This window comes from Bombina bombina, chromosome 2 (genome assembly GCF_027579735.1).
Source record: "Bombina bombina isolate aBomBom1 chromosome 2, aBomBom1.pri, whole genome shotgun sequence".
NCBI lineage: Eukaryota > Metazoa > Chordata > Amphibia > Anura > Bombinatoridae > Bombina > Bombina bombina.
Window position 1 is genome coordinate 1,303,501,107 of NC_069500.1, and position 282,505 is coordinate 1,303,783,611.

General features: G+C 38.7%; 1 protein-coding gene across 1 annotated transcript; it reads right to left on the minus strand.

The window, feature by feature from the left end:
* Positions 1-26,339: 26,339 nt before the first annotated feature.
* Positions 26,340-243,423, minus strand: LOC128647510 (proton channel OTOP1-like). The gene is made up of 6 exons (XM_053700295.1): positions 243,084-243,423; positions 193,224-193,360; positions 130,667-130,725; positions 85,680-85,810; positions 82,921-83,888; positions 26,340-26,510 (listed from the first exon to the last, which is right to left on the minus strand). Exons 1-6 carry the CDS (start codon positions 243,421-243,423, stop codon positions 26,340-26,342), a joined length of 1,806 nt encoding a protein of 601 aa, XP_053556270.1.
* Positions 243,424-282,505: the final 39,082 nt, after the last annotated feature.

Below are 282,505 nucleotides of genomic sequence, written 5' to 3' on the forward strand. Positions count from 1 at the left end.
AGGGGTATGTGGGTGGTGGGTTGTAATGTTGGGGGGGGGGTATTGTATGTTTTTTTTTACAGGCAAAAGAGCTGATTTTCTTGGGGCATGCCCCGCAAAGGGCCCTGTTCAGGGCTGGTAAGGTAAAAGAGCTTTTAAATTTATTAATTTAGAATAGGGTAGTGCATTTTTTTATTTTGGGGGTCTTTGTTATTTTATTAGGGGGCTTAGAGTAGGTGTAATTAGTTTAAAATTGTTGTAATATTTTTCTTATGTTTGTAAATATTTTATTATTTTTTGTAACTTAGTTTTTTTTTATTTTTTGTACTTTAGTTAGTTTATGTAATTGTAGTTATTTGTAGAAATTGTATTTAATTTATTTATTGATAGTGTAGTGTTAGGTTTTATTGTAGGTAATTGTAGGTATTTTATTTAATTAATTTATTGATAGGGTAGTGTTAGGTTTAATTATAACTTAGGTTAGGACTTATTTTACAGGTAATTTTGTTATTATTTTAACTAGGTAACTATTAAATAGTTCTTAACTATTTAATAGCTATTGTACCTAGTTAAAATAATTACAAAGTTGCCTGTAAAATAAATATTAATCCTAAAATAGCTATAATATAATTATAATTTATATTGTAGCTATATTAGGGTTTATTTTACAGGTAAGTATTTAGCTTTAAATAGGAATAATTTATTTAATAAGAGTTAATTAATTTCGTTAGATTAAAATTATATTTAACTTAGGGGGGTGTTATTGTTAGGGTTAGACTTAGCTTTAGGGGTTAATACATTTATTAGAATAGCGGTGAGCTCCGGTCGGAAGATTAGGGGTTAATAATTGAAGTTAGGTGTCGGCGATGTTAGGGAGGGCAGATTAGGGGTTAATACTATTTATGATAGGGTTAGTGAGGCGGATTAGGGGTTAATAACTTTAATATAGTAGAGCTCAGGTCCGCTCGGCAGATTAGGGGTTAATAAGTGTAGGCAGGTGTCGGCGACGTTGAGGGGGGCAGATTAGGGGTTAATAAATATAATATAGGGGTCGGCGGTGTTAGGGGCAGCAGATTAGGGGTACATAGGGATAATGTAAGTTGCGGCGGTTTACGGAGCGGAAGATTAGGGGTTAATAATATAATGCAGGGGTCAGCGATAGCGGGGGCGGCAGATTAGGGGTTAATAAGTGTAAGGTTAGGGGTGTTTAGACTCGGGGTACATGTTAGAGTGTTAGGTGCAGACGTAGGAAGTGTTTCCCCATAGGAAACAATGGGGCTGCGTTAGGAGCTGAACGCAGCTTTTTTGCAGGTGTTAGGTTTTTTTTCAGCTCAAACAGCCCCATTGTTTCCTATGGGAGAATCGTGCACGAGCACGTTTTTGAGGCTGGCCGCGTCCGTAAGCAACTCTGGTATCGAGAGTTGCATTTGCGGAAAAAATGCTCTACGCTCCTTTTTTGGAGCCTAACGCAGCATTTTTTTGAACTCTCGATACCAGAGTTAATTTTATGGTGCGGCCAGAAAAAAGCCCGCGTAGCGTTAACAGCCCATCTACCGCCAAACTCCAAATCTAGGCCTAAAAGAGGCTTACATTATATGACCTCAATACATTATGAGGTATCAGTGAGACATAGTAAATTCCACAAACGATAACAGCAAAACACCATCCAAACGGCAAATACTGAAATAGTATTCTTATACTGAGTTTGTAAAAAGTCCTTTAACCATCCGATTAACAGGTAGCATAGGGGCCTAGTTATCAAGCCGTCAACCTCAAAAACGCTGGAATTCCGCAGCGTATTTGTGGCGAGGCTGATTCGCCTTAGTTATCAAAGGCTAGAGACCGGCAAAAGTAGAATTTTGTGACGTAAACTTCGATCCGCCGGACTCAGTCCGACACAGATCGATTCTTACGTCACTCCAGATGTTCCGCACACAAGTTCGGCACAATCTGACTACTTTTGCTAGTTATCAAAAAACTAGCAGGTACGCTCGGCACTTTTCCGGCCCAGCGTACCTAGTTTTCAAACCGCCACCCTGGAGGCGGCGGATCCCATAGGAATCAATAGGAGTCTGACCATAGCGAAAGTTCATGTTCCCTGCTGCCAGACATCCCATTGATTCCTATGGGAGATGTCTGCACCTAACACCCTAACATGTACACCCCTAATCTGTCCCCCCTACACCGCCGCAACTAAATAAAGTTATTACCCTCTAAACCGCCGCTCCCGGAGCCCACCGCAAGCTACTCTATACATATTAACCCCTAAACCGCCGCTCCCGGAACCCACCGCAACTATAATATATGTATTAACCCCGAACCGCCGCTCCCGGAGCCCGCCGCAACTATAATATATGTATTAACCCCTAAACCGCCGCTCCCGGAGCCCACCGCAACTATAATATATGTATTAATCACCAAAACCGCCGCTCCCGGACCCTGCCGCAACCTATATTAAATTTATTAACTCCTAATCTGCCCCCCCTACACCGTCGCCACCTATAATAAATTTATTAACCCCTATCCTGCCCCCCACTACACTGCCGCCACTGTAATAAAATTATTAACCCCTAAACCTAAGTCTAACACTAACCCTAACACCCCCCTAACTTAAATATTAATTAAATTAATCTAAATAATATTTCTATTATGAACTAAATTAATCCTATTTAAAACTAAATACTTACCTTTAAAATAAACCCTAATATAGCTACAATATAAATAATAATTATATTGTAGCTATTTTAGGATTTATTTTTATTTTACAGACATCTTTCAATTTATTTTAACTAGGTACAATAGCTATTAAATAGTTATTAACTATTTAATAGCTTACCTAGCTAAAATAAAGAGAAATTTACCTGTAAAATAAAAACTAACCTAAGTTACAATTACACCTAACACTACACTATACTTTAATAAATTATTCCTATTTAAAACTAAATACTTACCTGTAAAATAAACGCTAACAGCTAGATTTAGAGTTCTGCGGCCAAAGGGGTGCGTTAGCTACGCTGGCTTTTTTTCTCCCGCACCTTTTAAATACCGCTGGTATTTAGAGTTCACAGAAGGGCTGCGTTAGGCTCCAAAAAAGGAGCGTAGAGCATATTTACCGCCACTGCAACTCTAAATTCCAGCGGTGCTTACGGACGCGGCCAGCTTCAAAAACGTGCTCGTGCACGATTCCCCCATAGAAAACAATGGGGCCATTTGAGCTGAAAAAAAACCTAACACCTGCAAAAAAGCAGCGTTCAGCTCCTAACGCAGCCCCATTGTTATCTATGGGGAAACACTTCCTACGTCTGCACCTAACACTCTAACATGTACCCCGAGTCTAAACACCCCTAACCTTACACTTATTAACCCCTAATCTGCCGCCCCCGTTATCGCTGACACCTGCATATTTTTTTTAACCCCTAATCTGCCGCTCCGTACACCGCCGCTACCTACATTATCCCTATGTACCCCTAATCTGCTGCCCCTAATACCGCCGACACCTACATAATATTTATTAACCCCTAATCTGCCGCCTCCGTCGCCGCCACCTACCTACACTTATTAACCCCTAATCTGCCGACCGAACCGCACCGCTACTATAATAAATGTATTAACCCCTAATCCGCCTCACTCCCACCTCAATAACCCTATAATAAATAGTATTAACCCCTAATCTGCCCTCCCTAACATCGCCGACACCTAACTTCAAACATTAACCCCTAATCTGCCGACAGGAGCTCACCGCTATTCTAATAATTTTTTTAACCCCTAAAGCTAAGTCTAACCCTAACACTAACACCCCCCTAAGTTAAATATAATTTTTATCTAACGAAATAAATTAACTCTTATTAAATAAATTATTCCTATTTAAAGCTAAATACTTACCTGTAAAATAAACCCTAATATAGCTACAATATAAATTATAATTATATTGTAGCTATTTTAGGATTAATATTTATTTTACAGGCAACTTTGTATTTATTTTAACCAGGTACAATAGCTATTAAATAGTTAATAACTATTTAATAGTTACCTAGTTAAAATAATTACAAAATTACCTGTAAAATAAATCCTAACCTAAGTTACAATTAAACCTAACACTACACTATCAATAAATTAATTAAATACAATACCTACAATTACCTACAATTAAACCTAACGCTACACTATCAATAAATTAATTAAATACAATACCTACAAATAAATACAATTAAACTAACTAAAGTACAAAAAATAAAAAAGAACTAACTTACAAAAAATAAAAAAATATTTACAAACATTAGAAAAATATTACAACAATTTTAAACTAATTACACCTACTCTAAGCCCCCTAATAAAATAACAAAGACCCCCAAAATAAAAAAATGCCCTACCCTATTCTAAATTTAAAAAGTTCAAAGCTCTTTTACCTTACCAGCCCTGAAAAGGGCCCTTTGCGGGGCATGCCCCAAATAATTCAGCTCTTTTGCCTGTAAAAACAAACATACAATACCCCCCCCCCAACATTACAACCCACCACCCACATACCCCTAATCTAACCCAAACCCCCCTTAAATAAACCTAACACTAAGCCCATGAAGATCTTCCTACCTTATCTTCACCATGCCAGGTTCACCGATCGCTCCAGGCTCCAAAATCTTCATCCAAGCCCAAGCGGCATCTTCTATCTTCATCCGATGATGAACGGCTCCATCTTGAAGACCTCCAGCGCGGATCAATTTTCTTCTTCTGACGTCCAACTGAAGAATGAAAGTTCCTTTAAGGGACGTCATCCAACATGGCGTCCCTCGAATTCCGATTGGCTGATAGGATTCTATCAGCCAATCGGAATTAAGGTAGGAAAATTCTGATTGGCTGATGGAATCAGCCAATCAGAATCAAGTTCAATCCGATTGGCTGATCCAATCAGCCAATCAGATTGAGCTCGCATTCTATTGGCTGATCGGAACAGCCAATAGAATGCGAGCTCAATCTGATTGGCTGATCCAATCAGCCAATCGGATTGAACTTGAATCTAATTGGCTGATTCCATCAGCCAATCAAAATTTTCCTACCTTAATTCCGATTGGCTGATAGAATCCTATCAGCCAATCGGAATTCGATGGACGCCATCTTGGATGACGTCCCTTAAAGGAACCGTCATTCTTCAGTTGGACGTCGAACGAAGAGGATGGATCCGCGCCGGAGGTCTTCAAGATCAACATAGAAGATGCGGCTTGGATGAAGATGTTTGCCGGTCCGGATGTCCTCTTGTGCCCGGATAGGATGAAGATTTCTTCCCGAAGATGGACTTCTTCATTTGCCACTTGGATCCAGACTTCAGCCGGAGGATGGACGTCACTCTTCAGCCCCTGCTTGGGCTTGGATGAAGATTTCGGAGGCTCTTCTGGACAGATCGGGACCCGGTGTGGTGAAGACAAGGTAGGGAGATCTTCAGGGGCTTAGTGTTAGGTTTATTTAAGGGGGGTTTGGGTTAGATTAGGGGTATGTGGGTGGTGGGTTGTAATGTTGGGGGTGGTATTGTATGTTTTTTTTTACAGGCAAAAGAGCTGAATTCTTTGCGGCATACCCCGCAAATGGCCCTTTTCAGGGCTGGTAAGATAAAAGAGCTTTTCTATTTTAATTTTAGAATAGGATAGGGCATTTTTTTATTTTGGGGGGCTTTGTTATTTTATTAGGGGGCTTAGAGTAGGTGTAATTAGTTTAAAATTGTTGTAATATTTTTCTAATGTTTGTAAATATTTTTTTATTTTTTTTAACTTAGTTCTTTTTTATTTTTTGTACTTTAGTTAGTTTATTTCATTGTATTTATTTGTAGGTATTGTATTTAATTAATTTATTGATAGTGTAGTGTTAGGTTTAATTGTATTTATTTGTAGGTATTGTATTTAATTAATTTATTGCTAGTGTAGTGTTAGGTTTAATTGTAGATAATTGTAGGTAGTTTATTTAATTTATTTATTGATAGTGTAGTGTTAGGTTTAATTGTAACTTAGGTTAGGATTTATTTTCCAGGTAATTTTGTAATTATTTTAACTAGGTAACTATTAAATAGTTATTAACTATTTAATAGCTATTTTACCTGGTTAAAATAATTACAAAGTTGCCTGTAAAATAAATATAAATCCTAAAATAGCTACAATATAATTATAATTTATATTGTAGCTATATTAGGGTTTATTTTACAGGTAAGTATTTAGCTTTAAATAGGAATAATTTATTTAATAAGAGTTAATTTATTTCGTTAGATTTCAATTATATTTAACTTAGGGGGGTGTTAGGGTTAGCTTTAGGGGTTAATAAATGTATTATAGTAGCAGTGAGCTCCGGTCGGCATATTAGGGGTTAATACTTGAAGTTAGGTGTTGGCGATGTTAGGGAGGGCAGATTAGGGGTTAATACTATTTATTATAGGGTTATTGAGGCGGGAGTGAGGCGGATTAGGGGTTAATTAATTTATTATAGTAGCGGTGAGCTCCGGTCGGCAGATTAGGGGTTAATAATTGTAGGCGGCGACGTTGGGGGCGGCAGATTAGGGGTTAATAAATATAATATAGGGGTCGGCGGTGTTAGGGGCAGCAGATTAGGGGTTCATAGGGATAACGTAGGTGGCAGCGGTGTGCGGTCGGCAGATTAGGGGTTAAAACATTTTAATAGAGTGGCGGCGATGTGGGGGGACCTCGGTTTAGGGGTACATAGGTAGTTTATGGGTGTTAGTGTACTTTAGAGCACAGTAGTTAAGAGCTTTATAAACCGGTGTTAGCCCAGAAAGCTCTTAACTCCTGACTTTTTTCTGCGGCTGGAGTTTTGTCGTTAGATTTCTAACGCTCACTTCAGCCAAGACTCTAAATACCGGCGTTAGAAAGATCCCATTGAAAAGATAGGATACGCAAATGGGGTAGGGGGATCTGCGGTATGGAAAAGTTGCGGCTGCAAAGTGAGCGTTAGACCCTTTCCTGACTGACTCCAAATACCAGAGGGCGGTAAAAACCAGCATTAGGAGCTTCTAACGCTGGTTTTGACGGCTACCGCCCAACTCTAAATCTAGGCCTATGATAGCTACAATGTAATTAATAATTACATTGTAGCTATTTTAGGAATTATATTTATTTTACAGGTAACTTTGTATTTATTTTAGCTAGTTAGAATAGTTATTAAATAGTTATTAACTATTTAATAACTACCTAGCTAAAAGAAATACAAAATTACCTATAAAATAAATCCTAACCTAAGTTACAATTAAACCTAACACTACACTATCATTAAATGAATTAAGTAAATTAACTACAAATAACTACAATTAAATACAATTACATAATCTAACTAAAGTACAAAAAAAAAGAAGCTAAGTTACAAAAAATAAAAAAAATAGGTTACAAACATTTTAAAAATATTACAACAATTTTAAGCTACTTACACCTAATCTAAGCCCCCTAATAAAATAACAAACCCCCCCCAAAATAAAAAAATGCCCTACCCTATTCTAAATTAAAAAAGTTCAAAGCTCTTTTACCTTACCAGCCCTTAAAAGGGCATTTTGTGGGGGCATGCCCCAAATAATTCAGCTCTTTTTGGCTGATCGGAACAGCCAATAGAATGCGAGCTCAATCTGATTGGCTGATTGGATCAGCCAATCGGATTGAACTTGAATCTGATTGGCTGATTCAATCAGCCAATCAGATTTTTCCTACCTTAATTCCGATTGGCTGATAGAATCCTATCAGCCAATCGGAATTGAAGGGACGCCATCTTGGATGATGTCCCTTAAAGGAGCCTTCATTCGTCGGTAGTCCGTCGGTAATGAAGGATGTTCCGCGTCGGCGGGATGAAGATTGAAGACCCCGCTTGGAAGAGGACATCGCCCGGATAGAAGACTTCTTCAGCGCCTCTTGGAAGATGACATCGCCCGGATGGAAGACTTCTTCAGCGCCGCTTGGAGGATCACTTCATCGGATGGAAGATTTCTTCAGCGCCGCTTGGAGGATAACTTCTGCCGCTCCGGGTCTCCTCTTCGGTTCCATCGCTGCTCGGCTGAGTGAAGACGACTCAAGGTAGGATGATCTTCAGGGGATTAGTGTTAGGTTATTTTAAGGGGGGTTTGGGTTAGATTAGGGGTATGTGGGTGGTGGGTTTTAATGTTGGGGGGGTTGTATTTTTCTTTTACAGGCAAAAGAGCTGAATTCTTTGGGGCATGCCCCACGAAAGGCCCTTTTAAGGGCTGGTAAGGTAAAAGAGCTTTCAACTTTTTTAATTTAGAATAGGATAGGGCATTTTTTTATTTTGGGGGGGTTTGTTATTTTATTAGGGGGCTTAGATTAGGTGTAAGTAGCTTAAAATTGTTGTAATATTTTTAAAATGTTTGTAACCTATTTTTTTTATTTTTTGTAACTTAGCTTTTTTTTTGTACTTTAGTTAGTTTATGTAATTGTATTTAATTGTAGTTATTTGTAGTTAATTTATTTAATTCATTTAATGATAGTGTAGTGTTAGGTTTAATTGTAACTTAGGTTAGGATTTATTTTACAGGTCATTTTGTATTTCTTTTAGCTAGGTAGTTATTAAATAGTTAATAACTATTTAATAACTATTCTAACTAGCTAAAATAAATACAAAGTTACCTGTAAAATAAATCTAAATCCTAAGATAGCTACAATGTAATTATTAATTATATTGTAGCTATCTTAGGGTTTATTTTACAGGTAAGTATTTAGTTTTAAATAGGAATAATTTATTTAAGTATAGTGTAGTGTTAGGTGTAATTGTAACTTAGGTTAGATTTTATTTTACAGGTTAATTTCTCTTTATTTTAGCTAGGTAAGCTATTAAATAGTTAATAACTATTTAATAGCTATTGTACCTAGTTAAAATAAATTGAAATTTGCCTGTAAAATAAAAATAAATCCTAAAATAGTTACAATTTAATTATTATTTATATTGTAGCTATATTAGGGTTTATTTTAAAGGTAAGTATTTAGTTTTAAATAGGATTAATTTAGTTCATAATAGAAATATTATTTAGATTTATTTAATTAATATTTAAGTTAGGGGGGTGTTAGGGTTAGTGTTAGACTTAGGTTTAGGGGTTAATAATTTTATTACAGTGGCGGCGGTGTAGTGGGGGGCAGGATAGGGGTTAATAAATTTATTATAGGTGGCGACGGTGTAGGGGGGGCAGGATAGGGGTTAATAAATTTAATATAGGTTGCGGCGGGGTCAGGGAGCGGCGGTTTAGGGGTTAAACTATTTATTTAGTTGCGGCGAGGTGCGGGATCAGCAGGATAGGGGTTAATAACTTTATTATAGAGGGCGACGGTATAGGGGGACAGGATAGGGGTTACTAGCTATAATGTAGGTGGCAGCGGTGTCCGGGAGCGGCAGTTTAGGGGTTAATACATTTCTAAGAGTTGCGGCTGGGTCTAGGAGCGGCGGTTTAGGGGTTAATACATTTATAAGAGTTGCGGCGGGGTCTAGGAGTGGCGGTTTAGGGGTTAGTAACTTTATTTAGTTGCGGGGGGCTCCGGGGGCGCCGGTATAGGGGGTAGAACAGTGTAGTTTAGTGTGGGTGCTTACTGACAGGCTAGCAAGAAAGCTGTAAAAAAGCCGAAGAGCAGCGAGATCGGATGAGTGATAACTCTCACAGTCCGCTGCTCATCGCCCCGTACTTGGTGCGCGGCTTTTTGACAGCTTTTTTGATAACTTAGGCGAATTTTTGCAGGTCCGCGGCGGCGATGTGAGGCGAGCTTAGGCGGGCGTATTGGGCCGGCGAAGACAGGTAAAATAGACACGTTGATAACTACCCCCCAAAGTCTCTTAAAATTCTTTTCCTAATGCATTTCAAAGGTTTCAAATAAAATGTATTACCTTCTTCATCGGAGGATATTTTAAAATATCCTCTGATGAAGAAGGTAATACATTTTATCCATTTTTCCATCTAAATAGTGCGCCATTATACAACACTTTGTACACATTTTTGATTTATTAATTCAGACATTGGATATTCTTGGGTGGGGACCCATTTATTGTCTGATGTCCAGGTATTAGGCAGCCTATTTATAGCTACTTTGCATTGTTTCATTTATCTCAGGGCGTCACACCTAGCGCTGATTGCATGTTCTCTTGAGATATATATATATATATATATATATATATATATATATATATAGATATATATATATATATATATTTGGAGGTTTTCACTAGTACTACCACTTCTGCCATCTCATAACAGGTCATATTTGTAATCATCATGTAAATACTTTAGTTTCACAAGAGGGGTCTGCAAAACATGTCAGGCATTGTAAATAAATGTGTCCATTTGCTTTTACTGAGAACAATATGTTAATAAATAATCAGCAAGTACAAGCACTTTTTTTGGGTACCGGAACCTTTTTTCTTACAAAAAAGCACTGTATATATATATATATATATATATATATATATATATATATTCTAGATTGCAAGTTCCCACAGGAATAGGGCCCTCAATTCCTCCTGTATGTGTTTGTAAATTTTGTCCTGTCTCTTACAAGTTTTATATCATTGTTTTATTTAAATGAATTTAACCCATGGACAGAGCTGCAGAATATGTTGGCGCTTCATAAATAAATAATTATATGTGTGTGTATGTGTATATTTGTATGTATGTATATATATGTGTATGTATATGTGAATGTATTCTTGTATATGTATTTGTGCACATACATACACACACATAAATTGCTTTTAATCTAGCTATGTGCTTCCAAGACAGTGCCAGACTTTCTATGTGTTTTGTTATTAATTTTGTTTTATAGTTTCCTCTATGGACTTTGCACTCAAGTTTGGCTGGGGTTAACTGCCTGAGTCCCTTAAAGCTGTGCAGCTGTCTGTAAATGCTGATGATCCAGCCACCAAGTCAGAGACTGACTTGTACTGTGATCCGGAAAAAATATTTTGAGATAGCTGAGTATGATCCCTGCACCACTGAGGGAGCAAACAAAGCTAAAGAGGTCTCATGTGAAATTAAGAAAATCGAACTGCATCTAAAGCTGCAATCCAGAGACCCTTCCATACAAAGAGCAACAGAGGGAAAGGAGAGAGACTGCAGGTTCAGACAAGCTGACAACAATTGTAGCCTTCTCTGATCTGTTAGAGAAAGACTCATGGAGACTGAATCTATCTGAAGCCTTAGAAAAGTAACCCTTGTCTGAGGCACAAAATAACTATTTGGAAAATTGATTTTCCAGCCATGTTGTTGAAGAAAAAACAACAGTCTGTTGGTGTGATATTCTGCTAAAGGAAAAAATATCGTCCAGGTAAGGAAACACTGCAATACCTTGAGATCTGATCACAGACAAAAGGGCACCTAGAACATTTGTGAAAATTCTTGGAGCTGTAGTCAGACCAAATGGTAGAACAACAAACTGAAAATGCTTGTCTAGAAAGGCAAACCCCAGAAACTGGTAACGTCCCCTGTGAATTGGAACCATGCAGATAAACATCCTTTAAATCTATTGTAGAGATAAACTGAACTTGCTGAACAAAATGAAGAATAGTCCAAATAGTTTCAATTTTGAAAGTAGGAATTTTGACAAACTTGGTCAGAGCTTTCAGATCCAAAACTGGTCTGAAATTACCTTCCTTCTTTGGAACAATGAAGATATTTGAATAAAATTCCATACACTTTATTTCTGCAAAGGAACTGGAGCAATCACTCCCATAGTTTGCAGATCTGAAACTGACTGAAAAAAGGATTGGGTCTTTAAGGGACTGCTTGGAACATTGGAAAGAAAACCTTCCTCTGGGAGAACTTGTTCTTAAACATATCTGATAACCATGGGAAACTATATTCAGAACCCAGGGATTTGGAACAGACTGATACCAAGCTTTCTGAAAAAGACCTTATCTGCCAGCTACCAGAGCCTCTGGATCAGAGGCCAAACCTTCATTCAGACTTGGAAGTAGGGGGGGACATTTGGCCTGCTTAGATTTGTTTCAATTTTTACTAGGCCTCCAGACTGGGCTAGATGCGCTTTGCTTCTGAGAGGAGGAATCAACGTTCTGTTCCTTGTTCTGACGAAACAAAGGGAAATGATTAGTAGCTTTAGATTTCCCCTTGGATTTTGTTGTCCTGAGGAAGAAAAGCCTCTTTACCTCCAATAGAAATGATAGCATCCAAATCAGAACCAATCATGTCTGCCCACACACAAATCGTCCCCTAGGACTTAAGCCATAAACCTCTTCTAGAAAAAACTGCCACGGATATGTTATAAAGTCAAATATAGCATGACAAATAAATAAATTAGCACTTTTAAGCGCAAAAGGTTAAAAAAATCTGCATTAGCAGAATTATTAGAAAACCGCTCTGAAAGACTAGTTAACCAGTAAGAAGAAGCAGCAGCTACATCAGCAATAGAGATAGCTGGCCTAAACAAATAACCTGCTTGCAGAAAGGCTTTTCTTTGAATGGAATCTTGGTTGCTCTGTGTTTGCAGCATTGCTTGCTCTGTGTTTGCTGCATTGATTTTCTCTGTTAAAATAAGATTTTCTGTTTAAGTAGAGAGTTAGTGAAACAGGGGAGTAACCAAGGGGAATATTATTATTTTATATTTTTAAGTTACTTCTTTTAGCAAGAATGTGTGAAAATATCATCCAGTGTACAGCTTGCCATATGTTTGCATCACTGGAGCAGCCACTTCAGGAATTATATGATTGTGGCAAGTGTTAGCATATTGTCTCTTTAGAAACTTGTATTGGTGTTCTGGAGGAATGAATTGCAACACTGCATGAAATTCAGACACTTGAAAGGGAGATGGGTATGACTGAGCTGGTTGTTAATGGTTCAAGCAGTAGCAATGGGTAGGAATCAGATGGGGAGACTCCAGAATGTAGCCGGGTCACAGTTAGAGGGCAAAGTAAAGGTAAGCGGAAGAGACAGGCAGTTCTGAGCTGGTACACCCCAACAGATTTGCCAGATTGAGTGAAGATGTTGGGGGATATCAGTTCAGGGGGGGGGCAGTGTCAGAGATGGCTGTTTTGCCTAGTATAGTGAGCAGTGTTTAGTAAGGGAAGAGGATCATGCTATAGTGGGCGGTCCTTCAGAAATGGTAGAGGGGCATACTATAGTTAGTCCTTCAGTCATGGAAGAGGGGTATACAAGTCAGGGTCCAGGGACTGAGGCAGGTGTTGGTGGTAGGGGACTCTATTATTAGGAATGTTGATAGGGTAATTTGTCATCCAGACCCCTTAAATAGAACAGTTTTCTGTCTTCCAGGGGTTCGTGTTAGGCATATTGTGGCGTGTATTGATAGATTTTTAGAGGGATGTGGATCTGATCCAGCAGTTATGATGCATATTGGTAATAATGAAGGAATCAGCAGGAGATGGAGTGTCCTAAAAAATGACTTCAGGGAGTTAGGTAGCTTAAAGCAAGGACCTCCAAGGTAATATTTTCAGAGATATTACCAGTGCCATATGCTAACATAGGCCTAGATTTGGAGTTTGGCGGTAGCCGTGAAAACCAGCGTTAGAGGCTCCTAAAGCTGGTTTTAGGCTACCGCCGGTATTTGGAGTCAGTCAAAAAAAGGTCTAACGCTCACTTTTCAGCCGCGACTTTTCCATACCGCAGATCCCCTTACGTAAATTGCTTATCCTATCTTTTCAATGGGATCTTTCTAACTCCGGTATTTAGAGTCGTGTCTGAAGTGAGCGTTAGAAATCTAACGACAAAACTCCAGCCGCAGAAAAAAGTCAGTAGTTAAGAGCTTTCTGGGCTAACGCCGGTTCATAAAGCTCTTAACTACTGTGCTCTAAAGTACACTAACACCCATAAACTACCTATGCACCCCTAAACTGAGGCCCCCCCACATCGCCGACACTCGATTAATTTTTTTTAACCCCTAATCTGACGACCGCCACCTACGTTATACTTATGTACCCCTAATCTGCTGCCCCTAACACCGCCGACCCCTATATTATATTTATTAACCCCTAACCTGCCCCCCACAACGTCGCAGCCAGCTACCTACACTTATTAGCCCCTAATCTGCCGTCCGCACGCCGCCGCCAGCTACATTATTGCTATGTACCCCTAATCTGCTGCCCCTAACACCGCCGACCCCTATATTATATTTATTAACCCCTAACCTGCCCCCCACAACGTCGCAGCCAGCTACCTACACTTATTAACCCCTAATCTGCCGTCCGCACGCCGCCGCCAGCTACATTATAGCTATGTACCCCTAATCTGCTGCCCCTAACACCGCCGACCCCTATATTATATTTATTAACCCCTAACCTGCCCCCCACAATGTCGCCTCCACCTGCCTACACTTATTAACCCCTAATCTGCCGACCGCACCGCACCGCTATTATAATAAAGTTATTAACCCCTAATCTGCCTCACTAACCCTATAATAAATAGTATTAACCCCTAATCTGCCCTCCCTAACATCGCCGACACCTAACTTCAAACATTAACCCCTAATCTGCCGACTGGAGCTCACCGCTATTCTAATAAATGTATTAACCCCTAAAGCTAAGTCTAACCCTAACACTAACACCCCCCTAATTTAAATATAATTTTAATCTAACTAAATAAATTAACTCTTATTAAATAAATTATTCCAATTTAAAGCTAAATACTTACCTGTAAAATAAATCCTAATATAGCTACAATATAAATTATAATTATATTATAGCTATTTTAGGATTAATATTTATTTTACAGGTAACTTTGTATTTATTTTAACCAGGTAAAAATAGCTATTAAATAGTTAAGAACTATTTAATAGCTAAAATAGTTAAAATAATTACAAAATTACCTGTAAAATAAATCCTAACCTAAGTTAACACTACACTATCAATAAATAAATTAAATAAAATACCTACAATTATCTACAATTAAACCTAACACTACACTATCAATAAATTAATTAAATACAATACCTACAAATAACTACAATGAAATAAACTAACTAAAGTACAAAAAATAAAAAAGAACTAAGTTACAAAAATAAAAAAATATTTACAAACATAAGAAAAATATTACAACAATTTTAAACTAATTACACCTACTCTAAGCCCCCTAATAAAATAACAAAGCCCCCAAAATTAAAAAATGCCCTACCCTATTCTAAATTACTAAAGTTCAAAGCTCTTTTACCTTACCAGCCCTGAACAGGGCCCTCTGCGGGGCATGCCCCAAGAAATTCAGCTCTTTTGCCTGTAAAAAAACACATACAATACCCCCCCCAACATTACAACCCACCACCCACATACCCCTAATCTAACCCAAACCCCCCTTAAATAAACCTAACACTAAGCCCCTGAAGATCTTCCTACCTTATCTTCACCATACCAGGTATCACCGATCCGTCCTGGCTCCGATATCTTCATCTAAGCCCAAGCGGGGGCTAGACATCCATCATCCGACGGCTGAAGAAGTCCAGAAGAGGCTCCAAAGTCTTCATCCTATCCGGGAAGAAGAGTAGATCCGGACCAGCAACCATCTTCTTCCAAGCGGCATCTTCTATCTTCATCCGATGAGGACCGGCTCCATCTTGAAGACCTCCACCGCGGACCCATCTTCTTTCGACGACGGCTTCCTGACGAATGATGGTTCCTTTAAATGACGTCATCCAAGATGGCGTCCCTCGAATTCCGATTGGCTGATAGGATTCTATCAGCCAATCGGAATTAAGGTAGGAATATTCTGATTGGCTGATGGAATCATCCAATCAGAATCAAGTTCAATCCTATTGGCTGATCCAATCAGCCAATCAGATTGACCTCGCATTCTATTGGCTGTTCCGATCAGCCAATAGAATGCGAGCTCAATCTGATTGGCTGATTGGATCAGCCAATCGGATTGAACTTGATTCTGATTGGCTGATTCCATCAGCCAATCAGAATATTCCTACCTTAATTCCGATTGGCTGATAGAATCCTATCAGCCAATTGGAATTCGAGGGACGCCATCTTGGATGACGTCCCTTAAAGGAACCGTCATTCGTCGGGAGACAACGGAAGAAGAGGATGGATCTGCGTCGGCTGCTTCAAGATGGACCCGCTCCGCACCGGATGGAAGAAGATCGAAGATGCCGCTTGGAGAAGATGTTTGCCGGTCCGGATGTCCTCTTCTTGCCGGATAGGAGGAAGACTTTGGAGCCTCTTCTGGACCTCTTCAGCACCGGATGCCAGGACGGATCGGTGATACCTGGATGGTGAAGACAAGGTAGGAAGATCTTCAGGGGCTTAGTGTTAGGTTTATTTAAGGGGGGTTTGGGTTAGATTAGGGGTATGTGGGTGGTGGGTTGTAATGTTGGAGGGGGGTATTGTATGTTTTTTTTTACAGGCAAAAGAGCTGATTTTCTTGGGGCATGCCCCGCAAAGGGCCCTGTTCAGTGCTGGTAAGGTAAAAGAGCTTTTACATTTATTAATTTAGAATAGGGTAGGGAATTTTTTATTTTGGGGGTCTTTGTTATTTTATTAGGGGGCTTAGAGTAGGTGTAATTAGTTTAAAATTGTTGTAATATTTTTCTTATGTTGGTAAATATTTTTTTATTTTTTGTAACTTAGTTCTTTTTTATTTTTTGTACTTTAGTTAGTTTATGTAATTGTAGTTATTTGTAGCAATTGTATTTAATTTATTTATTGATAGTGTAGTGTTAGGTTAATTGTAGGTATTTTATTTAATTAATTTATTGATAGGGTAGTGTTAGGTTTAATTATAACTTAGGTTAGGACTTATTTTACAGGTAATTTTGTTATTATTTTAACTAGGTAACTATTAAATAGTTCTTAACTATTTAATAGCTATTGTACCTGGTTAAAATAATTACCAAGTTGCCTGTAAAATAAATATTAATCCTAAAATAGCTACAATGTAATTATAATTTATATTGTAGCTATATTATGATTTATTTTACAGGTATTTAGCTTTAAATAGGAATAATTTATTTAATAAGAGTTAATTAATTTCGTTAGATGTAAATTATATTTAAGTTAGGGGGGTGTTAGTGTTAGGGTTAGACTTAGCTTTAGGGGTTAATCCATTTATTATAGTAGCGGTGAGCTCCGGTCGTCAGATTAGGGGTTAATAATTGAAGTTAGGTGTCGGCGATGTTAGGGAGGGCAGATTAGGGGTTAATACTATTTATGATAGGGTTAGTGAGGCGGATTAGGGGTTAATAACTTTATTATAGTAGCGCTCAGGTCCGCTCGGCAGATTAGGGGTTAATTATTGTAAGTAGCTGGCGGCGACGTTGTGGGGGGCAGATTAGGGGTTAATAAATATAATATAGGGGTCGGCGGTGTTAGGGGCAGCAGATTAGGGGTACATAGGGATAACGTAGGTTGCGGCGGTGTACGGAGCGGAAGATTAGGGGTTAATAATAATATGCAGGGGTCAGCGATAGCGGGGGCGGCAGATTAGGGGTTAATAAGTGTAAGGTTAGGGGTGTTTAGACTCGGGGTACATGTTAGGGTGTTAGGTGCAGACTTAGGAAGTGTTTCCCCATAGGAAACAATGGGGCTGCGTTAGGAGCTGAACGCTGCTTTTTTGCAGGTGTTAGGTTTTTTTTCAGCTCAAACAGCCCCATTGTTTCCTATGGGGGAATCGTGCACGAGCACGTTTTTGAGGCTGGCCGCGTCCGTAAGCAACTCTGGTATCGAGAGTTGCATTTGCGGTAAAAATGCTCTACGCTCCTTTTTTGGAGCCTAACGCAGCATTTGTTTGAACTCTCGATACCAGAGTTAATTTTATGCTGCGGCCAGAAAAAAGCCTGCGGAGCGTTAACAGCCCATCTACCGCCAAACTCCAAATCTAGGCCTTAGATTTTGCAAAGGCGTTTGATACAGTGCCACATGAGAGATTAATGTATAAAATTAAGGGACTGGGAATAGCTGAAAATGTTATTTTATGGATAAATAACTGGATAAAAGACAGGGAGCAACGAGTAGTGCTAAATGGATCATACTCAGATTGGACAAAGGTTATCAGTGGAGTCCCCCAGGAATCAGTACTAGGCCCTGTTCTTTTTAATATTTTAATTAATGACTTAGAGCAAGGATTAAAAAGTGCTACAAGTACAGATTGAATAAAATAAAGGGAAGTGAACTGCTGAATTCAATCCATATATTTAATAATCAAATGATATACAAAAGGTTAAACACAAAAATGAAAAAATGTGATAAAGCTGTGGTAAGGATATATGATCTTAAGGAATCCAAAAGTTAAAGCAATTGGAAGAAAAGGAAAATAACAACAAATAGTGAAGTCCTGTATACACAGATTATATAAAAAAGAGGTGGATGTATCTACTCACATTCTTGGGAGCTATAATTTAGCTCTCAGTAAAACGGCTCATGTGTTAAGCTATAGATGGATCAAGGGACATCAAACTTCGTAAAAACAATTTATTTACTCAAGTAAAATCACTCAGCATAAGGGAACAATTGCAAAACACAAAGCTGACTGTAGAATCGCCAAAGACGCCGTTCACAGACAGTTGCAGAGTGTAAATTTCCAAGTCCCAAACCTCCATGTGACATCAGAGACCCAATGGTCCAATCAGATCCTGAATAGGCGACAGTTAAAACTCAGACTGTAAAATGGAGTACTCAGTCTCTCAAGAAAAAATTATGACCATCAGGTCTAAGGTATTATTCGAGATTCCTTTCAGCAAGCCAATACGTCTGCCTTTGCTTTTATTTGACTTTCATTTTTCCTTTTTTTCTTGAGAGACTGAATACTCCGTTTTACAGTCTGAGTTTTAACTGTCGCCTTTTAAGGTTTTTTTATAATTGATTTGTGCAATCCACCGTTTTACTTGTGTGTTAATTAAGGGAGATGTCCCTTATTAGTTTACCGTTTTATTCTGTGTTTAACCTTTTGTATATCATTTGATTATTAAAAATATGGATTGAATTCAGCAGTTCACTTCCCTTTCTTTTTATTTTTTATTTTGCCCTACATTATTACTTAAGCTTAGTTTCTATTTTATACTTTAATAGAGTTATATTATACTGTCGCATACTATATTAATGTTATATATTATATTTGATCCGTGCTTGTAGCACTAACTCTTTCTTTTTGCATATGTAATTTCTTGTTTTTCTTTGAGGCGAATAACCGAGTTTAGCAGGACCTTAGCAACCTTTAGCGTTTCTCCTTTCCTTTCTTCCCAAGGATTAAATAGCAACATCTCTATTTTTGCAGATGATACAAAGTTGTGTAAGGACTTTAGGTCAAAGCAGGATGGACTAGCGTTACAAGGGGATCTGCAAAAATTAGAAGTATGGGCAAGTAAATGGAAAATTAGATTTAATACAGGAAAATGCAAGGTTCTACATTTTGGAAGTAAAAATAAGCAGGCAATGTATTATTTAAATGGGAATAGAACAGAGGAGGAAAGGAACTTGGGAGTAATAATAGATAACAAGCTAAAGATGGGTGCACAGTGCAGGGCAGCTGCTTCTAAGGCTAATAAGATAAACTGTCACTATATAAATCCCTGGTAAGACTGTGCCTTGAGTATGGAGTGCAGTTCTGGGGACCTATCTCAAAAAAAAGATATTGCATACCTTGAAAAGGTTCAGAGAAGGGCCACACAGCTTATAAAGGGAATGGATAATTTAAGCTATTAGGAGAGGTTTGCCAAACTGGGTTTGTTTTCTCTAGAAAAATGGCACTTGAGAGGTGACATGATTACTTTATATAAATATATTCAAGGCCCATAAACAGAGATGGCAGAAGCTCAGTTTATTTTAAGAAAATTATTTGTGACAAGAAGTCAGAAATTAAAGGCTGAAGGAAAGGAGATTTAATCTCCTTCAACAGGAACATTTTTTTTTTCACTGTAAGAGCAATAAAATTGGGGAACTCCTTACCAAAAGAAGTAGTGAATGCCAATATCTTAGATACATTTAAAAATAGTTTGGATACATTTCTGGCTAGAAACAAAATGTATGGATATGATTGCTTGTGTTAAATGGGTCACCTTTTCATGGGATTAATTTAAGATCAACTGGAGCTTTTTTGTAAGGTTATTAGATTTGTATAGTCTGAACTTGATGGACTTTTTCTCATCCTTATCTACTATGTTACTATTAATGAGTCTAGCTTCCTATCTAAAGGGTCCTTAAAATAAGTACTGTCTTTCAAAGGGATAGTAGTACGCTTAGCCAAAGTAGAAATGGCCCCAATATTAGAGGTAGTTAAGGAGTATAACATCTTAAACCTTGCAGAAGGATTAAAGGAACTACAAGGCTTTGACCATTTCTAGACACTATTTCAGAAATAGCATCTGGAATAGGAAAAACCTCAGGTATTTTAGCAATAGTCTTAGAGATGGAATCTAAACTGTTAAAAGGCTTATCCTCAGACCCCTAAAGTAAGCAAACCCTCTTTTAAAAGGGAATGACTATGTTCAACTTTAAATAAAAAAAAGAGGACGAATCAGACTCAACATAAGAAGAAGATTCCTCATCACCAGAAGAAACCTCTCATTCTGAAACCACAATAGGATTATCAGTAGCCTCAGAAGCCATAGTACTAGTAGAAGGTAAATTCTGAACTGACTTTTTACTCTTACTTGAAGGCGTGGGAGCTGCCAACATTTCAGAAACAGTAGATTTGATAAGATCTTTCACACCTGGAGAAAGATCCATAGAGCTCCCCTGTAAGGTACAAACAGAAGGAGCAGTAATACCCAAAGTTTCAGCATTAGGTTGGTCAGAATGAACATGAGTCACATAAATAAGCTGGGGGAGACATTAGCTTTTTTACAATATATACACTTAACATTCACCTAGATTCCGAGTTTTGCGTTGTGGCTTTTAACGCTGAAAAAATGGCAATTTCAGGGTAAAAGCATGAACGCACTATTGGGAGTCGTGTCGGTATAGCAATACCGCAAGCATTTTAGCCTGTAACGCAACGTCAATCCCGCACTCAAGAAAATGACGTTTGTGCATGGGATTTTCATAGTGCCGGTATTACAGGTTGTGCGTTCAGGCTAAAATACTTGCTTTACAGCCTATATCGACACAATCTATACTGCCATCTGAAAGCAGTAGTTATGAGTTTTGTGCCACAAAAATATTTCACAAAACTCATAACTAAACTGTTACAAGGTACACTAACACCCATAAACTACCTATTAACCCCTAAACTGCCACCCTCCCACATCGAAAAACACTAAATTAAACCTATTAACCCCTAATCTGCCGCCCATCCACATCGTGACTATTCAATAAAGTTATTAACCCCTAATCTGCCACCCACCCACATCGCCAACACTATTTAAATATATTAAACCCTATTCCCCCCGACATCGCCACCACTATAAAAAAGTTATTAACCCCTATTCCACCGCTCCCCGACATTGTCGCCACTAAATAAAGTTATTAACCCCTAAACCTCCGGCCTCCCACATCTCCGCCACTAAATAAACCTATTAACCCCTAAACCGCCAGCCCCCCGCATCGCAAAACACTAAATTAAACTATTAACCCCTAAACCTAAAACCCCCTAACTTTAAATTAAAATTACAATATAACTCTAAATAAATACAAACTTACCTGTGAAATTAAAATAACCCTAACATTAATCTATAAATTAACCTAACATAACTATTGTAATGAAAAAAAATACTAACAATTAAAATATCTAAATTACAAATTTAAAAAAATTTGAACAACTAATAGGATTTCAGTAGCTCTCATCCTATTGGCTGTTTTGAACAGCCAATAGGATTTCAGAAGCTCTCATCCTATTGGCTGATTTGAATTTGAAGAATCAAATCAGCCAATAGGAATGCAAGGTATGCCATTTTGAAACGGCTACCTTGCGTTCAACTTCAGTGTACGGAGGCAACCGTATGAAGAGGATGCTCCGCGCAGGATGGCATCGGCTTCCAGGATGGCTCTGCTCCGCGCCGCGGGGATGAAGATAGAAGACACCCACGGGATGGATGAAGACCTCGCCGCCTGGACAGAGATGGATGTCCAGACTTCAGAAACCGTGAGTAGATCTTCTGGGGTTAGTGTTAGTTTTTTTTATTTTTGGGGGGTGTTTTTTTTTTGATTATGGTTTGGGCTTTGAAAAAGAGCTGAGAGCCCTTTTAAGGGCAATGCAGAAGAGCTAATGCCCTATTAAGGGCAATGCCCATACAAATGCCCCTTTAGGGGCAATGTGTAGCTTAGGTTTTATTAGAGTTAGGTTTCTTATTTTGGGGGGTTGGTTGGGTGGTGGGTTTTACTGTTGGGGGGACTTTTTTACAAGTAAAAGAGCTGATTTCTTTAGGGCAATGCCCTACAAAAGGCCCTTTTAAGGGCTATTGGTGGTTTATTGAAGGCTAGGGGTGTTTTTATTTTGGGGGGGCTTTTTTATTTTTATAGGGCTATTAGATTAGGTGTAATTGTTTTTATTTTTGATAATTTCGGTTATTTTTTGTAATCTTAGTGTTTTTTATTTTTCGTGATTTTAGTGTTAATTATTTTTGGTAAACTTAGATTATTTAAATTTTTCGTAGGATTTGTTTTTTTTTTATTAGAATAGTTATGTTAAGTTAATTTATAGTTTAATGTTAGGTTTATTTTTATTTCACAGGTAAGTATTTATTTATTTAAATAGAGTTATATTGTAATTTTAATTTAAAGTTAGGGGGGTGTTAGGTTTAGGGGTTAATAGTTTAATTTAGTGTTTTGCGATGTGGGCAGCCGGCGGTTCAAGGGTTAATAGGTTTATTAAGTGGTGGAGATGTGGGAGGCCTGAGGTTTAGGGGTTAATAAATTTATTTAGTGGTGGCAAAGTCGGGGAGCATCGGAATAGGGGTTAATAGCTTTTATTAGTGGCGGTGATGTCGGGGGGTGGCAGGTTAGGGGTTAATAACTTTATTATAGTGGCGCCGATGTCAGGGAGTGGCTGAATAGGGGTTAATAACTTTATTACAGTGTCGGCGATGTCGGGAGTGGCGAAATAGGCGTTAATAACTTTTATTAGTGTCGGCAATGTTGGGGCATCAGATTAGGGGTTAATAACTTTATTATAGTGGCAGCGATGTCGGGGGCAGCAGATTAGGGGTGTTTAGATTTGGGGTTTATGTTAGGGTGTTAGGTTTAAATGTAACTTTTTTTTCCCCATTGATGTCTATGGGGGAAAGCGTGTACGAGCACGTCAAAGCAGCCCTTGGCTTTTGTGTGGTATGGAGCTTAACGCAACCATATCACACGCACAAGGAGGATTTAGGAAACTCGCTATAGAGAGTGAAATAACACAACTTTTGTTGCGTTCATCTCGCACCCTGTTTAGCGCAAAACTCGTAATCAAGGTGATTTTTAGAAAAGTGTTTGGAGGACCCAGCTTCTAAGGTAGATTTAGGGACCAAATCAGAAGGCTCCATTGTAGCATAAATTATTATATCCCTTAACAAAGCTCTTGAGGAATGGAAAACTTACCACCTCCAAAAAAAACTAATAACACTTACAGGACTAAAAGTTTTAAAGTAAATTCTGCAAGGCAAAAATCTGACGTACTCAAACAATTTTTTAAAGGTGAACAAAAGGTCCCAAGGCTATATATATATAAAATAAATATATAACTATAAATGCCCAACTCAGCACAAGAGTGTCATATAATTACAAATATGATACCTATCAACAGACACTTATCTACTAGTAAAGCAGTAGTAGTGCATCTCGGCAGAGGTTATGGAATAGAAGAATATTGTAGATTCATAAGAGGAGGCAAAAGTCAAGTCCTTGCAACCACTATAGAAGGTCTGTGACAAAACCATACCCCAAATACATCCCTCTGACAAACACTGTACTCCGAGGGGAAAACAGGCATCAACATAGACTGAAAGCCCGTCTCTCTTTCTCTGAAGAATCAAATGCACATCATTCTTCGACAAGACTGGGGTACCTGTGAGGTAAAAGGGGAATGAAACAAAGATCTACAGCCACAGCTTGAAGAGGATACCACACTTAAAAACATTTTCCCCCAACCCCCAATATTGGCATTTAAAGAACCACCTAACCTGAAACAAATATGAATCCATTGTAGATTGAGCTCAGAACAGGATAACATGCAGAATGGCACCAAACTGTGCAATAAAACAAATGGTGCAAGCACATATGTAACAACCGCACAGCCAGTCACATTCACAAAACTTGCAACATTAAAGGGACAGTCTAGGCCAAAATAAACTTTCATGATTCAGATAGAGTAGGTCATTTTAAACAATTTTCCAATTTACTTTTATCAGCAATTTTGCTTTGTTCTCTTGGCGTTCTTAGTTGAAAGCTTAACCTAGGAGGTTCATATGCTAATTTCTTAGACCTTGAAGGCCACATCTTTTCAGATTGCATTTTAACAGTTTTTCACCACTAGAGGGTGTTAGTTCATGTATTTCATATAGATAACACTGTGCTCGTGCACGTGAAGTTATCTGGGAGCAGGCACTGATTGACTAAACTGCAAGTCTGTCAAAAGAACTGAAATAAAGGGGCAGTTTGCAGAGACTTAGATACAAGATAATCACAGAGGTTAAAAGTATATTATTATAACTGTGTTGGTTATGCAAAACTGGGGAATGGGTAATAAAGGGATTATCTATGTTTTAAAACAATACAAATTCTGGTGTAGACTGTCCCTTTAAGGGAGAGTACTCATGTATGTGTGCAAATGTAGTATATATGATACAGTGCACAACATGTGATTAGGGAAGCTACATAGGGGAAACTGCACAAAAACTGCACCATAGGATGAATTTACATAGACATTCTATTAAAAAACACAGAGAAAATAAATTATGTACCCCAGTTGGACACCATTTCACACAGACTGGTCATTCCATTGCAAACCTCACAATTAAAATACTGAAAGGGAACTTTAAAAGTACCCCTGAACAGAAAACAATCAACACAGGATTAAATGCAGATTCCACATCACACTGATCTTCTGTTATTTACGATACCCTGTAACTTCTCTCACTGATCTCCCACACCTCCTGTCTGCATAGCCCCCCTTCTTCCAAATATATCTATAAAAACAATTCTATCATATTGATCAGCTCCTCAGGGAGAGGATACTCTCACAAAAGCTTATTTTTTACTATGTATTGTTAGGCCAATTAAAAAGTATCACTGTATAATGCAATACTCTTGTTTTTTTTATATTTTACTACTGAACTAATACGGCTAATAAAAATAATAATTTTATATATATATATATATATATATATATATATATATATATATATATATATATATATATATATATATATATATATATATATATATATAATTTGCAGTGTTTTTATCATACAGAGAAATAAGCACACCAAAACTTTAAATCACTATTATGTAATCAAGATTATTCATAGTTGAAGTACATTGTAAGGAAAAAAATTACATGCTTTAATTCTAACTCTAGTTTAGTATGTGTTTAACACATGAAAATGTATTTAATAAATAGTTAAAGCCACACTGGGGGCAACAAGCATTGTATCTCCCAAGCAGAAAACTAGTTTTTTGTGACCATGTCTGTCTACCATTCTTTGGTGTATGATAGGCAGTGTCCTGCTCGGGAGACTTTACCAAAATGTTTAACCTCTTTCAAGGGTTTAAAGAGATAGGCCAAGTTAACATAGACTTCATCCAGTTCACTAAACCGTCATGATTTATTTTTGCGCTAGCCAAACTGGAGCCAAAAATGATAATGAGATCATTAAAGGGACACTGAACCCAAATTTATTCTTTCATGATTTAGATAGAGCATGTAATTTTAAGCAACTTTCTAATTTACTCCTATTATCAATTTTCTTCATTCTCTTGCTATCTTTATTTGAAAAGCAAGAAGGTAAATTTAGAATCCAGCCCATTTTTGGTTCACAACCTGGGTTGTCCTTGCTGATTGGACAGCACCAATAAAAAAGTGCTGTCCGGGGTCTGAACCAAAAATTGTCTGACTAGTTAGCTTAGATGTCTTCTTTTTCAAATAAAGATAGCAAGAGAATGAAGAAAAAATGATAATAGGAGTAAATTAGAAAGTTGCTTATAATTGCATGATCTATCGGAATCATGAAAGAAAAAAATTGGGTTTAGTATCCCTTTAAGAACTTATATTAAAGAAACATCATAATTCATAGTTATATAAGTGTATTTTTGAAAACCATACAGATCAGAATGTCCTGGTCTAGTCAGTAATGCAAAAATTATATTTGCTAACAAATTATGTGTAATAATTATAAGGTGATTTTTGCTTTATAATTTCCTTTTAAAGGCCCTGTTTGGGTCACAATGGTTGTTCTTATAGTGAGTGTGTTTTATACTATGTAAAATCTATAACTATATTCAAAGCCTCATTTTTTTGTATTTTTTTATATTGTGCTGTACACATCAAACAGTGAATATGCTGAATGCATCCTGTAGAAAACTGAAAATGGAAGTGCAATATCAATGACAATAATCCATGGTTCAAATCCAAAAACAAGTGCTTCCAATCCATTATCATACTGTGGTCTGCATCCGAAAGCAGGAGAAAGCCAGAGCTGAAAAATACAAATAAAAATATATTATTATTATTATTATTGTTATTATTTTGTTTTTTGTAAATGTACTCATTACCAGGGGGATATGCATTTCAGCATCGTTGTATCTCTTGCTGCTGTTCTTTCTCCTCTATCCCTATCTACATATACCTTGCTTTTATTTCTTTATTTATTTAAGTCATATATATATATATATATATATATACAGTGGGGCAAAAAAGTATTTAGTCAGTCACCAATTGTGCAAGTTTTCCCACTTAAGAAGATGAGAGAGGCCTGTAATTTTCATCATAGGTATACCTCAACTATGAGAGACAAAATGTGGAGACAAATCCAGACAATCACATTGTCTGATTTGGAAATAATTTATTTGCAAATTATGGTGGAAAATAAGTATTTGGTCAATATCAAAAGTTCATCTCAATAATTTGTTATATATCCTTTGTTGGCAATGACAGAGGTCAAACATTTTCTGTAAGTCTTCACAAGGTTGTCACACACTGTTGCTGGTATGTTGGCTCATTCCTGCATGCAGATCTCCTCTAGAGCAGTGATGTTTAGGGGCTGTTGCTGGGCAACACAGACTTTCAACTCCCTCCAAAGGTTTTCTATGGGGTTGAGATCTGGAGACTGGCTAGGCCACTCCAGGACCTTGAAATGCTTCTTACGAAGCCACTCCTTCGTTGCCCGGGCGGTGTGTTTGGGATCATTGTCATGCTGAAAGACCCAGCCACATTACATCTTCAATGCCCTTGCTGATGGAAGAAGGTTTGCACTCAAAATCTCATGATACATGGCCCCATTCATTCTTTCATGTACACAGATCAGTCGTCCTGTTCCCTTTGCAGAGAAACAGCCCCAAAGCATGATGTTGCCACCCACATGCTTCACAGTAGGTATGGTGTTCTTTGGTTGCAACTCAGCATTCTCTCTCCTCCAAACACGACGAGTTGTGTTTCTACCAAACAGTTCTACTTTCATCTGACCATTTGACATTCTCCCAATCCACTTCTGGATCATCCATATGCTCTCTAGCATACTTCAGATGGGCCCGGACATGTACTGGCTTAAGCAGGGGCACACGTCTGGCACTGCAGGATCTGAGTCCCTGGCGGCGTAGTGTGTTACTGATGGTAGCCTTTGTTACGTTGGTCCCAGCTCTCTGCAGGTCATTCACTAGGTCCCCCCGTGTGGTTCTGGGATGTTTGCTCACCGTTCTTGTGATCATTTTGACCCCACAGGGGGAGATCTTGAGTGGAGCCCCAGATCGAGGGAGATTATCAGTGGTCTTGTATGTCTTCCATTTTCTAATTATTGCTCCCACAGTTGATTTCTTCACACCAATCTGCTTGCCTATTGCAGATTCAGTCTTCCCAGCCTGGTGCAGGTCTACAATTTTGTTTCTGGTGTCCTTCGACAGCTCTTTGGTCTTCACCATAGTGGAGTTTGGAGTGTGACTGTTTGAGGTTGTGGACAGGTGTCTTTTATACTGATAAATAGTTCAAACAGGTGCCATTAATACAGGTAATGAGTGAAGGACAGAGGAGCCTCTTAAAGAAGAAGATACAGGTCTGTGAGAGCCAGAAATCTTGCTTGTTTGTAGGTGACCAAATACTTATTTTCCACCATAATATGCAAATAAATTATTTCCAAATCAGACAATGTGATTGTCTGGATTTGTTTCCACATTTTGTCTCTCATAGTTGAGGTATACCTATGATGACAATTACAGGCCTCTCTCCTCTTCTTAAGTGGCGGCTGACTAAATACTTTTTTGCCCCACTGTATATATATATCTTAAAGTTGTGACATTGTATTGCAAATTAATTGGTTAACAATGTGATAAGTCATAAATTAAAAGGTGTTCAAGGTACTAGAACTCAACTAGAACTCAACTTGTCAACAAGTTACTTATGTTTTGCCTTGTTCCACATGATCTATTATTTAAATAGTCACATGCTACATTTTAAGGGACAGTAAACACTTTGAAATGGTAATATAAATTATAAATCATTATAAATCATATATATATATATATATACAGTATCTCACAAAAGTGAGTACACCCCTCACATTTTTGTAAATATTTTATTATATCTTTTCATGTGACAATACTAAAGAAATGACACTTTGCTACAATGTAAAGTAGTGAGTGTACAGCCTGTATAACAGTGTAAATTTGCTATCCCCTCAAAATAACTCAACACACAGCTATTAATGTCTAAACCGTTGGCAACAAAAGTGAATACAATAAAAAAAGATACACAGACACGATGAAGAGGACTCAACCGTCTTATGGGTTTCACGCCGTGAGGCGCTTACTCATAGACTCTATAAGTCTAGGACCCCAATTTATCAAAGGTCTTGCGGACCTAATCCGACACTGTGGATCAGGTCCGCAAGACCTCGCTAAATCCGGAGAGCAATACGCTCTCCGCCAGCAGGGAGGTGTCAATCAACCCAGATCGTATTCGATCGGGTTGATTTCCGTCGATTCCTGTCCGCCTGCTCAGAGCTCAGAGCAGGCGGACAGGGTTATGGAGCAGCGGTCTTTAGACCGCTGCTTCATAAGTTGTGTTTCTGGCGAGTCTGAAGACTCGCCAGAAACACGGCCCTTCAAGCTCCGTACGGAGCTTGATAAATGGGCCTGTATGAGTAAGGGACTCACGGCGTGAAATGCGTAAGACAGTTGAGCCCTCTTCATCGTGTCTGTGTATCTTTTTTTATTGTTGGAATAAAGATGTCTGTTTTTTGGTGTTGCTCAGTAGCGGTTTTCTTTGCTTTCTCTACATAAAGATGGCCTAGGCTATACGAAGATTGCCAAGACCCTGAAACAGCGGTTTCACAGGACAAGTTCCACTCAGAACAGGTCTTGCCATGGTCGACCAAAGAATTTGAGTGCATGTGCTCAACGTCATATCCAGAGGTGGTCTTTGGAAAATAGACGTATGACTGCTGCAAGCATTGCTGCAGAGGTTGAAGGGGTGGGGGCCAGCCTGTCAGTGCTCAGACCATATGCCACACACTGCATCAAATTGGTCTGCATGACTGTCATCCGAGAAGGAAGCCTCTTCGAAAGATGATGCACAAGAAAGCCCGCAAACAGTTTGCTGAAGACAAGCAGATTAAGTAATGGATTACTGGAACCATATCCTGTGGTCCGATGAGACCAAGATAAACTTATTTGGTTCAGATGTTGTCAAGCGTGTGTGGCAGCAACCAGGTGAGGAGTACAAAGACAAGTGTGTCTTGCCTACAGTCAAGCATGGTGATGGGAGCGTCATGGTCTGGGCCTGCATGAGTGCTGCCGGCACTGGGGAGCTACAGTTCATTGAGGGAACCATGAATTCCAACATGCACTGGGACATACTGAAGCAGAGCATAATCCCCTCCCTTCAGAGACTGGGCCACAGGGCAGTATTCCAACATGATAACGGTCCCAAACACACCTCCAAGAAGACTAATGTCTTGCTAATGAAGCTGAGGGTAAAGGTAATGGACTGGCCAAGCATGTCTCCAGACCTAAACCTTATTGAGCATCTGTGGGGCATCCTCAAATGGAATGTGGGGGAGCACAAGGTCTCTAACATCCACCAGCTCTGTGATGTCGTCATGGGGGAGAGGAAGAGGACTCTAGTAGCAACCTGTGAAGCTCTGGTGAACTCCATGCCAAAGAGGGTTAAGACAGTGCTGGAAAATAACGGTGGCCAAACAAAATATTGACACTTTGGGCCCAATTTGGACATTTGCACTTAGGGGTGCACTCATTTTTCTTGCCAACAGTTTAGACATTAATGGCTATGTGTTGAGTTATTTTGAGGTGACAGCAAATTTACACTGTTATACAGACTGTACACTCACTACTTTACATTGTAGCAAAGTGTCAGTTCTGCAGTGTTGTCACATGAAAATATATAATAAAATATTTTAAAAAATGTGAGGGGTGTACTCACTTTTGTGAAATACTGTATATATAAAACTCTGCAATATACTTGAATTATTTAGTGTGTCCTTCTTTCCTTTAATTCCATTCTGAAATTGTGAGCTGTTCAGTTCCTGTTAGAAATGGAAGTGCACAACACTGTTATATTTCAAACAACCATTGGCTGCACACTCTAGTGACCTATTTATAACTGTCCCTAATTGGCCACAGAAGAGAAGGTAACCTCAGTAAAACAAGGCAGCTCCCACTGTTTTATATACACATTAAATACATACATACATATACATGTTTAGACAGGTATATGTATGTAGTATTCAGTGAGAAAGATATAATTACCAAGCACAAACTTTACAGGTGGAGGACAGAATATAAAACATAACTTTTAATGAATATAAGTAAGAAGTGTAAACATAACACAGGATAAAAACACTTAAAAAACACACAATACCGCCATCTGGGCAATAGGGATATCAAGTATCCTTAAATACTAATATATGCAGAGGTACTGAAGGGGTATATATCATATCACAGGTCAGTGGACAGAGAGGCCCATCGTATAGCACCCAACGACTTGGCAAAAAGTTCCCTTTGCACAAATTAGACTATGATTAGATGAATCCCACACGCAGTGAGCTATCCTTGCGCTTAACACTATAGTGACATTGGGTGTTCTTATACAATTATTGAAAAAAGTTAGGGCATCATCCATAAAACCAGCTTGAGTAAATAAAACTATCAACATCAACAAATACCTCCTACAGTCTCTAAATATGTCGTAACGGCAACAACAATTAATCCCTATAGAATTGCTCAGATTGGCGAACGCCTGACGCACATTTTGCCTGAGCTTTTGTAAAGTTACAGCATATTTAGAGACTGTAGGAGGTATTTTTTCATGTTAATAGTTTTATTTACTCAAGCTGGTTTTAGGGATGATGCCCTAACATTTTTCAATAATTGTATAAGAACACCCAATGTCAGTATAGTGTTAAGCCACATCGCAACAAGCTAAATTAAAATATATTAACCCCTAAACCTAACCCTAACCCCTCCTAACTTTAACATAATTAAATTATATCTAAATTAAATTTACAGTTATTAACTAAATAATACCTATTTAAAACTAAATACAAATTTACCTGTGAAATAAAACTTAAGCTAGATTAATCCTATTCTAATACCCTTAAAAAAAAAACACCCCAAAATAAAAAAACTACTCTAGAATAAACTACCAAGGGCCCTTAAAAGGACCTTTGGGGGGGGCCCTTAAAAGTGCCTTTTGTAGGGCATTGCCCTGAGATAAACAGCTCTTTTACTCCAAAAAAATACAAACACCCCCTAAAAATATACATTACACAAAATAACAAACAAAAGACTAGAATAAAATACCAATGGCCCTTAAAAGGGCCTTTTGTGGGCATTGCCCCAAAGATATCAGCTCTTTTACCTGCAAAAAATATACAAACACCCCCCCAACAGTAAAACCCACCACCCAACCAACCCCCCAAATAAAAAAACTATCTAAAATAACCTAAGCTATCCATTCAATATAGTGTATATAGTGTATTGTAATGTATTTTTGATGTGTTTTGTGACACTTTTTATTTTCGGAAAAAAACTAAATTTATGCTTACCTGATAAATGTATTTCTTTCTTGTCACGATGAGTCCATGGATCATCTAATTACTATTGGGAATTTCACTCCTGCCCAGCAGGAGGCAGCAAAGAGCAGCACAGCAAAGCTCTTAAATATCACCTCCCTTCTATCCAACCCCCAGTCATTCGACTGAAGTAAAGGAGAGAAAGGAAGCAACAAGGTGCAGAGGTGCCTGAGGTTTATAACATAACAAAAAAATCCTGTCATCAAAAACAGGGCGGGCCATGGACTCATCGTGTCAAGAAAGAAATACATTTATCAGGTAAGCATAAATTTTGTTTTCTTTTTAATGACACGATGAGTCCACGGATCATCTAATTACTATTGGGAATTAATACCCAAGCTAGAGGTCACAAATGATAAAGGAGGGGAAAACAGGGAGCCTAAACAGAAGGCACCACTGCTTGAAGAACCTTTCTCCCAAATCAAGCCTCAGTCGAGGCAAAAGTATCAAACTTATAGAATTTTGAAAAAGTATGTAGAGAGAACCAAGTTGCAGCCTTGCAAATCTGTTCTACAGAAGCTTCATTTTTGAATTCCCAGGAAGAGGAAACAGCCCTCGTAGAATGAACCGTAACCTTCTCAGGAGGCTGCTGTCATGCAGTCTCATAGGTGAAGCGAATTATACTCTTCAGCCACAAAGAAAGAGAAGTAGCCGTAGCTTTCTGCCCCTTACGTTTCCCAGAGAAAACTACAAATAGAGCAGAAGACTGACAAAAATCCTTAGTCGCCTGTAAATGGAATTTAGAGCATGAACCACATCTAGATTGTGCAGAAGACGTTCCTTATGAGAAGAAGGATTAGGACATAAAGAAGAAACAACAATCTCATGATTAATGTTTCGATCTGAAACTACTTTAGGAAGAAAACACAATTTAGTACGTAAAACAACTTTATCCGAGTGAAAGATAAGATAGGGAAACTCACTAGAGAGACTATATGAGCAGAAGAAATAGCAACAAGAAGCAAAACCTTCCAAGATAATAACTTAACATCTAAGGAATGCATAGGTTCAAAAGGAGCCTGCTGAAGACCCTTAAGAACAAGATTAAGACTCCAAGGAGGAGTAACAGGTTTGAACACAGGCCTGATTCTGACCAAGGCCTGACAGAATGATTGAACATCTGATACCTCTGCCAGACGTTTATGTAACAAAATAGATAAGGCAGAAATTTGACCTTTCAAGGAGCTGAAAAACCACGCTTAGATAAAATTAAGTGTTCAATCTCCAAGCAGTCAGCTTCAGAGAAACTAGATTTGGATGAAGGAAGAGCCCTTGAAGTAGAAGGTCCTTTCTTAGAGGAAGTTTCCAAGGAGAAAGAGTGTGATGATATGTGATGTAATGTGGTGTATTTTGATAGAACAGGAGGAAAATAAGTTCTGGTACCTAGTATCCGCTATAGCAGGACCACTCATCCTCACACCAAACCTTGGATTCACACAGATTTAACTTACAGGAATCCAGTTATGCTCATTGAACTGAGGGTAACTACTGCAGGGTACAGAGTGAAAACGGAGCCGTCACGCAACCAAGATACAAGAGTATATGTATTTCAACACATAGGAGATGTATCTACAAATAAGATAGACAGAATAATCTAGCAGATAGCAAGTGAGGATAAATGTGAAATAGCAGACACAAAATACTGAGAGACTTATGTAATGAAATGTTATAGTGTTAGAAGGGCAGATGATATTATCCCAAAATGAATTTGAAGAGATATGGTAGATTAGTAATGGTTATAGATGCATGAGAAATATGGCAATACAGGAGTGCAAACTAATCCAGGGTTAAATGATATAAGAATTACAATTGAATCCAAATCCAGAGTTGTTGCTGGAGATACTTTTCAGATATACAGCACTTAAGCAGTAAAGTTATGCAGACACAATGATATGTTAGGGTTTGCTGATAGACATAGCATTTGCAAGCTTAGATTAGTAGTAATGAAAAACAGTCACTGAATTAAGTTCACAGCAAGTGTTAATAATGCAAGCAACAGTTCAGGGAGAGTATGCAGTAGTAAAGCAGTTAAAGCTTATCCAGCAGTATGGTGTTAATAACAGTCAATGAAATAGCAGTAATTAGTTTGCAGAATAGAGAGACACTGATATCCCAGGTAATAAGTAAATATACAGACCAAATCCTGTTCGTTGGTTAGAAGGCAAAGTGAGAGCCTGATGGAAGCGATACTGCTTACTGATTTACTGTTTGCTGGAGGGACACAGCGCGGTACACGCGCTGCAGAGACGCTGAGATGCCGGGTGTGACGTCACAGGCACCCGGTGTAACAGGCAGGGAAACTGAAAGCTGATCCTTTGGTTCCTATGGTACGGTAAGAGGCAGGGAAGGCAGACCGGCTCAAAGTATCAGATGAGTAAGGAAGACTGACAAGCTTTCACAGCAGCAATATGGTAACCCCTCAGATAGAGGAATGGGCTAGGTTTCTTCAGAGACAAGTCACATAGAGTAACAATTCAAAATTACCAAGCAAAGAGCATAGAGAGGAGGGGCCTTAAATAGGGGAAGAGGAGTCAGAATTAAAGGGACAGGTTTGCAATAGTGAATACCCTGACAGGACACCCCCATCAAGGAGCCGCTCAGCGGATCAAGGACCAGGACGGTGAGGATTCCTCCTATGGAACAAAGACACTAGGCGAGGAGCCATGATGTTAGTAGCAGGCTCCCAAGAATCTTCTTCAGGTCCATAACCCTTCCAACTGACCAAATACTGAAGGCGGTTCCGAAAGTATTGAGAATCTTGGATGGAATCAATTTCGTACTCCATCTCATCTGTCACTTGAGTTGGAGATGCATCCGTCGTAGATGTAGCCCTAATAGAAGCATAGGGTTTAAGGAGCGAAACATGAAATGTTGGATGTATTCTCATAGAAGAGGGTAATAAGAGCGTGACTGCATTAACATTAACAACTTTCTTAATTTCAAAAGGACCCAAGTAAAGTGAAGCAAGTTTCTTCGAAGGAACTTGTAATCTTAAATTCTTCGTGCTTAACCAAACTTTATCACCTATCTTATATTCAGGAGGTTTAGAACGTCGTAGATCGTAGTAACGTTTTTGGGCATTTTGAGCATCATGTAGTAATCGTTTTACACTGGCGAAACCTTTAACTAAGGTGTTGATTTTGTCATTAACAACAGGTATAGGAGAGTTTTTTGGAGACTGAAGGTCATAAGAAGGATGAAACCCATAATTCAGAAAAAATTGAGACATTTTAGTAGAGGAATTAAGCATGTTATTATGAGCAAATTCGGCAGTGGAAAGAAGAGAATGCCAGTTGTCTTGCTCTAGAGAACAATAGCAATGGAGATACTGTTCCAGGGCTTGATTTGTTCTCTCAGTCTGCCCATTGGTTTGCGGATGAAAGGCCGTACTTAACTTCCTAGAGATGTTGAGGGATTTACAAAGATGAGCCCAAAACCTAGAGGTAAACTGCGAGCCTCTGTCAGTAGTAATGGAATTCAGCAGACCATGTAATTTAACCACATGATCTATGAAAAGGTTAGCTGTTTCAGAAGCTGTGGGTAGACCTCTATGCGGTAGAAAATGGGCCATTTTAGAGAAAAGATCAACAACGACCATGATAGTGTTGAAGTTAGCAGAAGCTGGTAGATCAACAATAAAATCCATGGCAATGTCTGCCCAAGGTCTTTCAGGTATTGGAAGAGATAAGAGATATCCATAGGGACGTTTATGTTGATGTTTTTTGGTAATGCAAAGAAAACAAGTGTTGATGTATTGCCTGATGGTATCCGACATTTTAGGCCACCAATAATTCCTAGAAAGGATATGTAGGGTCCTATGTACGCCAGGATGACCTGCTAAAGTGGAGTCATGTGCAGCTGCCAGAACCTGATTCCTGAGAACCTTGGGTACATATAAACGGTCATGATGATAAAACAGCTCATCAGAATGTTTATCCAAATTGAGGTGCGTTATTAATGAATCCTCCTTCTGTTGCTGCTTTAGGGTCTCCAAGAAATCATTTGTTAAACAAATAATCCTATCCGCAGGTATCACTGAGGCAGGTGCCAGATGGTCTTGTGGCTTAGAAGGTATACGAGAGAGGGTATCAGCCTTTAGATTCTTAGAACCTGGATGATAGGTGATCACGTAGTCAAAACGTGACAAGAAAAGGCTCCAACGAACTTGACGAGAAGTCAAGGTCTTATTAGTCTGTAAATACTCTAAGTTACGATGGTCTGTATAAATAGTGATAGGGTGTTTTGTGCCTTCCAGGATATGCCTCCAAAATTCCAATGCGGATTTAATGGCAAGCAATTCCTTATCACCAATGCCATAGTTTATCTCAGCTGAGCTCATGACACGCGAATAGAAAGCAACAGGATGTAATGGCTGTTCTTGGGAGGCCCGCTGAGACAGGACAGCTCCTATAGCAAATTCAGAAGCATCAACCTCAAGCGTAAAATGGCAACTGGGATCTGGGAATTGTAAAATAGGGGCTGTAGTAAATTTATTCTTAAGGGTGGTGAATGAGTCTTCAGCTTTACTATCCCATGAAAACCTGATGTGTTTTTTAGTTAAAGTAGTTAGAGGTTTGACAATATGTGAAAAGTCTTTAATGAATTTTCTATAAAAATTCGCAAATCCAAGAAACCTCTGGACATCTTTTTTGCAAGAAGGTACTGGCCATTTGAGTATAGCTTCTACTTTACTGGTCTCCATGGTAATCCCATTAGGAGAGATAGAGTAACCCAAAAAAGAAATAGAGTTAGTATTGAATATACACTTTTCTAGTTTGGCGTAGAGATGATGTTGCCTTAAACGAGATAAAACTAATTTTACATGATTTAGATGGTTTTCAAAAGTGTCTGAATAGACGAGAATGTCATCTAAATAGATAACGATACATACATCCAAAAGGTCATGGAAAACATCATTTATAAAGCACTGGAAAGTGGCTTGGGCGTTGCAGAGCCCAAACGGCATTACTGTGTATTCATAAAGTCCGTATCTTGTACGGAAAGCCGTTAGCCACTCATCCCCTGCTCTCATCCTGATCAAATTATATGCGCCCCTAAGATCAAGCTTGGTGTAGATGGTGGCACCTTGAAGACATTCAATTAGTTCAGGAATGAGAGGCAGGGGATATCTGTTTTTCTTAGTGCATTTATTCAGTTGTCTGTAGTCTATAATGGGGCGTAAACTGCCATCTTTGTTTTTCACAAAAAACATTGCAGCACCCACAGATGAAGTGGATGGACGAATAAACCCTTTTTTCAGATTTTCGTCTAGATATTCCTTAAGGTGTTCTAACTCTGGTTGGGATAAAGGATATATATGACCATAAGGAATGGTACAGTTAGGAATGAGATCAATAGGGCAATCATACCTTCTAAGTGGTGGAAGTGTAGCAGCCTCAACTTTATCAAAAACATCTGCATATTCTTTATAACAATCAGGTAATGTGTCTACGGTAATGTGACAAAGTGTATGTGAATCAATGCAGAATTGCTTGCAATACTGAGAATCAAAAACTACAGTAGAGTCTGTCCAGGATATAATGGGGTTATGCTTAGACAACCACTGAATACCAAGTATCATAGGATAGACAGAACTTGGTAAAACATCAAAAGACATCAATTCTGTATGCCCTGAGGCTGAGGTGACAGTAAGTGGAACTGTATGGTGTGAGATGGTACCAGAACTAAAAAAGGAACCATCAACCAAACGGATGGCTAGTGCAACACTCTTTTTTATTAGTGGTATTTTGTGTTTAACAACAAAAACTAAATCTATGAAATTCCCAGATGCCCCAGAGTCAATTACGGCCTGTACGTCTGTCTTCTGCTGATCCCACTGTAACGAGAGAGGGATTGATAAATGAAGTGAACTATTACTAACCATATTTAGTGTGCTTAAATCTTACTCTCTTACCCTTCTTTTGACGAAGGAGAGATGGGCAATCTCTTACGCCATGATCCTTTTCAGCACAATATAGGCAGAGATTGAGCAATTTGCGTCTGGCTTTCTCTTCAGGCTTTAGTGGCCCTCTAATCACAGCAACATCCATGGGTTCATCAACATACTTGACAGCATGGGTAGAGGGAGTTGCGTGATACGGGGTGTATTTCCTAGGAGTATTATCTGTTGTGGATTTTTCATACTTTCTTTCCCTGAGTCTTCAGTCAATACCAATACACAAAGTCATGAGATCCTCGAGGTTATCTGGAATGATACCTCTAGCAAGTTCGTCTTTTAATGAATCACTGAGACCCAACCGAAATTGATTCTTTAAAGCCGGATTGTTCCACAAGGTGTCAGGAGCCCACCTTTTGAAGTCCGTTATGTATTCCTCCACCATCCTTTTCCCTTGGCGTAAGGATATTAGAGCAGATTCAGCAGTATTCTGCTTATTATGATCCTCATATAGAAGGGACATTGCAGAAAAGAAGGAATCAAGAGAATTTAATATGGGATCATCTGTTTCGTAGAAGGCGTTGGCCCAAGATCTAGCTTCTCCACGCAGAAATGAAATCACAGTCAAGACACGAATTCTGTCAGTAGGATAAGACTTAGGTTTCAATGTAAACATGAGAGTGCAAGAGTTTCTAAAGTCTCTGAACATAGACCTGTCCCCAGAGAATTTCTCTGGTGGACTTACAACAGGCTCAGGTGTGGTGTCAGAAGTAGTTGATTTATTTGCCATATGCTGATTGATAAATTTTCTAATATTCTGGTTCTCAATTTGTATCTCTCTTAACCCCTGTAACATGTTATCCATACTTTGGGCTAGTGAACCCACTCTGTTGGAAAGCTCACTCAACTCCATGATAGAAGATAGAGGTACTTTTTCTTTGGCTTGGTAATATGTGATGATATGTGATGTAATGTGGTGTATTTTGATAGAACAGGAGGAAAATAAGTTCTGGTACCTAGTATCCGCTATAGCAGGACCACTCAGCCTCACACCAAACCTTGGATTCACACAGATTTAATTTACAGGAATCCAGTTATGCTCATTGAACTGAGGGTCACTACTGCAGGGTACAGAGTGAAAACGGAGCCATCACGCAACCAAGATACAAGAGTATATGTATTTCAACACATAGGAGATGTATCTACAAATAAGATAGACAGAATAATCTAGCAGATAGCAAGTGAGGATAAATGTGAAATAGCAGACACAAAATACTGAGAGACTTATGTAATGAAATGTTATAGTGTTAGAAGGGCAGATGATATTATCCCAAAATGAATTTGAAGAGATATGGTAGATTAGTAATGGTTATAGATGCATGAGAAATATGGCAATACAGGAGTGCAAACTAATCCAGGGTTAAATGATATAAGAATTACAATTGAATCCAAATCCAGAGTTGTTGCTGGAGATACTTTTCAGATATACAGCACTTAAGCAGTTAAGTTATGCAGACACAATGATATGTTAGGGTTTGCTGATAGACATAGCATTTGCAAGCTTAGATTAGTAATAATGAAAAACAGTCACTGAATTAAGTTCACAGCAAGTGTTAATAATGCAAGCAACAGTTCAGGGAGAGTATGCAGTAGTAAAGCAGTTAAAGCTTATCCAGCAGTATGGTGTTAATAACAGTCAATGAAATAGCAGTAATTAGTTTGCAGAATAGAGAGACACTGATATCCCAGGTAATAAGTAAATATACAGACCAAATCCTGTTCGTTGGTTAGAAGGCAAAGTGAGAGCCTGATGGAAGCGATACTGCTTACTGATTTACTGTTTGCTGGAGGGACACAGCGCTGTACACGCGCTGCAGAGACGCTGAGATGCCGGGTGTGACGTCACAGGCACCCGGTGTAACAGGCAGGGAAACTGAAAGCTGATCCTTTGGTTCCTATGGTACTGTAAGAGGCAGGGAAGGCAGACCGGCTCAAAGTATCAGATGAGTAAGGAAGACTGACAAGCTTTCACAGCAGCAATATGGTAACCCCTCAGATAGAGGAATGGGCTAGGTTTCTTCAGAGACAAGTCACATAGAGTAACAATTCAAAATTACCAAGCAAAGAGCATAGAGAGGAGGGGCCTTAAATAGGGGAAGAGGAGTCAGAATTAAAGGGACAGGTTTGCAATAGTGAATACCCTGACAAAGAGATAGCATCTCCACTAGGTCTGCATACCAAATCCTGCGAGGCCACGCCAGAGCAATGAGAATCACTGATGCCCTCTCTTGCTTAATCCGAGCAATGACCCAAGGAAGGAGAGCGAACGGAGGAAATAGGTATGCAAGATTGAAATTCCAAGGAACTGCCAGAGCATCTATCAGAACCGCCTGAGGGTCCCTGGACCTCGACCAGTACCTCGGGAGCTTGGCATTCTGACGAGATGCCATGAGATCTAGATCCGGCTGTCCCCATTTGAGAATCAAATTGGAAAATACTTCTGGATGCAATTTCTATTCCCCTGGGTGAAAGGTCTATCTGCTCAGAAAATCCACTTCCCCATTGTCCACTCCTGGAATGTGGATCGCAGATAGACAACAGTTGTGGGTCTCCATGCACTGAATAATCTTGGACACCTCTTTCATGGCCAAAGAACTCCGAGTTCCACCCTGATGGTTGATGTAAGCCACTGAGGTTATGTTGTCCGACTGAAATCTGATAAATCGGGCAGAAGCTAACTGAGGCCAGGCCAGAAGAGATTGCTCTTAGCTCTAGAATGTTTATGGGGAGAACAGATTCTTTCCGAGTCCATGTCCCCTGAGCCCTTAGAAGGCCCCAGACTGCTCCTCAACCTGTCAGGCTGGCATCCGTAGTCACTATTACCCAGGTAGGTCTGCGAAAACAGGTTCCCTGAGACAACCACCAAGGAAGAGAATCTCCTTTCATCTGATCCAAATGAATTCGTGGAGACAGATCCACGTAATCCCTGTTCCACTGTCTGAGCATGCATAACTGCAGAGGTCTGAGATGGAAACAAGCAAAAAGAATAATATCCATGGCGGCTACCATGAGACCGATTACCTCCATACATACTGATGGCTGAGGAGAGGACTGAAGAGACAGACAAGATTAGAAAATCTTGAATTTTCTGACCTCCGTCAAAAATATTTTCATCAAAACGGAATCTATTATGGTTCCCAAAAAGACTACCCTTCTAGATGGAATTAAGGAACTCTTTTCCAGATTCACTTTCCAACCGTGAGAGCGCAGGAAGGATACAAGCATCTCCGGGTGGGAGCTTGCTAGATGAAAAGACTGGGCCTGAACCAGAATGTCATCCAGATAAGGTGCCACTGCAATACCCTGTAACCGGAGCACTGCCAACAGAGATCCCAGAACCTTTGAAATAAATTTTGGGAGCTGTAGCTAGTCCAAAAGGAAGAGCCACAAACTGGAAGCGTTGGTGGAGAAAAGCAAATCTCAGAAACTTGTGATGATCCCTGTGGATGGGAACATGAAAGTATGCATCCTTTAAATCTACTGTTGCAATAAATTGACCCTCTTGAACTAAGGGAAGTATGGAACAAATAGTTTCTATTTTGAAGCACAGTACTCAGAGGAATTTTTTTAGACTCTTGAGATCCAAGCTTGGTCTGAAGGTTCCCTCTTTCTTGGGAACCACAAACAGATTGGAGTAAAATCCCAGACTCTGCTCCTGTACTGGAGCAAGAACTATCACTCCAATTTCGGATAGATCCCCAACACAACGAAAGAACGCCTCTCTTTTTATCTGGTCTACAGATAATTTTGAGAGAATAAATCTGCCCCTGGGGGGAAAGGTCTTGAATTCTAGATTGTTCCCTTGGGACATGATGTCTATCGCCCAAGGATCCTGAACATCCCAAACCCAAGCCTGAGCAAAAAAGGAAAGTCTGCCCCCCCCCACAAGATCCTGTCCCGGATCGGGGGCAGACCCTTCATGCTGACTTTGAATCAATAGCAGGCTTCTTGGATTGTTTTCCCTTATTCCAAGATTGGTTGGGTCTCTAGGAAGGTTTGGACTTATCCTGTTTTGTAGAGGGAGAGGAATGTTTATCCTTGAAGTTTCGAAAGGAACGAAAATTACTCTGACGTCCCTTCTGCTTAGATTTCTTATCCTGAGGAAGGAAATTACCCTTTCTGTCTGTAATCTCAGAAATAATCTCAGCCAAAGCTGGGCCAAACAAGGTCTTACCCTTGAAAGGAATAGACAAAAGCTTAGACTTAGACGACACATCTGCAGACCAAGATTTCAGCCATAAAGCTCTTTGAGCCAGAATGGCAAAACTAGAAATCTTTGCTCCCAACTTGATAACTTGAAGGGAAGCATAAGAAATGAAAAAAATGGCCAATTTAAGAGCCCTGATCCTGTCCTGGATCTCTTCAAGGGGAATGTCTGTTTGAAAGCAATCAGACAACGCATCAAACCAGTATGCTGCCGCGCTAGAAATGGTAGCAATACACACCGCAGGTTGCCATTGTAAACCCTGGTGAACATACATTTACTTAAGAAAACCCTCCAGTTTCTTATCCATAGGGTCCTTAAAAGAACAGCTATCCTCTATGGGAATAGTAGTTCTCTTAGCTAAAGTGGAAATTGCCCCTTCCACCTTGGGGACCGTTTGCCAAGACTCCATGATAGAGTCATCAATGGTAAACATCTTCTTAAAAATAGGAGAAGGAGAAAAAGGAATACCCGGCTTCTCCTATTCCTTAACAATAATTTCTGAAGCCCGATCTGGTACGGGAAAACATTCCAGCATGGAAGGTACATCATAATACTTGTTAAGTTTACTAGACGTTTTAGGGTTGACAATGACAGTTGAGTCAGAGTCGTCCAGAGTAGCCAAAACCTCCTTGAGTAGTAAACAGAGATGTTCCAGCTTAAACCTGAAGGATACAACTGTCATAATCTGAGATTTCATCCTCAGATGCTACCGAAAAATCCTCCTCATCAGATTTATGAGAGGAAACATTCGGAATAGCCACGACCGAGTCAGATACCTTACGCACTGATTCTTTAGACTTCCTCTTGCACTTTTCCTGTAGCATGGGAAAAGCAGACAACACATCAGAAACTGCAGAAGACATGAGGGAAGCAATGTCTTGCAAGGAGACCCCAGCCGGAGCTTGAGAGGAAGCGCAGGGCACTGGAATTAATGGGTACTAAAATTTGGGACAACAGAGGAGAAAAATGCGACATATCTTGCACATTGTCAGAAGACTCCTGAACAGCATCCGTCTTAGACAATATAGGCTCAAAAAATCTATCCTTAAGATTTAATGTTCTCTCAACACATGAGGAACAAAAAGGAATTGGTGGTTGAATATTAGCATTCAAACATAAAGGACATCTGTAATCTGTAACAGAGTCTTGGCCCATCTTAACAGAATAAATATAAATAATTAAATTATTAAATTATGAACAATTTAAATAAAGAACAAACGTTTCTTTAAATTTTAAAATGAAACTGCTTTATTTTTGATGCAATGCAAAAATGAAACTGCTTTATTTTTTGAACAAATACAAAAACGAAAATGCTTTATTTTACAAGATATTGAGTAAAAAAAACGTCTTAACACCTCAAACAGCCTCTATACCTCAGCAATACCTTTGCTGAGGTGCCTATTTAAAAAGAAACTGCTTTATTTTTAAAACCGGAATCCAAACTGCAGCTGTTTCAGTAATGACAGGCTAACAAATGAGTTAAACTTGAAAAACAATAAGATGCAGATATCTCTCCTCTATACACAAGAAGTGAGAGAATAACAAATGCGCAATAGATACATTTTTACCTCACACAAGCCCCGCCCATCGTGGGCGTATCAAAAATAACGTCTCATCAGACATCTTAATGCAAAAAAAAACCATTAACAAAACCACCAAAATGAGCCAAGTTCTCCTCAAGTTCCCAGTGCCTGCAATACTGCCATACATAATCCCCTTACAACACTAGGAGTAATGTATTAAAAATCCCTGTCAGGGAAATAGTAAAGTGCCATGTCTTTTCCTTAAAGCAGCTTAAGAAAATAAATTAGCACTTACCTCAATAAATCTGCCTGGCAGCAAGGCTGCTCACTAGGTTTGAGAGGTCCTTTCCCTCACATGGACCTATGGGAAATAATAATAAGGGCAGCAACTTTTATTTAAATATGAGGGAGGCGCAGTGAGAATTATGTCCCACAAGTTCCCTTTGCTTAAAACCACCAATGCTCTACTGAAGAGACTAAAATGGACTACAGCTACACCCTGGAGTAAAAACAGCACATACTAATACTGCAAATAAAATTAAAAAAATCTTGATTGAAGAATCTATTCAGACACCTAACTTTACCACTTCCTTACACTAACGTAGGCAAAGAGAATGACTGGGGGTTGGATAGAAGGGAGGTGATATTTAACAGCTTTGCTGTGGTGCTCTTTGCCGCCTCCTTAATAGTAATTAGATGATCCATGAACTCATCGTGTTATTAGAAAGAAAGTTAACCACAGCTCTGAGATCGATGTAAGCATTCTAGCGATTTTGCTCAACTTGTAATATGAGCACAATTAAAAACAGAGCACAAATGATTGTGAAACCCCTTGCGAAATTGTTTGTGCTCCACTTGTAATCTAGCCCTATATATTTAATAAAGTGTTATACTGTGTTTTTACTGTAAATATTTCACATTCCAATGTTCTTTACATAGAGGAATATGTTCTGAGTATTTATATATATATATATATATATATATATATATATATATATATATATATATATATATATATATATATATATACAGTATATATATATATATATATATATATATATATATATATATATATATATATTTGTATAGATATATATTTTACTAAAATAACCTCATATATATATATATATAAATGTGTATTAATGAATACATAGAACATATTCTTCTATGTGAAGAACATTGTAATATTAATATTTCATGTCAGGTTAGAGCACTTGAGGAAATGCGATTGGGTTTGCACAATTTGGGTGTACGTTTCCCCCCCCCCCACTACTTACGCTCCATTGAAGTCTATGGGAGAATATGTTAACATGGTTGCGATATTGTAACTTCGGCTTCTTGAGATCATAGGGTTAGCGAGAGACAACTTTTTACATTCAACTTGTAATACGTGCAGTACCTGATGCGCTTAAAAGACCAACGTCGAACACAACTATGGGTGTGAAGGGTCTACAAAATTTTTTAAGGTGCAATATCAACATAATTTTTTAGTCTGCACCCCCATTGTGCTATTTTTCTTATTGTGGTCGATTCCAGCCTAGCAAATTCTAGACAATTCTTCAATAGTATTTTAAACCAAATTAATGCAAACCTGTGTTTTGCACATATGTCTCTGTTTTTGTATATTTGTCCTCCACACTAGTTAAATATTAAAAATGTGGGGGGCGGAGCCAACTGTGAAACCGGACGGTCGCACTTTCAGAAGCTCTCACTATATGCCATATAAGAACTAAAATTAGCGATCGTCTGTGTCCATTTATTAACCCATCAGACTACTCATGAAGACCTGAAACTGCAGCTGCTCTCACTTACTAATTTTTGTGAACGAAACACCTCATAACCAGATTTTCACAACCTTGGCGCGTTTGCCACTGATTCAGCGAGCTGTAGAAGCCATCTTGCGGCCTACTCAGCGCCATCAATTGCGAACACATTTGATCAAAGACTGATATCTTTCTAAACCCCAAGTTAGGGCTCGCTACCTTACTTGAGCATGGAGGATGTGGAGCCTGTTATGAAGGCGATATATCGCTTCCTAGAGGGATGCAGAGCTACACTAGAATGCCAAGCCACAGTGGGTCCTCAGTGGGAAGCAATGGCACCTGCAACTCACGCTGCTTATTCACTCCTTCCTGACCCGGTGAATAAGGGAATTATGCGACAACAAAGCATTGCTATGGCAAGCTCTGGGGACAAAACTCTTACTCCTGACCACCTAAGGTACCTGAGCAATGTTGGCCGAGCTCCTATACCACCCACTGCTGCAGGCCGGGGAATAGCAGAAAATACCTGTGCATCTAATGATGAGCCTGGCAGTGATCCTTGTGATCAGTTGTGGATGACTTGGACCAGGGGAACAGCAGCCCAGCAGAATTCTTACCACAAGCGCTTGGACCAGTTCCTTCTGCAAGATGGCCTGACCCAGAGCTGCCTCTACTTTGCAGACCGAGGGTTCAGCTTGGTACAAGGGCCCATTTGTATGACTGGTGCGCCTGATTATGGCCGTAGACATGGAGCGGTATTGAAGGTTACCTCGCAGAGCGCCCTTAAGTTTAGCGATACCGGGAGGTGTCTGTTAAAGCTAGCTCATGGACTGCCACGCCATAGAGCGCACTTTTTGTATCTCCCTGAAGCGGATATTGCACACTGTGGGAGCGCAGGTGAAGATTCAGTGTGCCTGTTAGTGCGATCCTCTCTATCCCAGATGCGCCATAAAGATGGAGTTGGTTAGACTTATGGAGACTCGAATGTACCCAATACTTGAGACAAGTCTTAGGTGTACCTCTGGACACTTAGTATGGACGATATGTTCATTTACTATCCCATAGTAACACTTGCTCAAGTAGGTCTTTAAATCGTCTGTAGTCAGCTAACCTCTCTGTTTGGCACGCGTTATTTAAAGGTTCAAAACTGTTCTGTGTTCAGATCTCCATTTATACCGATTCACTTAAAAGTTGTACCTTATACTCTATATGACATTTTATCATTTTATTGCATATGCTAAATATCCTGTAGTAGCTGATCTATTTCTCCACTTAAATATTTTGATGTTTACCACATTTTCAGGCTGTATTTGAGTGTTATTGTTTGTACGCCTCCTCCTAATATTATAGCTAGGCTGTCTGATGTATTATGCAATGGGGACAGAAGAGACAGAGAGACTTGAAGTAAACCATTTTATCCATTATGTTTTCTAACCCATATGTTACCTGATGTATTATTTCTGCACATTTATATGATTGTAGGACGAGGACACCAACTAAAGTTGAAACTTGTTATTAAATTGTAACCCTCAGATATCTTACAGGGTTTTATATTTTAAAAATGATGGCAGGCACTAAATATAAAGGGTAAAAGAATAATATTCTGATATAGGTTGGAATATAATGTTAGCTGTAAGGCGCTGATTATAGCATTTTATCAGTGGCATGGCTATTATCTATATAACTATATCTTGCCGTGGGGTATAGGGCCCGTGCCCACACGGAAAGACTTTCTCACATATATCTCAAAAGCTTCTATTTGCTGTTTGGGTTAATTATTACATTTAATTACATAGCCATGTATAGGAACAGTTTGACATTGTTTAATTACATAATTGACTATAAAGGAAAATACCCATAATACATTGTATCATATGTATTTCGCCATCATTTTCTCTTGCTTTCATGTTTACTATATGCTCGTAGGATATGAAGAGATTTTGTTTAAATATGCAGTAATCTCATATTCCCTAGTCGTATAATCTACTTTAATGGATTTTTGCTACTTAAAATTACGGTCATGTGGGTCTAGGTGGAGGCTGGAATAGTCCTCATTTCAGACTAACCCCTTTTTCTTACACATTTGCTCCTCCTAGGATTTAGCATTAGTTAAGTATATATATCCCTCCAAGCCCGGCCCTTCTTAGACCCAATAATGAGATGATAAGCTGTGCAGCCTTATTCCAAAGACACTTAATACAGCCATTCCATTACCCTTTCTCTCATTCATAATAATCTGATTCCCAGCATATTTAAGCTATTACCCCCCTCATGTATTATGCTTTTTCTGTCGGAGGTCCACAGGTGTAATTTTATTGGTATCTTGGGTTGTTAGCGGGCTGGCTCCATTGAGCAAGACTCATACCCCATTATTTGTCTTAACTTTGACCCTTAGTATATATCATACCCTTATACTCCTACAAATTTTTCAGAGGCCTTGCATGTAAATTACCACCTCCCCCCCCCCCTACATAATATATCTCCCGCATTGGGAGAGTTAAATATGCGGCTTATCTAGCCTATGCCGCACTTCCACTACCTGTAAACTCAATGCAACTCACCTACACACTTTACTATAACACTCATTCACAGGTAAGAATACCTCCTATACTGTTCTTTAAACTTTTTCTTTAGGATCCGTGAGTGGTCCTTCGTGTTTTTGGAGGACATTACACCGAATAAGAAAAGAGGTTCTAAACTCGATGCATATGTTATCATTTATGCTGTTAATATGTTTTCTCTTTTGTTAAGATATTCTTACAATGTAACAGTTAAACAATATGTCACATTTAACATCTGATGTATATGATTATACTATTGTGTTGCCGAAAACCTCAATAAAAATATATTTAAAAAAAAAAAAAATATATATTAAAAATGTAAAATATCATATATCACATGTGTAGCCATGCGCCTTAATTGCCCAACTCCTCACACAGCACAGGAATCTTGATTCCACCCACAAATAGGTGTGCCAACTTTGGGCTCGTTTCCATTGAGCTGTATCTAGGTTTGCGTGCGCTCACAAAACAACAAATATGCTGTTAGAAGCAATATTGTTCACCAACTGCTTCCAATGGCCTGTTATACCTCAATTTAGGCAACCGGACTCCAGCTGTCAAAAACATTTTCGTGTCCCATGCAAAGTATCAGAAGCCGCTAATCTTTAAATAATACAAGTTTTCCAATGACCATGCAAACCGTTAATACACTGTCGGAGGCTGCCGATACATTAACAAAAATTACACCCAGCTGAACTAGGTGTAAAATAGGAAAAAGGTGCTTTTTGAGACCTATTTCCCATTGAAATCTAACCCGCCTCCCAAAAATAAACCTGACACATGAAAACCCCTCTATTCGCCATCCCTCCACATCGCAACTAATAATAAATGTATTAACCTCTAAACTTCCAACCCCCCACATCGCAACTAGTAATAAATGTATAAACCTCTAAACCACCAACCCCCCACGTCGCAACTAATAATAAATGTATTAACCTCTAAACCGCCATCCCCCCACAAAGCAAAATACCTATTTAAACTATTAACCCCTAATCCGCCATCCCCCCACAACGCAATCTACCTATTTAAACTATTAACCCCTAAACCGCCATCCCACCACAACGCAAAGTTCCTATTTAATCTAATCACTAATCCCCCAAACCTAACACCCCCTAAGTTAACCCTCAATACATAAAATAAAAAAATACTAAATTACAATCGGCTAGATTATGAGTTGTGCGTTAAGGTAAAAAAAACAGCTTTAATAGGTCCTAACGCTGCTTTTTTACACCCGCTGCTATTACGAGTCTTGCAGTTTTAGGGGCACCGCACACTTCTTTGGCCTTACAGCAAACCGACTTACGTAAACCCTTTTTCTATGGGACTTCCATAGCGCCGGTATTACGAGTCTGTCCTGGGAGGCCAAAAAGTGAGCGGTACACCCTCTACCTCCAAGATCCATAACGCATTCTACAGTCCGTAGCATAAAACTCATAACTAAAGTGCTAAAAAGTACAATAACACTAACAATTTATGTTTACACCTAACATCCTAACATGAACCCCGAGTCTAAACACCCATAATTTTACACTTATTAACCCCTAATCTGCCGCCCCAGACATCGCTGACACCTACATTATATTTATTAACCCCTAATCTTCCGCTCCAGACATCGCTGCAACCTACATTATATTTATTAACCCCTAATCTACTTTTTCTCAGCCAGCTCTCCCCATTGATGTCTATAGGGAAATCGTGCACGAGCACGTACGACCAGCTCACCGCTCACTTAAGCAGCGCTGGTATTGGAGTGCGGTATGAAGCAAAATTTTCCTCTACGCTCACTTCTTGCCTTTTAATGCTGGGTTTGTAAACCTGTAATACCAGCGCTGTAGGTAAGTGAGGGGTGAGAAAAAACTGCTTGTTAGCTCCTAACTCCTAATCTGGCTGAATTAAGATAAAAAATCCTAACATTATTTTGAAAAAAAAACTAAGGTTAAATTAAAATAAATAAATCTAAAATTACAAAAAATTAAAAAAGTTTAAAATTACAGAGAAAAAAAACAAATTATCAAAAATATTTTTTTAAAACCTAATCTAATACCCCTATAAAAATAAAAAGCCCCCCAAAATAAAAACTACCCCAATCTAAGACTAAACTACCAATAGCCCTTAAAAGGGCCTTTTGTAGGGCATTGCCCCAAAGCGATCAGCTCTTTAACTTCAAAAATACAAATTAACCCCTAACAGTAAACCCACTTAACCCACCAAACCCCCAAAAATAAAAAAAACTAACCCTAAAAAAACCTAAGCTACCCATTGCAGCTAAAGGGGCATTTTTATGGGCATTGCCCTTAAAAGGGCAAGCAGCTCTTTTGCAGCCAATTAAAATTAAAAAAAATCCCTAATCTAAAAAAAAAAAACTCCCCAAAAAAAAAAAAAAAAAATCCTAAATCTAACCCCGAATAGGTACTCACCATTCCTGAAGTCCTGCGATGAAGGTCTTCTTCCAGGCGGCAACACCTTCAACCAGCACGGGGACCTCTTCTATCTTCATCCAGAGCTAATGCGGCGTGGAGCGGAGGCAGCCACTGAGCCATCCAGCGTGCAGGATCCTCTTCATGCGATCACTGACGCACATTGAAGCTTGAATGCAAGGTACCCGTTTTATATTTGGGGTACCTTGCATTACCTTTATTTTGGAGGGCTTTTTTTATTTTTATTGGGGTATTAGATTAGGTTTCATTTTTTTTATATAGATACTTTGCGATAAGGGGGTTGGTGGATAAGGGGTTAATAGATTTATTAGTTATTGTGGAGAGGGATGGCAGTTGAGAGGTAGATATTGGGCATGCATTAGGTGTTTGCTTTTATTATAACAGCGAGCGACGGGTAAAATATACGTGCCGCACTTGTATGCTGCGCCATATATGTGATCGAGTGTGTGTAGTGTAAGATCGGGTTACCATAGTAACCAATTAATTTGCAAGAAATCCGGCATCGGGTGGAAGCATTAACACAACGCTAACTTACACCTACACGAAAAGAGTGACTGCACGCAATGCAGTAAATATTTCATTGGAAACCTGGTACTAAAATGGAGCAGTAAATTACTTTTAGCTGCAGGCAACTTCGGTAGCTTACGGCTCTATTTTTAACAGCTCAATGGAAACTAGCCCTTTTTTTGAAGAAATTAAAGAGGACTAAGGAATCACTTAGAAAATCAACAAGTTATACAGTAGTTACTAAAAAAAACACCTTGTTTGACAATTTTATACGTTTTGGTATGACAAAATTCTTCATACAAATTATGGTCATTTGCAAAGTTTAGTTTACTGCATTCAACAACTTAAAATATGTGAATTTTATTTCTCATTTATGGCACAGTAGGAGTCAAGACATTAAACTGTGAGATTAATAAACATTATTAACTCAATAAGAAAACAAGAGTAATATGTTATGGGCTAGATTACAAGTGGAGAGCTAATTTAATGTGTGCCCGTAAATTGGAAAATTTGCTCATTTACGGGCGCACGTTAAATAACCAGCCATTAAGAGTGGCTGGTTAATGCTATTGCGAGCTCGCAGTAGCTCTTTGCCCTAGTGATCAGATCTCTAGTAAATGAAAAATATGTCCCCAAATTTGCCCCAAAATAAAGTGTAACATTTATTTAATTAAAATAAAAAAATGTAGCATCTTTATTTTTAAAAAATATAACTGCACAAAGCAGTTTTAAGGGTTAAAGTGTGCAGATGTGGGGTGTTAGAAATACACATATAAACACATAAATATATATTATATATTCATATACATATGCAGTATATTTAAACTTTGCTACCTATCGCTGTGCTACTTACCCCCTTCGCTGCATTAGATTTTCTGCTATGACTATTGTCATGAGAACGAGGCTCCTATTAAAGCCTATGGACGCGCGCTCTCTTGAGTGCAAAACTTCCATGCAATGCGAACGTGAGGTTGTAAAAAAAAAAGAGCAGATAAATAAGGGAACCTGGGAGACAAATTTGGGCAAATAAGGGAAATCCATGGAAATAAGTGAGGGTTGGCAACACTACACAGAGAACACCTCACACCTACCACCTCTGTGTATCCAGCCTCCTATCACCAGAGCTTTTAAGCGTAAATATTTGCCCCCCCATATTATCTTTTTTAGAACTGACCATGGTGTTCAGTAACAAAGCATTGGTTAAAAATGAATTGAGAAAAGGACCCCTAAGGAAAATAATCTGCAAGATCTTCCTTTCCGAAAATGTTTGTGAAAGTAGTTTGAAGTAATATTCAAGAATTTCAACAGTATCCGCTATGTGTAGATGAACCTCTCTTTATTCTGGAGATTTAGGGGTCAATTTATCAAGCTCAGTACAGAGCTTGATGCCCGTGTTTCCAGCAAGCCTTTAGGACCGCTGCTCCATAACCTGTCTGCCTGCTCTGAGGCGGCGGACCGAAATCAACCCGATCGGATATGATCAGGTTGATTGACACCCCCTGCTAGCTGCCGCGAATCTACAGGAGGGGGTATTGCACCAGCAGTTCACAAGAAAGAAAGCGTATGCTGTCGGCATTTATCGATGTGCAGCGGAAATGATACACTATTCCAAAATTTGATCAATAGGGTAATAGAAGAAAACACTTAGGGGCCGAATTATCAAGCTCCGAATGGCTCGCCGGAAACAGCAGTTATGAAGCAGCGGTCTAAAGACCGATCGATGCTCCATATCTGGTCCGCTTGCTCTGAGGCTGCGGACATCAATCCGCCCGATCCTATATGATCGGCTGATTGACCCCATGCTAGCAGCCAATTGGCCGCAAATCTTCAGGGGGCGGCATTGCACAAGCAGTTCACAAGAACAGCTTGTGTAATGTTAAATGCCAACAGCGTATGCTGTTAACATTTATCGATGTGCGGCAGACATAATGCGCTACACTGTATCATGTCCGCTCGCACATTAATAAATAGGCCCCTTAGAAACTTTTCGGACTGAGCAATAAACAGATTATCAAAAGTTAAAGGGACATGAAGCCCAAAAATTTTCGTTCATGATTCAGATAGAGGATTCAATTTTAAACTTTCTAATTTACTTCTATTTTCTAATTTGTTTCATTCTCTTGGTATCATTTATTGAAGGAGCAGCAATGCACTAATGGTTTCTAACTGAACACATGGGTGAGCCAATCACAATCAATATATATATATATATATGCAGCCACCAATCAACAGCTAGAACCTATGTTCTCTGCTGCTCCTGAGATTGCCTAGATAAACCTTTCAGCAAAGCATAACATGAGAAGGAAGCAAATTAAAGGGACAGTCAACCTTCACAACAATCTATTATATATCATTAGTTTGAGCTTGTTTGAGTTCTCCTACCTGTTTCCCAGCACGCTGCCCACTACGGTCTCACTGATATTTTCAAAAGAACAACGATGTTCTCAGTTTTAAAATGGCCCCTGAACTCCGCCTCCTATGACATCATTCAGGTCTCACTTTGAAAAGACTAACCTGTATAGTCACTGAGCTCGCAAATAATCATTCCCGGAGCTTTGCGCATGCTCACTAAGGAGCTAGTGACGTCACTGCACACAGTAAACCCGGAACTTTTGCAGAGCGCATTTGTTCCTAGGGAACATTGTTTCAGTTGCGCTTGGAGCTATCAGCGTTATATTGCGTGATGTCTGTATTACATTGGTAATTTGAATAGAAGTGCTTCAGTATTTACCGATTTCCCTGGGACCTCCTTATGAGGCAAGAGTGCACATATACAAAAGTGCATAGTTAGCATCAGTCTTTATTATTAGACTCTACAGGAAACAGGACGCTTCTGACAATTCAGTTTATATTTTGCTTCAGTGTAAATCGGGAATAAAAAATAAATACAGACAGCAATATGGGCTGCTGCAGCACTAATCTGTAAACCACCAGGGAGGACCATCTGTAGCCTGTGCTAGATATAAATAGCAGGAGGATTCATATAAACAAAGAATATCTTTATAAGAGGAGATTGTAGAACTCATGAACAGTTATTAATGCATTACTATCTTTATCTAATATTATTTATGTTTGTGATATCCAGGAAACCTGTTTGCGAGTTGTAAAATCCACTCCAAAAAAGCTGCCTAAAATATTTTTCAAGACTGAAATCAATATAGATTATTATTATTTTATTTCTAGAATTGAATATCTCTATAAAATGCTTCCATGCAGGCAGTTTTTTCCTTCATTTACAGAAATATGTAAAAACATACCTTACTTGGAGGAGCCAATCCATGCTTTAGTCTACAGACAACAAGGCTAGCCACAGTCATTATGTCAGTATAATGTGTATTCTTTTGCAGTTGTTATCTTCTGAAACCCAGTGTGCATATCTACCTCTGAGAATTAAAACTTCTACTATTTCTGCTTCACTAATGTAAAATTTACATTTTTATTTCTGCGCATCTCATGTATTATGTGATGAAATAAATGGCCTAACAAAATCATAAAACATCTGGAAACCGACTACATAAGGGGAAACATAAAAATGTAATTTCCCTAATTTAAAAGAAAAAAACCCCACAGGTCTCTAAATTACACCATTAGCATTAAACTGTAAACATAAAACTGTATTATTACAAAAAGACATTTATGAAAATGTATTGACCACTCAGGAAGCACAGTTTTGTGTTGCAGCAGGTCCGGGTAAAACTGCACTGGAAAGGAAGCACAGAACTTTGTTTTAAGGCACAGAAGGTCTTGGTGAATGGGAAAGTTTCCTTATATAATAAAGGGAGCTCCAAATTTTCACTAAACTTCAGGAAGCCAAGGAAAATCTGTAAATACTGAAGCACTTCTATTCAAATTACCAATGTAATACAGACATCACGCAATTTAATTTGTTTTTCTGCAGTAGTCATTTTGCCTCATCCTAGTGGATGGTTTCTTACTCTTAGCCGTTTCCACAGGGGTAGCTTGCACACCACCATCTTGAGCCTCCAGAAACATGTACAGTATCAAACACCATATTACAAATATGCTGGGAAAGTGAAGGCAGAACATTTACTGCCGCATAAACCCAAAAGCAAAAAACTCAAAGAGGGGAATGGAAGCAGCAAATAAACCATAGCTCCAGAAATGCACATAAGATCAAACAGCTACAACAGTGATGGCAATGATTATATGGAGCCAAAATACACCATTTAGACACGACAGGAGGCAACAGCATAGTATAAGCGCAGCTAAAGGTCCATCAAGCTGGAAACAAGTCTTGACTGTCCCTTTAAAACTGGTTGTAGTATCTAAAAAATAAGTGATTACACTAGTAAATGCAATAGCTATTTTGTAGCATCATATAATTTATATATATATATATATATATATATAGTAAGCATAATGGCCATGAACAATACATTTTTTATTAGATATCTGACAATGGAGGAGGTGTCCCCTTGAGGAAAATACAGAGGCTGTTCAGCTATATGTATTCTACTGCCCCCAGACCCATGATAGACAATCCACGCAACGCTCCTTTGGTAAGATGCACACATTTTCTTTTCAGTAGTGTTAGCTGTAATCTAGTCTGCAAAGTGTTGTCACAGCAGTTCTGATCTAGTTGTCCCTTTTTCTATACACTATATAGATTATATATATATATATATATATATATATATATATATATATATATATATATATATATATATATATATATATGAGAGAGAGATTACATGAGACACTTGCTAACACATAGTTAATTTTCATTCATAGTGCCACCCTAAAGTCACAGTGATTTACTGAGCTGCTCCTCCCTGCTAGATGACACTTTTGCAGGGGGACACACATTTACCAGCACTGTTCACTATAAAAGAGTTAGGCCTGGGATGACACTGCATCGTCTTTCACTTGAGCAGAGTAGTGAGCGGTAAGGTAAGGTTCATCTCCTGATAAATCAGTTGTTTCCCATATGCTTCTTCATTATCTGGGCTGTAGCTTGGCTGGATCTGGCAACACCAGCAAAATGAATATCTGATGGTGAAGGCAAATACAGAGGAAATAGATACTGATGAGAGGGCACATGTAGAGGACATAAGTAAACTAGTTATCGGCTTTTCATGATAACCAGGCTGCCATGATGTATGGATAAATTAGAAACATTTCCATGTAATGTGTGAAATTGTACTTTAAAACCTTAGGAAATTACAGCTACAGGGCAAACTTAGGGGTGGCTGCTGATGATGAGCATTCTGAAAATTGATGCAACCGTGCATGTCATGGGGTGAAATAGTAAAAAATTGATGTAAGGGGTGAGTTCAGCAGAGATCAGTGCAGGCTAAGGAGTGAGTTCTGCAGAGATCATGGCAGGCTAAGGGTTGATTGCTGTACATATCAGTCTGGCAGGCTAAGTAAGGAGTAAGCTCTGCAGAGACCAGGGCAGGCTAAAGGGTGAGCTCTGTGTAGGTAAGGGCAGATTAAGGGGTGAGCTCTGCATCAGTAAGGGAGGATAAAGGGGGAGCTCTGTATAGATTGCAACATGATAAGGACTGGGCTCTGTATAGGACAGGATTGTCTAAGGCTGGCCTCTGAGTATATTGTACAGTGTAAGGGTCACCTTTTTATAGCTTTTTTTGTTGTTGCAAATCCATGTATATTGCAATAATGCTGTTATGCCCCCTCCAGCCAACCTCTATTTATACATATTGTTATTATAGAATATGTGCACTATAGTCAATAAGATGCTACTGTGCCTCATCTGTAAGGTAGCGAACATAAATAGCTAGGTAATAGATAGAAACATATTTTTTTTATGGAAACATGGTCTTATATCTACTCGAAATTTTCGTGTGCAGCATAACACTAATAATAATAATATTTGTAAATTGGAAATTTGTTTAAAATTGTATTCTCTATCTGAATCATGGAAGAAAAAATTTGGGTTTCATGTCCCTTTAACAACTTATGTAGTTAAAGCTAATTTATTAAGGCTAGATTACAAATAGAGAGCAATTTAGCACTCCCTCTTGAGAGTAAACTACACTGGACTGAGTATTAATGCGCACATCAGGTTGTGCTCGCATTACAAGCTAAAAAATTATTGTGATCACGTTAATTTCTTCTTCTGTAGACTTCAAAGTAGGGCAGAAAGTGCAAAAAAAATTGGAATGTTAAATATGTACAGTAAATACACAGTAAAGCACAAATATTTAAATACATCAGTACAAACATACATACATAGATACAGTGTGTGTATATATAACTTAGAGATACATACTGTATATATATATTTAGACATATATATACATGTATCTCTAAATTAAAGCCCTTTTCAGAACTTTTTTTTTTTTTCAACACCTAAGACTTCATATCTTTGATCCCTTATAACTGTTTAATGCATTGTTTTTAAAATAACTGTTATCAGACAGTGTAAATATGAGTGTAACTGCACTTTTTGTTTTGTTTCGTGAAACGGTTAACAAGAGATCTGAAGCAGCACTAACCCGATGCACATGAAATTAGATTTTGCTCAAGCAAACGCATTTACTTTCAACTTACATGAGCTATTTCTGTTGCACGCAAAGTGCCACAAAATACTGTCACGCAAAGTGCTACGAAATTTCTGTTTCAGCTCCCAATAAGAACAAGGAGTTTTATGAAAGCAGAATTTTTTTTTTTACAGGGCCTGAAATATATCAGGACAAAATGGAAAAGAGTAATTTTTCACTGAAACATACTAAGTGGTACAGGAAACCTTCACAGAACTAAAAAACAAGGGCGCGATCCGATATACGGCGTACTTTTCGGCGCAAGCGAGGGAACCCGCGCCGCCCGTAGTTTCACCTTGCACATCGGGGTATCCAATATACCCCGCCGGCAGTTGCTAAAGTGCCGTAAGTCAGATAAACTAGTGATGTCCAGAAATAAGCGTAACTACAAATTTCTGCAGTCGCCCGTAACTGTCTAACACGCCTCCCAAAAATCAGCCCGACACGTATACCCCTATATCCGCAATCCCCCCTCTCACTCCTAACAAAAAATGTATTAACCCCTAGACCGACAACCCCCCACAACGCAATAAGCCTAATTATTAACCCCTAAGCCGCCATAGCCCACAGCGCAATAAACCTATCCTAGTATTAACCCCTAAACCGCTGCTTCTGGAGCCCACCGCCACCTACATTATATGTATTAACCCCTAAACCGCTGCTCCCGGACCCCGCCGCCACCTATACTATATGTATTACCCCCTAAACCGCCGCTCCGGGACCCCGCCGCCACCTATATTATATGTATTACCCCCTAATCTGACCCTCCTACACCGCCGCCAACTACATTAAATATATTACCCCCTAATCTGACCCCCCTACACTGCAACCACCTATATTAAATATATTAACCCCTAATCTGACCCCCCTACACCGCCTCCACCTATATTAAATATATTAACCCCTAATCTGACCCCCTACACCGCCGCCACCTATATTAAATATATTAACAGTCCAATATGTAATTGACATGTGTTTTGAAACAGTGATATTGATAATCAGAGACAGAATAGATTGTAATTCTACATATGTGATTTATTTGATTACCTGTCTTTGTTGTAATTTTCAATATGTAGGGCTCACCTCGAGATTATTAAAAGATAGGATAAGAGAACATCTCTTATCGTTAGAGGCAGAGATACCTAAGACACCGGTAGCCAAACATTTTGCGCTACATGAAAGTAATCCTGATCTTTTCTCTTTTCAGGGTATAGAATATGTAACTCTAGGATTAAGAGGTGGAGATAGATACCAAGCTTTAAGCAGGAAAGAAATATTCTGGATCTACACATTAAAAACAGGTTATCCCTTTGGTATAAATAAAATCAGTGACGTAAAGCTTTTTATTGATAAAAACTGATGAAATATAGGGGTGTCCTTCTCTATAAGATTTGATGTATTCAATTCTCTATGTGTAACAAATGTTAATAATATTGTTGGAATTTTATTCACTTCTTGTTTCCTATAGAAATCTGGGACATAAATATGAGATAGAATTGCCCTAATGCCAGCTTTGTAACAGGTTATGTGTATAAAATTTATTGAAAAAGCATTTGACTTATATACTAATAGATTATAAATGTACACGGAACCGTGTCTCAGGCTGGCATTACTGCTCCCCCACTAACTTGAACTCTATGTAATATGATACTTATAATGTTTTATAATTATTAATTTATAGGTTTGCCAAATTATTAACTTTATACTAATAACACTTTTAATTTTAGGATAAGTTTTCACTTTAGTTGTTGTATAGTAATGTTATTGTGTTTATATATGATTGTCAATTTATGCACTAAGACAGAAGCAATGAATGAATTAAATTTTACCTGCTTACTAATTGGTTGAACACGTTGCTTTCTGTGTGTATTTATCAGCTGGTAGTGACGCTTGTCTCTCAGCTCTGATGAACTGCCATTGAGCACCTATATTAAATATATTAACCCCTAATCTGACCCCCTACACCGCCGCCACCTATATTAAATATATTAACCCCTAATCTGACCCCCCTACACCGCCACCACCTACATAAAATATATTACCCCCTAAACCTAAGTCTAACCCTAACACCCCCTAACTTAATGATTATTTAAATGAATCTAAATAATATTAATATTATTAACTAAATTATTCCTATTTAAAACTAAATACTTACCTATAAAATAAACCCTAAAATAGCTACAATATAATTAATAATTACATTGTAGCTATTTTAGGGTTTATATTAATTTTACAGGTAACTTTGAATTTTTTTAACTAGGTACAATAGCTATTAAATAGTTAATAACTATTTAATAGCTACCTAGTTAAAATAATTACAAAATGACCTGTAAAATAAATCCTAACCTAAGTTACAAATACACCTAACACTACACTATCAATAAATTAATTAAATAAACTAAAATACAATTAAATAAACTAAACTATATTACAAAAAAAACCCACTAAATTACAAAAAATATTACAACAAGTTTAATCTAATTACACCTAATCTAAGCCCCCTAATAAAAAAAAGCCCCCCAAAATAATAACATTTCCCTACCCTAAACTAAATTACAAATAGCCCTTAAAAGGGCCTTTTGCGGGGCATTGCCCCAAAGTAATTAGCTCTATTACCAGCCCTTAAAAGGGCCTTTTGCGGGGCATTGCCCCAAAGTAATCAGCTCTTTTACCTGTAAAAAAAAGAAACCCCCCCCACATTACATCCCACCACCCACATACCCCTACTCTAAAACCCACCCGATCCCCCCTTAAAAAACCTAAGTCTAACCCCCAAGTGGTCCTTACCCGTCCTGAAGAATGGCGGAGAAGGTCCTGTTCCAGGCGGTGAAGTCTTTTTCCAAGCGGCGACCTCTTCTTCTTCCTCCAGGAACCAGCCGGCGTGGAGCGGAGGAGTTGAAGACCGATGACCGCAGAGCTGAAGACCGTCGACTCTGGAACTGAAGACCGGCAACGCTGGAACTGAAGATCTGCGAAGCTGGAACTGAAGACCGCGGAGCCATGGAGCGTGGAGGATCCTCTTCATACTATCTCCGCCGTACACTGAATAGGAATTTAAGGTACGCGATTAAAAATGGCGTCCCTTGTATTCCTATTGGCTGATTTGAGCCTTCAAATTCAAATCAGCCAATCGGATGAGAGCTACTGTAATTCTATTGGCTGATTTGAATAGCCAATAGAATAAGAGCTACTGTAATTCTATTGGCTGATTTGAATAGCCAATAGAATATCAGTAGCTCTTATTCTATTGGCTATTCAAACCAGCCAATAGAATTACAGTAGCTCTCATCCGATTGGCTGATTTGAATTTGAAGCCTCAAATCAGCCAATGGGAATTCAAGGGACGCCATTTTTAATCGCGTACCTTGAATTCCTATTCAGTGTACAGCGGAGATCATATGAAGAGGATCCTCCACACTCCATGGCTCGGCGGTCTTCAGTTCCAGCATTGCCGGTCTTCAGTTCCAAAGTCAACGGTGTTCAGCTCCGCGGTCATCGGTCTTCAACTCCTCCGCTCCGCGCCTGCTGGTTCCTGGAAGAAGAAGAGGTCGCCGCTTGGAAGAAGACTTCACCACCTGGAACAGGACCTTCTCCGCCGGTCATCAGGACAGGTAAGGACCACTTGGGGGTTAGACTTAGGTTTTTTTAAGGGGGGATTGGGTGGGTTTTAAAGTAGGGGTGTGTGGGTGGTGGGTTGTAATGTGGGTGGGGGATTGTTCTTTTTTTTACAGGTAAAAGAGCTGATTACTTTGGGGTAATGCCCCGCAAAAGGCCCTTTTAAGGGCTATTTGTAATTTAGTTTAGGGTAGGGAAATTATATTATTTTGGGGGGATTTTTTATTTTATTAGGGGGCTTAGATTAGGTGTAATTAGATTAAACTTCTTGTAATATTTTTTTATTTTTCGTAATTCAGTGTTTGTTTTTTTTGTAATATAGTTTAGTTTATTTAATTGTATTTTAGTTTAGATAATTGTAGTTAATTTAATTAATGTATTGATAGTGTAGTGTTAGGTGTATTTGTAACTTAGATTAGGATTTATTTTACAGGTAATTTTGTAATTATTTTAACTAGGTAGCTATTAAATAGTTATTAACTATTTAATAGCTATTGTACCTAGTTAAAATAAATTCAAAGTTACCTGTAAAATAAATATAAACCCTAAAATAGCTACAATGTAATTATTAATTATATTGTAGCTATCTTAGGGTTTATTTTATAGGTAAGTATTTAGTTTTAAATAGGAATAATTTAGTTAATAATATTAATATTATTTAGATTTATTTAAATAATAATTAACGCCTAGATTTAGAGTTCTGCGTTAGCCGTCAAAAGCAGCGTTAAGGGCTCCTAACGCTGCTTTTTACCGCCTGCTGGTATTTAGAGTCAGTCAGGAAAGGGTCTAACGCTCACTTCAAAGCCACGACTTTTCCATACCGCAGATCTCCTTACGCCAATTGCGTATCCTATCTTTTCAATGGGATCTTCCTAACGCCGGTATTTAGAGTCTTGGCTGAAGTGAGCGATAGACCCTCTACCGACAAGACTCCAGCCGCAGAAAAAAAGTCAGTAGTTAAGAGCTTTCTGGGCTAACACTGGTTTATAAAGCTCTTAAATACTGTGCTCTAAAGTACACTAACACCCATAAACTACCTATGTACCCCTAAACCGAGGTCCCCCCACATCGCCGCCACTATAATAAAAATTTTAACTCCTAATCTGCCGAACGCACACCGCCGCCACCTACATTATCCCTATGTACCCCTAATCTGCTGCCCCTAACATCGCCAACACCTACCTACACTTATTAACCCCTAATCTGCCAACCGGACCTCACCGCTACTCTAATAAATGTATTAACCCCTAAACCGCCTCACTCCCACCTCAAAAACCCTATAATAAATAGTATTAACCCCTAATCTGCCCTCCCTAACATCGCCGACACCTAACTTCAAGTATTAACCCCTAATCTGCCGACCGGACCTCGCCAATACTCTAATAAATGTATTAACCCCTAAAGCTAAGTCTAACCCTAACTAGGTACAATAGCTATTAAATAGTTATTTACTATTTAATAGCTACCTAGTTAAAATAATTACAAAATTACATGTAAAATAAATCCTAACCTAAGTTTCAATTAAACCTAACACTACACTATCAATAAATAAATTAAATCAATTAACTACAATTACCTACAATTAAATAGACTAAACTAAATTACAAACCCCCCCCCACTAAATTACAAAAAAAAAAAAAAGATTACAAGAATTTTAAGCTAATTATACATACTCTAAGCCCCCTAATAAAATAACAAAGCCCCCCAAATAAAAAAAATTCCCTACGCTATTCTAAATTAAAATAGTTAACAGCTTTATTACCTTACCAGCCCTTAAAAGGGCTTTTTGCAGGGCATGCCGCAAAGAAATCAGCTCTTTTGCCTGTAAAAAAAAACACAATACCACCCCCCAACATTACAACCCACCACTCACATACCCCTACTCTAACCCAAAAACCCCTTAAATAAACCTAACACTACCCCCCTGAAGATCTCCCTACCTTGAGTCGTCTTCACTCAGCCGAGCACCGATGGACCAAAAGAAGACATCCGGAGCGGCAGAAGTCTTCATCCAATCCGGGCAGAAGAGGACATCTGGACCGGCAGACATCTTCATCCAAGCGGCATCTTCTATCTTCATCCATCCGACGAGGACCTCACGCGCAGAACATCCTCTTCCTACCGACGACTACCGACGAATGAAGGTTCCTTTAAGTGACGTCATCCAAGATGGCATCCCTCGAATTCCGATTGGCTGATAGGATTCTATCAGCCAATTGGAATTAAGGTAGGAAAAATCTGATTGGCTGGTTGAATCAGCCAATCAGATTCAAGTTCAATCCGATTGGCTGATGCAATCAGCCAATCAGGTTGAGCTTGCATTCTATTGGCTGATCGAAACAGCCAATAGAATGCGAGCTCAATCTGATTGGCTGATTGGATCAACCAATCGGATTGAACTTGAATCTGATTGGCTGATTCAATCAGCCAATCAGATTTTTCCTACCTTATTTCCGATTGGCTGATAGAATCCTATCAGCCAATCGGAATTCGAGGGACGCCATCTTGGATGACGTCACTTAAAGGAACCTTCATTCGTCAGTAGTCAGTAGAACAATTGAATATATTCGGGAGGGATTTCCGTTTTTGCGAATATATTCAATTGTTCCGTTTTTGCGAATATATTCATTCAATTGTATTCTATTTCCAGTTCCTAATAATACATGGTACAGAGGTTTGGTTAGCCTGGCATTGGCTACTCTCGGAACAGCTCTGACGTCCGATGCTGACTCTCTGTGGCCGCTGATTGGCTGAACGTACCCTGTGACCTGACGTCTCCACGCACTGCTGTGTTTGTCTGTCGGGCGACCTAAAGTCCCGTCCCGCTCTACTAGGCATCCTCATATGCCGCTATCCTTGTGAGTATATCCCATCACGGGCTGTCTCATTGTTTACCTTATCTGGTTGTCACGATACTGTCCCATGAGGCGCCTCTCTCTTTCTCTTTGATTTATTGATAGTGTAGTGTTAGGTTTAATTGTAACTTAGGTTAGGATTTATTTTACAGGTAATTTTGTAATTATTTTAACTAGGTAGCTATTAAATAGTAAATAACTATTTAATTGCTATTGTGCCTAGTTAAAATAAATACAAAGTTGCCTGTAAAATAAATATAAATCCTAAAATAGCTACAATATAATTATTCGTTATATTGTAGCTATATTAGGGTTTATTTTACAGGTAAGTATTTAGTTTTAAATAGGAAGACTTTAGTTAATAATATTTTTTTTTCTTCGTTAGATTAAAATTATATTTAATTTAGGGGGGGTGTTAGGGTTAGGGTTAGACTTTGTTTTAGGGGTTAATACATTTATTAGAGTAGCGGCGAGGTCCGGTCGGCAGATTAGGGGTTAATAAGTGTAGGTAAGGTAGCGGCGACGTTGGGGGGGGCAGATTAGGGGTTAATAATTATAATATAGGGGTCGGCGATGTTAGGGGCAGCAGATTAGGGGTACATAGGTATAATGTAGGTTGCGGCGGTGTACGTAGCGGCAGATTAGGGTTTAATAATATAATGCAGGGGTCAGCGATAATGGGGGCGGCAGATTAGGGGTTAATAAGTGTAAGGTTAGGGGTGTTTAGTCTCGGGGTTCATGTTAGGGTGTTAGGTGCAGACTTAGAAACTGTTTCCCCATCGGAAGCAATGGGGCTGCGTTAGGAGCTTAACACTGCTTTTTTGCAGGTGTTAGGTTTTTTTTTCAGCCCAAACTGCCCCATTGTTTCCTATGGGGGAATCGTTTTTCCAGCTAGCCGCTACCATAAGCAACGCTGGTATTGAGGGTTGAAGTGACGGTAAATATGCCTTTACGCTCCCTTTTTGGAGCCTAACGCAGCCCTTCAGAGAACTCTAAATACCAGCGTTGTTTAGAAGCAGCGATAGAAAAAAAACATGCGTAGCTAACGCACCCCTTTGGCCGTGAAACTCTAAATCTAGGTGTAAATTAGGGGGTGTTAGGGTTAGACTTAGGTTTAGGGGGTAATATATTTTATGTAGGTGGCGGCAGTGTAGGGGGGTCAGATTAGGGGGCAATATATTTAATATAGGTGGCGGCGGCGTAGGGGGGTCAGATTAGGGGTTAATATATTTAATATAGGTGGCAGCGGTGTAGGGGGTCAGATTAGGGGGTAATACATTTAATGTAGGTGGTGGCGGGGTCCGCGAGCGGCGGTTTAGGGGTTAAACACTTTATTAGATATTGCGGTGGGGGATTACGGTTGAAAGGTAGATAGACATTGCGCATGCGTTAGGTGTTAGGTTTTATTTTGCAGGCATTTTAGGGAGTTACGGTGCTCCAATACTCCTGCATTTTGTGGCGAGTTGAAAATGGAGTAAGATTTCTCCATTTTCGCCACGTAAGTCCTTACGCTGTATATTGGATACCAAACTGCGTGTGTTTTGTATGTCAGTCTATGGGCCAATAAACTACAGGCGAAGGCAGAAATATACAAGTGTAACTTCTATGTTACACCGTATATGTGATACCAAACCCGCGCAAAATCTGGCGTCGCCGGCTTCTGGGGTCGACGCTGCATATCGGATGGGGCCCCAAGTTTCTTTCTAATGACACGATGAGTCCACAGATCATCATTAATTACTGTTGGGAATATCACTCCTGCACAGCAGGAGGTGGCAAAGAGCACAACAGCAAAGCTGTTAAATATTACCTCCCTTCTATCCCACCCCAGTCATTCTCTTTGCCTACGTTAGAGCAAGGAAGTGCTAAAGTTAGGTGTTAGTAAAAGATTCTTCAATCAAGAGTTTATTATTTTTTAAGTAGTACAAGATTGTGCTGCTTTGTTCTGGGGTGTAGCCGTAGTCCATATCAGTTTTTTTTCAGTAGAGTAGTGGTGGCTTTAGAGCAATGGGAACTTGTGGGACATAATTCTCACTGAGCTTCCCATGTAATTTATGCTGCCCTAATCCTGATAGCCTAAGTAAGATTACTCAGGCTTTATCTTTTCTCCACAGGGCTATGTGAGGGAGAGGACCTCTCAAACCTGGTGAGCTGCCTTGCTTTCTGGCAGATTTACAAGGTAAGTGCTGACTTTTTATTCTGGGTCTGGGAAGTAAAAGATCTCAGAGGAAGTGGAGCACTTTATTTACCTGGGACATAGAGCATCCTATAAATAAAAGGAGGGGATTATATGACAGTACTTTTTAGGCAGGCACTGGGGCTGAGGAGATAGACTCAAGATGAGGTGTTTTTCACTGCTCACGGTGGCTTAAATCACTGGGGCTGGGGAGATTGGCTCAGTATGAGGTGGTTCACTGTTCACATATAGCACTGGCTAAGCAGCTGCCTAGCAAGTTACGGAAGGGTTATAAAGAGGCTTGACAGAATGTTTATTTTACTTCCGGTGGCTTAACTTTACAATAAACATGGTGACCGGGAGATTGCCTTTTGAAATGCCCAGGATGGGCGGAGCTATGTGTGGCGCCAATTTGCATTGCACACCACTTTCTCTGCACTTCCTGTTATCGGAATGAACGGAGCAAAGTCCCCAGAGTGTTTACACATGTGTTAGGACTGGACAGCGCTACAGCTGAGTTCCGAATCTTTTACCGACAGGATGTAACTGGTGTCAGAAGGGCTAATAGGCACCTCAGCAAAGTTAAGCTGAGGTGTAGAGGGGTTCTGCAGTATTTGTGTACCTAATTAACCTTTTCTGCACACAAAAAATGAAAAAGTTACGTTTAAAATTTAAAGAGACAGTAACGTTTTTCTGTTTTAATATTTATTAGAAAATTTAAAAAAAAAATGTAAGGCCCTGCAAAGTGTCACTTGTTCCTTATGTTTTTTTATGCCAATGTGGAACCACAAATCCCTTTCTGTTCCTCATGTGTTGAGAGAATTTTTCTGAGCCGACTCCTTCTAAGGCGGATGCTGTTCAGGAGTCTAATGACAATGTTTAAATAATGCCGCAACTGTCTCCTCAAGTGTCCCAAATTTTATCGGCCACACATGCAGTGCCCTGCGCCTCCTCTCAAACTCCATCTGGAGTTACCTTGCAAGACATCGCTTCTCTAATGTCACCGGCGGTATCTGATGCATTGTCTGCCTTTCCCATGCTGAAGGAAGGGCGCAAGAGGAAATGTTTTCAATCAGGGAATAAAAGTTGCTAATACAGTAGTGGCTATTCCGAATTTTTCTTCCCAGAAGCCTGAAGAGGAAGATACTTCGGTAGTATCTGAGGGGGAAACCTGAGACTCAGACAGTGTAATGCCTTTATTAAGCTTGTTAAAAATGTGATTAGAGCTTGGAAAAGGAGCGCAGTGGGTTCCTGGTTAACACAATCAGATTCCTGGCAAGTGAGGCATGGGCTCTCCTCGATGACATCCACTATCTCGCACATTTACTTCCAATTAAATTACTGAGGTAGCACAGACAGCAATGAAAACACGTCCTGCATGTTACAGGGGGAGAGCCCATGCCTCACTTGCCAGGAATCTGATTGTGTTAACCAGGAACCCACTGCGCTCCTTTTCCAAGCTCTAATCACATTTTTATGTGGTTCTCTATTACCGGTTAATGGGTCTGCCCCCCCTCAGCCCCCGCTCGCTGATACTGAGGTAGCACAGACAGCAATGAAAACACGTCCTGCATGTTACAGGGGAGGAGAGAGCCCCCCAGAATGAGAAGAGACTTCCTGAAATGAGGAGAGAGGCTCTAACATAAAGAAGTTCGCCCCCAGAATGTGAAATAAAGAGGAGATATTCCTTAAAAATAAGAATACAGCAAAAGAATAATAAAAAAATAAAAAACATAAATCTGAAATAAGGAAATACATAGACAGGATCGGGGATTTAGGTAACTCTGAAAGATTACAAAAGAGTCTGCCGCAAAAGCAAATAATGCTTCCATAAGAATTACAATGTTTTATTGGTATGGGGAGTACCCTATAAAGGGGGGCACCCTGTTTCAAACAGGAGAGAAATCACTAAATAAGGAGGAATGCGGGGGAAGCTCCACAAAAGTAAGAAAAAGTCCTGGTGAAGAGAAGTGAGTAACGTCTTAGAGTAAATAGCCTTGAGTTACTTTAACATTTCACAACCTATGTTTCTACTCTGGATTTAGTGACAAAATCTGTAGTGACTGGAACATGGTGAGAATAATGTGCACCAAATCCAGTAGAAACATAGGTTGTGAAATGTTAAATTAATACACCTGTAATGTGACTGTTTCTTGCACGTACCACACACTGCTTAGTCCTATTGTCACACCGGCAGTATGACTAAATCCTCTTTCTTTCCTGGTATCGGAGGTGAAGACTAACAGTGTACTTGTGTGATGGGGAGCATAATGCAGATGTTACCTTTTATAGCATTTACGGCAGGCACGCCGCACCGGATTCAACCTTCCATACTATCTGGAGAGCCGCTACATTAGAAGCACCATCTTGCGAGTAAGCTTTCTAATTCTGTCTTAGCATACTACTGGTCTCTGCCATCTAAAAGCTTAAACAGTGGTAGTATGTCTTAAAAGCAGACCGGGATACAAAGTGCTGATTACTAAATGTATCTATTATTTGTATATACTTTATACTTATGTTCTCAGAGGCCGGGTAAGTTCTTCCTAAATGTAACAGCTTTACCTCTTTAGTAATACAGCTACACATACTCAAGTGCACTCTAATGTCCAGTGTGAATATTCTAATGCTATTAATATTCAGCTGAAGATATTAGTAAATTAAAAGACTCACTATAACATTGAAATATAAGAATATTCAGACAAGGATTAAGTGTCATAAATAGTATTAAAGTGTCATATATTCAGCAGTTGAGATTCTTCTATTACATTTTGGACATTGAATTTAATATCCTCCCCTAAGAGGAAGATTATAGTTACAAGTGTAAAACAGGGGCACAGACCATCATATTGCTGCCTGCCCGGCACTCACTGCCTCTCATTCTCTGTAACACACAGCGCACAGCATGGATGAGAGGCAGTGAGTGCCGGGTATGAACAGCTGCTAGAGAGCTGAAATTGCAGGAGCGCGCAGGGACGAGAAAAAAGGAAAGGATCCTGTTAGTGCAAGCTTTTGGGAGACGTCAGAGGAGGAGGGGTCAGGCGGCCATTTCAAAAAGGCCAGATGAGATCAGTAAGTTTATTTTCTGCCAAAGTTTATTTAGATGAAAATTTTACTACAGTTTACTGTAAAGATCTTTATTTAACTAATCTAAATAAGTTAAAGTAATTTTTGGGTTGACTGTCCCTTTAAGGATGTTTTAGCTACCCTGGATGACTCTGTCACTACAGGCGTAGTCAATCCTAAAAAGTACAGTAAAACTAAACAAGTATTTTTACGTGCCCTCCATGGTGGAAGTATTTTCTGTACCAGAAAGGGCTACAGAGATTATGGCTAAGGAATGGAGAAACCGGGTATCCCTTTTTCTCATCTCCTAATTTTAAAAGGATGTTTCCTATAGCATACTCTATTAATGAGTCTTGGCTGATGGTTCCATAGGTGGAGGGGGCAATTCCCACGCTAGTCAGAGGACTACTATTCCCACAGAGGATAGTTGTTTCTTTAAAGATCCTATGGATAAGGAGTTAGAGGGGTCGCTCAAAAGAAAGTATGTACACCAGGGTTTACAATGGCTACCTGCAGTGGTAACGTCACAAGTGCGGCAGCATTCTGGTTTGATGGGTTGTCTATTTTTATTGGACAGACACTCCCCTCGAAGAAATCCAGGACTGGATAAGGGCCTTGAAGTTAACCAACTTCTTTATTACAGATGCTTCCCTTCAGGTTATTAAGCTGGGAGCTAAGATTTCAGGCTTCCTATATTGGCCCGCAGAGCGTTATGGTTAAAATCCTGGTCTGCGGATGTCTCATCTAAGTCTAAACTTTTGGTGATTCCTTACAAGGGAAAGACCTTGTTTGGACCTGGTTTGATGGAGATAACTATGATATTTCGGGAGGTAAGGGATATTCCCTATTTTGGATTTGAGAGCAATCTTCAATGCTCTCCTGGCCTGGCCTCAGTTAGCTTCGGCCTGGTTCATCTGGTTACAGTTGTATAATATAACTTCAGTGGCTTACTCCACCCGTCAGGGAGGAACTTGGAGTTCCGTGGCCATGACAGAGGTAGACAAGATCATTCAGTGGGCGGAAACCCACTATTGCTTTCTGTTGGCGATCCACATTCCAGGAGTGGACCTCTGGGAGGTGGACTTCCTAAGCAGACAGACCTTTCACCAGAGGAGTGGGAACTCCATACGGAAGTGTTTTCCAACCTGATTCTCAAATGGGGTCAATCGGAATTGGATCTCATGACTTCTTGGCAGAATGCCAAGCTTCTGTGGTACGGGTCAAGGTCAAGGAACCTCAGGCTGTACTGATAGACGCTCTGACGGTACCTTGGAATTTCAGTCTTGCATACCTATTTCCTCCGTTTGCTCTTCTACCTCGGGTTATTGCTCGAATCAAGCAGGAGAGAGTGTCAGTGATCCTACTTACACCGGTGTGGCCTCGCAGAATTTGGTATGCAGACCTGGTGGACATGTCATCTCTTCCACCTTGGAGACTTTCTTTGAGGAGGGACCTTCTAATCCAAGGACCCTTCTTTCATTCAAATCTAGTTTTTCAGAAGCTGACTGCTTCAAGATTGAACGCTTAATTTTATCCAAGCGTGGATTTTTGGAATCGGTCATTGAAACCATGATTCAGGCTCGTAAACCTGTGACTAGGAAGATTTACCATAAGATATGATGTAAATATCTATACTGGTGTGAATCCAAGGCCTACTCTTTGAGTAGAGTTCGGATTCCTAGAATTCTGTCCTTTCTCCAAGAAGTTTGGAGAAGGGATTATTGGCAAGTTCCCTAAAGGGTCAAATATCTGCCTTGTCTATTTTGTTACATAAATGTCTGATGGACTCCCAGACGTACAATCGTTTTGTCAGGCTCAGGCCTGTATTCAAACCAGTTACTCCTTCTTGGAGTCTTAATTTAGTTCTTAAAGTTCTTCAAGGGGCTCCGTTTGAGCCGATGCATTCCTTAGATATTAAGTTGTTATCTTGGAAAGTTTTGTTCCTTGTCTCTATTTCATCTGTTTGTAGATTTTCAGAGCTCTAGCTATTGCAGTATGAGTCTCCTTTTTGCGTACTAAATTAGGGTTTCTCCCTAAAGTAGTTTCAGACCAGAACATTAATCAGGAGATTGTTGTTCCTTCCTTGTGTCCTAATCCTTCTCAGGAGGAACGGCTTCTACACAATCTGGACGTGGTTCGTGTACTAAAATTCTATTTACAGGCGACTAAGGATTTTCTTCAGTCTTCTGTTTAATGTACGGGATAGAAAGCTATGGCTACTTTTCTTTCTTTGTGGCTGAAGAGTATCATTTGCTTTGCCTATGAAACTGCTGGACAGCAGCCTCCCAAGGGAGTAACTGCTCTTTCTACGAGGGTTGTTTCCTCTTCCTGGGCATTCAAAATGAAGCCTTTATGGAAAAGTTTTGCAAGGCTGTAACTTGGTCCTCTCTTCACTCTTTTTCAAACTTCTATAAATTTGACTTTTTAGCCTTGGCTGAGGTCGCTTTTGGGAGAAAGGTTCTTCAAGCAGTGGTGCCTTCCGTTTAGGTTTCCTGTCTTGTCCCCCCCTTATCATCTGTGTACTCTAGCTTGGGTATTGATTCCCAACAGTAATTAATGATGATCTGTGGACTCATCGTGTCATTAAAAAGAAAACAACATTTATGCTTACCTGATAAATTTATTTATTTCTTGACACAATGAGTCCACGGCCCGCCCTATTATTTAGACAGGTTGTTAGTATTTTATAAACTTCAGACACCTCTGCACCTTGTTGCTTCCTTTCTCTCCTTTACTTCGGTCGAATGACTGGGGTGGGATAGAAGGGAGGTGATATTTAACAGCTTTGCTGTGGTGCTCTTTTGTTGCCTCCTGCTGGGCAGGAGTGATATTCCCAACAGTAATTAATGATGATCCGTGGACTCATTGTGTCAAGAAAGAAATAAATTTATCAGGTAAGCATAAATTTTGTTTTCAACACAGCCCTAGAAGAAAGCCAGGATCTGTCCTAATGACAGGAAATCCCAAAGGAAAGATCATAATTTTACATCACCTGGAAAAGGATGGACCAGATTTGAAAGTCCTTAGCTATGTTCAGCTTCTGTACAATTATATATATTAACCAAAACTATAGGTGTTAAAGAGACACTCAGGTCAAATTAAACTTTAATGATTCAGATAGAGCAGGGAATTATAAACAGCTTTCCAATTTACATCTATTAAAAAAAATGTGCAGTTTATTTAGATTTACACTTTTTGAGTCACCAGCTCCTACTGAGCATGTGCAAGAACTCACAGAATATACGTACTGTATATGCATTTGTGACTGGCTTATTGCTGTCTCATAGTACAGGGGGAGTGTAAATGTACAAAAAAAATCCAATACATATTTGAAGTTTAGACCAAGTGCTATTGCATTGTTTTTTTTATCATGCATTTGTTGATTTAGCAAATCTGCTGTATTGACTGGTCCTTTAACAATTACCTGTCTTTGCCCCCCGCAACTAAATAAAGTTACTAACCCTTAAACCGCCGCTCCTAGACCCCGCCGCAAGTCTTATAAATGTATTAACCCCTAAACCGCCGCTCCCGGACACCGCTGCCACCTACATTATACCTAGTAACCCCTATCCTGCCCCCCCTATACCGTCGCCCTCTATAATAAATTTATTAACCCCTATCCTGCCCCCCTACACCGCCGCCACTGTAATAAAATTATTAACCCCTAAACCTAATTCTAACACTAACCCTAACACCCCCCTAACTTAAATATTAATTAAATAAATCTAAATAATATTTCTATTATTAACTAAGTTAATCCTATTTAAAACTAAATACTTACATATAAAATAAACCCTAATATAGCTACAATATAAATAATAATTATATTGTAGCTATCTTAGGATTTATTTTTATTTTACAGGTACCTTTCAATTTATTTTAACTAGGTACAATAGCTATTAAATAGTTATTAACTATTTAATAGCTTACCTAGCTAAAATAAAGATAAATGTACCTGTAAACTAAAAACTAACCTAAGTTACAATTACACCTAACACTACACTATACTTTAATAAATTATTTCTATTTAAAACTAAATACTTACCTGTAAAATAAACCCTAAGATAGCTACAATGTAATTAATAATTACATTGTAGCTATCTTTGGATTTATATTTATTTTACAGGTAACTTTGTATTTATTTTAGCTAGTTAGAATAGTTATTAAATAGTTATTAACTATTTAATAACTACCTAGCTAAAAGAAATACAAAATTACTTGTAAAATAAATCCTAACCTAAGTTACAATTAAACCTAACACTACACTATCATTACATTAATTAAATAAATTAACTACAAATAACTACAATTAAATACAATTACATAAACTAACTAAAGTACAAAAAATAAAAAAAGCTAAGTTACAAAAAATAAAAAAATAAGTTACAAACATTTAAAAAAATATTACAACAATTTTAAGCTACATACACCTAATCTAAGCCCCCTAATAAAATAACAAACCCCGCCAAAATAAAAAAATGCCCTACCCTATTCTACATTAAAAAAGTTCAAAGCTCTTTTACCTTACCAGCCCTTAAAAGGGCCTTTTGTGGGGGCATGCCCCAAAGAATTCAGCTCTTTTGCCTGTAAAAGAAAAATACAACCCCCCCAACATTAAAACCCACCACCCACATACCCCTAATCTAACCCAAACCCCCCTTAAAATAACCTAACCCTAATCCCCTGAAGATCATCCTACCTTGAGTCGTCTTCACTCAACCGAGCAGCGATGGAAGAGGACATCCGGAGCGGCAGAGGTGATCATCCAAGGGGTGCTGAAGAAATCTTCCATCCGATGAAGTGATCCTCCAAGCGGCGATGAAGAAATCTTCTATCCGGGCGATGTCATCTTCCAAGAGGCGCTGAAGAAGTCTTCTATCCGGGCGAGGTCATCTTCGAAGCTGGGTCTTGAATCTTCATCCCGCCGACGCGGAACATCCTTCTTTCCCGGCGGACTACCGACGAATGAAGGCTTCTTTAAGGGACGTCATCCAAGATGGCGTCCCTTCAATTCCGATTGGCTGATCCAGTCAGCCAATCAGATTGAGCTTGCATTCTATTGGCTGTTCCGATCAGCCAATAGAATGCAAGCTCAATCTGAGTCCGGCGGATCGAAGTTTATGTCACAAAATTCTACTTTTGCCGGTCTCTAGCCTTTGATAACTAAGGCGAATCAGCCTCGCCACAAATACGCTGCGGAATTCCAGCGTATTTGAGGTTGACGGCTTGATAACTACCCCCCAATGTTTTTAAGTAACCCAAAATTTCCAATAAACATCAATGATTTGAATAAACCCTCTTGGGTTTTTAGCAACTGTTTCCTGTTCTTAAAGGGATAGTCTACACCATCATTTTTATTGTTTTAGAAGATAGACATTCCCTTTATTATCCATTCCCTAATTTTGCATAACCAACACAGTTATATTAATACACTTTTTACATCTGTGATTCAATTGTATATAAGCCTCTGCAAACTGCCCCCTTATTTTAGTTCTTTTGACAGACTTGCATTTTAGCCAATCAGTGCTGGCTCCTAGGTAACTCTATGTGCATGAGCACAGTGTTATCTATATGACACACATGAACTAACACCCTCTAGTGGTGAAAAACTGTCAAAATGCTTTCAGAATAGAGGCTGCCTTCAAAGTCTAAGAAATTAACATATGAACCTCATAGGTTTAACTTTCAACTAAGAATATCAAGAGAACAAAGCAAAATTGATGATAAAAGTAAATTGGAAAATTGTTGAAAATGACATGCCCTATCTGAATCATGAAAGTTTATTTTGGACTAGACTGTCCCTTTAAGACCTGTAATTTGAAAAGCTGACATAACTATGAAATTCATTTTTAACCATCTGTAGATGTGAGTAGCTTCTGTCAAATACTCCATTTTGAGGATGAATTAGGCATCTAAAATTGTTTTCTTAGATAACATTAAAACAAAAAATGGAACTTATACCTTAGACATTTAGACCTAAAAAAAAGCAACACTGAGTTCCAAAACATATATCCACTGTCTCTGATCATTAAAGTTATACTGAATTAGACCCTACTGGGTTAACATCTGTAGAAAGTGCTGTGCAATCAGACCACAGAATAATTCCTTTGTATGAGACATATGCCGTAGGCAAACTGTACATTCAGTGATGATATTGAAGTAGCTAATTAATTCATTATTGATAAAAAAATCACCTCAAATATTTAATTGCAGGGTATATAATTTTGAGTATTTCTACAATAAACATTCCTATAACCTCCTCAATACATCTCATTGCCATTATAAATGAACAATAAAATTATCTTAGTTTAGTTGTACTGAGGTTTCATAGAATAACAGTGTGATTTTTACAGAGGTTTTAGCCAATCAGATTGAGCTCGCATTCTATTGGCTGTTCCGATCAGCCAATAGAATGCAAGCTCAATCTGAGTCCGGCGGATCGAAGTTTACGTCACAAAATTCTACTTTTGCCGGTCTCTAGCCTTTGATAACTAAGGCGAATCAGCCTCGCCACAAATACGCTGCGGAATTCCAGCGTATTTGAGGTTGACGGCTTGATAACTACCCCCCAATGTTTTTAAGTAACCCAAAATTTCCAATAAACATCAATGATTTGAATAAACCCTCTTGGGATTTTAGCAACTGTTTCCTGTTCTTAAAGGGATAGTCTACACCATCATTTTTATTGTTTTAGAAGATAGACATTCCCTTTATTATCCATTCCCTAGTTTTGCATAACCAACACAGTTATATTAATACACTTTTTACATCTGTGATTAAATTGTATATAAGCCTCTGCAAACTGCCCCCTTATTTTAGTTCTTTTGACAGACTTGCATTTTAGCCAATCAGTGCTGGCTCCTAGGTAACTCTATGTGCATGAGCACAGTGTTATCTATATGACACACATGAACTAACACCCTCTAGTGGTGAAAAACTGTCAAAATGCTTTCAGAATAGAGGCTGCCTTCAAAGTCTAAGAAATTAACATATGAACCTCATAGGTTTAACTTTCAACTAAGAATATCAAGAGAACAAAGCAAAATTGGTGATAAAAGTAAATTGGAAAATTGTTGAAAATGACATGCCCTATCTGAATCATGAAAGTTTATTTTGGACTAGACTGTCCCTTTAAGACCTGTAATTTGAAAAGCTGACATAACTATGAAATTCATTTTTAACCATCTGTAGATGTGAGTAGCTTCTGTCAAATACTCCATTTTGAGGATGAATTAGGCATCTAAAATTGTTTTCTTAGATAACATTAAAACAAAAAATGGAACTTATACCTTAGACATTTAGACCTAAAAAAAAGCAACACTGAGTTCCAAAACATATATCCACTGTCTCTGATCATTAAAGTTATACTGAATTAGACCCTACTGGGTTAACATCTGTAGAAAGTGCTGTGCAATCAGACCACAGAATAATTCCTTTGTATGAGACATATGCCGTAGGCAAACTGTACATTCAGTGATGATATTGAAGTAGCTAATTAATTCATTATTGATAAAAAATCACCTCAAATATTTAATTGCAGGGTATATAATTTTGAGTATTTCTACAATAAACATTCCTATAACCTCCTCAATACATCTCATTGCCATTATAAATGAACAATAAAATTATCTTAGTTTAGTTGTACTGAGGTTTCATAGAATAACAGTGTGATTTTTACAGAGGTTAAAGCCAATCAGATTGAGCTCGCATTCTATTGGCTGTTCCGATCAGCCAATAGAATGCGAGCTCAATCTGAGTCCGGCGGATCGAAGTTTACGTCACAAAATTCTACTTTTGCCGGTCTCTAGCCTTTGATAACTAAGGTGAATCAGCCTCGCCACAAATACGCTGCGGAATTCCAGCGTATTTGAGGTTGACGGCTTGATAACTACCCCCCAATGTTTTTAAGTAACCCAAAATTTCCAATAAACATCAATGATTTGAATAACCCCTCTTGGGATTTTAGCAACTGTTTCCTGTTCTTAAAGGGATAGTATACACCATCATTTTTATTGTTTTAGAAGATAGACATTCCCTTTATTATCCATTCCCTAGTTTTGCATAACCAACACAGTTATATTAATACACTTTTTACATCTGTGATTAAATTGTATATAAGCCTCTGCAAACTGCCCCCTTATTTTAGTTCTTTTGACAGACTTGCATTTTAGCCAATTAGTGCTGGCTCCTAGGTAACTCTATGTGCATGAGCACAGTGTTATCTATATGACACACATGAACTAACACCCTCTAGTGGTGAAAAACTGTCAAAATGCTTTCAGAATAGAGGCTGCCTTCAAAGTCTAAGAAATTAACATATGAACCTCATAGGTTTAACTTTCAACTAAGAATATCAAGAGAACAAAGCAAAATTGATGATAAAAGTAAATTGGAAAATTGTTGAAAATGACATGCCCTATCTGAATCATGAAAGTTTATTTTGGACTAGACTGTCCCTTTAAGACCTGTAATTTGAAAAGCTGACATAACTATGAAATTCATTTTTAACCATCTGTAGATGTGAGTAACTTCTGTCAAATACTCCATTTTGAGGATGAATTAGGCATCTAAAATTGTTTTCTTAGATAACATTAAAACAAAAAATGGAACTTATACCTTAGACATTTAGACCTAAAAAAAAGCAACACTGAGTTCCAAAACATATATCCACTGTCTCTGATCATTAAAGTTATACTGAATTAGACCCTACTGGGTTAACATCTGTAGAAAGTGCTGTGCAATCAGACCACAGAATAATTCCTTTGTATGAGACATATGCCGTAGGCAAACTGTACATTCAGTGATGATATTGAAGTAGCTAATTAATTCATTATTGATAAAAAATCACCTCAAATATTTAATTGCAGGGTATATAATTTTGAGTATTTCTACAATAAACATTCCTATAACCTCCTCAATACATCTCATTGCCATTATAAATGAACAATACAATTATCTTAGTTTAGTTGTACTGAGGTTTCATAGAATAACAGTGTGATTTTTACAGAGGTTTTAACTTTTTATTAAATTAGATCATCCTGGTGTTTATTTAAATGTGAACTAGACATGGGAAGAATCTAAACATTAAAAAACTATACAGAGAAGAAAATGTGTTATTTAAAAACACAAACCTGTATGCTGTAGATACATTCAAAGGTGTTGTTTTCTGAGGATGAGGAATAAATAAAGGTAACTGATTTTAATGTGAAATATCTATTGAGTAATAAAGTAGTAGAATTCCATGTACTAGCATTGCTTGAGTTTAATTAAACATGAAATTATGTTTATTATTAGACTAGACCTTGTTGATACATTCTTTTTAAAGGGATATGAAACCCCAAAAATGTCTTCTGTGATTCAGATAGAGCATACCATTTTAAAAAAGGTTCCAATTTACTTTTATTATAAAATCTGCTTCGTTCCCATGATATTTGGAGTTGAAGAGATACCTAGGTAGGCATCTGGAGCACTACATGGCAGGAAACAGTGCTGCATTCTAGTGCTCTTGAAAATGGATAATAATCTTGCAAAAATGCTGCCATATAGTGCTTCAGAAATGGGCCGGCTCCTAAGCATACATCCCTGCTGTTCAACAAAAGATACCAAATAAAAACTGATATTAGAAGTTAACTTCTATCGGGCTGATTAACACCCCTGGCTAGCGGCCGCAAATCTGCAGGGGGCGGCATTGCGCAAGCAGTTCACCATGTCTATCGGTCATGATACGCTACAGTGTATCATGTCGGACAGACAAGGATATATCGGCCCCTCTATCTGAATCATGAAAGAAAAATATTGGGTTTCATATCAAGTTCTGCATGTATATCAATAGGATCACTCAATGAAGAAGCATATACATAGAAGGAATAATAGAACTGAATTATCCTGAAATAGCTGCATATGCCGGAAGTACATACTCCCTGTTATGCAATATAGAAATCAGGAAATTTTAACTGTGGAAGAGATCAGAGAGAGCCGAGATGAGAAACATGGAGCTCCTGCTAAAGCTTAGGAATGTTGAGAAATTGTGCTTGAGATGACAATTCCAAGTGAGATGCTCCAACAGTATGATAATTGCCTTAACTCCTAGAACACCTTTTATAGTGTTTGAATCAAAAAATCATTAAGATTTGAAAAAACACATCTGTTATTAAGCTAAATGTTAGGGAACCCACTGGAAACGTAAAAATGTAAAGCCTGCAAATCAAAATAATACATTCAATAATTAATAAAATAAAATGAAATGAAACATTAATACAAGAAATATGTAGGTAGCAAATGGATACAAAATAGAAGAATAATAGATGACCTTAAAGACTGAATCCATGATACAGTAGAGCAAAAAGGAAATTACTGATGTGCAGTGATGTATTAAACCCTAAATAATCTCTCGACGTAATTGTAGATCTATTTCCCCATTGCATAGGCTAGAGAATATTATATGGTTAGAGTCTCTGATGAGAAAGTCCTAAATATGACTATAATAACAAACAAACTGTCTTAAAATGATTCACAAATATTATTTTTCAACTATGTAATAAAAACATTTTTTTTCTTGCTGAATTAAGATATAGAGGCCTATTTATGATAGTTCTTGCGGACCTGATCCGACAGTGAGGATCAGGTCCGCAAGACCTCGCTGAATGCGGAGAGCAATATGCTCTCCGTATTCAGCATTGCACCAGCAACTCACAAGAGCTGCTGGTGCAACGCCGCCCCCTGCAGACTCACGGCCAATCGGCCGCCAGCAGGGAGGTGTCAATCAACCTGATCGTACTCAATCGGGTTGAATTGTGGTGATTCCTGTCTGCCTGCTCAGAGCAGACGGACAGGGTTATGGAGCAGCAGTCTTTAGACCGCTGCTTCATAACTGCTGTTTCTGGCGAGTCTGAAGACTCGCCAGAAACACGGGCCCTCAAGCTCCATTCGGAGCTTGATAAATGGGCCTCATAGCCTATAGCAGCCCGTATTATTCCAGATAAATAAAAAATACTGCCACTAATATGAAGATGGTGAATGTAGATAGGAGGACTGACAACGTCTTCAAGGCTTCTAATGATTACAAAAAGGCACTAGACTTTACCTTTGAGAATATGTCTTTGATGTGTGATTTTTAGGCGGTAGGCTTCTCTGAAGAGGATTTAATTGGAATAATGAAGAAAAGACACTTTACCCTACTCCTACCCTGCCAGTCATAAACCCACAAATAATATAGAAGATACACAAACTCATACTCTTTTAGGGAGAGAGAAGGAAACAGGAGGTCAGCACTGAAAAAAGAGCAGATGCAGAATAGTCTTCAAAAGCTATGTGGATTCCAATTGTCCAGCAGTACCAAGAAGAAGCTGAAGGGTGGGCCAAAACACACAATTATATCCCTCACAAGGGCCAGAAAACAAAAAATCAAGCGGCATAATTTTGTCCATAGATATTGGCCCCAGGGTTGGCTCAAAGGGGGGGCATTGGGGAACTATGCCCACCCAAATGGAATGCTGTGCCCCCTCAAAAAATATTGATTTGATCATACACTTTAAAAATAATAAATAAAATAATGAATTGTTATGTAATGCTGCATGCTGGGGGCAGGGTTAGCTGCTGAACTTTGAGGTCGCATCACGCATCTGCAAGGAGCTCCGTGTCTTAACCTCTTATTTGGAATTGGAAGTTAATTAGAGACTTTTTGGACTTGTCTTTTACCCTATTAATTTTACCTAACTATCGTGAGTTACTCATTTTCTTAAACAATAGATCATGATAAGAATATGATTGTATCATATAAATATAAGTCTATAAATAGCTACAGTCTTCTATCGACGCCTCAAAAGTGCACTGTGATCTTAGGTCGGGCCTAAGATCACAGTGCACTTTTGAGGCGTTGATAGAGGCCGGTAGCCATTTATAGACTTATATTTATATGATAAAATCATATTCTTATAGGTTCAAAGTACATAGGTTGCATAAAGTAGCCTGATAACTGTTAGTTATTGCGAAACAGGTATAGCTAAATATAATCTACAAAATGACCAGCACCTGAAAATCTAGTATCCTCACTGCTATTGCAAACAAAGGGGTTCATTGTATTGGAGGGTTTGGGGTGCATGGATGTTTAGGGGACATGATTTAGATTTGAGAATTAGTTTAAGGGTTTTGGAACATGGTGATTAAGGGGTGAATTGTGTTTAATGAGCTATTGCACTGGGGGGCTCTGTTTTAGTGCACTGCATAGGATTTAGACTTCATTCTTTTAACTAGTGATTAAGCACATATTATCCAAATGTTAATAGTGGGGGATAAGCCAGTCAGAAGCTACACTTCCCTGCAGATATGAAGGTCTGCTCTTATTTTGACTGAAAATATTCGTTCTGGAGTCGACCCTGATTGGCCCAGAGGGTAATTGCCACTCTGTCCCCCAGATCAGGCTGCCCATGTTTCAGAGAATAGGTGTAGCCTAAGGGAAGATGGGAGTGGGAGATGATGATGGGAGGTATTGAGAGGTGTAGGTCATAAGCAGAATGAGATAAGCAAATTAGAGAGTATATTAAGATAAGGTTTAAGATACAAGTGGATGAGGTGTTTACAAGGGCCTTGTAAGCAAGGGTTAGGTTTTTTTTTCCAGGTAGAAAATGAAAGCCAATGTATAGACTGGCAAAGAGAAATATCAGGAAAGTACCATGGAAAATGATGACATAAGCATTTAGTACAGACTGAAATGTGTTGCAGTAGTCAAAACATGATATAGTGACCAGTGGATCAAAATTTTTCCTGTGGTTTGAGGGGGAAGTTCCATAAATCTAATTTTCTAAAGTTAGAATCGGTACTCATTCTATAAAATGTTTAAATGGCAGACCAAATGTTAAGGGGAACATTTTTTCTACAATTCAAATATCAAAATTCCAACATAAGCCCAGCATTCATCACAGGTCTAGTCTTCTGAATGCCATAAAAAAAAGTTATTATGGGTTTTTTTTGTGGCAGATATGGACAGCTAATTAATTATTATTTGTCTGGACTGTATACTAAAATGAATTATTTTGGAAAAAACATCTCTTGCTTTTTTGTAGAAACAGTGCTTTGTTCCAAGCTCCAGAGGTAAAACATCTGGTTTAGTTAATGTACACCATTAAAAAAAAATTTTTTTACAAAAAGCTAGAGGTGCTTAATACATTTAAAAGTACAAAAGGCTTTGAATTCCAATATATAATGTAACCAAATTCTAATCTCATTTAGGCCCTAATATTCAAAACCTCGCCACCATGGAGAGAAATCCCGCAGAATCTTAGGGATTTTTTTAGACCTTGTATTGTAATGCAGGAGTCTCTGTTTTACATAAAGAACATTACATAGCAACATAAACATGACTCAAGTTAAAATTTGTGTTTCTATTTTTTTTAAGGGATTTGCCATACCAATGAGACCTTTTTTAGAATAGCTCGCCTGAGTGACAAGTTTTTGAATATCAGGCCCTTAGCAAGAATATGTTCCTAAATTATAAAGCCATTTTTTACATTTGAGAAATTGTTAAAAAATGACAGAAAATGCTAAATTCTTTGTTCTAATTGTTAGTTTCATTTAGTTTATTTGCAACTTAATACTTTATTATGTATTTAAAATATCTTACCGCAATGTTGCACATGAAGAGGAAAACTGTAATATTTTTCATTATTATCTTCTTAGAATTTAATTTCATGGAGATATCTTCATTGTTTGGTATCTGAGAAACTAAATAGTGGACTTGATTCATCATTGGTTTGTCTTTACTTATAATATCCAGATCTTTTAAGGAAACATTTTCAACTATTGTGGCTTTGTGAAATGTTTCTTTGTCCTCTAGGGCAGGAGATGTTTGAATAATATGTTGCATAGACGATGTATCTTCATTATAAGATTCAGTGCCTGTAAGTTCAACTTGCGAGTTCATCTCATTTGGTATAGAGGATATTTCAGTGTTAGAAATTACATTTGCGGTTGTTTTCCCATTCTTACAATAAATATATTTAATAATAAAAAGGTTTTGTACATATTTTTCAATTATAATTAGGATTGAATAGGGTAAATTGTACCACGTATAAGTTGGATGGCTTTGAGCAAATATGATTGCCAAGATGGATCCCCATGCGATAATCCAGGAACCACAGGCTGCACCTATCAGAAGATCTGCGTCCAGTTTTATTGTAGGACTTTTATCCTCCCCTACAGAGTTATTCTCTACTTTAAATAAAGAAAGACCTATAACTGAGGCTACACACATTATACTCAGCACAATAATGGAATACAAATAATATATTAAGAGTGCTAATTCACTGTTATGTTTTGAATATCCAATCTTCAAAAAATATGTAACAAGAACACCAATCGTCACGGCCAGTACAACAAATCCCAATATTGCTCCAGGCAGTACATAATGAAACTTAAATACCATTTTCTTCTGATGATATTTGATCTTGTTCCCAATATTCTTCCACAAAACAAATAGCATTGTGGATGCTAAAATATGATATTCAATGTTGAATGGATAAGTGTAAAACACCCCTTTGGAAAATGAGCCACATAAGTTATTGGTACAGTTACACTCTGGACGATTTTCAGCTGTGTAAAAAAGTAAAAAAAATAATAATAATTTTATTAAAAAGTATTAGATTTAGATTTATTTTCTAGAAAGATAGATAGAAAAATATCTATACATATAGCAATATCCATCATTATATATGTGTGTGTATGTATAATAACTTTAATTGACTTATATTATCAAATATGCTTTGTTGATTTGCTAGCCTATGTTTAAGTTATGCAAATGAACAACAATTAACTACTGGGAGCTATCACAGGTGAGCCATTACAAGAGGCATGTATGTGCAGCCACCAATCAGCAGCTAGCTGCCAGAAGTGTAATGCTGATCCCAAGTCTACCTTGATCTGCTGATTACTTCACCTTGGTGTCAACAAAGGATACCAAGAAACAAAACTAATTAGATAACAGAAGTAAATTGGAATTCTATTTATAATTACACGCTCTATCTGAATCATGAAAGTTTAATTTTGTCTTAATGTCCCTTTAAGCCTTTTAGCTAGTCCCTTTCAAATAGCTGCTATTAGGATTCTAATTTTAAATTTTGGTCATGTACACCATGGTATTAAATGAGATGGAGTAAGCTTCATTTACATTTAATTTTCTGACTTATTTCTTACACTTCAGCTGTAAATTTACTCACTTGGTACCATTAAATAGTAATACTCAGCGGTTTATCCCGTATAAGGTTAAATTGATAGCTTTCCTTACATCCCAATATTGTGTAATAATAGCATAACACTTAGTAAAGACTATACTATTCTCAATTGTTTTAGGAGGGTTTTTGTACTTGTATGGGTGAATTTGAGCATTCCCAGATTTTATTGAAAGAAACCAATACAGGCTATCAGGACAGAGTCTCAAACCACTTCATAAACTGCAGAGTGTTTGTGAGATTTGTTTTTCTCTGTGGTTCAGCTATAATAAAAACCTGGCCTATTGGGGGTACTTGAGGACCGCGGTAAAGAAACACAGCCCTAGAAGATAGTTTAACATATTTTTTTATATCTTTTTAACTAATGGTTAATTAACAGACATGCATTTGGATTCAGATGAGTCACACAAAAAAATCACTAATTTTGCATTATTTTTTTAATTAATTTCAAAGCAAATTCCATTAATGAATAATTTTAGGAACAAATGATGGTGCAGCAAAAAAAACAAGTTCCTTCATTCATGTAATTGAAACCATCACTGTAAAGACGGAAAACGTTTTTCTGCAGGCGGGATAGGGTTCCAAAGTTCAGATTTATGTTTTTCAATAACTAAATTCAGCAATTGATTGATTTGTTAATTAATTCCTGTGTCAGTCAAAAACTATGCAAGCTTCACTTTTATTCTTCACCAATCCTGGCTTATAGCACTAGCACTAGAGACTGCTTTTATTTTTATGAGTTTAATCTGCTGTTCTGCTCTTCGTCTGCCTTGAAAATGTTCCTCATATGAAAAAGGGGTTAACAAATTTCTGTCAATGAACAAATCATTTTTTATGAGAAATTATTTGTCTGAAACTAATTTCTGGTCTGTGCACATCTGTTAATTAATATATATATAAAAGATAATTTTGATTATAGAACATGTAAGGTCTTTTATACATCATGAAGAGCTAAAATAGTACCATGCCAAGTTCTGCTTCAAAACTGTTTCATGGACTAAATACAATAAAATAAAATATTTTTTAACTTTCTATTTCTATCTATGATGGTGCAGAGCATGGATAGCATACCAGCCCTTATGAACTAAACCCTTGATCATGCTGATTTTCCTTTATACAAATTTGAATTTGACATTCTATTTGCTACTTAACTTACCGCGTGATATGTTTACAAAGCCAAGAGATGACAGTCTTCCCATATGTTCCAAAAGTTGACTCTCTGATTCTATTGCTACAGCACTAGTCCATAAAAGTAAATTGGTAAACACAGAAAGGATTAATCCAAACCTGAAAAATGATATGAAGATTGTTTTGAGTATGTATAAATTAAAATACAAAGATCGTTGTGCTTAGTATGTTTGATTTATTACATTACATAAACAAAATGAATACTGATTTATTTTGTGATTCAGATAGAGCATGCAATTTTAAGCATCTTTCTAATTTATTCCTATTATCAATTTTTCTTCGTTCTCTTGGTAAATGTAACTACCAATCAGCAAGCGCTACCCAGGGTGCTGAACCAGAAATGGGCCCGACTCGTAAGCTTACATTCCTCAACAAGGTTACATTTGCGGTGTCGAGCGCAAAACCTGGCATTCCCAATTTTTAGCAGAATCAAGCGAATACATATACGGTGCCGCATACCAGTTACACACATATATTTTACCCGTCGCCTGCATTTTTTTTCCCCATAAACTAACATAGAACCGGCGTCGCAAAGCGGTATCACATATGCAGCGCAAGGACTTATGCATGCAGAATGGAGACATTTTACTTTAATTCTACCTCGCCACACATAGGCAGCCGCAGCAAGCCTTGCACTGAGTATGAAAGTGTCGTAACTCCCTGGAAGCCTTAACAAACATCTAACACGTTTACTTTCAACTTTAAATATGTGCGTAAATTAGTGTGGTGGCAATATTGCTTATCGCGACTCGCACTAACAATAGCATGCCATTTGTAATCTGAACATGTACGAGGTATTTAATGCTGAGATTAACGACCCTGAAAATAATAATTTTAAGAGGGCGGAGCCAGTGCTCAATGGAGACGGCTGCACGCAAGTGAGCTCCTGGAACCCTAACGGGCAAAACACACATTTTGGAGCGTCTTTGGCCAAGGAAAACCTTGTTTTTCAGCTTCGGCAGCAGCGGGGCATAGCAGAGGTGTATAGCAGGAGACCCCCACCCTGTATATATTGAGACCGGAGCCCATAGAACTTCTAAAGAATGGAGTGAGCCATGTGGGCGGACTGCTCATAGATCGGAGCATGAAAACCTGTTGAGGGATACCATTGAGGGCTAACAACTACTGTAGTCACAGACCGAATGAAAGTACCACGCAACACCAGGTACCAAGGGCATAAGGATGTTTATATTTATGACTCTGGGAACGCTGCGTATAGCAACATATAACATAACAGGGGGCCTGTAGTGACAGAAGTATGGCCGCACAATTTTACACATACCGGCACACCTAAACTTGGTAAAAGTGGTTAGCTACAACAACACATACAATATTCATGATGCATCATAAAAATGGTGATATTAGAAGCTCCCACAAATAATTTCTGCACAACACTGTCCTTCTAAAAGACTCAGCTACGTCATTCATCCCAATCGAAAGTAAAGTGCTTAGGGGACTTAAACTGCTTTCACCCTGCTGAAAATAGAGCATAATCCCTCACAATTATACACTTGGCAGAGGGGATTGAAAACCCTGGTTTCTGTATCTGAAATGTCCTCACTATTTGAGGGTCACTTGATATACTTAATTTAAAGGCAAGATTACTCCAGATCAATACAGAAACAATTATGGAACTACTCTTTTCTCAGTAAAATAAACCCACAGGGGGAACCCACCACACCTTGTCTGGAGACAGACACAAGGACATTTCACTTTTTCTCCTCTTATTACTATATATCTGGATAAAATCTAAAAAAATGTCCCCCAAAAAAGGGTACAAAACAGACAAACAAGCTAAAAAGCAACCCCCCTCCACATCAACGGTGAATTACTTTTTTAAACACATAGAAGCTCCATCAAAGGCAAAAAAACCCTCCCGTTATCAACCCCAAGGACTCATCACCATCCTCAGAATTGGAAGATTATACCCTAGAATCGGCAATATCAGTACCCATAGAACTTCTGAAGTCCCTTCCTTCTAAAAAAGATTTTTCTGAGCTTGTCTGTCAGGTTAAACAGTGGATCAGAGAAGAAATTTCAGAGATAAAAAAGGAACTGACAGAGGTTGGCCAAAGGGTTGAGAAGCTGGAGGGAGACTTAGACCTACTCAATGCTAATTTTACCTCCTTTCAGACACAGATGTCACAACAAGAAGAGACTATCATGCAGCTGGAGAACAAAGTTGACGACTTAGAAAATAGGAGCCGCCGCAATAACATCAGGATATGAGGAGTCCCCGAGACCATTGCGCCTAATGCCCTGGAGGATTACTTACAGGGCCTCTTTTCATACCTGACAGATGAAGATGCAGAAGTAACCATTGCCTTAGACAGATTCCACAGGGCACTCTGAGCAAAACCTCTAGGAGACCAGCCGCCAAGGGACATTATAGTAAGGGTGACCAGTTACCCAATCAAAGAGAACATCATGAAGAAAGCAAGGGAAAAACACCCTCTCACCTTTAGGACAGACTCCCTACAACTTTTTGAAGACCTAACCCCGAGGACCTTACAGAAAAAAAGGGAATTCCGCCCGCTGACAACTAAATTGCGGCAACATTACATCCCATATAGGTGGGGACATCCCTTCAGCATGCAGCTTCTATGGAAGGAAAGAAGATGGGTTTGCAATACACCAGAACATTTTGGAAGAATATGCAAAGATCTGGAGATAACACCTCCCTCCATCCAAGACCTCACACAGCACAACCCTCCCAGAGACAAACATCACCAGCCACCTCTCTCTCAAAGGCCCAAGTGGCAAAGAGCATCCACAAGGAAGCCTGCACAGGGGGACTACAAGAAAGACAAGCCTGTTTCTGAGGGACGGTAATATACCTGTAAGGGGTTTTGCAAAAATGTTTAATTACGGTCCAGACCTTGTTGTTCTCTCTACATTTACAACAAAAAGAGGTAATTTATGCATGTTATTAATGTTTATTATCACACATGTCTCATGCTCATGGTTTATTTTGTGACACCTGGATAGGCCGACTTTGATTCCCAAACAATGTAGCTCGCCTTTTTAGAGCTAATTATACCTAGGCTAATAATATTGCCCCAAGGGGATATTTCCCCTACTTTCAGAATTGCAATATCATGTGTTTATGCGTACACCAGTTGTGTACCACAAGTTTTGAATAATGACACGTTTATTTTCTTTCAATATGTTTTTGTTTTCCAAGGAAGGATAGACTTTAAGGCAGATATTCCTGAAATGTTAATCATTTATATGACAAAGCCTGTATTACATTATGTTCTCACCTGGTTATAATACAAAATTTTGTAGAGTGCGCTTAAAGCGTTTCAGGTATTTATTAAATAAATTCACAAAAACCGTATCCTTATATCCTGGATAAGTAATAATTAATATCAAATAATGTAACACCTATAATCCCTGTCTCAGTGATACTGAGTATATCACGAACCTTGTGTAATTATAATTGTTTTAAACAGTGTACTTAAAAAGTCTAGGGTGTTTCTATAATGGTTATTGGTTGTGAAAAAGGGAAAAAGTGTTACCCCTTAATTTACAAAGTATGAACTTCTATTCAAAACATACAAGTGACATAGTGAGTATTAAATAGATAATAAAAAATAATAAAAAATTGTGGTTAATATATAAAACTATCCTGTGACTTATTCAGTTTATATCCTAATACTGGTTGCCCAATTTCCTTTTATAAAACTTGTACATACATGTTTTTATTGATAACGAATTTATCCTAGATACATACGAATAGCTTTAATTACTAGATCTTCCTAAATTAAAAGCATATATAAAAACTACATACAGTTAATATGTTTCATACATTCCTTAACCTAGTATATTTGATACATTTTGATACATTTTTTAGTATATCCCTTTCATATTGTGGAAAATGAATTGACTCAAGAAGTAAAAAAAATTAAAAACTTAGTGGATTTTAAAAAAGAAAAAAGATTGTGTCCGATGAAAAAAATTGTTATTTTAAAATATTTTCAATTTTAAAAATGTCTTAATTTTTAAAAACATGTGGGTGAAAAAATGGATGAATAAAAGGTTAGTTTCCAAATCTTTTCTTGAGGACCCTTTTCCCAAGACTTTTGTCAAGTCTTTCTAGGCTTTTGATTACAGCGTGGAAATGGTTCCAGTATCTTTAACAGTGTCTTGTATACTTAAAATGATCTTCGCAATTGTGTCTTTCAAACAATATATATTCATTGCAGTATATTGGCTATAGTCGTTAGAGGATTTTAAATCTCACCTTTAGAACTGCAATCCTCCGCAGTTAGTGTCTTAGGTGGATCTTACCTCCGTTATGTTTGGCGGTCTTTCTCAGAGTCTCTGGTGGTTTCCGGAGCTTCACTCCCTCTATTACCGGCTGGTGTGACGTCACTCACTCCCGGTTTTCTTTGGGTACTTGTATTTTGGCTCCTTTCTTTTGAATTTTGCAGCTCTCTCTTACCCGGTGCTTCAAACCTCTGCACTTCAGTACAATGTACGCAGAGATACGACTTCTGTTACCTTTTCAGCTGTATTTGATTTCACAGTGTTTCAAAATTGCTCACTGACACAGCTCAGCCAAGCTTCTTGTTAAGAATCCACGCGTTTCACCCCTTCAGGGCTTTCTCACCCACACACAACTAGGATGACACACAGCTCCCCGCAAAATATAAACATAATCACCCAAAATGTGAAGGGATTTAACTGTCCCAATAAAAGAGCCCTGGAAATCTAGGACCTCCGGAAGAATAGAGCAAAGATACTAATGCTACAAGAAACTCATTTTAAAAGTGCATTAGATCAAAACTTCTCCACCCATTTCCCACACACTACCATAGCACAAATGGAAAAAAAAGACAAATGGAGTTAGTATTTTGATACATAAATCTTTATCTTTCAAACTTATCCATTCGGACAGGGACAAAGAGGGACATTACCTGGGAATCACAGGGTTGCTGTTTGGGAAACCGATAACTTTAATAAATGTTTATGCCCCAAATACAGGCCAATAAGCCCTCATCTCCCATATCACTAATAAAATCATAGATATAGCTAAAGGCCCTCTTATCGTAGCAGGGGACTTGAATATTGCTTTAGTCCCTGAGGTAGATAAATCAAACCCCCTCATTCGTTTAAATCAAAAAGCCCTTTGTAATATTTGGGAACATTTTAAAACCCTTACACTCCATGATGCATGGAGATATACCCACCCCTATACTAGGGACTATACCTTTTTCTCTAATCCACAAAGGAGTTACTCCAGATTAGATTGTGTTCTAGTAGACCACCTGGCCCTATCACTCATTAAGCAAGTAAATATTAAACACACCTCATGGTCTGATCACTCTATGGTAGAATGCATAGTGCACTGGCCCTCAATCCCATGAAAACCTTTCATCTGGAGTTTAGATGACTCCTTACTAATGGACCCGTTGCTGGTAGAAAAGCTCTCTACGCAATTAGACATTTATTTTACCACAAACAACACTCCTGATATGAAAACGACCACGATTTGGGAAACACACAAAGCTTATATCAGAGGGGAACTTATTAAAATGAAAGCCCATAAGCGCAAGCAAATCACTAGCATATATACCACCTTAGCCCAAGCAGAAATAGAAGCAGATTTTCTGCTGAAACTTCACCACTCAGATCCATTCCTACTGGACAAGTTAAATGACAAACGCAGCAAATTAAATGCACATCTCCAACTTGAAACCCAAAAAACATAATTTATTTCTGAAACAGAAATACTACGGAGAAGGAAACAAGGCTGGTAAAATGCTTGCCAGAGCTTTAAAAAAGCAAAGATTAAAAACTTACATACATGCCCTCACACAGGAACAGGGGGGGGGGGCAGATAGAAGACACACTGTTGATAAGTAAATCCTTTCACTCCTTCTACCATAAGTTATACAATCTCTTTCCCAAGAGATCACCCGCCCGATGCAAAATACACTGCGAGACATATCTAAAAGACATTCTGCTACCCAAACTAAAACCAGAAGAGGCTAAGAGCCTGGAATCCCCCATCACTAGTGCTGAAATAACAAATACTATTAAAGAATTAAAACTTGATAAAGCCCCGGGCCCAGATGGTTTCTCGAATCGATATTATAAAACATTTTGCAACTCAATTAACCCCCCATTTATTAACTTTATTCAGTTATACATCAGACACAAATTTATTCCCAGACACAATTCTTCAGGCTCACATTTCTGTCCTCCCAAAGCCAGGCAAACCCGCAAAGAAACGAAGTCCATGTGGCACAGCACTGAGGTAGTGGGTGGTGCAAGCTGTAGGAGTTCCGCACAAATCCCCAATAATATAGCACAGTCCAGAAAAAACAGCAGCACTCACCACTTAGGCAAAAGCTTCCATCTTTATTGAGACATCAAAGAAAAGACAACGTTTCGGACCTCTAGTCCGTAGTCATGTGCAATACATAATGCAGGTGACACACCTTAATAAAGGGGTAAATATTACAAACCACACCTCCTAATTAACCCCTTGGTTGATAAATCACAACTACTATTTCGATGCTACCTAGCAAATATAGAGGATGCGTCATCTAGTGACAGAAATACGATAGTGCATACATATAAAAATAATTACATATCATATACAATGTTATACATTTAACCACAAAAAGTGCAGAATACAGAATGTCAATCTAACATTTATCTAAATTGTTACCCAAAGCAGAGGTGGATCAAAGGAAGACCGAAAGGTCATATTCTTTGTTCATTCCGATCGGATACCGAGTCTCCAACTTGTTAATCCAAAACACCTCCCTCTGCTTTAGGTACAATTCCCTGTCCCCTCCCCTTCTGGGTATGGTAATGTGATCCATGATCTGAAACCTAAGTTGGCAGATATTGTGACCTGCCTGAATGAAATGTTTTGCTACTGGATTCTTTATTTTATTGTTCCTAATGTCAGACCTTTGCTCACATATCCTTTCCCGGACCATCCTTGTGGTCTCCCCAATGTAACTCCGCCCACAAGGGCATTTAATCATATATATGGCATAGGTAGTGTTACGTGTGAATAGACCCCTGATGCTATATTTCTTACCAGTATGGGGATTAAAGAAGTATTTTCCCTTTATCATAGTATTACAACTGGCACAACCCAAACATGGGTAACAAAATAACCGCTAGATTTAGAGTTTTGTCGGTAAAGACCTGCAGTGCTAACAAGCCTTTTTTTCCAGCGCACCCTTAAGACAACGCTGGTATTACGAGTTGTCTGAATGGCTGCGTTAGCCTCAGAAAAGTGTGCGTTGAGCCAAATTTAGCTCAACTTCAACCCTCAATACCAGCGTTGCTTACGGTAGCGGTAAGCTGGAAAAACGTGCTCGTGCACGATTTCCCCATAGGAAACAATGGGGCTGAGCTGGCTGAAAAAAAACCTAACACCTGCAAAAAAGCAGCATTCAGCTCCTAACGCAGCCCCATTGTTTCCTATGGGGAAACCCTTTCTAAGTCTACACCTAACACCCTAACATGAACCCCAAGTCTAAACACCCCTAATATTACACTTATTAACCCCTAATCTGCCACCCCTGCTATCGCTGACACCTGCATTATACTATTAACCCCTAATCTGCCGATCCAGACACCGCCGCAACCTACATTATCCCTATGAACTCCTAATCTGCTGTCTCTAACATTGCCGACACCTATATTATATTTATTAACCACTAATCTGTCCCCCCCAATGTCGCCGCCACCTACCTACACTTATTAACCCCTAATCTTCCGACACTATAATAAATGTATTAACCCCTAAAACGCTGCTCTACCACCTCGCAAACACTATAATACATTTTATTAACCGCTAATCTGCCCTCCCTAACATCGCCGCCACCGACCTACAATTATTAACCCCTAATCTCCCGCCCCCAACGTCGCCGCTACTATAATAAAGTTATTAGCCCCTAAACCTAAGTCTAACCCTAACACCCCCTTAACTTAACTTAAATATCATTTAATAAAACGAACTAAAATTACTATCATTAAATAAATCAATCCTATTTAAAACTAAATACCTACCTATAAAATAAACCCTAATATAGCTACAATATAACTAATAGTTACATTGTAGCTATTTTAGGATTAATATTTATTTTACAGGCAACTTTGTATTTATTTTAACTAGGTACAATAGCTATTGTACCTAGTTAAAATAAACTATTTAATAACTATTTAATAGCTACCTAGTTAAAATAATTACAAAATTACCTGTAAAATAAATCCTAACCTAAGTTACAAATACACCTAACACTACACTATCAATAAATTAATTAAATAAATTACCTACAATTATCTAAACTAAAATACAATTCAATAAACTAAACTATAGTACAAAAAAAAAACACTAAATTACACAAAATAAAAAAATATTACAAGAATTTTAAGCTAATTACACCTAATCTAAGCCCCCTAATAAAATAAAAAAGCCCCCCAAAATAATTTATAGTTATTAACTATTTAATAGCTATTGTACCTAGTTAAAATAAATACAAAGTTGCCTGTAAAATAAATAATAATCCTAAAATAGCTACAATGTAACTATTAGTTATATTGTAGCTATATTAGGGTTTATTTTATAGGTAAGTATTTAGTTTTAAATAGGATTAATTTATTTAATGATAGTAATTTTAGTTAGTTTTATTTAAATTATATTTAACTTAGGGGGGTGTTAGGGTTAGAGTTAGACTTAGGTTTAGGGGTTAATAACTTTATTATAGTAGCGGCGACGTTGGGGGCGGCAGATTAGGGGTTAATAATTGTAGGTAGGTGGCTGTGATGTTAGGGAAGGCAGATTAGGGGTTAATAAAATTATTACAGTGTTTGCAAGGCTGGAGTGCGGCGGTTTAGGGGTTAATACCTTTATTATAGTGGCGGCGATGTCCGGTCGGCAGATTAGGGGTTAATAAGTGTAGGTAGGTGGCAGCGACGCAGGGTTAATAGCTATAATGTAGGTGTCGGCGATGTTAGGGGCAGCAGATTAGGAGTTCATAGGTATAATTTAGGTGGCGGCGGTGTCCGGTCGGCAGATTAGGGGTTAAATAATTTTATTATAGTGTTTGCGATGTGGGGGGGCCTCGGTTTAGGGGTTCATAGGTAGTTTATGGGTGTTAGTGTACTTTATAGCACTGTAGTTAAGAGCTTTATGTTCCGGCGTTAGCCCATAAAACTCTTAACTACTGACTTTTTTTGCGGTTGGAGTCTTGGCGGTAGAGGCTGTACCGCTCACTTCTTCCAAGACTCGTAATACCGGCGTTAGGCAAATCCCAGCGGGCGTTAAAAAGCAGCGTTAGGACCCCTTAATGCTGCTTTTTAAGGCTAACGCAGAACTCTAAATCTAGGCGTAAGTTTTTTTCAGAAATATATGTCTGTACATTTAATTTTTGTGGGCCTATGTCAGCTTTAATAAGTCTATCTCTAAGATTTTCACTTCTCCTATAGGCAGGCATAAAACCTGACTGAATGTGCTCGAGATATGCCAGTCTTTTCTAAGAAAATAATTTATCCGATTACTCAAATCGTTGAATTTGTGTTCTTCAGCTTAACTTTTGGTTTTCGATGACTCTAGCAGACTATTACGAGGTAATGTCGCTATTTCCTTAATCTCTTTGTCTACTAACTCCAAAGGGTAACCGCTAGATTTAAACTTGTCTCCCATTTCATTCAATCTCTGTTTAACAAGTGTGTTATCAGATAACATTCTCCGGACTCTCAGGAGTTGACTGCGGGGCAATGACTTCTTAAGGGACTCAGGGTGAAAGCTTTCAAAATGGAGCAGGCTATTATAATTGGTGGATTTTATATGTAAGTCTGTTCCAAAGCCATAACCAGACTTATAAATTTTGGTGTCCAAAAACTCAATGCTTTTCTCACTGTGTTTTAGAGTAAACTTAAAGGGACAGTAAAGTCAAAACTAAACTTTCATGATTCAGATAGGGCATGCAATTTTAAACAACTTTCCAATTTACTTTTATCATCAAATTTGCTTTGTTCCCTTGGTGGTATTTTTGAAATGCTAAACCTAGCTAGGCTCAAACTGATTTCTAAACAGTTGAAAACCGCCTCCTAGCTCAGAGCATTTTGAAAGTTTTTCACAGTTAGACTGTGCTAGTTCACATGTGTCATATAGATAACATTGTGCTCACTCCCGTGAAGTTATTTAGGAGTCTTCACTGATTGACTACACTGAATGTCTGTCAAAGGCACTTAGATAAGGAGGCTGTCTGCAAAGGCTTAGATACAAGGTAATCACAGAGGTAAAAAGTATATTAATATAACTGTGTTGGTTATGCAAAAACGGGGAATGGGTAATAAAGGGATTATCTATCTTTTTAAATAAGAATTTTTTTGGTGTAGACTGTCCCTTTAATATGTGTGGTTGCACTACTAAGCTGACTGACAAATTCCCATAGGGATCCAATGTCGCCCAACCTTATGCCGAATATACTGTCTCTGTAGCGCCACCAAGTGGCACCACATAGAACCACATAGAACGAAGAGACCATTCTCAAAAACGAATTTCTCTTCAAAGATGTTCATAAATATATTAGCATATGTTGGGGCAACATTGGACCCCATGCCTTGTTGTTGAATATAAAATTCATCCTGAAATAGGAAATAATTGCATCTTAGTACAATCTCAAGTAGGTCTAAGATAAAATCAATTTGACAGTTGTTAAAAGTACTAAATTGTTGTAAAACCTTTTTCCCAGCTCCTAAACCAGATGCATGTATTATAGAGGTATATAAGCTTGATACATCTAATGTATATAAAATAGTTTTTTCAGTAGCTATATTTAGGTCACTCAGTTTGATCAAAAAATCACTTGTGTCTCTAATGTAAGAACTGGACAATTCTACAAACGGTCTTAAAATGTGGTTTAAATAGATTGAAATGTTAGAGCACACAGAATTCATACTAGAAACAATGGGACGTCCCGGGGGGGCCTGTACGTTCTTATGTACCTTGGGTAAGGTGTATAATACAGGTGTTCTGGCATGTTCACGTGAAAGAAAGGTAATCTCTTTCTTACCAATTATACCATTCTTAAAGGCACATAAAACTTTACTTTTAATCTCTTTATCAAAATTAAATATTGGATTATAAGGTAAACGGCGATACACCTCACTATCTGACAGTTGGAGCTTAATTTGTTTCACGTAATATTCCTTATTTAAAAGGACAGTGGCTCCGCCCTTATTGGCAGATTTTAGAATAATGCTTTTGTTTTTCCATAGAGATTTTAATGTTCTCATAGATTTATTATTCAAAAAACACCCATTGTTAACATTACTATCTGTGTTTATGTTTTTCTTTCTGTTAACCTTATCTTGTAAATTTTTAACATCATCAAGTACCAATTTAGAAAAAATATCAACACTGTGGTCATAACTTTGTGGCATAAACCTACTTTTAGATTTCAAACCCAAATGGTTAAGATGTAGTTTACTGGGATTGGCTACAGGTTTGACAAATTTATCCACATAACAATCATTAGAGAACATGGAATTTAATTTGAGAGATCTGAAAAATTTAAAAAGATCTTTCGCAATTTAAAAAAGTCACATTTGGCAAAGAGACAAAAAGAGAGTCCTCGTTGTAATAGTAACGACTCAGTCTCTGTAATCTGTACCTGTGATAAGTTTAAAACTAGTGATTTACCCTTGCTTCCCGTCTGTTCCGATTGCTTCTGCGTGGTGCCATGTTTGTGTCTCCTGCCCCCACGTCTGACCTTGTATCCATTTCCGAGTCCCCCCATTGAGATTCCCAACTCCTGACTTGTGTTAGCTGTACCTCCATAATGGCATCTTGTGTACCTCCATCTGTGAAACCCGGAAGCTCCCCTGATGTAATTTCCAGTACGATCGGATCTCCAGTGATACACTGTGCCAAGTGAGTAATCCTCCTCATCGCATTTGCGTGCCTCTAGCACGGAACGGAGCTCAGTAACAACCTTATTAGTTGTCTCCAACAACTTATTCAATTTGTCTGTTTTCAAACATGTCTTTAGTTCCGTCTCCAATTTCAATAATTCAGACTGCTGTGTGCCAATCTCTTTCTGTACGTAATCGACAGTCAGGACCATAAGGTCAAACGAACACTTGTTTAATATGTGTTCAAATTTTTCGCAATATTCTGGATTATAGAGTATAAGTGTGGGTCGCACATTCATCCGTAAGCTGCAGGGGATATGTCCCACCCTATAGTACTCGGCTAGTGTAGTGGAATGAAGCTCCCAGGCAAGTTTTTTCTTGACATTTTAACAAACTTTTTAGTGGATACCTCTGCTGGTAAAATTTTCAGAAAGTCTCTGGAACCAAGGGCAAGGGTAGTAATCCATGCAGCCTCCATCTCAGTGTAGGCAAATACCTTTGAATTCATGTCTCCTTGGTTGGTAACTATGTCAGTTACTGTATCCATTATACCAAAGTACAAGTAACCAGTGTGGTAAATGTACAAACAAAGTCCATGCGGCACAGCACTGAGGTAGTGGGTGGTGCAAGCTGTAGGGGTTCCACACAAATCCTCAATAATATAGCACAGTCCAGAAAAAACAGCAGCAAAAACTTCCATCTTTATTGAGACATCAAAGAAAAGACAACGTTTCGGACCTCTAGTCTTTAGTCATGTCAATATATAATGCAGGTAACACACCTTAATAAAGGGGTAAAGATTACAAACCACACCTCCTAATTAGACCCTCGGTTGATAAATCACAACTACTATTTTGATGCTACCTAGCAAATATAGAGGATGCGCCATCTAGTGAAAGAAATACAAAAGTGCATACATATAAAAATAATTACATACCATATACAATGTTATACATTTAACCACAAAAAGTACAGAATACATAATGTCAATCTAACATTTATCTTAATTTATAACTCAAAGCAGAGGTGGATCAAAGGAAGACCGAAAGGTCATATTCTTTGTTCATTCCGATTGGATACCGAGTGTCCAACTTGTTAATACAAAACACCTCCCTCTGCTTTAGGTACAATTCCCTGTCCCCTCCCCTTCTGGGTATGGTAATGTGATCTATGATCTGAAACCTAAGTTGGCAGATATTGTGACCTACCTGAATGAAATGTTCTGCTACTTGATTCTTTATTTTATTGTTCGTTATGTCGGACCTGTGCTCACATATCCTTTCCCGGACCATCCTAGTGGTCTCCCCAATGTAACTCCGCCCACAAGGGCATTTAATCATATATATGCATAGGTAGTGTTACATGTGAATAGACCCCTGATGCTATATTTCTTACCAGAACGGGGATGAAAGAAGTATTTTCCCTTTATCATAGTATTACAACTGGCACAACCCAAACATGGGTAACAACCTATCGGGTAGATTACGAGTTTTGCGTTAACAGGGGTGCGTTGCTAATGAGCAGTTTATGCTCACCGCTCACTTACAGACAGCGCTGGTATTACGGATTTTTACAAATCCGGCATTAACCGCAAAAAAGTGAGCATAGAGCAAAATTTTGCTCCACATCTCACCTCAATACCAGCGCTGCTTACGTTAGCGGTGAGCTGGCGGAACGTGCTTGTGCATGATTTTCCCATAGGAATCAATGGGGTAGAGCCGGCTCATAAAAAAAAACTAACACCTGCAAAAAAGCAGCGTTTAGTTCTTAACACAGCCCCATTGATTCCTATGGGGAAATACATGTATGTCTACACCTAACACCCTAACATGAACCCCGAGTCTAAACACCCCTAATCGTACACTTATTAACCACTAATCTGCCGCCCAGACATCGCCGACACCTACATTATATTATTAACCCCTAATCTGCCGCTCCGGACACCGCCGCCACTATAATAAATATATTAACCCCTAAACCGCCGCACTCCTGCATCGCAAACACTAGTTAAATATTATTAACCCCTAATCTTCAGTCCCTAACATCGCCGGCACCTACCTACATTTATTAACCCCTAATCTGCCGCACCAACGTCGCCGCAACTATAATAAACATATTAACTCCTAAATCTAAGTCTAACCCTAACCCCCCACCCAACTTAAATATAATTAAAATAAATCAAAATAAATATAACTATCATTAACTAAATAATTTCTATTTAAAACTAAATACTTACCTATAAAATAAACCCTAAGCTAGCTACAATATAACTAATAGTTACATTGTAGCTAGTTTAGGGTTTATTTTTATTTTACAGGCAAGTTTGTATTTATTTTAACTAGGTAGAATAGTTACTAAATAGTTATTAACTATTTAATAAACTACCTATTTAAAATAAATACAAAAGTACCTGTAAAATAAAACCTAACCTAAATTACAATTAATCCTAACACTACACTATAATTAAATTAATTCCCTAAATTAAATACAATTAAATAAAATTATCTAAAGTACAACCCCCCCCCTAAATTACAGAAAATAATAAACAAATTACAAGATTTTTAAACATAATCTCCCTAACAAAATAAAAAAGCCCCCCCAAAATAAAAAAAGCCCTACCCTACACTAAATTACAAATAGCCCCGATTCTATTGGCTGATTGGAACAGCCAATAGAATGCCAGCTCAATCCTATTGGCTGATTGGATCAGCCAATATGATTGAACTTCAATCCTATTGGCTGATTGCATCAGCCAATAGGATTTTTTCTACCTTATTTCCGTTTGGCTTATAGAATTCTATCAGCCAAACGGAATTAAAGGGACGCCATCTTGGATGATGTCACTTAAAGAAACCGTCATTTAGTAAGAAGACTTCGATGGAAGAGGATGCTCCACGCAGAGATAGGCACAGACAAAGGCTGTGGCGGACATTTTCCAAAGTACAGACCTTAGTGAAGGACACCAAAGTACATTTGAAATTAAAAACATTATTTTATAGTGCTTAGTGTTATTATACTGATGCAGATACCACTGATCCTATAACCAGCCCTCCTCTGGCTATACCCATGTGCCAGTGTCACTACTGTGCCATTATATAGCGCTGGGTGGTATTTTTTTTCTGATGCAGATACCACTGACCCTATAACCAGCCCTCCTCTGGCTATTCCCATGAGCCAGTGTCACTACTGTGTCATTATATAGTGCTGGGTGTTATTATACTGATGCAGATACCACTGACCCTATAACCAGCCTTCCTCTGGCTATACCCATGTGCCAGTGTCACTACTGTGTCATTATATAGTGCTGGGTGGTATTTATTTCTGATGCAGATACCACTGACCCTATAACCAGCCCTTGTCTTGCTATACGCATGTGCCAGTGTCACTACTGGGTCTTTGTATAGAGCTGCGTGTTATTACAGATGCAGATACACATCCAGTATTTCACCTCAAGCTTTATTTATTCCATAACTTATCACCCAATATCGCTAGCAGTCTCTTGACAAGCCACTAACTTTATTTACACTACATTATTTTATCAGAAAGAAAAGATATACTAAGGTTGTGGTGGACACTGCAAGGGCTAGTCACGGACACCAGTGTCCGTGTACGGACACCTTGCCTATCCCTGGCTTCACGCCGGATGTCTTGAAGAGGGATCCGCTCCATGCCAGATGGATGAAGATAGAAGATGCCGTCTGGATGAAGACTTCTGCCCATCTGGAGGACCACTTCGCCCGGCTTGGATGAAGACTTCTCCCGGCTTCGTTTAGGACTTCGGCCCGGTTGGGTGAAGACGTCTCCTTGTAAGGTGATCTTCAAGGGGTTAGAGTTAGGTTTTTTTAAGGGGGTATTGGGTGGGTTTTAGAGTAGGGTTGGTTGTGTGGGTGGTGGGTTTTAATGTTGGGGGGGATTTGTAATTTTTTTACAGGTAGAAGAGCTGATTGCTTTGGGGCAATGTCCCGCAAAAGGCCCTTTTAAGGGCTATTTGTAATTTAGTGTAGGGTAGGGCTTTTTTTATTTTGGGGGGCTTTTTTATTTTGTTAGGGAGATTAGTTGTAATTTGTTTAAAAATCTTGTAATTTGTTTATTATTTTCTGTAATTTAGTGGGGGGGGTTTTGTACTTTAGATAATTTTATTTAATTGTATTTAATTTAGGGAATTAATTTAATTATAGTGTAGTGTTAGGTGTAATTGTAACTTAGGTTAGGTTTTATTTTACAGGTACTTTTGTATTTATTTTAACTAGGTAGTTAATTAAATAGTTAATAACTATTTAGTAACTATTCTACCTAGTTAAAATAAATACAAACTTGCCTGTAAAAAAAAAAATAAACCCTAAACTAGCTACAATGTAACTATTAGTTATATTGTAGCTAGCTTAGGGTTTATTTTATAGGTAAGTATTTAGTTTTAAATAGGAATTATTTAGTTAATGATATAATTATATTTAAGTTAAGGGGGGTTAGGGTTAGACTTAGATTTAGGGGTTAATATGTTTAATATAGTGGCAGCGACGTTGGGGGCGGCAGATTAAGGGTTAATAATTGTAGGTAGGTGTCGGCAATGTTAGGGACAGCAGATTAGGGGTTAATAATATTTAACTAACGTTTGCGATGCGGGAGTGCGGCGGTTTAGGGGTTAATATATTTATTATAGTGGCGGCGATGTCTGGTTCAGCAGATTAGGGGTTAAAAATTTAATTTTAGTGTTTGCGATGTGGGAGGGCCTCGGTTTAGGGGTTAATAGGTAGTTTATGGGTGTTAGTGTACTTTTTATCACTAGTGTACTTTTTATCACTTTAGTTAAGAGTTTTATGCTACGGCGTTGTAGTGTAAAACTCTTAACTACTGGCTTTAAAATGCGGTACCAGGCTTGACAGGAGAGGGTCTACCGCTCACTTTTTGGAAGACTCGTAATACGGGAGCTATGCAAGTCCCATTGAAAAAATAAGATACGCAATTGACGTAAGTGGATTTGCGGTATTTCCGAGTCTGGCCAAAAAAGTGAGCAGTACACCTGTACCTGCAGGACTCGTAATACCCGAGGGCGTTAAAAAGCAGCGTTGGGACCGGCCAACGCTGCTTTTTAAGCCTAACGCAAAACTCGTAATCTAGCCGTAAGTTTTTTCAGAAATATATGTCTGTACATTTTTGAGGGCCTATGTCAGCTTTAATAAGTCTATCTCTAAGATTTTCACTTCTCCTATAGGCAAGCATAAAACCTGATTGAAATTCCTTAACTAGGTGAATGCATGTGCTCAAGATATGCCAGTGTTTTCTAAGAACAGAATTTATCCGATTACTCAAATTGTTGAATTTTGTTCTTCAGCTTAACTTTTGGTTTGGATGACTCTAGCAGACTATTACGGGGTAATGTCGCTATTTCCTTAATCTCTTTGTCTACTAACTCCGAAGGGTAACCCCTAGATTTAAACTTGTCTCCCATTTCATTCAATCTCTGTTTAACAAGTGTGTTATCAGATACAATTCTCCTGACTCTCAGGAGTTGACTGCGGGGCAATGACTTCTTAAGGGACTCAGGGTGAAAGCTTTCAAAATGGAGCAGGCTATTTTTATCTGTGGATTTTATATGTAAGTCTGTTCCAAAGCCATAACCAGACTTATATATTTTGGTGTCCAAAAACTCAATGCTTTTCTCACTGTGTTTTAGAGTAAACTTAATATGTGTGGTTGCACTACTAAGCTGACTGACAAATTCCCATAGGGATCCAATGTCGCCCAACCATATGCCGAATATACTGTCTCTGTAGCGCCACCAAGTGGCACCTCATAGATATGCCAAATATACTGTCTCTGTAGCGCCACCAAGTGATATATTGAATGCATTTGAAATTCCTAGACATGGTCTATTTGCCTATCTACAAATACGACATTATATTAATTCACAAGAGTGGAATAGCTATATGGATGTTCGGTGGTCCGAAATGTATGATTGCATTAAAAAAGCGGCAGCGGGTAAATTTACAATCTCTCTTCTATATAATATTATGCTAGCAAAACAGGGACAAATCTTTTCCCAAAATCTGGTGTCTTTTTGGCTCCAGTATTTTCCCCGTTTCGAACTAGGTAATATTCCTCAGAGTTTTTCCATTTTAGAGAAATTGAATATTTCAATTACCTGGAAAGAATCCCACACGAAATTAATACACAACACATATCTAACCCCGCTTAAAATGTCTAAATTTTCTCTCTCGGGACAACAGTGCTGTCCAAAATGTCATTTATTAAATGCAGACATCTGACATATGGTTTTTTATTGTCCAAAAATCAACCAATTCTGGAGTAAAGTCAATCATTGGTATAACAGGCAGTTTAGTGATAGTTTTAAAATACAATCTTATCATATAATCTTTCTGATACACCCGAATCTAGTTGAGGTTAAACCTAAGAATACCAGGATATTAAATACGATAATTATGATAATTAGAATCTTGATTTTAAAAAATTGGAAAGATATACACCCTCCTAGATTTTCAGCTCCTCCAACAACTTGTGTTTGAATCACACAACACCGTATTTCATTTTAAAGATAGAGCTGAGGAATTTATTAAGAATTGGAAACCCATAATTAATTTATATCCACTTATTATACAAAAGCAAATACTGGCCCCTTTGGGCATGACAGTAGCCTATAGGAATTTTTTTGGTTATCAATCTTAATATGTAATATTGAGCTGCCATGGGTCTCACCGATACGGAGGGGAGGGGAGGAGATGGATGTAGTAGGGGGTTTCCCCCTTTCCTTTTTTATTTTATTTATTTATTTATTTTTTGTTGTTAAGTGTTTGTTACCTAAATAGGAAACTACTTCAATAAGTGTTCATTGTCTCTGGCCTTAAATATCAAAGGTACATATAGTAGATGATGTATGATATATGTATCTATTTCCTGGAATATTTTTTTTTTTTTTGGAGGGTCCAATATGAACTTTCTGAGCGGCTATAAAGATAATGTCCTATGTTATATTTGATGAAGATAATATATGTCACATATAGATATTTATGTTATAATAGATTTAAGGCCTTTGTGTAGATTATTGTATGGGCAAAAAGGCAGGGAAAGAGATGCCGTATACTGTTGTACTGTTATATATATATTTTACCCTGCGAGGTGATTTTGGTGAAATTGTGCCCAAACTATGTACTATACACTATTGTTTAATAAAGAAAGATTAAAAAAAAAAAAAAAAAGCATGCAAAGTGGTTGGCGTTCATCTAGACATGACCCCTGAAAGGATCCTTTTCAATGCAAATATAGATATACCCTGTAAAATTAGAAGATGCCTATATCAGATAATGATCAATGCGGCTAAGCACCTCATTCCTATGAATAGGAAGTACACTCACATCCCATCCTTAACTGAATGGTTAGCAGCAGTAAAGAACATATTGTTACTAGAAAGACTCCACTATTTTAAAAAAGCCTTTCTACTATGACATGCTCTTCTTATGGGAGCAATATTTATAGGCTACTTAGATGTTGGTTGATATGTCGAATGAGTCATACATGTAACTACACCATATAATAAACATACTTGTTGAACAGAACAGCTACAAAAAGATGTTAACAGGTTCATATGGCTTACTACTATACATATCCTTGGAATTTTCTGTTTTTGGTTTTTGGTTTTGACTTTCAGTTCTGAAACTTTTTGTTTGTTTTTCTTCTTGCTGTGTCTATATGTACTGTATATGTCTCAATGGGCAACCTCTCAACATTGCCTTCCAGATGTGTAACGTTGTACTGGTCTTATATGCTACTCGCTGATGGGAATTCCAGTCTCGAGTTTGTAACAAATGGAGATGAACTTTGCAATTAGAGACTTATTCCACTCCATTTTCGGACAATTGATTTAGGCATAGTACATGCATTGTAAAATGTTACCTATACTATTTGAACCTGCAAGTTCTACTCATCTGTAATGTTTATACGCAGAATTTTTTCTTTTTTGAAAACTCAATAAATATTAAAAATATAAAAAAAAAAAAAAAGAATTTTAAAAATGTGATTCAAACATTGAGGTTTCCCAGCAACCTAACTATTTTAGCAAGCCTTCCAGAGGTAGGGAGGGTCCAATAGCACAGTCTTGTTGCTCGTGGAAAGACCCCCACTATTATAGCCACACAATCCCTTAACGATTGTTAAGGGGTTAATCTCCATACCATTAATTCTGCTGTAATTTAATAGATGTAAATTTACATTATAGATTCTGAGAACACAACAACTAAGCACAGGCATTCAGATGCATTGGAGCCTATCTATTAAGCTCTGAAAGGAGCTTGACGGTCCGTGTTTCTGGCGAGTCTTCAGGGGGGGGGGGGCATTGCACCAGCAGCTCTTGTGAGCTGCTGGTGCAATGTTAAATGCGGAGAGCGTATTGCATTCAACGATGTCTTGATCAGGTCGGATCAGGTCCGCAAGACATTTCTTAAATATGCCTCATTGTTTCTTCTTGTGAAAGCAAAACACACTAAGTTCTGCATTTCCACAGATCTTAAAGGGACATGAAACCCAATTTTTTTCTTTCATGATTCAGTTAGAGAATACAATTTTAAACAACTTTCTAATTTACTTCTATTATCTAATTTGTTTCATTCTCTTGGTATCATTTGTTAAAGGCACATCAATGCACTAATGGTTTCAAACTGAACTCATGGGTGAGCCAATTACAATCAATATATATATATGCAGCCACCAATCAACAGCTAGAACCTAGGTTCTCTGCTGCTCATGAGCTTACCTAGATAAACCTTTCAGCAAAGGAGAACAAGAGAAGGAAAAAAATTAAATAATATAAGTAAATTGGAAAGTTGTTTAAAATGTTATTCTTTATCTGACTAACGAAAGACAATTGTTGGGTTTCATGTCCCTTTAATGTGTTGCATTTTCACAAGAGGAAATGCAACTTTGAAAAGAGCCTCTGCCTTCTTCCACATTTCGATGCTAACGAAGCATTCGAATGCCCATGCCTAACAATGGCGGCACTTTTTTATTTTTTACATAAAAAGCACTGTATGTATTATACTAGACGATCAGCCTGCCCAGAGGACAGTCTATATTTACAAAATCAAACCCCCAAGCTAAAGTTATAAAAAATAAAAAAAAGTAAAGTTACAGAAAAAAATAAACAAAGCTATCCAAAATAAAAAATGTAAACCTAAACTAATACTACTATAAAAATAAAAAATACCCCCAAAATAAAAACACGCGCTAATCTAATACTAAACTACGAATAGCCCTTAAAAGGGCCTTTTGTAGGGCATTGGTTAAACAGTTAAACAGCTCTTTTGTAGGGCATTGGTTAAACAGTTAAACAGCTCTTTTACCTCTAAAAAATACTAAGTCCCCCTAATAGTAAAAAACCCCAACCCAACAAACCACCCAAAATAAAAAAAACTAACATTTAAAAAAACTAAAATTCCCATTGTCCCTAAAGGGGCATTATGTATGGGCATTCAGCTCTTTTTCAATTGCCCAAAAAACCCTAATCTAAAAAATGACAAACCCCCCCAAAAAAAGCCTAACACTAAGCCCAAAATAGGTACTCGCGGTTCTTGAAGTTCGGCGGAGAAGGTCTTCTTCCAGGCGGGTTCATCATCTTCTATCTTCATCCACAGCGAAGGCGACGCAAAGCGGAGGTGCAGAGCGGTCTTCCCAGATGTGGCTATCCTTGGCGGCGATCCTCGATGGCATGGAGGCTCCTCTTCATGCGATTGTCCGCCGCACACTGAAGATTGAATGCAAGGTACCCCATATTTATTGGGGTATCTTGCATTCCTTTTGGCTGGCATTTTCGCATCAGCCAATAGGATGAGAGCTACTGAAATCTTATTGGCTGCAAATGACCTTCTCCGCCGGACTTCAGGAACCGTGAGTACCTATTTGGGGCTTAGTGTTAGGCATTTTTTAACTTTTTTTTTTTTTTCTTTATTAGGGTTTTTTCGGCAATTGAAAAAGAGCTGAATGCCCTTTTAATGGCAATGCCTATGTTTAGTACATTTTTTATAGTGTTAGGTTTTTTTATTTTGGGGGGTTTGGTGGGTGGTGGGTTTTACTGTTAGAGGGGGACTTTTTTTTTTTTTAAATGCAAAAAAGCTGTTTAACTTAGGGCAATGCCTAATGTGGTTTATTATTTTCTGTAATGTTAGTCTTTTTTTATTTTGTGTAATTTTAGATTAATTTAATGTAATCTTATTTACTGTTAGGATTTTTTATTTTCATTGTAATTTCGTATTTTATTATTTTATGTAATTAAGGGGTTAATTTAGGGGTGTTAGGTTAGGGGGCTTAGTCATTAAATTAGTTATTTGCATTGTGGGGGTTGGCGGTTTACGAGTTAATAGGTCAATTAGGTTTAATGCGTTGTGGGGGGTTGGCAGATTAGAGGTTAATATGTTAATTAAGTTTATTGCGTAGGTGTTGGATGGCGGTTTAGGGGTTAATAAATTAATTATTTAATTTGGGATGTGGGGGAATGGCGGATTAGAGGTTAATAGATGTATTAGGTAGTTTGCAATGTTGGGGTTGGCGGATTTAGGGGTAAATAATTTTATTATGTAGTTGCTTTTTGTTTTTTCTTAATACTTTGTGCAGGCAGTTATTTATTTTTTCTTAATACTTCGTACGGGTGGCTAGGTTTTTTTTTTAATACTTATTGCAGGCGGTTATTTTTTTTTTTAATACTTATTTCATGCGGTTAGGTTTTTATTTTGTTAATACTTATTGCAGGCGGTTAGTTGTTTTTTTTATACTAATTGCGGGCAGTTAGGTTTTTTTTTTTTGTAATGCTCCGCTGCATCCAGGTGAATTATTTTGGGTGCGCTCGCAGCCAACATTCTTTTGACTGCCTCGCACAGCCAACATTCCTTTGAGGATGCCTGCTCAACTGGTGACGGACGCGTTAAAAACGCGATTATAGTATAGATATTCTTCACACATAGCTAATACAAAGCGACATTAAAGTTGTATTTGAAATGTTCTTGTTTATATACCTTTCTTTATATTACAAATAAGTGAGCTCTGGGTGTGTCATATACTGTACAATGGAAAGAAAATTCTTATTTTTGTAATCTATACCAGGATAAGCCTTGGGTTTTTATCAATACAACTGGTGCATTTCTCAATTTACTATGAATCGTTTATAATATTATTTGTGTTAATATCCCTTTCATCTACAACTAAATATAGAACTTTTTTTCCACAAGTGGTATAATGTTTCTCTCATTCTTTTGCATTTCTAGAAATCTTTTGCAAATATGCTTTTCCGTCTGCTTTTCAATTTCAAACGCTGTTCCCATTCCATTGAGATTGAATTCACAACCAAGAAACCCATTGGCTAAATACATAATATTCCCCCGTTTGCAAGGGGATTTTTGTTTCCAAGTTTGGGAACACACAAAAAACATGTATGTATAAAAGTTGTTTCCAAATTAAGGTGTACCCAGGTATACCCCGCTCATATAGCAGGTTAGGGACCGAAGCCCCGCTGTAAAGTGAAAACCGCCTTAAAGTGAAACAAGGCAGTTTTAGCTTTCTTTTCACTTGCCAGTGTGTTTAAAGACTTGAAAACATGTTTGAACTAACATATATTAGGGGGGCAATAGTACTACTTTTAGCACAGCACAGTATTCAATTAGTATTTAATAAATACTGTACCTGTAAAATAGTGACAATTACTGTAGTACAATTTGCCAGACTATAACATTGAGACAGATTGCACTGTAATGCTGTCAACAGAGTGAACTAAGCATAACAAAATAGTGGCAGTCACTTTTCTCGCAATCTCACGATAATTACAGCACTGTTTTAAAATCCTTGGAGGTTGAACTTCAGCTCCACAAAGCGCTGTATAAGCGAAGCGCTGTAAAGTGAAGCGCTGTAAAGTAAGGTATACCTGTACCTCGTTTTATTGCCCTTCACTTTATTGTGCTTCACAGATATTGCGTTGTTTTACAAATTGAAGGTTTGTGGCAACCCTGAGTTGAGCAATGCTATCAGTGCCGTTTATCCAAAATACATTCACAAATAAACACATAAATACACATGTATATACATATACATACATACACACACACAAACACACACATACACAAACACACACACATATAACATGTTTAAACATACACACACACACATATATATATATATATATATATATATATATATATATATATATATATATATATATATATATATATATATATACTGTATATATACATACACACCACCAGCAAAAAGTCTCATTTGATGTTTAACATTTTTCTAGCAATAAAGTATTTTTTAAATGTTTTTTTAGACATAATACTATTGCACACTTAGTAGACTACAGTATATTGTAAACATAACTTTTACTTGCATATTATTTTGAGTGCACTCCTTTATAAACACACTACATACACACACACACACAGCAGACACAACAATATATAATACATATCACACAGTAACCTTGACAAAGTCAAGAAATGTTTCAATACAAATATACAGCAAGATTACAAGTTGTGCGGTACGTCTATACCGCTGAAAAATTGGCCTTTGTGTGCGGAAGGGCAGGTCACCCGTATTACAAGTTGCGGCGGTACAGCTATACCGATAGCATTTTAGCCTGTACCGCAACTCTCCATTCCGCACTCAAAAAATGGTTTGAACAGCCAATAGGATTTAAGCAGCTCCCATCCTATTGGCTGATATGAATATTTCAGCCAATAGGAATGCAAGGAACCCCAAATATAAAAGCGGTACCTTGCATTCAATCTTCAGTGTGTGGCGGAGATCACATGAAAAGGAGCCTCCAAGTTGGATTATGTCTTTGTCGCCGCTGGTCCTTTTCAGCTCTGCGCGGCCACAGCTCCGTGCCACCGGGATGAAGATATAAGATGCTCCCGCGATGGATGAAGATGTTGCCGAATGGATGAATACTTGCCGCCTGGATGAAGATGGATTTCCGGACTTCAGGAACTGTGAGTAGATTTTTTGGGGTTAGTGTTAGGATTTTTTTTGGGGGGTGTTTTTTTTTAGATTAGGGCTTTTTTCATTTTTTTTATGAGCTTACCTGATAAATTTATTTTTCTTGTGGTGTATCCAGTCCACGGGTTCATCCATTACTTGTGGGATATTCTCCTTCCCAACAGGAAGTTGCAAGAGGACACCCACAGCAGAGCTGTCTATATAGCTCCTCCCCTAACTGCCACCCCCAGTTATTCGACCGAGGACAAGCAAGAAAAAAGGAGAAACTATAGGGTGCAGTGGTGACTGTAGTTTAAAAATAAAAAAAACCTGCCTTAAAATGACAGGGCGGGCCGTGGACTGGATACACCACAAGAGAAATAAATTTATCAGGTAAGCATAAATTTTGTTTTCTCTTGTAAAGGTGTATCCAGTCCATGGGTTCATCCATTACTTGTGGGATACCAATACCAAAGCTTTAGGACACGGATGAAGGGAGGAACAAGGCAGGAACTTAAACGGAAGGCACCACTGCCTATAAGACCTTTCTCCCAAAAATAGCTTCCGAAGAAGCAAAAGTATCGAATTTGTAGAATTTAGAAAAAGTATGAAGCGAAGACCAAGTCGCCGCCTTACAAATCTGTTCAACAGAGGCCTCATTTTTAAAAGCCCATGTGGAAGCCACCGCTCTAGTGGAATGAGCTGTAATTCTTTCAGGAGGCTGCTGGCCAGCAGTCTCATAAGCTAAGCGGATTATGCTTCTCAGCCAAAAAGAAAGAGAAGTTGCCGAAGCCTTTTGGCCTCTCCTCTGTCCAGAGTAGACAACAAACAAAGCAGATGTTTGACGAAAATCCTTCGTAGCTTGTAAATAAAACTTTAAAGCATGAACCACATCAAGATTGTGTAAAAGATGTTCCTTCTTTGAGGAAGGATTAGGACATAATGAAGGAACAACAATCTCCTGATTGATATTCTTATTAGATACTACTTTAGGAAGAAACCTAGGTTTAGTATGCAAAACTACCATATCTGCATGGAAAATCGGATAAGGTGAATCACACTGTAAAGCAGATAACTCTGAAACTCTTCGAGCCGAGGAGATAGCTACTAAAAACAGAACTTTCCAAGATAAAAGTTTAATATCTATGGAATGCAAAGGTTCAAACGGAACCCCTTGAAGAACTTTAAGAACTAAATTTAAACTCCATGGCGGAGCAACAGGTTTAAACACAGGCTTGATTCTAACTAAAGCCTGGCAAAACGCCTGAATGTCTGGAACCTCAGCCAGACGTTTGTGCAAAAGAATAGACAGAGCAGAAATCTGACCTTTTAAGGAACTAGCTGACAATCCCTTCTCCAATCCTTCTTGGAGAAAGGATAAGATTCTAGGAATCCTGACTTTACTCCATGAGTAACCCTTGGATTCACACCAATGAAGATATTTACACCATATCTTATGATAGATTTTCCTGGTGACAGGCTTTCGAGCCTGAATTAAGGTATCAATGACCGATTCAGAAAAACCACGCTTTGATAGAATCAAGCGTTCAATCTCCAAGCAGTCAGACGCAGAGAAATTAGATTTGGATGTTTGAAAGGACCTTGAAGTAGAAGGTCCTGCCTTAGCGGCAGAGTCAATGGTGGAAAGGATGACATGTCCACCAGATCTGCATACCAAGTCCTGCGTGGCCACGCAGGAGCTATCAAAATCACTGAAGCTCTCTCCTGCTTGATCTTGGCAATCAGACGAGGGAGCAGAGGAAACGGTGGAAACACATAAGCCAGGCTGAAGGACCAGGGCGCTGCTAGAGCATCTATCAGCGCTGCCTTGGGATCCCTGGACCTGGACCCGTAACAAGGAAGCTTGCCGTTCTGACGAGACGCCATGAGATCCAGTTCTGGTTTGCCCCATAGTTGAATCAACTGGGCAAATACCTCCAGATGGAGCTCCCACTCCCCCGGATGAAAAGTCTGCCGACTTAGGAAATCCGCCTCCCAGTTCTCTACTCCTGGGATATGGATATCTGAGAGATGGCAAGAGTGAACCTCTGCCCATAGAATTATCTTTGAAACCTCCAACATTGCCAGGGGGCTCCTTGTTCCCCCCTGATGGTAGATGTAGGCTACAGTCGTGATGCTGTCTGACTGAAATCTGATGAACCTGACCGCAGCTAGCTGAGGCCAAGCCTGAAGAGCATTGAATATCGCTCTTAGTTCCAGAATGTTTATCGGAAGGAGGGTTTCCTCCTGAGTCCACGAACCCTGAGCCTTCAGGGAGTTCCAGACTGCGCCCCAGCCCAGAAGGCTGGCATCTGTCGTCACTATAGTCCATTCTGGCCTGCGGAAACTCATTCCCCTGGACAGATGGACCTGAGATAGCCACCAGAGAAGAGAATCCCTGGTCTCCTGATCCAGATTTAGCAGAGGGGACAAATCTGTGTAATCTCCATTCCACTGATTGAGCATGCAAAGTTGCAGTGGTCTGAGATGTAGGCGGGCAAACGGAACTATGTCCATTGCCGCTACCATTAAGCCCATTACTTCCATACACTGAGCCACTGACGGGTGAGAAGTGGAATAAAGAGCACGGCAGGAAGTTAGAAGCCTTGACAACCTGACCTCTGTCAGAAAAATCTTAATTTCTACTGAATCTATCAGAGTTCCTAGGAAGGAAACTCTTGTGAGAGGGGAGAGAGAACTCTTTTCTTCGTTCACCTTCCACTCGTGAGACCTCAGGAATGCCAGAACAATGTCCGTATGGGACTTGGCGATTTGAAAAGTCGACACCTGTATCAGAATGTCGTCTAGGTAAGGAGCCACTGCTATGCCTCGTGGCCTTAGAACCGCCAGTAGGGACCCTAGAACCTTTGTAAAGATTCTTGGTGCCATGGCTAACCCGAAGGGAACAGCCACAAACTGGTAGTGCCTGTCTAGGAAGGCAAACCTGAGAAACCGATAATGATCTCTGTGTATCGGAATGTGGAGATAAGCATCCTTTAAGCCCACAATAGTCATATATTGACCCTCCTGGATCATAGGTAGGATGGTTCGAATAGTCTCCATCTTGAAGGATGGGACCCTGAGAAATTTGTTTAGGATCTTGAGATCCAAGATTGGTCTGAAAGTTCCCTCTTTTTTGGGAACTATAAACAGATTTGAATAGAATCCCTGCCCCTGTTCCTCCCTTGGAACTGGGTGGATCACTCCCGTAACCAGAAGGTCTCGAACGCAACGTAAGAATGCCTCTCTCTTTATCTGGTTTGCAGATAATTGTGAGAGATGAAATCTCCCCTTTGGAGATGAGGCTTTGAAATCCAGAAGATATCCCTGGGAAACAATCTCCAGAGCCCAGGGATCCTGGACGTCTCTTGCCCAAGCCTGGGCGAAGAGAGAAAGTCTGCCCCCAACTAGATCCGGTCCTGGATCGGGGGCTACTCCTTCATGCTGTCTTAGAGGCAGCAGCAGGTTTTTTGGCCTGCTTTCCCTTGTTCCAAGCCTGGTTAGGTCTCCAGACTGGCTTGTACTGGGCAAAAGTTCCCTCTTTTTTTGCAGTAGAGGAAGTTGAAGCTGCGCCACTCTTAAAGTTTCGAAAGGAACGAAAATTAGTCTGTTTGGTCCTTAATTTGTTGGACCTATCCTGGGGAAGGGCGTGGCCTTTTCCTCCAGTAATATCAGAAATGATCTCCTTCAGTCCAGGCCCGAATAGGGTCTGCCCTTTAAAGGGGATGTTGAGAAGCTTAGACTTTGAAGTAACGTCAGCTGACCAGGACTTAAGCCATAGTGCCCTATGCGCCTGAATGGCAAAACCTGAATTCTTAGCCGTTAGCTTTGTTAAATGAAAAACGGCGTCAGAAATAAATGAATTGGCTAACTTAAGAGCTTTAAGCCTGTCTAGGATATCATCCAACGGGGTCTCCACCTTTAGAGCCTCCTCAAGAGACTCAAACCAGAAAGCCGCTGCAGCAGTGACTGGGGCAATGCATGCAAGAGGCTGGAGAATAAAACCTTGTTGTATAAAGATTTTCTTAAGGAAACCCTCTAATTTGTTATCCATTGGATCTAGGAAAGCACAACTGTCCTCGACGGGGATAGTTGTACGCTTAGCTAGGGTAGAGACTGCTCTCTCCACCTTAGGGACCGTCTGCCACGAGTCCCGTGTAGAGGCATCTATGGGAAACATCTTTTTAAAAGCAGGAGGGGGAGAGAGCGGTACACCTGGTCTATCCCATTCCTTCGTAATAATTTCTGAAAACCTCTTAGGGATTGGAAAAACATCAGTGTAAACAGGCACTGCAAAGTATTTGTCCATTTTACACAATTTCTCTGGGACTACAATGGTGTCACAGTCATCCAGAGTCGCTAAAACCTCCCTGAGCAACAAGCAGAGGTGGTCAAGCTTAAATTTAAATGCTGTCATTTCAGAGTCAGACTGAAGTAACGCCTTCCCTGAATCAGAAATGTCACCCACAGATAGAAGCTCTCCTGCTTCGGCTTCTGTACATTGTGAGGGTATATAAGACATAGCTACTAAAGCGTCAGAAAGCTCTGTATTTGTTCTAGCCCCAGAGCTGTCTCGCTTTCCTTGTAACCCTGGCAGTTTGGACAATACCTCTGTGAGGGTATGATCCATAACTGCCGCCATGTCTTGTAAGGTAAACGCATTGGACGCGCCAGATGTACTTGGCGTCACTTGCGCGGGAGATATAGGTTCTGACACATTGGGAGAGCTAGGTGGTTTAACCTCCCTTTTGTCAGTGTGAGAAACCTCTGGTGATAAATTTTTAAAAGCCATAATATGGTCTTTGTAACTTATAGAAAGGTCAGTGCATTTGGTACACATTCTAAGAGGGGGTTCCACAATGGCATCTAAACATAATGAACAAGGAGTTTCCTCTATGTCAGACATGTTTAACAGACTAGTAATGAGACCAGCAAGCTTGGAAAACACTTTAATAAATGTGAAAAAGCAATTAAACAAAAATGGTACTGTGCCTTTAAGAGAAAAAAACTACCACATAAACTGCAAAACAGTGTTAAAAAGTAGTAAACTCTACGAAATTTTTACAGTGTGTATAAGAGACCAAAGCAGCATTGCACCCACTTGCAAATAGATGATTAACCCCTTAGGCCCCAAACCGGATTAGAAAAATGGTTAAACCGTTAAAAAACAGTCAAACATACTGCCACAGCTCTACCTGCCCTTAAACACGATTTTTGCAGGAAAAAAACCCTCTATAGTGGTCCTAGATGCCAGAGGACTCCTTTAGGGAAGCTGGATGTCTCAGTCTGAATATCAACTGCGCATAAAGTGCGCGAAAATAGGCCCCTCCCACCATGCACTCAATGTCAGAGGGCCTTAAAAAAGTACTCCTAGGAGTAATCTAACAAGCCATGTGGAAAACTAGGCCCCAAATAAAGATTTATCACCCTCAGAGAAAAAACGTTTTTTCTGTAAATTATGCAAACGTTTTTACACTAAGAAATATGAGAATTAACATGAATATTACCCTTATCTTGTAAGCATGATCCCAGTCGTTGTTAAATCACTGTATCAGGCTTACCTCAAATATACCAGGCACTGTCAGCATTTTCTAGACCTTATCATCTCTCTAGAAAAAATATACTGAACATAACTCAAAGCAGGTGATCTGCAAACCGTCCCCCCAACTGAAGTTTTCTTTCCATACTCTTCAGTTATGTGTGAGAACAGCAATGGACCTTAGTTACAAACCGCTAATATCATCAACCTCCAGGCAGATTCTTCTTCCAAATTCTGCCTGAGAGTAAAACAGTACAACGCCGGTACCGTTTAAATATAACAAACTCTTGATTGAAGGTAAAAACTACACTAAGTCACCACATATCTCTTGATATTTCCTTTCTTGTCGAGAGTTGCAAGAGAATGACTGGGGGTGGCAGTTAGGGGAGGAGCTATATAGACAGCTCTGCTGTGTGTGTCCTCTTGCAACTTCCTGTTGGGAAGGAGAATATCCCACAAGTAATGGATGAACCCGTGGACTGGATACACCTTTACAAGAGAAATAGCTGTTTTTTTTAGACTTATTTTTTTTTATTTTGGGGGGTTGCTTGGGTGGGTGGTTTTACTGTTAGGGGGGTACTTTGTAATTTTTTTATGTAAAAGAGCCGATTGCTTCAGGGCAAAGCCCTTTAAAGAGCTATTGGTAGTTTATTGTTAGATTAGGGGGTGTTTTTATTTTGGGGTAGTTTTTTTGTTGTTATAGGGGTTTTAGATAAGGTTTAATTTTTATTTTTTTGGATAATTTTGACAATTGTTTTTTGTAGACATGTGCGTTTCGATTCGTTCCGAATCAAAATTCGGACGAATTTGTTAAATTCGGAGATTCGGATCAATTCGAATTTCCGAATTACGGTAGTACCGAATCTACCGAATAAATCCGAACCCGAATAAATCCGAATTAGTTCGGATTTATTCGTTACATTCGGATGGCCATGGATTACACTAGTATTGTACAGTATATTGGGTTATATCACTCTGCTATGGGTTACACCTAATATACAGTACATAATACTAGTCTAATACACAGCACATTCCACCTAACACATACCGAAATTCCGTATTTCCGAATCGAACCGAACCGAATCCAGCCGAACTTATTTGAATCTGAATGAATCCGAAACGAATCCGAAATGAATTCATTCAAATTTTTCCGAATTCGAATCGATCCGAATCGAAATTCGAAAACATCCGAATCGATCCGAACCAAAACAAATTTTTCGGCCGTGCACAAGTCTAGTTTTTTGTAATTTAGATTTTTTTAATTTTCGTAATTTTAGTGTGTGTTTTTTTCTAATGTTAGTTTTAAAAAAAAAAAAAAAAAAAGTGTTAGGATTTTTTAATTTTGTAACTTAGGTTTGTTTTTTTTCCATTTATTTTAAAATAGTTATATTAGATTTATTTATAGTTTAAGCTTAGTTTTTTTTATTTCACAGGTAAGTTTTTTTTAATTTAAAGGTAGTTATATTGTAACTAATTTAAAGTTAGGTAGTGTTTAGGGGTTAATAGTTTAATTTTGTGTGTTGTGATGTGGGGGGGGCGGCGGTTTAGGGGTTAATAGGTTTATTTAGGTGTTAGCGATGCAGGTGTGCAGCAGATTAGGGGTTAATAATTTCAATTAGTGTTGGCGATGTCGGGGGCGGCGGATTAGGGGGAATTTAGACTAGGCTTTTATGTTAGGGTGTTTTTACATAACCTTCTTTTCCCTATAGATATCAATGGGGATTGTGTTATAGCTATCCCCATTTCGCAATCACAGGTGTTAGTTTTTTTCTAGCATTTTCTCTCCATTGATGTCTGTGGGGGAAAACATGCACGGGCACGTCAAGTCAGGCCTTGGCTTTTGTTTGTTATGGAGCTTAACGCACCATAACGCACAACACAAGAAGGTTTTTCTGTAACTTGTAATGGCGGAACTATGGAAAGTGCAATACTGCTAAATATTTAGCGTTATTTACGCACCGGGTTTAGCGCACAACTTGTAATCTTGTTGTAAGTGTACTTTGCAATTTAACACTGACTCTTGTGGAAAATGTTTTTAAAGGGATACTAAACCCAAACTTTTCTGTCATGATTCAGATAGAGCGTGCAATTTTAAGTAAATTTCTAATTTACTCTTATTATCAATTCTTATTCATTCTCTTGCTATCTTTCGGCTAGATTTGGAGTTTTCTCGGTAAGGACCCGCGTAGCTAACGCCGGCTTTTTTCTGGCCGCACCATAAAAATAACTCTGGTATTGAGAGTCCACATAAAGGCTGCGTTAGGCTCCAAAAAAGGAGCGTAGAGCATATTTAAAGCAGCTTCAACTCTCGATACCAGAGTTGCTTACGCAAGCGGCCAGCCTCAAAAACGTGCTCGTGCACAATTCCCCCATAGGAAACAATGGGGCTGTTTGAGGTGAAAAAAAACCTAACACCTGCAAAAAAGCCGCGTTCAGCTCCTAACGCAGCCCCATTGTTTGCTATGCGTAAACACTTCCTACGTCTGCACCTAACACTCTAACATGTACCCCGAGTCTAAACACCGCTAACCTTACACTTATTAACCCCTAATCTGCCGCCCCCGCTATCGCTGACCCCTGCATATTATTTTTAACCCCTAATCTGCCGCTCCGTAAACCGCCGCTACTTACATTATCCTTATGTACCCCTAATCTGCTGCCCCTAACACCGCCGACCCCTATATTATATTTATTAACCCCTAATCTGCCCCCCACAACGTCGCCTCCACCTGCCTACACTTATTAACCCCTAATCTGCCGAGCGGACCGCACCGCTATCATAATAAAGTTATTAACCCCTAATCCACCTCACTAACCCTATAATAAATAGTATTAACCCCTAATCTGCCCTCCCTAACATCGCCGACACCTAACTTCAATTATTAACCCCTAATCTGCCGACCGGAGCTCACCGCTATTCTAATAAATGTATTAACCCCTAAAGCTAAGTCTAACCCTAACACTAACACCCCCCTAAATTAAATATAATTTTAAGCTAACGAAATTAATTAACTCTTATTAAATAAATGATTCCTATTTAAAGCTAAATACTTACCTGTAAAATAAATCCTAATATAGCTACAATATAAATTATAATTACATTGTAGCTATTTTAGGATTAATATTTATTTTACAGGCAACTTTGTAATTATTTTAACCAGGTACAATAGCTATTAAATAGTTAAGAACTATTTAATAGTTACCTAGTTAAAATAATTACAACATTACCTGTAAAATAAATCCTAACCTAAGTTACAATTAAACCTAACACTATACTATCATTAAATTAATTAAATAAAATACCTACAATTACCTACAATTAAACCTAACACTACACTATCAATAAATTAATTAAATACAATATCTACAAATAACTACAATGAAATAAACTAACTAAAGTACAAAAAATAAAAAAGAACTAAGTTACAAAAAATAAAAAAATATCTACAAACATAAGAAAAATATTACAACAATTTTAAACTAATTACACCTACTCTAAGCCCCCTAATAAAATAACAAAGACCCCCAAAATAACAAAATGCCCTACCCTATTCTAAATTACTAAAGTTCAAAGCTCTTTTACCTTACCAGCCCTGAACACGGCCCTTTGCGGGGCATGCCCCAAGAAGTTCAGCTCTTTTGCCTGTAAAAAAAACATACAATACCCCCCCCCCAACATTACAACCCACCACCCACATACCCCTAATCTAACCCAAACCCCCCTTAAATAAACCTAACACTAAGCCCCTGAAGATCTTCCTACCTTATCTTCACCATACCAGGTTCACCGATCCGTCCTGAAGAGCTCCTCCGATGTCCTGATCCAAGCCCAAGCGGGGGGCTGAAGATGTCCATGATCCGGTAGAAGTCTTCATCCAAGCGGGGCAGAAGAGGTCTTCCATCCGATTGAAGTCTTCATCCAAGCGGGGCAGAAGAGGTCTTCCATCCGATTGAAGTCTTCATCCAGGCGGCATCTTCTATCGACATCCATCTGGAGCAGAGCGGCAGCATCCTGAAGACCTCCGACGCGGAACATCCATCCTGGCCGATGACTGAACGACGAATGACGGTTCCTTTAAATGACGTCATCCAAGATGGCGTCCCTCGAATTCCGATTGTCTGATAGGATTCTATCAGCCAATCGGAATTAAGGTAGGAATATTCTGATTGGCTGATGGAATTAGCCAATCAGAATCAAGTTCAATCCGATTGGCTGATCCAATTAGCCAATCAGATTGAGCTCGCATTCTATTGGCTGATCGGAACAGCCAATAGAATGCGAGCTCAATCTGATTGGCTGATTGGATCAGCCAATCGGATTGAACTTGATTCTGATTGGCTGATTCCATCAGCCAATCAGAATATTCCTACCTTAATTCCGATTGGCTGATAGAATCCTATCAGCCAATCGGAATTCGAGGGACGCCATCTTGGATGACGTCATTTAAAGGAACCGTCATTCGTCGTTCAGTCGTCGGCCAGGATGGATGTTCCGCGTCGGAGGTCTTCAGGATGCTGCCGCTCCGCTCCAGATGGATGTCGATAGAAGATGCCGCCTAGATGAAGACTTCAATCGGATGGAAGACCTCTTCTGCCCCGCTTGGATGAAGACTTCTACCGGATCATGGACATCTTCAGCCCCCCACTTGGGCTTGGATCAGGACATCGGAGGAGCTCTTCAGGACGGATCGGTGAACCTGGTATGGTGAAGATAAGGTAGGAAGATCTTCAGGGGCTTAGTGTTAGGTTTATTTAAGGGGGGTTTGGGTTAGATTAGGGGTATGTGGGTGGTGGGTTGTAATGTTGGGGGGGGGGGTATTGTATGTTTTTTTTACAGGCAAAAGAGCTGAACTTCTTGGGGCATGCCCCGCAAAGGGCCCTGTTCAGGGCTGGTAAGGTAAAAGAGCTTTGAACTTTAGTAATTTAGAATAGGGTAGGGCATTTTGTTATTTTGGGGTCTTTGTTATTTTATTAGGGGGCTTAGAGTAGGTGTAATTAGTTTAAAATTGTTGTAATATTTTTCTTATGTTTGTAGATATTTTTTTATTTTTTGTAACTTAGTTCTTTTTTATTTTTGTACTTTAGTTAGTTTATTTAATTGTAGTTATTTGTAGATATTGTATTTAATTAATTTATTGATAGTGTAGTGTTAGGTTTAATTGTAGGTAATTGTAGGTATTTTATTTAATTAATTTAATGATAGTATAGTGTTAGGTTTAATTGTAACTTAGGTTAGGATTTATTTTACAGGTAATTTTGTAATTATTTTAACTAGGTAACTATTAAATAGTTCTTAACTATTTAATAGCTATTGTACCTGGTTAAAATATTTACAAAGTTGCCTGTAAAATAAATATTAATCCTAAAATAGCTACAATGTAATTATAATTTATATTGTAGCTATATTAGGATTTATTTTACAGGTAAGTATTTAGCTTTAAATAGGAATAATTTATTTAATAAGAGTTAATTAATTTCGTTAGATTAAAATTATATTTAATTTAGGGGGGTGTTAGTGTTAGGGTTAGACTTAGCTTTAGGGGTTAATACATTTATTAGAATAGCGGTGAGCTCCGGTCGGCAGATTAGGGGTTAATAATTGAAGTTAGGTGTCGGCGATGTTAGGGAGGGCAGATTAGGGGTTAATACTATTTATTATAGGGTTAGTGAGGCGGATTAGGGGTTAATAACTTTATTATAGTAGCGGTGCGGTCCGCTCGGCAGATTAGGGGTTAATAAGTGTAGGCAGGTGGAGGCGACGTTGAGGGGGGCAGATTAGGGGTTAATAAATATAATATAGGGGTCGGCAGTGTTAGGGGCAGCAGATTAGGGGTACATAAGGATAACTTAAGTAGCGGCGCTTTGCGGTCGGCAGATTAGGGGTTAATTATTGTAAGTAGTTGGCGGCGACGTTGTGGGGGGCAGATTAGGGGTTAATAAATATAATACAGGGTTCGGCGGTGTTAGGGGCAGCAGATTAGGGGTACATAGGGATAACTTAGCTGGCGGCGCTTTGCGGTCGGCAGATTAGGGGTTAAAAAAAATAAATTGAGTGGCGGCGATGTGGGGGTACCTCAGTTTAGGGGTACATAGGTAGTTTATGGGTGTTAGTGTACTTTAGAGTACAGTAGTTAAGAGCTTTATGAACCGTCGTTAGCCCAGAAAGCTCTTAACTACTGACTTTTTTCTGCGGCTGGAGTTTTGTCGTTAGATTTCTAACGCTCACTTCAGACACGACTCTAAATACCGGAGTTAGAAAGATCCCATTGAAAAGATAGGATACGCAAATGACGTAAGGGGATCTGCGGTATGGAAAAGTCGCGGCTGAAAAGTGAGCGTTAGACCCTTTTTTGAGTGACTCAAAATACCGGAGTTAGCCTAAAACCAGCGTTAGGAGCCTCTAACGCTGGTTTTCACGGCTAACGCCAAACTCCAAATCTAGGCCTAAATTTGAAAAAGCAAGACTCTAAGCTTAGGAGCCCTGACCATTTTCAGGTCAGCACCCTGGATAGTGCTTGCTGATTGGTGGCTACATTTAGTTACCAATCAGCAAGCGCTAAACAGGTGCTGAACCAAAAATGGGTCGGCTCCTATTTTTCATTACTGCATTTTCAAATAAAGATAGCAAGAGAAGAAGAAAAATAGATAATAGGAGTAAATTAAATGCAAAAAAATGAAGGGTGAGCCTATGTAAGTCAGCTACACAAATATTTGTGACAGACACCTATAAAATTAATCATTTCAATGCATGTATTCACAAAACTATTTTGGAAACATCAATATAGTAGAACTACAGAAGTTAAAGGCAATTCTAAAATACGCCTAAACAGCTATTAAAATTGTTAAGACACCGGTGGTCTTTTAAAACATACAAATATATCTAAAATGAGATAATGTAGCTGCTTAAAAAATATAACTGCTTAAAAAATAGCTGCTAAAAAACATTACTGCTAAAAAAATGTATCGAAAAAAGTATAAAAAAACTTGGCAATGAGATTAAATAAATCTCCAGTTGATGTCTCTGATAAGACTGAATCCTCATTAGTGTTAAAGCCCTCTGTGAATGTGAACAGGCAGTCAGGTTTTTTTTAGTGATGACAGAGACCCTGTTTCAGTTTTGCACTTAACACCCAATATCCTGCACTGAGGGCCAAGGGGGAGGTATCCTTCTGTGTATAATTACAGATACGCCCCCCCTTGGTCCTCGGGGACATATATATATATATATATATATATATATATACAGTATATATATATTTATATATATATATATATACAGTATATATATATATATATATATATATATATATATATATATATATATATATATATATATATGTAGCTGAATGTGTGTGCACTCCCACTATCTCTCGTCATCTGCCAGGGTGGTGTTGTGAAATAATAGGCAGGATTGAAGATAAGCACTCACTGGACTCTGGACAACGTGGTCATCAAAAATTATTTATTTGTGCTGTGACGTTTCGGGACTAAGCACTGTCCCTTCCTCTGACAATATACAAGTGAAAAATACAGCCTTATATAGGCCCCAGAAACCCTCCCACACTCTATGAGCCAATCACTGCCCCTTTTCGTTACACACCCCCTAAGTGTCAAAATCTAATTGGACATACACTAATAGTGACATCATCAAGTGCTAAAACATACAACGTGATAAATAACTACCTACTTTATTATTAAAAAACCAGCAGAGCCAAAGTAATCGTTCCTATTTAATCAGGTATAATATAAAAAGCGCACAACGGCACAAATATAGACTTCAGGCCACAGAACACCCAATCACCAATAAGTTCTTATTCACCCAATCACAGACCGCCACATAGTAGTCAACACCCAATGCACATCAACACCTCTGCGTATGTACAGAAAATCATAAGTATGTGGGGGAAAAACCGGAAGATCTATCTTTTCCCTCTACCAACATATTGGAAGCATGTCACTATAGTGCCTATATAGTAGGATGCGCGGATCATTGATAATACCTTGTGTGAAAAACGGCTGGCAGACTAACACCTCGTCATATGGGCGGGGTGTCAGATGGGCCAATCAAATGCTTAAGCAGTGACTTATCACACCCACCTCCTTTGTCAAATGACAATAAGGCAAGAGACTAGCCGGGCTCATTCACCAGCCTGTAACCAATCACATAAGCGGAGAGGAGCACACCCCTCACTTGCCATATGTTTTTAGTAAACGACCGGGCCGTCTCCATTACTATTCATCGGCAGTACACTGTCCTGTGAGTGACAGCTGGATTATTAGTAATGGAGACGGCCCGGTCATTTACTAAAAACATATGGCAAGTGAGGGGTGTGCTCCTCTCCGCTTATGTGATTGGTTACAGGCTGGTGTACCATGGAGCACTTTCAAAACCATCATCAATAAGTGGACAAAATGTGGCACCACAGAGACATTGCAAAGATCAGGATGACCCTTGAAAATTTATGAGAGGACGAGGAGAAAACTTACCAGGGAAGCTGCCAAAAGGTCAAAAGAAACACTGAAGGGGCTTTTTCTGGTAGGTACTGGTCACTTCTTGCATGTTACCAGTACCTCTCATTTTCTGGACATGTCTGGGCTATGGGGTAGGGTGGCAAGAAACCCATTCTTACAAAAAAGAAGATCCAAGCCTGTCTCAATTATGCCAAAAGATTTATTCAGACACCCCAAACAATGTTTGAATATTTGCTATGGTCTGAAGAGACAAAGATTGAACTTTTTAGGCTAAATTGTAGGCCAAAAAAACTCATCATCCAAGGAAAAGCATGCCGCCTTTGAAGCTAAGTGGTAGTAGCATCATGCTTTTGGGATGCTTCTCTTTAGCTGCGTCAGTGGCTCTTGTCAAGTAGGGATGGGCACATTTTTTGCAACATTCGAAAAATGAAACAAATGTTACATTCATTTGTTCCTTTCAAATTTTGAAACCTTAACCTTTTGAGTGCTAAGCACTTTCCCACCTGCGTGCAAGCTGATGGGTTTTTTAATGTTTTTACATAAAACATTTTTTAACTTTTTTTTACAGATTACCAAGACTTATATAATTGGAAAGGTTAGACGATTACCTTTCCAACGGTGGGTCTATAGCTGCTTAGATGCCTGAGATACAGGCTTCTAAACAGCATGCCCCCTTTCCCTATATTTTGCATTGTCCATTTTAAATAAAGTTGCAAAAACAGGCCCAATTGCCATGGTAGGAGCGGGTGGAAGCCTCCAGATCTCCCTCAAGGTGGGAGAGTGCTAGCGACAGCTCTGAGCCATCGTTAACACCTGAGTGAGATGATTTGCGATGGTTCAGAGCCGTCGTTAGCACTCAAGAGATTAATGTAATAGTATTTCTAATGCTTTTCTTAAAGCTAATATTCAATTTGAATTTTTTTTAATAATCAGATCTGAATTATGCAATATTCAAATTAAAAAAATTGAATCATATTTGTAGTAGTATTTCTAATGCCCTCTATCAATTTACTAAATTCCTTACCAATTGAACTATTGAACTTTTGAATAGTATTTGTTAAATCAAACAAAAGTAATATTTAAAAAAACGGAAATAACATATGATTACCGAATTTTAATGGATTTTGATTCTTATCAATATTTGATTGTCCAAAACAGTTGTCCATAGGACTATTTGTTCTACCAAAAAAATTACACTTTCAGCACATTCGCCAATCTCTATTGTCAAGATAGAGGGAATAATAAATATCTTCAAATTAAGGATGGGCGAAAGTGGCTAAATAAAAATTTGAATGTTAGGACAAATATTCCCTTGTATATTAGTTTTACACATATTGATAAGAATGAAATTTCTTTCAAATTCGATTTACAAATGTTGCTTTCAATTTTGAATTTTGCTTTCGAATCTAATGTTGCTTTCTATTTCGCATGTTCATAATAGTTCAAATGTGCACATTCAAATTTGGAATGTGTATATTCGATATATTATGAGCATTCGAAATCTAATGTTGAAATTTCGAATCACATACATTAATTTGAAATCGAATGACACAGCTAACAGAAAGCATATATAACATTTGAATATTCAAATGAATTTCACTGACTGTTAATTAAAATTCAAAAACCAATATTGAACACTAGAATGTTAGAATGTTGAATAAACATTCAAAATTCAATTTGAAAAGACAAATGTATAAAAATTTGTTTTCAATTTGAATATTCACCCATCCCTACACTAAATATCAAGATATTTTGGCACAAAATGTGCTGGTCTCAGAAAGCTGAAGATGAAGAAAAATTTCACATTCCAAAATGACAATGACCCAAAGCACACAATCAAGTCTACCAAGGCATGGCTTCAGAAAATTAGTCTTGGAATGACCCAGTCAGAGCGCAGAATTCAATCCTATAGAAAACCTATGGAATGACCTAAAGAGAGCTGTACAAAGGAGATGCCATTATAATTTGAAATTATTTTAACTTTTTGCAAACAAGAGTGGGATAAAAGTCTATATGTGAAAGTTAATAGAGACTTATTCACAAACACTTGCTACTGTACAAAACGCTTCCACAAAGTATTAGTTGGGTGGGTGTGAAGACTTATGCAATCACAGTATTTATTTTTTTATTTAAAATGTTCCTAATAATTAAAAAAAAATTCTCTTGATTTTTTTTCCTTGGAAGATCCAATTTCAAAGTCTGATATTTACATTCGGCTAGATTACGAGTTTTGCGTTATGAGTAAAAAAGCCTCATAACGCTGCTTTTTCACTACCGCTGCTATTACGAGTCTTGCAGGTATAGGTGTACCGCACACTTTTTTGGCCATAACGCAACGTAACTGCCATACCTTTCAAAAAGTCCTTTTCAATGGGACTTCCATAGTGCTGGTATTACGAGTTTTGCCTGGGAGGCCAAAAAGTGAGCGGTACAGCCTATACCGACAAGATTCGTACTGCCATCTAAAGTCAGTAGTTATGAGTTTTACGTTACAAATCTGTAGTATAAAACTCATAACTAAAGTGTTACAAAGTACACTAACTCCCATAAACTACCTATTAACCCCTAAACCGAGGCCCTCCTGCATCGCAAACACTATAATAAAATGATTAACCCCTAATCTGCTCCGCACATCACCGCCACAATATTAAACATATTAACCACTAAACCGCCACACTCCCACATCGCAAACACTAGTAAAAATTATTAACCCCTAATCTGCCGCCCCAACGTCACCGCCGCCACTATACTAAAGTTATTAACCCCTAAACCTAACCCTAAGTCTAACCCTAACACCCCTAACTTTAATATAATTAAAATAAATCTAAATAAAACTAAATAAAACTTCTAAATAACACTATCATTAACTAAATAATTCCTATTTAAAACTAAATACTTACCTGTAAAATAAACCCTAAGCTAGCTACAATATAACTAATAGTTACATTGTAGCTATCTTAGGTTTTATTTTTATTTCACAGCTAAGTTTGTATTTATTTTAACTAGGTAGACTAGTTAGTAAATAGTTATTAACTATTTACTAACTACCTAGTTAAAATAAATATAAATTTACCTGTAAAATAAAACCTAACCTGTCTTACACTAACACCTAACATTACACTACAATTAACTAAATTACATTAATTAAATACAATTAACTAAATTACAAAAAAAAACAAAACACTAAATTACACAAAATAAAAAATAAATTTTCAAATATTTAAACTAATTACACTAACCCCCGAAGATCCACTTACAGTTTTTGAAGACCGGACATCCATCCTCAATGAAGCCGGGAGAAGTCTTCAGCCAAGCGGCAAGAAGTCGTCCTCCAGGCGGGCAGAAGTCTTCATCCAGACGGCATCTTCTATATTCATCCTTCCGACGCGGAGCGGCTCCATCTTCAAGACATCCGGCACGGAGCATCCTCTTCTTTCAATGGCTCTTTAACAATGAAGTTTCATTTAAATGACATCATCTAAGATGGCGTCCCTTGAATTCCGATTGGCTGATAGAATTCTATCAGCCAATCAGAATTAAAGGTGAAAAAATCCTATTGGCTGATGCAATCAGCCAATAGGATTGAGCTTCAATCCTATTGGCTGATCCAATCAGCCAATAGGATTGAGCTTGCATTCTATTGGCTGATTGGAACAGCCAATAGAATGCAAGCTCAATCCTATTGGCTGATTGCTATTGAACCTTTTCAGGGCAATGGGGAGCTTAGTTTTTTTTAGATTTTTATTTGGGGGGTTGGTTGTGTGGGTAGTGGGTTTTACTGTTGAGGGGTTGTTTGTATTTTTTTTTACAGGTAAAAGAGCTGATTTCTTTGGGGCAAAAGGACCTTTTAAGGGCTATTGCAGTTTAGTTTAGGCTAGGGTTTTTTTTTATTTTGGGGGGGCTCTTATTTTTATAGGGCTATTAGATTAGGTGTAATTAGTTTAAATATTTGATAATTTCTGTTTTATTTTGTGTAATTTAGTGTTTTTTTTTTTTTGTAATTTAGTTAATTGTATTTAATTAATGTAATTTATTTAATTGTAGTTTAATGTTGGGTGTTAGTGTAAGAGAGGTTAGGTTTTATTTTACGGGTAATTTTGTATTTATTTTAACTAGGTAGTTAGTAAATAGTTAATAACTATTTACCAACTAGTCTACCTAGTTAAAATAAATACAAACTTAGCTGTGAAATAAAAATAAATCCTAAAATAGATACAATGTAACTATTAGTTATATTGTAGCTAGCTTAGGGTTTATTTTATAGGTAAGTATTTAGTTTTAAATAGGAATTATTTAGTTAATGATAGTAATTTTTATTTAGATTTATTTTAATTATATTAAAGTTAGGGTTAGACTTAGGGTTAGGTTTAGGGGTTATTATATTAATATATTTATTTTGTGTTAGTGATGTGGGAGGCCAGAGGTTTAGTGGTTAATAACTTTAGTATAGTTGTGGCGGCGTTTGGTGCGGCAGATTAGGGGTTAATAAGTGTAGTTAGGTATCGCCAATGACGGGGGCAGCAGATTAGGGGTTAATAAGTGTAGGTAGGTGGCGGTGATGACGGGGGCGGCAGATTAGGGGTTAACAAGTGTAGGTAGGTGGCGGCGATGTTAGGGGTGGCAGATTAGGGGTGTTTAGACTTTTCTTTCCCCATAGGAATCAATGGGGCTGCGTTACGGAGCTTTACACTCCTTTATTGCAGGTGTTAGGCTTTTTTTTAGCCGGCTCTCCCCATCGATGTCTATGGGGAAATCGTACACGAGCACGTAAAACCAGCTCAAAGCAGCGCTGGTATTTGTGTGCGGTATGGAGCTCAACGCTGCCATATTGCCTGCTAACGCTGGGTTATTGCAAACCTGTAATAGCAGCGCTATTAAAGGTGAGCGGTGGAAATAACTTGCAAATTATTACAGAGCAGCTCATAACGCAAAACTTGTAATCTAGCCGATTGTTATTTCTGTTTTTAAATTTTAAAAAACCCTGCAATTACATAAAGATGTGTAGAGTCTTTATATCTACTGAATAGTCATAATCTATATTAACATGATACATTTTTTACACATCTGTAATGTTGTGCTATTTATATATGAAAGATGTAAACTTTTAAAATACCAAAAAACATGTGAAGTTAATAATATTATGTTTCATACATAAAATAAAAAATATTTGTAACTATAAAAAATAATAATAAACATGTTAATTTTAATGATTCCAGTCGTTGCTAACATTATTTTATACGTGTTTTGTAACTTCCTCTAGAACGGGATCTTGCTGGACCATGTTGTTTAAGAAACAACATAGGAAGATGATATCATCTCTGTGTATGATTTGTTGAATTGTAGCTCCTTTCCTTGAGAGCATATAGTATTTAGGTTCAGGAGTGTGCATTGGAACTTTTGCAAACATCACTGCCATATAGTGCACTGCTCAACTCACATGCACATTCCTGAACCTATATAGATACACTCTCATGAAAATGAGCCGCATTTAAATAAATAGCACACAGAGGAAAAGGTAAATCTGGTAAAATAAGTAAAGTAAACATTTTTTTTTAATTATGGGCTAGATTACAAGTGGAGCATTATCGTTAGTGCAAGGAGCATAAACGTGATCACGTCATCGCAATGTTCTTTACGCTCAAATTCATATTACAAGTGGCATGCTGTTCAAATTACATTGTAGAAAAAGATTTAATTTTATTAGCTGATTTGAATTTGAACATACAAATCAGCCAATAGGAATGCAAGGGTACCCCTATATAAAAGGGGTTCTTCGAATTTAAAATTCAGTGTGCGGCTGGTGTTCGTTAGCGTTTGTTTTTTTAATGTTAGGGGGATTTTTTTTGTAATGTTATGGGTCGGTTTAGCACTGGACAATAACTTTTTACTTTCACCAGCGCAACTCTACTTACACAAACTATTTATTCCTAGCGCAGTTAGCACCTAGCGAAAGCGATAATTAGTGCTCCACTCATACTCTAGCCCTTTATGTTTAAGTTTGTACCACAAAGCGACATCTAGCGCACTTACATTTTGTTATAGAAAGATAATTATAGGTCAATTTAATTTTATTTAGTTACCTCTCAAGGGACTTGAATGATAGGATGACATCCTTGGAATGATACCAAAGAAAATAAACCTACAAGAAAAGAAATGATGTAAGATATTTAGATTATATGACCAATAAAATGCTTCAGATGAAAAATGAGGGGAAATGTAACATTTGTTTCATTGGGTTTATAATGGTTTACAAATGCCAGATGCAGAACTATTTGTGCAGTTTAAAGTTCCATAGGAATATAAACTTGCTTCCTAAAGGTAATAATGTTATATATACTTCAATAGCTGTCACTGCATAGATACTCCTTTTTCCCTGATTAATATTGTAAAGGTTCAATACTTTAACATGCCCAATGCACATGCAAATGTCACACAGCTTCAAATATGAATTTTATGTTAACTTCTAGTAGTGGGATCCTTAAAGGGACACTGAACCCATATTTTTTATTTCATGATTCAAAAAGAGCATGACATTTTAAGCAACTTTCTAATTTACTCCTATTATCAATTTGGAATGTAAATCTTAGCAGCCAGCCCATTTTAGGTTCAGCACCATGGATAGTGCTTGCTTATTGGAGGCTTACATCTACCCACCAATAAGCAAGCATAACCCAAGTTCTCAACCAAAAATGGGCCGGCTCCTACGCATCACATTCCTGCTTTTTTAATAAAGATAGCAAGAAAACGAAGAAAAATTTATAATAGGAGTAAATTAGAAAGTTGCTTAAAATTTTATGATCTATCTGAATCATGAAAGAAAACATTTGGGTTCAGTGTTCCTTTAAGGGAAATGTATAACTAAACAAAGTGACCTGTTACATGAATGGATTCTACATAGACAGTACTGATGGCTATGCTTCACGACAATTCTATATAGCAGATTTATAATTCAATCGTGTATATGTGTGCTTGAAAAATAAGATTAAAGATGAAAATAAGGAAAAAAAAAAAGAGTATAATAAGGTTCATTTATACATAAACATAAATGAATGAAATCTGAATCTAAAGAGGACTATTTAATGCCTTATTATAGCACTATTTTAAAAAATGTGCTTAAAATAAAAACCTAATAAATAAACCAACATAAAATACATTAATCAGTTTCTTAAATTATATAAAAAAAAATTGCAGTGGACAAGTTAAACATTTTTTGACTATTTCCTATCATTATCTTGTCTGTGTGTATATATGTATAGTCTAATAGGCATAGAAGGTTTTTTCCTCACTAGGATTATTTACACAGGTATAGAAAGGTTTTTTCTTCTTAAATGTGGAGAGTCCACAGCTGCATTCATTACTTTTTGGAATTCAAAACCTGGCCACCAGGAGGAGGCAAAGACACCCCAGCCAAAGGCTTAAATACCTCGCCAAATTCCCTCATCCCCAAGTCATTATTTGCCTTTTCGTCACAGAAGGTTGGCAGAGAAGTATCGGAAGATTAAAGATAGTCTCTTATGGAGGGTAGTACTCTTCGAAATGGGACTGGAGTTTTAAGTAATCCTGTCAGCCTCTCAGTGAAAGCATGGATGAATGTTAGAGTCTGGAGATGCAGGGAGAGTCTTTCTGCGAAACCATCCCAACTCATATTAACAGCTCCTTAGCAATCAGCGTTGACGAGTTTTGCTGCCTGCTTTCTTCACTCAAGTCCATGTCAGAAGCTACTATCTGTCACACTTGAAGGGCCGTGTTCCTGTTTGTGTCCATTCTTCTTGGGCATGCACCTGCGGGTGCTGCCCTCTTTGTCTTTGATCCAGTTAGGATGTATTTTATTTCTTTTTGAGAAGCTCATGTCTGTTATAATTTTTCAGTTGGGAAACATTTCTTCTCTGGAATTTGATACTAGCGATTTTGTGGTTGCTTGGGCACGTCAACAGAAGTTGCATGTTAAGGTGTTAGTACATTGTTATGTCAATAGTTACTTTTGTCGATTCCTATTGGGGTTTAGATTTTTCTGTGGCCTGGGTCAGTTCTGAGTGCCCTATGTAGCAGGCTGGTCCTGGTCAGGCTCTATTTTCTGTTCCTTAAGTTCTATATCATCCACGTGGTGCCGGAGGGACAGCCATGAATTTAAAACAAAATTTGAGGCTTCTTACCTACTTACAGCAAAATTAAAAGGCCACATCTCTCTACTTATCCTCCTTGATCTGTCTGCAGCTTTTGATACTGTCAACCACCCTCTTTTGCTCCATACCCTCCAATCCTTCGGCATCTGTGACACAGCTCTCTCTTGGTTCTCCTTCTATCTGTCTCACCGAACCTTTAGTGTAGCCTTCTCTGGGGCATCCTCTGCCCTGTTACCTCTTTCTGTTGGGGTACCGCAAGGCTTTGTCCTCGGTCCCCTTCTCTTCTCAATCTACACGTCCTCACTAGGTTCCTTAATAAAGTCCCACGGGCTTCATTATCATTTATATGCCAACGATACCCAAATCTACCTCTCTGCACCAGAACTATCTCCTTCCTTGCTAACCCGTGTCACTAACTGTGTTTCTCATATCTCATCTTGGATGTCCTCTCACTACCTCAAGCTAAATCTCTCCAAAACTGGGCTCCTTATTTCCCCCTTTTTCCAAAATCTCCACCCCCCATGTCTCTATAACTGTTGATAACTCCATCATTACCCCAACCTCACATGCCCAATGTCTTGGGGTCACACTTGACTCAGATCTTTCTTTCACTCCTCACATTCAGTCCTTGGCTAAAGCCTGTCACTTCCACCTTAAAAACATTGCTAAAATTAGACATTTCCTTACACAAGACACAACAAACATTTTAATCCACTCTCTCATCCTTTCCCGCCTCGACTACTGCAACTCTATCCTCTCTGGTCTCCCTAGCTGCCGCCTTGCTCCTTTACAATCCATAATGAATGCCTCTGTCTTGGATCAATAATTCTAATTCAGGCAGGTACAATGCAAGCCTCCACTAAAGGCGGATCAACTGCGGGACTACAGTTTGCTCCTGCTGGGGCCACAGCTGGCACCATAAGAAACATTAGACCGGGATCTGAAATAGGCTGGGAGATAAGGTGTTTTGCTAACCTGTCAGCGGCAACAACATCGCAATGGAGATATGATGGACTTATGAACACAAAAAGCTATGATACTGGCTATTCTGAGGGTCCATACTGTGGTTCCCCTCAAGCAGTGGGAGTTGGTTGAAGCAGCGGGGATCCCTGATGTTGGAGAGAGTTGAAACCACAATGTTCCTGAGACTTTCCTCCACCAAACCTTTTACCTATTGACGCCTACCCATATCCTTATTGCACTGTGGGCTCCTAATGTTAACACTGTTTATTATGCCTGTGACTGGTTGATTTATATGTTAACTGTTTCTTATGTTATCTATCTGATCGGTCACTACTCTGGGAACTAATCTAATTCTAAATAATGTTTGCAATTCCATATATTGAGAACCTCACAGTTACACCACATCTGGGAGCGGTTTAGACCACAATGTTTTACACTGCCTACTCTCCCTATAGATTTATATAACAAGTCTCTAGACACCTCATCGAAATTCATTAGATTAGGGATTGGTTGAACCTATTGAGAGGTTTGGGGTTTTCTTCTATCAGGACTGATGGTGGATAGACATTCACTGGGAGTTAACCCTATGGAACTGCAATAGCAAAGTTTTTTTTTTCTTAACATATAGGCATCTACTTATCAAAGCGTCAACTATGGTGCATTCGCGGCCGCAGATCTCAATACGCTCTCCATAATTATCAAAAAACCCATCAAAAACACACGAGTCAAGTATGGTGCAAAGAGGATCTGACTGGTGTTAACAAACAGTCATCGATGTAGCAGCTATTCAGGCTTTTCCCAACTTTATTTATATCACCTAATAATGCATTAAATGTAGATCAATAATATATTTGCATTCTTTTTTAAGGGTATACATATTTAATAATGCTTTACATTGAGTTTTATTAGGTGATATGCTTCCCTATAGCAACATCGAACATAAGATTTCAGTTTTCCGATTCCTATTGACTACTATAGCATCCGCGACCTCTAAGGCGACGGATTGAAAACTAGATATGCAGCGTCGGATAAGAAAAGCTTCAAATTGTGTCGAATACCATGGCGAATACACAGATCTGCGTCGAATTGAGACCGTCGGATCGTATGTTATGTCACAAATTTCTAATTCTTGCGATCTTAAGGCTTTGATAACTACGGCGATTCAATCACGCGACAAGTACGACGCGGAATTCGGGCATATTCTTAGTTGACACTTTGATAAGTACATACCATAGCTTAACCTCACATCTTAACTACTCTATCGTTTACCTATACATATATGCATAACCAAGCTGCAATTGTATTTGTTTAACTTTTGTTTACTGAGTTCTTTTATTTTACATATTTATCCCACCCTCTACCTACTCTATTGTTCCCCTATACATGTGTACATAACCAAGCTGTGACTATATTGACTCACCTCTATAATAGGCTTTTATATTTTCATAATAATATGCTTAGTACAACCTGAGGTTTATTATATTTAAATAATGATTAAGGCTACAACTGATATTGTTTTACATGTAAAATATATACTCGGATCCAGAGCTATCTAAATGTAGGTCTACAGAAACTTCATTTTCCTATACCAAACCCAGGGGCAGGCAACACTACAACTGATATTGCATACTCTTAAAATATATACTTTGGTTTAAAGCCATCCAACTATTAGTCTAGAGCGATTTGAGTCCTTAGGCCAACCTCAGGGATATTTCTCCATTATGGCAGTGTATATCTGAGCCGGCCCCACTGTCTTGCTTACTAGAATACAGCTCTCTGTGTTAACAGTGAATGTTCCGAACTTGCTCAGCTTTCTGCCATGCTGCCAGCGGCCGAGGTGGGTTGGTGTGCTGAGTATTATAACTTAAAAACTAATACATAGAGGACTGAATGGTATTAGACATATGGTCAGACCTATCCAAGCTCTCAGATTATATCCCTAAAATGATATAGTCCTTTATGCTACACTAAAGACCTGCTATGTGATGGCCGACGTTGAGGTATGTTTAGAGGTGATACATGATCTACCCCTGATGAACATTCTCTGATTGGTTTATCCAAGAATTACTAGTGCCCTGACTCTTTAAGTTTCAAGGACACCTACATACCTAGCTAAACTTATCCTACTCAATAGATGTAGGTAATATCAATCCACTATTTCCACACACCAGGCAAACACTGCTCAGCTCATAAATCTATCCTCCATATTAGTTGTAACCTGGAACAAATAGTAACCCCCACATACTAAGCAAACCTTGTTCAGATTAGCCCTGTTGGTCTTACACGTACATAGAATACCTCTCCCCATTGAGCTGCACTCTTATTATAAAATCAGCACAGTGAATAGAGTTAATAGACTAACCCTGCTACAGCTCTCTATCTAATCTACCGTTATACACGAACGGGTAGCTTTAAGGAATGTAACGGAAGCACCTAGTTGTGCTTCTATTAACACTGCATTTGTTTTTTCAATATATTGTCTGTTCTTCAAGTTAAATCTTGTTGCTTCTCTGTTTTTTTAATGTGTGACACGGTGTGTAAAATTCATAACCAGATGTTGTGGCCATTGCTACACTGTGACGCATAGCTTTACTTCAAAGCCCCTGATATGCTTCTAGTGCGGGTTGGCCCTGCATTACTGCTATTATTTATGGTCTAATTACTCACATCAATCTTAAAGGAGCTACATAAGCTGTGTCGCCTCTGAGAACTTGAGACTCCACTGTGCCGGGTCCAACATTAGTCTAGTGGGTAATCAGCTTATCTCTACTTTTCCCCCTACTAACTCATAGAGGCATGCTTATCAAGCCGTAAACTTGCTTGCATTCGACGGCATTAATACGCTTGCCTGACTTCGCCTAACATCACGGCCTCGGACCTGAATACGCTCTCCATATTTAACAAAAAAAGCTGTCAAAAAGCCGTGCACCAAGTACGGGGCGATGAGCAGCGGACTGTTGTTAACTAAAAGTCATCGATCTCGCTGCTCTTCAGCTTTTTCACAGTTTTATTTGTATACTGTCACTAAACACAGCCACTATACTAAACTGTTTAACCCCTATCCTGCTGCTCCCAGACCCCGCCGCAACTGAATAAAGTTATTAACCCCTAAACTGCCACTCCCGGAGCCCACCGCAACTCTAATAAACTTATTTACCCCTATCCCGCTGCTCCTGGACCCCGTTGCAACTAAATAAAGTTATTAACCCCTAAACCTCTGGCCTCCCACATCACTACCACTTATTAAACCTATTAACCCCTAAACCACCAGCTCCCCACATCGCCATAAACTAAATTAACCTATTAACCCCTAAACCTAACAATCCGCTAACTTTATATTAAATATTATCTCATCCCTATCTTATAATAAATTTAAACTTACCTTTAGATTTAAATTAAACTATATTAAACTAATAATTAACCTACCCTAACTGTTATACTAAAATTACATTAAACTATATTAAACTATTAATTAACCTACCCTATTATACTAAAATTCCATTAAACTATATTAAACTAATAATTAATCTACCCTAACTGTTATACTAAAATTCCATTAAACTATATTAAACTAATAATTAATCTACCCTAACTGTTATACTAAAACTACATTAAACTATATTAAACTAATAATTAATCTACCCTAACTGTTATACTAAAACTACATTAAACTACAAATTAAATTAACTTTATTATATATTTAAACACCTAACCCTACTCAAATAATTTAAATCTACAATTAAAAATTACAAAGTTACAAAAACTAACAACTAAGTTACAAAAAATAGCAAACACTAAGTTACAAAAAAAAATAAACACTGTTACACAAAATAAAAAATAAATGATCAAATAAAAAAAAACCTAACCTACAATAAACTACAAATACAAATACCCCCCAACAGTAAAACCCAACACCCACACAACCACCCCCCCCCCCCCCAAATAAAAACCTAACTAAAAAAACCTAAGCTCCCCATTGCCCTGGGCATTTAGCTCTTTTTCAAAAATCCAAACCCTAATCTAAAAATAAAACCCACTCAATAAACCCTTACAAACCCTTACAAACCCTTAGAAATCCTAACACTAACCCCCGAAGATCCACTTACCGTTTCTGAAGAGCCGACATCCATCCTCGACGAAGCGGCAGAAGTCCTCATCGAAGCCGGCAGAAGTCTTCATCCAAGCGGCCGAAGTCTTCCTCCAAGCCTGCAGAAGTCTTTACCCAGATGGCATCTTCTATCTTCATCCATCCGGCGCGGAGCGGCTTCATTTTCAAGACATCTGATGTGGAGCATCCTCTTCATCCGACGACTAAAACAGAATGAAGGTACCTTTAAGTGATGTCATCCAAGATGGCGTCCCTTAGATTCTGATTGGCTGATAGAATTCTATCAGCCAATCGGAATTAAGGTAGAAAAAATCCTATTGACTGATGCAATCAGCCAATAGGATTGAAGTCCATTCCTATTGGCTGATCCAATCAGTCAATAGGATTGAGCTTGCATTCTATTGGCTGATTGGAACAGCTTGGATGAAGACTTCTGCCCATCTGGAGGACCACTTCGCCCAGCTTGGATGAAGACGTCTCCCGGTAAGTCGATCTTCAGGGGGTTAGTGTTAGGTTTTTTTAAGGGTGTATTGGGTAGGTTTTATTTTTTAGGTTAGGGACTTTATGCCGCAAAAGAGCTAACTGCCCTTTTAAGGGCAATGCCCATCCAAATGCCCTTTTCAGGGCAATGGGGAGCTTAGGTTTTTTTAGCTAGTATTTTATTTTGGGGGTTGGTTGTGTGGTTGGTGGGTTTTACTGTTGGGGGGGTTGTTTGTAATTTTTTTTACAGGTAAAAGAGCTGATTACTTTGGGGCAATGCCCCGCAAAAGGCCATTTTAAGGGCTATTGGTAGTTTAGTTTATGCTAGGGGTTTTTTTATTTTGGGGGGGCTTTTTTATTTTAATAGGGCTATTAGATTAGGTGTAATTAGTTTAAATTTCTGTAATTTTTTTTTATTTTCTGTAATTTAGTGTTTGTTTTTTGTACTTTAGCTAATTTAATTTAATTTAGGTAATTGTATTTAATTTAGCTAATTTATTTAATTATAGTGTAGTGTTAGGTATTAGTGTAACTTAGGTTAGGTTTTATTTTACAGGTAAATTTGTATTTATTTTAGCTAGGTAGTTATTAAATAGTTAATAACTATTTAATAACTATTCTACCTAGTTAAAATAAATACAAACTTGCCTGTAAAATAAAAATAAACCCTAAACTAGCTACAATGTAACGACGTTGGGGGCTGCAGATTAGGGGTTAATAAGTGTAGGTGTAGGCGACATTGGGGGCAGCAGATTAGGTGTTATTAAATATAATGTAGGTGTCGGTGATGTTGGGGGTAGCTGATTAGGGGTTCATAAGTATAATGCAGGTGGCGGCGGTGTCCGGAGTGGCAGATTAGGGGTTAATACGTATAATATAGGTGTCGGCGATGTCGGGGGCGGCAGATTAGGGGTTAATTAGTGTAAGATTAGGGGTGTTTAAACTCGAGGTTCATGTTAGGGTGTTAGGTGTAAACATAAATTTTATTTCCCCATAGGAATCAAGGGGCTGCGTTAGTGAGTTATACGCTGCTTTTTTGCAGGTGTTAGATTTTTTTCAGCCGGCTCTCCCCATTGATTGGTATGGGGAAATCGTGCACGAGCACATTACACCAGCTCACCGCTGAATTAAGCAGCGCTAGTATTGAAGTGAGATTTGGAGCAAAATTTTACTCAACGCTCACTTTTTATCTTTTAACGACGGGTTTCTGAAAACTCGTAATACCAGCGTTGCGTGTAACTGAGCAGTGACAGAATACTGCTTGTTAGCACCACATAGCCTCTAACGCAAAACTCGTAATCTAGGCGTTAGTGTTTATTATTTTTTTTTGTAACTTAGTGTTTGTTATTTTTTGTAACTTAGTTGTTAGTTTTTTGTAACTTTGTAATTTTTAATTGTAGATTTAAATTATTTGAGTAGGGTTAGGTGTTTAAATATATAATATAGTTAATTTAATTTGTAGTTTAATGTAGTTTTAGTATAACAGTTAGGGTAGATTAATTATTAGTTTAATATAGTTTAATGTAATATTAGTATAATAGGGTAGATTAATTATTAGTTTAATATAGTTTAATGGAATTTTAGTAAAACAGTTAGGGTAGATTAATTATTAGTTTAATATAGTTTAATGGAATTTTAGTATAACAGTTAGGGTAGATTAATTATTAGTTTAATATAGTTTAATTTAAATCTAAAGGTAAGTTTAAATTTATTATAAGATAGTGATGAGTTAATATTTAATGTAAAGTTAAGGGGTTGTTAGGTCTAGGGGTTAATAGGTTAATTTAGTTTATGGCGATGTGGGGGGCTGGTGGTTTAGGGTTTAATAGGTTTAGTAAGTGCTAGTGATGTGGGAGGCCAGGGGTTAAGGAGTTAATACAATTATTTAGTTGCAGTGAGCTCCGGGGGCGGCGGGATAGGGGTTAATAACTTTATGTAGGTGGTGGCGGGGTCCGGGAGCGGCAGAATAGGGGTTAATAACTTTATGTAGGTGGCGGATGTGTCGGGACGGCAGATTAGGGGTTAATAAGTATAATGTAGGTGGCGGGGGTGAAGGGGCGGCAGATTAGGGGTGTTTAGACTCGGGGTACATGTTAGGGTGTTAGGTGTAAACATTTCTTTTATTTTCCCATAGGAATCAATGGGATATTGTGCAGCAGCGAACATAAGCTTTTGCTGCTTTCAGACTCCCATTGATTCCTATGGCATCCGCCGCCTCCAGGGATTGAAAAGCAGGTACGCTGGGCCGGAATAGTGGCGAGCGTACCTGGTAGATATTTGTTAAATAGCAAAAGTAGTCAGATAGTGCCGAATTTGCATTTGGAACATCTGTAATAACGTAAGAATCGATCTGTGTCAGACTAAGACCGGCGGATCATATGTTACGTCACAGATTTCTACTTTTGCCGATCTATAGGCTTTGATAAATAAGGGGAATCAGGCTCTCCACAATTACGCTGCGGAATTCAAGCGTATTTGCGGTTGACGGCTTGATAAGTAGGCCTCATAGGCTCATGAGACTTTATACATGGATATGACATGTCGCTACCTACCACACTTAAATAATCACCTCCCCCCCCACCACATAATATGCCTCCGAGATTGGAGGACTACCTATGTGGTTTATCTCGCCTATACCGCAACCCCTACTACTTTCCATGACTGATCAGCATTATTTACATGTTAAGTTTAAAGTTTTAAACCCAATAATTCATACTTGCATATTCCACCATACCACTCATACATACTAGAACTTTTTTCGCTGCTTTATGGCTACTGCTTGCCACGCTTTTTGTCAATGAGTGTATCCTTGTTTTTCTTTTTCTTGTTCACATTGCTCCTGGATGTATTCCTTAAATGCATATGTCAAGTTTCTTCTTGAAACATAATGCTCATGTTTTATTTTTAAAATTGAGGATTGTTCACACGAATAAACAAACCTATTCAGATATACCTTGAATATTTGTTGTTACCCTAAATTTGTCTTGTATATGCATTTATTTTTTCCTCAATATAAAAATAATTAATGGGAAAAAAAAATATATATATATATATACACCATACATAAAAATACTTCATTACAAAAATTTAAAAATCCTAATCCTAAAATAACAGTCTAAAATTACGAAAAATAAAAAAATTTTAAGATTACAAAAATAATAAACGAAATTATCCAAAATAAAAAAATTAAATATACCCCTATAAAAACAAAAAAGCCACTCCAAAATAAAAGCACCCCCTTAAAATGGCTTTTTGTAGGGCATTGCCCTAAATTTAACAGCTCTTTTACATTAAAAAAAAACAAATTAACGCCTAACAGTAAAAACCCGTACCTACCCAAACCCCCAAAATAAAAAAGACCTCATTCTAAAAAAGTGCCCTTAAAAGTGCAATCAGCTCTTTTGCTGCCCATTAAAAAAACAAAAAAAACAAAAAAACTCTAACACTAACCCCAAAAAATCCAGGTGGCGAAGATCTTCTTCCAGGGCGGCACCATCTTCCATCTTCATTCCGGTGGCACGGAGCGAAGGCGGAGCGGAGCAGAGCTGGAACAGCTGCTGCGCAGACATCCGACGTGGAGGTCATCTTCATGCGATCGTCTGTCACACACTGTTCAAATCAGCCAATAGGATTTTAGTACCTCTCAACCTATTGGCTGATTTGAAAATTTCAGCCAATAGGAATGCAAGGTACCCCAATATAAAAAGGGAACCTTGTATTCAATCTTCAGTGTTCGGCAGACGATCGCATGAAGAGGACTCTTCACATTGGATGTCTGCGCGTCCGCCATTCTAGTACTGCTCCATGCCATTTTCACTCCGCGCCACTGGGATAAAAATGGAAGATTGTGCTGCCCTGGAAGAAGATCTTCACCGCCTGGATGAAGACTTTGCTCCACCTGGAAGAAGATGGATGTCCGGACTTCAGGAATGGTGAGTACATTTTTTGGGGTTAGTGATAGGTTGTTTTTATGGGCGGGTGGGTTTTTTCTTTTAGATTAGTGCTTTTTTATTTTTTTATGGGCAGCAAAAAAATGCCCATACTAATTCCCCTTTAGAAGCAATGGGTACCTTATTTTTTTTTTAGAATTAGGTATTATTTATTTTGGGGGGTTGGGTGTGGGGGGGGGGTTTACAGTTAGGGGTTAATTTGTATTTTTATATGTAAAAGAGCTGATTTCTTCAGGGCAATGCCCTACAAAAGGCCATTTTAAGGGTTATTGGTAGTTTATTGTTAGATAAGGGGGTGTTTTGGGGTGGCTTTTTTGTTTTTATAGGGGTATTAGATTAGGTTTAATTTTTTTTATTTTGGATAATTTTGTTTATTATTTTTGTAATCTTAGATTTTTTTTATTTTTCGTAATTTTAGACTTTGTTATTTTTTTAATGGTAGGTTTGTTTGTTTGTTTTTGTAGTGTTAGGATTTTTAAATTTTGTAATTTAGGTTTTTTATTTTTGGTATATATATATATATTTTTTTAAATAGTAATGTTAGGTTTATTGATAGTTTAAGCTTATTTATTTTTATTTCACACGTGTATTCTATACTTGCAAATCTTGGCAGTCAGCTCTTCATGGATAGGACTTTTGTTATTGCCAAAACTTCTGCCTGCACAAAATCTAGAGCAAAACATCTGACATCAGATTGTGAGGCCACCGCCTACGCGCGTTTCACCCCATTGGCTGTGCAACGGGGCTTCATCACATTACACGTTCCTTTGGCATATGGGGACACACATTTACAATGAGAAGTATTGTTTGGGCTATTACGGAACCGCTAGATGTGAAGCCTGCTTGATTGATTTGCAGGCGGTCTAGACTGTCTTGAACTGTCTGTAGCCAGTACCTTTTACTCCTACATGGAAAGTGTTATTTCAACTATTGCAGCTTTAATGACATATTCAAAATGAATAGTTGAACAGTACTGTACTGACAAGTGAGATACTTGCTTCTACGCTGCTATCTCTGCATGTTCAGCTACCTGCTTGCTGCTTTACTACTTGCTTGCAGGGGTGTCTCTTCTGCTGCTTGTGGACCAAGTGATATAAACATTTACATAACTGCCTTTGGAAGTTTGGATACATATACCTATACTACGAACTGATCACTTTATCATCTGCTTTGCTAAAATACTAATGCCATCTTTGCAACTAATTTGAGATATTGCATGCATAGATTTGCAGTTTATGCATGCTATTATTTTAAAATATTACTCTGTTATTTGGGACTGACATCTATGTAGAAAAGGCCTTGCATACCTTACTGCCAATTCAGACCTTTTGCCAAACAGTAAACAACAGCTACCTCTAAGCTATCGGTGGAGATAAAACAAATACAAAGGTTTGTGCCCTCCTCAGAACCCAAAATTGACGTTGCTAACAGTTATGCACTTATTTTTGTATGTAATGTATTACTGTATGTAGCATTATTTAATTTGCTATGCTATAAAATCAAAAAAATATTATAAATGATTAAACAATAAGATGTTTCACAATGGCTGAACATATGCAAAGAGGGGGTGGGGTAATGGGTGTAGTGTGGGTAGGGTTGCCAGGTGTCCGTTATTAGACCGGACTGTCCGGTATTTCAGGCTACTGCCCGGTAATTTTATTTTTAAAAAACCGGACATAGCCTTTGGTAGTTTTCTTTACAATTTGTTTACTATGACCTGCTAGCTGCTTTACCCAACAAGCCCAGCCCCTGTAGGTTAGCCCATGTGTCACTGTCGATCAACTCAGGCTCTGCTCAGCTGATCGGATCATCATCTTTCTGATCCTGACAGTGTGCAGAGCTGGAGTTGCAGTCGGACCCTCTCTGCACTGCCTGCCAGGCTGCCACACACAGTCCATCTGCCTGTAAGTGTAACTGCAGTCTTGCTATGCTGTGGGCCGGACCGACGTTGTCACGTGATCACGCGGGTCACGTGAGCGTGACGTCACGTCAGAGAAGACCCGCTCTCAGTCTGTGTTAGTGTAGAGTGACGAGTCAGAGTGACTGAGTACTGAGGTTTTCTCTGACTGAGACTGGGAGCCAGCAAGAAATTAAATAGTGCGTGCCCACTGCCCAGCCAAGGGAAATTGGGAATAGACTTTCTTTGTGTGTGGTGAGTGACTGAGTGACCGACCTAGTCAAGTACACAATGAGGTATGTGGCATGTTTGTCTCTCAGACCAGTCTGTTAAGATTTAATATCACCCACAAAAAAAAAGTAATTATATATATATATTATATATATAATATATATATTATATATATATATATATATATATATATATATATATATATATATATATATATATATATATATATATATATTATATATATATATATATAATATATATTATATATATATTATATATAATATATACAGTATATATATATATATATATATATATATATATTATATATATAATATATATATATATAATATATACAGTATATATATATATATATATATATATATATATAAATATATATATATTTTATATATATATATATAATATATATATATATATATATATATATATATATATATATATATATATATATATATTATATATATATATATATATATATATATATATATATATATATATATATATATATAATATATAATACAACACACAGAGAAAACCCAGCACTCACTTAAAAGCTCTCAGCTAAGATTTAAAAGCAAAAATGGAAAGGTTAGTTACCGCATCTGGCCAAATGGGACAAGCCCAGGTACCTCGTCAAGGTCCTTTCCAATACCTGGGACCCTAAAACAGCCACACAATGCAAGCTTTCAAATCCAAACAAACTGGGAACAAGGGAAGGGTGCACAAGAATATGTTAATCACCCTAGACATATACAAAACACGGAAGGGAACTGCACTCTCATTCTGGACCGGGTACACATCCCATGACCCTGCAACATGCTCAGCCCTGGGTGCCACTGGCACTCACAGGAAGCTGTGCTGTTCCCAGAGTCACAGGCAGTTAACCCCAGTCAGGTCTGGGTGCAAGAACCATAGGGAAAATTACAAAACAAATTAATACAACACACAGAGAAAACCCAGCACTCACTTACAAGCTCTCAGCTAAGATTTAAAAGCGAAAATGGAAAGGTTAGTTACCGCATCTGGCCAAATGGGACAAGCCCAGGTACCTCGTCAAGGTCCTTTCCAATACCTGGGACCCTAAAACAGCCACACAATGCAAGCTTTCAAATCCAAACAAACTGAGAACAAGGGAAGGGTGCACAGGAATATGTAATCACCCTAGACATATACAAAACACGGAAGGGAACTGCACTCTCATACTGGACCGGGTACACATCCCATGACCCTGCAACATGCTCAGCCCTGGGTGCCACTGGCACTCACAGGAAGCTGTGCTGTTCCCAGAGTCACAGGCAGTTAACCCCAGTCAGGTCTGGGTGCAAGAACCATAGGGAAAATTACAAAACAAATTAATACAACACACAGAGAAAACCCAGCACTCACTTACAAGCTCTCAGCTAAGATTTAAAAGCAAAAATGGAAAGGTTAGTTACCGCATCTGGCCAAATGGGACAAGCTCAGGTACCTCGTCAAGGTCCTTTCCAATACCTGGGACCCTAAAACAGCCACACAATGCAAGCTTTCAAATCCAAACAAACTGGGAACAAGGGAAGGGTGCACAGGAATATGTAATCGCCCTAGACAGATACAAAACACGGAAGGGAACTGCACTCTCATACTGGACCGGGTACACATCCCATGACCCTGCAACATGCTCAGCCCTGGGTGCCACTGGCACTCACAGGAAGCTGTGCTGTTCCCAGAGTCACAGGCAGTTAACCCCAGTCAGGTCTGGGTGCAAGAACCATAGGGAAAATTACAAAACAAATTAATACAACACACAGAGAAAACCCAGCACTCACTTACAAGCTCTCAGCTAAGATTTAAAAGCAAAAATGGAAAGGTTAGTTACCGCATCTGGCCAAATGGGACAAGCCCAGGTACCTCGTCAAGGTCCTTTCCAATACCTGGGACCCTAAAACAGCCACACAATGCAAGCTTTCAAATCCAAACAAACTGGGAACAAGGGAAGGGTGCACAGGAATATGTAATCACCCTAGACATATACAAAACACGGAAGGGAACTGCACTCTCATACTGGACCGGGTACACATCCTATGACCCTGCAACATGCTCAGCCCTGGGTGCCACTGGCACTCACAGGAAGCTGTGCTGTTCCCAGAGTCATAGTTCTTGCACCCAGACCTGACTGGGGTTAACTGCCTGTGACTCTGGGAACAGCACAGCTTCCTGTGAGTGCCAGTGGCACCCAGGGCTGAGCATGTTGCAGGGTCATGGGATGTGTATCCGGTCCAGTATGAGAGTGCAGTTCCCTTTCGTGTTTTGTATATAATATATAATATATATATATATATATATATATATATATATAGTCACCTCAAACTCCCCCCCCCCCGCAGTTTTTTCTTGTGTGTTCGGTATTTTTGTGGCGGACACCTGGCAACCCTAAGTGTGGGCTGGTGATAAGTAGCTAGTAACATTTTGACCTGGCTAGGAGCTTAAAGGAACACTAAGGGGCATATTTATCAAGCTCCGTATGGAGCTTGATGCCCCGTGTTTCTGGCGAGCCCGCAGGCTCGCCAGAAACAGCAGTTATGAAGCAGCGGTCACAAAGACCGCTGCTCCATAACCTGTCCGTCTGCTCTGAGCAGGCGGACACACATCGCCGGAAATCAACCCGATCGAGTACGATTGGGTTGATTGACACCTCCCTGCTGGCGGCCAATTGGCCGCAAGTCAGTAGGGGGCGGCGTTGCACCAGCAGCTCTTGTGAGCTGCTGGTGCAATGCTGAATACGGCGAGCGTATTGCTCGCCGTATTCAGCGAGGTCTGTCGGACCTGATCCGCACTGTCAGATCAGGTCCGACAGACCTTGATAAATATGTCCCTAAACCTATGATTCAGATAGAGCATGCAATTTTAAACAACTTTCCATTTTACTCCTATTATCAAATTTTCTTCGCTCTCTTGCTATCTTTATTTAAAAAGCAGGAATGTGATGCATAGGAGTCAGCCCATTTTGGGTTGAGAACCTGGGTTATGCTTGTTTATTGGTGCGTAAATGAAAGCCTCCAATAAGCAAGGGCTATCCATGGTGCTGAACCTAAAATGGGCTGGCTGCTAAGATTTACATTCCTGCTTTTAAAATAAAGATAGCAAGAGAACAAAGAAAAATTGATAATAGGAGTGAATTAGAAAGTTGCTTAAAATTTCATGCTCTATCTGAATCATGAGGGGAAAAATTTGGGTTCAGTGTCCCTTTAATGGGACAGTGTACACCAATTTTGATTTAACTGCATGTAAAATACACTACTATAAAGAATATGTACAGATACTGATATAAAAATCCAGTATAAAACTTTTTAAAAACTTACTTAGAAGCTTCCAATTTAGCACTGTTGATGAGGTTAGGCTGGGACACCAACTGAAAGGGGCTGAGAGCAGACCCTTCCCCATTCCCTGCATACAAAAAGACTCATTATACAAACAGAAGCAATATGAAGCCTGTATACATAGGAAAACTATACAGTCTTACAAAAAGACTCCCAGATGGGCTATATAAATGGATCATTTATGCAAAGAAAAATCTAGTGAAGACTTGAAATGTAGAGACCTTTGGGGGGTGAGCGTGCGTATTACAAGTTGAAAGTAAATGGTTTGCGTGTGAGTGAAACCCGACGCCGGATAGCTTGAGGACTTCTGATATTGTGACCGCGTTGACTTAACTTCTCCCCATAGACTTCAATGGGAACGCTCAAACTGAAAAAAAGCGATAAGAGGTTTATCACAAATGTTTGCACTTGTCGGGCTTATCGCTCGTATTACGAGTTCAAAGTAAACACGATCGCATGAGCGGAATCATGATTTATGCTAGAATGATTTACATGTGCTCAGAGCACTGTTTAACTGTTTCGGGAAACTAAAAAGTTGCAAAAAACACATCAAAAATACACTACAAAGTATAGTTAAATTCATAATAACACCATCTGATAAAATTATTCCAAAAAAAATATTGCACAAAAATGTTATAAGAGCTTAAAGACATCAGGTCTCATGAGTCAGAAAAAAAAGGCAGATAAAGGGCTTTAACATTGAGATACATACATATACATGTCTAAATATGGATATGTAGGTATATAAATATGTATATATGTGTGTACATATGTATTTATATATTTATATGTGTATCTATGTAATAACAGACATATATACACATTTAAACACATAAATACATAGGTACACACAACATAGGTATCAATATATATTTTACCAAAAAAAAAAAAAAATATTCTTGTATGTGAAGAACATTGGAATTTGAAATATTAATATTTTTATATTGGACTAGCGCACATGAGAATATGCAATAGGGTTTGCGTGCGAGTAGGGTTTAGGTCTATTTTCCACTTTTTTCTCCATTGAATTCTAGCGGGGAATACGTGAACACGCTCACAATATTCTAAGTTCGGCTTTTTATGCATGTCGGGTTAGCACAAGAGAAAAACAGTTTACTTTCAACTCATAATACAACAACGAGCACAAAAAGCTTACTTCTAGCGCAGTTAACGCTCAAGTGGGAGCGTTAATTAATGCCCCACTTGTAATCTGGTGAATAAAGTACATTTGATAATAAAAATTGGAGAGTTGTTTAAAATTACATGTATTACATGTTGAGGTTTTCCATCTCCCTTTAACACCTTAACGACCAAGGACGTACCAGGTACGTCCTACAAAAACCGGTCATTAACGACCAAGGACATGCCTGGTACGTCCTCAGGGGTTTCAATCGGTGGAAGTAATCGTGATAACTTCCAGACACTTTTAGGGTATTGCATCGAGCAATACCCTTTACTAAGCAACTAATGCAGAGAGGGCCACTCTGTGGCCCACTCTGCATCGGCCAGCGATAGTGCCAATCATTGATGGAATGGGAGGGCTTGGAGGGAGGTGAGTGGGTGGGCGGCCTATCGCTGGAGGAGGTGGGAGAAGGACGGGAAGGGGGCGTAAGGGGCATGAAGGGGGGCGGGAGCGGGTGGGACCGTTACAGCCACGCTACATCACTGCAGTGAGTGGGAAGGAGGGGGATCCTATGTGTGATGGGGGGGGGGCAGCTACACTGCAGAAAAATAATTTAAACTTTTATTTTTATACTGGCAGACTTTCTGCCAGTACTTAAGATGGCGGTGACAATTGTAAAGAGGGGATGGAAGATAGCTGTTTGAGAGGGGTCACGGAGGGACCAGGGGGTGAGATGTGTCAGGTGGGAGGCTGATCTCTATACTAAAGCTAAAATTACCCCTACAAGCTACCTAATTAACCCCTTCACTGCTGGGCATAATACAAGTGTGGTGCGCAGCGGCCTTATTAGCAAAAAGCAATGCTAAAGCCACATTTTTCTGCTATTTCTGAACAAAGGGGATCCCAGAGAAGCATTTATAACCATTTGTGCCATAATTGCACAAGCTGTTTGTAAATAAATTCAGATAGAAACCTAAAGTTTGTGAAAAAGTTAACGATTTTTCATTCTTAAGACACGGTGAGTCCACGGATCAGCAATTACTGTTGGGAATATCACTCCTGGCCAGCAGGAGGAGGCAAAGAGCACCACAGCAAAGCTGTTAAGTATCAATTCCCTTCCCACAACCCCCAGTTATCCTCTTTGCCTTCAGTACAAGGAGGAGGTGAAATTTAGGTGTCAGATTCTTCTATCAAGATTTTTTTATTTTGATGCCAGAGTAGGCTTGCTCTGATCTTCCCTATCTACTGGGTTTATCTGTACTCCACGTTAGTCTCTTCAGTAGGGCTGTGGTAGCTTTTAAGCAGTCAAGAACTTGTGGGGTGGGCCTCACTGAGTTTTCCTGACAAGTTGCTGCCCTCTAACAGAATACCAAAGTAGGCTTACTTTGTTTCCTCTTCGATCCATAGGTCTCTTTGAGGAGTGGCTTCCTCTCATGCCGGTGAGATGTCCTCCTGTAGGACAGAGGTGCAGAAAAGTGCAATTTTTGAACAATTTATCAGAATTCCTGGAACTTGAGTTAAGTCTCTGCATCGTTATGGGGTAAGTTATCCTGAGTTCAGCATACTTTAGACATGTTGCAGGGCTCTGCTACGCTACAATGTGTGAGAGAGTTTTAAAAATAAAAAGTTTTATATTGCATTGTAGTCCGTTTAGCAGCCATTCTGTGATGTCACAGGGGTGGAGCTCTTCTCTGACTTCAGAGTGCGCTGTAACTTTGCGCCCTTTCCCTGTTCTTAGTTTCTGGAGGTTGCACACGCAGTGGAATAGCGTGTTTGTTCCAGAGTCCAGTCTGTCTTTTCGTGACAAGGTTCAGGTAGGCATCCCAGCTTAACGCTGAGGTGTAGAGGGGCCAGACGTTCTCTAACTGCATTATATAAAGAACTTTTGTGAAAGATGGGGGGGGGGTGTCTGGATGGCAGCCATAGTTAGATGCAAAGTCAGAGGCTCCTGAATTTTTATAAATAAACAGCCACATATCTAAAAAAATTCCAACACCACAGGAAGCTATTAAGCAAGAACTGAACCATGAAGATTGTGTGCTTCTTATGATACCAATTTGATGGAGCTTGCACCTGCAGGAGACACATTCCGGACAGTTTGCTAGAACGGGCTCTGGCCCTCTACCAGCTACCCTAGCAACCCCCCCCCCCCCGTATGCCGGGTGACGCAGATCTAATTTACTACTGATCTCCGATAGTGGGATCCAGCTAAATATGGAGGAGACGTTACACAAGGAGATTGGAGACCACTTGACAGCCCTCTCGATAAAGATGGATAGGCACTTCTATCATTTAACCTTTCTAGTAAGGGTCTGTTGTGAGGAGGGTGAGAGCAAAGGCCCCAAAATGGCGACGGCTGCTGAGAGAGATGAAAGTCAGCATAAACTGAAGACTACAACCTTTCTGCCTGAACTTACCCAAAGTCAAAGCCTACCAAGGGTGGAACTGCTATTGACGCTCCCTACCACTGATCGTCAGCTGACACTGCCGAGTATAACAGCCACTACTGAATCGACCAAGCCGGTACTTGTTCTGGAGGGGGGTTCTTTGATGTTCCGGGCAGGGTGCGGCTGACCGCCCGGGGCATCGAATAGACTGGCCCTCTGGCCTGGTGCAGCATAGCGAACAGGAACCTCTCCCTCTGGGGCTGGAGATAAGGCTAGATCAAAGCCCAAGTTTGTACACCTATCCCGGTCCCCTGGCCCTGAAATGCTCACCAGAATTGCTTCATCCCCCACTATGCCTCCCCACTACGCAGCCCTTAGATCTCACTGCTTTTAGACAGGGGATTGGGTGACTGTAGCATTAGATATGTTAAAGTCCATACAAGATGGGTCTATATGTCCATAACATCGCTTTTATGCATCTACTAATAAGGACCCCTGAGTCTGAGCTGTTTATTTGACCCTGAATGGACCTACTTGATTTACATTTAGGACAGATGTCTTCCTTGGATATTTTACTAACGCATATCCTGTTGTTATGTCAATGTATTTGCACCCTATGTTACACAGTTTTCTCTACCTCAGCACTGTGCTGTTTCTGGCTTGCATTCACTCAGCTCATCTTATGTGATTACACTTACTGGATGCTCCCAGTGTCCGCTCTCAACCTAAGTATGCCCTCTATAGTTTCCCTTTTATGATTACTCCCTATGAATTCCATAGACTGCATAGCCTCCTTCACATAGTCCATTTTCTCTTTTAAAGAGTTACACCCCACCCAGTAATATAAGGGGAATATGACACTAAAACTCAGATTTTACAGAAGAAGCCATATTTAATCTCATGATTTTCTAGACCCTCTCTGGCAGACACTTTTATCTACATTACCTACAACTCCAAGGTCTCAATTTTTACTTAACCCACAGTGCTCTCTATGGTAACTCCTGAGTGTACATACTTGGATCCCTCTATCCAGCAATAATTGTTCTTACTATATTTATGTATTATTCCACAAACAGTTCCACATCAATATAAATAGATTATCACCAAAAGGCCAGATAGACTATACATATTCTCTCTTTTCGCCTTATATAGCTAATGAGGATGTATCGAGACTGCCCACTAGACAAGCTTCATGTTCATCACTTAATATAGTTGTTTACATGCATTTAATAACTTTCATATAGATACTACCTCTGGTTCTTTGATGACCATTTTATCATAGAGAGAGTGACACTATTATTACGTGGTTGGTTTTATGTACTTTTACATAGGATTGTTATCTGTATGCTTGTCTCTACTATCTTGCGCTAATTCTCAGCTCAGATCACCTATTATACTGAGAATAGGTGTGTATAGATATATACGTAATACCCCATATTACTTGATCTAAATATATATTCTCTATACTAGCCCAATTGCAACTGTTCATTACTATTAAAGTCCCCTATTCTTATTCGAGCGGCTCTTGACCGCTGTATCCTCCCTTCTCATCAAATAATATAGAAAATTAGGTTTTATCTACATGGGCTCAGCATTTGTTCCGGATGTTACTCATGGCACCCTTATTGACACCAGCGTCCATAGCATGCTCCATAAGTGGACCTAATTATCACTAAGTGACAGACTCTCGCTGCTCGCTATATAATATCCTATATAATAAATGGCCAAGTATGTTTGTCAGATGCAGTCATGCGCAGTAGAGACTGCATGTGACAAGCATACCTGGCCGTTTGGATCCTGCCACTCGGCACTCAGCACAGAGCAAGGCTGAAGCGGAGTGTCAGGGAGCGTGGCCGACGGGAGCGTCGCGAGGGGCGTGGCCGGGCGGGTGTCACCGTGACGGGGCGTGGCCGGGCAGGGTGCCGCGATGGGGGTGTGGCCAGAGAGGCAAAGGCTTTCAATTAAGACAGAGCCAGGGAGGGAGCAGGAGTGGGGGAGACAGCCAAAGGGGGGGGGAGAGCCAAAGGGGGGGGAGAGCCAAAGAGGGGAGAGAGCAAAAGAGGGGAGAGAGCCAAAGAGGGGGGAGAGAGAGCCAAAGAAGGGGGAGAGAGAGCCAAAGAGGAGGGGGGGGGGAGAGAGAGCCAAAGAGGGGGGGGGAGCCAAAGAGGGGAGAGAGCCAAAGAGGAGAGAGAGCAAAGAGGAGGGGGGGGAGAGAGCCAAAGAGGGGGGGAGAGCCAAAGAGGGGAGAGAGCCAAAGAGGAGAGAGAGCAAAAGAGGGGAGAGAGCCAAAGCGGGGGGGGGGGGGAGAGAGAGCCAAAGAGGGGGGGGAGGAGAGAGCCAAAGGGGGGGGGGAGAGAGCCAAAGGGGGGGGAGAGCCAAAGAGGGGGGAGAGAGAGAGCCAAAGAGGAGAGAGAGCCAAAGGGGGGAGAGAGAGAGCCAAAGGGGGGAGAGAGAGAGCCAAAGAGGGGGGAGAGAGAGCCAAAGAGGGGGGAGAGAGAGTCAAAGAAGGGGGGGAGAGAGCCAAAGAGGGGGGGGAGAGCCAAAGAGGGGGGAGAGCCAAAGAGGGGGGGGAGCCAAAGAGGTGGGGGGAGAGAGCCAAAGAGGGGGGAGAGAACAAAAGAGGGGGGAGAGAGAGCAAAAGAAAGGGGGGAGAGAGCCAAAGAGGGGAGAGAGAGAGCAAAAGAGGGGAGAGAGAGAGCAAAAGAGAGGAGAGAGAGTGCAAAGGAGAGGGGGGAGAGAAAGCAAAAGAGAGGGGGGAAGAGAGAGCAAAAGAGAGGGGGAGAGAGAAAGGGGTGGGACCGCTGTACTGCAAAAAATTGCCCGTGTACACGGGCTTTAGTACTAGTTAAGCTATAAATGCCATATTATGCTCACTGTTGAATGTGAACTATCTTGTTAAAGGTAACATATCTTTCGACTGTCTTAGCCATAATATTCTTTGTATGTTTCGATAACCTCAATAAAAAAAAAAAGAACTTTTGTGAAAGATTAACTGTTTGTAGAGGGGGAGGCTTTCTGTTTTAGTTGCGGTTTCCGCAACCGATTTCTTACTGGGTTTTTTTTGTATTATTGTTAAATTTAAAAAGACAGTAAATTAATAAAATTAAAAAAGTTTTTTTGTTATTTACTTTGATTTTTGCAAAGATGTCTACGTCTGAAGTAGAGTGCAAAATTTGTTTGAGTGCCCATATCGAACCTCCTTTGCCTTTTTGTGGTTCTTGTATTGAAAGAACCTTTATGTATAAAGACAGACTTTTTGTTACTGAGCCACCATTCTCTCAGGAGAAGTCTGTTCAGGCAATGCCACAGTCAAGTACACCAAGTATCTTTACTGTCTCAAGCAGTGCCCTGCGGTTCCTTGCAGACTCTTTATGGAGTTTTTTTGAAGGCAGAGATTGCTGCCAGGGGTCCTCAGCGACTAAATGGTATATAATATGTGTGGATACATTAAATGAGTAAGAGGAAAATTACAGCTAAACACAAACACAGCAGAAATGTAAGAATCAGTTGTGTCACTAGAGTTGGTATCACCCGGTGCGGTAACTCATGGTGTCACCCCCCCCACCCCACCTCAGGAATAAAATAAAGCTTTATTTTATATATATTAGTCAATTAGAATGTCATTCTGAAATCTTTATTTCAAATCTCAGTGCAATGATATCCATGGTGGTAAAGAATACATAGAATAGAACCAAACAGATTAAGATGTGAAAAGAATGTGTTGCAATACATGATTATATAGCCGCTGCCTTATTAAACGATTTCCAAATCCTACAAATTTTAAATGTTATGTTAGCTTCTACAGACTACAGCCAAATCAAATGACAAATAAAGCCCAAGCAATTAGCAAATACCAGAACAACAACACCATAATGCTTTTTCAGCATTTTGTATATTCCAGCCAAGCATTTTTGCAATACAGATTCCAGCTTTACAGTATTTGTCCCTACTAAGACTCTACATGGCGGCATGCATGCATGATGCATAGTAATATAATATAATAATTACTTTATGCATGCATGGCCATGCCATGTATGTCTTACTAGGGACAAATACTGTAAGGCAATATTTATATGCAGCATATTACAGTGGATATAAGTCTACACACCCCTGTTAAAATGTCAGGTTTCTGTGATGTAAAAAAATGAGACAAAGATAAATCATTTCAGAACTTTTTCCACCTTTAATGTGACCTATAAACTGTACAACTCAAAAAAAAAAAAACTGAAATCTTTTAGGTAAAGGGAAATAAAAATAAAAAACTAAAATAATATGGTTGCATAAGTGTGAACACCCTTTTATAACTGGGGATGTAGCTGTGTTCAGAATTAAGAAATCACATTCAAAATCATGTTAAATAGGAGTCAGTACACACCTGTCATCATTTAAAGTGCCTCTGATTATCCCCAAATAAAGTTCAGCTGTTCTAGTAGGTCTTTCCTGACATTTTGTTAGTTGCATCCTACAGCAAAAGCCATGGTCCGCAGAGAGCTTCTAAAGCATCAGAGGGATCTCATTGTTAAAAGGTATCAGTCAGGAGAAGGGTACAAAAGAATTTCCAAGGCATTAGATATAACATGGAACACAGTGAAGACAGTCATCATCAAGTGAAGAAAATATGGTGCAACAGTGACATTACCAAGAACTGGATGTCCCTCCAAAATTGATGAAAAGACGAGAAGAAAACTGGTCTGGGAGGCTGCCAAGAGGCCTACAGCAACATTAAAGGAGCTGCAAGAATATCTGGCAAGTACTGGCTGTGTGGTACATGTGACAACAATCACCCGTATTCTTCATATGTCTGGGCTATAGGGGTAGAGTGGCAAAACGGAAGCCTTTTCTTACAAAAAAAAACATCCAAGCCCGGCTAAATTTTGCAAAAACACATCTGAAGTTTCCCAAAAGCATGTTGCAAAAGGTGTTCTGGTCAGATGAAACCAAAGTTGAACTTTTTGGCCATAATTCCAAAAGATGTGCTTGGTGCAAAAACAACACTGCATATCACCAAAAAGAACACCATACCCACAGTGAAGCATGGTGGTGTCAGCATCATGCTTGGGGGTGGTTTTTCTTCAGCTGGAACTGGGGCCTTAGTCAAGGTAGAGGGAATAATGAACAGTTCCAAATACCATACAATATTGGCACAAAACCTTCAGGCTTCTGCTAGAAAGCTGAACATGAAGAGGAACTTCATCTTTCAGAATGACAACGACCCAAAACATACATCCAAATCAACAAAGGAATGGCTTCACCAGAAGAAGATTAAAGTTTTGGGATGGCCCAGCCAGAGCCCAGACCTGAATCCAATTCAAAATCTGTGGGGTGATCTGAAGAGGGCTGTGCACAGGAGATGCCCTCGCATTCTGACAGATTTAGAGTGTTTTTGCAAAGAAGAGTGGGCAAATCTTGTCAAGTCAAGATGTGCCATGCTGAAAAACGCATACCCAAAAAGACTGAGTGCTGTAATAAAATCAAAAGGTGCTTCAATAAAGTATTAGTTTAAGGGTGTTCACACTTATGCAACCATATTATTTTAGTTTTTTATTTTTATTTCCCTTTACCTAAAAGATTTCAGTTTGTTTCTCAATTGAGTTGTACAGTTTATAGGTCACATTAAAGGTGGAAAAAGTTCTGAAATGATTTATCTTTGTCTCATTTTTTTACATCACAGAAACCTGACATTTTAACAGGGGTGTGTAGACTTTTTATATCCACTGTATATATATCTCAAATGGTTTCAAACATGCATTTTGGCTTTCAAGTGTTGACAGAAACTAGAGCTTCTGAGTAAACCCATTTTCTCTTGAAACGAACCTAAAATACTCCATTGCCCTTCACATGACTGCACACACCATGCCTCTAGTCTAGACTAGTCCAGAACCAAGCAAGCAGTAGCAGACTTCTAGAAGGTATTAGTACTGTCTGGGAAATAATTTTGGAAAACTTAAGTAGGGGATGCAGCTGAGATTTATTTTATTTATAACTGGCCTGGGGGCTGGGGCCATGCAGTAGGTTAGTGCACTAGGATCCAAATGAAATTCCAATTAAAATCACTTTACTGAAAACAATTGGAGCAGGACTGGTATGGATGGGGGGGGGGGGTAACTTCCTAGCTATCACTAAGCACCTTCCTAATCCTATTCCTTCCTACTACTTAAAGTTGTCTAACTACTCTATATACTCTCAGTAGAGCCACCCAGTCCCCAGGGAAGGAACTCATAGGAACAAAATGACTCCCCTCATTTAATAAATTATATTCACAATCTAATAACACTGGCAACAGTAATACATTTAACAATGGCTTTTTCATTTGCTTCATCTTTATAAATTCCACACACTTCAGGGCAATTGCACAACATGCTCTTAACAAAAACATTCTACTGTATAAAGAGTAGTACAGAATATATACCTTATAGCACCTTCCAGCAGAAGAAAAGAAGGCTGCAAGTATTTAATGCTAAATATATTAAATAGAAATGAAAATGACAGGCAGAATGACATGTTGGTACTTACTGAGGGGAGTAAGATTAGGGTGAGAGGGGTAAGTAGATTAAAGCAGTAGGCTCAGGTGGGTGAGGGGGGTAAATAGATTAAAGCTGAGGGGAGTAGGATCAGGGTGGGGGGTAAGTAGATTAAAGCTGAAGGCAGAAGGCTCAGGGTGAGAGGGGTAAGTAGATTAAAGCTGGAGACAGAAGGCTCAGGGTGAGAGGGGTAAATAGTTTAAATCTGAGGGCAGTAGGACCAGGGTGAGTGGGGTAAATATATTAAATTTGAGGGCAGTAGGATCAGGGTGAGAGGGGTAAGTGGATTATAGCTGATTAGCTAAGCCTGAGGGGGCAGTAGGATCAGTGTGAGAGGTAAGTAAAGCTGAGGGCAATAGGATCAGGGTGAGAGGTACGCAAAGCTGAGGGAAATAGGATCAGGGTGAGAGGTATGTAAAGCTGTGGGCAGTAGGATCAGGGTGAGAGGTAAGTAAAGCTGAGGGCAGTATGATCAGGGTGAGAGGTAAGTAAATCTGTGGGCAGTAGGATCAGGGTGAGAGGTAAGTAAAGCTGTGGGCAGTAGGATCAGGGTGAGAGGTAAGTAAAGCTGATGGCAGTAGGATCAGGGTGAGAGGTAAGTAAAGCTGAGGGCAGTATGATCAGGGTGAGAGGTAAGTAAAGCTGAGGGCAGTAGGATCAGGGTGAGTGGGGTAAATAGATTAAATTTGAGGGCAGTAGGATCAGGGTGAGAGGGATAAGTGGATTATAGCTGATTAGCTAAGCCTGAGGGGGCAGTAGGATCAGGGTGAGAAAGTAAGTAAAGCTGAGGGCAGTAGGATCAGGGTGAGAGATAAGTAAAGCTGAGGGCAGTAGGATCAGGGTGAGAGGTAAGTAAAGCTGAGGGCAGTAGGATCATGGTGAGAGGTAAGTAAAGCTGAGGGCAGTAGGATCAGGGTGAGAGGTAAGTAAAGCTGAGGGCAGTAGGATCAGGGTGAGAGGTAAGTAAAGCTGAGGGCAGTAGGATCAGGGTGAGAGGTAAGTAAAGCTGAGGGCAGTAGGATCAGGGTGAGAGGTAAGTAAAGCTGAGGGCAGTAGGATCAGGGTGAGAGGTAAGTAAAGCTGAGGGCAGTAGGATCAGGGTGAGAGGTAAGTAAAGCTGAGGGCAGTAGAATCAGGGTGAGAGGTAAGTAAAGCTGGGGCGGGCAGTAGGATCATCTCACTGAGTACACAAGTAGTGTGCTGCAAGGGTCAGGTAATTTCTAGACCACCTTCATCTGATTCCATGAAAATTCAGTGTATGCATGTTCTCCACTCCACTGCAATTTTCCTTCCTTACGACTGACAAGTGAATCTCTCTCTGAGTCACTCAGAGTCTCAGAGAGTCACTTGTCAGTCGTAAGGAAGCAAAATTGCTGGAGACTGGACTGGAGAACATCCATACACTGATTGCACAGTAGTTTAGTCTTTAACATGACTTGTCGAGACTCTCATGTCAAGAGGTTTAAAATCGAAAACAAGGAAAGAATTTCACACAAGATGCAACAAGCAGACCCAGCCATCACCATCTGCGAGATAAACAGGATCAATGAACTTGGAAGTTGCTATCTTGCTTCAGGAATAATAAAGTTTAGTATTCCTAAACATTCATATAGATCTTAACAGGATATGCTTTCAATGTACCATAATTTAGCTTATCCTTAGCTGTGGCTCTGAAGTGAATGAAGGATTTTCAGGTAATACTTGCCCTCTATACATCTTATATGTTCTATTCTGGGCCGACAACAGGTCCACCAGTAGAGGACCTCATACTAAATTAGACTCTAATCTCAGTAACTTTCAAAAATAGTATTTTCCCTTAAACTTTAACTTTGTTTTGAATTTTAATAGTACTTATGGTAAAATGATATATCTTTGATTATTGCAATTTGCTTTGGCATCTAACACTACGCTAGGTTCTTATTTTGGCTCAACGTGTAAGTATACCACAGTTACCACTACCACTTGATAGTTTGGAACTTCACATACAAATCTATCTATTAAATTGTCTTACCGGGCAGATCCGGATCCCAGTCCCTCCCCACTGATCAGAAAGATCACACTGACACCCCTTGCTGCCTGCTGAAACACTGTGTCGCACTCGTCCCGCTCTCTCTCTAGTCTTCCTCCTCACTTGCGCATGCACAGTCATGTTCCTCCTGGGTGGTGCAGCATGTGTCAGCTCAGGCTCAGCTGCAAGTTGAGGAACGTGACCATCCGTGGCTGCCAGCTGCTCAGAGTCTCAGACTGATGAGATCATCATCATGGTGGGGTCTGGGGTGGGGTCACAATGGGATCACGGTTGGGCCATGCCATGATGAGAGAGATGCCGTGATTGCTTTTTCACCACGCCCACTCTGAATACTCCTGCGGCCTGCGTCAGACTAGGGGCCGTAGTACTGAGTGACTGACAATCCACACAAGACTGTATTTGGGGCCGGGAGCGCCCCCCCCCCCCCCAGTGACGCCTCTGGTAAAAATAGCCCTGCTCCTAAAGGGTAAGAAATTTTAAAAATGGTCTGGTCACTAAGGAGTTCAGTAAATATTTAAATGCAGAACATTTCCTGGGTTTTATGTTTTAGTGAGTACACAGTCGTGATCTTTCTGTTATCCACAAGACAGACCTTAGATTTTTCAATTATTTCCAGCAACGACTGCTAATTTGCTCATAGAGGGCCAGATTACTAGTTGCACAGTATTTAGCGCTTTCTCTCAAGCGTTAACACTGCCAGAGGTAATCTTTTAGTGCACTCAGGTTAGCACAGGTATTACAAGTTGTAAGTAAAACTTTTGCATGCGACCGATACTCGATGCACACTAACTTCAGGACTTTGGATATTGCGACAGTGCTAACTTATTCTCCCCGCAAACTTTAATGGAGAGCGCAAAATAAAAAAGGCCTAAAATGTATTGCTAACCCCACAGGAGTTATTAATATTTCATATTCCAATGTTCATCCCATACATGAATATTTTATTTTTATTGTAAATAAATCTGTATACACTTAATCCTATAGAAATATAGGTATAGATATATATTTGACATTAACATTATCAGATATAAATAGAAATATATATTTAATAATAAATAAACATTCTATGTGAAGAACATTGGAATGTAAAATATGTGTAACGCTTCAGATTTTGTACTTTAGGTGTCGGGTTAGCAGACATGAAGAATGTTATCTTAAGGTGCTTTATGCAAATATTCATTAAAATAATAATAATTAATTATTATTATAGATACTGTAAAATATATATTCTATGGATTGTTTAGAATATTTTAGTATATCTATTATAATTATTTACATTACTAATATTTTTAAAAATGTTGTATTTTATAAATACATAATGCACCTTAATATAACTCATGTTGGGTTAGCGCACATGCAGAATTAGGGGCCAATTTATCATAGTGCGAGCGGACATGATACGATGTAGCGTATCATGTCCTCAGCACATCGTTAAATGCAGACAGCATACGCTGTCGGCATTTATCATTGCACAAGCAGTTTTCTCCTTTAATTATGGAACTGTAGTGGCTGCAATGTAGACAAGGATAGCATCCACTTTTGGTCTGTCCAATTGTTTTTTGGAAACTCACTCTACTGCTGTCAATATCTACATGAAGAAGGGTGTGTTTTAAACTTTTACTCCTCTTGTAAGCGGTCATCGGTTTCTCTTTGAAGTTATTTATCGGTGGGTTGCACTCTTTTAAGATATACCAGTATGTTTTAAGTATGTTTGAGATTTTAGCGCCTAAAGTTTTGCACTGTGTTACAAAAATCATTCTATAATTATTTTTGTTATTTTTATTTTTTGTAATCTTTTTGGAAATCATCAATTTCCTTTATAGATTTTAATTGGTCATTGATTCATTTTTCTGGATAGCCCCGCAACACAAATTTATTGCCCATTTCTTTTAACCTGTCTTCACATTTTTCACTGTCAGAGACAATTCTCTTCACTCTTAAGAATTGGCTTTTAGGTATCGCCCTCAATATGTATGTAATAAATTATTTTTATCAGTTGGTTTGGTGTACAAATCTGTTCTAAGGAACCCCTTTTCCACATACACATAGGTGTCTAGAAACTGTATACCTACCTCACTCATATTAAGAGTGAATTTCAAACCAGATACTGCTTTATTCAGATCATTTACAAAATCTAATAGGCTCCTAACGTCCCCCAACTATATGGCAAAGATGTCATCAATAAATCTCCAACAGGAGGCGCCATAGCAGAGAAATAATCTATGAGAATATGCAAATTTCTCTTCAAAATTAGACATAAAAATATTGGCATATGTTGGGGCTACGTTGGAACCTATCGCTGTACTCTGTTTCTGGAGAAAAAACTTATCCTGGAATAAGAAATAGTTCTGATACAAAATGAAAGATAATAATTCATTTAAGAATTGTATCTCTCTATCTGAATAGTCACTATCTGTTTTAAGAATATTTTTTACTGTCATGATTCCACTAGTATGTTTAATCAAAGTATAAAGGCTAGTGACATCTAATGTGTATAAAATACATTTGTCTCCCACAAAACCAACTTTCTGTTATTTTGAAAGAAAATCATTGGTATCTTTAAGATATGAAGAGGATTTAAGAAGTAAGGGTTGTAGTACTTTATCTAGAAAAATTGATATTCTGGAAAAAAACAAATTGACCCCTATCACTATTGGGCGTCCAGAAGGATGTTTCTCATTTTTGTGTATATTTGGGAGTGTGTATAACACTGGTCTTATAGGGTTCTTTTCTATCTGTAATTCCTTAAAATTCTCTGTTATTACCCCCATTTTTACAGCCTGCTTAGTAATCTGTTCAATTTCTTAGTTTATTAGCAGTGGGATCCCTTAATAAGGGTTGATAAACCTGTGTGTCTTCTGTCTTTGTATTTTATTTATGTAGTCTGATTTATTGAGCACTACAACTGTTCCACCCTTACCCGCCTCCTTGATTATTATGTCTATTATTTTTCAGTAAATGTACAGCTTCTTTCTTTTTTTGCTTATTTCTACCAATCTCCTGTTCTTACATCTCCTCAGTAAATTACCCACTTCTTTCTGTACTAGGTTTGCATATGTGGCCACACTATGGGGTGATGGGGGATTCAATTAGCTTTTTTTGTGTATATCAAATGTTTTGTGTCCGTGAAAATAATCTTATCTGATAAAGTTTGTGTTCCAACAGAATCAAACATATTGCTTGTCATTGCAAAATAAACTTTCAATTTTAATTTTCTGAAAAATCTCTGTAGATCCTGCTGGACCACAAAATCATCACACTGGTAAACAAAAAGATAAACCCCTATTCAAAATATTGTGCTCCTCTTTTGTCAAAACACAATCAGAAATATTGTGAACCAAATCACTATTTGCATACTCATTTTTATCGTGCATATTAGTGCTATTAAATGTGCAATCATTGTTTACTTTACTGTTAGTGTGCCATTCTTCCAAATCACTATTGGCATACTCTTTTTTTATTGTGCATATTAGGGATTTTTAATGTGCAATCATTTTTTCCTTATTATTAGTGTGCCCTTCTTCCAGGGCCTCCATTGAAATGTCCATATTAATATCTGACATTTCGTCAGAATTGCTGTGCAAAAACAGTGTACAGTCACTATTTTTTCCCATCACTATTTTTTCCCATCACCATCATGACCCATAAGATTATTTATGTTAACAAGTTGTCAATCCATTTTCTGTACAGAGTTTTACAGGGCATTTAGCCTTAACATGGGCGTAGTACAGCCTCTCTGTAGTGTCCTTTTCTGGTGTTACAACAGACTTTTGGTTATCAGCAGTCACAGCAGCAATCACACTCGTTTTATTTGTAAAGGTGGTGTCTACTTCTGTGGCATATCTTTCATCTGCTTGTGTGCCCGCTTTACCAACAAACCCACATATCACATTTTCAGCTATATTGTAATGCTCATACCTCATTGAACAGTTTATGTTCGCACCCTGCCTTAAGAAAATAAAGGTATTTTAAAAAAGATACTTGGTGGCTGGAAAATGTGATTGTTTGCAGTTCAGTGGGGACCTGGCTAGTCTCTTTCCTTGCCCCTCACTGGAGAGTGTGCTGTCTTGCCCCGTGGATAAAGATTGACAAGTGAGCCTTGGGAAGGACCTGCACCCCTAATAGCAAAAGATGCTGAAGACAGGAAGATAATGCTACAATGGGCGCTAAAGTCTTTGGTTATGATGATGAATGTGCACAACAGGTACATGCCTCAGTCTTGGGAAATAAAGACTTTTTAAAAATTACACCTGCAGAAGTAACTAGCAGAACATTTGAAAATGATAGTAAAAGAAAAATGATCCTAGAATTGCATGCAATCACACTTGCTGACTACCATAAGGTACAACATATACCAAGGGGGCTGAGGATGTCTACTCCTGTCCAACACTATTTGCAGATCGCAGGGATTACTGTGAAAAGTTTGAAAGTATCCTTAAAGGGACATAATACTCATATGCTAAATCACTTTAAACTAATGCAGTATAACTGTAAAAAGCTGACAGGAAAATATCACCTGAGCATCTCTATGTAAAAAAGGAAGATATTTTACCTCACAATGTCCTCAGCTCAGCAGAGTAAGTTCTGTGTAAAAAGTTATACTCAGCTGCTCCCAGCTGCAGGTAAAAATAAAAAAAAAAATGAAGAAATGAACAGCAGCCAATCAGCATCAGCAGTGCTGAGGTCATGAACTCTTACTGTGATCTCATGAGATTTGACTTAACTCTCATGAGATTTCATAGTAAGCTTCCTTTACCTGATTGGTGAAATAATATGAGAGTTCACAAGGCTCATCCTTTCAGCTGTCCCAGGACAGACACACTAAAATGCTGCTTAGAAATCCTTTACAATGGGAAGTGGCTACTGAGGAACTTTTGAGGTAAAATATCTTTCTTTTTTACATAGAGATGTTCAGGAGATATTTTCTAGTCAGCTTTTTACAGCTATGCTGCATCACTTTCAAGTGTTTAAACATTTGGGTATTATGGCCCTTTAACAAATGCTCTTTCGATATTATTACCTGGACAGTAGAATATGCCCAAAATGAAATCTCTAAATATAAAGAAACAATCAATAAGCAGAAAGAACAGCTAATTTAGCACATACTGTACCTCTTGATGAATATAACAAATTGGTCACAGAAGTGGAGAAATCTGTGCAGGAATACAGAAATTCCCCGGAGAGCCGTAAGAGAGCAAAGTTCATCAGAGATGAGCAGGACTATTTTTCAGGAACAGTCTATAGGTGGCGCCAGAGGACAAGTCGGCATGGTTTACCCCACACTGAAAGCAGAGATCAAAGAAGGAGGGGAATAAAACACTGAGCACAAGATGACAACCTCAGAGGTGATAGTGGGTCTGAATCCAATTTTTTTAACAGAGGATTTAGCCGTAGACCACATTGTGCTGGTCGGAAGAACCGCAAGAGGTGCATACAATGTGATGTCACATCTGGGGAGACAGCGAGCACGCCGGACACGTGGATACCAGCGCGGCTATTACCATTAGAAGAGGCTGTGATCATGGACTGTTTAATGTGGATTTGTTGGTGAAGCGGGCACACAAGCAGATGAAAGATATGCACAGAAGTAGACACCCCCTTTACAAATCAATCGAGTGTGATTGCTGCTGTGACTGTTAATTACCAAAAGTCTGTTGTAACACCAGAAAAGAACACTACAGAGAGGCTGTACTACGTCCATGCTAAGGCTAAATGCCCTGCAAATGTAACACATGAGAACTCTGTACACAAAATGGATAGACAACTTGTTAACAGAAATAATCTTATGGGTCGTGATGGTGATGGGAACTTTCAGGGATATTTTTCCCTTGATAGTAAAAATAGTGACTGTACACGGATTTTGCACAGCAATTCTGACGAAATGTCAGATATTAATATGGACATTTCAATGGAGGCCCTGGAAGAAGGGCACACTAACAATAAGGGAAAAAATGATTGCACATTAAAAAGCACTAATATGCACAGCAACAAAAAAGTATGCTAATAGTGTTTTGGAAGAAGGGCACACTAACAGTAAAGAAAAAAATGATTGCACATTTAATAGCACTAATATACACAGCAACAAAAAAGTATGCTAATAGTGTTTTGGAAGAAGGGCACACTAACAGTAAAGAAAAAAAATGATTGCACATTTAATAGCACTAGTATGCACGATAAAAATGTTAATAGTGATTTTGTTCAAAATATTTCTGATTATGTTTTGACAAAAGAGGAGCACAATATTTTGAATAGGGGTTCATCTTTTTGTTTACCAGGCGAGTGTGAGGATTTTGAGGTCCAGCAGGATCTACAGAGATTTTTCAGAAAATTAAAATTAAAAGTTTATTTTGCAATGGCGAGCAATATGTTTGATTCTGTTGGAACACAAACTGTATCAGATAAGATTAATTTCACTGACACAAAACATTTGATATACACAAAAAAGTAAATGTAATCCCCCATTGCCCCATAGTGTGGCCACATATGCAAACCTAGTACAGAAAGAAGTGGATAATTTACTGAGGAGATGTAAGAACAGAAGATTGGTAGAAATAAGCAAAAAAGAGAAAGAAGCTGTACATTTACTGAAAAATAATAGATATAATAATCAAAGAGGCGGATAAGGGTGGAGCAGTTGCAGTGCTCAATAAATCAGACTACATAAATAAAATACAAAGACAGAAGACACACAGGTTTATCAACCCTTATTAAGGGATCCCACTATCTTAATAAACAAAGAAATTGAACAGTGTCATGCCGCTCCGTGATCATAGCCGCTGCTATAATCGCGGCGTGACTTGCAGCTCAGTGAGCATGGCCGTTGCCATGGTCACAGTGGTTGTTGTGGGCAAGCTGCGATGATGTCATCGCCGCACGCCGTAGTATCCGATGCCGCTCTGGATTCACCTGGGAGGTCTCCTTGGCGCCTATGTTAGTACCTCCTTCACTTCTCTTCACTGCCCAAGTATAGGTTAGTCTTGTGCTTTCCTGGGTGCTATTATTCTGAACTTCTGTTACTTTGATTGCCTTATGGTTACCGAACTCTGCCTGTCTGACCACTCTGCCTGTTTAACCCTTGAATTGCTGGATTGCCTTATCATTGCTGAACTCTGTCTGCCTGGCCATTTTACTAGTTTACCCCTGAACTGCTAAACCACTGGATTACCTTTGTTGCTGACCTCTGCCTGTTCCTGACTATTCTGCTGGTTTACCCCTGAACTGCTACTCTTGCCTTTCTCTTGTTGCCGTTAAGGACTGCCCTGTCTACCGTGAGTACTGCTTACCTAATTTCTTATACTTGCTTTGTTCTGGGATATTTCCTTATCCTTCCACTTGACGCTGAGATAAGAAGACTACTGGCCAAGTTTGATCTGATAGGGAAATATCCCACGAGCATTACATTATACTTGGGCCATGGACCCAAATTAGGTAGTAAGAGCAGTCTCTCTTCAGGGAAAGACCCTGGGAACCCACGCCATACACTTGCAGAATGTGGATTCTAAACTAGAGGCTATATCCGCTATGCTCTCCTCACTGGTTGCAGATAAAAAAAGCTGCTCCTGTTGTTACTCAGCCGGCCCCTGCTGCTAGTGCTGCAACTTCCCCCCCTTTTTCTGGATGTATACCCTGGATACCGTTGCCTGACAAGTATGATGGTAATACCGACTGTAGGGCTTTTCTCAACCAATGCAGGCTGCACTTCCACAATGACCCTCACACTTTCCAGTCTCATCAGTCAAAGGTCACTTTTATCATTTCTTTATTGAAAGACAAGGCCCTAGCCTGGGTGTCTCCCCTTATGGAACAGAGTGCTCAGCTCCTGATTGCCCAGATGCCTTAATTTCTGCATTATCTTCCGTATTTGGGACCTCCGGCCGTCCTTCTGCTGCAGAGTACTCTCTCTTGGATCTCTGCCAGAGCAGTAGATCTGTGGCACAATAGGCCATCGAGTAACGCACCTTGGCACATGAGACCAGTTGGGATGGCAGTGCCCTCAACGCGGCCTTCAGGAGAGGCCTGCATGAGCGCATCAAGGACAAGCTCACTTATTGTGATGTTCCATTTTCCCTGCATAAATTCATAACACTTTGTATCAATCTGGATTCTCGCTTTCAGGAGAGACAAGCAAAGAGAGAGAGAAATTGTAGATTCCTTCCCTTTCATCCTCCTACTCATCCAGTCACTAGAACTATCCTCTACCCCTTCAGCACCTCCAGTTACCTCTGAAGAGGAACCCATTGATCGCTCTTCCCTTAAGCCCTCTGAATCTGAAAGACAGAGAAGAAGGAGATTGAGACTGTGTTTCTATTTTGGTTCTAATTCCCACCAACAGAATTGTGATTTACTGCCGGGAAAAGCCAACGCTTAAAGGATAAAAGTGGGGTACCTCTAAGCATGGCCACTGCTAATTCCCCTCACCCTTCTCGGATCTTGGTATCCGTTCTGTTACCCTTACCTTTCTTCAGAATTCTGTCCATGCTCAAGCCTTTATTGATTCAGGGGCAGCTGGAAATTTTCTAGATCACCGTTTCATGATTCATGCAGGGTTGCCTCTTCATCATAAGAAACAATGTCTTAAAATAACTATTCTGGATGGCACTCCCCTTGGATCAGGGTTAATCCATTTAGAATCAGCACCCCTTACCATGACTGTGGGAGTTCTTCATACCAAACAATTGCAGTTCGATGTCATTCATTCTCCTGAACAACCAGTTATCTTTGGACTTCCTTGGCTACGTAAACACAATGCTCAATTCGACTGGACTGACGGACAGTTGGCCTCCTGGGGAAAACCCTGTTTTCACTCCTGCCTGGCTAAGGTTACTCCGCTGCATCACATTCCTATAGCCAGCCTTCTGACCCCTTCTAATCTTCCCTCAGTATACGCAGAATTTATGGATGTCTTTGAAAAGAAAGCAGCTGACATGCTGCCACCACATTATCCTTACAACTGCAAAATAGACCTCTTTCCTGGTAGCCCAACTTCCTAAAGGCAGGACTTATCTGCTCTCCAGAGCTGAAACCAAGGCAATGGAGGAATACATCCAAGAAAACCTAGCTAAAGGCTTTATTCGCCCTTTCTCCTCTCCTGCCAGGGCTGGCTTTTTTTTTTGTCAGTAAAAAGGATGGTGGTCTCAGCCCCTGTATCGACTACAGAGCCCTAAACAATATTACTATCAAGAATTATTATCCCATTCCTTTGATCACTGAATTATATGATTCACTCCAGAATGCTTGCTACTTTACGAAGTTGGACCTATGTGAGGCGTACAATCTCATTCGTATCTTCCCGGGACACGAGGGGAAGACTGCCTTCAACACGAGATCAGGGCATTACGAATACCTCCTAATGTCTTTTGGGCCCTGTAATGCCCCTGCTGTCTTCCGTGACCTCCTTAATTGTACTGTTATCTATTTGTATGGCATCCTCATATTCTCATCCACCGTTGAGGAACATCATGAGCATGTAAAACAGGTACTTCTTTGCCTCAGAAATAATTATCTGGTAGCCAAACTGGAGAAATGGGAGTATGATCAAGTTCAGATTCAGTTCCTTGGCTATGTCATCTCAAAGGAAGGTTTTGCCATGGATCCTACAAAGCTAACCGCAGTTCTGGAATGGCCTCAACCCACCTCATTAAAGGAACTACAGAGATTCTTGGGGTTCTCCAATTATTATCACAAGTTTATAAAGAACTTCTCCCAAATCGTTGTTACACTCACTCAGCTGAATAAATTAAACAGAGACTGCAAGAATTGGCCTCCTGTAGCTGTGGATGCTTTCTCTCATTTGAAAAAAGTCTTTTGTTCTGCTCCTGTGCTCCACCATCCTGATCCTGACCTGCAGTTCACTTTAGAGGTTGATGCCTCTGAGATAGGAGCTGGTACAGTCTTAACCCAAAGGGACCCTTTAACCTCCAAGATGCATCCTGTAGCCTTTTTTTCCAAATGGTTTACACCTGCAGAGAGGAATTACGATGTGGGTAATCGTGAACTCCTAGCCATTAAGATGGCCCTGACAGAATGGCGTCATTGGCTAGAGGGTACCGTCAACCCCATTCAAATTCTTACTGAACACTAGAATCTGACGTACCTAGAGACTGCACATCGTCTCAATCCTCAACAGGCTAGCTGGGCCCTATTCTTTCCCGTTTTAACTTTATAGTCTCTTACCTTCCTGTATTCTTTCCCGTTTTAACTTTATAGTCTCTTACCTTCCTGGGACTAAGAATAAAAAGGCTGATGCCCTTTCCCATCAGTTTCCTCAGTCTAGTGACTCTTCTGAAGCTCCTATCGAACACATCATACCTCCCTCCTCTGTGGTTGCTCAGCTTAACACCTCTCTTCTACAAAGACTACAACGTGCCCAGTCAAGAAAACCTTCTGAAGCCCCTGCAGCTCCTGAGATCCTTTATGTTCCCCCAAACCTTCACTCTCCTGTGCTATCCTGAGCTCATGATGACAGCAAGCTGTCAAGTCATCCTGGTTTTACAAGAACCTTTAAACTCCTTTCGCAACACGTATGGTGGCCTACCATGAAGTCAGACTCTCAGGATTATGTCAAGGCTTGTCAGACTTGTGCTGTTAATAAGACCCCCCGTTTCCTACCTCATGGTCTATTTCAACCATTGTCCATACCTTAACTACCATGGACACACATAGCCATGAGTTTTGTTGTAGATCCCCCCCCCCCTTCTGACCATCATACAGTCATCTGGGTTGTGGTGGATCGATTCTCCAAACTTACTTATTTTGTACCTTTACCTAAGTTACTTACAGCCCAAGAATTGTCCACTCTTTTTCTGTTACACGTGGTACGGCTCCATGATATACCTGTGAACATCGTCTCTGACAGAAGCCCTCAATTTATTTCTACCTTTTGGAGAAGCTTTTGCAAATTGCTTGGAACCACTGTTTCTTTGTCCTCTGGTTATCACCCCCAGACTAACAGGCAGACGGAAAGGACCAATCAGGATCTTGAAGCTTATCTCAGAGCTTATGTCAATTCACAGCATACCAATTGGTCTGGCTTGTTATCCCTAGCTGAACTGGCAAAGAACACTCATTGGCATTCTTCTCTACGATGCTCTCCTTTCCAGGCCACAGCTGGTTATCAACCTTGTGTTTTTCCTGTTTCTGCTCAATCCACAGGAGTTCCTGCTGCAGAGTGTCGCTTCACTGACCTCACCACCCATTGGCAACGAATAAGCTCTCAGTTATGCTCTACCATCTCCAGATACCAGAGGATTGCCGATCATCATCGAGTTCATATTCGTGCCTTTTCTGCAGGTGATCGTGTCTGGGTCTCTACCCGACATATCCGCTTACGTCAACTTTGTCACAAATTAGGACCTCGGTACATTGGTCCTTATTAAGTGTCAGGGTTTTTTCCTGTTTTGTTTGCCATGTGCTGCTGGCAGCCATTTTACTCACCTCTCTTGCTGACTCTGGTGCATACTGTGTGATGCTGCTCAATTCCTGCACTTCCTTTTATTGCCAGACTGGTGTACATCATCAGTGTGAGACAGGATGCAGTCTCAGAATTGTGATGTCATCACTTACTATTTAAAGGGCCTCTGTTCAGTATGCTTTGCCCTTGCGTTGTCTCAGACCTGTTTGTAAGAGCTCCTGTGTATTACCTGGCTGTCTGACGTCCCTCCTGGTTCCTGATCCCTGGCTTGTTCCTGACTCTGCTGTTCTCCTTGTTCCTGCTTCCGAGTCGTCTGACTACTCGCTTTTGCTCCTGACTCGTCTTGTCTGACTACCAGCTCTGGTTTTGATTCCTGGCTTGTTATTTGACTTGTGGACTTTTTATTATTTTTTGCTATTAATAAAGGTGTGATTATTTTTGCACTTCTCGTCTCAGTCTGATTACTGGCACCCTGACATTAAGTCCTCAAAAGACATTTTCCTGTTGCCTTCAGAGTGGCCTTGCCTAAGACCATGTACATGAATCTTGAGGTTGCTGGGATCATGGACTCCAGATTTAAACGCAGGCAGCTCCAATACCTCGTTTACTGGAAGGATTACTCTGTGGTGGATCGTTTCTGGGTCCCTGCCCATGATGTGCATGCTCCATCTTTGGTCTCCAAATTCCATGCTGCTCATCCTTTGAAACCGACTCTGGTTCCTGGAGACAACCCTTGAGTGGGGGGCTATGTCACACTGCTCCTCCGTGATCATAGCCGTTGCTATGATTGCGATGTGACTTGCAGTCTGTGAGCATGGCTGTTGCCATGGTCACACTGGTTTTTGTGGGCAAGTGGCGATGACATCATCGCTGCATGCCGTAGTATCCAATGCCAAACTGGATTTACCTGGAAGGTCTCATTGGCGCGAACAGGTGCCTATGTAAGTACCTCCTTCACTTCTCTTCACTGCCCAAGTATAGGTTAGTCTTGTGCTTCCCTGGGTGCTATTATTCTGAACTGCTGTTACTTTGATTGCCTTATTGTTACCGAACTCTGCCTGTCTAACCACTCTGCCTGTTTAACCCTTGAATTGCTGAATTGCCTTATCATTGCTAAACTCTGCATGTCTGACCACTCTAAGGAATAAGAGAGAGAGGAAAGCATAATATGGCACACTTGTAGGGAGAAAGTCCACAAAGTGAGGATTGTGTGTGGAATATAGTGATTAAAACATAACCTTTAATTTGTGTTGCATATAAAATACAGATGTACTAAGCCACCACTAAAATTAAATACTTTAAAAAGGTGTCAGATTGAAGTAGACACACCAGCTCCTCTCAACAGATGGTACAGTGATCAATCTGTACCGATTGCAAACCAACACTAGTGATTAATACTATAAAGCTGTTCTTATATAGACTGTTAAGGGTGTCCCCAGCCGTAGCTAATGGGTGACTATTTACACTGAATCAAGCGGGAACACAATATGATAGAGGTTACACAGGGTTTGTAATTGCTCACAAACAATAATCGCTTAACCAGAGGTAAGGGGTATTAAAGGGGTATTGAGCAATGTTACTAAATCTATAAAAATAACAGAACCAAATATACAATACTGTGCCAATATATACGTATATTATAACGTAAACAGTAGATTATCATATAGACTCTAAAAGGGTATTATAAACCGTATTTAAGTGGTCGGTAACCAGTTAGCTAAAATGATACAAGCAAAGTAGGTAAGAGACCCCACAACAGTTGGCGATCAACCAGAAACAAATGGTTACGTAGCTAAAATCCTAATTGCTTGACCAAAGCTAACAGTAAATTCCCATTTATCCAAACCCCATTCACCCAAGTCTATGTTAGAACAGTGCCTTAAAGGCCAACAATTAAGCTAGAGTGGAGCACGGAGAGAGGAACAGTGCAAACGCCTATTTGGTCAAGCAATTAGGATTTTAGTGGTGGCTTAGTCCATCTGTATTTTATATGCAACATAAATTTAAGGTTATGTTTTAATCACTACGTTCCACACACAATCCTCACTTTGTGGACTTTCCCCCTACAAGTGTGCCATATTATGCTTTCCTCTCTCTCTTCTTCCTTAATGTTTAAACACATTAGCATAAGGCACTGCCCACCTTAAACACACAGGTTTGTCCAAGGAGGGACCGTGGGGATAGCCCACTAAACCCCACCTTTTTCCCTAGGGGTCTTAGGGAAACTCTTCCTGTCTGACCACTCTGCCTGTTTAACCCTTGAATTGCTGGATTGCCTTATCATTACTGAACTCTGCCTGCCTGACCATTCTACTGCTTTATCCTTGAACTGCTTAACCACTGGATTACCTTTGTTGCTGACCTCTGCCTGTTTCTGACCATTCTCCTGGTTTACCCCTGAACTGCTAAACTGCTGGATTACCTTTGTTGCTGACCTCTGCCTGCCCCTGACTATTCAGCTGGTTTACCCCTGAACTGCTATTTTGCTGGATTGCATTTCTCTTGTTGCCGTTAAGGACTGCCCTACCGTGAGTACTGCTTACTTCTTTTCTTATACTTACTTTGTTCTGGGATATTTCCTTATCCTTCCACTTGACGCCGGGATAAGAAGACTACTGGCCAAGTTTGGTCTGATAGGGAAATATCCCACAAGCATTACAAACAGATAACTAAGCAGGCTGTAAAAATTGGGTTAATAACAGAGAATTTTAAGGAAATACTAATAGAAAAGAACCCTATAAGACCAGTGTTATTCACACTCCCAAATATACACAAAAATGATAAACATCCCCCTGGACGCCCAATAGTGATAGGGGTCAATTTGTTTTTTTCCAGAATATCAATTTTTTTTTAAAAAGTACTACAACCCTTACTTCTTAAATCCTCTTCATATCTTAAGGATTCTAATGATTTTCTTTCAAAATAACAGAAAGTTGGTTTTGTGGTAGACAAATTAATTTTATACACATTTGATGTCACTAGCCTTTATACTTCGATTAAACATACTAGTGGAATCATGACAGTAAAAGATATTCTTAAAACAGATAGTGACAATTCAGATAGAGAGATACAACTCTTAATTGAATTATTATCTTTAATTTTGTATCAGAACTATTTCTTATTCCAGGATGTTTTTTTCTCCAGAAACAGAGTACAGCGATAGGTTCCAACGTAGCCCCAACATATGCCAATATTTTTATGTCTAATTTTGAAGAGAAATTTGCATATTCTCATAGATTATTTCTCTGCTATGGCGCCTCCTGGTGGAGATTTATTGATGACATCTTTGGCATATGGTTGGGGGACGTTAGGAGCCTATTAGATTTTGTAAATGATCTGAATGAAGCAGTATCTGGTTTGAAATTTACTCTTAATATGAGTTAGGTAGGTATACATATTCTAGATACCTATGTGTATGTGGAAAAGGGGTTCCTTAGAACAGATTTGTACACCAAACCAATTGATAAAAATAATGTATTACAATATGATAGCTCACATTCCATCAACACATTGAGAGCGAAACCTAAAAGCCAATTGTTAAGAGTGAAGAGAATTGTCTCTGACAGTGAAAAATGTTAAGAGAAATCGCCAATAAATTTGTGTTGCGGGGCTATCCAGAAAAATTAATCAATGACCAATTAAAATCTATAAAGGAAATTGATGATATCCAAAAAATTGCCAAAAATACAAATAATACCAAAAATAAAGATAGAATGATTTTTGTAACACAATACAACACTTTAGGCCCTAAAATCTCAAACATACTTAAAAGATACTGGTGTATCTTAAAAGAGTGCAACCCATGCAACATGTAGATCAGCTTTTGTAATTTATATCACCAAATGCCAATGTGCCAGGATCTATGTAGGAGAAATGTGTAGGGAAGTTTGAGAACGCATCACTGAGCATAAGTCCAACATAAGATAAAAAAATAAGGATGCATCACTTAGGTTTCAAGTGATTGATCATGTCACTAGACCCAGGAGGGGAGGTGATAGGGAACTTTTATCTCAAAAAGAGGGAGATGTTCTGGATTAAAAAACATGACTCCCTTACACCAAAGGGATTAAACAAAGATTTTGATTGGTCTCTATTCATATAAATAAGCCTGTTACAAATACAAATTTGTGCACAATTCTGATATCATTTTAAAATGTGTTTATGTATGGGTTTGGTGTATAGGCTTTGTGTTTTAATAATGAAGGAAAAATTGTATATATGCAAACTACAAAATAACCACATGATGGCAGTACAATTTAGTTTCTAATGAATGAGAATTGCACAAGTATAAAAGAAGCACACCTGTACATAATTGAGATGACATGACTAAGAACCTATTGCAGGTTTGAAACATGTTTGTTTGCTATACTGATGCACCCTGCCTTAAAGGGACAGTCAAGTCCAAAAAAAACTTTCATGATTTAAATAGGGTATGCAATTTTAAACAACTTCCCAATTTACTTTTATCACCAATTTTGCTTTGTTCTTTTGGTATTCTTAGTTGAAAGCTAAAACTAGGCGGTTCATATGCTAATTTCTTAGACCTTGAAGACTGCCTCTAATCTGAATGCATTTTGACCACTAGAGGGCATTAGTTCACATGTTTCATAAAGATAACATTGAGCTCATGCACGTAAAGTGACCTAGGACTGAGCACTGATTGGCTAAACTGCATGTCTGTCAAAAGAACTGAAATAAGGGGGCAGTCAGCAGAAGCTTAGATACAAGATAATTACAGAGGTAAAAAGTATATTAATATAACTGTGTTGGTTGTGCAAAACTGGGGAACGGTAATAAAGGGATTATCTTTCTTTACAAACAACAAAAATTCTGGTGTTGACTTTCCCTTTAAGAAAATAAAGGTCTTTTAAAAAAGATACTTGGTGGCTGGAAAATTTGATTGTTTGCAGTTCAGTAGAGACCTGGCTAGTCTCTTTCCTTGCCCCACCATTCAGTGGTAGTAAATACTTATGAGTCTGGCACTGTGCCCATAAACTTTATACTTGCAGATTGTGCCCTTCCATATATGCTCTGACCTTCGATACTTTATAACACAGAACACAGGCATCTGACACCATCCTCTTTAATACACATTTCTGTTTATGTTTCTATGCCTTTTTTGTAGAATTTCAGTTTTTAACATTCAAATATATAATCACATTTTTTTAAAGGGACAGTAAAGCTTTTTTTTTTTACTACATATGGAAGACAGCATTTTATCATATGTTTTTCCAAATGCATTAGAGTCTTCAAATCTCACCATGTACCTAGTAGGGGACAATTCAAAACCTTCATGCCCATTAATAAAACAAACAAAAATAATTTTTCTAAAGGATTGTGATTGTGGCTTTTTGCAAGGGCTCTTTTTGAATGTTAAACTCTTATACGTGCTCAATCGACCGGTTAATGAATGTAAGGGTTTGTTTTAAGATAAAGTTAAAACATATTTTAAAGCACACACACTATATACTGTATATATTTATTTATTTTATCAGATAATGTATATATGAGTGTAACACTAAATTTGTATTTATGTTGTGTTTGGTACAACATTTTATTTAGCCCTAATCCTTTACGCAAGGATTTCCGTCACGCTAACCAGACAAGCATAAATTTAGTTTGCGCTAGTGTGTTTGCTTTTACTTTCAACTTGTAATACACACGCAAGTTAATGATAACGCGCCACTTGTAATGTAGCTCACAATGTTGCAATAGAGCAGGTGTGCACTCTACAGTTTCAATACTGTTGAAATCCAGTAAAAGAAGATATTAGTCCTTTCAATAGAAACCCGTAGTCTACATCTCGTTTTCAGATCATGCCAAAATGGAAACAGTGCTTTAACAAATAATAAATATAAATATTGTAAAGAAACAATACTTGTCAAAGATTAAAAGTGACAACATAGTGATTGAAAAATTGTGCAAAGTATCCCCAATCCTGCTAAAATACAAATGGCATTCAGATTGTTTAGTAGTGGTGTGGATGGATACGGATTGCAATTGTTCCTATTGAACTAAGAATTGTGCAACTACAATCTTGTTTTAAAGCCCGGATACAAAAATGACTATACTGTTAATAACAGCTAGGACAGTATAAGCAGGGCCGCCATCAGGGGGTGACAGGGGTGACTTCTGTCAGGGGCCCAATGGGCTAGGGGGGCCCCATGAGACAAGAACTTAAAAAAAAAAAAAAAAAAAAAAAAATTTTTTTTTTTTTTTACATTTTGGCAGCCACCAGTGGGTACTACAGCAGAGTGCTAATTGAGCATGGGAAATATTATTACAAGGAGTAAAGTATTAGCATTTGAGAGGATTTCTGAGTGTGCACTAAACCACTATGCACAGTGTGAGACAGACTTGACACTTTGTTTGTAGAGTGTGTGCCTGAGTCAGACGGCTGATAACTTTCATTTGCAGAGGAGGTAGGAATTACTTAGCAAATGTTTTTTATTTCTTTGTGTAATTTAAGATTGTAACTTCAGTGTGGTAGTAGTTGTATGGTGGGGCCAGCGGTCCATAAAAACACATTTTTTTAGCAGCAATGTATTTATGATTATTTGACAATGCTGCAGAAATTCTATATTTAAAACCATGCAGAAATGTTTCCTCCTCAATACAAAATGATATATATTGCATTCCAGTTTACTGCCCCTTTATGCAAGGACTTTCCAGATACAAGGGGGCATTTTATCTAAGATTCTTACATCTGCATAACATGTTATACTCTCAGACTAAGATTGCTCAGTGTTGGAAATGAGACTGTTCAGTTTACTCTACAGCTGACTTAATTTTGAAATGTATACCAGCAAGTTTAAATCCTGCATTTAACCAGATCTAATGGTATGAGTACCACAGCTTATGGTTCCCCCTAGACCATATAGAGTACAGCCTTTTCAAAATCCACAAGTACAGCTGACAGATGGGAACATTTGTACACTATATTTGAAGTGGTGCTCTTGGTTGGGGAAAATGGGGAAAATATCAAACAAACATATGTCAACCTTTTAAAAGTACTGTTCTTCATCTAGCCATCTACCCAGATCATTAATGTACAATTTTGAATTCACAGAATTATTTTTGTTTGCACATTTACAAATATGATTCTTTAAAAAGTGATCTCTTAATTTCTTCATTTTCTTTATCATGCATGTCACACACTGTAGATTTAGGGGATGCAAGGTGCATACATGTTTCCTCCTGTGAGTGTTTCTGTGGGTGTCTGTGTTTATGTCTTTGTGCTTTGGTTTGTGGCTCTATGAGTGAGTATGTATTTTTTTTCTGTTGGTATCTCTGTGAGGGTGTGTGCGTATGTCTTTGTGCATTTTCTGTGGATGTCTGCAAGGGTGTGTGCATATGTCTTTGAGCTTTTTCTATGGGTGCCTCTGTGAGGGTGGGTGTGTATGTCTGTGTTTTCTGTGGATGTCTCTGTAAGGGTGTGTATTTTCTGTGGGTGTTCTGTGAGGGTGTGTGTATGTCTTTGTGTGTTTTCTGTGGATGTCTAAGTGAGGGTGTGCATGTATGTCTTTCTGTGTTTTCTGTGGGTGTCTGTGTGTGTGTGTGTGTGTATGTCTTTGTGTGTTTTCTGAGGCTGTCTCTGTTGGTGTTTCCTTGGGTGTATGTGCAAGTTTGAGTTTGTGTGTGTGTGTCCATTGTCTGTTCCTTTTTAGGACATTTTGACCTTACTACTGATTATTCAAATCTTTCTACAGACTTTGAGACGGAGACCTTTCTGGGAATTCACCAATCTACCATTTAACCGTTAAATTATTGTTTAGGCAGTTCAGGGCCCTTCCTTTCAGCCACTGCATGCTGTTGTCATCATTTAGTTGGCATCTTCCTTTACAAAAAGATAATCAGAACTCCATATTTTGTTTTCTAATTCTCCTTTTTTTACAAAACTGTAGTGTACCTCATTACTTGTCAGGTCAATGTAAACAAGTGCTAAGTGACTGTTTGGGTGTCTGTGTCTGAGTTTCTTTGCGTGTTTGCTAGAGTGTCTATATGTGAATCCTTATGTGTGAGTGTGCGTGTGTGTGTTTCAGTGTATGTTACTACCTTTACAAAATTTCCAAGTTTAAATAGACACTATTATATAGAATAAAGTGCATATACGTTTTAGTCACTTGGTCAAAAATTGCACATGTCAAAGGAGAGGGGGGGGGCCCTGATCAATGGTTAAGTCAGGGGCCCCAAAATTTCTAGTGGCGGCCCTGAGTATAAGTGTGACTTAGAAACAAACTTTAATAAACAGAGATGTTGGGATTCTGTTGTGACTTATCAATTATGCCCATCATGCCAAGATACAAATTGAATACAGATGGTTAATCCTTAATGAGGATGGATTTGGATTGCAATAGGGTAAGCTCTCACATGTAAATTAGCATTTCCCTTCCACAGTGAACAAAGTAGACATGTGCGCGATCGAAAAATTTGTTTCGTTTTGATTCGTTATATTTTTTTAATTCCGGTTCGATATAGTCAGATTGATTTGGTATGCAGTGGTAATTTGTTTTGTTTTTATTCGTGTCGTTCCGAGTTCGGAAATTCGGATACATTAGAAAACCTAATTTCGTATTGATTCGTATTTTCGGACCGAATCGGCAAAATTAGTTATATTCCGTTATTTCGAACCGCATTCGGTTCTATCATTTCGCATGGATTCAAATGCACAACCCTTGAGGAAAGCTAAAAGCACATTGCACTGCGTGTGGCAGTAATCCTACCCACAAAATTAAAATAATATGATTTTTGGACTAGAAGACTTTCACTGTCACAGTAATCCAACACACAAAACAAAAGAAATTATCTAATTGGACGAGAAGTCTCTAGAAGAATATGACACTACACTCATTTGAATAAAAGCAAATGAATTCGAATTGATTTGTTGTCACTCATTAGTTATGTTACGTCGATTCGGATTTATCAAAAATATAAGTTATACAATACATAACCAATACTAGTCCAAAGCCGAACTTAAAACTTTTACCTGTTCAATCTCACTCATATTTTAATTATTTGATAATATCTCATTTTCAAACTATTATAATAATAATATTTAAAAAAAAGAAAAGACAACTGTGGCACGCACATCTGAATGAAACTGAATAAGTCCAAACAATTTGAATATTTCGGAACAAATTTATTCAGGTTAGTATGCTTTCGGAAAGGATTTGATTCAGAAACTCAAATCGGTCGAAGCTCCAAATTCTATCAAATTCGTCCGAATTCGAATACAGAATGAAACGAAACGCACATGTGTAGAAGTAAGGTATTCATTCAAAAGCCCATTGTAATCTTAAGAGGTGTGAATGGACTATTGTATATATTTCCGGTGACCTCCCAATATCTATCTCAAAAACAACTTCTTTTCACAAAACTTTTTCAGGATATTTTCTGTTGAAAGGGTGTTTCTTTCTGCAGACATTTAATGAAGAAATCCATTTTGCAGAAAACAAAAATCCATTTTGGGAACAAATAGCAGATAGATTATAATATGCCCTTAAATGTTCATTTATGACTGCAATGAGGTGTTTGAAGATTTAAACACATTAATTAGAAAATAATCTAAAATGATTAATTTCACACAAAATGTTTAACATATTAAAACATTATCATTATTACTTAAAGATAAATAAAAGTGTAAAAATGAAGAGCTCCTATGTCTTACAGCAAATTAGATAAGAGAAGTAAATTGGAAAATTGTTAAAAAATGCATGTTCTGTCTGAATCATAAATGTTTAATTTTGACTTTTTGGACTCTATAATGCCATTGCTCCCCTGCAAATATCGGTGCGCAGAATCAACCCCTTAATTCGTTTCATGAAGCTCACTGATTAGATTGTTGGAGTGGAATAGATCTGCACAAGGACCTACGTGTGATGAGGGAGGGGCAAGCATTACAAATGAAATGTTATTGTTTTATTTTAAAAAAAAAAACTATTTCATTTATTTTTCTTTAGTTAAATAAAAAATATTTCAATTGTTATTATTAAGGTAAATATTTTTCCCCTTCCAACAAAGTACAGCTGAAAACTTGATCAAATATTAATGATTAACCTATTGAACTGGAGATAGTTCACCTCCCAATAATCTCTTTCATTTTAATGATCTATCTATATATGCATATATAATGCTATATAAACAAATCAGTAATAGTCTCTATAACTAGTTTAATAATCTGAAAAGTTATTCTAAAAATGAAAACCATGGTTTAAATTGATTTAAATCAGTCTTAGTGACTAGTGATTTAAATTGTAATTTAAATTGTGATTTAAATCAATTTGATCATCGGCCCTCTGTCTAAGAGTACAGTACTTTACTTCCGGGTTTCACATTATTAGGCCTCAAGACTACATGGTGTAAGTTTGTAAGGTTCTTTCAGTTTCCTCTGCTATAAATGGGAAAAATGTTATTTAAAGTGACATGAAACCCAATTATTTTTCTATCATGCTATCCTCCTCACCATTTCTTAAAATAAATGCTTGACTCTGAACCATAGAGGTACCTTTTTTGTGTAATGTAACTGTTTTCTAAATTAAACTGGGGGTCTCCCTAAACTAGACATGTGCATTCAGTTTCGGGAAAAATGCAAATTCATGAGGAAACAGTGATATTGGTTTTGCTTCCACAAAACTAATATCTAAATGAATGCACCCCAAAATTTCAAGAAATTAAATAAATACTGATGAAATTTCATCAGTATTAATTTATTTCCTTTTAATTGGTTAAAAATCCTAACCTTCTGTGACCTGGAGAACCGCGCTAACCCAGACCTCACAGAGCCCCAGTCCCGCTAATAGGGGGCTTAGCACGGGGGCTCCCAGACCTTGCACTAAAATAGAAGTTCCTTTAGTGCAGGCCCTGGGAGTTGCCATGCTAAGCCTCCTTTTAGCATGACCAGGGCTCTGTGAAGAAGTGGAAGGGTTAGCATGGCTCGCGAGTGCGCTAAAGGTAAATATAAGCAAACAGAATCCTAAGTGATAGGTGAGATAGAGGCGCCTGATAGCGTAATAACGAAAGCACATTCAGTATAGCGAAAAGTGAGTTCAATTATATACTCACAAGCCAGGGTGCACATCCAGTGCAATAATCAGCAAACCGAGGCTTCAGAGCTGCTCAGCTGACTCAATCCACTCAGATCAACAGCTGGGCCAGGTACAAAGGGCGTTCTCAATTCGTCACCAGAGCCAACACACCAAACAATCTTTTAGAGGTAGCACCTACAGGTGTACTAATGTAACTCAAATGTTACTTTCCGGTGTCCAAGAATAAGAGCAAGGTGCGAGTGAAAAATGTTTTTTATTTATTTAAAAACAATTAAAATCTAATAGGAGCACAACAACGCGTCTCTCAGCAAATGTGCCGTTTCATCAGGCTTTATCGCTCGTATCACACCTTGCTATAATTATACCAAATAAACGCCAATGTGTGTTAACACACCCGCCAATGTTTCACACCTCATTCTGTCACCTACAGGCACTGATGTCCAATAGCTGCCAATTAGAATTAGCAAACATGCTTAGGGGTGCTACCAATCAAGAGATTGCTTACACTTTTGGAATTGGCTCACCCTTTTTATATTCAGTCTTAGTTTAGATTGATATTGTATAAAGCAATAGGTGAACTAATTTCCCCAGTTTTTTCACGGCAGCTCTTGTCTACCTGAAACTGAAGAAGCAGACAGAAAAAAAACATGGTGGCTCACCAAGCTTATAAAAGTACAAATACTTTATTTCCAACTACATTAAACACTAAATAAAGAATAACATGCAGATATATTTTTTCATGGCTCATTAGCTGCTTAAATATTGACAAAATAAATGTAAACTTTTAGTGTTTATAAAACAATGTAAGCTGCCGTGTTGTAACTTCTCTGCTGTGGCCAATTAGGAACAGTTATACATAGGTATCTAGAGTGTGCAACCAATGGCTGTGGGGAATATAACGTTGAGTTGCCCTTCCATTTCTAACAGGAACTGAAAAGCTTACAATTTCAGAATGTAATTACAGGAAAAGGGGACAAAAAATAATAAAAGTATATTGCAGAGTTTTTTATATATATATACACACACACGATTTATCATTTTATAATACCACCTCAAAGTGCTTCATATATCTCTTTAAAAGCATCCCATGTAAAAACGTAAAATTGATAGTTTGCAAGCACATCTGTCTTACGTGTTTTGGCTAGACCGATGTATTCATAGACTGACTTACTAATAGTTACTCCCCTTTTTATACAGCCTTAATTAAAACAAAAAAGGGGGTAACTTTAATTAATCCATTGACTTTTACTTATATTACCTTCCAATGTTAAACATTGTTTATGCCATACTAAAGGTACATGGTTATAGACTAATGGGTCGAATTATCATTGTGCAGCGGACATGATCCGATATTGCGGATCTTGTCCGCTGCACATCGATAAATGCTGACAGCATACGCTCTCTGCATTTATCATTGCACCAGCAGTTCTTGTGAACTGCTGGTACAATGCCGCCCCCTGCAGATTCGCGGCCAATCTTGCAGGTGGTGTCGATCGGGTTGATTTCTGGCGATGTCTGTCCGCTGCCTCAGAGCAGGCGGACAGGTTATGGAGCAGCGGTCTTTAGACCGCTGCTTCATAACTTGTGTTTCCGGCGAGCCTGAAGGGATGGGATGCTTTTAAAGGGATAAATATGCCCCTAAGAGGGCACTTGTTCTGTTTTTTTTTTATAACAATATAGTATCCCATATATATGTATGTATATATATATCTATATATATATATATATATATATATATATATATATAAATATATTCTCATGCGCGCACACACGCTTTCCTCACATTTTATGCACATGAACCAAAGACTGCTAGGTACCTACTACCTGTATTTAAACTTAAGATTCCCAATCAATGATATAATTTGGAATGATTTAGAAGTATACCTCTGAACATACTATTATATTAATACTTGTTATGTCTCATTACTTATTTGAAGGGTGTTTAAATCAAATATGGAGTTTAATCATTTAGGTATTCTAATGTTAAGCTTAAATATCCAGTAAATTTCCCTTTTATTTAGCTGTTGCTCTTTTCTTCCTCCTCTCTAGTTACTTACCTGAAACTGACACATACAGTAGCCCATTCACAACTCCTAAGGTTACAGGAATTCCCTATTCATGTAACCCCATTCAGTCTTCAAGGATAATATTCCATTTGTGTGACATTAACCTATTGCTATCAGAGTACATCCTCAACACTCAGTATTCATATGAATGCCATACATATCTTTGTATGATGAATATACTTCTTTAGTCACTTCAGGACACCAACATCTACAAATGGCGTGTTTTTATTTTACATTATTAATATTTGAATGTAAGTAACATTGGCACTGTCGCGATTGTCTCTAACAGTACTGGCATTATTAGAATAGGGTTATCACTTAGTTTAGAGTTTCATAGTTAACTATTGCAATCCGTTTCCATCTGCACCAGGGTCAGCTCCAAGGGGGGGCATTGTGGGGCAATGACCGCCCAAATGGAATGCTGTGCCCCCTCCCCACACGACTGCTGACAACAATTCATTAATTTTGTATTTATTTTTTAAGCCGGTGTCACTCACATCACTGGATCTTACTCTACTGTACTCCTCCTAGTTGGATTTTTTGATTGGTTAGGGGGTGGGTACTCAGGAAGAAGGGGCGGGACGATAGTGTGTGCCACTGTGCAGGACTACTGGCCAGGCACACAGCACACTGTCACATGTGATGTGATGCAGGCAGACGCAGTGGCACGCACTTGACAAGTTGTCAACAGAACAGCCGCGCTACCCAGGATCTCGCCCACCTCTGGTTCTGAAAGGAAGCTGGGGACCCGCTCACGCTTTAGGAAACCTCGAAAGACATCAGGACCACCAGAAACTAACTCCTCCAGGGCCAAGCGCTGAGCCTTGCTATATTGCTCCTGAAGGCTCCACGAGGCCATCACGTTGGCCCAGCGGCAACCCAAAGGTGCATTATCTGGGCACTGAGACTGATTAACCATGGCCCCTAGAGAGTACAGAGGACTAACAGGTAACAGACAACAGTATAGCATTTAAAAGACATTTAAATCCAAACAGTCCCGGGTCGTTGTGTGATTGGTAGAGATTGACACACCACGGCCAATGGCAGATAATCACTCCCTTCCGTGGTTATGACACACCTTAATTATGTCACGCTGTCCCAGAGCTCTGTGTCAACTTGTCATCCACGCTGTTACCTGTGTGTTACAGTTGTGTGTGTGATATATCTGGCGATTTTGTTTCTCCCTGTAGAACCTACCTGTAACAAAATAAAGCCATAAGACTGTACTACTGTTAACTCAGTCAGAGCCGCTGAGCCCTCACTCAGCCCCTGGAGACTCATCACGATGACAAGCAACTCAAGTGGTCAGGTCATCACACCAACCATCAGGTAAGGAGCGAGCAGAGCCGGTAGTAGGGACCGGGTAGTATCACTGTGGGATATCACAGTGTTTATCGTGTTGCTTTGTAAATATGTGCCCCCTCGTGAAAAAAAAATGCCCCCCCATTTAATTTATTCTGGAGCCGACCCTGATCTGCACCCCTGCTAACCCATTTAAATGCATCTTTTAGATTGTCAGGATGGGCAGACTATGCACTGTTTTTCTATCACTATATGATCACTTTGCAAATGTTGCTAATATTGCTTTAAACATTATTTTATTGCTATTGTTTGTTAAAGCACCATTTCCATTTTGACATACAATGAAAATGAAATGGTGACTACTAGTTTATATACAAAACACGTATTTTTTATTTTACTGTATTTGAAAGGCACTCTCTTGACTGGACTTCACAAAGGCACAATCTCATTTAAGCTTCTCTTAGGAAGATACAAAGTAGCATGGCAGAAGGGTCGCTAATTACAGTTTAAAGAATGTTAAAAAATAGTAAAAAATATATAAGTGTTTTGCATAGACACTTGTAGTTTTCAGTTCATGTAAAAATGGAAATGGTACTTAAACAAACAATATAAATAAATATTGTTTAAAATAATACTTATGAAAGTTGAAAAGCGACCATACAGTGATAGAAAAAGAGGTCACAGTCTGCTCATCCCGTCAACACAAAACATGCATTTAGATTGGTTAGCAGTGGTGCAGATGTGAACGGTGATAGTTGCGACTAAGTGATTTCCTTTAAAAACATGATTTTAATTAATAACTCCTGTACTGTTAATAACAATCACAGCAGTGCCAATCAAATATTAAAAATTAAATATGAAATCACAACATTTATCCTTGTATACGTTAATAGACCTCTAGAATGTCTCCTGTGGCCATCTCAGATTGTTTGACATATTTTCAAAATATAGTCATGAAATAGTGTTAAAGGTGTCCAAAATGCCCTTTTGAGGATTTATCAAGTGCCTAGAGGTGTCAAATTCTATAAGCCAAAAATAGTCTTGAAAAGCTATTTAAAATTGAAAAGTTGCGATAACAGAGATCTCTTTAGCTCCATAGGGAAAATAAGACTTTTATTGAGGATCTGAAAACCCATTTGTGAGTGCTGGAATGAACCGACTGCGCACTACAGTGACTGCACCAAATAGAAAAGTAGCCCTTTCAGCTGGAAAAGGAGCCGAAAATGTTGCTACCAATAAATTGCAATTTTCGCATTATACTTCCATTAGCAAAAATGCTTCTAGTAAAAGTTATTTTTTTGTTTCAGCAGCATACACACATACGATCTGAGAGCCCATGCACCAGCATTCAAACACCTTTTCAGTGGCATTTATGGCACACATTAAGTCATCACTGATGCGATACACACCACCGGCAGCTCTCTGAATTCTGATGCTCTAGTCACATGTAGCATATGTGCACATGTTGCTGAAACAGTAATAACTTTCACTAGAAGCATTTTGGCTTAACAAAGTATATTGCAAAAATGTTTCTACTGAAATATATTCATGCAAATCTCAGTTTTGACCTATTCCACAGCGACGTTTCCACAGCGATGTCCCTTTAATGGATAAGTAACAACAAAACAATGATGTCAAACACCTGGTTCCAGTAATTTGTAATACTATTCATGGCCAGTGAATAGACTGCAGGCTATAGACAGCACAAAGCATGAAATGATTACGTGATCTTTTACAACAATGGGTTTTGTCCATGGTTTTGTTACCTTTAAGAAAAAGATTCTAGTTTAGAGTTACATTGAAATTATTCCCTTTCACTTAACAGTTCCGTTGTTCCTTAAACTTGCATTCCATTTCTAGTGAAGCAAATATAAGAATAGAAGGGACTTGTATAGGATTTAAATGCACGCATAGCTTATTCTTTTATTTTCATTATTATTATTTTTTTTCCTAACATCTTTACTTTTAAAATAAAGAGGATATCTATTAAGAGCCCAGCCTACATACACTTTGTTATTCAAAGCTGATTGAATATTTCTAGATAAATACATATATTTCAGCTAAATAAAAAAAAATTAGAAAACATATTGAAAATTACGCAAATATTCCTGAATTTAAACTAAATATATTTTTTTTTAAATATATAATTGTAAAACATCTGTCCATGTTCCCTTTTTCTTCTACGTTATAATATAATATTGCACATTTGTAGCTTCCACCCTAAAGGCTAGATTACGAGTCTTGCGTTAGGGTTAAAAAGCAGCGTTGAGAGGTCCCAACGCTGCTTTTTAACGCCCGCTGGTATTACGAGTCTTGCAGGTACAGGTGTACCGCTCACTTTTTTGGCTCGACTCTAAAATACCGCAAATCCACTTACGTCAGTTGCGTATCCTATATTTTCAATTGGACTTTCCTAATGCCGGTATTACGAGTCTTCCTAAAAGTGAGCGGTACACCCTCTACCTCCAAGATCCCTAACGCATTTGAAAGTCAGTAGTTAAAAATTTTAACCCCTAATCTGCCAAACCGGACATCGCCGCCACTTAAATATATTAACCCCTAAACCACCGAACTCCCGCTTCGCAAACACTAGTTAAATAATATTAACCCCTAATCTGCCGGCACTAACATCGCCGCCACCTACCTACATTTATTAAGCCCTAATCTGCTGCCCCCAACGTCGCCGCCACTATATTAAATGTATTAACCCCTAAACCTAAGTCTAACCCTAACACCACTATATTAAATGTATTAACCCCTATATTAACCCACTATATTAAATGTATTAACCCCTAAACCTAAGTCTAACCCTAACACCCCCCTAACTTAAATATAATTTAAATTAATCTAAATAAAATTACTATCATTAACTAAATTATTCCTATTTAAAACTAAATACTTACCTATAAAATAAACCCTAAGATAGCTACAATATAACTAATAGTTACATTGTAGCTATCTCAGGGTTTATTTTTATTTTACAGGCAACTTTGTATTTATTTTAACTAGGTACACTAGTTATTAAATAATTATTAACTATTTAATAGCTACCTAGTTAAAATAAATACAAATTAACCTGTAAAATAAAACCTAACCTAAGTTACAATAACACCTAACACTACACTATAATTAAATTAATTACCTAAACTAAATACAATTAAATACAATTAAATACAATTATGTAAATTACGGAAAAAAACCCCACTAAATAGCAGAAAATAATAAAATAATTACAAGTTTTTTAAACTAATTACACCTAATCTAATCCCCCTAATAAAATAATAAAGCCCCACAAAATAATAAAGAGCCCTACCCTATACTAAATTACAAATAGTCCTTAAAAGGGCCTTTTGCGGGGCATTGCCCAAAAGTAATCAGCTCTTTTACCTGTTAAAAAAAAAGTACAATACCCCCCCAACATTAAAACCCACCACCCACACACCCAACCCTGCTCTAAAACCCACCCAATCCCCCCTAAAACCTAACACTAACCCCTTGAAGATCACCCTACCTTGAGAAGTCTTCACCCAACCAGGCCGAAGTCCTCAACGAAGCCGGGGGAAGTGGTCCTCCAGACGGGCAGAAGTCTTCATCCAAGCCGGGAAGAAGAGGTCCTCCAGACGGTCAGAAGTCTTCATCCAAGCCAGGAAGAAGAGGTCCTCCAGATGGGCAGAAGTCTTCATTCAGATGGCATCTTCTATCTTCATCCATCCGGAGCAGAACGGCTCCATCTTAAAGACATCCGACGCAGAGCATCCTCTTCAAATGACGTCCAACTGAAGAATGAAGGTTCCTTGAAATGACGTCATCCAAGATGGCGTCCCTTCAATTCTGATTGGCTGATCGGAATTAAGGTAGAAAAAATCCTATTGGCTGATGCAATCAGCCAATAGGATTGAGCTTGCATTCTATTGGCTGATCCATTCAGCCAATAGAATGCCAGCTCAATCCTATTGGCTGATTGGATCAGCCAATAAGATTGAACTTCAATCCTATTGACTGATTGCATCAGCCAATAGGATTTTTTCTACCTTAATTCCGATTGGCTGATAGAATTCTATCAGTCAATCGTAATTGAAGGGACGCCATCTGGATGACGTCATTTATAGGGTAGGGCTTTTTATTATTTTGGGGGGCTTTTTTATTTTATTAGGGGGATTAGATTAGGTGTAATTAGTGTAAAAAACTTGTAATTATTTTATTATTTTCTGTAATTTAGTGGGGGGGTTTCATACTTTAGATAATTGTATTTAATTGTATTTAATTGTAGTCAATTTAGGGAATTAATTTAATTATAGTGTATATAGTGTAGTCTTAGGTGTAATTTTAACTTAGGTTAGGTTTTATTTTACAGGTAAATTTGTCATTATTTTAACTAGGTACTATTAAATAGTTAATAACTAATTAATAACTATTGTACCTAGTTAAAATAAATACAAAGTTGCCTGTAAAATAAAAATAAACCCTGAGATAGCTACAATGTAACTATTAGTTATATTGTAGCTATCTTAGGGTTTATTTTATAGGTAAGTATTTAGTTTTAAATAGGAATAATTTAGTTAATTGTAGTTATTTTATTTAGATTTATTTAAATTATATTTAAATTAGGGGGGTTAGGGTTAGACTTATTTTTAGAGGTTAATAACTTTAATATAGTGGCGGCAACGTTGGGGGCGGCAGATTGGGGTTAATAATTGTAGTTAGGTTGCGGCGACATTTGGGGGAGGCAGATTAGGGGTTAATAAATATAATGTAGGTGTCAGCGATATTGGGGGCAGCAGGTTAGGGGTTTATAACTATAATGTAGGTGGCGGCGGTGGCCGGAGAGGCAGATTAGGGGTTAATAAGTGTAAAATTAGGGGTGTTTAGACTCGGGGTTCATGTTAGGGTGTTAGGTGTAGACATAAAATGTGTTTCCCCATAGGAATCAATGGGACTGCGTTAGGAGCTGAACGCTGCTTTTTTGCAGGTGTTAGACTTTTTTTCAGCCAGCTCTGCCCCATTGATTCCTATGGGGAAATCGTGCACGAGCACGTTTTGCCAGCTCACCGTTACCGTAAGCAGTGCTGGTATTGAGGTGAGATGTGGAGCAAATTTTTGCGCTCCGCTCACTTTTCTGCGGCTAACGCCGGGTTTAAAAAAAAACCTAATACCAGCGTTGTCTGTAGGTGAGCAGTGAGCATAAACTGCTTGTTAGCCACGCACAGCCTTACCAACAAAACTCGTAATCTACCCGTAAGTTTTTAACACAATTTCCTTCACGTGTCCATGTAACGATGCAATAATGTTTTACGGTTGTTAAACACTGTTAGGCATGGGCGAAATTTCATATTTGAAATTTGCCAGAAGCAGCATTTAGCTCTTATTGGCGCTTGATAAATCTGTGTGAAAATGCAACATACAGATCTTTGTGTGTTGCTCTTTCACACTGATGTATGTGGCATCGAAAGGAGCCGCATGAAGCTGCCGGTGGCCATATTCGGCATTCATCTAGCAAACAAACGTTGAATACAATATTTTGAACGTGCCTATAAAACTGATCTATTTCAGCTTGATTGTTTTCATATAAGTTAGTGTCTTTATAGGGCAGATTTGATTTATTTTGTGAATCTCGTGCCCACCTCTCCATCTGACCATTATTTTATTTTTTTTAAGGGCCAGATTACAAGTAATAGCGCAGGCATTATAAGCAATATTGTTAACATTAGCACACAACTCAATCATAAAGAGCGTTAACCAGAAAAAGGGTTAACAAGCCCGACCTCACTCGAGCACATCCTATATTTTCAATAGATATCACAACCGCGCTAATTTGTGCTGGTATTACAAGTTAATTTATAGTTTGAACTTGAGCACAACAGAACTGAAGTAAAAAAAATTGCACAAAACACATCAAAAACATATTAAAATAAAGTATTATACACATATTTTAATAAACAAATGTATTAATATTAATTAAAAAAGTTTTAAAAGGGTTAAAAGGGATATGGAATATGGTAAAGTATTTGACTGGGAAGGGCTCCAAAGTATTAAATTATCTTCCCAAATTGTGTTATTGAGGATTTCCAGAACATGCCTAGTGTCCTTTAAATATGATCTAGCCTGCTGGGCATATGGTTGAAGGAAGTAATCAATGAAGGCTGACAAGTTGGAGGTAAGTGAGTCAGCTCCATCTTTAAGACTTCCAGCATGGAGCATCCTCCTCTTTCGATGGATCTTCAAGAATGAATTCTCCTTTAAATGACGTCATCCAAGATGGCATCCCTTGAATTCTGATTGGCTGATAGAATTTCACTTGCTCTCATGCTATTGGCTAATTTAAATAGCCAATAGGATTTGAGTAGCTTTCATCCTATTGGCTGATTTGAATTGGAAAAATCAAATCAGCCAATAGGAATTCAAGGGACGCCATCTTTAATTGCGTACCTTGAATTCACTATTCAATGTTCCAGTTCCAGGGTTGCCGGTCTTCAGCTCCGTGGTCTTCAGTCTTCAGCTCCACTCCACGCAGGATGTTCCTGAAAGAAGAAGAGGTTGCGCTTGGAAGAAGACTTCACCGCCTGGAACAGGACCTTCTCCGCCGAACTTCAGGAACCGTGAGTACCAACCTGGTGGTTAGATTTAGGATTTTTTAAGGGTTTTTTGGGGAATTTGTTTTATTTAGATTAGGGATGGGCAGAAAACTCGCTAAATGCCCTTTTAAGGGCAATGCCCAAACAAATGCCCTTTTCAGGACAATGGGTAGTTTAGGTTTTTTAGTGTTAGGTTATTTTATTTGTGGGGGTTTGGTGGGTGGGGTTTACTGTTGGGGGGGGGTTTGTGTATTTTCTTGAAAAAGAGCTGATTATCTTGGGGCAATGCCCTGCAAAAAGCCCTTTTAAGGGCTACTGGTAGTTTATTCTTAGAGTAGGGGGTGTTTTTATGTTGGGGGTCTTTTTTATTTTCATAGGGATTAGGTTTAATTTTGTTAAATTTGGGCATTTGATTTTTTATTTTCTGTAATGTTAACCTTTTTAATTTTTTTGTAAACTTGTTTTTTTGTTGTTGTAACTTTAGAATGTATTAGTTTAGGTAATATGGGTTTATTTAATGGGGTGTTAGGTTAGGGGTTGTTAGGTTAGGGGGTGTTAGGTTAGGGGGTGTTAGGTTAGGAGGTGTTAGGTTAGTGTACTGCACTTAGTTATTTAAATAGTTATTTGCGTTGTGGGTTTTGTCGGTTTAAAGGGTTAATAAGTTAAATAGGTTTATTACGATGTATGGGGTTTTGCGTTTTAGAGGTTAATAAGGTAAATAGGTTTATTGCGATGTAGGGGTTTTGTGGTTTAGGGGTTATGTATATAAAGAAATATACTTAAAGTAGATTATAATAGTTTGTCTAATTAGAGTGTGGCTATATCTGTAGTTTATTATATAGAAAATAATTTTGATATATTTAAGATAGTAGTCCATTAAAATTATATTATTGCTACACTTGTAGCTTACATTTTTATATAAAAGAAGAGTTACAAAATATGTTGTTTCTACATCTGTAGCTTAAAAAATAATTAGACTGCCCTCTGGGCAGGCTTATCGACTAGTTACATGATGAAATAAAATGGAATAAATATTTTACACACATTTTTGCATACCTGGAAAACTGTGTGAATAAAATGTGTGACTTGATAAATGCCTTCGGTCACTGGCATGCACTGAGAATATCCAAGGAAGTACGCAAAATCCAATGAGTCCATAATTAATGTCATCACAGCAAACAAGGCAATCCCACCTATACACAGACAGAAAAGATACTGTAAATTATAAACAAAGATATAAAAAATGTAGCTGAGGTTCACACAGGGGACAAAACATTGCTATTTTAAATGTAGTGGTGTTTTTCTAATCAAATAGTTTCAAGAATACTGTCAATATGGCCATAGGCCAAGTGAATGACACATCTTAGACATCTGGGGGTGTTATTGGCAGTTTGTAGGCAGAGTTTAAAGGGACACTGAATCCAATTTTTTTCTTTTGTGATTCAGATAGAGCATGCAATTTTAAGCAACTTTCAGATTTACTCCTATTAACATTTTTTCTTTGTTCTCTTGCTATCTTTATTTGAAAAGGAAGGCATCTAAGCTTCTTACTGGTTCAGACTATGGACAGCACTTTTTTATTGGTGGATGAATTTATCTACCAACCAGCAAGGACAACCCAGGTTGTTCACCAAAAATGGGCCGGCATCTAAACTTACATTCTTGCATTTCAAATAAAGATACCAAGAGAATGAAGAAAATCTGATAATAGGAATAAATTAGAAAGTTGCTTAAAATTTCATGCTCAATCTGAATCACGAAAGAAAAAAATTGGGTTCAGTGTCCCTTTAAGGTAGTCTCAGGTTTCACTTTATGAAAACAGGGCATACTTAGGTGGAGATACAGAGGGACTACAGGGGTCAAAAAAACAACTGTCCTGCAGAATAAGGAACAGTTTTGAGCTCTGGTAACACAACTTGCACTTGAAGCATTAAAATGAAACGGATGCTTGTGCACAGTTGCAGCATACTTCTAAAATGCATTGCTGTATTTCAAGATTCAGATAGAGCACACGATTTGTAACAACTTTCCAATTTACTTCTATTATTTAATTTGCTTCAATCTCTTGGTATCTTTTGTTAATGGAGCAGCAATGCACTAGTGGGAGCTAGCTGAAAGCCAATAACAAGAGGCAATTAGATAACAGAAATTAATTGGAAATGTATTTAAAATTGCATGTTTAGTCTGAATCATTAAAGAAAAAAATGGGATTTCATGTCCCTTTAAGTTCTGTCAGTGCTGCAAATACATAATTGGAATAACAAAGGATTTCTAACTTTAGTATATTAGTTTTGAGGTACGCCCCTTCCTCTAGCTTATACAGCAGGGGTGGGCGAGACGTAGATCACGGTCTACCAGTGAACCATGAGTGAATTTTTACCGCCTGTAAGATTTAAAAAGTCTGCATTATAAGAGAAAGATTCCTCACACATCTACGGCAGCTAGGTTCTTCCCTCAGAATCTAGAGTTCTAGATAGAATCTAGAGTCTGAGTGAGGAGCCTCGCCACTGTAGATGTGTGAGAAATCTTTCTCTTAAGCAGACTTTTGAAATCAGCTATGACTCTGAGTCTATGATGGCGGTATGGGCACTGTACTTCAGCATGCGCGATGTGGCTGTAGTTGAACTCGCTGCCCCAGGTTTAGTTACAAGACCTGCCCCCTAATCAATCTGAAATGCATACCCCCCAACTGCGGGACAGTAACGATTTTAGGGGTCTGTCCCCCTGTCCCGGGTTGCTAGCTATCTGTCCCGATTTGCCCCAGGCATTAAAAATATATATATATATTTAAAAAAAAAAATCTATTGGGCCCATACTCAGAAGCAGCTGGCTTTGCTCTCACAGGGTTATATACCTGTTAGATTCCCTGTGGAAAAGGAATGGTGTGTGGGTAAAGCAGGAGTAAGAAGGCTGTATACACTCTGACCACGGGTAATGGTGACCTCTCTAACCTGATGATGTCTAACCCCTGGTGATACTAGCATTCCTTCAGTTTTATACAATGAGCAGTGCTAATACCAGGGTAACGAACAGTGGCAGCCGCAGACTGCCAGCTAATATGCTTGCTAACCCCAGGACCCCATACAATGAATTACAGATACCCATATATGACATAGTGTGTGTGTCTATCTGTATCCATAACTGTGTGTGTGTATCTGTATAGTATAAATATATAGTATAAGTTTATGCTATGTAGTGTGTGTGTCTGCATGTATAAATGTAAGCTATGTAGTGTGTGTATGTGTATCTGCATGTATAAGTGTATACTATGTAGTGTCTGTGTGTCTGCATGTTTAAGTGTATGCTGCATGTATAAGTGTATGCTATGTAATGTGTGTATCTGCATGTATAAGTGTATGCTATGTAATGTGTGTGTGTGTGTGTGTGTATCTGCATGTATAAGTGTATGCTATGTAGTGTGTGTGTATCTGCATGTGTAAGTGTATGCTATGCAGTGTGTGTGTATCTGCATGTATAAGTGTATGCTATGTAGTGTGTGTGTATCTGCATGTATAAGTGTATGCTATGTAGTGTGTGTGTATCTGAATGTGTAAGTGTATGCTATGTAGTGTGTGTGTATCTGCATGTATAAGTGTATGCTATGTAGTGTGTGTGTATCTGCATGTGTAAGTGTATGCTATGTAGTGTGTGTGTATCTGCATGTATAAGTGTATACTATGTAGTGTGTGTGTATCTGCATGTGTAAGTGTATGCTATGTAGTGTGTGTGTATCTGCATGTATAAGTGTATGCTATGTAGTGTGTGTGTATCTGCATGTGTAAGTGTATGCTATGTAGTGTGTGTGTGTATCTGCATGTATAAGTGTATGCTATGTAGTGTGTGTGTATCTGCATGTGTAAGTGTATGCTATGCAGTGTCTGTGTATCTGCATGTATAAGTGTATGCTATGTAGTGTGTGTGTATCTGCATGTATAAGTGTATGCTATGTAGTGTGTGTGTGTATCTGAATGTGTAAGTGTATGCTATGTAGTGTGTGTGTATCTGCATGTATAAGTGTATGTTATGTAGTGTGTGTGTATCTGCATGTGTAAGTGTATGCTATGTAGTGTGTGTGTATCTGCATGTATAAGTGTATACTATGTAGTGTGTGTGTATCTGCATGTGTAAGTGTATGCTATGTAGTGTCTGTGTGTATCTGCATGTATAAGTGTATGCTATGTAGTGTGTGTGTATCTGCATGTGTAAGTGCATGCTATGTAGTGTGTGTGTATCTGCATGTATAAGTGTATGCTATGTAGTGTATGTGTATCTGCATGTGTAAGTATATGCTATGTAGTGTGTGTGTATGTATCTGTATGTATAAGTGTATGCTATGTAGTGTGTGTGTATCTGCATGTATAAGTGTATGCTATGTAGTGTGTGTGTGTGTATGTGCATGTGTAAGTGTATGCTATGTAGTGTGTGTGTATCTGTATGTATAAGTGTAAGCTATGTAGTGTGTGTGTATCTGCATGTGTAAGTGTATGCTATGTAGTGTGTGTATCTGCATGTATAAGTGTATGCTATGTAGTGTGTGTGTATCTGCATGTGTAAATGTATGCTATGTAGTGTGCTACTGTGCATTTTTGCTGACTTTAAAGGCCAGAATCTAGAATATTAATGGGGAATGCAAAGAGCCGTTCTAAAGAATTTATTATTAAATGTCCAATTAAGATAAAAATATTTAGCAATGTCTTTGCAAAGGCTAATTAAATACATAGCTCACATAGCCATACCAGTGGTTTGAGCTTGTGTTTGATTTGCTGCCTAAGTGTATTAAAATATATGACTTTATTTAGAATTTTATTTATATTACTTTGGTATTATGATTTTTTAAGCCCCGCCCACCACATTTCAATTTTTTTGCCGCGGGGGGTGTCCCTCTTTTGAATTTTGAAATGTTGGGAGGTATGGAAATGGCGTCAGGCGCGGTACACAGATAAGTTTGCTTGACGGTCCAAGCGTGACGTAAAGAGAGAGCTCTTGCAGTAAGTAAAGACAGAGCACGGCTGTATTTGTTAAAGAGAGCGGCTGATTTTTAAACCTGTATTATTTGTGTCAAAAATACAATCTTCAGCCAGCAGGTCCTATTTGTGTCAAACATACAATTTTCAGCCAGCAGGTCCTATTTGTGTCAAACATACAATTTTCAGCTTGCAGGTCTTATTTGTAGCAAAAATACAATTTTCAGCCAGCAGGTCCTATTTGTAGCAAAAATACAATTTTCAGCCAGCAGGTCCTATTTGTAGCAAAAATACAATTTTCAGCCAGCAGGTCCTATTTGTAGCAAAAATACAATTTTCAGCCAGCAGGTCCTATTTGTGGCAAAAATAAAATTTTCAGCCAGCAGGTCCTATTTGTGGCAAAAATACTATTTTGTGTTTTCTCAATAAATACATTATTGTAATTATTATTATCAAGACTGGTGTTTTTTTTTTTTAGTTAGGTGACCACGTCACTTGGAATAAAATTATAGGTAGCCCTTGCCTTACCTGTTATACAGTATTCAATATATGTAATTTACATAGTATTGACTACATTGTTACCAAGATAACACATCATCATGACAACCAATCCGTTTTCCAGTAATATACAACTAAGAATTTAATCTTAGCCCTCTTGAGAAATGTTGTTATCATACCTACAGCAGGCCACTGGCAGCCTGTGACACTGTCTTTGGAATCAGATGAGTATTTATTTTTTTATTTATTCTTTACACTTCTGCCAATCAAGTTTTTATTTATTTATCAAGGAAGAAAGATGTCATTTAGAATCAGAAAACTTCACTATGGTCTGGACATAACATGTATAGAGTATAAGTTTCTATAGTCAGCTAATATATATGTATGCGTATGAATATATATATATATAGTTATACTATATATATATATATATACTGTTTCCATGATATTCTGTGTTACAGAGATACCTATGTAGGAGCACTACATGACAGGAAAAACTGCTGCCATCTAGTGCTCTTGCAAATGGATAACATTCTTGTAAAACTGCTGCCATCTAGTGCTCTTGCAAATGGATAACATTATTGTAAAACTGCTGCCATCTAGTGCTCTTGCAAATGGATAACATTCTTGTAAAACTGCTGCCATCTAGTGCTCTTGCAAATGGATAACATTCTTGTAAAACTGCTGCCATCTAGTGCTCTTGCAAATGGATAACATTCTTGTAAAACTGCTGCCATCTAGTGCTCTTGCAAATGGATAACATTATTGTAAAACTGCTGCCATCTAGTGCTCTTGCAAATGGATAACATTCTTGTAAAACTGCTGCCATCTAGTGCTCTTGCAAATGGATAACATTCTTGTAAAACTGCTGCCAAATAGTGCTCTTGCAAATGGATAACATTCTTGTAAAACTGCTGCCATCAAGTGCTCTTGCAAATGGATAACATTCTTGTAAAACTGCTGCCATCAAGTGCTCTTGCAAATGGATAACATTCTTGTAAAACTGCTGCCATCTAGTGCTCTTGCAAATGGATAACATTCTTGTAAAACTGCTGCCATCTAGTGCTCTTGCAAATGGATAACATTCTTGTAAAACTGCTGCCATCTAGTGCTCGTGCAAATGGATAACATTCTTGTAAAACTGCTGCCATCTAGTGCTCTTGCAAATGGATAACATTCTTGTAAAACTGCTGCCATCTAGTGCTCTTGCAAATGGATAACATTCTTGTAAAACTGCTGCCATCTAGTGCTCTTGCAAATGGATAACATTCTTGTAAAACTGCTGCCATCTAGTGCTTTTGCAAATGGATAACATTCTTGTAAAACTGCTGCCATCTAGTGCTCTTGCAAATGGATAACATTCTTGTAAAACTGCTGCCATCAAGTGCTCTTGCAAATGGATAACATTCTTGTAAAACTGCTGCCATCAAGTGCTCTTGCAAATGGATAACATTCTTGTAAAACTGCTGCCATCTAGTGCTCTTGCAAATGGATAACATTCTTGTAAAACTGCTGCCATCTAGTGCTCTTGCAAATGGATAACATTCTTGTAAAACTGCTGCCATCTAGTGCTCTTGCAAATGGATAACATTCTTGTAAAACTGCTGCCATCTAGTGCTCTTGCAAATGGATAACATTCTTGTAAAACTGCTGCCATCTAGTGCTCTTGCAAATGGATAACATTCTTGTAAAACTGCTGCCATCTAGTGCTCTTGCAAATGGATAACATTCTTGTAAAACTGCTGCCATCTAGTGCTTTTGCAAATGGATAACATTCTTGTAAAACTGCTGCCATCTAGTGCTCTTGCAAATGGATAACATTCTTGTAAAACTGCTGCCATCTAGTGCTCTTGCAAATGGATAACATTCTTGTAAAACTGCTGCCATCTAGTGCTCTTGCAAATGGATAACATTCTTGTAAAACTGCTGCCATCTAGTGCTCTTGCAAATGGATAACATTCTTGTAAAACTGCTGCCATCTAGTGCTCTTGCAAATGGATAACATTCTTGTAAAACCGCTGCCATCTAGTGCTCTTGCAAATGGATAACATTCTTGTAAAACTGCTGCCATCTAGTGCTCTTGCAAATGTATAACATTCTTGTAAAATTGCTGCCATCTAGTGCTCTTGCAAATGTATAACATTCTTGTAAAACCGCTGCCATATAGTGCTACAGAAATGGGCAGGCTCTTAATATTACGGCTTTTCAGCAAAAGATAGCACAAGAACAAAGAAAAATGATAATAGAAGTAAATTAGAAAGTTTTTTTTAAATCACATGCTCTGTCTGAAACATGAAAGAAAAATGTGGGTTTCATATCACTTTTAACACAGATCACTGGACACTGTACTACAACATAAGCAAATGTGTTTTTTTATGTGGCTGAAGAAACAATTTTCAGTTTATGAAAATGAGGCACAATTTTTTTACATAATTAAATATAATTTAATGTATAAACCATTTTAAAACAGCACACACTACTGTATAAACACTAATTTGGCACACACTGTGATAACAAAGGATGTATAGTCATAAATGAGAAATTATTTTAAAATGAGGACACTTTAAGAAGCAGCAAGGAAAAGACAGACTTTTAATAGCCCTTTTATGCAGTGTTTTTCAATACCAGTCCTAGGGCTCCATGTACTAAGCAGTCAGCGAGCTACCCGCAACAAATCTCGCGTCAAAACTCGCAAACTGATATGTACAAAGTCGTCAACTATGTTCAAACTCGCATATTTAAAATTTCTAGTGTAATTATCCGCCAAACCTCGCTACCTCTCCATTTTTTACTGTAATTAGACACATTTGACCACCAACTCGCCAAAAACGAATGTACTAAAAAATCTATTTGTCCGCTTGCGACAATTTCTGCTCCCACCTCGTTATTTTTGCCTCGCCACCTTTTAGGTGGCGGGCAAGGTACAAAACAATAGGAAAGTCACTCTAGACGCCAGTCTAGACATATATAAAAGGCAGTAATATCAGCATTGTACTTACATCGTTCATTTCGGCAGCTATGGAGACACTTCTGTATTTGTTTATTCTCCGTGTGATGCAAATGCGGTCTAGAAGACAGAATACTGGAAATGTCGCAAATCAATTGGTTCGAAGGAGGAGAGTTCGTGTGCCCCGTGTATTCCTTCCATGGGTTGGTTTGCACGGCCTTTCTGACCGAGAGATCATAAGGAGATTCAGGCTTGATCGTGAATCCATATTACACCTGTATCGAGAGATTGAAGATCATTTGGAGCTGATGACTTTCACAAGCTATTCCGGGACTTCTGAAACTATTAGCTGCATTGCATTTTATGGCAACAGGCTCCTTTCAGGCAGTTTCTAGCGTCATTATTGGAATGAGTCAATCTACTTTTTCACGCCACTTATCCAAAGTAATAGGGGCTATGATGGTTATTTTTCATCGATATGTTTGTTTGCCATCTACCCCTGAAGAATGGCAATCTATAAAGTCCAATTTCTATAGGATGGCTGGGATGCCCAATGTCCTAGGTGCCATAGACTGTACCCATGTTGCTGTAAGACCACTTCAAGCTCGTGAGGAGATCTATAGGAATAGAAAGAAAATAATATTCTATACTCAAATACATCAGCTTAGTCGCGGCGAGCGAGGCGTCAAATTTATCAATAATCCGCCACTGCTCGCGGCGGGCTAGACGATGCTATTTATTGGGGGATTATTAGTACATAGCGACAGCGGACACCATTTCGCCCGCGGCGAGTAACGGTGAGTTTATCCGCGTCTACAATGACGGATGAATTGACGGCTTAGTACATGGAGCCCCTAATAGGTCATATTTTATGTATTTGCTAGACTTGTGCAGCAGCAAAAACTTTGGTTCGTCTGAATCTTTTGGAACGAATATTAAAAAAAAAATAGTTTTTCTGAATATTTACCTTCTGCACTATTCAGTATTTGTTTAGTTTAAAACAAAACGAATGCTGAATATTCGCGGAACATTTACATTAAACAAATATAAATGTTCTTTTGCTACAGGAAAAAGTTCACCTGTAGCGTTATACTTACCTTTAACTTGCTGGAGAGCTTCGGTAGTCCCGACCCTTCTTTGCAGAGCCCCAGGCGCACTAATAGAAGGCTCAACACACTGATCCCAGGGCCTGCGCTAAAGGACCTTTTTTTTTAATACAAGCTCTAGAATCAGGAAGCCCGGGGCTCTGTGCAGAAGTATCAGGGTTAGCGCGGCTCTACAGCACGCTAGAGGTAAGTATTTAACTCATAAAGGTAATTTAAAGGAAATAAATTAATACTGACAAATTTTGTCAGTGTTTCTTTGTTTTCAGGAAATTTAGTTGGTGCATTCGTTCAGATATTTGTTTCATGAAAATTAAACGAATATCCATGTTTTCATTACAAATTCACATTTGTAGCAAAATGAATGCACAAGCCTAGTATTTGACTTCATTGAATGTTCAGTACATGACTTAACTTTTCTCAGTTAGGGAAATCCTTCAAATCTTTCATGTGAAGGGTTTTTAAAGATTGGAACACAGCATTATTGCAGCAATGGTTTTGGTTTCATCCATTTGTTACATTGCTGCTCTTAAAGTCAAAATTAAACTGAATGTAAAGTTTCATGAATGAGTGCCTGGTTTCTAAAAATACTATTAAAAACAGGGGCACTTTTATTCATGAAACTTTACATTGTAGCATTTTTTTTAAAAATACCTTTTTCTTTAGCAAAACTGGACCGGCGATCCTCCGCCCGCAGCTCCTCTGTACTTAGCACTTCAATGACAAAACCGGCTTCCTCCAATCATGGCGTGCACCCCAGAGCGTCCATCTCGTGAGGCCACGCCGTGATTGGAGGCAGCCGGTTTCGTCATTGAAGTGCTAAGTACAGAGGAGCTGCGGGCGGAGGATCGTGGTCTGTGTTTGCTAAAGAAAAGGTAAGAATTGTAAAAATAATTACTGCAATCTAAAGTTTCATGAATGAAAGTGCCCCTGTTTTTAATAGTATTTTTAAAAAAGAGGCACTCATTCATTAAACTTTACATTCACTTTAAATTAGTATGTTTCAGACAGAGCATATCATTTTAAAAGTCTGTTAAAGTTGCCCTTAGTATCATTATTTTAAATCATACCTAGATAGACTCAGGATCAGCAATGCATGACTGGGAGCTTGCTGGTGATTAGTGCCTTTTGTCATTCACTCACCAGATGTGATCAGCTAGCTCCCAGTCATGCATTGCTGCTCCAGAGGTGAACCATTTTACAGGGGTTAAAACACACTAATAAAATGGGCTTACGGGGGGGGCGGAGCCTGCAGCAGCCAAGATGGCGGCGTAAATCCAGAGCTCCACAGAAGGGTCGGACAACTGCTCGTATACCTACCACAAGACATGACATTGGACTTAGCTGCTGGCATCTCAGATGATCCAAACGTATACTGACCATGTCGAGGTGAGGGGGGACTCCAGACGCGACAGCCATATGCGATATGAGCCGACACGGCCTCCGCACTTAATAGGCGCCATCTTTGATACAACAGGCTGGGCACATTCAGAGCTCCCGGGGCCTGCATGGAAACACCTTCTCAGGACTACCACTTTGTTATACACAAGGGGGGATATCGGCTTATTACATTCAGCAGTGGGGGAACAGTCTTGCAGATAATTAATGGAGGCTTCACGAAATTAAAAGGGCAGACATAATCAAATTGCCAGACACGGTCAGTGACAAATTACAAGCCTGGGAAACACAGAGGGGGGTAGTTATCAAGCCGTCAACCTCAAATACGCTGGAATTCGTGGCGAGGCTGATTCGCCTTAGTTATCAAGCCCTAGATACCGGCAAAAGTAGAATTTAGTGACGTAAGCTTCGATATTCCGGACTCAGTCCGACACAGATCGATTCTTATGTCACTCCAGATGTTCCGCACACAAGTGCGGCACAATCTGACTACTTTTGCTAGTTATCAAAAAACTAGCAGGTACGCTCGGCACTTTTACGGCCCAGCGTACCTGGTTTTCAATCCGCCGCCTCCAGGAATCAATGGGAGTCTGACCATAGCGAAAGTACAAGTTCGCTGCTGCCAGACATCCCATTGATTCCTATGGGAGATGTCTGCACCTAACACCCTAACATGTACCCCGAGTCTAAACACCCCTAATCTGTCCCCCCTACACCGCCGCAAGTAAATAAAGTGTTTACCCCCTAAACTGCCGCTCCCGGAGCCCATTGCAAGCTACTCTATACATATTAACCCCTAAACCGCCGCTCCCTGACTCTGCCGCAACTATATGTATTAACCCCTAAACCGCCGCTCCCTGACCCCGCCGCAACCTATATTAAATTTATTAACCCCTATCCTGCCCCCCACTACACCGTCGCCACTGTAATAAATTTATTAACCCTTATCCCGCCCCCCACTACACCGCCGCCACTGTAATAAAATTATTAACCCCTATCCTGCCCCCCACTACACCGTCACCACTATAATAAATTTATTAACCCCTATCCTGCCCCCCACTACACCGCCGCCGCTGTAATAAAATTATTAACCCCTAAACCTAAGTCTAACACTAACCCTAACACCCCCTAACTTAAATATTAATTAAATAAATCTAAATAATATTTCTATTATGAACTAAATTAATCCTATTTAAAACTAAATACTTACCTTTAAAATAAACCCTAATATGGCTACAATATGAATAATAATTATATTGTAGCTATCTTAGGATTTATTTTTATTTTACAGGCAAATTTCAATTTATTTTAACTAGGTACAATAGCTATTAAATAGTTATTAACTATTTAATAGCTACCTAGCTAAAATAAAGAGAAATTTACCTGTAAAATAAAAACTAACCTAAGTTACAATTACACCTAACACTACACTATACTTAAATAAATTATTGCTATTTAAAACTAAATACTTACCTGTAAAATAAACCCTAAGATAGCTACAATGTAATTAATAATTACATTGTAGCTATCTTAGGATTTATATTTATTTTACAGGTAACTTTGTATTTATTTTAGCTAGTTAGAATAGTTATTAAATAGTTATTAACTATTTAATAACTACCTAGCTAAAAGAAATACAAAATTACCTGTAAAATAAATCCTAACCTAAGTTACAATTAAACCTAACACTACACTATCATTAAATAAATTAAATAAATTAACTACAAATAACTACAATTAAATACAATTACATAAACTAACTAAAGTACAAAAAATAAAAAAAGCTAAGTTACAAAAAATAAAAAAAATAGGTTACAAACATTTAAAAAATATTACAACAATTTTAGGCTACTTACACCTAATCTAAGACCCCTAATAAAATAACAACCCCCCACCAAAATAAAAAATGCCCTACCCTATTCTAAATTAAAAAAGTTCAAAGCTCTTTTACCTTACCAGCCCTTAAAGGGCCTTTTGTGAGGCATGCCCCAAAGAATTCAGCTCTTTTGCCTGTAAAAAAAAAATACAACCCCCCCCAGCATTAAAACCCACCACCCACATACCCCTAATCTAACCCAAACCCCCCTTAAAATAACCTAACACTAATCCCCTGAAGATCATCCTACCTTGAGTCGTCTTCACTCAGCCGAGCAGCGATGGAACCGAAGAGGAGACCCGGAGCGGCAGAAGTTATCCTCCAAGCGGCGCTGAAGAAATCTTCCATCTGATGAAGTGATCCTCCAGTCGGCACTGAAGAAGTCTTCCATCCGGGCGATGTCATCTTCCAAGAGTCGCTGAAGAAGTCTTCTATCCGGGCAATGTCATCTTTCCAAGCGGGGTCTTCAATCTTCCTCCCGCCGACGCGGAACATCCTTCTTTACCGACGGACTACCGATAAATAAAGGCTCCTTTAAGGGACGTGATCCAAGATGGCGTCCCTTCAATTCCGATTGGCTGATAGGATTCTATCAGCCAATCGGAATTAAGGTAGGAAAAATCTGATTGGCTGATTGAATCAGCCAATCAGATTCAAGTTCAATCCGATTGGCTGATCCAATCAGCCAATCAGATTGAGCTCGCATTCTATTGGCTGATCGGAACAGCCAATAGAATGCGAGCTCAATCTGATTGGCTGATTGGATCAGCCAATCGGATTGAACTTGAATCTGATTGGCTGATTCAATCAGCCAATCAGATTTTTCCTACCTTAATTCCAATTGGCTGATAGAATCCTATCAGCCAATCGGAATTGAAGGGACGCCATCTTGGATGACGTCCCTTAAAGGAGCCTTCATTCGTCGGTAGTCCGTCGGTAAAGAAGGATGTTCCGCATCGGCGGGATGAAGATTGAAGATTGAAGACCCCGCTTGGAAGATGACATCGCCCGGATAGAAGACTTCTTCAGCGCCTCTTGGAAGATGACATCGCCCGGATGGAAGACTTCTTCAGCGCCTCTTGGAGGATCACTTCATCGGATGGAAGATTTCTTCAGCGCCGCTTGGAGGATAACTTCTGCCGCTCCGGGTCTCCTCTTCGGTTCCATCGCTGCTCGGCTGAGTGAAGACGACTCAAGGTAGGATGATCTTCAGGGGATTAGTGTTAGGTTATTTTAAGGGGGGTTTGGGTTAGATTAGGGGTATGTGGGTGGTGGGTTTTAATGTTGGGGGGTTGTATTTTTCTTTTACAGGCAAAAGAGCTGAATTCTTTGGGGCATGCCCCACAAAAGGCCCTTTTAAGGGCTGGTAAGGTAAAAGAGCTTTGAACTTTTTTAATTTAGAATAGGGTAGGGCATTTTTTTATTTTGGGGGGTTTGTTATTTTATTAGGGGGCTTAGATTAGGTGTAAGTAGCTTAAAATTGTTGTAATATTTTTAAAATGTTTGTAACTTATTTTTTTTATTTTTTGTAACTTAGCTTTTTTTATTTTTTGTACTTTAGTTAGTTTATGTAATTGTATTTAATTGTAGTTATTTGTAGTTAATTTATTTAATTTATTTAATGATAGTGTAGTGTTAGGTTTAATTGCAACTTAGGTTAGGATTTATTTTACAGGTCATTTTGTATTTCTTTTAGCTAGGTAGTTATCAAATAGTTAATAACTATTTAATAACTATTCTAACTAGCTAAAATAAATACAAAGTTACCTGTAAAATAAATATAAATCCTAAGATAGCTACAATGTAATTATTAATTATATTGTAGCTATCTTAGGGTTTATTTTACAGGTAAGTATTTAGTTTTAAATAGGAATAATTTATTTAAGTATAGTGTAGTGTTAGGTGTAATTGTAACTTAGGTTAGTTTTTATTTTACAGGTTAATTTCTCTTTATTTTAGCTAGGTAAGCTATTAAATAGTTAATAACTATTTAATAGCTATTGTACCTAGTTAAAATAAATTGAAATTGGCCTGTAAAATAAAAATAAATCCTAAGATAGCTACAATATAATTATTATTTATATTGTAGCTATATTAAGGTTTATTTTAAAGGTAAGTATTTAGTTTTAAATAGGATTAATTTAGTTCATAATAGAAATATTATTTAGATTTATTTCATTAATATTTAAGTTAGGGGGGTGTTAGGGTTAGTGTTAGACTTAGGTTTAGGGGTTAATAATTTTATTACAGTGGCGGCGGTGTAGTGGGGGGCAATATAGGGGTTAATAAATTTATTATAGGTGGCGACGGTGTAGGGGGGGCAGGATAGGGGTTAATAAATTTAATATAGGTTGCGGCGGGGTCAGGGAGCGGCGGTTTAGGGGTTAAACTATTTATTTAGTTGCGGCGAGGTACAGGATCAGCAGGATAGGGGTTAATAACTTTATTATAGAGGGCGGCGGTATAGGGGGGGCAGGATAGGGGTTACTAGGTATAATGTAGGTGGCAGCGGTGTCCGGGAGCGGTTTAGGGGTTAATACATTTATAAGAGTTGCGGCGGGGTCTAGGAGCGGCGGTTTAGGGGTTAATACATTTATAAGAGTTGCGGCGGGGTCTAGGAGCGGCGGTTTAGGGGTTAGTAACTTTATTTAGTTGCGGGGGGCTCAGGGGGCGCTGGTATAGGGGGTAGAACAGTGTAGTTTAGTGTGGGTGCTTAGTGACAGGCTAGCAAGAAAGCTGTAAAAAAGCCAAAGAGCAGCGAGATCGGATGAGTGATAACTCTCACAGTCCGCTGCTCATCGCCCCATACTTGGTGCGCGGCTTTTTGACAGCTTTTTTGATAACTTATGCGAATTTTTGCAGGTCCGCGGCGGCGATGTGAGGCGAGCTTAGGCGGGCGTATTGGGCCGGCGAAGACAGGTAAAATAGACACGTTGATAACTACCCCCCAGAGACTGTAATTTCTGAGAGCCATAAAGCCCTAAACTGTGAACAGTGACTACAAGCGATCAAACATTAATCCAGAAGTGCCCTTATTTCCATCCACTGGGAAAGGCTACAATTTTGGACTCACAAGCTAAGGGGATCATAACTAGTGTATACCGGGACTGTTCTACAACCCTGTCATAACAGTGCACAGTATTACCGCAGTGCAAAAGGGGAGATAAACAACACTCCTGCACCACTGGATATCACCTTTCAAAGAAATATAGCAACACTGACAACAGTCTCAACAATGGCAGCTAAGAGAACGAATAGAATAGAAAAAAATAACAACCCAGTAAGGAGCAAGACAAACACAGTCCCATCCTATTTTAACAGTGTGGAGAAATCTCTTTCCCTGTTATCAAGTACAAAGAAAGAAAAGACTAGACAGAGGACCCCAAACCAGGGTGGAGATACACACCCCCAAGATACTGCTACGCAAATCCCCAGCACTCTGTTAACAAATCTGGCATCAAAACAGCATATCGCTGACATCTTCAGAACATGCCTCAGAGAAGAACTGGCAGATATAAAACAAGAACTCTCCACACTGGGATCTAGAGTGGAAATGTTAGAAGAAAATAATGAAGAGGTCAGAGAGGATATACAATTAATTGAAGACAAAATGACACACGCCAACAGAAAACTATAATTATGATTTGGAAAACCATAGTAGTCAGAAAAATCTAAGAATTAGAGGGGTCCCTGAATCGGTTTTACCTAGAGATCTCCCAGAATACCTGCTGGCTCTATTTAACAACATGAAGGATTCCTCTTACATAAAAAATATTCAATGGGTCAGAGCGCATAGGTTGCTACGACCTAAACCACCGGATGCGGTGCCGCCCAGAGACATCATAATAAGATTCAAGGTATTTCTGGAAAAATAAATTATTCTCAATCAGTCCCGGAAGAATCAGCCCATAAAGTTTAGAGGCTCAGTCCTCCAGTTTTTCCAGGATTTGTCCTCCAGAACCCTCCAACAAAGGAGAGATTTTGCCCCTTTAACGCTGCTGCTCAGAGCCAAGAGAATCCCTTACCGCTGGGGTTTCCCCACACAACTTATAGTTCTCATGGATAGCACTAGATTTACCTGTAGATCCCCAGAGGTCTTAGATGTTCATATAAAAGAGCCAGCACTATATGGGAATGTAGTATCTCCATCCCAAATAAAAAGCAACCAGAGAGAAATGAGCTCATGGTTAACCCATAGAGGCATGTTTAAATGTGGCCACAAGAAATGTAAGCTTTGTGACCATGTGGAAATTGCCTCTTCTTTTACATCTACAGTTAACAGCAAAACCTATGACATTGAACGGTGTTTAAATTGCTCCTCTTCAAATGTGATTTATATGATCCAGTGCACCCAATGCAGGGTACAGTATATAGGACTCACCACAAGAGATATCAGATCCCGCATACGGGAACACTTCAGCTCTGTAAAGCAACTACACCAATAGTGACACACTTTGCATCAATACATCAAAAAGATTTGTCCTTTTTCAGGTGGAAGGCCATAGAACAGGTCCTCACTGCCAAAAGAGGTGGAGATAGGGAGAAACTCCTTTGCAAAAGAGAGATGTACTGGGTTTTCCATTTGGAAACTAGGTATCCAGGATGGTTGACTTCTCAATATAATCTAATTAACTATTGGGAGTCGAAAGCTGCCCTTTTATTTATTCAATTATCTATTTATTTATTTATCTAATAGGTTATAAGTCAGCTTATACTATACATTACATTAGTGGATCTAGACCTTAGCCCCAATTAAGGGTTCTTAAGAATTGTAGATCAAAGGTGGATAGTCTAGTTTATAACCTAAATTTAGCTTTGTATTTATGTATCATAATAATCTATATGTCCTGGTATTTACATATTTTTACAGCATTTAGGTGTGGTAGATTTTTTCCCCCACCTTATACGTATAGGTATATTTAGTGTTAGTATTTCTAGAGTCCATCTTGCCTATTAGGCTCAAATTACATCAAGTAAACAACTGAATAATAGATATGTTCCTGCAGAGAACTTTACCTATGTGTTTATGCAGTCTATAAATTTTACACAGATAACAAATTTGGTTTTAGATTAGCCCCTAGATTGCTCTATACACCAATTATAAATTACATAAGGGTTATGATAGTGTATTTATATATTATGTACAGATTTGTATAAACGTCCCATTTGACAAACAGTATTATTGTCACTCTGAATTCACTATATGGTATTAAACACTTTGTGTAATAGAAATAAATTAGACTTTACTGTGATCCTTTTCTTAGGGAATTTTAGGGTATTATCAAATTAATATGCAGTCGAGACTTATCTTTAACACACAGAGTCTTATAATGTTGTGTTTGATTGTTTAGTACCGCCCTATATGTTTTTAGACAAATCACAGCACTACAATCCCCTATTAATACACAGCTGTGAGTGTATTTTAAACAAGCTAGGAGTAAGGCTATGGATGGAACGTGTAAGCTTGCTTTGAGGCGTTCGCAAATCTAACTTTCTTCCATGTTGCACTTTAATCAATTGCTTTTAATTATTGGACAATAAAGTATTGGATTTTAACCGGCAGCATTTTTTGGCCCCAGATTCTTGTATCTTTTTGTACATTTAATTTGCCGGTTACATTGGAATCTGTGGAGTGCCGGAGCATTTTGTCTTATGGGACCCAACAGCCAATTGGTGGTGGTGGAGTTAGTGTGTCACTCACAAACTAAGCCTATGTGTGACGTAGCGGACATCTGAGTTCTGCGATTGGAGGAGAAGGAGCATCAGGATACACAGGCAACGGGCGAACAGGCCAAGTTCCCATACACAGAAGCCCTATGGATACACGTGAGTGAGGGGCTGCACAGGACCGCCGCATATGCCTGACTTCTACAACGGATCACCGTCAGTGAGTATTGCTGTTTAACGTTACTGAAGTGCCCTATACTTTATGTACTATACTTACGGTTGAAGAGTTCTGTTGTTTTCTTTCATTTGTCTCCTCTACCCGCTTTAGGGCAGTGGTTTATTGTACTGTATTGCATAGAACTCTGCATCGAACATTATAGGCATCACTTATTTACGCTTTGCTAGACGCATGACAGTGGGAGGGTGCAATTGGGAACGTATTTTTCTTGGAAGCATAGTCTATTGCTTTGACCCCCACTTTTAATCCATGGACTGCTGAGGATGCCAGTTATACTCTGCATGTAGTGACTGGAATACGCAAACTCACCACTAGTTTTTCTTGTCCCTCTGGCAAGTACCCCCAATTTTTGTATATATATATATTTTTTTTAAGGGAACTGTAGGCTTTCTCAAATTCAAACATCTTTTACTCCTTTTTTTCTCTTGATCCCCAGAGGACATCACTTCATTCTGCGAAGATTTAGGAGTGGATCCTCCGACGGAAAAGGAAACAGATGTAGTCCAAGCACAAACACCTTCCAAAAGATCCTTCCCACGCCAGGAAAAGTGGCAGACTTCTGTCTCCAAGACAGGGAAAACTCCAGCAAAACTGGCGGACAAGGTTAGCTATTCTCGCTCACAGAAAGTACCCTCTCCAGCTGAGTCAAGTCCAGGATGAAAACAATCCTTTATAATAAATCAATGGATACCAAGGACCCTGAAGAAAAACTCAGGTATTATATTGCCATAAGTGAAAAGATTCCTTTTAAGGGTCAAACTGACTTTCTAATATAGTCAAGGAACATTTTTCTTACTGTTTAATTTTTGTATGCTACAGTCTTACTGTACAGTGTTTGATTATTGTTGCAAAAGACCCTAATCCGATGCTAACCCCATTTATTTAATCTCTTTAGACCTTATTTTTGGTTGAGAGACACGTACATGTACTTGTTATTAACATTGCTGTTTTCATTGAAATGTTACAGTTTTTTTGCTTGTTTTTTATTTTTCATGTTCTGTTGATGGTGTGCTTACATTTAATGTGCCAACGTATGCTACAGTTGTGACCAAACTCCCAACATATGAGACACAGACCTACGGGTACACCCGCCATCACTATCTTAATAACCCTAAGATATACCTATGTCACCCACACGATTAGCGCATATACGCCCTATCTCTTTATTGACACAAAACGCTAGGGGACTTAACTCGCCCTGTAAACGGTCTAAAGCCCTATCTGATCCAATCAGCCAATAGGATTGAGCTGGCATTCTATTGGCTGTTCCAATCAGCCAATAGAATGCCAGCTCAATCCTATTGGCTGATTGCATCAGCCAATAGGATTTTTTGAACCTTAATTCCGATTGGCTGATAGAATTCTAACAGCCAATCGGAATCTAAGGGACGCCATCTTGGATGACGTCTCTTAAAGAGATATTCATTCTGGAAGAAGACGTCGATTGAAGAGGATGCTCCATGCCGGATGTCTTGAAGATGGAGCCGCTCAGCGCCGGATGGATGAAGATAGAAGATGCCTTCTGGATGAAGACTTCTGCCCGTCTGGATCACTTCTCCGGCTTGAATGAAGACTTCTCCCGACTTCGTTGAGGACTTCTCCCGGCTTCGTTGAGGATGGATGTTGGATCTTCAAAACTGTAAGTGGATCTTCAGGGGTTAGTGTTAGGTTTTTTAAGGTTTATTGGGTGGGTTTTATTTTTAGGTTAGGACTTTGGGCCGCAATAGAGCTAAATGCCCTTTTAAGGGCAATGCCCATCCAAATGCCCTTTTCAGGGCAATGGGGCGCTTAGGTTTTTTTAGTTAGGGTTTTATTTGGGGGGTTGGTTGTGTGGGTGGTGGGTTTTACTGTTGGGGGGTTGTTTGTATTTTTTTCAGGTAAAAGAGCTCATTTCTTTGGGGCAATGCCCCACAAAAGGCCCTTTTAAGGGCTATTGGTAGTTTAGTTTAGGCTAGGGTTTTTTTTTATTTTGGGGGGCTTTTTTATTTTGATAGGGCTATTAGATTAGGTGTAATTAGTTTAAATATCTTGTCATTTGTTTTTTATTTTCTGTAATTTAGTGTTTGTTTGTTTTTGTAATTTAGGTAATTGTATTAAATGTATTTAATTGTATTTAATTTAGGGAATTTATTTAATTGTAGGGTTAGGTTATGTGTTAGTGTACCTTAGGTTAGGTTTTATTTTACAGGTACATTTGTATTTATTTTAGCTAGTTAGTTAGTAAATAGTTAATAACTATTTAGTAACTATTCTACCTAGTTAAAATAAATACAAACTTGCCTGTGAAATAAAAATAAAACCTAAGCTAGCTACAATGTAACTATTAGTTATATTGTAGCTAGCTTAGGGTTTATTTTATAGGTAAGTATTTAGTTTTAAATAGGAATTATTTAGTTATTAATAGTAGGTTTTCTTTAGATTTATTTTAATTATATTTAAGTCAGGGAGTGTTAGGGTTAGACTTAGATTTAGGGGTTAATAAATTTAGTATAGTGGCGGCGACGTTGAGGGCGGCAGATTAGGGGTTAATAAATGTAGGTAGGTGGAGGCGATGTTAGGGGCGGCAGATTAGGGGTTAATAGTATTTAACTAATGTTTGTGATGTGGGAGTGCGGCGGTTTAGGGGTTAATATGTTTATTATAGTGGCGGCAATGTCCGGAGCAGCAGATTAGGGGTTAATAAGTATAATGCAGGTGTTGCCGATGTCAGGGGTGGCAGATTAGGGATTATTAAGTGTAAGGTTAGGGGTGTTTAGACTTGGGGTTCATGTTAGGGTGTTAGGTGTAAACATAAATTTTTTTCCCCATATTAATCAATGGGGCTGCGTTACTGAGCTTTACGCTGCTTTTTTGCAGGTCTTAGACTTTTTCTCAGCCGGCTCTCCCCATTGATGTCTATGGGGAAATTGTGCACGAGCATGTACAACCAGCTCACCGCTGACTTAAGCAGCGCTGGTATTGGAGTGCGGTATGGAGCTCAATTTTTCTCTACACTCACTTCTTGCCTTTTAACGGCGGGTTTGTAAAAACCTGTAATACCAGCACTGTAGGAAAGTGAGCGGTGACAATAACGTGCAAGTTAGTACCGCACCCCTCATAACGCAAAACTCATAATATAGCCAATAGAATGTAAATATCTCTATATGCAGATGACATATTCCTCACTCTCACACAAATCCAGACATCAATGCCTATGCTGATGCGAACCTTGGAAAATTATGGGGAAGTATCTAATTTTAAGATCAATGTGAGTAAATACGAATTCCTTGGCTTCTCATTGACGCCAGAGGACTTGGAAACCTTGTCATCCCTTCGGTTCCGCTATCAACCAAATGCTATTAAATACCTTGGCATTTTCTTATCCTCGAATCCCGAGAAGATGGTATCCCTGAATTGGGACCCCATTAAAAACCAGATCATATCCATGATTCAGGCTTGGAGTGGTAAACCTATCTCCTGGCTGGGTTGCATCAACGCCGTCAAAATGATGATCCTCCCTAAAATCCTTTATGTCTGGCAGGCGTTACCTATCCCCCTCCCTAAAAACATCATATTCCACTTACAAAAAATTATTAACACATACATATGGCACAATAAGAGACCCCAGATAGCCACACAAACATTATACCGACCAAAAGACAAAGGTGGCTTGAGGGCCCCAAACCTGACGCTATATAGAGACACAACATTTTTGATGCAAATAAGGGACTGGTGCAAACAGGCCCCACATAACACAAGATGACACGCTATAGGCAACTGGGGGGTTATGTTGGCTCCCAACTGAGAGGAACAAACTATATCCAGTTTTACCTTGGGCGGCTCGGGAAACATTACAAGTGTGGGACAGAGTTTTGAAACATAATAAACAATTTTCCTCACATTACTCCCCACTAACACCCCTTCTAGACAACACCACATTCCCACTTTCCAATATAATTAGAGACTCAGAGGAAACTTCTATACACAGAGCAAAGCCCTGTTATGCCCTACTCTCAGAAACTAGATTGAAACCTCTAGATGAAGTGAAGGAGATATTGGGGACACAGTTTAGCAATTGGTTTAAGTATATACAATTATCACATTATATCTCTTCACATCCGGCAAAACACCACATTACTAGGCCTCTAACCCCTTTTGAGACAATATGTTGGCTACCTTATCCACGTAAGGGAATTTTGTCATTAACTTATAGGCTTTTGAGTACTCCCCCCGTAGATAGCCTCCCATCTTATGTGTCTAAATGGGAGGGAGAAATGAAGGACACTCTTCCAGTGGCAGACTGGCACATAATTTTTTCACAAATGAGCAAATCATCTTCCTCCATGGGGTACTTGGAAATGAACCTCAAAATCCTATGTAGGTGGTATTATACTCCTGCCAAACTTGTTGGAGGGGATGCAACAAATCAGGCTCATTCACTCACATTTGGTGGACGTGCCCAGTTGTGGTAACATACTGGTCCCATATTAAGACAGAAATAGAAAAAGCTCTTTCCATTTCATTGCCAATGTGCCACTGGGTCTTTCTGTTTAATAAATCTCCCCTTATTAAATTCTCTCTTTGCCAGTCACTCTTACAAATTATGATTAATACGGCTAAGCGGATTATACCAGCTAATTGGAGAAATACCGGCTTGCCCGGTAGACAACATTGGACGGATAGGGTGGGAATGGCTATACGCTTGGAAAAATATCATTATACTCAAAACAAGAAACTTGAGGACTATCTGGCAATATGTTTCCTGTGGGAGGAATATAACTCACAACACCGCTAAATCCATGATGGGTGGTGATACTCTGGGGGACAAATATATACCATAGGTATCTTGACTGTAGTATTACATGGTATTGGGTCGGAACCCCATATACTGGAAGATTACAATGTGTTATGTATAAGCTTTCAGACAGTATCTACATTTGCTGTTTAGTATGTTGATATAATGTATTGCACAACAGTTTTCTTTTTTTTTTAATTTATGTTTATTGTGAATACGACAAGTTTTCAATAAAGCTGATTTAGAAAAAAGAAAAAAAAATGGGCTTACATATCAGAGCAATTTATTTTTGCATTTGTATGTCCCTGTGTCTGTGAGTATAGCTATGTAAAAATGTAGCTGTTCGTACAATATGTAATGTATTGCTGGCATATCCCAGGACATACTTGAAAATGAGACAAATCTCAATGTATTTTTTCTGGTTAAACATTTTGGGACAGATTACAAGTGGAGTGCTATTTAACACTCCTGCTCAAGCGTTAATTGCGCTAGAAGTTTAGCTTTTTGTGCTTGTCGGGTTGCGCTTGTATTATAAGTTGAAAGCAAACTGTTTTTGCTCGCTCTTTAACCCAACAAGTGTAAAAAATCAAACTTAGATTATCACGTGCGTGTTCACGTATCCCCCCATAGAAATCAATGGGGATACCCTATTCGCGTGCAAACCAGATCGCATACTGAAAATATGAATATTTCACATCCCAATGTTCTTCATATACAATAATATGTTCTTTTAATTCATAGATAGGTAGATATAGGTATATATATATATATATATATAGAGAGAGATATGATGGTATTTTGGTACAATATATATATATATATATATATATATATATATATATATATATATATATATATATATATATTTATATATACACATGATTATATATGGTATAGATTTATACAGATATATAAAGGAATATCTATTTAGAAATACATAGAACATAGTCTGCTATGTGCAGAACATTGGAATGTGAAATATTTACAGTAAATACATAGTATAACACTTTAATAAGTATGAATATTGTATAAATATGCTTTTACATGCTTTCATTTACTTACCTGCAAAGGGCTTCAATGCACTTCTATATATGTCCATAGATGTATACATATGTATTTGTGTGTGTAAATAAATATATATATATATATATATATATATATATATATATATATATATATATATATATATATATATATATATATATATATATATATATAGTGATCTTCAACAAAGGACTGCACTCACTGGATTTCCAAAAAAATACTTATTTATTAGGTAATGTTTCGGAGTTCGCAGACCCCTTCCTCAGACCAGAATAGACATGCAACTAGACACAGTGATTTTATAAACACATTAAGCCCCACCCACCACCAAATCAAAACAGTGAATTGCGCCAAAACTGGGGTTGTCATGGTGATAACCCCTACACCCCTCAGTGTAACCATACTACTAATCCCAAAAAGTCAAATAAGCCTCAATTTTATACAGTCACTAAATATGTCAATTAATAAATACATATAGACATCTATGTGTCCCTGTTCAATCATTAGTTTAATCAATAGATCAGAGGCAAAGGTATACTTAATGATGTCATAGTTAATGAAAGGCATTCAATCATATAAAGCAGGTTTATACATAGCAATATATAACAGATTTTCACATAGCAATCTATAACATGCAGTCACCAGGGTAATAGAAATGTGTCAAATCATTCAGGAAAGGGTCTAACGCTCACTTTCCAACCTTTGACTTTTCAATACCGCAGATCCCCTTACGCCATTTGCGTAGCCTATCTTTTCAATGGGATCTTTCTAACGCCGGTATTTAGAGTCTTGGCTGAAGTGAGCGTTAGAAATCTAACGACAAAACTCCAGCCGCAGAGAAAAGCCAGGAGTTAAGAGCTTTCTGGGCTAACGCCGGTTCATAAAGCTCTTAACTACTGTGCTCTAAAGTACACTAACACCCATAAACTACCTATGTACCCCTAAACAGAGGCCCCCCCACATCGCCGCTACTCTATTACATTTTTTTAACCCCTAATCTGCCGACCGCACACCGCCGCCACCTACATTATCCCTATGTACCCCTAATCTGCTGCCCCTAACACCGCCGACCCCTATATTATATTTATTACCCCCTAATCTGCCCCCCCCAACGTCGCCGCTACCTACCTACAATTATTAACCCCTAATCTGCCGACCGGACTTCACTGCTACTCTAATAAATGTATTAACCCCTAATCCGCCTCACTCCCGCCTCAAAAACCGTATAATAAATTTTATTAACCCCTAATCTGCCCTCCCTAACATCGCCGACACCTAACTTCAAGTATTAACCCCTAATCTGCCGACCGGACCTCGCCGCTACTCTAATAAATGTATTAACCCCTAAAGCTAAGTCTAACCCTAACCCTAACACCCCCCTAAGTTAAATATAATTTTTATCTAACGAAGTAAAATAAATCTTATTAAATAAATTATTCCTATTTAAAGCTAAATACTTACCTGTAAAATAAACCCTAATATAGCTACAATATAAATAATAATTACATTGTAGCTATTTTAGGATTTATATTTATTTTACAGGCAACTTTGTATTTATTTTAACTAGGTACAATAGCTATTAAATAGTTAATAACTATTTAATAGCTACCTAGTTAAAATAATTACAAAATTACCTGTAAAATAAATCCTAACCTAAGTTACAATTAAACCTAACACTACACTATCAATAAATAAATTAAATAAACTACCTACAATTATCTACAATTTAATCAACTAAACTAAATTACCAAAAAAACAAACACTACATTACCAAAAAAAAAACAAACGCTCAAACTGCCCCATTGTTTCCAATGGGGGAATCGTGCAGGAGCACGTTTTTTAAGCTGGCCGTGTCCGTAAGCACCGCTGGTATTGAGAGTTGCAGTGGCAGTAAATATGCCTGTACGCTCCCTTTTTGGAGCCTAACGCAGCCATTCTGTGAACTCTAAATACCAGCGGTATTTAAAAGGTGCAGGGGGAAAAAAGCACGCGTAGCTAACGCACCCCTTCTAACGCAAAACTCTAAATCTAGCCGATACTGTATATATACACATATAAATACATATGTACACATATATAGAAACACACATACATATACATCTTTAGACATGTATATGGATGTATCTTTATGTTAAAGCCCTTTAGCTGCCTTTTTTTTTTTCTTACACCTGAGGTCTCATATCTTTGAGCCTTTATAACTTTTTTGTGCAATATTTTTTGTAAATTATTCTTATTTGATGGTGTTATTATTGAGTGTAAGTGTACTTTGTAATGTATTTGTGATGTGTTTTGTACAACTTTTCTGTTTCAAGTGCTCTGAGGATGCGGTAATCCTAGCATAAATCACAATTGCACTCAAGCGATCATGTTTACTTTCAACTAGTAATACCAGAGGAAAAAACAACTGGTACAAACACCCGCAATAAACTCCTTTTTCTTCTTAAACGGGAAGAGTCCACAGCTGCATTCATTACTTTTGGGAATTCAGAACCTGGCCACCAGGAGGAGGCAAAGACACCCCAGCCAAAGGCTTAAATACCTTCCTTACGTCCCTCATCCCCCAGTCATTCTTTGCCTTTTGTCACAGGAGGTTGGCAGAGAAGTTTCAGAAGATTTAAAGTGACACTGAACCCAAATTTTTTCTTTTGTGATTCAGATAGAGCATGAAATTTTAAGCAACTTTCTAATTTACTCCTATTATAAAATGTTCCTTGGTATCTTTATTTGAAATGCAAGAATGTAAGTTTAGATGCCGGCCCATTTTTGGTGAACAACCTAGGTTGTCCTTGCTGATTGGTGGATAAATTCATCCACCAATCAAAAACTGCTGTCCAGAGTACTGAACAAAGAAAAAAGCTTAGATGCCTTCTTTTTCATATAAAGTTAGCAGGAGAACAAAGAAAAATTGATAATAGGAGTAAATTAGAAAGTTGCTTAAAATGGCATGCTTTATCTGATTCACAAAAGAAAAATTTTGGGTTCAGTGTCCCTTTAATTATATAGTCTCTTATGGAGGGTAGTACTCTTCGAAATGAGACTGGAGTTTTAAGTAATCCCGTCAGCCTCTCAGTAAGCGCTTGGATGAATGTTAGAGTCCGTAAATGCAGGAAAAGTCTTTCTGCGAAACCCTCCTGACCCCTGTTAACAGCTCCTTAGCAATCAACGTTGACGAGTTTCGCTGCCTGCTTTATTCTCTCAAATCCATGTCAGAAGCGAGGCTACTATCTGTCACACTTGAAGGGTTCCACGGCTTTGATTCTAGTAGATTGTTTAATTTTACTTTGATGATGTGAAAAAAGTAATGTAAACGAAGAAGTCAGGGTCTCAGTGGGACTCCTTTATCTTTATTAGAAATCAAGGGTTAATATCTCCTGAGGGGGTTATGGAACAGGGGGGACTTTAATCATGTTTTTTATGTGATTCTGTCTGCTAATGTGTAGTGTTACTTGGGCTCGTGGCTAGATCGGAACATAACAGCCTTTTCTTGTCAGGCTGTGCAGCCCTTGTAGACCTTGGCACACTTTTCTATGGCCTGCACAGTGCACCTTGTGACAAGGTGTGGTCACGCTTCTGTGCTCCATTTCCATATTCCTGACCACGTGGAGACAGAAAGAGTCTGTTTCGCTAGCTGTCTGGGTCTCAGGAGGTGGTGAGTGCCCCAGCCATTGGGGGGGAATGGTGCAATTTTAAAAAATTTTGTCCATAATTTCTATATACCAAGTTATGGAGGATTCTGACTTTCTGGAGACGGATGTCTCTGATTCAGCTTCTACTTCTTGAGTATGAAATGGCTTGGGTAATCCATGCCCAACAGTTATGTACCGAATTCCGCTCTAGAGTGCTCTCTTCTCCCGTTACAGTGAACTTAGAGTCCGCCGAGCCATCCTCCCCTGACGATCCCATATCCCGTGCAGCGCTTCCCCTAGAACCTTCTTTGGCTACACAAGAAGGTGTCCCTAATGCTGTTATCCCTTCTCCGGAAGGCGGCTTGTTTCCTCCAGAGGTTACAACACGATTCCGCACTGCCATATCTATGGCCCTGGCGCATTTACATCTTCCAGAGGAGGTGTTGCTGAGATACTGTCCGTGTTATGCTAACCGGGGCTCGTCAGGCTTGGAAATGCCTGGGTCAGATCAGCCATCTGGGGAAGCGGCCTCCTCTGAAGCTTCAGGGGCCCAACCCTCGGGGTCGGGGTCGTCAGTTGCCCCGGCGGAGGTAAGTCTTGCTTTTCGTTAGCCTTCACGTCCTGAGCTTTCGTGTCCTGCTACGGCATGTTTTGATGATGCTGGAGGATCCCATTACTTATAGGTAAAGGGATCCTTGGTCTTCTCTTCCAGGCGGCAAGCTGGGTTAGACATGTGGGGATGAGGTTAATCTCCTGGTCATCTTCAGTTTTCCTTTCTTTTTTGGGTATCTTATTCCAGTTCTGAGCTGTGGAAGAATGGCGTCTCTGATTGGCTGGTCCTGTTGGTGTACCCATTCTTCTTGGGCGTTCACCTGCGAGTGCTGCTCTTCTTTAATTTGATCTGGTTAAGATGTATTTTATTTATTTTTTAAGAAGTTCATAATTGTTATGATTTCTCCGTTGGGAAATATTTCTTCTCTGGAATTTGATACTAGTGATTTTGTGATCGCTTGGACACTTCCGCGGAAGTCGCATGTTAAAGTGTTAGTACATTGTTATGTCTTTATATCCTTATATCGAGTCCTCGTGAGGGTCTCAAATTTCTGTGGCTTGGTTCAGTTTGGAGTACCCTATGTAGCAGGCTGGTCCTGATAGGGCGCTATTTCTGTTCCTTACTGTCTATTTCATCCACGTGGTGCCGGTGTAACTAGCTGACCTGGCTGGGTGGTGAGTTGCTCTCTCGGATGAGGAGTATGTTATCTTGGTGTCTCTTCAAATCGAATAATCTTTGCTTTTTGCTAAGAGTTTCATGAAGTTAACCTTCCATGAGCTTCATACATTTTTTGAGGCTCTGCCCTTGCAGGGCTAAAACATGGTAGAGGAAGCCTTCATTTCTAAACGTCAGGCGGGTTTTCGTTCTGCCTTTGGGTGGGGCATCAGGCGATTGTACTCAGTTCTCATTGTCTTGTTCCTCATGGGCGGGGGTCCAGAGCGGATCCTACTAGGGATCAATCTGGGCAATTTCCCTCGTATTTTGTTTTGGGGTTCTCCTCTTGGAATCTGTTCTCCTGGATGATGGTCTCTCTTCCTTAGGGTTGAGGTTGATAGGCCTTTTTGTACCCTCTCTTGGGGTTGGCTTCAGGTCATCGGTTTCTGGAAGTTAAAGCCTTTTGGTTATTCTGCTTCCGGGGTCTCGTCTGCTCCCATATTTTTGGGAGATGTACAGATTAGATTGTCTCCACTCTTTCCTGTGTCATCCCTGCTTAGGTGTTTGTGGGTTTTTCCTGCCAGGGGCTAGGATACATGCTCCTTCATCAATCCTCAAGCTGTAGGGGTGTCAGGGAAGTGGATCCTGAGGATCTTGGAGACTTCTGTTGGCTTCTCTACCCAGTTTTTAAGGGAGATTTGGCATAGTGGTTAGTTCCACTGCACCTGAAGCACGAGGTTGTGGGGTTGTTCCAAGGTGAAGCTCCTATTTTTCCTCTGTCTCAAGATTCTGATGACACCTAGCATTCCTAAGCAGAGTTTTCTGTTTTCTCATACGTTACTTAGTCTTTGGACTTAGTGAGCATTGTCCCTAGAGCCTTAAGGCCTTCCAGAGTGGCTGTGTGACTTCGCCATTGCCTATCACCCTTTAGGTTGGGAGTTGTATCCCGCTGGGGGTGTCCTAAGCTCTCTGTGTATAAGACATTACGTGAAAGATTCAGGGTCCAAGGTGTCTTGGATATGACTGTGATTGCATCGCCTCTGGTGCAAAGTCTACTTCGGATGGGGTAACCTAGTTTTTACTCAGGGGTTATTAAATATTAAGCAGGTTCTGGGTTTCGAGTGCCCGGGTTGGTTTGTCCTATGTTAGACTGGAATTTTGGGGGTATGTATCCAGATCCTTTAGGACTGTGCCGGGACGACCCAGTTTCCCGGTTTCAGGACGTGTCCTGGTCCTATGGGCATATTCTTCTCTCTTGCAGGGAGATTTAGACTTCTTACTGGGCCAGCCTTCATGGCCAGATCCTTTTTCTTTCGGCAATCTCCTTTTGAGCTTGTCTTCAGTTTACGCTTCAGATCCGCTGTGCTAAGCCTGATGGTTAGCTTAGCTGTCTAATGAGCAGTAGGTTTGCAGTTTGAGATCAACTGCAGTCATTTGCTTTGCTTTCCCTCCATTTGGGGGTGAATTTGATATCCCATAGTATCCACATAGTGCTTGGAGGTATTCTTTATTCCTCTGTTTAGTGGGGTTGTTCCCCCTGCCTTGCGTGTGGGATGTCAGTGTGTAGGGATGGACTTCTGGTGCCATGCCTTTACTGTGGTACAGTGGAGGGTCTCCTTTGGAAGTGTCCTTCATCTTCAGGAAGGGGGCTGTGTCTGGGTTCTGGAACCCAAGCTCTTTGTGGGGTGCTGGATCTCTCCCTTTTTCCTTCCTGCATTTCCTGAACAGCCAACTGTAGTAGCCTGATGGTTAGCTTAGCTGCCTAGCAAGCGGAAGATTTGCAGTTTTAAAATCAGCTGCAGCTACTTGCACCTTGAATGTAAGCTTGCAAGCTTTTTATGATCAGGGTTCTTTTAATCCCTAAGCCTTTTGGACATTATCAGTCACTTTGGTGCTGTCTCCGTTGCCGGAGCAAGAGTCAGGGATCTGTCTGATCTGGGGATCTTAGCTGCATATCACAGTTATTGTGAACCTATAAAACACCATAACACACAGAAAAATGTGTTTGGCAAGCAACTTAAAGGCTTCTTCCCGTGTTTCCCATGCAAAGCATGTAAAAACAGTAAAAAATCCCATAATTTTTAATCATGGGTAAACAAAGAGTCTTTCCAAATGAAAGAACCCATATGATGCCAAGACAAGGGGGTTATTTATCTGATCAAGTGTGGATGTGGGCTTCAATATATACGGCAAACATCAAGGAAACTTAAAGAAATACGCGAACACCTACTCCAAATTAAATGGAAAAAAGAAGACATTCTCCTATATAGACATTTTAAAGAAGTCCACAACAGTAGCAATAAAAGTTTTAAATATATGGTCATATGTAGACCTATAAAAAATTGGAGAAGAGGGGACTTCGAAAAACAACTTCTGAAAGTAGAATCCAAATGGATTTTTAATTTAGACTGTGTATTCCCTAAGGGCAATACAGAAATATTCCATCTATTATGAACACATATATATTCTAATATCTGTTCCGCTTATTATATTATATATATATTATATCACATCATATATTATTACAAAACCATCCAGGTAGGTGTAGGTATTTTCAACACACCAATCAGATTGGTTATGATAATGAGGCCTATCTATCAAGCTCCGAATGGAGCTTAAAGGGCCGTGTTTCTGGCGAGTCTTCGGACTCGCCAGAAACAGCAGTTATGAAGCAGCGGTCTAAAGACTGCTGCTCAATTACCCTGTCCGTCTGCTCTGATGAGGCGGACAGGAATCGCCGCAATTCATCCCGATCGAGTACGATCTGGTTGATTGACACCTCCCTGCTGGTGGCCCATTGTCTGCAGGGGGCGGCGTTGCACCATCAGCTCTTGTGAGCTGCTGGAGCAATGCTGAATACGGAGAACGCATTGCTCTCCGCATTCAGCAAGGTCTTGCGGACCTGATCCGCACTGTCGGATCAGGTCCGCAAGACCTTTGTTAAATTGGCCTTATAGAATGTATATTCTCTCTGGACTAGTCACAGTATCTTTGGGACATCCCATATTAGAGGCTAGACTAGTGGCATAGAATATAGGAATTCCTTACATTTATATTTATATTTGTATTCTCATTCTATATGACATATACGTGCATACATTTTTCTTATATATATTTTTATGTATTTCAAAGGACACATGTATTTTATGTATACAATTTTATGTATATCCATTTAGTCCTTGGTATTGGTATGTGGTCCTTTCTGTTATATAACATAGATCAACATTCTCTACCTGTATACTTATTTTGTCTACATTTAAACCTATATGCTTATTTAGTCCATATATATGTCGACAATATGACTTTTTTAGAGTATGAACCTGAGCCCGTTGTAGTTATATCTGTATCGAAAGATATATATATATATATATATGTACACTTTCCTCTAATATATATCTTTATTGCCATATACTTCTCTCATGGATATTTTTCTCATGCATTTTTTCTCATGCATATTTCTCATGCATTTTTTATCGTCATATTTCTACTATTCAATGTAAAATATAGTGTAACGTTTTTGTAACATTTTACATATTGTAGCACATTTGTCTCATTGTAACACTTATGACTATCCTTTAGTGTATATATCATACACATATGTATTTTCTCATAAAAAAGCTTTGTATTTGAAAATGAAAGTAAACACCAGATATGACCGCAACCGGATATGACATCACCATGAGACAACGTCTGGTTTGATTTGCTGCAACGGAAGCGGATATGACAGGATGTATGGTCACTGCCGGTTTTACGAGTAACCTTTTGGCGCTCAATTACAGCCCAACCATTGGCTTAAACCCCCCTTTTAAGGAAGCCTTTCTAGCTTAGCTGTTACCAGTCTTGAAAAAGGTCTTGTTTAAGACCGAAACGCGTAGATACATCTGACTAACGGCTCAGGTTCCAATCTCGGTAAGCATATTACCTATCCTTACCAATATTGTTAGCACTATTGCACTATGTTATTTATCTTTAATAGGAGATTGTCTATTACTGTACATTACATCGAAGATTGACTCATCTAGAAGGTTAACTCCATAGAGACTGATTTCGTCTGTCACATGCACTATTGGATATATATACATATTGTTTCAAATATTTTTTCCCACATATTTTTCTATTTTCATTATTATTTCTATTTTTATTATATTTTCATATATATATTTTTTTGGTGTACATCTAATTTTTAATTTTGCCATTTTTAATTTTCAATTTACACATCTTTTGGATATATCTTTGGATATTTAGATACAATTTTTGAACACTGATTTTTGGATTATTTACCTTTTGAACACTTACCTCTTTGGCATTTTAAAGGATTTTTTGCATTCACCTTTTGTATTCATTTGGACTGTGTGGACACTTATGTTGTTATTCTAGTTGTTATTCTAGTTTCATATTTTGTATATGGGTAGGACTCAATTATTGTATACACACATCTGTACAGTACGCAGATTTTCTGTTTAAACTCTGTTGCACTTTCAACAAGACACTGCACTTTATTACTTATAATTCCTTTAGAATTATTATTGGTTATTTGTAGAGCGCCAACAGATTCCGCAGCGCTAATTAGAATTAGTTTTCTACATTTCTCTGAAGGGTAATATGTACCTATGCAATTTTGTCTTGAATATACATTTTTAAGCATTTTTAATTATTTTTAATCATCTTAATGTCTTCGCAATAAACTTTTTTAACCCTTATATGTCCTATCTTTAGCTTTCTTAGCTATCTCAGCTATTTTAGCGCTCCTCTCCCGGCATAATTTTAAGTTTTCCTTTGAGATCTGGTTGAGAGTTCTTGCTTATCGGAGGAGCCTGTATAGTTTTACTTTGGCGCAGTGAAATCTTAATTGTTTTTGTATCCTAGCAAGCGGAAGGTTTGCAGTTTTGAAACCAGCTGCAGGTACTTGCACCTTGAATGTGTGCTTGCAAGCTGTTTATGATCGGGGTTCTTTTTATCCCTAAGCCTTTTGGACATTATCAGTCACTTTGGTACTGGGTCAGTTGCCTGAGAGAGAGTCAGGGATCTGTCTGATCTTTGGATCTTAGCCACGTATCAGTTATTGTGAACCTTCTTTAGGGTGAGGCTTCGCGGTGGATCCCTTCTCGGCAGGTTGTTTTTTCTCTTGTTAAGTGTAGTCAGTCCACGGGTCATCCATTACTTATGGAATATATCTCTTCCTAACAGGAAGCTGCAAGAGGATCACCCAAAGCAGAGCTGCTATATAGCTCCTCCCCTCACATGTCATATTCAGTCATTCTCTTGCAGCCTAACTAAAGATAGGTCGCTGTGAGAGGTCTGTGGTGTTTTTTAACTTAGTTTATTTCTACAATCAAAAGTTTGTTATTTTAAATGGCACCGGAGTGTGCTGTTTGTTCTCAGGCAGCATTAGAAGAAGAATCTGCCTGCGTTTTCTATGATCTTAGCAGACGTAACTAAGATCCACTGGCTGTTCTGAGGAGTGAGGTAACTTCAGAGAAGGGAAATAGCATGCAGGGCCCCCCTGCAAATGAGGTATGTGCAGTAAATTATTTTTCTGAGGAATGGAATTGACTGAGAAAATACTGCTGATACCAATGTAAAGTAAGTTCAGCCTTAAATGCAGTGATAGCGACTGGTATTAGGCTGATGAGTGTGTGTACACTGAATGTATTTTTCTAAGGAATGGAATTGACTCTGAAAATACTGTTAATACTGAAATAATGTATGAGCCTTAACTGCAGTAAAAGCGACTGGTAGCAGGCTTATTAATAACAATTCATAACTTTTCAAATGTATGTTTAAAACATTTACTGGCATGTTAATAGTTTTTTGTGAGGTACTTGGTGATAAAACTTATTGGGGCATGATTTTTACCACATGGCCATCTTTGTTTTCTGCATAGAAACAGTTATCTGAGCTTCCCCACTGTTGTAATATGAGTGGGAGGGGCCTATTTTAGCGCTTTTTTGCACAGTAAAAATTCAGTCACAATCTGTCTACTTTATCCTCCATGATCCAGATCGTCTCTAGAGAGCTCAGGGGTCTTCAAAATTCATTTTGAGGGAGGTAATCAGTCACAGCAGACCTGTGACAGTGTGTTTTGACTGTGATAAAAACGTTAATTATTAAATTGTTATCCGTTTTTGGGTATTAAGGGGTTAATCATCCATTTGCTGGTGGGTGCAATCCTTTGCTAACTTAATACATTTACTGTGAAAAATTGGTTGCTATAACTATTTTGGTTCATTGTTATTTCAACTGTGACAGCTTTTTGTGCTTCTTAAAGGCACAGTAGCGTTTTTTATATTGCTTGTAAATTTATTTAGAAAAGTATTTCCAAGCTTGCTAGTCTCATTGCTAGTCTGTTTAAACATGTCTGACACAGATGAATCTCTTTGTTCACTATGTTTAAAGGCCAATGTGGAGCCCAATAGAAATTTGTGTACTAATTGCATTGATGTTACTTTAAATAAAAGTCAATCTTTACATGTAAATAAATTATCACCAGACAACGAGGGGGAAGTTACCTTCGCCTCCCGCTCAGGAGGTGCGTGATTTTGTGGCGCCAAGTACATCAGGGAGGCCCTTACAAATCACTTTACAAGACATGGCTACTGTTATGACAGAAGTATTATCTAAATTGCCAGAATTAAGAGGCAAGCGCGATAGCTCTGGGTTAAGGACAGAGCGCGCGGATGAGGTGAGAGCCATGTCAGATACTGCGTCACAATTTGCAGAACATGAAGACGGAGAGCTTCATTCTGTGGGTGACGGATCTGATCCAGGGAGACTGGATTCAGAGATTTCTAATTTTAAATTTAAGCTTGAGAACCTCCGCATATTGCTAGGGGAGGTATTAGCGGCTCTGAATGATTGTAACACGGTTGCAATTCCAGAAAAATTATGTAGGTTAGATAGATACTATGAGGTACCGGTGTGTACTGACGTGTTTCCTATACCTAAAAGGCTTACAGAAATTATTAGCAAGGAGTGGGATAGACCTGGTGTGCCTTTTTCCCCTCCTCCCATATTTAGGAAAATGTTTCCTATAGACGCCACCACACGAGACTTATGGCAGACGGTCCCTAAGGTGGAGGGAGCAGTTTCTACTTTAGCTAAGCGTACCACTATCCCGGTGGAGGATAGTTGTGCCTTTTCAGATCCAATGGATAAGAAATTAGAGGGTTACCTTAAGAAAATGTTTGTTCAACAAGGTTTTATCTTACAGCCCCTTGCATGCATTGCGCCTGTCACTGCTGCGGCGGCATTCTGGTTTGAGTCTCTGGAAGAGGCCATTTGCACAGCTCCATTGGATGAAATTATGAACAAGCTTAAAGCACTTAAGCTAGCTAACGCATTTGTTTCTGATGCCGTCGTACATTTAACCAAACTTACGGCTAAGAACTCCGGATTCGCCATCCAAGCGCGCAGAGCGCTATGGCTTAAATCCTGGTCAGCTGACGTGACTTCTAAATCTAAATTGCTTAATATTCCTTTCAAAGGGCAGACCTTATTCGGGCCCGGCTTGAAAGAAATTATAGCTGACATTACGGGAGGTAAGGGCCATGCTCTACCTCAGGACAGGGCCAAATCAAAGGCCAAACAGTCTAATTTTCGTGCCTTTCGTAACTTCAAGGCAGGAGCAGCATCAATTTCCTCCGCTCCAAAACAGGAAGGAGCTGTTGCTCGTTACAGGCAGGGCTGGAAAGTTAACCAGTCCTGGAACAAGGGCAAGCAGGCCAAGAAACCTGCTGCTGCCCCTAAGACAGCATGAAGAGAGGGCCCCCTATCCGGAAACGGATCTAGTGGGGGGTAGACTTTCTCTCTTCGCCCAGGCTTGGGCAAGAGATGTCCAGGATCCCTGGGCATTGGAGATCATATCTCAGGGATATCTCCTGGACTTCAAAACTTCTCCTCCACGAGGGTGATTTCATCTTTCAAGGTTATCAGCAAACCAAATAAAGAAAGAGGCATTTCAACGCTGTGTACAAGACCTCTTACTAATGGGGGTGATCCACCCAGTTCCGCGGACGGAACACGGGCAAGGATTCTATTCAAATCTATTTGTGGTTCCCAAGAAAGAGGGAACCTTCAGACCAATCTTGGACTTAAAAATCCTAAACAAATTCCTAAGAGTTCCATCATTCAAAATGGAAACTATTCGAACCATCCTTCCCATGATCCAAGAGGGTCAGTACATGACCACAGTGGACTTAAAGGATGCCTACCTTCACATACCGATTCACAAGGATCATTATCGGTACCTAAGATTTGCTTTCCTAGACAGGCATTACCAGTTTGTAGCTCTTCCCTTCGGATTAGCTACGGCTCCAAGAATCTTTACAAAAGTTCTGGGCTCACTTCTGGCGGTACTAAGACCGCGAGGCATAGCAGTGACTCCGTATCTAGACGACATTCTGATACAAGCGTCAAGTTTTCAAACTGCCAAGTCTCATACAGAGATAGTTCTGGCATTTCTGAGGTCGCATGGGTGGAAGGTGAACGTGGAAAAGAGTTCTCTATTACCACTTACAAGGGTTCCCTTTCTAGGGACTCTTATAGATTCTGTAGAGATGAAAATTTACCTGACAGAGGCCAGGTTATCAAAACTTCTAAATGCTTGCTGTGTCCTTCATTCCATTCCACACCCGTCAGTAGCTCAGTGCATGGAAGTAACCGGCTTAATGGTAGAGGCAATGGACATAGTACCATTTGCGCGCCTGCATCTCAGACCGCTGCAATTGTGCATGCTAAGTCAGTGGAACGGGGATTACTCAGATTTGTACCCCCTACTAAATCTGGATCAAGAGACCAGAGATTCTCTTCTATGGTGGCTTTCTCGGCCACATCTGTCCAAGGGGATGACCTTTCGCAGGCCAGATTGGACGATTGTAACAACAGACGCCAGCCTTCTAGGCTGGGGCGCAGTCTGGAACTCCCTGAAGGCTCAGGGATTATGGACTCAGGAGGAGAAACTCCTCCCAATAAATATTCTGGAATTAAGAGCAATATTCAATGCTCTCCTAGCTTGGCCTCAGTTAGCAACTCTGAGGTTCATCAGATTTCAGTTGGACAACATCACGACTGTGGCTTACATCAACCATCAAGGGGGAACCAGAAGTTCCCTAGCGATGTTGGAAGTCTCAAAGATAATTCGCTGGGCAGAGTCTCACTCTTGCCACCTGTCAGCGATTTACATCCCAGGCGTGGAGAACTGGGAGGCGGATTTTCTAAGTCGCCAGACTTTTCATCCGGGGGAGTTGGAACTTCATCCGGAGGTCTTTGCTCAACTGATTCATCGTTGGGGCAAACCAGATCTGGATCTCATGGCATCTCGCCAGAACACCAAGCTTCCTTGTTACAGATCCAGGTCCAGGGACCCGGGAGCGGTGCTGATAGATGCTCTGACAGCCCCTTGGGTCTTCAACATGGCTTATGTGTTTACACCATTCCCGATGCTTCCTCGTTTGATTGCCAAGATCAAACAGGAGAGAGCTTCGGTGATTCTGATAGCGCCTGCGTGGCCACGCAGGACCTGGTATGCAGACCTAGTGGACATGTCGTCCTGTCCACTGTGGTCTCTGCCTCTGAGACAGGACCTTCTAATTCAGGGTCCTTTCAACCATCCAAATCTAATTTATCTGAGGCTGACTGCATGGAGATTGAACGCTTGATTCTATCAAAGTGTGGCTTCTCGGAGTCGGTTATTGATACCTTAATACAGGCTAGGAAGCCTGTTACCAGAAAAATTTACCATAAGATATGGCGTAAATATTTATATTGGTGCGAATCCAAGAGTTACTCATGGAGTAAGGTTAAGATTCCTAGGATATTGTCCTTTCTACAAGAGGGTTTAGAAAAGGGCTTATCTGCTAGTTCGTTAAAGGGACAGATTTCTGCTCTGTCTATTCTTCTACACAAACGTCTGGCTGAAGTTCCAGACGTTCAGGCTTTTTGTCAGGCTTTAGCTAGGATTAAGCCTGTGTTTAAGACTGTTGCTCCGCCGTGGAGCTTAAACTTAGTTCTTAACATTCTTCAAGGCGTTCCATTTGAACCCCTTCATTCCATTGATATCAAGCTGTTATCCTGGAAGGTTCTGTTTTTGATGGCTATTTCCTCGGCTCGAAGAGTCCTGAGTTATCTGCCTTACATTGTGATTCTCCTTATCTGATTTTTCCTTCAGACAAGGTAGTTCTGCGTACTAAACCTGGGTTCTTACCTAAGGTAGTTACTAACAGGAATATCAATCAAGAGATTGTTGTTCCATCACTGTGTCCTAACCCTTCTTCAAAGAAGGAACGACTTTTGCATAATCTGGACGTAGTCCGTGCCCTGAAGTTCTATTTGCAGGCAACTAAAGATTTTTGTCAAACTTCTTCCCTGTTTGTCGTTTACTCTGGACAGAGAAGAGGTCAAAGGGCTTCGGCTACCTCTCTCTCTTTTTGGCTTCGTAGCATAATACGTTTAGCCTATGAGACTGCTGGACAGCAGCCTCCTGAAAGGATTACAGCTCATTCTACTAGAGCTGTGGCTTCCACCTGGGCCTTTAAAAATAAGGCCTCTGTTGAACAGATTTGCAAGGCTGCAACTTGGTCTTCACTTCACACTTTTTCAAAATTTTACAAATTTGACACTTTTGCTTCTTCGGAGGCTATTTTTGGGAGAAAGGTACTTCAGGCAGTGGTTCTTTCTGTTTAATGTTCCTGCCTTGTCCCTCCCTTCATCCGTGTACTTTAGCTTTGGTATTGGTATTCCATAAGTAATGGATGACCCGTGGACTGACTACACTTAACAAGAGAAAACATAATTTATGCTTACCTGATAAATTTATTTCTCTTGTAGTGTAGTCAGTCCACGGCCCGCCCTGTCTTTAAGGCAGATCTAAATTTTAATTAAACTCCAGTCACCACTGCACCCTATGGTTTCTCCTTTCTCGTCTGCTTTGGTCGAATGACTGAATATGACATGTGAGGGGAGGAGCTATATAGCAGCTCTGCTTTGGGTGATCCTCTTGCAGCTTCCTGTTAGGAAGAGATATATTCCATAAGTAATGGATGACCCGTGGACTGACTACACTACAAGAGAAATAAATTTATCAGGTAAGCATAAATTATGTTTTTTTAGGGTTCTAGGTTTGGGTCCTTCTTTTCCTCTGTTTGGGAAAGTCCTGTCCTGCACTGTTTCGGAGTTCTTCTGAAGAAGAAGGTCCTGTGCAGTTGCATAGCTAGGGTGACGACCTGTAGTTGCTAAATCTTTATTTGTAGAAGGACGCCTATGGCTTGGAGGAGCATATTGCGATATCTGATGCTGTTTTTCAGCGACTCCTGGGGACGGTTTGTCTTTCGGTTGCTTTATTCTGGGTGCGAGTAAGTGCTCTGTGTAGAGGAGGGATTTGTATTTCCTCCTTTTCAATTCTCTGGACATTTTTTGGTCCTTGGTTTGAGGTGGAGGGGGATTTACAAGTCCTCTCTTTGGTGTGCTGGGTCGGCAGGTTCTTTTCATAGGTGCCCTGTTCCTCCTGGTTCACTCTCTTGGAGTTCATTTTCTTGGTCCTAGTCCCTTTGTGTTCTGAGTGTCCATTCGGACTCATTTAGCTGAGTCTCTTTTCTTCCCCGCTGGGGGAATGTTGAAATTTCCCCTTTCTTTTGTTCGAGGGGGAGATTATTTTGTGGACTGCATGCCTGCGAGGCTTTTGGCTCGGTCGAGTCTACTAGCCTGAGCGGTCTCTAGCAAGGGCCTTCTTGGCTTTAACTTTTGGGCAGTTATCTCTGCCTTTTCCTTTTTGTCCTTTGGCTTCTCCTGAAGCAGTTTTTTTCTGTCGGGAGCCGCCTTTTGTACCCGCCCATTTTGCATTCAGTGTCCTCTATAGCTTGGGTATTGTTTTATAAATAAATGCAGCTGTGGACTCTTCCTGTTTAAGAAGAAAAAATGCTTACCTGATAATTTTATTTTCTTCTGACATAAAGAGTTCACAGCTCCCCGCCCGCTTTGTATCATAAGGGGTGGCCGTATTTTTTGTTTCTTCTGGCACCTTTTTCACCCTGATATTTCTCCTACTGTTCCTTAATCCCTCGGCAGAATGACTGGGGGATGAGGGAAGTAGAGGAGGTATTTAAGCCTTCGGCTGGGGTGTCTTTGCCTCCTCCTGGTGGCCAGGTTCTGAATTCCCAAAAGTAATGAATGCAGCTGTGGACTCTTCCCGTCAGAAGAAAAGAAAATTATTAGGTAAGCATAATTTAAGTTATTGCTTGCGCGCTAATGTTAGCGATCCACTCGTAATCTCGCTCTTTATAAACAAATACATTTTCAGCATGTTTTGAAATTCTATATATGATTGAAATGTGCCTCTAATATCTCCTTTTCGAAATCTGTATGAGGGGTCCTGTTATATTGTGTTATTTTATTATCTGTACATGTTCTTATAGTCCCCTTTTATTAACTCTAATGTACTAATCTTCTTCATACTTACTAAGAAGATTATTATATTTAAAATTGTAATAACTTCTATAAAAGGATAGGACATATTTGAATTAAATTGTAGAGAAAATTTGCTTGGCTAAGTTTTGAAAATTAATTTCAGTTGCTGAGCTTATAGTTACATGAGCTTATAGTTACATGAGCTATTCAGTAGTGAATATTTCCAATTAAATTGTTTCACACACACAAATACACAGAAGTAGTTGAACAAGGCTATGGGGTCGATTTATCAACCCCCGAATGCTTCTAACTCCGCTCGAGCCTTGAGGCTCGCCGGAATCAGGAGTTTAAGAAGCAGTGGTCGTAAGCAGGGCCGGACTGGGACCAAAAATAGGCCCGGGCATTTTAAGGCAAAGCAGCCCACTCCTCACCCATTATTTATTTAACCGCCCACATACACACACTCATATGCACGCACACCACACATATAAACATGCATATACAAGCACATTACACATATACACACGCATATGCATACACAACACACATACATACGCTCATAAGCATGTATACCACACATACATACACACATAAGCACGCACACTACACATACTCATATGCACGCACACCACACATATAAACATGCATATACAGGGAGTGCAGAATTATTAGGCAAGTTGTATTTTTGAGGATTAATTTTATTATTGAATAACAACCATGTTCTCAATGAACCCAAAAAACTAATTAATATCAAAGCTGAATTGTTTTGGAAGTAGTTTTTAGTTTGTTTTTAGTTATAGCTATTTTAGGGGGATATCTGTGTGTGAAGGTGACTATTACTGTGCATAATTATTAGGCAACTTAGCAAAAAACAAATATATACCCATTTCAATTATTTATTTTTACCAGTGAAACCAATATAACATCTCAACATTCACAAATATACATTTCTGACATTCAAAAACAAAACAAAAACAAATCAGTGACCAATATAGCCACCTTTCTTTGCAAGGACACTCAAAAGCCTGCCATCCATGGATTCTGTCAGTGTTTTGATCTGTTCACCATCAATATTACGTGCAGCAGCAACCACAGCCTCCCAGACACTGTTCAGAGAGGTGTACTGTTTTCCCTCCTTGTAAATCTCACATTTGATGATGGACCACAGGTTCTCAATGGGGTTCAGATCAGGTGAACAAGGAGGCCATGTCATTAGATTTTCTTCTTTTATACCCTTTCTTGCCAGCCACGCTGTGGAGTACTTGGACGCGTGTGATGGAGCATTGTCCTGCATGAAAATCATGTTTTTCTTGAAGGATGCAGACTTCTTCCTGTACCACTGCTTGAAGAAGGTGTCTTCCAGAAACTGGCAGTAGGACTGGGAGTTGAGCTTGACTCCATCCTCAACCCGAAAAGGCCCCACAAGCTCATCTTTGATTATACCAGCCCAAACCAGTACTCCACCTCCACCTTGCTGGCGTCTGAGTCGGACTGGAGCTCTCTGCCCTTTACCAATCCTGCCACGGGCCCATCCATCTGGCCCATCAAGACTCACTCTCATTTCATCAGTCCATAAAACCTTAGAAAAATCAGTCTTGAGATATTTCTTGGCCCAGTCTTGACGTTTCAGCTTGTGTGTCTTGTTCAGTGGTGGTCGTCTTTCAGCCATTCTTACCTTGGCCATGTCTCTGAGTATTGCACACCTTGTGCTTTTGGGCACTCCAGTGATGTTATTTTCTTATATGGACAACTGTAAAAAACAGAAACAGAGGCGCCAGTGATGTTGCAGCTCTGAAATATGGCCAAACTGGTGGCAAGTGGCATCTTGGCAGCTGCACGCTTGACTTTTCTCAGTTCATGGGCAGTTATTTTGCGCCTTGGTTTTTCCACACGCTTCTTGCGACCCTGTTGACTATTTTGAATGAAACGCTTGATTGTTCGATGATCAAGCTTCAGAAGCTTTGCAATTTTAAGAGTGCTGCATCCCTCTGCAAGATATCTCACTATTTTTGACTTTTCTGAGCCTGTCAAGTCCTTCTTTTGACCCATTTTGCCAAAGGAAAGGAAGTTGCCTAATAATTATGCACACCTGATATAGGGTGTTAATGTCATTAGACCACACCCCTTCTCATTACAGAGATGCACATCACTTAATATGCTTAATTGGTAGCAGGCTTTCAAGCCTATACAGCTTGGAGTAAGACAACATGCATAAAGAGGATGATGTGGTCAAAATACTAATTTGCCTAATAATTCTGCACACAGTGTACATGCACATTACACATATACACATGCATATGCATGCACAACACACATACATACGCTCATAAGCATGTACACCACACATACATACACACATAAGCCCGCACACTACACATACACACACTCATATGTACGCACACCACAAATACACATGCTCATAAGCACAGACACCACACACTAATATGCATGCACACCACACAATCATATGCTCACACACAACACACTCATATACACACACACCACACACTCATATGCACACACACCACACACTCGTATGCATGCACACACACCACACACTTGTATGCATGCACACCACACATACACCCACATGCACACACTCATATACATGCACACCACACATACACGCACTCATATGCATGCACACCACACATACACGCAAACAACACATTCACCCACATGCACACACTCATATGCATGCACACCACACATACACCCCCATACACACACTCATATGCATGCACACCACACATACACACACTCATATGCATGCACATCACACATACACCCCCATACACACACTCATATGCATGCACACCACACATACACACACTCATATGCATGCACATCACACATACACCCACACACACACACACTCATATGCATGCACACCACACATACACCCACATACACACACTCATATGCATGCACACCAAACATACACTCACATACACACACTCATATGCATGCACACCACACATACACCCCCATACACACACTCATATGCATGCACACCACACATACACACAATCATATGCATGCACATCACACATACACACACTCATATGCATGAACACCACACATGCACACACTCATATGCATGCACACCACACATACACCCACATACACACACTCATATGCATGCACACCACACATACACTCACATACACACACTTATATGCATGCACACCACACATACACACACTCATATGCATGCACACCACACATACACCCATTTTGGATCTCGTGGCTTCCTGCCTAGACACTTCCCTCCTACCATTTACCCACAGCTAGCAGGATTGGCAGACATTAATTCAGCTCCGCACACTATTCTCCTGCCAGAAAGTTAATTGCCTCACTGCCGCAAAAAATCAGGAAAAGCACATGGGAGCCAGAGGGGTTGCATACCTCCCAACATTTGAAATGGCCAAAGAGGGACACTTTCTCCCCGTTAAAAGACCTCCACTGCCCCCCCCACACACACACAAACACACATACAAGGGTACTATACAGCATATCCTATAAGAGGGGACATACACATAATTATTGACACACACACACATTTACTTACACACACACACACACACACATACGTATTTACAAACACATTGGAAAACAGTACACACATACAAACATATTTATATACACATATTTATACACACACATACATACACACTCTGATCAGTCCTTCCCAGTAGCCTATATACAGACATAGACGCCTCATCCCCACTGATCTACTGTGTGCTAGTTCTCCAAAGATTCCTATGGATGCTGGATTTGTATCCCTAGTTTTTTAGCAAGTGCAACACAGGCCTCACCTCTCCATGATGGAGTACCCCCTGGGGTTCAGATACAGCTGACATTTGTTTATATAGGTTCTATGTAGGGCAGCAATACAGATAATATAGCAACAATATGACCCCAGAAAATCGCATGTGCAAAAATGTTGGGAAAACTCATGTTAACCACTTGTATGTCAGAAGCAGTTACATATTGGTTCTCAATGCTTAGCAATTCTGCTTGGAATGCACCACTCTAACCCTAATTACCATAAGCTACACCATGTTTAGTTGTGCCCAGTATATAATGAAGTAGATAGGAGCAGTTCAAATGTATTTTACAAGTGTAGAAATCTGGGTGAGGTCATGAGCTGATAATTGTACCTGCTGTGTACAAACAGGTCAGATTCAGAATCTCAGCACCCAGAAAACTATAAAATTCTGTAAATGTTCTTATAGTCCCCTTTTATTAACTCTAATGTACTAATCTTCTTCATACTTACTAAGAAGATTATTTTATTTAAAATTGTAATAACTTCTATAAAAGGATATGACATATTTGAATTTAATTGATGAGAAAATTTGCTTGGCTAAGTTTTGAAAATGAATTTCAGTTGCTGAGCTTATAGTTACATGAGCTATTCAGTAGTGAATATTTCCAATTAAGCAGGGCCGGGCTGGGACCAAAAATAGGCCTGGGCATTTTAACCCAAAGCAGTAGTGCATTGCTGCTCCTGAAGCTATCTAGGTATACTTATATATATAAAAATGTATTATCTAATTTGCTTCATTTTATTGGTGTCCTTTGTTGAAGAATCAGCAATGCAGATGAGTGAGCCAATAACATGAGCCATATTTGTGCAACCACCAATCAGCAGCTTCTGAGCATACCTAGGTATTCTTTTCAACAAAGGATACCAAGATAACTAAGCAAATTAGATAATAGAAGTAAATTGGAAAGTTGTTTAACATTGCATGATTATTTCTATTTGAACTAGAGAGGCTGGAATGTACTCTGCAAGATCATAGACACCACAACATGTCACAGAATAACTGCTTTATCAGCACAGGAGCTAATGTTTTAGCATCATGGATGCTGAATTTCAAATTTCCGGTTTCCTCCAATCCAGTGAGTTCCTCCTTCCCAACCCTCATGATCATTTACTGCCACACAGAGGCTGCTTAGCGTACCAAGAGCCGTCTTTAACCCGCAGCAAAAGGAGCAGCTACCCCTGGCCCAGTCTTTGTTGTGGGTCCCAAAGCAGCTGCCCATTGAGCCTTCACTGCCCACAAATAGTTTTCCTTTCTGTGTGTTTTTTTGCCTACAACTCAGGCTTGTTCCTGCCCTGCGGGCATGCACCTTTCACCGCATCCGGGAATTCCCTCATACAGGAGCGAGCCAGAGACTGGACCAAACCTTTTTTTTCCTCCCTTGCAATGTTCCCTACTTCCCTCTAATGAGCGTGGCCATGCAGTGATTTGTTAGACCCCCCGCCCCCTGTCGTGTGCTCAATGGTGTTTGCAGCGGTGACGTTAGCAGAAGCGACAAATGGGGATGCACATGTCTGTGGACGATTCCGGAGATAGAAGGAGCTTCTGATCGTAAGTTTTAGGGCTGTTTGTGTATCTCTACTGTCTGACCTCAATTACAACGCAGCTGCCATCTGTGACTTATAGAGTTACCGAGGGTGATTTATATATATATTGTTCATAAGATATCACCTTACAGATACGCATTTTTGTGCATATAAACATAGAAAGAAAGTGAATGTATAATATATATTACAACTTTTGTATTCGTGTTCTTTGTGAGAACAATGTACCCAATCAATAGAGCCTGTTATTTGTTGTCTTATTTTATTTTGTTAACTTTGAAGTTTGTATTTTTAAGGGTTGTTTACTGTGCTTTATAGAATAAAATTAGATAATAATTTGAAAAGATTATTAAAGCATAATTACATATTTTAAAATATGGACATACAAAATTATCACATGGTTCATCAATTAAAATTTGGACTTTGCTATTAGAACCATCATAAATGTTAAAGGACCATCAACACATTAGATTTGCATAATCAACAAATTTCAAAGTTATGTATATTTCCACTCCCCTTGTACCATGTGATAGCAATCAGCCTATCACAAATGCATATACGTATAGTCTTTGAATTCTTGCACATGCTCAGTAGGATCTGGTGACTCAAAAAGTGTAAATATAAAAGACTGTGCACATTTTTTTTAATGGAAGTAAATTGGAAAGTTGTTTAAAATTACATGCTGTATCTGAATCATGAAAATGTAATTTAACCTGAGTGTCCCTTTAATGGAGGTTTTATTTTTATAATTTAAACTGAATTATATCTTCCAATTTAATAAAGTATTAAAATATTAACACATTTGAGAAAAAAAAATTATACACTAAATCAAAGGTGATGATTTTTTTGTATTGAATTGCATGACGACAAAGACAACTTACTTTAACTCATAAAGATTTTTACTTAGGTTTCAAATGTAAACTTAAAAAGGACAGTAATCACCTTGGAAATGTAATATAATATGTTTAGTTATGCATAGTAAAACAACTTTGCCTTATACTTGAATTATTTATTAGACTCTCTTTTCATATAATTTAGCTCTTAAAAATGTTTTGTCTTATTCTCATAAATAAAATAAGATTGACGTAAGGCAATGAGGGGGGGAATAAACGGCATCATCATTTAAAACTGTTTTTCTTACTTTTAAGAATAATACAAAAATATTTGCTAGAAATCAAAGGATTTTCAGATAATCTTTCTATAAAAAAGTAGCATTGTGATTATAATTCACTAACACCTAGATTACGAGATTTGCATTAGAGGCTGTGCAGTGCTAACAAGCAGTTTTCCCTCTCCGCTCACTTGCCTACAGCGCTGGTATTACAAGATTTCAGAAACCCGTCGTTAAAAGACAAGAAGTGAGCGTTGAGCAAAATTTTGCTCATTACCGCACTCCAATACCAGCGCTGCTTAAGTCAGCGGTGAGCTGGTGTAACGTGCTTGTGCACAATTTCCCCATAGGAATCAACGGGGAGAGCCGGCTGAAAAAAAGTCTAACACCTGCAAAAAAGCAGCGTAAACTCCTTAACGCAGCCCCATTGATTCTTATGGGGAAATAAAATGTATGTCTACACCTAACACCCTAACATGAACCCTGAGTCAAAACACCCCTAATATTACACTTATTAACCCCTAATCTGCCGCCCCCGACATCGCCGACACCTGCATTATATTATTAACCCCTAATCTGCTGCTCCGGACACCACCGCCACCTACATTATATGTATTAACCCCTAATCTGCCGCCACCAACGTCACCACCACTATATTAAAGTTATTAACTCCTAAACCTAAGTCTAACCCTAAACCTAACACCCACTAACTTAAATATAATTACAATAAATCTAAATAAATATTCCTATCATTAACTAAATTATAAACGAGAGCAGGGGGTTTCTTACTGTTTCTAACTGATTTTGTTCTAGTATTAACTAAATTATTCCTATTTAAAAATAAATACCTATAAAATAAACCCTAAACTAGCTACAATATAACTAATAGTTACATTGTATCTAGCTTAGGGTTTATTTTTATTTTACAGGCAAGTTTGTATTTATTTTAACTAGGTAGAATAGTTATTAAATAGTTATTAACTATTTAATAACTACCTAGCTAAAATAAATACAAAAGTACCTGTAAAATAAAACCTAACCTAAGTTACAATAACACCTAACACTACATTATAATTAAATAAATTAACTAAATTAAATACAATTAAATAAATTACATACAATTAGCTAAATTAAATTAATTAAAACTTTAAACTAATTACACCTAATCTAATAGCCCTATTAAAATAAAAAAGCCCCCCCCAAAATAAAAAAAAAACCTAGCCTAAACTAAACTACCAATAGCCCTTAAAAGGGCCTTTTGTGGGGCATTGCCCCAAGTAATCAGCTCTTTTACCTGTAAAAAAAAATACAAACAACCCCCCCAACAGTAAAACCCACCACCCACACAACCAACCCCCCAAATAAAATACTATCTAAAAAAACCTAAGCTCCCCATTGCCCTGAAAAGGGCATTTGGATGGGCATTGCCCTTAAAAGGGCAGTTAGCTCTTTTGCTGCCCAAAGTCCCTAACCTAAAAATAAAACCCACCCAATACACCCTTAAAAAAACCTAACACTAACCCCCTGAAGATCAACTTACCGGGAGACGTCTTCATCCAAGCCAGGCCGAAGTCATCAACGAAGCCGGGAGAAGTCTTCATCCAAGCCGGGCAAAGTGGTCCTCCAGACGGGCAGAAGTCTTCATCCAGAGAGCATCTTCTATCTTCATCCATCTGGCGCGGAGCGGGTCCATCTTCAAGACATCCGACGCGGAGCATCCTCTTCTGCCGACGAACTAACGACGAATGAAGGTACCTTTAAGTGACGTCATCCAAGATGGCGTCCCTTAGATTCCGATTGGCTGATAGAATTCTATCAGCTAATCGGAATTAAGGTAGAAAAATCCTATTGGCTGATGAGCTCGACCAACAGCTGCACCGGCACCAAACAACAACATGTCACAAATGTTGGTGCAAAGTAAGACAGGGTCACATTTAAAGCACTCGGTATGTGCGGGAATAGTGCAATGATAAATGCTGACAGCATATTCTTTTGGCATTTATCGATGTGTGGTGGACATGATCCACTACAGCTGAGCATGTCTGCCTGCACAATGATAATTCGGCCCCTATGACTTAAAAATAATAAAACCTTAAAAAGTAATTGAAATCTATCTAATGCTTTCTAATAGATTTCAAATAACTTTGCACCGCATGTTCAGTGCTGCCCTAGGCACTGAGAAATCTGCTGCCACACAAACTCCCCATCTTTACCAATTTGAACTTCTATCTATCTCAAATATGTGTTACACAAATGTACTGAGCAGTGAGCAGTTTTGCAAGAATATTATACACTAGATGGCAGCACTATTTCCTGCCATGCACTCCAGGCACCGACCTAGGTATCTCTTCAACAACGAATGCCATGGCAATGAAGCAAATTTGATCATTGAAGTAAATTGGAAACTTTTTTAAATTGTACTGAATTTGTCTGAATCAGAAAATGATTTTTTTGGATTTCATATCTCTTTAAATGTTTTGCATTGAAACTCCTCACCAACAGCTTTCCAATCTATCAGAAAACATTTTCCCACCAGTGCAAGCATAATAATAATTAGTAATAATGATCAATATCATTACAGTATGAAGATGTTCAGGAGCAGCCTGTAAACATATGCAAATAATACACAGTATGACAAGTTTAACTTTTTAAATATGGACTTGTGAATCAATATCTATTTTATTACTTACATCTCAGCCACCTTGCGCCTGCATGCGCATCCTTTTCTTTTAGTCCCCATTTCTTGCTGTCACTTATTAAAATGTACAAAAGCATCCAAAACATCTGCACCAGCATCAGGATTATAAGGAAGATTTGCAGATCAGTTTTGGTCGTTCTGGTGACTTTGAGTGAACAAGCAAAAATCAGCATAACCCCCGCCAGGAAAACGATAAAACCAAACTGACTGCTTGAAACTTTAGCGCGTTTATCCGATAAAGTGGTTGGTTTCTTATCAATTGTTATATCAGGGATTAATGGAAGAGGTGACATATTCCCATTAGCTTTTTCTTGGAGGTTTTTGTCTGTCATGGCTGTGGAACTGTTAGAAAATAATAATAAATAAATGTATAAATAAAAACATAGCAAAAATTTAACTTGTACAAAAGTTAGGCTCATAAAAGTTAAATGCTAAAAATGTATGTAAGTTCCTCAGATATAAAAAAAAAAATACTCCATGTATTCAGGGACAAATAAAACATGTAAACAAAGAATACATTAATCACAATTAATGATTAAGTTAAATTTAAAATCTCACATATGACACGTCCCAAGAGCCGTTTGGATATGACAGAGCTAGTTTTCTTCTGCCTGGCAATTAAGGTTGTGATCCTTTTAAATAGTCTGCTTATAGGCGTCAACAAGGTCTGACTTCATCTGAAAAAAAAAAGGATAGAATTGCACAAAAGACTGTAGAAAACAAAAAAGGAAATTGTATGATACAGAATTATGACCAATAAAAAAGATAAAGTCTTTTAACTATGTTGTATTCATTCTAAATTTCTATACGTGAAAATGTATTGCAGACATATACTGTAGGTAAAGTGGTATAAAAGTGTTTTATACACAAACGCAAGTCTGATAGGATTTTAGAAATGTGTCCACACCACTTTGATGTAACATGTAATGCTTTTATGAACATCAGATAAAGCCAATGAAAAACTACACCTGCTGTGTTACAGACTCAAATGCATATATATTTATATATACTGTATATATATATATATATATATATATATATATATATATATATATATATATATATATATATATATATATATATATATATGTATAGAATTAAGTAGAATGTTACCATTCAGTGTCAGTGAGTGGAAACAGGCGTTACTCAAGTAAATGCGCTAGTCAGAGGTATGAAAATCTCATAGAGCAGCTATGAAGGTACAAATATTGTATGATAGACTAAGTCTATACAATATAGGAAAAATAGGAGTCAAAGGGTAAACAGCGCTTATGGAGATTCTTAAAAACTGAATAATATTAAAATCTCGGCAGTGTTGGTGGGTAAAGAAAACAAAAAAAAAAAAAAAAAAAAAAGGGAAGAGAAGTATATGAATATACGTATATATATTAGAGTCTTTGATAGGATATTGGAATCCTAGTGTAATGAAGGCGTAATAGATACCCTTACCAAAAGTTACCTCAATCCTATGAGGTAAGTTTGCCGCATTGGAGGATGTATCTAGTGGTTGAATGAATCCTGGATGTTCTGGTCTGTATAAAATCGCTGCCTCTTGGAGTAGAATGGGATGTGGGTCCCCTTTGTGCTGGTTTCTTTAGGAAACTTCCTGTATTTATTGCCTCTTGGAGCTTGGTTTTCTTGTCTTGGTATGAACTTTCTTGTCCAGATATATACAGGATGTCAGAGCAGGTGACGTGGTTACAGGGTACTTATTTCTTTTTTCTTTTCTTATTTTTTCTTCATTTTCCTTAGAGTTGTGTCAGCAGATACAAAACTCACGTCTGTGGTACACAAAGATATTTCCTTCCTTCCTAGTACTGTGTGCATAAAATATTTCCAAGCACGCCACTCACAAATTTCCCTTTTCCGACTCGGAGTCGGAAAAGGGAAATTTGTGAGTGGCGTGCTTGGAAATATTTTATGCACACAGTACTAGGAAGGAAGGAAATATCTTTGTGTACCACAGACGTGAGTTTTGTATCTGCTGACACAACTCTAAGGAAAATGAAGAAAAAATAAGAAAAGAAAAAAGAAATAAGTACCCTGTAACCACGTCACCTGCTCTGACATCCTGTATATATCTGGACAAGAAAGTTCATACCAAGACAAGAAAACCAAGCTCCAAGAGGCAATAAATACAGGAAGTTTCCTAAAGAAACCAGCACAAAGGGGACCCACATCCCATTCTACTCCAAGAGGCAGCGATTTTATACAGACCAGAACATCCAGGATTCATTCAACCACTAGATACATCCTCCAATGCGGCAAACTTACCTCATAGGATTGAGGTAACTTTTGGTAAGGGTATCTATTACGCCTTCATTACACTAGGATTCCAATATCCTATCAAAGACTCTAATATATATACGTATATTCATATACTTCTCTTCCCTTTTTTTTTTTTTTTTTTTTTTTTTTTTCTTTACCCACCAACACTGCCGAGATTTTAATATTATTCAGTTTTTAAGAATCTCCATAAGCGCTGTTTACCCTTTGACTCCTATATATATATATGTATATATATATATACAGTATATATATATACATGTACAGTTACAGTATATATACAGTATATATATATATATATATATATATATAGTTGCATTATTGTTTTTCCTATTATATACAGGCAAACCTTGTTTTATTGCGCTTTGCTTTATTGTGCTTTGCAGATATTGCTCTTTTTACAAATTGAAGGTTTGTTGCAACCCAGTCTATTAGAGCCTTTTTGCCAACATAAATACACATGAATACATGTATATACACACGCACATATATATATATATATATATATATATATATATATATATATATATATATATATATATATATATATATATATATATATATAGTTACACACCACCAAAAAAATGATTATAAATCACTGAAGACTTAGATGATGGTTAGCATTTTTTGGCAATAAAGTGTTTTTAATTAAGGTATGTACATTGTTTTTTTTAGACATAATAATATTGCACACTTAATATAGTATAATGTAAATATAACTTTTATATGCACTGGCAAAACAAAAAAAAATAGTGTGACTCACTTTATTGCTTAATTCGCTTTATTGCGGCGGTCTGTAACCAAACCCTCAATATCTCAGAGTTATGCCTGTATTCCAATATTGCTTAACCCCTTAAGGGCCGAGATTTTAGACAGAAACTTCCCAAAAGACCAGAGCGTTTTTAGTATTTTTGCCATCACTACATTTAAACAGAAATAGAGCCTTTTTTTATATTTACCTATCAATTTACCTATTTTTTTTAGTAGACAAATTCCATGCCACCATTTCACCGCCAAATGCGACAAATAAAAAAAATTGTTAACTTTTTCACAATTTTAGGTTTCTCACTGCAATCATGGCACAAATGGTTGTAAATGCTTTTCTGGGATCCCCTTTGTTCAGAAATAGCAGACATATAAGGCTTTGGCATTGCTTTTTGGTAATTAGAAGGTCACTAAATGCCACTGGGCACCACACTTGTATTATGCCCAGCAAAGAAAGGATTAATTATGTAGCTTGTAGGGTTAGTTTTAGCTTTAGTGTAGAGATCAGCCTCCCACCTGACACATCCCACCCCCTGATCCTCCCTTACCCTTCTCAAACAGCTCTCTTCCCTCCCCCACCACACAAATGTCACCGCCAAAGTCTGCCAGTACTAAAATAAAAGGCTTTTTTGCCCCATAATTTTTTTTATATATATTTTCTGCAGTGTAGGACCCCCCCTTACCCCCCAACCTCCCTGATCCCCCCCAAACAGCTCTCTAACCCTCTACCTAATTGCTGCCATCTTAGGTACTGGCAGCTGTCTGCCAGTACCTAGTTTGCTGCAAAACAGGCATTTAAAAAAAAAAGCATTTTTTTCTGTAGTGTAGCTGCCCCCCCCTCAATACCCTCCCCCCTTCCCCTCCCACCTTTCTATTCCCATCACTAAGCAATATAACCAGGATCCCCCCTCTCTTTTGTTTTTTCTAAATCGTTGCACGCAACTCCCATGCAACTACCGCCCACCTCCCGCCTCCATCCAACGATGGGCCGCCCACCAGCCTCCCTCTTTAGCCTCCCACCCACCAATGATCGGCACCACTGATGTGCGATGCAGAGAGCGCCCTCTCTGCATTGATAACTGCAAATCTAACATGTGCACAATAGTCAATTTTGAGAATCGCATCATGTGCTAAATACTTTTTAAAAAAATGCGGACCATGACTAAACATGCATAAAAAGAATATTAACAGCAGATTGATTATAAAGTGTAGATTTTATAAAGTGTTACTGGCGTCTAATAAGAATAAAAACACTAATAACAGGGGTATTATTGTAATGACAATGTTATTCCCGTACTCTTATCATAGTTTTCCAAAAATGCACTAACTATATAAATATTTTTTTATGAAGAAATGTAAATGTATTATTAAATGTTCTGTTTACATATTACTCATTTGTCAAGGGTATCATTGATTCTCATACCGCTATATTTACCATAGCTGCTGCAGCTCCGGTTCACTGAAGCTTCTTCTGGCTCGCTCATAGACGTACAGTTGCACTAATGACAAGCTGTTTCTACACTACAGCGGCTGCTGTAGCGAAGAGCGTGACATAACCGGCAGAACAAGCATATGCGTATAAGTTCTATGATGCAGGCTACTATCCAGGTAGACAACCATGAGAGGCTTGCATAATGAGTCCCATGGTGGGTTTGGGGAAAGACTTAGAATTTTCATTGACACAAAGTGTTGACACAAACTTTCATTTTATTGTATTTTTGTTTTAGTGTACTATAACTTTAATTCTTATTGACTGATTTTAAATCAGCCAGTCCTTATTGGCTTTTTATAATCAGCAAATAGCAAGAACTTTTTTTAATTTAAATTCTAATTATCCTTTTCTATCGGATGATTAGAATTTAAATTTAAAAAAGTTCTTGCTATTGGCTGATTAAAATCAGCCAATAGGGATTGACTGATTTAAAATCAGCCAATCGTAATTAAGTGGTACCCCTATATTTTGAGGTTCCGCTCTTTCGGGATTTTAATGTGTGGCAGCGACTGCATGAAGATCAGGGCTCCCTACTTGTAATGTAGATGGGGGGTTGTGTATTTTCTTTTACCAAAAGAGCTGATCAATTTAGGGCAATGCCCTATAAAAGGGCCTTTTAACGGCTATTGTAATTTTTTTTAGTGTTGGGTTTTAGGGTTTTTGGTTTTTTTGGGTGGGTTTTTATTTTATAGGCCATGTAGTTTAGTGTTAGGTATAATGGTGTATTTTTTATTTTGGATACTGTAGTTTGTTGTTGTTTTTTCACTTACGGCCAGATTACGAGTTTTGCGTTATGGCTGGCTCGGTAATAACTTGCAAGTTATTTCCACCGCTCAGCTTTAATAGCGCTGCTATTACAGGTTTTCCAAAAACCTACCTTAGCGGGCAATATGGTTGCGTTGAGCTCCATACTGCACCCAAATACCAGCGCTGCTTTTAGCTTGTTTTACGTGCTCATGCACGATTTCCCCATAGACATCAATGTGGAGAGCCGGCTAAAAAAAAGCCTAACACCTGCAATAAAGGAGCGTAAAGCTCCGTTAGCAGCCCCATTGATTCCTATGGGGAAAGAAAATGTTTTGTTTATACCTAACACCCTAACATAAACCAGAGTCTAAACACCCCTAATCTGCCGCCCCGACATCAGCAACACCTACATTATACTTATTAACCCCTAAGCTGCCACCCCCGACATCGCTGCCACCTACCTACACTTATCAACCCCTAATCTGATCCTAACATCGCTTCCACCTACATTACAGTTATTAACCCCTAATCTGCTGCCCCCAATGTCGCCGCCGCCACTGTACTAAAGTTATTAATCCCTAAACCTCTGGCCTCCCACATCAATAACACTAAATAAATATATTAACCCCCTAACCCTAAGTCTAACCCTAACACCCCTAACTTTAATATAATTAAAATAAATCTAAATAAAACTTACTATTATTACCTAACTAATTCCTATTTAAAACTAAATACTTACCTGTAAAATAAACCCTAAGATAGCTACAATATAACTAATAGTTACATTGTAGCTATCTTAGGTTTTATTTTTATTTCAAAGCTAAGTTTGTATTTATTTTAACTAGGTAGACTAGTTAGTAAATAGTTATTAACTATTTACTAACTATCTAGTTAAAATAAATACAAATTTACCTGTAAAATAAAACCTAACCTGAGTTACACTAACACCTAACACTAAAATTAAATAAATTACATTAATTAAATTCAATTAACTAAATTACAAAAAAAAAAATAAACACTAAATTACACAAAATAAAAAGAAATGATCAAATATTTAAACTAATTACACCTAATCTAATAGCCCTATCAAAATAAAAGGGCATTTAGCTCTTTTTCTTTGTTGAAAAGCTCAATCCTATTGGCTGATTGAATTCTATCAGCCAATCGGAATTCAAGGGACGCCATCTTGGATGACATCATTTAAAGGAACCTTCAGTGTACAGCTGGGACCGTATGAAGAGGATGCTCCGCGCCGGATGTCTTGAAGATGGAGCCACTCCACATCGGAAGGATGAAAATAGAAGATGCCGTCTGGATGAAGACTTCTGCCTGCCTGGAGGACGACTTCTTGCCGCTTGGATGAAGACTTCTCCCGGCTTCGTTGAGGACTTCTGCCCGCTTGGATGAAGGATGGATGTCCGGTCTTCAAAAACTGTAAGTGGATCTTCGGGGGTTAGTGTTAGGTTTTATTAAGGGTTTATTGGGTGGGTTTTATTTTTAGATTAGGGGTTTGGGCAAAGAAAAAGAGCTAAATGCCCTTTTAAGGGCAATGCCCATCCAAATGCCCTTTTCAGGGCAATGGGGAGCTTAGGTTTTTTAGATAGGATTTTATTTGGGGGGTTTGGTTGTGTGGGTGGTGGATTTTACTGTTGGGGGGTTGTTTGTAAAAATTTTTACAGGTAAAAGAGCTGATTTATTTGGGACAATGCCCCGCAAAAGGCCCTTTTAAAGGCTATTGGCAGTTTAGTTTAGGCTAGGTTTTTTTTATTGGGGGGGGGGGGGTATTTTGATAGGGCTATTAGATTAGGTGTAATTAGTTTAAATATTTGATCATTTCTTTTTTATTTTGTGTAATTTAGTGTTTATTATTTTTTGCTATTTAGTAGTTAATTGTATTTAATTAATGTAATTTATTTAATTTTAGTGTAATGTTAGGTGTTAGTGTAACTCAGGTTAGTTTTATTTTACAGGTAAATTTGTATTTGAGAAATCAATTCAGACTAGGGCTCTCGAAGTCTATAAAGGACAAATTAGCCCGGACAGAACTTCCCAAAACTTTTGAGGCTTTAATGAGATTAGTCATTCAGATTGATAGAAGACTCAGGGAGAGGAAGACAGAACGCAATATAACTGAACCAGTACCTAGGAATGCACACGGCACACACAGTACCTATCAACCTCCTCTTGCCAGAAAAGTCTCTACATAAGCTATGGAAATAGGAGTCATCAGGGGTCCACTGACAGCAGAGGAGTCGTAGAAAGTCCCAACAATTGTGTATGTACTGTGCTAATCCCACACATATTGTAAAAGATTGTCCCATTCTACTTAAGTCTAAGAGAAGTAAGTTTTTTACTATACATTCAGCTCAGTCAAATGATGTAAAACTTTCTTTACTTTTACAGTGGGACCAAGACAGACTAACAACTGATGCTATCCTAGACTCCGGAGCTTTTGGGAACTATATTGATAAAACATTGGTTGTAAAAAATAAAATTCCACTAGTGGTTAAGCAAAAACCAGTTTTGATTTGTGTTATTGATGGTTCTTCAATCTCTATAGGTCCCATTACACACAACACCATTCCCCTATTAGTAACACCTTCATCCGGACATTCAGAGTATCTTACATTTGATGTTCTACCATCTCCTCTTTTTCCCATTGTTTTAGGGTTAAAATGGCTACAGCTTCATCAACCCAACATTGACTAGAAACAATTTCATGTTACACTGGAGTCCTCATACTGCCAACGTACTTGTTATCCAAAAAATCTCCTACTACAAATTCCAGACTCGGAACTCAACCTTCCCACTGAATATACAGATTTCCTAGATGTATTTAGTAAAAATCAGGCAGAAAATTTACCCCCGCATCAAATATACGACTGCCATATTGAACTACAACCTGGGGCTACTATACCCTATGGACATCTATATCCACTTAGTCAATCTGAGCTCGAATACATGAAAAAATACCTCAAAGACAATTTACGTAAAGGCTTTATTAGGACATTAACTACACCAGCAGGTGTTGGAATTTTTGGGGTAAAAAACAAGGATTCCACTTTAAGGCCGATTATTGAATACCGAGAACTGAATAAGAGGACTAATAAGAATAGATATCCTCTGCCATTAATTCCGGAATTAATTGAATGCTTATACCAGGCAAAAATCTTTACAAAGCTCGACTTATGTGTTGCGTACAACCTAGTTTGTATCAGAGAGGGCGATGAGTGGCTAACTGCGTTCAGGACCAGATATGGTCTTTTTGAATATATGGTAATGCCATTCGGACTATGCAATGCCCCCAACCACATTTTAACATTTTATCAATGATGTTTTCAGAGATTTGGTTGATGTTTGCATTGTGATTTTTCTTGATGACATCCTCATATATTCAAATACCCATGAACAACATATAAAACATGTCAGATGGGTGTTATCAAGGCTCAGAGTACATCATCTATACACCAAACCAGAAAATTGTGTTTTCCATACCAATGAAATAACTTTCCTTGGCTATTATATCAGTCCTAAAGGAATACAAATGGAAGGAAACAAAGTCCAGACAGTAAAGGATTGGATTCAACCTACAACCAAGAAGGAACTCCAGCACTTGGATTTGCAAACTATTATAGAACATTTATTAAAATTTATTTTAATATTGCAAAACCTCTCACTCAATTGACTAGCTCATCTATACCTTATCAGTAGAATTTTGATGCCACTGAAGCTTTCAACCACCTCAAACATAGATTCACTTATGCACCCATTTTACTTTTCCCAGATCCAAAGCTACAATATGTCCTCGAAGTGGATTCATCAGATTAGGCTCTTGGTGCTGTACTCTCACAACAAACAACTGTCAAAGGACTATTACACCCTGTCACTTACTTCTCTAAAGTAATGAACCCTGCCAAGATCAATTACCCCATTGGGGAGAAGGAGCTTCTGGTTATTAAACGTTCATTTGAACATTGGAGACACCTCCTCAAGGGTACACATCTACCAATCTTAATATATACAGATCAGAAAAATCTTGAGTACCTACAGAGAAACAAGACCCTATCCACCAGACAGGTACACTGGAGCCTCTATTTCTCCAGATTCAATTTTCATATCATTTACAGACCGGCAAATAAAAACGGAAAAGCAGATGCCCTCTCACGAAAGGACCAAACATCAGTACCCTCTATTTCTCCCTTCAGCATCATACCTAGTGATCGGTTCATTTGTCTCACGTCAAATCAAAATCTTCTAGATGAATTACAACAGTCTTTACAAACCGACAACGACATACCCTACTCCAATCTAGATTTGAAACATGATGGTCTCTATTACCATCAAGGTAAAATATATGTACCACACAACCTACAACCATGCATACTCGAATCATTCCATGATTCACCCATTTCAGGTCATCCAGGCATTTCACAAACTCTAGAGAACATCTCAAGGCAGTTCTGGTGGCCCTCCATGAAAACTACTGTCATAGACTACATTTCGACTTGCACGGTTTGTACCACCTCAAAACCTGAAAGACAATGACCTTACGGACTAATCATGCCAATTAATATACCTGAAAAACCCTGGCAACATGTCGGTATGGACTTCATCGTTAAACTTCCGACATCTGAGAATCAAAACACCATCCTTGTTGTCATAGACCTTTTCTCAAAAATGGCACATTTCATCCTTTATAATAAACTTCCAATATCTTCAGAAACTGCAGAACTCTTCATTAAACATATAGTTAAGCTTCATGGAATCCCACCTATTCTTACCACAGATCGAGGCACACAGTTCACCTCACATTTCTGGATAAAATTATGTGAACTTCTTCAAATAGATCACAGGCATAGTATCTTATTCCACCAGCAAAATAACGGGCAAACTGAGAAATTAAATCAATGGCTTGAGCAATACCTTCGATGTTTTTGCTCCCATCAGCAAGACTATTGGGTTTGCTACCTCCCTTTTGCTTTCAACAATTCCATCAATTCTTCAATGAAGATGACTCCGTTTTTCGCTAACTATGGCTACCATTCAAAATTCATTTTGACAGATACAGACCAATCAGCCTCACCACTTGTAGAAAAATTAAATAACTCCCTACTTGAAACTTCAAATCCCAAGCAAAAAGTTAGGAGGGCTCTTCATTGGACCTTTCCCCATATTGAAAATAATCAACAAAAATGCTGTTACTCTGGAATTGCCAGCAGAATTGAAAATACATCCAACATTTCATGTATCACTTCTGAAACCTGCTAGGCAGATGCGCAATTCGACCCCTGTTCTACCCCCTGTACCTGCTTCTCTAAACTTTGAGGAATACAAAGTACAAAACCTATTGAATTCCAGATTTCACAGAGGACAGCTGCAGTATCTAGTCTGTTGGAAGGGATACTCTCCAGAAGAGGATTCTTGTGAACCATACATTAACGTCCATGCTCCTAGACTGGTTTCCCTTTTTCATCACCAGTTTCCTGACCGACCCCGGCCCCGAGCTGTGGGACAGCTTGTTTGAAGGGGGGCTCATGTCAGGAACTCTCTCTCAAGACCAACCCACTTTCCCTTTAAATCCTCCACGCATTCAGAATCAGGTGCTTAGTATTTTGTTAGTTACTGTACTGACTAGCTGCTACACTGAGCTTCTCCTGCAAAAGAAGAATTTGTCTCTCCTTTACCAGATTAAGCTTTGCTCACTCTGGGAGATGATTACATGCAAATTATTTCAGCAAGAGGAATACTTGCACAGAATACCCACTTCTTACTAAACAAGATAATTTCTGAACTGCAACTAAGAACCTCTGTGTTCTTCAAACTCCTCCTACAGAATCTCTGTATTCAGCCTGACTGACCTCCTCAGCAAATCCTTTTGGACTGCTCCTGAACTAACAACAGGATCTCCCGACAGGTTATGTCTGTTTTGCTGTTTATCACTATCAATTAGAACTGCTGCGCTAGCCTCACAGCTACACCCCCACATTTGGGGAACTTCGTACAACAATCTCCTCTGTCATTTCAATCTGTTTACTTACCCTACTCAGATTTCCAAATAGTAATACAGGAAAACCAAATATCCATTTCCACTGATCTCGGGCTCAGGCACCGCCCCTGAGCCTTGACAAATTCTCTGTCAGCTGTCTGCAGCAACGGAGTTAGATTCACAGTATGATCCATCTACTCCTTTGAGTACATAGACTGGATACTTTGTATAAATTGCAATAACTCACTGCTGACATATCTTACCAATTGCCTCATAGAAGGTAATTCTGTCAAGGTGATACAAAACACATTTTTGATCTCAGCCTTAGATCACCAAAACGTTCTGCAGTTGTGATTCACAACCTTGTTGCAATCCTAAGCAGAAACCTCACATTACGTCCCTAAGGGGGTGAAAAAGGGGGTTGGATTTTTATATGAGGGGGATACCTATATCTCAAAAACCAAAGATGTTACAGACATGAAAATTGGTATTTAGATTTTACTTCAAAAATAAAGAAACACGTGTTTTACCATTTTCGAAAATCCACTTAATAGGGTGAACAGGGGAGGGGTTATTTATGAGGATACTTATATCTCAAAAATCAAAGATGTTACAGACAGGAAAATTGGTATTTAGATTTGACTTTAAATATAAAGAAACACGTGTTTTACCATTTACGAAAATCCACTTAAGGGGGGTGAAAAGGGGAGGGGTTATTTATGGGGATCCCTATATCTCAAAAACCAAAGATGTTACAGATGTGAAAATTGGTATTTTATCATTTCTCGAAAATACACTTAAAGGGGGTGAAAAGGAGATGGGTTGTTTATAAGGATCTCTATATCTCAAAAACCGAAGATGTTAGAATAGTAAACATTATAATTTAAAATTGTCATTAAGCTAAAGCGATATTTTGCACTCCACTTGTACTCCGGCCCTTGGTATTCTCCTCTAGCTGTTCCAGCTATCACTGTATCTATGGCATCCACAATCCTATTTAAGAGAAAGTAAACACCTTGAAATTGTAATGTAAAACGTTTCTGTGTAGTAAAAACTGACAGTGTACTTTAAATCTGAAATGTGCAATTTTTTAATCCTCAAAACTGGAAAAGCCCATAAAGTAAATATTGGGTGGTGTTTGACCATTGAAAAACAACTGCAGTAAACAAGGAGTTATTTTGTTTTAAAATTATATGTTATTCTCTACCAAGACAACTGAAATGTTTTGCTTAGTTTAGAATCCCTTTAATACAGATCAAAAATCAGTAAATGGAAGGACAGTCTCCAGTGAGTGAAAGTGATTATTCATTGTTAAATCAGTAAAAGCAGTTGATATGCAAAAACAGACATAGATTACAAGTGGAGCGTGTTAGTGACAAGGGGTTTATCACAGGTGTTTAGGCTTGTTGAGCTTATTGCTGGTATTACGAGCGCAATTGCTATTTACGCTATTATGATTACCGCAACTTCAGAGCTGTGGTTAACTGTTCTGCGAAACAAAAAAGTTACACAAAACACATCAAAAATACACTGCAAACTACAGTCACTCTCATAATAACACCATCTAATAAAAAATATTGCACACAAAAGTTATAAGGGCTCAAAGATATAAGGTCTCAGGTGTTAGAAAACAAAAAGGCAGGCAAATGACCTTAACATAGAGATGCATACATACAGTATATATGTCTAAAGATGTATATGTATGTATATACATATTTATATATATATATATATATATATATATATATATATATATATATATATATATATATACTGTATGTCTATATACTGTATGTATACAAATGTATTTATGTATTTATATGTGTATATATGTATTTACAGACATACAGGCCCATATTTATCAAAGGTCTTGCGGACCTGATCCGACAGTGCGGATCAGGTCCGCAAGACCTCGCTAAATGCGGAGAGCAATAAGATCTCCGCATTTAACATTGCACCAGCAGCTCAAAAGAGCTGCTGGTGCAACGCCACCCCCTGCAGAATCGGCCTCAAGCAGGGGATGTCAATCAACCCGATCGTACTCGATGGGGTTGAATTGTTGTGATGTCTGTCCACCTGCTCAAAGCAGGCGGACAGGGTTATGGAGCAGCGGTCTATCTGACAGTGCTTCATAACTGCTGTTTCTGGCGAGCCTGCAGGCTCGCCAGAAACACGGGGCATCAAGCTCCATTCGGAGCTTGATAGATAGGCCCCACAATATATACACACATAAATACATATAGTAGGTACACATATAGAGGCCTATTTATCAAGCCGTCAACCACAAATACGCTGGAATTCCGCAGCGTAATTGTGGCGAGCCTGATTCGACATATTTATCAAAGCCTACAGACCGGCAAAAGTTGAAATTTGTGACTTAACATACGATCCGCCGGTCTCAGTCCGACACAGATCGATGCTTGCGTTATTACAGATGTTCCGAATACAAATTCGGCACGATCTGACAACTTTTGCCATTTATTAACATTTAACAATATGCCATTTCAATCCACCACCCTGGAGGCCGCGGATGCCATAGGAATCAATGGGAGTCTGAAAGCAGCAAAAGCTTATGTTCGCTGCTGCCCGATACCCCATTGATTTCTATGGTAGAATAAAAGTTACGTTAACACCCTAACATAAACCCCAAGTCTAAACACCCCTAATCTGCCGCCCCGACATCTCCGCCACCTACATCAGTGGTGGGCAGGCTTTTGTAAGGCAAGGGCTACCTCAAATTTTATTCCAAGTGACGTGGTCACCTAACTAAAAAAATACACCATGATTCACCATCATTGGTCAGCTCATATGTAATTAATTTTGCGATCCATTCACCGCACTTATAGCAGACTTCAGTCCCTCCCTTTCCTTTCATGCCTCCCTTTCCTCCACATTACATCAATACTCAAAATTTATACTTATCTAGGAATTACAGATGTTTTAATAAAAGTCTTTTATCATTTTAGCACTGTGACACTTTGCCCAAACTTGAGGAGAGGGCACAAAACTATTGCAAACATTGTGGTCTTTTATGATCGCTTTGTACAGTGTCTAAGTCTCACCTACAATATTAGCAGTGAACAAGCAGCTAAACCGGGAGTGGGTGTGGACACTGACTTGGAATTCTATCTGAGGAGTGTGAATCTGACAGTGCTGTATAGCAGCCGAAAATTAGCAGATCCAACTTTACATAGAATCTGCTTATGTCCATCTGTTATACAGCACTGTCAGATTCAAGCACTTTCAGACCAAACACTCAAATTCTAAGTCAGTGTCCACGCCCACTCCCACCGTAACCCTTTGCCTCCCAGAGCATAACTAATCGCTGCTATACAGCACTGTCAGATAGAAAGCACTGTCCGACCAAACACTCCGTCCTCAGATTCTAAGTCAGTGTCCACGTCCACTCCCGCCATAACCCTTTGCCTCCCAGAGTTCTGTTTACAAGGGGTTACTAAGATCGTTCATGTTACTTTGATCACCTATGAACGTTGGAGTTTCCTACCTTCTGCATAATCTCTGACTACAGGCTCCGGGGTGAACCTTCTAAATAATCTCTGACTACAGGCTCCGGGGTGAACCTTCTAAATAATCTCTGACTACAGGCTCTGGGGTGATTGTGCCCTCCAGCATCCGGCAATACCCTCCTTACTCCTTTTGCCAAAGCGTAAAGCTCCTCTGGCCTCGAGCGGGCAGCCAATCAGAGCAGTAGAAAAATATACCAGAGACAAGCCCATAATGAAGGGGGGGTCTGTTATCTGCCAATCAGAAACTTCTTGTCTCTGTCTATTGAAGAGGCACAATATGAGTCCTGCGTGCTGATAGGCCACATGTTTAGCAGTTTGCATAAGTAAGAGATATATTTCTCACATATCTACGGTGGTGAAATCTTTCTCTTACTATGAAGGCTTTAAAAATCCAGGCGGTCACCTCCAAATGCACCTGCGGTCCACTGGTAGACTGCGGTCTACGTCTTGCCCACCCCTGACCTACATAATGTTATTAACGCCTATTCCGCTGCTCCCCGACATCGCCGCAACCTAAATAAATGTATTAACCCCTATTCCATCGCTCCCCGACACCGCCGCAACTAAATAAATATGTTAACCCCTATTCTGCCCCTCCCGGACCCCACTGCAACTAAATAAATATATTAAACCCTATCCCGCCGCTCTCCAACACCGCCGCAACGAAATAAATATATTAACCCCTATTCTGCTGCTCCCGGACCCCACCGCAACTAACTAAAAGTATTAACCTCATCTCGCCGCTTCTGGAGCCCACTGCAACTCTAATAAAGTTATTAACCCCTATCCTGACGCTCCCGGACCCCTCCGCAACTAAATAAATGTATTAACCCCTAAACCCCTGGCCTCCCACATCACTACCACTTACTAAACCTATTAACCCCTTAACCGCCAGCCCCCCACATCGCCATAAACTAAATTAAGCTATTAACCCCTAAACCTAACAACCCGCTAACTTTACATTAAATATTAACTCTTATAAAAAATTTAAACTTACCATTAGAATTAAAATAAACTATATTAAACTATTAATTAACCTACACTAACTATTATACTAAAATTACATTAAACTTTATTAAACTACTAATTAACCTACCCTAACTATTATACTAAAATTACATTAAACTACAAATTAAATTAACTATATTACATATTTAAAAACCTAACCCTACTCAAATTATTTAAATCTACAATAAAGAATTACTATGTTACAAAAAAATAACCACTAACTTACACAAAATAAAAAACACTAAGTTACAAAAAAATACCAACTAAGTTACACAAAATAAAAAACACTAAGGTACAAAAAATTAATTATCAAATATTTAAACTAATTACACCTAATCTAATAGCCCTATCAAAATAAAAAAAAAATAAAAAAAACCCTAGCCTACAATAAACTACCAATGGCCCTTAAAAGGGACTTTTGTGGGGCATTGCCCCAAAGAAATCAGCTCTTTTACCTGTAAAATAAAATACAAAACACCCCCCAACAGTAAAACCCACCACCCACACAACCAAACCCCCAAATAAAAACCCTATCTAAAAAACCTAAGCTCCCCATTGCCCTGAAAAGGGCATTTGTTTGGGCATTGCCCTTAAAAGGGCATTTAGCTCTTTTTCCGCTAAAAGTCCCTAACCTAAAATTAAAACCCACCCAATAAACCCTTAAAAAAAACTAACACTAACCCCCGAAGATCCACTTACAGTTTTCGAAGACCCGACATCCATCCTCATCCAAGCAGCAGAAGTCCTCAGCGAAGCCGGCAGAAGTTTTCATCCAAGCGTGCTGAAGTCTTCATCCAACCGGGCAGAAGTCTTCATCCAAGCGGCATCTTCTATCTTCATCCATCCGGTGCGGAGCGGCTCCATCTTCAAGACATCCGGCACAGAGCATCCTCTTCTTACGATCGCCGCTGAAGAATGAAGTATCCTTTAAATGATGTCATCCAAGATGACGTCTCTTACATTCCGATTGGCTGATAGAATTCTATCAGCCAATAGGAATTAAGGTGGAAAAAATCCTATTGGCTGTTGCAATCAGCCAATAGGATTGAGCTTTCATCCTATTGGCTGATCCAGTCCGCCAATAGAATGCGAGCTCAATCCTATTGGCTGATTGGATCAGCCAAATGGATGAAAGCTCAAACCTATTGGCTGATTGCAACAGCCAATAGGATTTTTTCCACCTTAATTCCTATTGGCTGATAGAATTCTGTCAGCTAATTGGAATGTAAGAGACGCCATCTTGGATGACATCATTTAAAGGAAACTTCATTCTTCAGCGGTGATTGTAAGAAGAGGATGCTCCGCGCCGGATGTCTTGAAGATGGAGCCGCTCCACGCCAGATGGATGAAGATAGAAGATGCTGTCTGGATGAAAACTTCTGCCCGGTTGGATGAAGACTTCTGCCGCTTGGATGAGGATGGATGTCGGGTCTTCGAAAACTGTAAGTGGATCTTCTGGGGTTAGTGTTACGTTTTTTTAAGGGTTTATTGGGTGGGTTTTATTTTTAGGTTAGGGACTTTGGGCAGAAAAAGAGCTAAATGCCCTTTTAAGGGCAATGCCCATACAAATGCGCTTTTCAGGGCAATGGGGAGCTTAGGTTTTTTAGATAGGTTTTTATTTGGGGGGTTTGGTTGTGTGGGTGGTGGGTTTTACTTTTGGGGGGGTGTTTGTATTTTATTTTACAGGTTAAAGAGTTGATTTCCTTTGGGGCAATGCCCCGCAAAAGGCCCTTTTAAGGGCCATTGGTAGTTTATTGTAGGCTAGGGTTTTTTTATTTGGGGGGGGGGCTTTTTTATTTTGATAGGGCTATTAGATTAGGTGTAATTAGTTTAAATATTTGATCATTTATTGTTTATTTTGTGTAACTTAGTTGTTATTTTTTTGTAACTTAGTAATTTTTTATTGTAGATTTAAATAACTTGAGTAGGGTTAGGTTTTTAAATATATAATATAGTTAATTTAATTTGTAGTTTAATGTAATTTTAGTATAATAGGGTAGAATAATTATTAGTTTAATATAGTTTAATGTAATTTAGTATAATAGTTAGGGTAGGTTAATTAATAGTTTAATATAGTTTAATGTTGCAATTTTAGTATAATAGTTAGGGTAGGTTAATTAGTAGTTTAATATAGTTTAATGTAATTTTAGTATAATAGGGTAGGTTAATTAATAGTTTAATATAGTTTATTTTAATTCTAAAGGTAAGTTCAAATTTATTATAAGATAAGGAAGAGTTAATATTTAATGTAAAGTTAGCGGGTTGTTAGGTTTAGGGGTTAATAGCTTAATTTAGTTTATGGCGATGTGGGGGGCTGACGGTTTAGGGGTTAATAGGTTTAGTAAGAGGTAGTGATGTGGGAGGCCAGGGGTTTAGGGGTTAATACATTTATTTAGTTGGGGTGGGCTCCAGGAGCGGAGAGATAGGGGTTAATACATTTAGTTAGTTGCGGTGGGCTCCGGGAGTGGCGGGATAGGGGTTAATAACATTATTAGAGTTGCGGTGGGCTCCAGGAGCAGCGGGATAGGGGTTAAACATTTTAGTATAGTGACGATGTTTAGTGACAGGGTAAAAATAAAGTTGGGAAAAAGCCGAATAGCAGCGCGATCGATGACTGTTAGTTAACAAAAGTCCGCTGCTCATTGCCCCGTACTTGATGCACGACTTTTTGACGGCTTTTTTAATAAATAAGGAGAGCGTATTCAGGTCTGCAGCCACGATGTTAGGCGAGTGTATTGGTGCCGGCGAATGCAGCATAGTTGACGGGCCGGCTTGATAAATATCTCTCATTTACTGTATATATATAAGTGCCTTGGAGCCCTTTGCTGTTAAGTAGATGAAAAAATGAGAAACCCTATTTATGCAATATTCAAATTTAATGAAGTGTTATACTGTGTATTTACTATAAATATTTCACATTCCAATGTTCTGCACATAGCAGAATATGTTCTAAATAGATATTCCTATTTACTGTATATCTGTAAATATCTATACCTATAAACAATCATGTATGTATATAGGTAAAGATATATAATGCACCAAAATTCAAACAGATATGTATTTCTGAATAAATAAAACATATTCTGCTATGTGAAGAGCATTGAAATGTGAAATATTCTTATTTTCATGTCAAATTCGCAAAATTCGGAGATTCAGATCCATTCGAATTTCCAAATTACCCTAGCAATGAAAATAAACTAATCCGAATGCATTTGTAACAAATAAATCCAAATTAGTTTGGATTTATTTGTTATATTCGAATGGCCAAGGACTAATCACAATTCAGTATCAAAATTAAATTTAGTGAGATAGAACAGTGAAATAATTCCGTTTGTGTTGGTTGGAACCATCTTATTCAAATCAACATAGCATAAGAATCCGAACATACCGAACCTCCGAATTTACAAATCAATCCGAAACAAATATATCCGAATGCATTCGAATTTGAATGAATACGCAACAAATACATTCGAATGCATTCAAATTCGAATCGATCCAAAAGTCGAAAAAAATCAGAATAGTTCCAAAACGAACTGAAACTATTTTTCCCGCGGTGCACATGTCTAATTCGAACAGGCAATGAGGTTTGCGCAAGAGTTTTTTGTTTTCTACCTTTTTTTCCATTGACTTCTATGGGGGAATACATGAATGCACACACAATATTCTAAATTCGGCTTTTTGTGCCCATTGCCTTTATATTTTTAATACGAGCATAACCCGACAAGCGCAAAAAGCTTACTTCTATAGAGATTAATGCTCAAGCGGGAGCGTTAGTTATAGCTCCACTTGTAATCTGGCCCACAAACTGTGTAAATAATCCAGAAAACCTGGCCTGTTGGGGAGGCCTGAGTACAGGTTTGAAACCTAGTGCTCTGAATCATGAAAGAATAAATGTGTTTAGTATCTCTTTAACTGTGAGGCTTGGTAACACTAATACATACCTATAAAAAAGTGATATCTGAGAAAGTTGTACTCAGCATTCAGTATTTTTGTGTCTTGCTCTGGCCTGGTCTTGATAACATTGCTAACAGTTTTCTTTCTAATATAGATATTATGACCATCTCAGAAACATGTTTTACAGTACCACAAATAATCTCTGAATGGAAATGATCTTTTATAAAGAAAATCTTTTTGTGGTTGAAAAACTATGGAGAGAAGTAGTAAAAGCTCTAAAACTATACAAATATCCTAAAGCAGTGGTATTAAAGGGACAGTCTACACCAGAATGTTTATTGTTTTAAAAGATAGATAATCCCTTTATTACCCATTCCCCAGTTTTGCATAACCAACACAGTTATAATAATATACTTTTAACCTCTGTGATTATCTTGTATCTAAGCCTTTGCAAACTGCCCCTTTATTTCAGTTCTTTTGACAGACTTGCAGTTTAGCCAATCAGTGCCTGCTCCCAGATAACTTCACGTGCACGAGCACAGTGTTATCTATATGAAATACATGAACTAACACCCTCTAGTGGCGAAAAACTGTTAAAATGCATTCTGAAAAGAGGCGGCCTTCAAGGTCTAAGAAATTAGCATATGAACCTCCTAGGTTAAGCTTTCAACTAAGAATACCAAGAGAACAAAGCAAAATTGGTGATAAAAGTAAATTGGAAATTTTTTTAAAATAACATGCTCTATCTGAATCATGAAAGTTTTTTTTGGCCTAGACTGTCCCTTTAAAGCACTAGTTCCCTTTTAGTGCTATAAACATGCTTAAAGGGACAGTATACACCGTGTTAAAAAACTTACTTAGAAGCTTCCAGTTTAGCTCTGTTTAAAAGGTTACTGGAACACCCACTGCAAACGGAAAATATCAGATACTCCCCCTTCCTTCGCATATGAAAGACCCTTTACACAAACAGAAGTAAGCTGGAGTAGGTATATGTCGGTATTCTCCTAAAACTTTGGGGCTTGGGTTAGGAGTCTGAAAATCAGAACAAAGTTATTTAAAAATAAGTAAAACTATACATTTAAAAAAAAAAAAAAAAAAAACTGTATGGGCTATATAAATGGATCATCTACAAAACAATTATGCAAAGAAAAATCTAGTGTATAATGTCCCTTTAATACACAACAGTGCACTATAAACCACTGCGCCTTTCTGGGCTTGAAGGAAAAAATATCTGACACTCAATATATGTAAAATAACTTACACAATATATGTAAAATATCTGACACTCAATATATGTAAAATAACCACTTACCCTATAAACAGTAAGATTTCTCACCAAGTTATACAGTCTTGAAAAAGGCCTGTTATCAGGCCGAAACGCGTCGACATATAATTGGTGAGTTAATTTCTGATACCTTAAACAAGTATTTTACAAATTGTCTACAGTATTGTTTTTTATCTTTTTTCACAGGAATTTTTATTCATTTCCATTTTTATCACTATATACAATGGGATTATAAGGAAAAGTAACCACTCAAGAATCACCTCCATTTTTTTCAACATTTTTTATTACATGTTTTGATCACTGAATTCACATTTTTCTACTCATTTTTGTTTTGTTTTTTTGGTTTCTTACAAATTTCACATTTTTTGGCACTTTTCACCCATTTTTTGTATCATTTATATTTTGGATTCCCCTTTTTTTTTGGATTTTTCTTTTTGAAGTGTTTATTATAGAAGATTTTGTACACACTGAACACTATATTAACTTGGACACATCAAATAATTTATTGGATAAACATTTTATTGGATACATATACTGGATTTATAATTTGGATCACTTTAATATTGGTATCTATCACTGGACAATTTACTGTTTTTTCACAATAAATACAGCTGTATCAGAGACGGTACCCTATCATTCTGACGTGGTATAACCACCTGTCTGATCATATCATTTTATAATTTTTTATTTTTCATTAATTATTGTCTATTATTGTAATCTATTATATTTTATTGTTATTTATGTACTCATGGATCCATGTTTTTATTCTTGTAAATTTGTTATGCATTATTAAATTTAATTGTTTAATGTTCTTATCCACCTCTGCCTTCTAGGCACTCACATCTTACACTAATTGTATTATTAACCTTAGGCTGACTAGGCATCCTTTCGAAGAGAGCTGTAGGTGTTTTTACTAGCGCTAGACCCACGCACTTCTTTTTATATATATGTAAAATAAAATCACAATATATTTAATCACGAAATATAGACAAAATCATTCATAGCAACAAATTGTGAAATCGCCATATAGTTACATTCACATCTGAAGTACATACACTGCAATTAAGTACTATGTATCAAATCATCCGTTCCTGAGCGGGCCAACTCTGGGGACCTGTAAGATGAAAAAGCACCATCCTTGCGATAAACTGCAAAACCCCTACATCGCAATAAACCTATTTAAATTATTAACCCCTAAACCGCAAAACCCCAACATCGCAATAAACCTATTTACCCTATTAACCCCTAAACCGCAAAACCCCAACATCGCAATAAACCTATTTACCCTATTAACCCCTAAACCACAAAACCCCTACATCACAATAAACCTATTTACCCTATTAACCCCTAAACCGCAAAACCCCTACATCGCAATAAACCTATTTACCCTATTAACCCCTACATCGCAATAAACCTATTAACCCCTAAACCGCAAAACCCCTACATCGCAATAAACCTATTTAACTTATTAACGCTTTAAACCGGCAAAACCAACAACGCAAATAATTATTTAAATAACTAAGTACAGTACACTAACCTAACACCCCTCCAAACCTAACAACCCCTAACCTAACACCCCATTAAATAAACCCAAATTACCTAAACTAATATATTCTTAAGTTACAAAAAAAAAAAAAATAACGGCTAGATTACGAGTTTTTGTCGGTAAGGCTTGCGGGGCTAACGAGCAGTTTCAGCTCACCACTCACCTACAGACAACGCTGGTATTACGGGTTTTTTCATACCCGGCGTTAGTCGCAAAAAAGTGAGCGAAGAGCAAAATTTGGCTCCACATCTCACCTCAATACCAGCGCTGCTTACGGTAGCAGTGAGCTAGTGTAACGTGCTCGTGCACGATTTCCCCATAGGAAACCTGCAAAAAAGCAGCGTTCAGCTCCTAACGCAGCCCCATTGATTCCTAAGGGGAAATACATTTTATGTCTACACCTAACACCCTAACATGAACCCCGAGTCTAAACACCCCTAATCTTACACTTATTAACCCCTAATCTGCCGCCCCCGACATCGCCGACACCTGCATTATATTATTAACCCCTAATCTGCCGCACCGGACACCGCCACCACCTACATTATACTTATGAACCCCTAATCTGCTGCCCCCAACATCGCCGAACCCTACATTTTATTTAGTAACCCCTACTCTTCCGCCCCCAATGTCGCCGCCACCTAACTACACTTATTAACCCCTAATCTATCGCCGCCAACGTCGCCGCCACTATATTAAAGTTATTAACCCCTAAACCTAAGTCTAAACCTAACACCCCCTAAATAACTTAAATATAATTTTAATAAATCTAAATAAAATAACTATCATTACCTAAATTATTCCTATTTAAAACTAAATACTTACCTATAAAATAAACCCTAAACTAGCTACAATATAACTAATACTTACATTGTATCTAGCTTAGGATTTATTTTTATTTTACAGGCAACTTTGTATTTATTTTAACTAGGTATAATAGTTATTAAATAGTTAACTATTTAATAGCTACCTAGCTAAAATAAATACAAATTTACCTGTAAAATAAAACCTAACCTAAGTTACAATTACACCTAACACTACACTACAATTAAATTAATTCCCTAAACTAACTACAATTAAATACAATTATCTAAATTACAAAAAAAAAACACTAAATTACAGAAAATAATAAAATAATTACAATTTTTATAAACTAATTACACCTAATCGAATCCCCCTAATAAAATAAAAAAGCCCCCCAAAATAATAAAAATCCCTACCCTATACTAAATTACAAATAGCCCTTAAAAGGGCTTTTTGCGGGGCATTGCCCCAAAGTAATCAGCTCTTTTACCTGTAAAAAAAAATACAATACCCCCCCAACATTAAAACCCACCATCCACACACCCAACCCTACTCTAAAACCCACCGAATCCCCTCTTAATAAAATCTAACACTAACCCCTTGAAGATCACCCTACCTTGAGACTTCTTCACCCAACCGGGCAGAAGTGGTCCTCCAGACGTCCAGAAGTCTTCATCCTATCCGGGCAGAATAGGTCCTCCATAGAGGAGCGGGTCCATCTTCAAGACATCCGACGCGGAGCATCCTCTTCTTTCCGACGACTAACACTAAGAAACGGTACCTTTAAGTGACATCATCCAAGATGGCGTCTCTTCAATTCCGATTGGCTGATAGAATTCTATCAGCCAATCGGAATTAAGGTAGAAAAAATCCTATTGGCTTATCCAATCAGCCAATAGGATTCAGCCAATAGGATTTTTTCTACCTTAATTCCGATTGGCTGATAGAATTCTATCTATCGGATGGATGAAGATAGAAGATGCTGTCTGGATGAAAACTTCTGGCTGTCTGGAGGACCTCTTCTGCCCGGATAGGATGAAGACTTCTGGCCATCTGGAGGACCACTTCTGCCCGGTTGGGTGAAGACGTCTCAAGGTAGGGTGATCTTCAAGGGGTTAGTGTTAGGTTTTATTAAGGGGGGATTGGGTGGGTTTTAGAGTAGGGTTGGGTGTGTGGGTGGTGGGTTTTAATGTTGGGGTGGTATTGTATTTTTTTTACAGGTAAAAGAGCTGATTACTTTGGGGAAATACCCCGCAAAAAGCCCTTTTAAGGGCTATTTGTAATTTAGTATAGGGTAGGGATTTTTATTATTTTGGGGGGCTTTTTTATTTTATTAGGGGGATTAGATTAGGTGTAATTAGTTTAAATTTTTTTTAATTATTTTATTATTTTCTGTAATTTAGTGGGTTTTTTTCTTCATAATTTAGCTAATTGTATTTGATTGAATTTAATTGTAGTTAGTTTAGGGAATTAATTTAATTGTAGTGTAGTGTTAGGTGTAATTGTAACAGGTTAGGTTTTATTTTACAGGTAAATTTGTATTTATTTTAGCTAGGTAGCTATTAAATAGTTAATAACTATTTAATAACTATTGTATCTAGTTAAAATAAATACCAAGTTGCCTGTAAAATAAAAATAAGCCCTAAGCTAGCTACAATGTAACTATTAGTTATATTGTAGCTAGTTTAGGGTTTATTTTATAGGTAAGTATTTGGTTTTAAATAGGAATAATTTAGTTAATTAAAGTTATTTTATTTAGATTATTTTAAATTATATTTAAGTTAGGGGGGTGTTAGGGTTAGACTTAGGTTTCGGGGCTAATACATTTAATATAGTTGCGGCAATGTTGTGGGTGGCAGATTAGGGGTTAATAAAATTTAACTAATGTTTGCGAGGCGGGAGTGCAGTGGTTTAGGGGTTAATATATTTATTAAAGTGGCGGCGATGTCCAGTCGGCAGATTAGGGGTTAAAATTTGTATTTAAGCGTTTGCAATGTGGGGGGCCTCGGTTTAGGGGTTAATAGGTAGTTTATGGGTGTTAGTGTACTTTTTAGCACTTTAGTTAAGAGTTTTATGTTTCGGCGTTAGCCCATAAAACTCTTAACTACTGACTTTTAAATGCGGTAGGAGTCTTGACAGGAGAGGGTCTACCGCTCACTTTTTCCAAGACTCGTAACACCGGCGTTAGGCAAATCCCATTGAAAAGATAGGATACGCAATTGACGTAAGTGGATTTGCGGTATGTTCGAGTCGTGGAAAAAAAGTGAGCAGTACACCTGTACCTGCAAGACTCGTAATACCAGCATTAGGAAAAAGGCAGCGTTGGGACCTCTCAACACTGCTTTTTAAGGTTAACGCAAAACTCGTAATCTAGCCGTAAATTTACACAAAATAAAAAAGGCTAACATTACAGAAAATAAAAAATCAAATTACCAAATTTAACAAAATTAAACCTAATCGCTATGAAAATAAAAAAGACCCCCCAAAATAAAAACACCCCCTACTCTAAGAATAAACTACCAGTAGCCCTTAAAAGGGCTTTTTGCAGGGCATTGCCCCAAGATAATCAGCTCTTTTTCAAGAAAATACACAAAGCCCCTCCTAACGCTGCATCCCGGTGGATTCCGAAACTGGCAGGGTGGTGAAAGAATCCACCTTCGCTGCCAACATTCCATTGAGGATGCGTGCGCAACTGCCGATGGCAACAGACATTACAAACACAATTATTATAACTAAATTGCGATTTCACAATTTGTTCCTATCATTAAATATATTGTGATTTTATTTTACATATTTTGAGCATCATATATTTTTTTCCTTTACAGGGATATGAAACATTTAGCTACCAATCAGCAAGTGCTACCCAGGTGCTGAACAAAAAATGGGCCAGCCCCTAAGCTTACATTCCTGTTTTTCAAATAAAGATACCAAGAGAACAAAGAAAAGTGCTAATAGGAGTAAATTAATAACGGCTAGATTATGAGTTTTGCGTTATGAGTGAAAAAGCAGCGTTATGGGTTATAACGCTGCTTTTCCACTACCGCTGCTATTACGAGTCTTGTCAAAAAATCTGTACAGCACACTTTTTTCGTCGTAACGCAAATTAACTTACGTGATTTGCGTAAAGTCTTTTTTCAATGGGACTTCCATAGCGCCGATATTACAAGCTTTTTCTGGGAGGCCAAAAAAGTGAGTGGTACAGCCTATACTGCAAGATTCGTAACGCAATCTAAAGTCACTAGTTATGAGTTTTACGCTACAAAGCTGTAGCATAAAACTCATAACTAAAGTGTTAAAAAGTACACTAACACCCATAAACTACCTATTAACCCCTAAACCGAAGCCCTCCCGCATCGCAAACACTAAAGTAAAATTATTAACCCCTAATCTGCTGCTCCCGATATCACTGCCAATATAATAAACATATTAACCTCTAAACCGCCGCACTCCCACATCGCAAACACTAGTTAAAAATGATTAACCCCTAATCTGCCGTCCCTAACATCACCGCCACCTACCTACATTTACTAACCCCTAATCTGCCGCTCCGGACATCACCGCCACTATAATAAACATATTAACCCCTAAACCTAACCCTAAATCTCACCCTAACACCCCCTAACTTTAATATAATTAAAATAAATCTAAATAAAACCTTCTATTAATAACTAAATAATTCCTATTTAAAACTAAATACTTACCTGTAAAATAAACCCTATGGCCTAGATTTGGAGTTCGGCGGTAGCCGTCAAAACCAGCGTTAGAGGCTCCTAACGCTGGTTTTGGCCGCCCGCTGGTATTTGGAGTCAGTGATTAAAGGGTCTAACGCTCAATTTTCAGCCGCGACTTTTCCATACCGCAGATCCCCCTACGCCATTTGCGTATCCTATCTTTTCAATGGGATCTTCCTAACGCCGGTATTTAGAGTCGTTTCTGAAGTGAGCGTTAGAGCTCTAACGACAAAACTCCAGCCGCCTGAAAATAGCAGGAGTTAAGAGCTTTCTGGGCTAACGCCGGTTCATAAAGCTCTTAACTACTGTACCCTAAAGTACACTAACACCCATAAACTACCTATGTACCCCTAAACCGAGCTCCCCCCACATCGCCGCCACTCGATTAAAATATTTTAACCCCTAATCTGCCGACCGCCACCTACGTTATACTTATGTACCCCTAATCTGCTGCCCCTAACCCCGCCGACCCCTGTATTACATTTATTAACCCCTAGCCTGCCCCCCACAACGTCGCCGCCAGCTACTTAAAATAATTAACCCCTAATCTTCCGACCGCAAAGCGCCGCCACCTACGTTATCCCTATGTACCCCTAATCTGCTGCCCCTAACACCGCCGACCCCTATATTATATTTATTAACCCCTAATCTGCCCCCCTCAACGTCGCCGACACCTGCCTACACTTATTAACCCCTAATCTGCCGAGCGGACCGCACCGCTACTATAATAAAGTTATTAACCCCTAACCCGCCTCACTAACCCTATCATAAATAGTATTAACCCCTAATCTGCCCTCCCTAACATCGCAGACACCTACCTTCAATTATTAACCCCTAATCTGCCGAGCGGACCTCACCGCTATTCTAATAAATGTATTAACCCCTAAAGCTAAGTCTAACCCTAACACTAACACCCCCCTAACTTTAATATAATTTACATCTAACGAAATAAATTAACTCTTATTAAATAACTTATTCCTATTTAAAGCTAAATACTTACCTGTAAAATAAATCCTAATATAGCTACAATATAAATTATAATTATGTTATAGCTATTTTAGGATTTATATTTATTTTACAGGCAACTTTGTAATTATTTTAACCAGGTACAATAGCTATTAAATAGTTAAGAACTATTTAATAGTTACCTAGTTAAAATAATAACAAATTTACCTGTAAAATAAATCCTAACCTAAGATATAATTAAACCTAACACTACCCTATCAATACATTAATTAAATAAACTACCTACAATTACATACAATTAACCTAACACTACACTATCAATAAATTAATTAAACACAATTCCAACAAATAAATACAATTAAATAAACTAGCTAAAGTACAAAAAATAAAAAAGAACTAAGTAAAATATTTACAAACATAAGAAAAATATTACAACAATTTTAAACTAATTACACCTACTCTAAGCCCCCTAATAAAATAACAAAGCCCCCCAAAATAAAAAATTCCCTACCCTATTCTAAATTAAAAAAGTTACAAGCTCTTTTACCTTACCAGCCCTGAACAGGGCCCTTTGCGGGGCATGCCCCAAGAAAATCAGCTCTTTTGCCTGTCAAAAAAAACATACAATACCCCCCCCCCAACATTACAACCCACCACCCACATACCCCTAATCTAACCCAAACCCCCCTTAAATAAACCTAACACTAAGCCCCTGAAGATCTTCCTACCTTGTCTTCACCATCCAGGTTCACCGATCCGTCCTGGCATCCGGTGCTGAAGAGGTCCAGAAGAGGCTCCAAAGTCTTCCTCCTATCCGGCAAGAAGAGGACATCCGGACCGGCAAACATCTTCTCCAAGCGGCATCTTCGATCTTCTTCCATCCGGTGCGGAGCGGGTCCATCTTGAAGCAGGCGACGCGGATCCATCCTCTTCTTCCGTTGTCTCCCAACGAATGACGGTTCCTTTAAGGGACGTCATCCAAGATGGCGTCCCTCGAATTCCGATTGGCTGGTTCCGATCAGCCAATAGAATGCGAGCTCAATCTGATTGGCTGATTGGATCAGCCAATCGGATTGAACTTGATTCTGATTGGCTGATTCCATCAGCCAATCAGAAAATTCCTACCTTAATTCCGATTGGCTGATAGAATCCTATCAGCCAATCGGAATTCGAGGGACGCCATCTTGGATGACGTCCCTTAAAGGAACCGTCATTCGTCGGGAGACAACGGAAGAAGAGGATGGATCCGCGTCGCCTGCTTCAAGATGGACCCGCTCCGCACCGGATGGAAGAAGATCGAAGATGCCGCTTGGAGAAGAGGTTTGCCGGTCCGGATGTCCTCTTCTTGCCGGATAGGAGGAAGACTTTGGAGCCTCTTCTGGACCTCTTCAGCCACCGGATGATGGATCGCCAACCCCCGCTTGGGTTGGATGAAGATGTTGGAGCCAGGACGGATCGGTGATACCTGGATGGTGAAGACAAGGTAGGAAGATCTTCAGGGGCTTAGTGTTAGGTTTCTTTAAGGGGGGTTTGGGTTAGATTAGGGGTATGTGGGTGGTGGGTTGTAATGTTGGGGGGGGGTATGGTATGTTTTTTTTTACAGGCAAAAGAGCTGAAATTCTTGGGGCATGCCCCGCAAAGGGCCCTGTTCAGGGCTGGTAAGGTAAAAGAGCTTGTAACTTTTTTTAATTTAGAATAGGGTAGGGAATTTTTTATTTTGGGGGGCTTTGTTATTTTATTAGGGGGCTTAGAGTAGGTGTAATTAGTTTAAAATTGTTGTAATATTTTTCTTATGTTTGTAAATATTTTTTTATTTTTTGTAACTTAGTTCTTTTTTATTTTTTGTACTTTAGCTAGTTTATTTAATTGTATTTATTTGTAGGAATTGTGTTTAATTAATTTATTGATAGTGTAGTGTTAGGTTAATTGTAGGTAATTGTAGGTAGTTTATTTAATTAATGTATTGATAGGGTAGTGTTAGATTTAATTATATCTTAGGTTAGGATTTATTTTACAGGTAAATTTGTTATTATTTTAACTAGGTAACTATTAAATAGTTCTTAACTATTTAATAGCTATTGTACCTGGTTAAAATAATTACAAAGTTGCCTGTAAAATAAATATTAATCCTAAAATAGCTATAATATAATTATAATTTATATTGTAGCTATATTAGGATTTATTTTACAGGTAAGTATTTAGCTTTAAATAGGAATAAGTTATTTAATAAGAGTTAATTTATTTCGTTAGATGTAAATTATATTTAAGTTAGGGGGGTGTTAGTGTTAGGGTTAGACTTAGCTTTAGGGGTTAATACATTTATTAGAATAGCGGTGAGGTCCGCTCGGCAGATTAGGGGTTAATAATTGAAGGTAGGTGTCGGCGATGTTAGGGAGGGCAGATTAGGGGTTAATACTATTTATGATAGGGTTAGTGAGGCGGGTTAGGGGTTAATAACTTTATTATAGTAGCGGTGCGGTCCGCTCGGCAGATTAGGGGTTAATAAGTGTAGGCAGGTGTCGGCGACGTTGAGGGGGGCAGATTAGGGGTTAATAAATATAATATAGGGGTCGGCGATGTTAGGGCAGCAGATTAGGGGTACATAGGGATAACGTAGGTTGCGGCGGTTTACGGAGCGGCAGATTAGGGGTTAAAAAAAATATGCAGGGGTCAGTGATAGCGGGAGCGGCAGATTAGGGGTTAATAAGTGTAAGGGTAGGGGTGTTTAGACTCGGGGTACATGTTAGAGTGTTAGGTGCAGACGTAGGAAGTGTTTCCCCATAGGAAACAATGGGGCTGCGTTAGGAGCTGAACGCTGCTTTTTTGCAGGTGGTAGGTTTTTTTTCAGCTCAAACAGTCCCATTGTTTCCTATGGGGATATCGTGCACGAGCACGTTTTTGAGGCTGGCCGCGTCCGTAAGCAACTCTGGTATCGAGAGTTGCATTTGCGGTAAAAATGCTCTACGCTCCTTTTTTGGAGCCTAACGCAGCATTTGTTTGAACTCTCGATACCAGAGTTAAATTTATGGTGCGGCCAGAAAAAAGCCCGCGGAGCGTTAACAGCCCTTCTACCGCCGAACTCCAAATCTAGGCCTATGCTAGCTACAATATAACTAATAGTTACATTGTATCTAGCTTAGGTTTTATTTTTATTTCACAGCTAAGTTTGTATTTATTTTAACTAGGTAGACTAGTTAGTAGATAGTTATTAACTATTTACTAACTACCTAGCTAAAATAAATACAAATTTACCTGTAAAATAAACCTTATACAACAATTAGATCAATTACCTAAATTAAATAGAATTACCTAAATTAAATACAATTACCTAAATTACAAACAAAAAAACACTAAATTACACAAAGCAAAAAATGAAATGATCAGATATTTAAACTAATTACACCTAATCTAATAGCCCTATCAAAATAAAAAAGCCCCCCCAAAATAAAAAAAACCTAGCCTAAACTAAACTACCAATAGCCCTTAAAAGGGTCTTTTGCGGGGCATTGCCCCAAAGAAATCAGCTTTTTACCTGTAAAAAAAAAAATACAAACAACCCCCCAACAGTAAAACCCACCACCCACACAACCAACCCCCCAAATAAAATCCTAACTAAAAAAACCTAAGCTCCCCATTGCCCTGAAAAGGGCATTTGGATGGGCATTTTCCTTAAAAGGGCATTTAGCTCTTTTTCAAGTGCCCAAACCCTAATCTAAAAATAAAACCCCCCCAATAAACCCTTAAAAAACCTAACACTAACCCCCGACAATCCACTTACAGTTTTGAAGACCCGACATCCATCCTCAATGAAGCCGGGAGAAGTCTTCATCCAAGCGGCAAGAAGTCCTCAACGAAGCCGGGAGAAGTCTTCATCCAAGCCGGCAGAAGTGGTCCTCCAGACGGGCAGAAGTCTTCATCCAGACGGCATCTTCTATCTTCATCCATCCGGTGTGGAGCGGGTCCATCTTCAAGACATTTTTCGCGGAGCATCCTCTTCAATCAAAGTCTTCTTCCAGAATGAAGGTTCCTTTAAGTGACGTCATCCAAGATGGCGTCCCTTGAATTCCGATTGGCTGATAGAATTCTATTAGCCAATTGGAATTAAAGGTGAAAAATCCTATTGGCTGATGCAATCAGCCAATAGGATTGAGCTTCAATCCTATTGGCTGATCCAATCAGCCAATAGGATTGAGCTTGCATTCTATTGGCTGATTGGAACACCGAATAGAATGCAATCTTAATCCTATTGGCTGATTGCATCAGCCAATAGGATTTTTTCACCTTTAATTCCGATTGGCTGATAGAATAGACCGGACATCCATCCTCAACGAAGCCGGGAGAAGTCTTTATCCAAGCAGCAAGAAGTCTTCAATGAAGCTGGGAGAAGTCTTCATCCAAGCCGGCAGAAGTGGTCCTCCAGACGGGCAGAAGTCTTCATCCAGACGGCATCTTCTATCTTCATCCATCCGGCGCGGAGCGGGTCCATCTTCAAGACATCCTGCGCAGAGCATCCTTTTCAATTGAAGTCTTCTTCCAGAATGAAGGTTCCTTTAAGTGACGTCATCCAAGATGGCGTCCCTTGAATTCCGATTGGCTGATAGAATTCTATCAGCCAATCGGAATTAAAGGTGAAAAAATCCTATTGGCTGATGCAATCAGCCAATAGGATTAAGATTGCATTCTATTGGCTGTTCCAATCAGCCAATAGAATGCAAGCTCAATCCTATTGGCTATTCTATCAGCCAATCAGAATTCAAGGGACGCCATCTTGGATGACGTCACTTAAAAGGAACCTTCATTCTGGAAGAAGACTTCAATTGAAAAGGATGCTCTGCACAGGATGTCTTGAAGATGGACCCGCTCCGCGCCGGATGAATGAAGATAGAAGATGCCGTCTGGATGAAGACTTCTGCCCGTCTGGAGGACCACTTCTGCCGGCTTGGATGAAGACTTCTCCCAGCTTCATTGAAGACTTCTTGCTGCTTGGATAAAGACTTCTCCCGGCTTCGTTGAGGATGGATGTCCGGTCTTCAAAACTGTAAGTGGATCTTCGGGGGTTAGTGTTAGGTTTTTTTAAGGGTTTATTGGGTGGATTTTATTTTTAGATTAGGGTTTGGGCACTTGAAAAAGAGATAAATGCCCTTTTAAGAGCAATGCCCATCCAAATGCCCTTTTCAGGGCAATGGGGAGCATAGGTTTTTTTATTTAGGATTTTATTTGGGGGGGGGGTTGGTTGTGTGGGTGGTGGGTTTTACTGTTGGGGGGTTGTTTGTATTTTTTTTTTACAGGTAAAAGAGCTGATTTATTTGGGGCAATGCCCCGCAAAAGGCCCTTTTAAGGGCTATTGGTAGTTTAATTTAGGCTAGGTTTTTTTTTAATTTTGGGGGGCTTTTTTATTTTGATAGGGCTATTAGATTAGGTATAATTAGTTTAAATATCTGATCATTTCTTTTTTTATTTTGTGTAATTTAGTGGGGGGTTTTTGTAATTTAGGTAATTGTTTTTAATAAATGTAATTTATTTAATTGTAGTGTAAGGTTAGATGTTAGTGTAACTCATGTTAGGTTTTATTTTACAGGTAAATTTGTATTTATTTTAACTAGATAGTTAGTAAATAGTTAATAACTATTTAGTAACTAGTCTACCTAGTTAAAATAAATACAAACTTGCCTGTAAAATAAAAATAAACCCTAAGTTAGCTACAATGTAAATATTAGTTATATTGTAGCTAGCGTAGGGTTTATTTTACAGGTAAGTATGTATTTAGTTTTAAATAGGAATTATTTAGGTAATGATAGTAGGTTTTATTTCGATTTATTTTAATTATTTTTAAGTTAGGGGGTGTTAGGGTTAGACTTAGGTTTAGGGGTTAATAAATTTAGTATAGTGGCGGCGGCAGATTAGGGGTTAATAAATGTAGGTAGGTGGCGGCGATGTTAGGGGCGGCAGATTGGGGGTTAATAATATTTAACTAGTGTTTGTGATGCGGGAGTGCGGCGGTTTAGGGGTTAATATGTATATTATAGTGGCAGCGATGTCCGGAGCGGCAGATTAGGGGTTAATAAGTATAATGTAGGTGTCGGCGATGTCGGGGGCGGCATATTAAGGGTTAATAAGTGTAAGATTAGGGGTGTTTAGACTTGGGGTTCATGTTAGGGTGTTAGGTGTAAACATAAATTTTGTTTCCCCATGCAGGTGTTAGACTTTTTTTCAGCCGGCTCTCCCCATTAATGTCTATGGGGAAATCATGCACGAGCACGTAAAGCCAGCTCACCGCAGCTTTCAGCAGCGCTGGTATTGGAGTGTGGTATGGAGCTCAATTTTGCTCTATGCTCACTTTTTGCCTGCTAACGCCTGGTTTTTATAAACCTGTAATACCAGCACTGTAGGGAAGTGAGCGGTGACAATAACGTGCAAGTTAGCACCGACCCCTCATAACGCAAAACTCGTAATCTAGCCGTATGTTATTTAAAAGTGCATACTCTATCTTAATCATGAATGAAAAAATTTGGGTTTCATATCCCTTTAAGCCTGGAAGAGCATAGTGGTTTATCGTACACTACAGAGAAAAAACTTTGGAGTGAAAATTAATGTTTATGTTTCTGAAGGATAATACTATATAAAAAGACTTTATAATTTACTTTAATTATCAAACTGATCTCTTCTCTTTTACCCTTTGTTGAAATATACTGTATGTAGGCTCAGGAGACTAATCTTGTACTGGCCTTTATGTGGGAGCTGTGTTTGCAACAATGGGGTTAATTCCAATCTTTCAGATCACAATTATTGGTTTCAGATCCATGTTCTGATCTGGATCTGAGCTGAGAGTGGTAAAATCCATCATACAATGCATGGACAGCAATGGCTTTGGTGATCACAATCCCCTCAAACACATGATTTGCATGTTATTTCAACAACAAAACGGACAGATCAAATTCAACCCACAGAGTGGAAATAAAATGCAAAAATTGCCTTTTTGACATGTTTGCCAGCACTATTGTATAGTCCTTTGGTAGTTGTCAGGACATACATTTAAATATTTATATATATTTAATTGCCATATACATGATATCTCGTAACCTAACGAGATTTGCAGGAAATGCAAGAAACTGCATTATTTCATATTTACATTTTCATGATTATAAGTTACAGTAATTTCAAATAAAAGAGAGGGCAATGGACATCCCTGTTGTGTGCCATTTCAGATGGGAAATCATTTAGAACACAGATCTAAGACTCTCATGCAGGTAAAAATGTATAGCTTCACCTACCACTAGAAACTGGCCTGGGAACCCAAATGCCCTTAGAACCTTCATAATTTTTCCCCACCTCAGTCTGTTGACAGCCTTCTCAGCACCCAATGACAGTATGGAGAAAGAGCCCACTGAAGCTAACTCCATAAAGATATTCAAGAATTAACTGGTATTGTCTGATCTCTATCTTCTCATCATAAAACTACTTTACTATAGGGGATTCTTGTAGGGATCACCAGACATGGGGGCCTATCTATCAAGTTCCGAACGGAGCTTGACAGCCCGTGTTTCTGGCGAGTCTTCAGACACAAAGACCGCTGCTCCATAACCCTGTCAGCCTGCTCTGAGCAGGCGAACAGGAATCGCTGGAATTCAACCCGATCGAGTACAATCGGGTTGATTGACACCCTCCTGCTGGCGGCCCATTGGTCGCAAGTCTGCAGGGGGCGGCGTTGCACCAGCAGCTCTTGTGAGCTGCTGGTGCAATGCTGAATACGGAGAGCGTATTGCTCTCCGCATTCAGCGATGTCTTGCGGACCTGATCCGCACTGTAATTATTAACACGTCTAAGAATTCATCTATGATGTGACCCTCAAAAAAATACTATAAAAATTTTAAATTAATCTAGGGAAATCCACTAAGAGAATTTTTTGGAGAACAGAGAAGTAAAGTCATTGGGGCCTAGAGTCTTTTGAAGCTTAAGGTCACAGATAGCTGTCTGCACGCAAAGAAACAGGGGCTGGGAGGGCATCAGCACAATTCTTTAGAATCCCACATTAAAGAAACGGAGCACAAAAAAATATTTTATATCTCATTCCCCAAACTTATCTGAAAAGTGGCAGACACATCAGATCCCCAGCACTCACCACTTCCACGTCTTCTCCGGCAGCGTGTCTTCAGCGAGTGCACACGTCATCAGCCAGCTTCCAAGTGAGGGTGTCGTAAGACAGCGTCGTCGTTAGGACGCCAAACAACATAGAAACAGGAATCCAGTGAGTCTATCGCAACTCCTCCCCAGGAAAAGCACAGTGACTCTTGTAGTAAAAGTAGAAAAGTCTTTATTGGTAGTAGAACGTAGATAAAAACAGGGATGTGAGATACAACTCACAAATTCAATATTGGTGTTCCAGTATTGCAAGACACGGCAAACATGTTTCGTGTGGGGCCTCCACACTTGTTCACTGCTGTTAATTGCAAGCACTGGATACACCTTTAAAGGACAATCAATCACCAAAAATTGTAAACATGTGTGTACTTAACCCTGCCTATACAGATAATTGCCAAAAAATACACAAACATTGTACATGTTGGAGAAAAGATGAAATGAAGTAACTAACATTAGAAAAATATATATGATAATAACATTATGATTTTTGAGCTATACAATAAAGATGTATTATATATAGTTCTTTTTGGGAACCAGGAAAGACCAAGATTTGTCAGATAAATAGACATTAAATAAAAAGATTGACATCAGATTCCATATTAATGCCAAGCGGATATCTGGTATTGAGAGTGAATATCCACTGAGCCTCCTTATAGCTCAGTTTATATTCCCTGTCTCCCCCTCTAGAATGTTTTGGAATGTAGTCAATGGCCTGAATTGATACTAGGGATGAGTCAGCATCATGCATATTTTTAAAATGCTTAGCAACAGGCGTGAAGACATCAGGGTTATCAATATCCCTGATGTGTTCAAGTGCTCTGTCCCTGAGCATTCGCTGGGTTTTCCCAACGTATTGGATCTGGCACCCCCTACAGGTCAAAAGATAAACTACAAAAGTAGATTTACAGTTCAATTTGTGTCTAATTCGATATGACTTATTTGTAACTGAGGAATGAAAGCAATCACCCTCCACCACATAGTTGCAGGTTTTGCATGTTTTTGCTTTGCATCTAAAAAAGCCCATTCTCTGAGGTAACCAGGTACATGTTCTCTGTATGGGCAATTGTGAAGGAGCTACTATGTTGCCAATAGTGATAGCTTTCCTAGCTACAAATTTGCAGCCACTATTAGCTACCCTTTCCAGAGAAGGATCAGTAGCAAGAATAGGTAGACTTTCTCTGATCAGATTGCAAATTTTGTTGAACTCCAAACTATAAGGAGTGCTAAAGATAAGTTTATCTCTGCAAACTTCCCTAGTAGATGGAGTTCTATCAAATCTCTTATATGTCAATAGCTGACTACGTGGGATTTTTCTGATTTGTTCTCTTGTAGATTTTAACAAAGTTAGTGGATACCCACGCTCTAAAAGCCTCCCCTCCAAAATGTCAATTTGTTCATTAAACATAGTATCATTAGAACAAATTCTGCGTGTTCTAATGTACTGACTTTTAGGTATGGCTTTTAGAACATGTTTTGGATGGCAGGATTGAAAATTGAGAATAGTGTTCCCACTGAAAAGTGACTGGTAATAAAAATCTAAAGCATTCCCATAGTTATGATTTATCTGTCTTCAGACTGCTGCTCCTTATCCTTTTTTGCCAGCTTTATGCTGGCGGTTTCAAATCACCCTGAACTAATCTGACCAGGGTAATTGAAAACCCCTGCTCTCATGCATGAGCAAGAGGCAGCATTGCATAAGTGGTATTCAAGAAATGAAAAATGCAGGCAGCGCAATGCTGCCCACTAGCTAAGATCACAGGTGGACAGGTTTTAAGAACCTATGTATTCTGTTCTTACTACAAATGAGTGTTAATTTCTGTCAAAGAATAAATGGTTGCAAATCTGAAAGTCTGAAAGAGCCTCATGCACATGTGTCTAGTGTAATTTGTTGTTTGAAATGTAGAGGATTCCCTGGCCAACTTGTGATACTGACCTGTTGTTGTGAAAACTACTGATTCATCACCAAAATAAAGTTTTTTCTTATTTTCAGTAAATTGTCTAATTTTTTAAACATTGTTTATTTAAATCATTATATATTTTACATAAATAGTTCTGCTACATTTTGTACACAGTATTGCATTGCTTGAGTTGTACTGAGAAGTGATCAGACTCATTTAGCTGTGAAGGTGGAATTTGTGAGGGGAAAAAGGGGTGATGTGATGTAGACGGAGATGTGCAGTTTTTTGTTGATACTTAAGTTGGTTTCCCAAATCTAGAGGAGCCAGTAAAGTGTTTGACTCTTCATATATCCCAGGTATTGGGGTGTTTCTCTTGTTATATAGATAATGACAGATCAGCTAGCATTGTGGAAATATGGGGAATATCCAGTATGTGAGTGAACTCAAGCATGAAAAGCAATCTTGTTAATGTATGATTTACATCCTGTTTTCTCATTATCGGAAAATAAATTACAATTGCATAGACTTTTTTCTCCAAATTGAAAACAAAAGAGGTGAGATATACTGCATTTTGTAATCATTCCAGATTTAGCACAAGAATTTAGCACAGATGACAACCACGTCATCATCCGGGGGGCAACTTTGGAGCTCATTGCAGCCCCCCTACAATTACCTCACATCTATGGTGGTCAAGGGCTTTGGTATCATCTGGGGAACCCGGGGATGCTAGTGACCTTACCACGCCTGTGAGTGGTTACGTCGTCAAGCCCTGGAAATACAAATATTCTGGGAAGGACCACAGGGGTTAAGGGAGCAGAGTGTTGCAGATAAGGGGGTTAATTTGTCTTCTACCTCGGGCCTTCAGCAATCCAGTTATCTAGCTCATGCTAAACCTAAACTTCCTTTGCTGGAGAAATGTAATGGGGATCTTCAGCAGTACCTCTTTTTAATCACAGCCTGTCAGATTTTGATTTCTGTAAAACCTGGGACTTACTCTACAGACTTTGTTTGTACTGCTACTATATGAGAAACTGCAAAGTCGGGCCCATAATTTAGTTCAGAAAAACATTGAGATTCTAAAAACTTGGGATTTTTATGTTTGTACTATGAGGGATTGGTAAGATTCTCATAGCATTTCTTCAGTTCAATCTGCTATGAGAGTTCTTCATTAGGTCAAGAGACTTGAAAAGCATTATGTGTCTGACTTTCGTCGTATTTCCAGTGATACAGAGTGGAATGGACCCGCTCTTCTTGACCAGTTCTGTTTAGACCTTATAGAATAACTGAAGGATAAAATGGCCCATATTGGTTCTCTTAATGACTTAGAGGATATGATTACC

What these genes read in the sequence shown, in the direction of transcription:
- LOC128647510 (XM_053700295.1), bottom strand. Translation starts at nt 243,423, where the DNA reads ATGACAGACAAAAACCTCCAAGAAAAAGCTAATGGGAATATGTCACCT. An exon ending in TTATTCACACAGTTTTCCAG is followed by an intron (nt 130,726 to 193,223) that starts GTATGCAAAAAT and finishes CTTTTCTTGTAG; the next exon opens with GTTTATTTTCTTTGGTATCA. An exon ending in TCATTCAAGTCCCTTGAGAG is followed by an intron (nt 85,811 to 130,666) that starts GTAACTAAATAA and finishes ATCATTTTTCAG; the next exon opens with GTTTGGATTAATCCTTTCTG.